Source organism: Limanda limanda, chromosome 13 (genome assembly GCF_963576545.1).
Source record: "Limanda limanda chromosome 13, fLimLim1.1, whole genome shotgun sequence".
Classification (NCBI taxonomy): domain Eukaryota; kingdom Metazoa; phylum Chordata; class Actinopteri; order Pleuronectiformes; family Pleuronectidae; genus Limanda; species Limanda limanda.
The window spans coordinates 7,204,063-7,492,420 of NC_083648.1; the positions used below are offsets into that span (position 1 = coordinate 7,204,063).

The following is a 288,358-nucleotide window of genomic DNA, read 5'->3' on the forward strand; positions in this document are numbered from 1 at the left end:
TCTTCCTTTGGTCGTCCAGTCGAATCCGACAGGAGGCACACACAGAGACGATGCTTATCTTCTCCCACTGCCCCCGAGGAAAGTTCATCCCCTTTTCCCCACATGAGTCAGGCTGGTGTCATTATCCAGGATCAAGCCCAGATCCCCTCCACCACCACCAGGCATGGCTCGATTGAGTATTGACAGCATCGACTGCTGTCTCTCCTCGCCGATGATAAACCAACTATTAGATCCATTCAGTGACTAAATGTGCTTCAGCATGCCACACACATATGAACCTCAACACAAGCCGTGCATACAAATAAAGACAGCCGTCATTTCTAACAGTTAGCCCGGACATACGGAGAAATTATCTCCTGCTGCGCTGGTGATGCTGAATAAATGAGCAAACAGGGGAAGAACACGAGCAGAAATTACAGAACCACAGGAAGGAATTCCTAACAAGCAGCCTTCCACCTCAGCACACTTCCACTTCTCCTGTGAATCCGTATCAAAAAGTTGCTGCAGAAGTTTACCAGACAGCTGGCAAGTGTGACGCTTTGAGGGGAGAAGACAGGAACAGCGTGATGTCACCTGGCGCCGCTTCCTTCAGATGCCCCGGCTCCTCTGCCTCGGATGGGAGGTAGTTTCGAGGGACGCCTCAGGGCTACGGCGCCTCAAAGAACTCGGAGATCTAGACTTGACCGTCTCGAGAGCGCCTCCTCTTCAAAGTGCAGCTGCTTTCAAACAAAGAACGATTACCCACTGTGTCCCATGTCAATAGGGGAAGTGTTATGGTTGTATGATGACATATTTGACTTTGAATCACAAGGGGTAAATGCTTAAAATCACGAAAATCAGTATTAACATATATCTCAAAATTTTGTTGTTTCATTTTAAATGTACTGTTTTTGCTCCTACAAACTCCTAAGAGCAGATTTTTTCTGAGGCACTACAGATTTAATATCCGAGATATGATTACCATCAATTAAATAATATAGATTCTTAGATCTTAGATCTTAGATAGATCTTAGATTCAACTTTATTGTCATTGCACAGTACAAGTACTTATACAACGAAATGCAATTTAGCATCTAACCAGAAATGCAAAAAAGGCAGTAAAAGTGCAGAGTAATGTGCATATTAAAGTGAAAATGTAAATAAATAGATCTGTACAGTAAGAAATATATATGGAATATTACAGTATTAACAGGAATTGTAACATAAAACTGATTAAAAGAGGGTCTACAAAATAAATCTTACAATAACTCAAAAACAACGGCTGTTATTTCTGTATCATTATCTGCAAGTTGAAGTCAGTCAGACGTATTTATGACTTAAAGCTGCTTGTTAATATTTTATACTAACAATGGATCACAAGAGGTTATAAGGGCAGCTCCCCCTCCAGTCCCACAGGTCTTGTTAAAACGATTTACACAATACAGAAAACAGAAATGTATCTATGCTCCGAAAAACACAGCCACAGAGATTCAAACTTTCTTCATGCTGGTTTTGTTGAATCTGTTTACCGGGATCTCCTCTACCTCCCCTGTACAATACAGAACAAGGCTGTGATGAAGCGTCTTCCCGACTCTTACAGCACAACAGCTTCCACGACGAATGCATCACAGTAATGAAAAATAAAGCCACGATGCTGAGGGGGGGCAGCAGGTGAGACTTTGTAGTTTACCGCACTTTCAGAATCAATGTTTGAAAGATACCTGGATGTTAATACGCAGTGTATGAGATGAAGGAAATGCACGTCCCACTGAGGAAGTTGATGGTTTTGAAAGTGAGACAACAGTGAAAAATATTTGTCTAAAAGTCAGACGGGAGAAAACAAATTTGAAATGAAACTGCTTGATCAGCACTGTCATGCATTTTTCAAGATTAAACTGTCAAAGAGGAGTTTTTTTTGTTATTATTTTTTTTTTAAACTATCTGCCAACTTACATCAATGCAAACCCCTGAATCCAATCTGGAGCCAGCAGCCGTGGTGACAGTCACTGAGCGAGGGAGGAACAATCGGCTCAAACCCAGAGAGGAGCGCGGCCCTACTCCACCCAAATGGATGTAATTCATTTAGCAGAACAGGTGTTAGACAAAACAATTATTTCCTGGAAAATGTTTCTGACAGAAAATACACATTGGGTACAAACTAATTACTGAGTGGCACAGCTCCGTTCAGCCTTTTATTCTCCAAAAAAGCGAAATCCCCTGTCTGCCAATTTCAACCTAATATTCATCATAAGTTGAAGGACAACGACAAATGAAACATTATCCATCTGTTCTCCGTCCACTTGCACTTCTCCCTCCGCCCCACTTGTCCCCCCCAACCCCTCCCCTGGTGAGGCCGAGGCAACCTGCGCATTACAAGTAGAGGGCTGATGATTACATTGTTGGACTGAGAGCGATGCTCATGGTGCTGTAATCCCAGCAGTAATCAATATCTCTGGCCGCTTCCCTGTCCCATCCCTCCTACTGCATGTAAAATATCCCCGAGCAACACTTAGACCACACTTTAATTATTCTCTCAAAGTCATCAGTGGCTGGAACCAATACTGGTCTCGAGAACACTACAAATGAATCACTGTTTTTTTGTTGTTGTTGTTGTTGTTTAGGGTCGGTTTACGACACCGGGGAGGTCGGCGATAAATGATAACCACTGTGGAAGTTTATGTTAGAAGCATGGGATGAAAATGAGAAGATCATTGCGCATCAGGAGGAAAACCAACCTCTGAAGATGCTTCGGTTATGATATATATATTTAAGTCTAAATGGAATTTAAAGCACAATTGCTTTTTTACCCCTCGGCCACAGTAAGGATTACTGCTCCACATGTGTGTGATATTTGTCTCTCCATTAAAATGGAGAATGTACAAAAAGGAAAGATATGATACCTCCACTAAGGAGACTGTGTTTTCTTTGTTTGTTTGTCTGTGAGCAAGATCACACAAAAACAACTCCACAGATTTCCATGAAACTTGGGGAGAGGATGCACAATGAGTCAGGGAAGAGCTGATTCAATTTTGGTGCAGATCCGGATCAGGGGTCAGATCCAGGATTTTATTTTCTTTAAAATTGCGAGATATTTTTTCAACGTTTTCATCATCGTCTACAAGACAGAATTCATGAATCTTGATGGAAATAATCATGAATCATTTAAGAAACTGTTCGATTAATGCCTTTTTGTCATATTTGTGGGCATTTAGAAGAACCATCACTGTTATTAATAATACATTATTAAATTAATAACTAGAAAACTAAATTTCGGTGTCAGGGTTCAGGTTCCTGGTTACACTGTGTCCACACTGATGCAGATATTTCTCTTAACAAAAACGTACCCTGTGTTTGAGCGCAAACATCTTTCTATGGCACTAAAACTGAGCATGTAACGCCATCCAAATTGTAAGTTTTCTGCTTTTATATAACCTGCACATGCACGAAAAATGAAGAGCTTGAGAAATGATGAAATGATGCACGCCCACTGCTACTTTGTGCGATGATCACGCGGCAGAAACAACACAAGCAGCTACACACCACTTTTTTAACCACAGCATTATTCTCTGTTATTTGATGGACCTTTGATGTCGACTGTATCGCCTCCTACTGGCCCGACATGCTTGTTTAAGGGTTTGCAGGCGTTTTAGTGTTCTCATCTGGAAGGAGATTTTTGTCACTCCTGTGGATGTTTGGAGGTTCAAATGTAACTCAATAAAATATCCGCAGTGGTGTAGACAAGGCTTGAATTTAGGGGGAAGGTTGAGTCTTGTCAGAGGTATATATTTCCCTGTATTTTTTAATAATTTAATTATATATATTTCTTCGTTTTATGCCTGGTTTATTAAACCCATTTTTGTTTCCAGGTAGAAATAACAATAATATGATGATTTTCTGAACTTTGAATATATCTCAACCACGTACCTATTTTATACTTTCCTGTTTTACTCTCACAGCTCCTCTCCATGTTTTATGCCCTCGAATGTAACCCTCTATAACCACAGATCTGTCTTACACTGCAGCCGTACTCAGGAGATGATGATGATGATGATGATGAGTCCAAGAGACCTTTTTTAAGCTCAAAACTCAGGAAGCGATGATAGAAGAGCTGGGAGCTAAATTTAGACGACCGCCTGCTACATATTTTATCTCTGCTCATCACATAAAAGCCGGCTGGTGAGAGGTCAGCAGTCCAGCTCTGAGGCTCCGTGTTCCACCGCAGTCACCAGCCAATGTTACATCTGGGACGAGCGTGCACGTCCTCTGTTGCCTTTGCACTCGACTCCCTGCTTTGAATTAGTTTCCTCCCTTTGTTTCTACTGTTGTACTTGTGTCTTTGTGTTAAGGCAATTAATTATCAGGATTTACTCGCGAAGATCATTTCACTTTGGCTAATTTAACACAAAACATTATGCAGAGAGAGCGTTTAATGCAACTGGCAAAAGCTTGAATGTCTCATTGTTTGTGTGATCTATTTGATCTTCTACATTGTTGTTTTGTTTTCCCAGGATGCACTCTGTAACGCTATTCAATTACACATATAAAGGAAAGAAAAAAAAAAAGAATTATGCCGACAAACAGGTGAAAAGAAGAAAAAGCCATTACTTAGATTTTTAGCCTCAGTGCCCGAGCTAAAGAAAATGTATTTTCTTCCAGCATTTATTTATGTTGATGCAGCTATTGATCATGCTCACAAGGAAATTATGTCTCTAGGCCTCAATGCTAGTAGGTGGGCAAGGACATTAATCAGGAAATCAATTGTGCTGTCGATTTGCCTGGGTGTGTTTGGAAAAGGATTGCAATCTGAGGACTCAGTTGGATTTGGAGTGAGAAGCTACTTATTCTGTAATTACACAGCAATATTACAGTTTGTGAGGAATTTGAAGTGGTATCAGTTTGAGGGCTCTGCGGCCTAATGCTATCTTTCTATTTAAATCACATCAGTGGACTGTGGAATAATTAGATGTTATCTGGAAGAAAACATTTATAGTTTGGTAGATTTTAAAGCATAAAGCAGGCGAGCTATCTATATTCTCTTTATTGCAAACAACTCATGGGCCATTGACCTTCACTGTTGTCGAACAACTGACAAAGGTACATCGGTGCGTCACTGCTGCACTTGATGATATGTTCCTTTGTTGAAATGAACAAAAAAAAGAAGAATGAACTTTATTTTGGAGTCATAAACCATCCTCCTCCTGCAAAAAAACAGCAAAAAAGCATATTAATCCCTCAGAGGAAATAATCCCCAACAAAAGCCGTATATAGTGGTGTTTGGGCAGCATATGATAAAAAACCGCAGTGCCCCATTGTCTTAGCAAAGCTATATATCTTCAGTAGAGGAGAATGGGCTCTGGGTGGAGAGCCGGAGACAAAGTAGGAAAGTTGAAAAAGTATTGAGGGACTGACTAAGGCCACGTTCCAGCCAAAACTATCCTTGCATGAAAAAGCACAGCGACTCTTCTGACACCGTGGACGTGAAGGGCAACAAAACATTTGAGGTGTTGTCCTGAAGAAAAGTTTAGATCCTGGGTCAACTTTTGAATTCATGACAACATCATCCAACGAGGAAGAGGAAGCAGGTGGTCTTTGTAATAAGTGCACTCACACATTCAGGGTAGACTTAGTTAATTGATGAATTAATCTAAAGACATTTTTAAGACGTGTGGGACAATAAAGAAATAGCTATGACTCCTTTGGGTGTCAATTAAGATCAAATCCTTTCTCTCATAATAAGTCATTATCCCATGTTATAAACCACAGTGTTCATGCATCTAATAAGCCTGAAAGCCTGAGTCATATGTCTTTTTTCAGTTTTTTGTTATAACGTTTTTTTGTATATGTTTGTGGTAAAGACTCTTGAATCGTCTCATTAGTCCGACGGTTACTTCGGGGGAATCATCGAGTTCAGCGGCTGCTCTGATACGCCAACATTTCCTACACACGCCAGAAGCAGGTGACCAATCACAACAAAGTGTGCCAGCCGGCCAATCAAAGCAGAGTGGACTGTATCAGGAGGGGGGACATTAAAGAGACAGGAGCTAAAAGACACGTTTTCAGAAAGAGGCTGAAAAGAGGAGCTGCAGCAATGGACAGTGTGAAGAAAGTGATATGTTTTTGAAAATAAATCATCAAAACAGTCAGAACAGGAGTTGAAATTATGAACCATTGTTTCCTTTAAAGCTGTTAGTTAGAATATCCTTTACTGCATTTCAGTATTTTCTGTCTAATCTAATGTTAGCTTCTTGTTATTAGTATAAAGAAAAATACAACAAAACACAAACCTCATTACTGCATGTGTTTCATCATCCTTATATTTTGTCGTGCACCAGCTGTAAACCAACACTGGTTGTGTTGCTGTAGAACTCGAAGTTCTCTCTTCACTCTACTTCTTTGCACCATGTGTTAAATAAAATATTAAGCAGCGCCCTCGTATTTCCAGTGTGTCATTAGTGCGATATAACGTCAAAATAACCTCAACGTGCACTGAGCAAACGTACTTGCCTTTCCCCCCCCCCCTACAGGTATTCGCTCAACAATCAAATGTATCTTGTGTAATTTTATCCCACGACCTTTTGTTGTCACAAATTGAGATGGAAGGTGCACAAGTTCAAACATTTAAACCACATCGCATCAACATACAGACCACATGTGGTTGGAATAATGATCAAGAGAACAACAATGCCACTGTTCTTGGGGTGAGGTTGAGGTTGTCTTCCCCGCCCCCCCCACCACCACCACCACCACCCGACACACACAAACACACACACACACACTGCCATCAGAAAGCTCTTTGACGTGCCGTGAATCACTCGTGCCTCTCATTCCATCTGTCTGTCGTTCCCTGCCTGTGTTTTTCTCTCTCTTCCTTTAGACTAACCGCGTCCTGGTGAGCGCCTCATATACGTCCTTGAGAGGACACGTGAAGAACTTCACCATAATATTATTCCTCCACCGGGCTAATTTGTCACAAACATTTCAGAGAGCTGCCTCTTTCGGGAGCTTCCTAAGTGATTTCCACAAACTCGTCGTAATCCCAACTCTCGGACACGAAGCTTTTCTGCGACTCGCACACCTTGGCACTTCCAAGCTTTCAAAATTGTTTTGTGAGGTTGGAGTACAAAAATAAAAAAAAACTCCAGTTAGAATTTTGATAGCACCAAATCTGTCAGGGAGGATCATTATCTCAGGAAAGTTTCCCACCGTGAGCAGCTGGGAAATTGTCAAAAAGCATCTCGTTGTGGATGCAAATGAACCGCTGTGAACTCCCCTCTATGGATGTAGGTGTTTACTTCTGTCAATCACCATCAAACAGTGCATTTCTACAGCCGCCCTCTGTTGTGTTCGGATCCAGCGATGCTATAGAACGACTCTGCCGTATAGCTAGCTAAACGTTATGAGGATGATCAAATGTTAGCGTCTCACAAGTCTGGATGTTTCATCATAGCTGCTGAATTCGAAAAATCTGCATCAGATAAAGATGCACATTAAAATCACAAAAATAATTTATTGTGCTGCTTAAACACACTGGAACTAAAGTGGGCATGAAGTTCTACCCTGTGTAATAACATCAAATATCTTATTAACACCAAAATTACTGTAAAGTAAGAGAAAAAATGATTTGATGTGTACTTTGACTTTTGGTTTGGTTCATGTCCCATTTGAGGAGCAGTCATGTGATCTTTATTTAAAATATATAGTTCTCACATTAGAAGCATAAAGTAGAATTAGTGTCTTTTTGTGTAGAACATGTTAGTCTTTTGTTTCTTCTGCACAACGTCTGCATACGTTTTCATCTCATCCTTTCATTTGTGTCGCACTGTATTAAAAGCTAAGGAATATCTGTAACTTGCTCATAGGATTCTCTGGTGCATATTTATTTTTGCAGTATCTTTGTATTATAATCTAAAGGGCTGCAGACACAAAGGCTTGTTTCATTCCTGCAGTCGACTCCATCTAGTGTATCGTTTCTTTTTTATTATTATTTGAGAACCCCACGAGTTTTAAAGCAAGCACAGATCTGCGCTCTGCAGTTTCCAAGGCTCTCTTCTTTTCCACACGCAGCTTTTAGATCCTTTCACAAAAGATGGTTTATCTTTCGTACAATCATTTATCATCGTGTATTTTCCTCCAGTGAAAAATTCGGTTTGTGTCTCTCGCACGGTGACAATTTCACAAAGCTTCCCTGTAGTTCGGTTGACTCCTGTGTGGGAGATGGATGTGACGAAGGCTCCCTGATGTTTTCGGTGGTGACATATTTGGAGCGCTGCCGATGAAGAGATCGGTGAACTCTGAATTTGTGAATTTTCTCAGCTTGTGAGTGACTCGGCTGCTCAGGCCACAGAGTCAAAGGGCCAGAACACTTTTAATTTGGAACCTGATTCGAACAGGCGAAGCTGAAGCTGCAGGAACGGACTCGTCACCATATAACTTCCATTGTGGTTCAGTTTTTTATTTTCAAAAATAAAGAATTAACAAAAATAACTTGGGGAAGAAGAAGAATTCTGATATTGAGCCAGGGGAGTGACGAATGGAAATAGTGATTCAATGCATATTTTCTAGTGCTAAATATAGCAAGCTTGTGTCACTGTGTATATTGTGTTTTTTTTGTTACAGTGTGTATTGCATTTGTTGTGTTATTGTGTGTATTGTGTCTCCACACTCACTCCCTGAAGAGTTGGTTCACCCTGCATCACTGCTGCCTAAATAATGTCCAAACAGTTTCCCAAGTTGCAATATTGTACTTGAGCTGTAAAAACATGTGTAAGTTCATTATTTCAACATCTGCATGTATAGAAAAAACGATAACGTGACATTTCCTAATGTTGGAAGCCAAATTATAATATATAAATGGATTGGCCCCTAGTGGCTGTCTGCGGTAGAGATCAACCCCTGAACTACAGACCTTTATTCAAACTGGGGTGGGTTTTTTTCAAAGGCCAGAGGACACAATGTAAGATATTTAATGGTGGTTTGTTGGTACAAGCCATCATTTTGTATCACATGCAGTCATTTGACCCATTGTTAATAAAAGACATATTAATTAGTGCAGCTTTTGAATTTGGTAAAGGTCATAGTGATGGTTAAGTAACAAACTGAATGGAAACCTGAGCCACTAGAAAATTCATTGTACACCAAACCACCAACGTGATAAAACAACATTACACCTGATTTAACTGTGGATGTGATTCATATTCAGAGGTTGAAAAATACTAAATTTACACCTAATTATTTGAGATGTTCAGTAGCTTGTATTTAATCTTCAATGCAACAAACAGTTGAATCAGCTTGGAGTCATCACGCAGAATAAAAGCTCTTTGTTTTCATCCTTAGGTAATTACCCAAGAAAATAATTAATTAAAATGCTGTTAAAGTTTAACCAAAGCAGAAAACAAATGTGTATTTGTAGTGAACTCTATGTTACGTTTCCCTTTCTCCAATCTGTAAAAATAACTGCAATAATCAAATGCTGTTTTTCTCATTATATTTATTTTCCAATATAATACCTCTAGCTTCACCTTCACCTCCCAGAATTGCACATTTAAAGAATGTAAATGTAAAAGGACAAAAATCTAACTACTAAACAAACATGTAATCAAGAGTACACCCCCCCCCCCCCCCATTGAGGCAAGTCAAGTTGAGGCTTGCTGATGAAATTCCCTGTCACCTGCACAGTTGATCAATCTGTCTCGCACCACCTGTTGCTCTAATCAACATTACAATTCACAGTAAACATGCTTTTACAATGTTGATCAGGATTTTCAGAGTGTGTGAAGGAATTATCAACGTTTAAAAGTTTCCCAGGAAGTAATTGCTCTACACAGATAATTACTTGTTTGCCTGAGTCATGTAGAACATTGCTCCTCTAGATGTCTTCCTGAGAATAGGTTCTCAGCTGCTATCCAATATTTTCAATATTAACCTTCCCATCGTTAGTAACCATGGTAACGAGATTTAGAGACTTACATTTAAGGTAACTGGCTCTACATCGGGAATTATTTTTAAATTCATGATATAGTCTGTTTGGGCAAATTAGCTTGATCGCAACCTGGTGGCTGTCTTCATTATAAAAGGTCTAAACCCCCAAATTCCATGTTAGCAGATGGGACATGGGCCAAACTACTGTCAGTTCAGATAGTTCTTATTACACTGATGTTTGTTCAAGTCTCCATTTGTCCAGTCAGTTTAATTAGCTGAGCCTGGCCTCCGATTGGTGGAGCTGGTGTATTAACAAGACTTTGTCACAATTGATGTCAAAATCACGAAATGGCTGCAACCATTGTGTTGAAGGGGAGAAAGTGGAAGCACGTCATCCATCTTTGTTTAGAGTCTATGGTTTTCTTACTTTCACGGTTACTGCCGCATGTTGACGTAATTTTGGCGACATTATCATGTAACTGGAGCATCGACAAAACCAACTCTCCATCCGTCAGCACCCGTCACAGCAGCTCTGCCCCCCCCGTCACCGTAGCTGGATGTGTAACAGTTGCTCATTGAACTCAACCCCGGAGGCGGAATCATGAGGCGAAGCAGGTGTGGTTTAAACCGTCGGTACGAGGCGGTTTGGGATGGAGCACAGCTGGCAGAAGAAAGGCAGAGAACTCCAAAGAAGCTCGGTTCCATCAGATGTTCACGAGAACAGGTGTGGAGGAGAGAACGTAGAGCTCGGCTGAAAGTTAGAACAGAGACAATGAGCAGCAACAACCGAGCTCTTTCCTCCGTTAGTCTCAGTATACATACTGATGAGCAGCAACCATGGGGGGGGGGGGCAGGTGACTGGGTCAGACAATGAGCAGGAGCAGGAAACCCAGTGGTGGAGAGGTGAGGTACTACAGGTCACAAACAACAGTGCTGGTTAGTATGCAGAACGCTGGAGTGGCTGCAAGGAGTGGTGGAGGAGGGAGGAGAAGAAGGAGCGAGAGGAAAGACAAATGGCCTCGTGGGCAAGAGGCAAAACTGAAATGTCATGAGGGAGATTAATTATATTATTTGGTTGGATATTAATCACATAATGAAAACCTGCACCGATTCAGATTTTATTTGGACAACATTCCAAAGAACTGTTGTTCTAGGTTCCTGCAGATACTGTTTCTTTCTAAGGGATATTTTACCCATCTGTTTGGATTTAAAATAAAATATACATATATATATCTATCCGGACGAGAACACAAAAACAACTTCTTAGTTTCCCACACGTTCGGTTTTACACACGAATAAACATAATTCGAATTTCTTGAAAATCTGCACTTCGGAGGGTGTTTGTAAAACGCTCCATTTTGGTAACTTTGTGGTTTGCATGTGGAATGAGAGATAAAAACACTGAGGAAACATTTCTTCTGTCAAACATGCCCATTAGTGTGGGCAGGGCAGAACCAGGCACCTGAACCCAGACGCCTAGATGGAATCTGATGATTATTAATGTTACTATATATTATTAATGACACTGGGGCTTCTTCTGCTAAATGTCAAAAATGTCGACAGCTTTTTTTCTTTTCTTATATTTACAACAGGAGAGACTATTGCTCACCATTGAGTCACTGTGTAGTATCAACTATATTAGAGAATGTGCAGCCAACAGGAAAAACACATTCATCCTTTTTAGGTGCATATTCTGCATATTTTTTCCTTTCATAACGGTTTCATTTCATTTCTGAAGACCCAGCCGTTTTCAGGAGGATAATTGGTGAAGTCTTCCTTTGAGGGCGGGTAACTGGAGGAAATCTACCAGAGGCATTTGGAGGATTTTTTGAAAATCTTAAAATAATTAATTCAGCACAGATAGAAAATTGGCTTATGGAAGTAATTACTGTAGCATTTCATTGTATTGAACCAGGCTTTTAGATGCCTGGAAATGGATTTGGATTTAAAACGTTTAAGTTTTTAATCTCTTTCGCTGGTTTCGATCTCCCCAAATAAAGGATATACAGCGTGTGTGTGTGGAAATAGATCTGTAAAGTCAAAGCGTTATTAATTCAAACTAGCTTTGTTTAAATTGCACATGTCAGCCTGGTCTCACCACATGTTGTATGAATTACACAAAAATCAAAATGCATGAAACAGACATTTGTCAACAGATATCACTTCGCTGGATATATCTCAGTATGGTGTTCCCTTATTAGTCTGGGGAGTAATGGCCACCAAGGGGAAATTGTTTCTTGGCCCCCTGATGAGTAACATAATTCTTTAAATTTAAATATCCTCTTACAATTCAGTGGATGTTGAGAAAAGGGATGAGCATCTGAAGGAAATGCACTGGACCTGCCTGGGAATACTAAACAGATTATACATAATGTGCAGGGGCCAGCACACCTCGGTGAATAGAGAGCCAAGGATTTGCAGAGGCTCTGTCTCTGGCATTTTAATCCAGTATGGAGATTTAGGGAGTAATCCACCTTCATTTCAAATAATTTGACACATACTGTACGGCGTGTCCTCATCACTGCCGGCTAGGTCTCAATTTGAGAAGAAATATCGTGGAGGGCAAATTCAACGTACTGTCTTGTCAATTCCCGGGGAAACAAGGAGTGGATTCACGTGTTGTGTTTATGATTGAAAGAAGTCGTTTCTCACTCCTCCTCGTACCAAAATATAATCAGAAATCTCTTTTGCTACTTATCGGCAAAGGCTAAGCATCTATATTTAAGTCGTGAGCTATAATTTCAGTGTTTACTGGAGTTCCAGTTCTAGCTCAACCCAGAATAACATAACCTTGTATAAACTACATTTCCCAGCCCTCATCTTCCACCGTGATACACATGGTCTCCACTGCAAGGACAGAAATCCTGAAATTGCAGGCAGTCAGTGGAACACCTTCTTCTCCATCAATCACAAGCTGTCATTTATCTATCTTTTTATATAATAGATAAATAAATATATAGGTATATATTTGTATAAAGGTATTGTGGGAAGAAGATATCATTTCCCTCATTGCCTGTCAGAAAGGACACTATGGGGTAAATCTCTCCTCTGCGATAGCCTCAGGCAGCCGGGATCTCTCTGCCATCAGCCTGCTCTATCTTTGTAATCCTGCCTCATACAAATGCTGATGAATTTTAATAAATCCTCATGTCTCTGGATCCACTGGGCTGGATCACGGAGTCGAACGAGACGCCGCGACAACAGCACCCCAAAAAAAAAAACAATCACATTTTTGACAGGAATTGAGATTAGACTGGAATTAGACCCAAAACAATCCCAGCTAATCTCATGTTTGGTTTTCAGAATTTAAGCTTTTATACCTCCCGATATATTTGTAATAGTTGACATCTTTTTTAATTAGTTAAATGGAAACAGACTGGGGGTCTAAGAGATTTTTGCAAGAACAGGACAGTGTGTGGGATTCCTCTTCTCTCGATAGTTGTCGATATCAATGAATGTAATTACCAGGCATTTATTTATTTATTTTGTCTGTGTCATTACGTTGAGAGTAACAAATGAAATGATCTGGCTTTTCTTTTCCAGGTTAATGTCTGGTAATCAGCTGCTACAGTATTTCAGTATTTTACTATGTGCTTCCTATACAGTGAATTAATCAGTTTAAACAGCCTTATATCAATAAATCACTGGTGCAGTAAAGGAGGTGGTGGGCGACAGTGATGTGACTGATGTGCTTTAATGTTTCTAAAGCCATAGTTCATTATTCTGCTGATACTGAAAATATTATGATATATTGAAAACAAATACACAGCCTCTACTCTGTGTGTCTTTGTGTGTTTGTGTATGTGTGTGGCTTCAATCGCTTTGACTCGAGCCGTAAGTGGACTTTTATTTATTTATTTCTGGCTCTGCGTGCTATCCACCGCTCAGAGGAAAGCCAACGGTCAGGAAAAGCCAAGGCGGCAAAGTTTTCAAGAGGATTACGGGCAGACTTTGTCAAACAACCCAGGACAAGGAAATCACTTTCACTAATCCCATTGGCTGATGTGCGCCCCACAAAATGTCCCTTTCATCAGCAGTAATTGAACATTGAGCTGACTACAATTGTGCTGGAGTCATTTCCTGTGCCCTTAGCCTTTTGACTTTCAAAGAATCTTGTCTCTCTGTCCTGTCTCAGATTTGGTAAATGTTCTGTCAGTGCACTCATGCTGTATCTTGAGGGACGCCCCTACATGCATGTTGCCTGCAGTATATATATATATATAAATATATTACCAATATCAGCCATTTCAGCCTCTGTAAAGGACATTTCCTTGAGGAGGTAAAAGCAGATTCCTCTTTTGTAAATGTTCATAAATATGAGCACGGTACAGATTATTTCTTCTAATCTCTGCATTATTTCCCTCTCCCTATGTTTTTTGTGCGCATGCTAATAATGTGTTTATGAAAACAAGTCCAAGCAGGAAAGGTCTGAAAAATCTCTGATATAAGACCAGCTTGGGCCTTGTGAGTAGATAGCTTAGCTAGCATTGGATGCTAATGACTGCAGTTTACATTCAGGCAGACACAAAGTTCTTACCCTTGTGTTTTGGGTTTTGTAAAGTTTTGAAACATCTGACCACCCTCCAAACTCTTGATGGTGAGTTTTCCTCTTGCAACACATCTGTGTGGTCTGTACTCTGACAAGCGGACGGATCCAAAGCCGACAGACCTGCCATGCCTTTTGTGAACCTATGGTTTATGATGGACATTCAGTGGTTGAGGAAGAGATTAAGCAGTGAATTCCTTAAAAACTCTAAAAAAGATTCCTTAATTAGGGGCAAATAGTGCATGTGGCTGTAATCTTTACTCGATGATGGTGGAAACTTCAAACTCAAATATCGTGAATGTAATCCTTCGTGAATCCACTGACCTTGTGGTAACTCTACTCGGACTCAAATTCAGTGAGACACTTCAGTTTAACTGGTGCGGCTCAATTCAACAGCACCTGGATGTAAAAAAAACACCATTTTAAAGTGCTTCATCCCAAAACTGAGTTAGTGAAATGTCAAAGTGGGCTTTGGGTATTGCTCATGAATTTACAAGGAAGGACAGGGTGTTAAAGTTTATACATTTGGGCTTGTTGTTTTGTCTTGTTTCTCCAGCAGCGGAGACTCCTCAGACCTTGCCATCTTCACACGTGGTTTAGCCTCAGGCACTTTAAAACCCCTCCACGTCACACACACACACACACACACACACAAACACACACATAGACACACACACGTTCCCCTCGCTCTCTGCCTATCGTTCTCTTCTTTTTCCTGTGTCTGTCACTCGCTCTCTCTGTTTTTGTCTCTCCTTCCCTCTCTCACCTTCTTTCTTCCCCTGTTCAGTGTTCAGTTAGTGAATCCCTCAAGTCTATACCGGACCACTTCCTTTGACACACACAGCAGAAAGCCTGTCTGTCAGCTCCTGCACTGACAGGATGAGGCCAAGCTTACCCCAAAATTGCGTGGGTGTACGTGAGTATATGTTGGGCTGTGCTGTGTGAATACAGTACTGCCCTGCATGGTTTCTGCATGCGTGTGAAGTAAGTTAAGGTGAAGTTGGCCGCACACGCCTCCCGCTGTCAAACGATTTCAACAGGATTTAAAGGAAAAAGTCAGGAGAACTTATTGTGATTGAGACACATATTGCATATAAACTAGCACAATAGCTACTATTGAGATTGAGTGTATAAATAATATTAATATGCAGGCATGAAATGTGTCATTTTGGAGATGAGTGAAGGGAAATTCATGCGTCGTAACTACGCCTAGGTGCATATGAGGCCAAGCATTCATGGATGTCCGTAAGTGTGTGTGAGTCAAGCTGCAATTACACACCCAAGACACTAGTAGCGGTAAGTTTGCTATGTTGGTGTTGAGTGTCTGCTCATTTACAAATTCTCTGGCGGCTCTGTTTACTTCAGAACAATGTCCAGAGTTACTAAGCGGATCGTGTTGGAGTTGGAGTTGATAGATGTTGAAGGGCAATTGCTTTTTCTTAAAGAACTGCAACAAAGAACAGAAACACTTTGTTCTTGTTCGTTCTTTCAACTCAATTCAAAACTGGCGGCTAGTCTGCCGGACTTTTGAAACAAGCGGACCAATCACAGCCCTTGTGGTCTGCGTTCCCTGGACGCATAATTATATTTTTGGGGAGGTCCATGTCAGAGTACGTAGTTTTGATGCAGAAAGAAATCATCTTTGAGAAACCTTTACTTCACATGTTCTTTGACCTTTTAGTTTGGTCCATGTCCAACTCACTAACATGGAGGAGGCAGGGATTTATGACCTATATGGAAGCCAGCCAATTGGGGGCGATTTAAAATAATTTGACATCACTTTTGGGAAACTTTCGTCCATCTTAACATACAGTTTATACTTAACGCAGTATTAACATTAGCATGTGGTTAATTGTGTCCTTTGTGGTTTATCACAACATTTTATATTTTATTCATCTGTAATAAGCCCCCAATGTAAAAATTATGCAGATGATGAAGACATAATACATCATAGTAGAAAGTGAATCAAAGCAGTGACTTCATCCAGCCATGGGTGGGCTCTCTCTGAAGTGTTTTATCCCCAAGTCAGCAACGTCACATTTAATATCCTCACTCCCTTTTACAAGGTATGAATATGCAGCGTGCGATCATATTGTGGAAGGACGGAGAGGATTTACAAATGAATCACAAGGTGATTGCCTGTTGCACCTTCACGACTAAACGCTGGAGAAAAAGAGGAGAGCCCGGACAAATTGCCTGGTCGACTTTGCCATCTCCTTCAAGGGCGTCCGCTCCATCCTTATCTCTCTGTCTCTGTAGGCTTGACTGGCGCAATGGAACAAAAACATTGACACCTTGTTTCAACAAATGAGAAATGACAAATGCATAAATCATTCAGGCTCTGCCGAGTCGAGCGATATCAGTTTGACACAGTCTCAAGCTGTTTGATGCTCCGCTGATGAAAACTTCTGCAGGAGCTGGTGGAAGCGCTGATGTGCGGAAAGGGCCGGCGTTGTTGTTCCAAACCTCAAACCTGCTTTGTCCTAACGATGTAGGACGCCGGCGTGCAGCTGTAGGTCGGACCACGCCCTGAATCATCCCTGCATCTCACCCGGTCTGGTCAATGTGTCTTAAAAAGTAAATATCCAAATATAGAATCAATGCACTAATGTCCGAATAAGTGGGAAATTCAATTTCTGTTGCACTACGGCCTCGTTGTGACAATATTGCAACCGATATTGTGTTTGACCTCAATAGTGAAAGACTGGATTCCGTGTCAGAGGTTAGTGTTCCTCTGTGAGCAGAAACAATATGTGAGATTTCCAGGGAGAGTTTACCTTATTGAATGAAGATGTATAATGGTGGTGCAGCTTAGATATTGAAAATACCAACACAACGCGCTTCAGTATTTTTACGCTTTGCCAGGTTGTGCCGAGATAACGACATGGACATACATAATATTTCACCAAACCTATAAAATGTACTCTTTAATGTCTTTTAAAAAATAAAGCAATTACTTTCCGTCTCATAAACTTACAAATCAAGAACACAAAGAGATTACAGTAAATTCGCTCGCTTGCATTCCTCCAAAAGTTACTGTATTTCCCACCAGGACAAATTTTTCCTCTCATGCTGCTCTCATCTATCTTCAAGCCCATTCAATTATCTATTTAGCCAAATGCATAATTACTCGCCTGTATGCCGAGAGTGTTTATTAGCATTCCTTACACACAAATTAAATTGCCCCCATAAACAATTTAGGAGCCATTAGAGCATCTCGAGAAATGATTTGCTTAATGAGGGGGCGGGATGGGAACATGGTGACGAGGAGACGCAGCATCCAGGGACTTTGGGGAAATAGACAATTAAATCTTGGCAAGCTGAACTGCTGTACACTATCATGATGGCTTGTTTGAAATCAATATAATGAGCCACATGTAGAGTGTTGCAAGGACTTTTTATACAAAAACAGATGGGGAGGGAGGGAAGGGGGGGGACTCCCTTCTGCAGTTTGAGAATGAGAAAGCTGAGACGGCTTTTTACAGCGAGAGCAGAGTGGATCCCACCGGTGTTATCGAGTCGGGCATCGTCCTGTCACCGACGTCTGGTTGAGGTCGGTCCACGACGCCTCCGGAAGCGTAAACAGTGACGTGTGAGAGGAATAATGAATCTGTGGAGCAGCTGTCCTTCATTGAGGATGATTGATTTATCCACTTACACCCCACAGTTAGAGACACGCAACACGGAATTTATATTTGGACAGAAAGGAGCATTATTTAGACCCTTTACTTATAAATCATTACAGCAAAGTGAAGAAGAAAAATACTCTATTAAAACTCATAGAACTCATTCTGCAATTCTGTGATTGACAGATATTGTGTTATTACCTCACGTTTTCACCCCCTTGCCATTTGTGTGTTGGTTATTGTTTTGTTTGTGTCTATTTCTGAGCAAGATTTCACAATAAACGACTGATCGGATTTCCATGAAACTTGAGGGAGGAATTGGACATTGGTCAGGAATCACTTTATTTTTTATGTTTTCACCAATTTCCCAGGGAATACTGAATTGATTTCACTGAAAAAAAAACGCCACTAATATCTGAGTGAGGGCAATTTGGTGCAGATCCCAATCAAATTCCAAATATCACAGATTTGAATGTGGTTTAATACGGAAGCTGTTGGGTCTTTGTGGAGGTTTGAGCTCTGGTGAGTGTAAATCATCAGTAGTGATGTTTGAGCACTTTACCAATGTCATCTGTTGAAGTGAAACTAGTCTTAAGTTCTTTAAATTAAGTTAGAAAACTCAGTCCTGTGTTTTAAAACATTCGGGTCAATCACACTTTAAAGGGTCACAAGAAGTTCTGCTGTGAAAAAGAAAAATTTGTTACTGATATACAAAAAAATCTCAAAAATTTGACAAAAATAACTATAGACAAAAAGCTTGACACCCACTGGTTTAATCCTCAAAATTAACATATGTTATTAATGTGTAATCTGCAATGTGACTTTTGGAATGTAGGAGTATAGAATAAAATGGTAATTGTAATAGTGCATCAGACATTTACTTAAGTGCAATACTTGAGAAATGTATTTAGTTACTTTTATCAATTGAATCAAATGGAAATTTCCATATGTAATGTTTACTGATAAATAATGTTTCCTGTTACACATGAGACAGTAAATTAACCTAATTGTAGTATTTAACTTGTATGTTATTATGTAACTTTTGAAGTAAAGCCAGCTGCAGAGCACAGTTTGTGTTCTGAACTTCTTCCGAACTAACCTTAAAGAATGAAACTTTGACCACGAGAGGTGCTGTCATCTCTTATTCACTAGCAAGTGAGTTCTCGTGTTTTGACACCTCACTTCAAAGTATCTGGATTCTATTTCATGTCGGCGTTGGAGGAAAGTCAAAAGGATGCCAAATGCAAAATCCGTAACCAAGGTCAAAGCTACTTCCCAGGATGACAGAGGGGTCGACAGTTTCATTGTCGGTGCAGGGACACGACGCCACCTGTCCCCACCCCCCCACCCCCAAATCCTGTTCCAAGCATTAGCTTTGTCTTTTCGATCCGGCGTGACCAGCTCTCTTTTCGCTTTAGCTGCTCTTTCATCTGTTATTTAATGGAGGGATTGCCGACATGAAAGACAAGACCACTTTGCCTTTCATCGCAATGACATCATCCCTCTGGCTATACCTGAGAACTTCTTCTTTTTAAAGTGGAATGCTGCGTAATAACAAAGAAATCCTGTGTATTATTCCTGCTGTTGACGGGAGTTTAAAGGGGATTGGGATGTTATCAGGGAATCTAAAGCTGCTGCCGAATCCACGAAGAACAGCTGCTGCTGTTGAGGATATATAAAATGGAGTTTTATTTCATTTTAAATGCAAATTCTTCTTGTGATCCAGAACAGCATCATTGTGCTCTGACAGGCCTCCCACAATCTGCTCTCTTGTACTGTACCATCATTATTGACTGGTTTTGCATCTTCACATTGTTTTATTGATGACCTCATCAGCTTAAATCTCAAAGAAGTTATGTTTTAATAAATCTCATTGTTTTATTGTCCTAGTTTGGTTTATATTCTTATTGGTTGTTATAGCTTTATCGTTCCAAACATCAGAAAGTCAATCAACAAAACAGCAAAAACCTATCTAACGTTGATTGCGGGTAAAATATAAACATATACTCACAGGAAATATCAAATATAATCTCTCATCTCACAGGAGAAATGTGTTCATACAACTGTGGTAAACTAATCAATGTTTACGTCAGTTTGGAATCATAATTTCCTCCAAAATATAAGTGAACTTGACGAAGATAAAAGTTGGTTTCCTCCTAGATCTCAGTTATACAAAATAGCAAAGTCTATATTTACTGTATGAATAATCAGTATTATTGTTATATGTTTTTTTTGGATTTTAGTTGAAGAACAAATAGTAAAATGTATGTTTCCACTTGGACTAATTACTTTTATAATAGTTGGAATGTCAATTATCAGCCTTTAAAACCCAGAAGCAAATGTACATGTCTTCTTTGGGAATGAAGATCACTTGGACCCAAAAATTAAAGAAATATATATTTATTAGATCCTAAATAATAAGTGTATTAATATAATGTGAACGTGTCCCGATGTACTGTAAATAATTGTATATCTATATATGAAATGGACAGACTGAATGACCATAGTGACAAATTGAAATAGACTTACATTAATGCTTTCCTGTTCTTTAACTATAGGCACATTGGTATTTAACAGTAATACAGCGTGTTTCTCTGTAGACTGCCTCCTCCCCAGCTCCCTGCTGTTCCCTCAGCACTGCTGCAGCATCAGTTTCAGCACCGAGCAGGATCATTTTTACCAGATGATTATCTAAACTCTGCAGTTCCTCTTATCTGGATCCTGATAAGAAACCTTTAGGACCTGTGTATCTTTGACAGTACTTGTAAGGTGAGGCGTCTCTTGGCCGCAAAATCTGAAGTAATTCACTTTTTTATCTTGAGCTATCGTCAGAAAGAGAAGGAAAAGGCTGTTTGTGTTCCTGCGCATCATTAGAACAATATACATCCTCTGCAGTAACAGCAGTCGTCTCATTTTCCATTTTAACCCGATCGCACCGAAGAAAAGCTCTTGAACTGCTGCACCGATTTTAACACAAGCTTTCTGGCTACTTATTGAAGTAGTAATGTTTGGCTGTACCTTTGTCCCCCCAGAGACGGTGGAGACATCTTCAAAAGAACACCTGCCCTTATCAGCGTGCTTGACCTATTTCCCCAGCTTCTGTGCTCCATGCCTCCCACTGCACGTCTCGGGCTACAGAGGACAGGTAATCCCATTGACACGAGCGGAGACGGATGCAGTGCACCTGTGATCTGGTTATCTTGTCCTATCTGGGACGTGGATGAAGCCGGTAGCGGACCAGCGAGGGCCTTGTGAGGGGTTCGATCACAGAGTATCACGTTCAGCTGTGGGTGATATTAAAGGATCAAATTGCATATCAGAGTTTAATGATGCTGCTGATAAGGGCTGCAGCAGGGCCAAGTGTGTGCAGTGATGTAATGATGTTTGGGAACTAACAGAAATCTAAGAGAGATAAAGGTTGCTGGTATTTCTGGAATCAGGATATGTTTAAGAAAATCTTAGCATACTTATGTACAAGAATGAAAACTAATGCCCTGTCCTTACCACTTGGCCCGACCCCTTTGTTTTGCACATGGCCATGAAGGTATAATATTTCTCACTGTGATGTAGGGGTCGTGGCCATCTAGCCTCTCAAAGACCCCTTCAACCGTAGTGTATTTGTGAATCCTTATTTAGGGATGAAGGGGATCAAGATGGTGACGATGCAGGTAAAATGTTACTAAATGTAATTATTCACACACCGCAAAACAAGCGTTTTATTTTTACTATTTTAATTTTTTTCTATTTTATTCTATTTTATACTATTTCTATTTTATTTTTATTTTTTACTTGAGCATTGCTAGATGAGAGCCTGTGACTCAAGCATTTCATTGCCAGCGACTGCTTAATGTTATTGTTGTGCATTTGATAATAAAAATCTTGAATCTTGAATCTTGAATCTTGAATCTTGAATCTTGAATCTTGAATCTTGAATCTTGAATCTTGAATCTTGAATCTTGACTCTTGAATCTTGAATCTTGAGTGAGAGTGACATGTAACGGTCCCGTCTACGAAGTTCGAATAAAACTTCCCAACAAATGTTATATAACGTTTTTACTGCGGGAAAGACGTTTCTCTGGACAGAACTAACCTCACATTGAAATAACCGATGTAAGCAGGTTGATTGACTGTGTATCGATCAACAGATCAATCCGCCCAACCTGTCTTGCACTTGTCAGATGTGTCACTGTAACAACGTTAGTTGGCTGACGATGAGGTAGCGAGTGATCAGTCCCAATTCCTAGGGGAAGGTTTTCTAGCCCTTTCTCTTGTGGCTCTGTTTGAAGGGGCCACTCCCAGCCAAGGCCACTTCATATGGGGGGTTAGGGCCGATGGAGAGGAACTGGGATAGGGTCTGAAGCTCAAACTAATTAATAATGAGCGTGGTCAATTAAGAGAAACAGCTCCACATAAACAAACTTTACATGGAGGAAGGGAACCTCCTGGGAGGGAAAGCCAAGACGTCTCCTGGTGCCTCTGTGTCTTTCTGAGACAACAGGGAGCTTCTGCCTCCATGACGGATGTGCGCTACAGCGAATGCAGTCACTATCACTGCTGGGCCTCTAGGTGCTCAGCTTACCCCCCCTCCCTCCCGCCCTCCCTTCATTTTTTAAAAACATAATGTGCACTTTGTTTTATCACAGCAGTGCAACCCGATCCGGGCCAGAGTTGTCCACTCATTCAATTAATTGATTTTGCTGTCATCAGCCACTCTCTCTCTCCCGTGTGCTCGCCCCGTCCCGCGCAGTCTCTCTTCCCTCGCCGCCCTCTCTGCGGGCTCCTGATGGCGGCTGAACGGTCATAGTGAGGCCCAGCAGGTATTTAGGCTTTCAGCGGCTCAGGATAATGTGCGTCTAGTGCACGGAGCTAAAAATGTAGCTACTCAAGCCTCCCTAATTCATTTAGTGAGGCCCAAGGAGGCTGAGAGCTGGATTCTGCTAAATCCATCAGCTGGGGGAGAGAGTTCAGACGGGAGTGCGGCAAACAAACTGTCTTCAAGAAGCTGCGATAAGTGCGTGGAGGAGTTTTTAAATCCTCTGTCACAGTCTCTGTTTTACCAAGTTACAGTGCAGTGTTTGTTGTAAAAGGTAAAGGACAACAACGAAGAGGCAGAGGTGCTGATTAGGCTCAGGACTTCCTGGTTCTGGAGCTTCTCCTGATGCTTCTCTTTTCTCTCGGCTGCACTCAGGCAGGTAGCCTCTTTGAAAAAGACAGAGTGAACAGGTGAGACTGAAAGAAGCGTTTGATCAATTTAAACAACTGGGACTTGTTTCATATTTTGTATAAGAAGCTTAAAATAATGGCTGGTTAGTTTTGACCGCAAAGTTAATCATTTATGGGGAACGTCTTCATTTTACATCCGTCTCCGTGGCCTTTTTTCCGGGTCCAGAGGCTGAAAAACTAAATAAAATCCAGGACAGACCAACAGTTCATCACAAGGCTAAAACACACATGTTCTTCAAGAAGCTGCGATGAGTGCGTGGAGGAGTTTTTAAATCCTCTGTCACAGTCTCTGTTTTACCGAGTTACAGTGCAGTGTTTGTTGTAAAAGGTAAAGGACAACAACGAAGAGGCAGAGGTGCTGATTAGACTCAGGACTTCCTGGTTCTGGAGCTTCTCCTGATGCTTCTCTTTTCTCTCGGCTGCACTCAGGCAGGTTGCCTCTTTGTTCTGGTGCTGTGCAGGAGATGCTCATCTTTCTTGCTAAAGGAAACCAGGGCAACCACCTTCTGACAACTCCCTCGACTCCCCCCTGGCTTATGGAGTCAGACAGCTAACACATGCACACACACAGGCACCCGCCAACACATACTGTAGGTGGTGATAGACAACTAAGAGGAGGAACACGTTCACACAAACACACACACACACACACACACACACACACATGCTGTATAAGGTGAGACACACAGACACATGCATGGAGGTGCAGGCAGAAGGATGGATAGCGATTCGTAGGCAAGACACAGACAAATGTAGTGAAAGAGCGATTCTTATTTGACTGTTTGTTGTTATTATTAATCACACAATCCTATTAGCTTTAAAAAATGTCGCCGTCGAATGTGACAACAGATCTCTGTGCTATTTTAAATACTTTCAAAGCTCTCTCAAAAAACACATTTTACACCCGACCCTGTGTTATTTTCTAGCATGGTGGGTTTTATTAAAAATTGATCGAGGCTTGTCTACCCAGACGTGTTTGCTCTCTTCAAGAAAATTTGATCCGCAAAACTTGTTTTCATGCCGTCACTCGCTCCCACCAAACGTTCTCCTGTGGCGACGCAGGTACCGAGGCCCGGCTCTGACTGATGTGCTGTGGCACGAGTCGTCTGCGGCTGAGTCGAGGACCACGGAGGGTTTTTGACAGTGTTCACTCCAAATATCCTGCTCCAAGCGGAGCTGATCAGAATAGATGCCCGGCTCAGCACTCTGAGGCAAGCTCCACATCACAGTCTGTCACCACTGTCAAAAAGTGGGCGACTGCAGGTGGATGCTCACTTTACAACGTGGCGATGGCCTGTGACATCCTGTTAAACTCTCACAAATGTCAGTGTTTCCTTTTTCTGGTGGGGCTCAAGTGTTGGGTCTGGACCTGTTATACACGAGATACGCCTTCATTTCTCGTCTCTCAAGTCCCATTTCCACTGGTTTAGAAAACCCACTAACACCCACTAACATCTGGCTTTTGTCTGCAAAGGAAATGGATACAATCAGCAATCGCTCCCCGGTCAAATGACTCTGCAGTAGACACAGGTTATTATCGCCTCTGGCTCCGATTTGCAGCGATGGAAACATGATGCTGACAGATGCTAATTTCTTTTCTTTCTTTTTTTTTTTTTTTGCAGTTTATATGCTGATGCTGCACCTTCTCTAGAGCAACATTACGAGGTGCATTGAACTTCCAGGCCAGAAATAGCCATGAACATTTGTAGACCTATGGATTGTTACATCTTGGGAACAACGTGTATTGTAAAAGATTCAAAGCATTGGTTTCCCGGCACATTTGTTCGCTAATTTTGGTTTAAAATAGTTATTGGACAAACCCACATGGATGAAGAGAGGCTCCATTCCGAACTTATCCTGGCCACTAAACCTCTGAAATAAAACATCAACATTATCTTGTTCATCTTTCACCACAACCAAGGCAATGAGAAACCTGGGTGTCATGTTTAATCACCGGCTTTTCTTCTCTGACCACGTCTCCGTCTCCAGGTCGAGCTGCTTTGCTCTGAGCAGCATTAGAGAAATCAGGCCTCACCTCCGGCCCTAACTTAGTATGCCACCCAGCTCCTGGAACGGGCCAAGGTTACGCCGAGCCTCTCTTCATGCACAGTGAAACCTTTACAGATGGTCCAGAATGCAACAGTGCATCTGGTCTCTGATGAGCACATGTCGCTGCTGCTCATTGACCTCCACTGACTACCCGTGGCCCGAGGAATCAAATTAACGTCACTAACGCTCACCTACAGAGCGACTTCTGGGTCTGCAGCCATCGTATTGAACTCAATCATTTCGGGGTTATGCTCTTGGTCTTGGTTTCTGCGTTGCTCCGTAAAAAGTCTTCTGGCGTTATCGTCCCCACAAACAATCGCAGACTTTTCTTATTTCTGCTTCATCGATGGGGGAACAAGCAACCGAATACGAACAGTAGGCCTCAGGGTGAACCACCAAAAGTCTTTTAGAAAATGATTCCAGCTCCACACGCTGGCATCTACACAATCTTTAGTTCATAAAAAAGAACAAGTTGTGCTAATCTACCCAAAAAAAGTTTGTCGCTGAAATTCCAGTCGATTGTCGCTACGTCTATGTTTTATGCAGAACTACTTTCTTCAGAGCGTAATAAGATTTTGGCCGCGAGTGGTGCCACGGTTCGACACGTGATCATGCTACACCAATAAGGAAGCTGCTCTTTGTCAACAGAGTGGCAAGATGGCGGCCACCATGACTTCCTCGAGCAGTACAGACGACGAAGAAAATAGTAATAAATCGAAAAGCAAACATTGTTATATGCATGTTGCTTCAGTCAAGCACGAGAAGGTAAATGATTTCACCGCTACAGTGCAGGTACGTCATTCTCTATCTTCAAGAACACAATACTTCAGATTTAACACTTAGTATGTTTATCATCCATGGTCTTCTACAGTCCTGATACTTTGATGTAACTTTATAATTTTGATTTTTCAGCCTTTTTTTTGTTCCCTTTTGTCCTTTCATTAGATTTAGTCAAACCAAAATTCTTAAATTCAGATCAGTTACACCTTTTCTGCAGCTTTTAGAGTCTCCTTCCTCTGCAGACAGCCAGAGGGTAACTCACAAAGTTCCACTGCATTCCTGCTGAGCCCGCTGGTGATAATAGCCTCCTAACTTTCCAGGTACCAACAATAGTCGCGGTGAATTAGTACAAGTTTAGGAAAGACAGAACAAGTCATTTGAGTAATAACCTCATTAAAACAAAGGAGACAAGCACAGGGACCATTATCCCACTCCTTCCCCGACATTAGAGGTATTTATTACTTTAGGATCGCTGTGCTTTTCTCATCAGCATCTTGATTAGGATTCTGCCTCGGTGTTTGGCTGCAGTGCAGGACGGCCGGAGAGAGCTCCCATCAACACTCAGCTGAAGTGAAATCTCAGACTGACGGAGCCTTCCCTGGTGACTCTGCAACATGGCTAATGGCCTTGCTCAGGGCCTGCCCAGGCATGGCTTGTCGATACAATTCTCTTCCGCTTTTCCCACTTGCCAGTTCCCATCTGGAGCCAATTCATGAACTGCGATGGTGTGTACCTTTCCCACGAGGTCAGCGCCTGCCTTCGCATAACACTTAGCCCCGGTTCTCCCCTCCACATCCCCTCTGGTCCTCTCTGCTCTCGCTCCACTGAGCCTCCGTTCATTGTGACAGGCGGTGCAGTGCAGTGCATTACAGTGAGTCCACTTCCTCTTCACTGCAAAGGGTTTATTTTCCAAGAAAGTGTTAAAAGTGCCGCTGTGAGCCAACTCAAGACCAGACCACCACTCAACGGCGTATGTTTAATGCAAGAAGTGAACAAATGTGAACACACTTTTCAAGAAGTGCAATCAAGACACAGTGAAACGAGCGAATTAAAAAATACATTTTACAACTTCTTGTTGTTATTTTGCTTTCCTGCATTTCATTCTGTTTGTAATTGTCAAACATGTGGAATCACAACTCTCCAATAAAGTCTCTCTTTCTCTTTCAGGAAATGTATGGATTGGTAATTTCTAAATCATAGAAACAGCATAAATGAAGTGATGCCAGTTGAGTTAGTACTCAAACAGTATCTTTAGGTAATCAAGTCAAATTTAAATGATTTCTTATATAGAAATACATAAAGCTGAATTTAATGGCTTTATCTATACTGTATTCTACAGGGAACAACCCATTAAAATACATTCTAACCGGAGATAACCATCCGTCCATCCATCATTTATACGGCTGATCGTTTGAGGGTCTCCAAGGAACTGGAACCAATCCCAGCTGATACTGGGCAGGAGGCGTGTATTAGATGTACTGCATATACTATGGACTTTAGTTAAAAATAATATTTTTATAATCCAAAGCCATGTTGTATTTTTCTGCTTCAACATTTATATTTGTACATATAACAGTTCCACACATATTGGTTTCCAGACCACAGTAATCTGCTGGTTTTCTCTCACAGTGTCATGTCAGGTGTAAATCACCAACACCTACACGGCTGCATTAAAATCGACAAAGGCTCTGATTCCTAAGGACCACGATTTAGAATTAATGGGTTGGTTAATTTTATTACAAATATCCGAACCCTATTGAACAAAGTGCAAATAACGTCCCTGTCAGTGGCACATATAACAAAGCAGTAAAGGAGACTCAGCCGAAAAAAACTGTAGAAAAAAACTAAATAAAGTTTTGCTCTTTTTCCGAGTGGCTCCGCTTGTGATCCGCCAAAACATAATCAAAACAAAAAACTTTGTAAGCTGCCACGAGTCAAGTGCCGAACAGCAGGAGGCTGTCAGACTGGCCGGCTGAGGGGGTTATGGTTCCCACTCACCCAGTCCAAGTGCATATTCATTCACACTGCTCCGCTCTGGTTCAGCGCTGAACTGTTCAACTGTGTCTCAGGGGTGAGCATCAGACAGGCATAATTTCAAGGCCATGCACTGTTGCTCTCATTACTATTCAGAGCCATATTTACCTGTTTAGCTGAGAAAAGACAGAGTGAACAGGTGAGACTGAAAGAAGCGTTTGATCAATTTAAACAACCGGGACTTGTTTCATATTTTGTATGAGAAGCTTAAAATTATGTCTGGTTAGTCTTGACTGCAAAGTTAATCATTTATGGGGAACGTCTTCATTTTACATCCGTCTCCGTGACCTTTTCCAGGTTCAGAGGCTGAAAAAAAAAATAAAATCCAGGACAGGCCGACAGTTCATCACAAGGCTAAAGCAAACATGTTCACACCTTTGAGTCTCCACTTGACTGGAGATGGAAAACCAGTGGAAAACATCTAAACACAAGGAGAACATAGAAAGAGGATTGATGGCTACATTTGGGATCCTGGCTCTTTGGACTCGGATGAACCTATGTGACATTTCTCCATCTCTTCATCATCGCCTTGTTTTCTCTTTCTGGAAATTTGCATGTGCTTGTTCAGCCAATGGGGATGAGCTCGAACATATGGGAACCGGCTCAGTGTTGGAGTCTCACGCTCCCCAATTCTCATTTGTCATGAGCGAGTGGAGCAGTGGGATGTCGGGAAAGCCGGGGGGCTTTCAGCGGGCTCTGCCATCGAGAATTTGGCCTGGGATACACAATAATGATCCTGTTTTCTAAAGTGTGCAATACACAATACTACTGACAATAAAGTGAGTCCCAACAAAGCTGCCACTTCCTCTTACCTGGACTACAAGTTAATCTTTTCCGCTTTTCAACCATGATAATAATCTTGCAGTCCTTCGTATTCATGCTGCGAGCCTCAGATCTGGCTCATAGATGACATGCTGATGTATATAGATTTTTGGGGAATTGAATAACACGACTGCACCCGACCTCTCTAATGCGGCTCAGGTGGTAGATCGGGTCATCGGTAACCAGAGGGTCGGTTGTTTGATCCCATGGCTCCTCCATTCTGCATACGAAATTGTACTTGGGCGAGACATTGAACCTCTAAACGGCCCCTGACGGCTGCGTGTGGATGTTGTAGATTATGGAAACATGCTAATTTCCCCGGAATCCCTTTGGCTTATCTCCCGCAGATCCAGGGCCTCTGTGGCCGTACCATGGATTACGATTTGTGGATCGTGCATCAGAGGTCGCAATGCTGGATCCAGTATGGCGAATTCTTTATCGTGCGGGCTGATCGTAGTGGGAATGGAGGATCCTTTGTCGCGTTGGCATCGGATGGCGGTGGACCAGGACCGAGGCGGCAGCCCATGATGGATCCTAATAAGCGGCAGTGGACAATGACTGTGGACTAAAGTGGCCTCTGATCGGGATGGTGGATCATGATCCTGCTGGTTGCTGACCATAGACTATGATTGCAGCAGGACTGCTTGACATACCGTATTGAAGTTATCCTTCAAAATGTTTACCCCATCAATGCTGCTAAAAAACTTTAATCTTGATGTTTTCCTACACTTGACATCTATTACACTTCTGTCCGTCCTGGGAGACGGATCCTCACATGTGTCTCTCTGAGGTTTCTACGTATTTTTACCTGTTAAAAGGGTTTTTTGTAGTTTTTCCTTACTCTTGCTGAGGGTTTAGGACAGAGGATGTCACCCCATGTTAAAGCCCTATGAGACAAATTGTGATTTTTGAATATTGGGTATACAAATAAAATTTGATTGATCGATTGATAATGAAGTTGTTTCTCTTCCAACACATACAGAATGCACATGAATCCCATTGGCTTTAGACACTGTCTTTCTATCTGCATGTTCTCCCTATATCTACTCGATTCAGATGCAAAGAGCTGCTCAGCACAGCAAGGCAGCAACAGTTTGCTTTAAGCACATAATTCCATAATTGTCACTACACAGGAAGTTGAGCAGAATAATCATCACATCTCACATATTGTTTCTCCCATGTGCTCAGCATCATATCAGACAAAAAGTGCCAGCCTTTCATACCCACAGGTCTCCCCCTCCCGGCAGAGCATACTGTAGCTGACACACACCACCCATCAGGGTGATCTGACACTTCCCACGTAGTTTTGCCTCTCGGCAGAGGTGTTGGGATCGTACACAGTATATCAGCCGCGGTTGGATACAGTGTGCAGCACTGTACGGCCCAGGCATCTGTCTCTCACATCCACAGGTCTCCACTCGGTCTGCAGGTCTCTTCCACAGCACCCTCGCTCTGCAGCGAATGCCACCCACCCGGTGTCCCGGCTGCCAAACAGTAGGTGGTGGCAAGTAAAACAGGCAAGAGTGTGAAGTACAGCAGATCCTCACAAAACACAAAACAGCTTCACGTGCAAAACAGCAGAGCAGGTCTGCTCCTCGCGTGAACTACGACCTCAGGGAGATACCAGGCGTGTGATCACTGACAAAAAGAACATTGAACAAACCTATTGTTAATAAGTTAATAAGGAAAAATCCATGCAATTCAGGCCCATACAAAGTTTTCTGGAAACCAAGAAAAATCAACATTTGGATTATTACACAGCCTTGAAATACACACACACCATGTCAGAGTGACACGGATCTTTCCCTTTGTGTCTCTGTGTATATTACAACTCCCTGTGAAATGGGAACTGCCTGTGAAGCGTCGGCAGCGCTCTGCACACAGGAACGAAAAATGCTCTATTAATATCAGCCGCAGGCAAATTCCTTTGCCCAGATCTGTCTCTTCTTTCTCTCGCGGAACAACACCGTTCATGATGCCCGATCCAATTATAGCAGGCAGGAGCTTGTCAAGGGCAATGAGCTTTCGTGACCTCCGACCCCGCAGTCGATTCGTCACTGCCTGTGTCTTAATTTCCCGAACACTGCAGCCGATCACCGCGGCTGTCACATTCTGTCATTCAGCTAATTGTCTCGTGCACCGGTCAAGTAAAGGAAACGATGACTTCCTGCACACTGGCAGTAATTTAGATGCATCATCGATGTCTTAAGACTTTTGTCACGGCCGGTGAAACGGTGCAAGAAGGGGATTGTCTTCACCAATATTACCCTCGAGGGGATGGCTTGATGATGATCAAATATCTCTGCATATAATTGGGCTAGAGAAACAATATAAAGCTTGGGAAGGGGGGGAGTTGATGGTTTGAACCCCGGCTCCTCCCACACGCAGAAGGGAAGAAGTCACAGTGAAGCCAGTACACAACGTCATGCATTGTTAAATAATGCATTTCTGAGGTTTCCCAGCATCCAGATGACCTGAAGCTGATACAGATGGAGAAATAATGTACGATGATACATTGGGATAATAATGTTCCGGTGCATTATTACAATGTGAAACCAACAGCATTATCTGATTGGAACATATACAGCATTTCTGAAGCTTTAAATTATTTTCCTATACCCCTTATTTTAATTTACTTTTTTTATATTAATCATTTCCATTTTGATTTACATCATACGGGTCTTTACATAAATCATTTTTATTGCATGAAGGAGCATTTTATCAGAGGTTGGTGCTGCAGTCACATTGAAATTCCATTTTCACTGGTCGGCTCTTTTGCAGAGATTTGAGGCCCATTGAAGGTCAATGTTTGAAAATCGAATCTTTAATAATCTCTGTGCTTGAATTGTGAGAAATGTTTTGTTCACATTTTTAGATTTTCCCAGGAATCTTTCACCAAAAGTGCAATAAACAGTTTGATTCTTACATCAGGACAGAAGCATGACCGCTCTGTTACCTTTGTAACAATCCTGCCTCAAAATCTCCCATTGCACTGAGGCATGTTTTGATAGAGAGTCTCCAGCATGTCATACCCAGGAGTGAGACAGGCACAGTGGTGAGTCTACAGGGAGTTACTGCTTCTCTTAAACCCAAATATCCTGCTAAAACACCAAGTAAGTGAAGGGTCCTCTGACACACACAGCGGATCATCCACTTGTGGTAGAAGAGGACTGTGAGTGCATGGAGTCAAAAATATGATCCTTTATTTTTACAATTTTCCTGGTGTCGCTTAACAAAACAAAAAGAAAAGATTATAAATTAACCGTAAATGAGACATTAGGCCCTGATACTGTGTTGAAACCTGCACGACATTGTGGAATCCTATTTTAGCTATAACATAATATAAAGAAGCAAACAAACACGATCCACAGCCGATCAATACGTCCTCATGTGAGATGAAACGGGCGGATCCTCCCTCCGTACCTGCTCTCTCTCTCTCTCTCCGAGGTAGGTAGGAGGAGGTGGGTGGGTGGGGGGGGGGGGAGTGGGGATATTACACGGCTCCTTTTTTTAATGTTCTCTGTAAATCCTGTGGGGAAATTACCCGAGCCCGGTCACCCCACGTTTGTGACAGATGGAAAACCTTTCCAAAGGGATTATGATGCCCCTAGACTTGCTCTGGTTCTCATTTCTTTTAAAGCCCGGTTATCAGTTATCTGTCAGCCGAGCCCGGCGTTGCCTTGACAGAGATGCACACGTCTCGGCTCGGCCCTCCACCGGAGAGGGAGAGAGCAGATGAGACTCCGCGTTATGACCTCTCCTGTCTCTGCCATTCACAGCTGTCAGGCGACACAATGACATGATGGCGACACTTGGAGTGCACCTTAATAGTGCCCTGCTGGGTCTTGTTACCACCCTCACCCCCCGACCCAGGAAAAGGGTTTATGGTCCATCAGCAGTCGGCCAAGTCCTCAATTGGCCCCTCGAAATAGGATTAACTCTCAAGCACACATCTGGGAGGAGGCGGTTTGAGGAGGAATTGATGAACTTCTCCATTAAAGTGGATATTGTTGCTCTTTCTTTTATTAAGATGTGATGAAGTGTTGGGAGAGAGTTGCTCCAGCCGGTGGATTCAGACTCATGTCACAGAGTCAGCAAGTTAAGGTTATACATGAATATCTTTTACATGTATTTTTTAGGAGAGGCACAAAAACAATGAAACATTGAAATCCAAATAATAAAACACAGATTTAGTCGGTGGTGATAAGGATGCATGTGCTCAAGTATTATAATTCAGTATTTATTATAATTAAATAGTTATACTTCAGCATTTGAGTATTTATTTAAAAAGTAGATTTACTTTTTAGTATTTTATATCGTTACTCAAGAGCACTGTCGTTCACTCACATATTGTTTAACACAAAATTAAATAAAAGCTTTTATTGTCCTCGCTAAATACAACAAAATTCTGAGTGATACTTCTTTCCACAGACAATAACAATAACAATAAATCATATAAAAATAGAAATGTTTTCTAGTTATTGCACTTATTGAGTGTGGATGGATTTCCAGCACTCACACTGCTCTTGTGCACACCTGAAACATCTGCTCTTCATATTTGTCCTCTACTCTTGGATTTCTTCTTCTGGACTTTACTTATTCTGATTGTTTTCATCTGTGACGACTTTGAATCAGGTAGAATTTGCTTTCTGGTTTTGTTTTTCTCCATGTGGAATCGCTGTCGACAGTTAATCGATAAACACGTGTCCCTGCCTGTGGAAAATATTTTCTTGTTTTTGTTCAACCTCATGTCTGTTTCTTCCCACATACAACCCCCCCACCGTTGTACTGTATACACACTGTGCGTTACCATATACTATCCCCAAAGACTCTCATTCAAAATGTGTTCTGTGGCAGTGAAAGCAGATCTGTTCGCCTCCCAGGAAGGAGATTACACAAAGTCACATGCAGAAAAATCATTTCATAATGTTTTTATGGAATTCTTACAACCACATCCTCTTAGGAGACAAATTCTGAGCTTCTGTCGATTTTAGGAATTTGCCAAAGGTTAACGTGTCTTCAGCAGTTTAGTCAGGAACCAAAGTCATGAAGCAAAACTGAAGCTCTGAACTTGAGAATGGAGCTCAAGAAAAAAATACCCACTTGTTGTTAAGACATTTCCTTAAAAACTTCATGGTTACGCCAGAAATTCTTTATTTTCTGTAAAAACTGTCATGGCGTCCAGTTGTTAATTGGATATTTAAATCTGGACCAAAGTGGTGGACAGACCAAAAGACAGAAGAACATTTCCATCCAAAGTTGCTATTACTTAATTCATCTAAAGATTTTGTTACACAAAAAAAAACACAAACCCTTTATTAGAAGCCTGTATTTACTGTTTCTTGTATAAAAACTCCCTTTTTGTGTCATATGATTTTCCTAATTATTCCCTGACAATAATTCTTCCTGAAGGAAACTCATTCCCATACGTTACCAACCTCGCCCACACCCTCCCTGCGAGTGGAGATGTGTGTGTGTGTGTTGTGTACAATATATTCATTGTCTCCAGCCTCACCGGGGCTGTACGCGCTTACATCCTTGACATTCATTTAAATGGTAATCACAGATTCAGAAGCATCAATCATAATCATCACCTCACAGCTCTGGCTCCGTGTTTAAGGCACGTTCAGTATATATGAGAGAGTGCTGCCCATGCTCGCCTCTCATTTTAACAAGGAAGTGAATGAGTGCGTTTGATCAATAAATGTCAAATTGCTCAGATTAAATCCAGTTTTTAGGTTTTAATCTCGTTTTTTCCTCTTCAAAATAATACAAAACTGAAAGTCTGAATCATTAATGACTTATTTTTCCTTTGGACTTCTGGGTATAGGAGTCTTAAATATTTGAATGCTTAAATATTGCATTCTTTTGAAGCTACCATCGAGGGGTATGTGTCAGTGCATGTATTTCCATAGTCTGATTTAAACCATCACATGCTTCTGAATGGGATTTATTCTGGAAAACCTGGAACTACCTTTTCCCCATTTTATTCCTGAATGTCACTATCTAATTAAAACCTAATGAAGTAAATGTTTTACTCATGAATACACTTTAAAAATCCGATTTTAAATTGACATCTAAAAAGTCTTTGACCAAACCTAAGTAATCGTGGAAAGAAGGGGAAACGGCGGGGAGGGTAATCTTCGGAGACAAGGTTGTAATTTGGCTAAGTGAGTCATCAAAGATAGCCATTTAATCCCAGATCTGCCCCAGAAAGGAACAGAGAACTCTTTTGATCAGAGAATGAGGCCAACACTGGGCCCTGGGAGGGGAGGGGGAAAAAAACCAAATCCATTTTGGGGATTGAAGTCAATTCAGGGAATGAGAAGATCACAAACGTTCTATTTGTCAAATCCAAAGTCTGCGTTTATCTAATTAAGTAAAATATATACACAGAAGAGACGATTGCTGCTCGGTGACCAGGAGGACTTCTCTTTAGAAATTCAAATTTTATTCATATTTGAGCCATCAAAAGATTTAAAAAAAAGAAGCTGCCTTATGATTCCTCGAGAGGCTTTTCCACGACAGCAGGGAAACCTGGAGAATCAGGTACAAGTGGAAATTATCATTATTCCACCATCAAAATCCACGTCCTGCTAATACACACAATTGTCTGTTTATGTTGTCTGTGTTGTCGTGAACATGTTTCATGCCGTTCGCTGTTACGCAACCCATCACTCCCTCCACAGAAATATCACAGCTTCGATTGCCGCGCTCCATTATTGAACAGAAGGGGAAGAAAAACTGCAGGTGGTTGGGCGTTTAATATTTAAGAGGTTTCGCTGGATTCCAGCACCTGCCCTGCATACTGAGGACGGGTGTCTCGGCAGACCTGGCCTGTGGACCTCACGGCCTCCGCACCCCCCCGGCATCCCACAACACTCCTTGCTGCACCCCCCCCTGCAGCCACCCGTCCCCACAAAGCCAGACACTTTCCCGTCATGCTTTATTCATTTTCCATAACATGAACATCACAAGTGAGTCTCTGGCCGTCAGCCACTCTCCAGATTCTGGGATTAATGTAAATCCCCCCCGACAAACAAAGAGGATTCAGTGTTGGATGATAATGGATAGGTGCTATTTGCATTGTAATTTGAAGTCATTGGATCCGTCCACATCCAGGCGACAGCTGCCTGTTTCCTGCAGCGACGCCACGTTTTGTTTTCCTGTGAAAACAATGCTTCTCTCCAGATGAGGGCCGGAGATAGAGGTGTCCTTGTTCATCTGGGGAAACGTTCATCACGATTCATGCGCCGGCTTTTCTTTCCCCGACAAATCAACTCCCAACACTTTTTCTCCCTAACATTTTGGGTGGGAGATGTGCCGCCACGGTCCCTCAGGACTCCCGGTTCTGTCTCGGTTTTTTCGTCCTCTGCGAGTCTCTCGGCAGGAGGAGGATGCAATGTTTTATGTCTGAAATGAAAAGAGGTGTCGTGAGGCGTCACTAAATGCACGGGGGCTGCGTTTGATTGCTTTGCTCTTGCGACGAGGGGCTGTTCTCGTGTCTGTTTGGTGCCGATCACTTGCCGCCGGTTCGCCTCATCATAAATAATGCAGTCCCCACCCTGCCCACCCAACAAACAGCTAAATGAAGAGAGGCTGCATTGCAGATTCGCGGAATGAGAAAGGTTACTTCAAGGAGCACGGCCGACCTGAATGAAAAAAACAACAGGGAAGCGTTTGATGAAGCGTAGGGCGGTGTTTACAAATATGTGTACTTTTGTTGGAATGATGTGTGTGTGTTGGTGTCGGCGCGCTGGTGGGCACTTGTATTTGCTGCTGTGGGTGGAATAGATAAAAGGTACCATACATATCAGGGCTAGTATGGAGCGAGAACAGAGAAACTCCACGGATGAATACGTAAGCCTGTAAAATACAGTAGCGCTATCTCCCAAAATATCACTTTCTGGGGAGGAAGAGGAGATTGGTAGAAGAAAAATATGCGATGACAGTTATCTTCTACATAAAAGTCAGCTCAAGCAACGCTCCCAAAAAAACAGAAAAAAAAAAACAGTGGCTGAGACATTTCAACAATCGAGAATGTTCTTCCCGTCTACTTTTAATCACCAGAGTTTCTGATGAAATATCTGAGCTGGAGGCGTCTGAATGCCTCTTAACACCGAGAGTGAAGACAAACCAACTGTTCCCTGACCGCAAAGGACCAGCGAGCGGCTCAATGTGCGAACAGGTGTCGTAATAAACGTCCTTTCATAGATATCCATATGTTTCTCAGTGTCTAATAAGTCATTAAGTCTGCGGTTGTAAGTGTTATTAAGTCATTATTGAAGGGTAAAGAGTTTAACCATAATAAACCAGTTCTTAATGCTAATAGAGGCTTTAATGAAGGTCACAGATTTCACACTTTCATCTGCAATTGTATTACCAGCACATCGTTAATAGAAGGTTCATGAATTTGTCAAATGTTAATAAAATGTTAATTAATGTAGTTTAGAATAAATTCAGCCCCTTTTCTATGAAGCTATGATGACTACTCTGAAAACATTTGGATCACAAATATATACAAAGCAAGCAGACAAAACCTGACAATACAAATAATGTTATATTAATTTGTAATAACTGATAAACAGTTGTACGCAATAATAAACCATGATTAAAACCTTTATTTACCACCTATAAAACCTTAAAAAATCCCTTCATAGATAACTGTACAGATTATTTAGGTATAGCAGGGAAGAAGTGAGCTCTAAGGACAATTTTTCCATCTATCTATTTGTGTCAGTTTATATTGTGATATCAATATATTTCAGGATTTCATTTTCTGCTAAATCAATTTAGAAAGTGGTTAAAGTTGAATTAACAAATGAATGTCTGCTTGTATCCAATCCATTGAATTAACGTTTTTCATCAGAGACAGAGAAAAAGATATTTAACACAAATTTAATCTTTGAATCAGGCACATGTCCCATCCACTAACATGGGGAGGTGTGTGTTATGACCTATACAAGCCATCTAGATGCCCCGGCTTCACTTTATAAGATTGTCATGTTGTCCATCTATATTTCCAGTACGTATATAAGACAAAAAACATAGAGGTGGACAGAGGGAAACCTAAGAACCTGAGGAAAGAGATGAACAAGTGACTCTGTACTAAGAGTCCTGGGGAGATAGTGGAAGCAGGAAAAACCCTTTTATTCCTTGAGCTGAGTTTCTGAAGACCTGATCTCTTTCCTCCCGATAGTTCAGCAGCTTTAACAACCGAGTTCAGTTTGAGTCCCTGTGGTTTCTCCCCCCCCACCGACACGTTAACCTCAGTGAAAAGCAGATTACACGTGGGTGAGTGAATGCTTGATCGAGCGTCCACACTCACAAATCAACACGATGGTTTTTTTATTTTTTTAGCCTTTGTTTATATATGCTAACCTATACCGAGTCGATACCCTCTAACTGCACCTGGGCATTAACAAGCAGCCTCCGCCATAAAATATGTAACCCTCAATCAAAAGGAGATTAGCTAGAGGTCAGCGACTGCCTTGTCGGCTGCCAATGGGCCATGTTGGAAATAATGAACCGCTCAGAACATGACAGACACAAATAGCATGATGTATGGGAGGAGCACGCTCGGCGCCCACTGTGTGGGCTTAATTGATAGTCAGGTGATTAATAAGGCACAACACTAGAATACTCCCATCAATTAATAGCCTTGTGATTGTGGGACGACGCACAGAGAGATGCAGGTAGTGGCCAGCGAAGAATAACGAGAGGACGCGTGGAATTCTAATTAATGACAGTGGCGATGTTGGTCTGCTGAGCGTCGCTACCCAGCGCTGGTTGGTTCCACTGAATGCCTTCACAAGACATATTCAGCTCTGTAATATAATCTAAATTCACGGATAATTGATTCTGGGATGTTTTCCATCTACGTCTGCCTTCTGGGAGGCAGGCTCGCGGTTACACATCTTCTGAAAAAACCTTCAAGACCTGAGTTTTGAGCCAAGAAGCAGTATCTTGGCTTGATTCATCCAATTGATTTTCATTTTTATTTCCCCTGACAACAAAAATAGAAAAAAAGATGTGGTTTAATAAACTTTACAATATATGCTCCAACAACTGCTGTCTCCCCCAGACACCGGGAATTAATCACCGCAAATGTCATTGTGGCAAAGATCAGGACACGGAGATATTTAAGTTTCATGGTCGTTCACATTAGTATGAATCCACCGTCGGCTGCAGAGCGTTCAGCAGGAAGTCTCTTAAACGTCTACACCTTTTGCAAATTGGAGATATTGTAGCCGATGCTTTAACGCTAGCAGAAGTAAAAACAATGCAGATCCTCCTCCAGTCCATTAGCTTGTAGATTCTTCTTTTTCTCCTCCAGGGCCGTCAGTAGCTACGTCTCACTTTCAAGCTTTGTGATCGTCATGGATGCACTTTTCATTCAGTCTGTGATGAACACTGAATGATCCTGTGGCAAGTGTGAGCTGTGCACAGTACATACAAGCCCCAGCGATGTACTTCAGCAGCAGCATCTCCTCTGTGGATTGAACCAGGAGGGCAGGAAATAATCGGAATCCGTCAATTGGCCCATTGTACACATTCATCATCTCCTTCCACGTGAAATTCTATCCTTGATCCTAAAAGAACCTGCTTTATATCTCCGCTCAAATATTAAGGAGGGCCGCTGATGAGCTGATTTGTCGTTACGGCTCAGAATGACTCGTGCCATCCATCATGTTGTGAAATGTAGCACAGCTCGCGGAGAGGTTGGCGGGTTGCCCACCGCTCTCAAGGCTCCAGCTGCTCCGATGCCCTGGATTCGGTGCAGCTGAGGTGCCACCCGCTTGTTCGCGTACCTGGCAAAGAACGGGAACGTGGCTCCCACACAATGAGACCTTCTGATTCCTGATTCCAGGGGTTCAAAGATGACAGTCTTATCTAACGCTCACGTTCTCTCTATTGAAATCAATTCAATTTTATTTGTGTAGAACCAAATCATAATCCACATAAAATATAGTCCCAATAAAAACACGATAAAAGGGAATAAAAGGAATTAAAACAACACAGTAGAACCAGAATTACAAACCACATGTTCAAATTGCTTCCCTGGAAAAATATGCTTTTTTTTTATGTGACTCCCACACATTAAGACTTTTTGATCCCTGATTCCAGAGGTGATGACAGTCGTATGTTCTTTCTGTCTATGTGTCTCGAGAGTAATTATACCCATGAGTTATATAAAAGAAAAATCTAACCTTATATGTGTTTGAGGTTGTGTCAGTGGTCCTCACATCATGTCATTCCGTACAAATTAAATGATCGGTGACAGCCCTGCCTGCACGCACCCCCCCCCCCCCCCCAGTGCTCTCACTGCGCATGAGCGGAGTCTTCACAAGAGAAGAGACCCAGAGAAGATAGCAAGAAGTTAGCGTTCGAGTCACGGAAGACTTGACGTTTCGTACAGTGTGGGTCAGTTCATGAGTTTGGGGGACGCAGCTTAGACAAGAGGAAGGTCGACAGCATTGATTTAAAAGAATTAAGATCTGCAGTGGACCTACAGTTCTCTGGGAGATTGTTCCACAGATGTGTAGGATAGAAACTGAATGCTGCTTCTCCAGGTTTGGTTTTGACTCTGGCGACAGACAGCAGACCTGCTCCAGATGACCTGAGGGATCTTTCATAACGGAGCAGGAGATCAGAAATATATTTAAGCCCTGAACCATTCGGTGCTTTATAAACCAAAAGCAGGAGTTTGAGTTCCATTCTTTGACAGACAGGTAGCCAGTAAAGTATCTGTCTCTATGGCATCATGTGCAGAAGCAGAAGTTACTCGAACCTCAGTTTGTCAAGTCAAACAAATATGTTGATTAAAAAAATTGTCATTTCCGTACAGGTCAGCTTTGTGAAGTTGAAACTAAGAAACCTGGAACCTGCTCCGTGCACGCTCACATGCACATCCCTGATTCACAGGACCAAAAGAACGAGAGGTGTTTTTCATGCATGTCTTCTGATGTTTGCCAAATGCCATAACAGGTATCCCTGAATCAAGTTGATAAGTCTGTAAGTACAGAGTTGTCTTGAGAATTGGTCTCAACTTGGGCTATGGTCCTGTTCGACCACAAGTACCCAGAAGTATTTGTTTTTCTTTGCCGTAGATTCCCTTCGACTGCCTTACTGTATGAAGTGGTAGGCTGTTGCTGCTGGTGTATGTGTATGTAATTGGGATTTGGACCTGTTGAGAATTTCTCATCCAAAAGATAAACCTCTCGAAGCTTGGATAGCTCAGACGGTAGAGCATCAGACTTTTAATCTGAGGGTCCAGGGTTCAAGTCCCTGTTCAGGCGGTATATTGCTCTTATCCGACTTACATGGACAATACTATTAGGTAGGGAAGTAACAAAACAAGTCCTGTTCCACTATCAAGTCTTTGGCTTGGTGTTCAAACTTTAACAGCCTGAGATCTGTCTATGTTAATAAAATGATATAATAGAGGAAAGTAGTGACTTCGGTAAGTTTGATGTGTTTAATTTTACCAAAGAAGTAAATACGGATGTTTACACACTTACAGGTCTTAAATGAGCATTACTTTCCCCGACACACACACACACAAACACACACACACAGAGAAACACACACTCACCCACGGACACACTGCAGAGCTTGAACTAATTCCAGAGTGTGTTTCCTGACTCTCCCATCTCCTTCCTGATCACTTCCAGCTTCGAGCTGCTCTGCGGTGGCTTCGGCAAAACTCTCCAGAATAAAAGTGTGGTAATGACTCACTCAAATTCCACATCTGTGTCTCACAAGGTGAAGATACACTGTCGCATGCCACCACACAGTCGCCCAGATTGTTATTTAAAGGTGACGTCTCACTCCTATTATCAGCCGACGTCTGATGACACAATCAGCTCACACTCAACAATGGGATGTTTGTTGTGCAGTGTGAGTTTTGCTTTCATTAAAGCCAGGAGCACTCTGGGGATCTTTATGTAAATCACCAATAAAAGCAACTTTTCGGTTCACTTTGACAGTTAATTGGGAAGTTATCTAATATTTATATCCCCTCTAATTGCATGCCATAATTACAACCTTGGCCTTAAGAAAGACTTTGGAATAAATTGAATTAATTTGGCAGCCGTAAGTTGCGCCTGCATGCTGATTCTCTCTGCTCCACCTCTGGAGAAAGACCCGATTAACTAATAAAACATAAACCAGACAGAAAGGCGTCGTGAGGAGCCCACAGCTGGATGGGACAGAACCAAGCGTGAGGAAGATCTCAATCCACATGAGGGTTGATGGTTGAGAAGTGGCTCGGCCAACTCATTCTTTCTCCCCATCTTATCTCTGTATGTCTGACTGTTTCTTTATCCTCTATCTATATCCGTCTCTTTTTCCTCTTTCTCTCGACTGCTCACACACACACATGCACATGTACAAGGCTGCTGATCCCGTCCCCCTCTGTGGTCTTCCAACATGCAGCTAGGGTCACGGATGATTAAAGCAGTGGCGGGTGGACTCCACTTTGAAACTATCAATAGACCCCCGGGAGCCGAATCAAACAGAAAGCCCTCCATCTCTGTCAACCGGGGCTCACGGTGGCACCGAGGGAGAGGACATGCAGAGGGTGAGAGGGCAGGCTCCACCTCTGGATCCCCGTCGCACGCTGAAGCACTCTGCTGGAAAAGGAAGAAGAAAAAAAAAAGGCGAGGAGCGGCTATATGGAGGGATTCCTGACACTCTGATGTGATTTCAAGCGCGCTTTGTGGATTCATTCGGCTGACCCCACAGCCTTTGACCGGAGGGGGCTCGGTTGAGAGTGGGGAGAGCCGTCTCCTGCAGCCTGTTTTACTCCCACCACCATGAACCACTGTTACATCAATATTCAGTGAACTCTGGTCTAAAAGCTGTGGCTGCACCGGTGTTAATGCAATCAAAGAAAAACAGGAAAAGCAAAGATAGAAAGAAAGAAAAGGACAACTGAAAGGTCTCTTTTCACACATTGATTGGGTCAAAGGTGGATTTAGGATTGTTTAACTTATGTATTACATTCAAACTAATTGCTGGTCGGTCGGTTGGTTTAATCGGTTAGTCGGTTGGCGGATTTTGTAAAAACTAAAGAACAGATATCCACGAAACTTGAAGGAGAGATGAGACACGCAAAACGGCAAGATTCTGATTTCCTTCAACATTGCGAGATTGGGTATGCAGGCATGAATCTTGGTGAAAATAAAACAAATATTTAGGGGACTGGTATCCATGAGTGTGACATTTGGTGAGGATTCATGCAAACAATTGTCATTTCACTCACAGATCTGCTGCAGTGCTTCAAATGTCTATCTATCTATCTATCTATCTATCTATCTATCTATCTATCTATCTATCTATCTATCTATCTATCTATCTATCTATCTATCTATCTATCTATCTATCTATCTATCTATCTATCTATCTATCTATCTATCTATCTATCTATCTATCTATCTATCTATCTATCTATCTATCTATCTATCTATCTATCTATCTATCTATCTATCTATCTATCTATCTATCTATCTATCTATCTATCTATCTATCTATCTATCTATCTATCTATCTATCTATCTATCTATCTATCTATCTATCTATCTATCTATCTATCTATCTATCTATCTATCTATCTATCTATCTATCTATCTATCTATCTATCTATCTACCTACCTACCTACCTACCTACCTTTCTATCTATCTATCTATCTATCTATCTATCTATCTATCTATCTATCTATCTATCTATCTATCTATCTATCTATCTATCTATCTATCTATCTATCTATCTATCTATCTATCTATCTATCTATCTATCTATCTATCTATCTATCTATCTATCTATCTATCTATCTATCTATCTATCTATCTATCTATCTATCTATCTATCTATCTATCTATCTATCTATCTATCTATCTATCTATCTATCTATCTATCCACCTAGCTGCCTAGCTACCTACCTACCTACCTACCTACCTACCTACCTACCTACCTACCTACCTACCTACCTACCTACCTACCTACCTACCTACCTACCTACCTACCTACCTACCTACCTACCTACCCATCTATCCATATGTCTATCCATCCTGCTCAGAATCAGAATGAGCGAGCAGAGTGGTGGCTGTGAGTGTCAGGGAGGTAAGGCAGTATTTCCAGGAGGAATGATTTAATGGAAATGTCAAGAGCAGCAGTTGCTCCAAGCAAAGGCTGAACCCTCTGATACAATGTGAGACACTAACCTCGGTGGGGATGAGGGACTTGTTGTAATTCCGCTCCATTCTCTCCCCCCCCGACCAAAATCTGCCTTTATCAGAACAGAAACCGCATTGTCACTTTTTAATGGGATGACAGGTCTTTCATTGCATATTAATTTGCCCAGAAATCAATACCGGCTGCGGTGCTGTTTGGGGGAATTTGAATCACTTAGCTGCTTAGTTTACATTCTGCAAAAAGGAGGAAGGAGGAGACTGGAGATTAGATTTGTCTGTGCTGGGTATACGGTTTCCAGAAGTTAGTAAACGATGGCATGAGGCAAACGTAGAAGGTCAAATTGACCCTTTTAAAAACAAGCTGTTTCATTTCAATGTGTCTAGTGTTAGATTTTTAGATAAAATAGAAGAATGTTGGTTGTAAGGTGGGAAGGAAAGAAATGCACGGGTAAACATAAGAGAAGGAGGGAAAGAGGGGAAGGATGGACTATATTTCACTATAATAAACTACTTACATCACCATCAACTGCTTTAAAACATGTGTTTCAATTTGGAACATTTCATCGTGTTCTCTGAAAAACCCCAGAAGGTGCTGAAGTTTGGGAGCTGTCCGTGGTGCTGAAAACGAGAAGGTTTCAAAAGAAGGTAAAAAATCTGTTAAACGTGACAAAACCGGTCTGTTTCTGCAGAGCTGTTTGCTCTTTTTACATTTCTCCTTAAACGGTTTGCAAAACAGGGGAGAAAAGAGCAAAAGGGCTCCGGTGCTGGAAGTGGAGAGAAAACACTCCCTCCGCACGCCCATATAGAAATATGAATGAAGATGAAAAGCAGGGGCAGATTGTACAAGTCGGTTATGTTGAGGTTCTGGTGGCATCGACATGGGACACGATCTGCTCGATGACTGCGGTGACCTTCGGCTGGGCGCGGCTGCTCTTATCGTGCGATCCACACCAGTTGTCATTACGGCACAATTAAAATGCGCGTTGAAAGCGACGTGTCAGCTTGGCTGCTCGCCGGGCTGCGTGGCACCCTGTAGTGTGGAGGAGGGGGGGGGGACATCTGTGACTGCTCGCCCAGGGAGCCCGGTGCACGCACCTTCACTCCAGCTCTTCCTGCAGCTCTGCCGGCAAAATTCACCGAATAATTAAACCAAGAGGAGTTTTCATTTTTTTCTTTTTCCCCATTTTTTTCTTCCCTCAAGCGCACTTCTTTCAGTCTCTCACCTTCTCGGATGAAAGGTAAGATCTTGTTTTATTTGTTTTCCCGAAAGCTGTTGAAGCTCTGCTGTAGTGATAATAATCTGTGTCCTCGGGCAAACAACCAAATGATATTGTATTTTCAAACCCTGGTTCTTTCTTCTTCTGAGGATCTGTTCTTGCTGCATCCTGATTGTGTTCTAGTCTGTGGATTTCTGCCCTGAGCTCTCGCCTCTGTGAAGTTGATTTTGGATTCTTTTCACTCCTTATGCCTCCTTTATGGCGATAATAAAAAAAACTCACAGAGTTTACTTATAGTTCGGATTTGCATGTGCGATGGGAAACACTTGACATCAGTGCGTCTGGAGCTCGCATCTGTGAGAGACGTCTTCGGCTGCAGAGCAATTATCGAGCAACTTTAAATAGAATGTTGCACCTTCGCATCGCTGGAAAAAACGCCGAGTCGTCCCATGCAAGAGTTTGTAATTATTTCCCAAACTGAGAAAATGTGTTTTCAGGAATTTCAAGAAATGTCACTGCAGGATAAAAATGACTTTCTTAGCTTAATCTGCATTTTAAGGCACCACATCAGCTCCGGTGCTTCACTCGCCTCTCGGAATAAGTTACTCTAAATGTTTGGCTCATTAACTGGAATTCAGGAGGCGCGTAAAACGAAAGGCTGAAGCTGAGATTCACGAACCAGTCGGTGTTATCTTTAGGACCCGGCGGAGCGCTCACATGGAACTGGACACTGGCTCCGTTTAGGAAAAGATTTCTTATCTCCCTCTCTCTCCTCCTCTCTCTCTCTATTTCTCTCTTTCTCTCTCTTCCTCTCCCGTCTTCAACTCGAGCTGAGAAACGACCCAAAGAGTTTTCTGCCCGGATGTGTTTTCGCTGATGGACTTTAATGACCCTCAGACCTCCGTGAATCCAAAGTCTTTGTCGTGCGCCATTCCGATGATCGCTGCGCCAAAGGCAGCGCTGCGTAAAGTCGACTCCTCGGCGTGTGTGAGCGCGACAGAGTGAAAGTGTGAACGAGTGTCGTTTAGGAGAAGTAGAAGCTGTTCTAGCGAAAGACAAAAGTTGAAAAAGAAAAGTTGGGACGAAAGGGAGAACCTCGTGTTATCCGGACGAATGCGCGCTCCCTGCGCACACGTCGCCTTCACTCCAACGTGGTGGGAAACCAGAGAGAGAAGAGAAGTGAGAATCATTCCGCAGCCACGCTCCGTAGAGAACTTGTTGAATGAGTTCGTCCCAGGAGCAGATTCACGCGTGAGTATTGTTGCGTTTTGAGCTTTCGGGATTGTGCATTTCATATCGCTTATATGACGAAGACAGATGTGACTAAACGAGCGAGAGCAGGGTAATTAGAGCGGTCTGTTTCATGGGCGGGTCGTTAACAGTAATCAGGGCTGAAGTGAAAATTAATAAGGAATGAGCGGCTGATATGAAACAGAATAAAACACAGCACAGTTTATCCGCCTCGTCTCACCGGGTCCCCTCTTTCAGGAGTTTAATGAGGAGACTGTGTTTGGCGAGATGTGGGAGCTCGTAAATCTGGATTTGTCGTCGTGTGCAGTTAATGTGAAGCTGTCGTTGTGTTAAACGTGTCCTCATTAGCACGAGTCGTTTTTCACACGAAACAGTGTCACTTGAACCTGTTGCGCAGCGGATCAGTAAAGTCACATGTGTGTGCCTCGCCTCTGCGCAAAATGTGACCCAGAACAAAACAGACAAAGGTTAATTATCCAAACCACAGCACATGCTTGATCCCTTTGCATCGCAGTTCAAATCTGGGGTTTGACCAAATCAAATGTAGAATTCTCGGACTTTTGCTCTGGTTCTCCGTCCTGCGATTCTGACTGAATGTTTCATGTCCTGGATTTTAAATATTTGCAACATGCTCTACATGTTTTGCATTTTAGTCGTTCTGGAGTGGAACTTTGAATAATGCATGGCTGCAGATTTACGGGGCCAGTGGTGTAAGGCTGGCTGGACTCCGTACAGAGGGACCCTCACATTGTCACAACCACATCTTCTGTGGGGGGGAAAAAGCTCTTTGCAGGAAAGCACAGCTTGCCTTTGTGGTAAATAAGAAAGCAAAGTAATGGGGCTTCAGTTTCCCAGGTCACAGGTGCAGCCTTGAGACATTAATTGTATGTTTTATGTACTTACAGATCCAGAGCAGGACGGTTGCTATTCAGAGAGAGAGAGAGAGAGAGAGGGACAAAGAAATAGAGTGGGGAGGAGAAATAGCAGAGAGCTGGGAGGTTGAATGAGGGACCCAGAGAGAGGGAAGAATGAAGGAGAGCAACACAATCAGAGGAGAAATACGTGCCAGTATACAGACATGCTTGTGTTTGCCAGTTGATCCCACTGTGACTCATATGGAAGGGTTGGTCCTTGGCTCGGGGAAACGTTGGAAGCATTAACCAGTTTATTGTTGCACTCATCAAGCAGCCACAAAGCATCAGTCTGCTCACACTGGCAGCAGATCAGGAGTTATTGGTAGGAAGTCAGCAAAATCAATAAACACAACGAGGCGGCATTGCATTTGTGCAAATCCAAAATCCTTTCCTTTCGACGCAGGATGGCAAGACACGAAGAAAAAGCAATTGTGGCGGGATGAATAACAGCGAGAGCTTGAGTCTGTCACGTCAATATCTGTGGTTTGGTTTGGTTTTCTTTATACACAGTTATTGAAATTCATATTATAATCAGCATGGAGCAAAACAGCGAATCTGATGTTCTGTAGTTCAGCACCACGGACAGTTCTCCCTCCTCCACGTTGGGAGACGAACTGGAAACAAACTCGGAGACAGACGGCAAAGCCACACTTTAGCTGGATCACTGTAAAATGAATGGAATGCAGCCGCCATGCTTTATAGGAGTCTGGCTGGGAGTTTGTAACCAATACGAGCCACAGGGCACGGCTGCCTGCTGACTTTTAAAACACTCTGCCATGCATGAGCTGCCTAGGGGATGGAATGCAAGCGGACACAAGGGGGTGTTTCAGAGGCTTCAAAAACAAGTGAGGAGAAAGAGACTGAGAGAGAGCGAGAGAGGAAGGAAGAGACAGGCAGAGAGCGAGCGAGAGAGAGAGCGAGAGAGAGAGAGAGAGGTGGTCACCCTGAGTTCTAAACCCCCCCCCTCCCTCCCGCATATGGAGGGCTGCTCAAATATTGATGACTTTTAATATAGAATCTGACCTCATATTTTTCTCGGCGAAATTATGACATTCCTCAGTTTCTGCCTCGCATTCGGAGCTTGTGGTGGAGATGTGTGTGGGGGGGGGGAACCAGAGTGGGAGATATTGCTGTATATTGCATTTTTTAGCTTTGTGAAAAGAGCCTGATGTTATGAGATAGGAGGGACAGCGCGAAGGAAGATTCACAGTTCTTATAACACGAGCAGACACAGGATGCCGCTTCCAGTGATGTTTCCGAATCAACGCAGAGGGAGTGGCTTTCTTAAACTGGTGTCAGAACACTTATCCTGCGTGGGAATATTGTCTCATCGTGAGACATATATGTTTTCATCCTTTTTTTTCTCCATTATGGTCTTCTTAGTAGAGGTCTAACGCTGAATTAGATCAGTTCTCGGAGGTTTCGCTCCACCTGCCTCTCGTGTGTGTGGATTTCATTCCTCCAGGTGTCCGCGAATCAAAACCAATATTCCTGTGGTTAGCTCCATTAGCCGTGGCTTATTAGCTTTGAACGTCCCCTATTAAATAAAAATAAGATAGGGCGACCTCCACCACCCTGCTGCTGGTACCTAATTTGACTGCCTTTATAATGAAAGTCAAGCCCTGTATAATGAATAAGGGTGTGTGTGTGTGTGTCCCTCTCACCACACATTCCTGATCAGGGACTGACATATGTGTTATATATATTCATCACGCCTGAGCTCCAGCCGTCTTATTGAATTTGTAATTGCCCTCCTCTTAGAAATCTTGTCAACTGACACAAGCACATTTTAAGAGCCAAACTTTCTCGCTCTTAGGCTTTTTTCCCCGTCCCCTTTTCCCTCTAGAGGTTTGTCAAATGAAGCCTCCCATCCATACCTGCCAACAGGCCTATACCTTGGAAGGGTCTGCCGAGTCTGAACAGCAGCACAGATCATTTCTCCGGCTCAGCCGAACGTCTTTCTTTACAGTCGTAATGTATTCAGGCCCGGAGTCATTTTTTAAAAAGGGGCATTAGGTTGGAAGCAGAAAAAGCAGTAATTGCCTTAGATGTGGTCAAAACTGATTCAGTTCTCGGTCCAAGATAAGATCTCAAAAAAATTAGAGCACTAAATTCTAATGCCTGGATGTGCCAGCAGGGAGCAGAGGAACCTGCCTGTGTGTGAGGCTCAGGAGAGTTCATGTTTCCCACATTCTCATAAGACTTTTTATTAAGTTTCCTGCATTAATTAATTTGATTTGACAGAAACCTCAATCTTTTTGACACAAATCCAAACATAGCTCTTTTTCTCTGAACGTAAAAGTCTCTTCACATTCTTTCAACCCCAGGTCATGAGAATGTTTTTATAACAGCTGCAGCCTCAAGGGGAGAGAATGAAACAACTGGAATCTGGTCAGAGAAATGGAATGAGGAGCGCTTTACCCCTTCAACAAGGGCAGCCGACAGTGCCCCTGAGGAAGGCATTTAGCAAAAGAATAAAAGAAATGTTATGCTGTGAATGCGTATTTGCTGGAACTGTACATGTTTGTGAGAGTTATGCCCCTACACGGACAGGAGGTTAAACTTAGCCCATGCCTCTGAGCAGTGACTTCTCGGAACATAAACTTCTTTTCATTAGGAGCAAACCTCCGGCCGTCTGAGCTCATTGACAGTAACTGAACTCCTATTTACAGTGTCGTTACTGTGCGTGAGGCCGCCTCTTATAGCTGCTCCACTTTATTCTCCCCACTACCACACACGCTCTTTTACGTGAGACATTGAGATGCGCTGGGTCTCCACTGACTGCTGCCAGGCACCATTACCTGGGAGTTAGGCCATTTGACTGATGGGTTGTGATGGCTCGGAGAAACGTACAATCCCTCAAATAGACCATTTCTGTCTCCCAATTTTACCCTAATATTTCCCAAATGCCTCGGAAGGCATCCGAACAAACACGCTCGACTATAAAAGAGCAGGAGTCGGGGAAAAAAGCAATAACTTAAATGCAGTGACTTGACACATGGAAATGAGCCTTTTTGTATGAAAATCAAATGGAGATTAGGCTTCTCGGAACCGGCTTGATTTGAATTGTACACAGTGATTTGGGAACGGTTGTTATTGAGGGGAACCTGCGTCCTGTTTGTGTGAACATTATATACAGACAGGTGCTAGTAGGAGCTGAGATCCTCTATTTATACGCCTCAGTGCCCCTTAAACCGTGTTAATATTTCAGTCCGGTGTGTCTGATGTTTTTTTATGCTTCTGTGTGATCTGTGTTATTCACCCGGCCGTCTCTCTCCTCTGTTCTTCAGGATGCCGCTTGTGGCAAAGAAGCACAACTGACAGGAGATCAAGCGACGACATCTGACAGCTGCTGACTTATGAGGAGTGTCACTCCCCCCTTCTCATCTCCTCTGACCGTTGGTTGACCCTCTCATCAACACTTCTGAGGGAGCTCGCTCGGTGACACACCTCATCAGCCGGGCAGAAGTGGCAGCAATCAAAGACAAAGTAACCGAATGGGGGCTAATCGTCGCCTGGAGCTGCCGACACACAAGTAGCAACATGCTGCCACAGTTTCCAAATCCTCCACTGCACCGTTCAGAGCTGCGCTTAATTTAGAAAAAAACTCTCAGTCATTGTGTTGCTTCCGTGACGAAGCGGCAGCTGCAAAGTGCAAAAAACAGAAGAAGAATTCCCTCAGAGATCATCCAGAACGAGACCAGCGATGCTTTGGCACGTTTTGTTCACGCTGCAAGCCGTCTGCACCAGCGTGGCCCTTAGCATGCAACATTACCCGGCGGCCTGGGGACACTATGACGTGTGCAAGTCCCAGATCTACACGGAGGAGGGCCTGGCATGGGACTACATGGCCTGTCAGCCGGAAGCCACCGACATGACAAAGTACCTGCGAGTGGCCCTCGACCCCCAAAACATCACGTGTGGAGATCCGCCAGAAACGTACTGCGCTTTGGTGAGTCGTAACCTCGCCTGTCCCCTGATGGAGACAGATGAGGCTGTAGCAGGATCTCACGGCGCACTGGGTCAGGGATAGAGAGCAGCACATACAAGGCGATGTGCAGCCGCCGCAGAGATTAATGTACACGCCCGACCCGCTGTGTATTAGGATGCAAGTGCAGCAGACAGATGCACACATGTACTCACTGAAATGTATTATTATATATAAACATATATTGAATGTGTGGGTACATAGTCACTCAGACTATGGTTTATGGGAAGGTGTGTGTGGGTGTCATATTTCCAAAGCAACTGATATTTTCTCGTCAAATATTCCTTCTGTGGATGAGCAAAATTATTTAGATGCAAAGGAAATAACATTGACTTTTTCATTTCTGCAAAAACTTTCCCTTGAAAGATTTTTGTGTTCTTATTTTTTCGTCTCATCTAAATATAATTTCCGCATCTGTCTCTTCAGAGGCTCTCTAGAAAATCAGCAACAGTAAATTTGTATATGTTTATAGAAATATATCAACTTTGGGACAATATTGTTAAGCTAGATTTTCTTTATGCACAGTATTGAAATTCATATTATAATCAGCATGGAGCAAAATAACGAATCTGATGCTCTGTAGTTCAGCACCATGGACAGTTCCCCCCCGCCATGTCTGGAGACAAACTGGAGACAAACTCGGAGACTGACTTTTTCAGTTCTGCAAAAACTTTCCCTTGAAAGATTTTTCTGTTCTCCGCCAAACATTTGCATCCAATTTTGGAAATAAAACCTTATTTTTCTCCTCATCTAAATATATTTTCACATCTGTCTCTTTAGAGGGTCCCTAGAATAGCAGCTACAGTCAATTTGTATATGTTTATAGAAATATATCAACTTTGGGACAATATTGTTAAGCTAGATTTTCTCACCAAACCCAAACATGCAAAGTAGCCTACATGCAAATCCAGAAATGATGCACACACACACACACACACACACAGACACACACACACACACACACACACACACACACACACACACACACACACACACACACACACACACACACAGAGTCAGAGGGAGGATCACCATTAACGATAACAATTACACAGTTATTATGAGCCGCATGCTCAGTGCAGGTTGCAGCATCTTGTTCCATTGGCCCTTATCAACCATTACCAACAGTTCCACCCCGGGTTGCATTTGTTCAGAATCACACTCAACGGAAGCAGCGAGAACCTGTTGACTTTAAAGGGTTTTGTTCGAAGTCGTGCACGTGCCCGCTGAGAGCTCCTGCAAGTAAATATTTACCAATTAAAATGGGCATCTTTAAAAAGGAGAGTTTTCACTCTCGCGGCTCCAGATGGCATTGAGACATTTAGAGCCACCGTAGGATGAAAAAAGAGCCGCTCTCCAGTCGCGTGTGACGTTCTGTTGAGCTTCATATCAAAACAAAAACCTTTATCGGCCTGTAAGATTATCCTGAATACACAATATTAACATAATAGATGGAACATAAAGAGCCACCTAGAGACAAAGAGACATCAGAGTCGTTAGTAACTGTTGGTAGATAGAGATCTGACTTTATTGTCCAGGTTTCCCTGTTGATTTTATTGGAGGTTTAAAAAAGATAACAGTATATTTTAGATCTACACCTTATTTTGTCTTTAATACATATTTTACACTGAAAAGTTTAGTTTAGTCATCACACATACACATCGTTACCCGGCTCATATATTACTCTGTATGCTTGTAACTACTAATGTCTGGGGACAAGAGGATAATCAAATTACAATGCTGGCCTTTGCTCTAATTTTAAATTATTCAACAACGGTGATGATACATTACAGCACTGCTACCTTGATGTTGAAAGAGAGATGATGACAGTGCTGGAGCAGCGAATTATCACGTGATGAAATCCCCTCTGTTCCTCATGACATTGGAGTTTGATCCTGATTGTTCTGGCACTGGGACAAAGAAATAATAATAGCCGAGGCTACATCCCCAGTTAACTGTTGCTGCACCGTTTAGCATCTGAGTTTCCTGCAGTGTTTGTTTCGGACGGTCATGATTTGGCCGCTTCACCAATTTGGTGCCAAAAATACGTCAAAAGCTATTGGATTGATTTCCATCAAACTTGGTAAAGATGTTCTTATTCCCCCAGAGTCCTACTGACTTTGTTCCAGAGTTACTATAGCTGTATAACATTGATTGCTGTGAGATGGGCTGGCACAAGACGTCCATGTGTCTCAGATGATGAATCTTAACAGCATAATGAATTCCTTTCACTTATGATCAAGCATTTCCTTGACATTTGTAATTTTGGGTAAAGGAGTAGATTCAATAGATTGCTATTAAATTTAATGCAGATGTCAACGTTCCCCTTGGCCTGGACTTTAATGATCTGATGATGCTGTCTCTTTCCAACTGGAGCCATATTCACTTAATATCTCAATTACTGTTCAGCATAAATCTCTAGTTCGAGCATGTTAGCAAATTATAGCATGTTCAAATAAAAGTGAACCTCATAAACATCAGAATATTAACATTGCCATTGTAAACATGATAACATGTTGACTATGTGTGGGCTGACAGAGACATATTGTATCCTAGACTTGCAGAGCCTTATCAAATAATATGAAAATAAAATGTTAAATTTGAACACATCCAAAAATCCTTTGTCTTACTCCTTGAAAAATATATTTTTACAAGATTTCGCCTAGACTATTAATTGATCAAAGATGTTTAGTAAATCCCATAGCTCAATGGACAGTTTAATGTAATTTAAGTATAATCACAAATTAACAAAACACACAATTTGCATTTCTGACACTGGCCGAATCCCCGCAGGTTGAGAAGGTACAAAGAATAAGGACCTGTCGTAAATGAACATAACCGGTGTTTTTCAGCTCATGTGTAGAATGAAGCAGTTCTGTCCCCACGTCTCTAAACACGTTCCATCACACTGGAACCCGACGTCACACACGTCCCAACATCTGATTGATAGTTTCTCCATCACCTCTGACATGAGTTCGAGGTCGTTATCGCTCAGATGAGAACACGAGAACGCCGGCTCCTCCTGCACTCACTTAAACAGCTGTTGTGCCTTTGATCTGTTTACATTCTCGGCCTGCACGCCGGCAGACCGACACCGGTGACCTTCTCCACCGGTGCTTCCTGAGAGTTTGCCGGAGATGAGAGGAGCGTGCAAATGAGCTCCGTAGCCAATCACTGCGTTGCCTGCGGTCTGCGGCTCCGGTCCACTTTCCTCAGGAGTTGGTTTGCCTCATAGTGGTCGGTCAAAGAATCCTACATGGCTCAATCCCCCCCCCACTCCTCTTTCCTTTGCACTTATGATTCCCATCCCTGTCGCCCAAGGATGTTTTTTTGTCAAAACTAAGCTCTGCCAAATATAGTTACGACAGTCGGTGCTCATGAAAGGGGCATTAATCATTCAACAGTGGATATTTTACATCTGAAGGCTTGAGGTTGTTTCATCTTCGTATGAACTGGTAAAGATATTTTGCTGTGGGTTCAGATTCTAGGTGTGTTTTCTCTCCTTCTGTTCGAGGACGAGTGATAAAGAAGGTCCAGGAGAAACGGTGTCTAGGGCAGGTGTTCTGGCTCAGGAAGTTAGCCCTGGTTTTATTTTTAGCTGCAGACCTTGAGGGGTTCTTCAAACCGTGTTTGGTGTTAAGGCTGTTCACATGTGGTGCACTGTTCCGCTGTGGCTCAAGACCATTTAATCAGCAGATTACTACTCTAACATGCAGAGTAAAAATTATTTTATTCTATATCAAACAACATAATTTAAATTACCTTACAATTAGAAAGTGACATGGTTGTTATTAGCTTGTTATTACTTAATTTGTATAAAACAAAAAAAGTGATGCTTCCTGTTTTAATGAATGGCAAAAAGACATTTAATATTCAGCTCTAACGCAAATTACCTTATTAGATAATAGCAAAGACAGTGCAGCACCCTGCAGCACGTGGGTCCTAATGAACGAAAGCTGTTAATACAGAAGATTTCCTGCTTAAAAAACATCTGCGGCGAAAACCTCTCATAATCGTCCCTGATATGGTTAACAGGCACAAGAGTGTTTTTAATTACACCACTTCTCTAACCCTCTAAAGTCCAAATCGGGTTGGCTCTGGTTAATTTAATGGCAATTCACAAAAGTGGAAGGCCATTAAAGCGCTTTCATTGAGAAAAGAGGTTTAATTTTCATGCACTTAAACCAAATCATTTTGCGGCTGCCAAGTAATGGCCATGGACGTGTTTACTCCACAAAATATGAATAAGTGTTTTGGCAGAAGGCTGCAACGCTCTTACATTTGTGAATATGCTGCATAAATAAATAATATTTTGTCGGAACAGACCACCCTGTCAAATATTCCGGCTGCCGTGATGAAGTGGTGTTTGAATCACGACCCCGACTAATGAGCAACTTTTCACCCAGTGGTTTGAAAAGCGGAAAAACCTTGGAAGACAAATTCCAGAGACGCTCTGATGTTGCTCTGGATCCGGATCCAGATGAGAGAAGGTGAGCTTTGAGTCAGGGAGTCAACAGACCACACCCTCCACGGCACCTGCAGCCATTCATCTGCGTTATGTCGGTCATTGTATCAACATCTGTGAGACTGCGTTTATTCCAGCTCCTCCGAGTCTTACCGGGTAGAGGCTTGTAATGCCACTGAACTTTACTCAGTTCTCACAGAACGGATGAAAGCAGTAGTGGCTGCCAGTTCACCACACGGCCCCCCCTCTGAGGCTTAGAGGGGGAAGACAAGACGAGAGCTCCCACTAAGCTGCTCCGAGACTGCCATGTTATTGACAGTCAATGCGGCAGACTTATCTGTGCCGGCAATGACGGAAGCCATTGTGAACTTTCAATCTGTGCCTTACATGCCCACAAGAACTGATGTAATGGACTTTAGAAAGAGAAGTAGATAATCGACTTCAGAGAAAGGGAAGTAACCTTTGCTGCAGTGGCTGTGAGGTCACGGACATAAAAAGCGAGTCGACAGAATGGCAATTGAGACGACTCTGTGTCCCAGAAGATGTGCTGGAGAGCTGTACCTGCTCGGCTTCTTAAATGTTCAAGGAAACATAATAACTACCTGAATTAAATTCACTGGCACATTTGCTTTCCAATCTGGAAGTTTGTGCCCCGAGGTTACAGTTTAGTGCTGAAACAGTGTTGCCACAGTTACTTTGAAAAAGTAACTTAAAAATGACAACCGGTTTTGCCAACACTCACTTTATTAGAAGTGCATTTTTAACAGTAATGTACACAACAACAACGTATAATGTATCTCCTGACATTTTATGTTGAACTTAAAAACTATTTCCTGAAAAAATACTTGTTTTTCTAAAATAAAATAAAGACAGTCTTTCTTGACCTGACATATTTAACTGTTAACACTGTAATGGAAAAACGTACTAATTATGATCTACATTGTTTATAAATGTAACTATTAAATTATTTTCAACATGTTTTACGATCATTGTACCTGTTGTTCACAGCATTTGAGAAGCAAGGAGTGGTTTTACAAAAAGCTGTTCTGTGAGGCAGCCTGGCATTGACAGTAGTAGGGATCTTGTTTATTATGCCACGAAACGACATGACTTCACTCCTAGAGACGCAAGAAGAAAATCAAATATATTGTAACGGACTGGGTTTATGTTTATGTTTGGATTTGACGTATGTTCAGTAAAACACTGTGTTGAAGGAGTGTTCCGATATCCTGAGGGTCAGTGAAGGGGTCGGGGTGGGACATGTGACTGTTTGGACCAATAGGATGGGGTTGTTGGGAATGTCAGGCCCTCATTGGCTGGTTGTGTTGGGGATGGGGGGGCAATGAGGAAGTGAAGGGTTGTTGATGTGTGGGAGTGACGGAGTGCGAGTGACTGTGCGAGTGACGAAAGATGATCATAAAAGTAACAAATAGTAGACAAAATAGTAACGCACAGTGACTTGGAGGAGTAACTTTAATCTGATTACTGGTTTGGAAATAGTAACGCGTTAGATTACTCGTTACTGAAAAAAAATGGGTCAGATTAGAGTAACGCGTTACTAAGTAGCACGTTACCGGCATCACTGGTGCTGAAACAGCTGAAAACGCATTTAATTGATTTTATTGTGATTCAAGTTGGTTTTGCGTTCTCAAATGTTCAACTGTTCACGTCATTGTACCCAAAAGCAGTTTCAGATCAGAAAGGACTGTGTTGTTATAGAGAGGGGACAAGGAATATTTTGTGGTTTGACTAAAGTTTTAAGCTTCTACCAAAGGAAATATCTTTGTTTCAAACGATGTGACCTCTTAGGAAATAGGCAAAAGCGGCTTTGTTGTTAACGCCAGTCGTCAAACTAACCAACACGCCAATTCTCTCTTCATACAGTACAGCCATTGTTTGAATTTAATTCTTAGTGTCGTATGGTGTTCTCGCTTGAAATAGTGGCTACACTGCCCCCTACGATTTCTGGTGGTACTGCCGCGTTTTGTCTGTTTCGGCCATATCGTAACGTTGAGTATAAATTTGCCTTTACATGACTTGTTGATATTTGGTTCACTCTCACGACTTTAACAGATCCTTTTTGTCAGTTGCAGAAGGAAAAGGTTTTATCTTAAAATCTCAAAACTCAATGAAGCAACACAATGAAACACGATTAGCTAAATGCTAAAAGTTCTCTCTATCTGCTGAATGTGCAAATAGGCAACTAATCGCTAATGTGTTTGCCTGCTGTGTGATAATTTGTCAAAGCTGCTATTACAGCTAGTTTCACTTCCCTCAAATGGCCAAGAAATCTAATAACGCAGGTTTACGCTGCTTAATTAATTTTAGCAGAATGGGAAGTGACAATACTTAGACAGTAAGAAGTTTACAGAAAAATGTGAGTTGTTATATTGATAAATATGCAAATTCTTGGTGACCTTAAATGTTGTAGAACTGTTGCATTGGAAGATGATATCAGGGTTGAGTGATTTGACCTGATGAGACTGAAAATGAGGATTGATCTGCTCTTTGTGTTGTACTCCTGGTGTAATACACTCTGTGGTTTACTTTGTAGAAAGCAGTTAATTGAGGTCTCTGACATCCAGTTGTCGTATTTTGCAGCTGTAGCTCCGACAATCTTTCAAAACCACAGCCTGAAAAAACACTTCATTTGGGATTGTGAGTAGAAAGTATAGGTTTCTGTTTTTTTACACTAACCAGTCCATACATTTTCCAAAACCACAATATTAAGACTCAACATAAAATGCCTACTATATGTATTATATAGTGCTAGTCTAGGTAAGAGGAATTGATTCCGTACACATCCCTTCTCTGTGCCAGTTTGAGTATCAGCATCATGGACACAGTGTCAGTTTGTAGTGGCTCAGACATCCAGGCAGTTCAGAGGTCAAACTGAAACTGCCATTGCCCCTCTTTGATCTCTGTGCCCTTCTGTCTTGGGAGGGGGGGGAGGATCCACTCATCCATATATTTGTTTGGAGACAGGGAACAGTTGGAGCGTTTAGCTTCCTGTCACCCCGGTGCCCTTGACTCTGTTCTGAACTGGCCCTGCCCAGCACATCATCACCGCACCACTGCGTGCTAAGACACCGGGATGACATGCAACATGTCCCCTGACTCCAAGACGGGTGGGGTGGGGGCGGGAGTCATCATTTATTCTTTCACTCGCCTGCCACCTCTTTTTGCTTCCTGGCTTTTTAATTTTCTCCGTCCTTTTGTTTTCCGTCAGCTGATGATGCATAATCTCTGTGGCTTGTTTGAACACAGGAGGGGGGGGCTCCATACGAGGTAAGCACTTGACTGATAGAGATGCGTATGTCTGCATTATTGCCCGGGATCTGTGACAGGTTAATTCTTAGAGAGTTGTAAATACAAAGACATGAATTATGCATGGGGAGGTATAAAGAGAAAGTGATGGGCTTTGTGGTGCGACTAGACAGAGTCTTTCTGGACAGCTTAACATTTGAATGCGTGTTTGCTGTCTGAAATGGAGCGCTTCACTATTTGCATAAGTGCCTTATTTTTTGGGGAATTTCTCCCCACAGAAGGTATAATACTTAAAAATCCAGTTTGGGATATTTTCCCGTAGGTAAACGCAGGACTTGTGCTTTCTCAGCAGAAATCATAATAATAATTTTCCCTTTTTGTTACCCATAATCTTAACATTACAAGAATGTCAAGATGTCTTGTACTAATGCAAATGATGTTGGAAATCCACATATATTCCCTTAACCATTTTAGTTCCCTATTACCAACATTGAAAATAAAATTGCTTTATAAACAGTTCTAATTCAGTCTACAATCTGCTTTGCATGACGAACTGTCAAACCTGGATATTACGCTGCATGTTTGCTCTACATGTTCGATATGAAGGGAAAGGGAACACTTAACACAGCCGGGGTTAAGGCAGATTTAATTCACACAACGCAGGGAGTAGATTTGACAGAACTATTAGAAGAGGTGGCGCGATCATTAGCACCTGTTCACACGACGTCACAACCCACACTGCTTTTATTTCACGGCTTGTGTAAATCCTTCCAGTCATAAATCACGTATGGTTTGGTTCTCAGGACATCTGGGCTACGCAGGGTTTTCCATTCAGTATTTTTTTTTTCTTTTTTTTTATATTCTTTTTATTGGTTTTAAACCGTTTTATAGTACAAACATTAGAAAAACAAAACAGACAACAAAACAAACAAAACAAAAAAAAAGTCCCACCCCAAACTAACAATGAGCACTGCAATATATATCCTTACACACAAATATATATATATAAATATATATATATATGTATATATATATATATATATCATACACATATACATCCATGTATACACAAACATACATACATACACAATCAGCAAGATGACAGATGACAGGCATGGGAATAGCGTGTATAAAATAAAAAGAATGAAACAAAATAAAATAAAAAGGCAGTCAGGCCTCCCCTTCCAGAAAAAGATTATGAGTTATGGTTTCTGTAAGAAGGAATGCACCGGTTCCCAGATCCTCCAAAACTTGACTGATTTGTGATTGAGGTCATGATTCAACTTCTCAGTAGGAAAAAGAGCAGAAATCTGTGATATCCACATGTCTACTGTAGGGACCTGAGGAGTTGAACACCTCAGCAAAATATATTTTTTAGCCAAAAATAAAATAATTATCAACAAAGAAATGGTGTCCGAATTGGTGTCCGCATTCAGTATTTTTATGAAGTATTTAAGATTAGGCTTTTAATCATGATTGTTCCCACCACTTTGTTCCAGACAAAAAAAAAAATCTCAACATCTTATGATTCATTATCCAATAAATCTAAAAACCAGTTCAGCCGATTTCTCAATGACAACAACACCTGCTCTGGGTCGACTATTTATGTTCCTGCCTTGTTTGTTTCTTCATTTCGACTCAGATGAAGACACAGTTGTTTTGAAATTGTATTTTTTCAACATCAAAAGCAACAAATTAATCACTGTGCTCTGGTGAATTTGTGTTTTTGGTGCCTTTGTAAGTTTGCTTACAACATTTTGACAACCTTTGAATGGATCGCAGTTAAAATAAGTGCATTTATTCGATGTTTTGCTTTTAGACCAAGGTTTTTCTGCCTTGGCAAAGAAGGAGTTATTGAAGTTGAAAAAAGTAACAAATACACAATGAACATATTTTCCCTGAAGCATCAAATTCAATGGAGCTAACTGAAGGTTTTTGTTAACCAGTTGTCCTTGTTTATGTCGTTTTGCAGATCATAGGAGAGTAGTTTGATTAATTTACCAACCAAATGTGATTACTTTTCACCAAGTTGAGGAAAAACCTTATATTCTATAAAAAGGTTTGTGATAGAATATATAATAAACATATAGATTGAATCTACACACTAGATGTAAGTAGGACATGTGTATTTTTAGACAAAAAGTTGAACTAGGCCTGCTCCAAGTTTACGTGTGAAAAAGGCAAAGGGACTCGACCACATCTCTGCTTCTCATCTCTTTTTCAAATCCGTCTACTCACTTTACATAAGATACTAAATCTTATTTTTGTTCCCTTTAGGTTTGAATTTCAAAGCACGGTGACAGAGATAATTCTCATTAGCATTTCCTGGATCGTGCTCGAGGACCCGAAATGCTAGAAATAAGATGGTATTTTGGAAAGACTCCAGGGAAATCCTCTTACCTCATTTAGCTTCCCCCTCTCTTCGTTGACGAGCCACTTTTAACTAATTTGCTGCAGATTTACGCACAAACCCATTTTTTGCCACTTCACTGGCGGAGGCGTGATACGAGCGTTTCCTGGGTGAGTCACAGTGTTTGTCTTACACCTCACTACACAGGGAACTATTTACGTCGTTGTGCGTGGTTCCTGTCAATACCATCGAGACAGTAGTTAGAGACAGAAGAGAAAGTGTCACCGCTTTACTACTTACATGGTGACGACATTACGGTGTCACGTATCTTTCCTGGTTATACTTTGATGAATCCCCCCTCAGTGCCTCCTGTTGCTGTATCTGTCTCGGCTTCAATAAATAAATTAGAGGGTATCTGTTCACACTGTAATTTAAAAAAATAAAAGGAATTCCTTCCCCCTAAATTGAATTATTTTCGCTCTCACTACCTTCAGTGCTTCAACGCCCATTCAGCCTCCTTTTATGCTTGACAACCTGAATGGGATTCTTGTAAAAGATACGGTAATTGAATTACTCAGAAGCTGTTTCTCTGTTGCTGCCCATTGAATTTGGCTCACCCGTCTGCCAAAGAGTTTTATTTGTTCTTTCTTCTCGAGCAGGGGAGTACATGTGGGTGTGAAGGACTTCCCCTCCCTCAAGACACTGTGTAATTCTGGTGAGACTGAGGAGTGTCAAGCAATCGAGCAGTAGCCTCACGGGAGACGACAGATTTGACCTTAAGAGTCTGTCGGTGGGAACGTTTCAAAAGCAGCCACATTTTCATATGTTTAACATAACACAGCAGATAATCTCCTCGTGAATGTCATGCAATTAGATCAGTGTGGATTTCTATGTTTTGACATCGAGTTGGCCAAGAGATATGATTCATTCATTGTGGTTCGTCGGAGCATATCAGCAATTATGATCCTAAATGTTGTCATTAAATATGATAAATTGCTTTCTTCCCCAGAGTCATTTGAGAAAATTGCTATAATTATTGTGTTTTTAAGTTAAATACAGAGCTACACTGAAAACACTGTTACCTTATTTTAATATGATGACTGGTAGCAGTTACCTATCAACTCAATTACAGGCTACATGATTGTTTTAACTTAACAAAAAAAGAACATTTAGATTTCTGAGTTTAGAGTTTACATTTGAAGCTATTAGCTACTTCTGGAGCCAGAACCTTAAGGCAGGTAGCTTAGCTTAAGACTAAAATCAGAGGGGAATAGCTAGCCTGGCTCTATCCACTAGCATCACAAAGGGTTAACCCACTAACCCACTACAATAAGATATATTGTGTTTATTTAATCATTCAACAAAACAAAACTAACAAGAAATTGCTTATTACTTATCTCTCGACCAGGCCGCTGGTTTTCCAGAGTGTGGACTTTACTTTATCTCTCAAAAGCTACCTAGCTATTTTTCTACAATTGATTCAAGGTGTTTTTATGTAAGCACATTCACTTTGCAATGTGTTATCTGGAAATTCAGAACCAGTACAGAACCACATCAAAAGGACTTGAAATAGAGAAATGGTGGCGAGATGACAGGCGACTGGTTGTGACCCACCTCCCCTTAGGAAACCCAGCCATCATGTTGTCAGGCCACATCGATCTCTGAGAAAGAGTGAAAGACCTGCGCTGTAGAGAGGAAGGGATGAGAGTACAGAGTGGACAGAAAGCCATGTGTCCAGAAGAGGATGGTACGATTTTATCAGGCTCAGTGAAAGCGTGACATTTCAGTAATGCTTTATTCCTCACTTTGGCATTTCAAATTAATAAAAGCCTCCAATAACTATGCAGAATGGAAAAAGATGGAGGAGGAGGAGTTGACGCGCTATGAGCCAACACACTGATGAACAGTGCAGCAATTTCACTCCGGCTCCGTCTCATTCTTTCAGTCACTGTCTCAATTTCATCCCACTTTCTATCAATTTCTCTGCGATGACCCCTGCATCTCATTGTGAGAGGCTGAGCTCTGTGCCTGTGTCCCTGGAACACTGCGAATCCCTCAGCGGCAGATTTTAATTTCTTTTTAAGGCTGATTATATAAAACCAGCAAAAGTCTAAATCAATAACGCAATGATTTTGGCATAGTTTAATTGCTGTATTGTCGGGTTGGAGACATTCTGGAGTCACACAGATGGATTCAGCTTTCATTCTCATTCCGTTTGAAATTGTTCCAAACTATGTGGATCAATGGGAGTGAAACGGAGTTGATAAGTTAGAAATTGGGTTAGTGCACACAATCCAACTTCATGCAACAATTTGTGAGAGCTGTTGTTGCAAATGACAAACAACAGTCCAAGTAAAGATGAATCAAATGGTTCACAACTACATTTATCACATTTCAGGCCAAAATCCCTTCATTTCATTGGAATCACCACGGTTGCCCATGGAGATGACATAATATCGAACTTAGTTTTGGTTTGAAGAAAAAAAAACTGTCAGAAATGATGGTTTTCAAGCAAAAATTACAGTAGATAGCAAAACCCAAACCACAAAATGTAATTTTCACATGTCTGTGTGTACGAATTCAATAAAAATGTTTAGAAGTGTTGACAAGGCTTATAGTTCAATTTCGGAAAAGAGCTTTGCTATTTGTATCACTCCTCTTGGAATCTTAATGCTAAGCTAATTGCCTCCTGGCTTTAGCTCCGTGATTAATGCACAGACATGATGTTTCCTTCAATGTGATTTTAGAAAAGCATATTTTATAAAAAATGTTGAAATGTTGCTTTTAGTTTTGAGGAAGAAGAGAAAAAAGAGACAGAGTCCCAAATGGAGGTTATCATATCAGCTTTACATTCACTTCACATTTAAACATATGTTTGAAGGATAAATAACCTGTGAACTTCATTTATACTTTGTATTACTCATAATCATGGCTGGTTTAGCATCCCCTAATATATGTAAGTATATTTATTGTTGATTTAACATGGAAAGTACCTCACATTCATAATGCATATGACATAAACACACAACACGATGAACCGAATCACTTTGTAAGTAGCCTTCGCACAGTTTATAATCGGCTGACAGGTGAAACCACCTCATGTGTGTCTCTAAATTAATTTGACCAGTGGGAATCAGACCTCTAACCCAAGAACTGTTTGTGTCTTGCTCTGCAGCATCTGCACAGAGTACAGGATCAAAACAGTTGGCTGTAACTTCATCTGATGTGGTTGTTGTACACACAGATATCTGCCTGTGTACGCATTCTGTGTAACGTATCTCGAGAAGAGCTATATCAATTTTTGCCACACAGGCAGCCGGTGCTTTATCCAGCGGCTGCTTTGGAATACAGAGTGTGAGGAGAGAGAGGTGAGAATTAAACATCCTCTCATTATAGCAATGTTAAAGCGTTTTATTGAATCCTGACATCAGAGGGAATCTAATCCCTGACACAGCCAAGTGCTTTCTCCCTCTCTCTCTCTCACACACACACACAGACAGATAATATACAGGCATAAACAAATGAGGATAACCACAATCAAAAAACAAATACACATGCAGAAAATCACATCTGTACACACACAAATTCCCACAACAAATGAAAACTGCACCTCTACCCTCACCAGCGTGCCCAGTGATCACAAGGCAGTATTAAACTCCCCCCCCCCAGTGGGATTCTGCCACATGGGACAGATAATGAGGCCAGGTGTTAATTAATGTGGAGTGCGTTTCCCCTCCTGTGTGCCGACGCCCCGTGAATCCCAAGCAAGGCCGCGGCCCTGGAATCGCCGCGCGGTTGATTTGCCAAGCGGCGCACTTCAAAAGGCCAGACTGCCTGCGAGTCCTCAAAGGGACTGCGTTGGCCAGGGCGGCGTTCCAAAGGGCGGAGTGCTTGGCGTGTGGCAAATCGAAAAACACGAGCGCCGGGAGAAGTTTGTGTTTTTGTTTTGATCAGACATCTGGGTCGATAGCGAGCTGCAGCCGTCACCCTTGCACCCGGCTGGCGTGCTGTTCCCCTCGACCACCTGATGCAACCGTCTCTCATTGCGTTTGCCGAGTTCAGACTCGTTCAAAGGAACTCGCTCATGTCCGTGGAAGTTTTATCTCTTTAACTACAAAATTAAGAATTCCGTTTATTAATTTCTAAGCAGCGACTGTTTGTGTCCACTTCTGTGCGATTTGCAACTCTGGAGCGCTGAAGAAGAAGAGCTGCAGCCAGATAACCTGTTAAGCAGCACCGTGTCGTGGGCAGGCTGTTTTACAGATAAGCCTCAAACATTGTTATCTACAGAACTGCCTCGTATGGCTAGGTACTGATACAACATATTAGAAAGCTAAGATTCTTCCGATTCGACTGATCTAAACCATTTCAAGATCCGATCACCACAGCCGGTACAATTAACGTCTCAAAAAAACCACGCAATCACAAAGTCGACGTCACTCACCTAAGAAGCATCATATTAATCCACAGATCGCTAACATTCCAACGTAAACAGTCTTGGTACATTGCCAAAGGTCCAGATGATCCAATCCAGTAACATAATCAATCCAAAACACACTATTACATCAAAGAATAGCCACAGTCAGCTGTTGCGTAATCTCAGCGCACAGGCAGTTTTCTGTGGTATTGTTATCAAATTTGAACCACGGCTAGTCAAGGCTTCATGCTAGGGTCCCAGTGTGTTTTCCAGCTCATAAGTCCAAGCTAGAGTCATCTGCAGGCATCTGTTTAACATATATTCAGGCGGAAATAAAAACCTTCTACTTCACTGTGTTCCAACTGCTGTTACTCAATGTCAGTAGACTGATTCTGACTGTTGGGGGGGGGGGAGTTCCGAATGTTACCTTTCAAAAGAGACCAAGATCATGCATGTACTCCAAATGGTTACAGCTTTCAATTTACTTTCGGTACTCCTCAGACAGGCATTTTAGGCGATTCTCACCCGCTGCTTAACAGGCTACAATGGAATAAATGTAATTTATTTTTATTAAAGTCATCTTAACACCCCCTAGAAATTATCTTTGGACCCCCAGGTGAGCAATCTCTGGATTACATTACTCAAGCACATTTGAGTAAATGTACAGAAATGAATATAAACCTGTGCTAACCTAGAATGACAGTACATGGGATTTATAAATGGATTAAAACCTCACATAATAGGTTTTTAAAAAGGAGATCATCAGGGTATCATGTACGATGATTTTCCTTGATATTGAATTGCCATTATCTGTTATCAGATCTGTGACATTCATAACCCCTCCAACCTGATGATAACATGGAGCACTCACAGGTCAGACGTGCCATCCCAGCGTCCTTCATTCCCTTGAAGGTCAGGAGAATGAAAAGCCCGGCTCTCTTGTGAGCCACTCTGGCCCCGACTGCAGGTTATTAAAGCTCTATCGAGTTTCTGCCAAAGCTCTGACTCTCCCAATATCTCACCATGGCTCATCTCAGCTGTCTCCTCCGTCAGGGTTTATACGGAGCTGAAAGGATCGGCAGCCAGCCTCGGCGTTCGCTATACACTTGACCAATCCCTCCTTCAGAACTCAGACCCAGATCTCCTTTGATATCATCCTTTTGGGCCTGTCGCCTGTGTATCACCACAAACGTATCATCCTCGGTTTTATCAAGGTATCATGTGAGAGCAGGGAGGAGAGAGCCTGCCCTCCACACCGACTGAAAGTTGAGAATTGTATGGTGCTCCATGATGGGCCTCTTGTGATTTGGTCAAGTGGCGCTTCAGCTCGGATCATCCTCATTTTGGATGTCAGGGATTAACTCCCCAAACACTGCATCACAGCCAAGTGATATCACCTAGCTGTCATTTTGTCCTCCTCCTCCTCCTCCTCCTCCTCCTCCTCCTCCTCCTCCTCCTCCTCCTCCTCCTCCTCCTCCTCCTCCTCCTCCTCCTCCTCCTCCTCCTCCTCCTCCTCCTCCTCCTCCTCCTCCTCCTCCGGTGCACGCCGTGTATGAGCATAGCCATCCGGAGGTGTGATAGCGGGGGGGTTTGGGCCAGCGACAGGTCTGCAGGTGCCATGTGGCAGGTAAGAAGGTGCAAGGCCGAGCAGGATGATGGGCTGATTAATCCAGCAACACCTCAGTTCCAGTGGGAGAGATTTCTCTCACATCCACAGAGGCTCCACAGCGAGCAGGCTACTGAGGGCTCAGCACAAATCCAGCAAAGTACACACAGGTCACAGAACCAAAAATGCTATATTGCTGTGTGTTTAACATTGGAGCTTCACCAAAAATGCAAAGTACACGTAACAGTAATAATAATGTAGCCCTTAACAAAATCCAAAGGACAAAGAAGTGAAGTGAGTTTAACTAAACTTCTTTAAAAGAGAAAATGGAGGTTAATAGAATTACCTGAACACTCTATTACAATAAATAGACCAACTTTGACTTTGTGTAATTGCTTGAGGTCTTTAACATCAAGGGATTAACGTGCATCAGGACGTTGAAATGAAGTGGTTTGGCTCTTTTGGAAAAACTTTAGTCTTTGTCATTGTCCCGAGCCCTATTGGTTTTTCGCCCTCTCCAACTTTGTTAATTTTTTTAGATTTAGATTCAACTTTATTGTCATTGCACAGTACAAGTACTTATACAACGAAATGCAGTTTAGCATTAACCAGAAGTGCAAAAAAGGCAGTAAAAGTGCAGAGTATTGTGCATATTAAAGTGAAAATGTAAATAAATAAGATCTGTACAGTAAGAAATATATATATGGAATATTACAGTATTAACAGGGGAATCAATGTATACTCAATGTTTTCATTGCACTCAGAATAAAGTCTGGTAAGAACAGCGATTAAATTATTACCAATTGTTAAACCAGAGTCAAACTGAACTGGGATTATCCTTCAAAGACAATCTTCCTGTTTCTTCAAAATCATATTTCCTGAAAGTTGAATTAAAATTTGAAAACCTCCACCAAGGCCCAACAGATCTGGATTTTGATTTTGATTTGCATCAAATCAAACACACTCATAAATATCACTCCCCACAACATACTGGATTATTATTCATAATCTCTATAAATGATTCCCTGAGAAATCAACAAAAATTTAAAAATTGAATATACTATCTATTATTTAGTTTTCTAAATAAGTAGAACACCAAAATAGGATCCCCCGATAGCGGTTCTGCACCAAAATGTTATGAATTATTCCCCGATCCATCCTTAATCCGTCCACCAAGTATCATGGTGATCCATCCTGTTGTTATTGCCTTATCTTGTTCACAAACAGACAGATGGTGATGAACACATACGCTCCATAGGTAAAACAAATTGAAATGAAATCAATACAGCATAAAAGTTATGAAGTTCTATATTTACAGAAACTGCCATGATGATGGTTGTATTCATCTTCATTATTATCCAGATCACGATCTTCATTATCAACCTCTGCTCTGTCGTTATTTCTCTAACAACTCATCCATCTATAATAAGTATTTATTGTATGTTTGCATGTGCTGCATTTATCTCAGTGGGAGGTTTGGTGTAAACGATGGCAAATAAATATAAAAAAAACACTAATCACAACTAAATGAGTGATTATCTTACTGTCCCGCAGTTTGAATTATTAAATACTATAATTGCAGCAACTAACTGACAGGCTGTGTTTTATAAATATCATTATTATGCCCTTCCAGTGTCGTGTCTTCAGACTGATCTGTGGGATTTATGATTTTATTTATATGCTGCTCGCTCTGTTTATACCCAAAATAAACATCGTAACTTTCTCCCAGGACTGTTCGGAGACTGATAGCACCATATTTCTTATTTTTCTTGAAAAGGGGACCATTATTCAAGTCGAGCCACATTAATTTAGAATCATTTATCGAGCGAAGATGTCTCAAAACAGCCTTGTCTGGTAGAATTTACAATTATAGACACACACAACTTAACTATGACATTGACATCTTTTGAAGGAAACTTGATTGCGACCAGATTATGTTTTTTGCCGTTAACGATAACTAGCTCGAATTAAGAAAAAGATGGCTGGTGCAGGACCGTCTGTGATCTGAGCTCAACTCCAGAAATCTGTCAGCCGAACTGATTGGTCGGTTTTGCCTACTCCCATCCTTCAGCAGCAGCTGTCATTGGCCGGAGGATTTATCTGCCGAGCCACCTCCTGTGTCAAAAGGCACATCAACAGTGGGTTGTGCTTAGTCAATCTCACAGGCCATATGTCAGTCACATAAACACCTGCCTCACACCATCTTGGATGTGTGTCTGTGTGTGTGTGTGTGTAGGTGGCTGTTTGGTGTTTGCATGGATGGATTGTGTGTGTTTTCACATTTGCTATGATGGTGTTGTCAGTGCAGCCCATTTAGGTGAGAAAATATTTATTATTACTGCGTCTTTTATGTCTTTTTATGTCGATAATCTTCAAAGATTTTATTTATTCAACTGTTGTCGACATCCATACATTCTGTGTCGAGCTGCGTGTTGAGTCATGGCTCATTGATTCCTATAACTGAAACTCTAGGAACTATTGAACAAAACCATCAATTTACATATAAATATCCCCGGAGCCTCTGTGATGATGTGAAGAGCCGGGTGTCCAGATTGCTTTATATTCCGCTGAATGACATTTGGATTCACATACCCAGCTCAAGTCTCTCTCTCTCTCTTTCTCTCTCTTTCCTCTCTCTCTCTCTCTCTCTCTCGCTCCGTCTCTGTCGTCCTTGTTCTCCTGCTCTCCTACTGAGTACGACACCCTGATATTGGATTGACCTTATAGGCTGCAGAGATCAGGACATCATTAGCTGCGACCAGCCGCAGACTTGCTGCTCGGGCCTCCTGCACTAAGCCAGTGCCCCCGGACGGATCATATGGCATTGACAGAAACCGGCTGGGCTTGGTTACACGGCAGCCATGGTGGCAAAAGTCATGTCAGCAATACCAATAAGAGATTGTCAAGGTTACACTTGCTGAGCACTGGAATGACTTGCACGTAACAGTTTTCTATAAGGAGTAGGAAATAACTTGTGTTGACAATCTTATTTCATGGAGGTTAAGTTTCTCCGCTGTTACTGAAGAATGTTTTTCTTTAGTGGAAGAATGGGACAAGATCCAAGAGAGAACTTTTACATTTTCCTCCAGAAAACGAGTGGATCCACAAACTTTCTGTAACATTGGAAGAAAGAGCGATGAAATAAAATCAGACATATTCTTGGGACTGATATCTATGAGTGTGTGCAATTAGTTGCAACTTGAATTTAAGGGGGACTGTTGGGCCTCCGGTGCTGTTCAAGTATATATTATATATTAATTTTTAAATGCTAATTCAATGATTTCGTATTCCTCTTGCACAAACTGGGGGATTTTGTTTAAGACAGATTCTCCAAAAGATTTTCAAAACTGGAGCAGCAGAGGCTGGGAAATCCTGACTTTTAGCCCTGAGTGTGGGACCAGGTCCCAGACAGCTGAATCCCACAACTCCCACAGGGCAGCTCACCAGTCTTTAGACCCTCATTGCCTGGGAAGCGCCAACATTGCTCAGTTTCTATGTTTCTAGCTTCATCTTATCAATGTTGTTAAGAAAAAAATGATTTTGCAATGTAAAAGAACGAGAAAAATCTTCGATACACCCCCGGATTTGGATCCACACCAAGATTTTAAGGGTTCTTTGGAGGGACATGATTCTCAACCCCTCTACAAATAGGTAAAATTAGTCATTATTGCATAATCCTGAAATATCCCAGTAAATATATAATTAGGGTTTTAATTGTGTGATATATAACACAAGCGTTCACAGTAAATGTATAAATATCAAAACTCCGATACTACAATTGAGTAAACACAACTATTTTTCTTTCTGTAATTTTTAACATGTTATAATTGTGGTTTGTACAAAACCTAGGACTGATACTTTCATGGCAGCAGTATTTTTTAAAGGGCAGGTTAAATATTTGAATCGGTCAATATCAAATTTTGGTACAGAACTCTTTTCTCTCTGGAATTCTCTGCCGACCGCTTCACTATCCCACATCCCTGATCACAGGTAAGGGATCAAGCTGAGAGGTCTTATTGTTCTTCAATAGATTCCCCCCCCCGGCGTCGTACTGAAGCCCTGGGTCTTAAATGACCACAGAAGGTATTGATCTTCATAAGGCTCTGTTTTTGTTGTTAAATAACCACCGCAGGAAATCCGATGAAAGGGTCTCGACCTTTCTCCATCATTTCACCTCCGCCGGGCTGTATGAAAGCATTCCAGTATGGCAGCGGGGGGGGGGGGGGTTTGCTATGAGAGAGTAAATACCGTACATGTCAGTTAATGTTCGATTGGAAAACTGCCTTCGCATTATTGAGTGTTATTAACGATGGGGGGGGGGGGGGTCAGCCGGCCGGCGCCCATGTGTGAGCCGGCTGCTCGGTGAGAATGATCTGTTCCCCGGAGGCTTGGATTTTTCGAGGCAGGCACCGAGAGAATGATTATGGATTGAATTTATGACTTCTTCCCCACTGGTCTCCGAACACTTCTTAGGCTGTGGGCATGAAGCGAAGATTCCTCTCCTCAAAGCTCCTGTTTACTCTCACTGCTCGGCCGGGGAAATTGTTTTTCTCATTAGCCACGGAATGCGGCGGTCGGAGTTCTTTATATCGTCGGAGAATAAGGCTTCGATTCTGTAGGGCCGCCCGCTGCTCCCTGGACCTCACCGCGAAAAACAAATGAAACAAAGATCACACTCTTGCATGACAACGGGGGAAATCACTCTCCTCTCTCTCTCTCTCTCCCTCGCTCGCCCTGCACTGTCAAGGCTCGAACCTCCAAGGCTGTTCGAGCACAAGAGGGAGAATATAACAAGCTCCAGCACACATCATTGTTAAATAGTTGACACAAGTACAATTTAGTGTCCCTGTTGCTTAACCGAGGCGGACGCCATCCTCCCTATTACCCCTTAACTCCCCCTCTCACATCTCTGGCTTTCTGTTTCCAAGCTGTTCGTGTGTGTGTGTGTGTGTGTGTGTGTGTGTGTGTGTGTGTGTGTGTGTGTGTGTGTGTGTGTGTGTGTGTGTGTGTGTGCGCTCTGCAACTAAGATCTCCCTTTTAAAAAAGCGAGACATAGCGAGAAAAAAACGGCCTCGTCATTTGCATTCTCTCTCCCTCCCACTCGCTCTTATTCTCTCTCTCTCTCTCTCTTTCTCGCTCTGTCTTAGCGGCATAACCCTTATTACCCTCCTAATTGGATCATGCACCGCTCCTTTGAGTCAGCCATAGCAGGCCTAGTGACCCACAATCCCTCAGTCTTGTTCTACCTCATCGCGTGGGTTATCGCTCCGGGCCGAGGAGCAGGTTTCAGATAGCGTATCGCCGCCCCCACAGGAAATAAGATGGAGTGCGGAGATCTGTATCTAAAAAAACAGGGAAGTCACACAATCCATCTCCCTGAGAGGAAGATAAAAGCATCAAGTGGAGGAAAAAATATCTTTGGATGTGTAAAAAATGTCGGAGCCCTACTCGAAAAGACTAAAAAAAAGCAGCTTTTCTTTTCAAATAAAATGTAATGGCGTCTGCTTATCAGTATTCCTGCCGGAGATCTCCCCCCCCCCCCGACAAAGTGGCAGTCTGGGTCGAATGCGCCGCGATACTGGAGATGCGAGCGGCTAATGTTGCAGATAGCCCAGTTCTCACCTTTAGATAATTTTGCGTGTAGAATGTCGGATGATTGCTGATTATTGAACCGCTTTACAGTTGATCTGAATCTCATCAGCACTTAACCTCATTGTTCCTGGAGCAGAGGTGAGAGGAATGTCAATTGGAGTGTGTTTAGCGCTCGCTGGCTCTGTTTCAGCCCCGTCTCTCTTTTCCATTCACTCCCTCCCTCCCTCTCTCTCCCTCTCACACACACACACTCACACACACACACACACACACACACACAAACAGGCAAACACATTCACAGCTCTCTACCCCTCTCGCAAACAAACACCAGCACATCAAGAGCTCCTCTTTCTCCTCCCACAAACATGCTCGCACAAACACCCAGACTCTGTGGATGTCTATCCTACAGAGCAGACACGGGCCCATGAAATATGCATGTCCCTTTGTGTGTTTCATAAGAAACACTCATCAGGATTCCACTCCCATCTCAGCTGAAATACCACACAGGAATATCAATTACGCCGGCAATTTGGGTGGCGGTGCAGAGCGGAACGCGCCGAGCGAGAGCACGGGATCCACGGTGTCATGGTAATGAGAGGGTCACTGTCTTCTGCAGCCTCATGGGCCAGCGTGGCTTGAACATCGGCCGGAATGTGTGAGAAGGTGCGGTGGTGGAGTCACAACAGGAAGGAGAGTCAGCAAGGCGGTGGGAAAGTAAATAACCTCTCAAGGCCAAACAGCCGACCCGAGAGATGCTTGAGTGTTTGGGATCGCGAGGGCGGGACTTTGTGTATTGACAAACAAGGGTTTCAATATTTAATTCAGAATTAAATATTTAACTAACCCTTTTCACATTTCAGCTGCTTAACTTCTTGTCCTGGAACTACAAAAACAGCTTGAACTCAGTGTTTCCATTCAAATTTCATATATTTTCCACCCGAGTCTTGATCACTATCATTTGGATCAAATTTCTGATCAAATCACATTTTCTGGAGAGTTAATTAGTGAATTCAGTTACCTGGTGAACGAGAAACTCAAGTCTAACACAAAATGAGGGATAATTACGCTACCGTTATTTGTTTCTTTTTTTTTTGGATCAACTCAAGTACATTTCTTGATTTGTTACAGGAACTTTTGAATAGAAGCAGAATGATAATTGTCATCTTGATCCATTTCTCATATGAAAAACAACAGGAAAACAAAAACATACGGTTCCTAATATTTTAAGTAATTTTTTTATGATGGTTTTAAATATAAAATACCACAATGAACTGGAATATCATGAATATCTCAATGTTATATTGTCTCTTGACCCCAAATTGAACCATTTGAACTACTCAGTTTTACTAACCTGTATGTATATGTGTCTTTTTCAATAGGAAAACCCTTACATGTGCAACAATGAATGTGACGCTGCCACCGAGGAGCTGGCTCACCCTCCTGAGTTGATGTTTGACTTTGAGGGTCGCAACCCCACCACCTTCTGGCAATCCACCTCCTGGAAGAAATACCCAAAGCCCCTGCAGGTCAACATCACGCTGTCATGGAACAAGACCGTTGAGCTGACGGATGACATCGTCCTGACCTTCGAGTCCGGCCGACCGGAGCAGATGGTCCTGGAGAAGTCGCTGGACTACGGCCGGACCTGGACCCCGTACCAGTTCTACGCCACCGACTGCCTGGACGCGTTCACCATGGAACCCAAGACAGTGAGTGACCTCACCCAGCGCACCCTGCTGGATATCATCTGCACTGAGGACTACTCCCGAGGCTACGTGTGGAAGAACGACAAGACGGTGCGCTTTGAAATCAAGGACCGCTTTGCCCTGTTCGCCGGCCCTCGGCTACACAACATGGCGTCTCTGTACGGCCAACTGGATACCACCAAGAACCTGCGTGACTTCTTCACCATCACCGATCTGAGGATTAAGCTGCTGAAGCCAGCCAGTGGAGCCACCATGATAGATGAGAACAACCTGTCCCGATACTTCTACGCCATCTCTGACATCAAGGTGCAGGGCAGGTAAGAGCCTTTTACTTTACCCATTAGAATTATTCAAGTTCTGTTGCTGCTTTCAAGCTTTCAAAAATGTTTAAATTGCCAACTCATGGGACGAAAACTGCAAGAATCGTGTTCCTCCAATTCCCTTAATGTTTCACCAGTACCTTAATGGCCCACTTTCATCTTCTTTCACTGACTGCAGAGCTGCTAAAACTGGCCTTTTTCCAGGTGAATGTTCCCCTCAAAAACGTCTTCAAACAGCAGGAGCTCTGCGATGAGGCGGCACATAGCAATCTCCCTCCTTCTCTCCAACGTTGACTAAAGCGCGATTGATATTTATACAATAAAAACAGATTGACGGAATTTGAGGAACAATAAATATCACACGGCATCAGTAAAGAACAGGCCCGGGATTGGCTGACTTTGTGCCACGGAGAGCCAACAGTCTGCAGTGTTTGTATTGCAAACAAAGACACCACACAGTGTTTAGCTTCCCCTCGAGGGGAGAGGAAGAACTCCGTGGAATCACCTGCTGAGGTGATGAGTACAAATGACAGACTGCTGCTCTTCCGTGGCATATGGTTGACCCCCCCAGGGATACACCAACCTTCCCTTTGCTGTGACAAGATATTCACCCATACCTTATTTTTGTGTATTTGATTAAATCATTCTACCTCGGACGGCTGGGCTGGTTTTAGAAAAACACCATAAATGAGCAGCATGATTTTACTGCTGCGGACTAAATATGAACATATGAATGAATATAACTCTACGGGTCGATTTAATGAGGAAGTATAACTGTATGAGAAGTAGCCAAAATGAGAACTGGTTTTAAAAAGGCAGAAATGAAGAGCCTTCAATGTCCTCCTCCTTTTGCCTAACCCAGGAATTTGGTGTTTCCAGGTGGAAAGTGTGTAGTAACGAAGTTCTACACTAAGTATAAGACACAAAACATGGTCAGACCCTGAGATTACTTAGAGAGTGGGCGGGGACCTGTGAGCAGTGGTTTTATTGACTCCTCATGGGTGACTTGTTAGAAAATAACCACTTATCCCACTAGACAACCAGCAGAACCAGCATTGTTTTCTTTCAGGCCATTTTCCACTCTTCTTTCAACTCGTGTTTGGTCTCCACCAACTCTTGAGGGGAGAAAAACCTGACTTTGTAGCTTGAATACCTCAATTTCACCAACTCCGCAATGACCTGAGGGAAAATGTAGATTTGACTTATAAATCTCTGTGGGTTTGTCACTGCAGCCCCCTTTTAAATACTAACTTGAGCTCTAAAAAGAGCAAATTGAAACTGACTCGTTTGAATATTAGATTCTCCTCCCTCTCCACTCGCGGCACAAGGTCATGGTTCTATCATTTTTCCAATTTTAAAGCCCTCGTTTTCAGTAGGATAAAGATTTCCGGTGCACGTACCATTAACACAGCTCGCAGTTTTGCAGTGCGTAATGCTTCCAGTGAGTCATCGGGATGCCTCTGCGATTTCCAGGGAACGGAAACATTGTCGTTTCATGACGCATGGAAACGGCCCACGCGACGCTCGTAAAGCCGCTACAGCTGCTCGCCAAACGGGACCCGGGCTGCTCGCTGCCGTTGGTTTATACGAGGATAACTAGGTCGGTAATGACCCATCAGATGGGCCCCTAGGTGAATTGAAACAGTCAGTCCCTAATTAGAATTCAGCCGACTTCAATGGCAGATTAGAACCATTAGCATGTTGGCTAATTGGTATGAGACTAATCTTGTAATTAAGAGCATTTGCAGCTGATTAAATGGTAATCATCGGGGACACATCAGTGAAACATGGAGACATTCAGAATTGCCAGGCACTGGTTCCAAATTTAGCTTGGCCCTGTTTCATGACAAGTGGAAATTACAAGTTTAATCTACGAGGTTGCCTTTGTTAGCAAGTGTTTCTTTAAATAACTCAGATTTCTCTCCAGTGTTTTTGACAGCAGCTACAAACATTTGACGATGTCTTTCATCACATGTTCGTCATAAGGGTCAGAGAAACATGCTGAGCAGTCAGACACACTCTCCCAACATGCTGAGCATACTGTAAACACGAATTGAGTTCCAAAATTGCCAGACCCGCCAACCGGCACAGACCGGCGTCTCCTTATTTTGCCATTTATTAGGAAGAGTAGCAAAAGGTTGTGTGTGCGGGGGGGGGGGGGGGGGGAATAAGCTATTTTGCCCAATTTTCCATCCTGCCCCTGGGCTTCAAATTCAATTTTCCACCAAAAGTTTGCAGTGAGAAAGAAAAGAAAATAAACATGCGATTTCTGTCCAGAGGTGGATAAGTAACTCATTTGAAAGAGAATGATGAAGATGGGTGGGGTGTGAGGGGGGGGGGCTGATTGGAGCTCCCACCCCAGCCTGAGCAGCCTGAGCAGCCTCCTGGCTACGACCAAATGTGAAAGCCTTATCGCAGAATGGCCATCCTGTCCGAGAATACTCCATAAAGGCTGATAAACTTCTTCTCTTTCTCACACACACACTCACACACACCCACACACACACACACACACACACACACAGCTGAATATTTGCAATGTCAGGTATCCCGAGGATATGTTCATGGACGTCTGGGCTCTGAATGGATGCCCGCACGCTGCATAAATGCCAAATGAAATCTTCACAAAGAACTGTTTCTGCCTTTTTTTAACATTTATATTTCAGAAATGATAAAAAGTAATCTGCAGTTTCTGTGTTATACTGTGAGTGCACACACAACTTTAATGAAGGACGCTCATTATCCGCACACTCTCGGAAGTCGTTGCGAGAAATCCCAAACTTAAAGCGCCCGAGGCCATTTGAGGGAGCCCGTGCGCACACACCAATAAAAAGTAAATAAAATTCCACTCACAGATAAATCCTGTGTAGCCTCAGACGCTGCACAAGACAATATAAAAGGACTCCGAATGGATTCCTCTTAATAATGTAAGCATCGTCACGGAACACAAGTTTATAAAAACGGGCTTTACAAGGCTGAGAATCACATTATTCTAAAAGATACCACGACAAATCTCCCTCTGCAGAAATCGTGTATGATAAAAAAAAGTTGAGGAGAAAAAGAGACATAAGGAAAAGGCAAGAAAGGGGGATTGTGTTTTTCCACTTCTCCGGAGTCGAGAGTGGAGAGTGTGTGCGGCGGGCGACATTGATTTCTTACGTTATTCCACATCAACAGGAAATAAAAACCTTGAACTGTGCAGGCTGTCCCACCTTTCACGTCTCCTTCTCCATCGTTCCTCACTTATTGATCCGATGTCTGCTCGTTAATTAAGACATGACCGCTGCCGGCCGTCTGCCCGGTCAGAGCCGCACATCTGGAAGGTGCAGCAGGGCCTGGGAATGAGAGGCAGCTAATCCATAAAGTGCTAATGTGCTATTTCTCTCATCTCCTATGTCATCCTCAATGTTTTTTCTTTCACCTTTCACCGGTTCTTTCTTAACCCAGAGTTTCCTCCACTTTCACTTCACCCTTTTACCCAGTATTCATTCATTCTGTCAAAGTAACAGAGAGAATAAAAACTCTCCAACATGGCTGCGTCCTTCATGGACTGTGAATAATCTCAATTCAATTCAGAGACAGAACTCAAGACCACAATAAAAGAAAATAAAGAAGATCACCACTGGCTTATATAGAGCTAACAGTAAACAAGGAATGACTTGAATGTGCATATTACTGAATCAGGTGTCTGAGTCTGACCCCCCCAGTGTAAATGGCCCCCTTTAAGACCCCTGGTCCTATAAATATCTTATGTCCACCACTGCTCATAAATAAACACAAACTACACACGTTTAATTTATTTATTAAACGCTTTATTCATATAAAGCAATTCTCATAAAGCAATTCTCAGACTAGAATCACCTTCTTCTGGTTTTATGCCTCTACCAAACAGGAGGTTTGTAGTTGCTCATGCTCTCCCTCTCATTTCCATTTTTTTTGCATAACATTATGATGTCACAGTGAAGTTGACCTCTGACCTCTAACCTTTTGGATATGAGTGTCATCACCTTATAATTTTGTCCAATAGATATGAGAGTGAAAAGTAGGATGGGTAGCCCCTCTATTAAGTACCATTTGCATATGAACTCTTGAGTCAAGGATGTTAGAGTTTTATTTGACCCCAATAATAAAGCCAATTCATCTTTGAGTAATAATCGTTTGATGCAAATTCGATTTTTTAAATCAAGGCTTTATTGAGAAGAACAGGACACACATACAGACAACCTGAAATCCTTTGCTTCCAGTCACAGCTGTTTCCAGTGTGGACTCATACAAAGTGATGCACCAATTATAAAGGTTCGTAAAGGTTCATCACTAAGTTGGTGGTTTGATCCCCATCCATTCTGTCACTGGACCTCTAGTGAATCATTTCCCCTCTACTGTCATGGGTGTGTGAGATTGTGTGTGTGCAGGTAAACGAGAGGCACACTGTAAATTGTGTTGCTGCAAAACCATAATAGAAGTAAAGTGCAGTTATGTAATGCAAATCTACTTGCGAGCAGAAACTGAATTTCATTTGAGTTCAGAGACGTGTTCAAGGACACGTTGACAGACATCAGACGATACATTAGCCTCTCTAACTACTCCAGTTGGCCCGCTGCATGAACTCATTTGATGAGAGTCTTTTCTGTAAATGCACTATTTCATTTTCCACTGAGCTGCGGTAATGATTGATGGCGTCGTATAATAGGACCTGTGTGAGCGTCTTGTGTGACAGCCTCATTCATTAGATCACGTCCTTGCTTGCTTTGATCGACACCCTCCCTGTCGTCTGATCAGGATTTCCACACAACTTTTCCTCCAGCTATTCAAAAAACCTTTTTTCCCCAAATTGTCGGAAAACTTTGAATTACCTGTATTGGCCACATTTGCTGGAAACTAGAATGGCACTTAGTGGAGCGCATGCATCCGCCAAACCTTCCCCTTGAAGTCAATCAAGTTGCTTGAAATCTCACAAACTCAGAGAAATCAGTTTCATCAAGATCCATGAATTACTCCCTCGGAAAATGGGTGAAAATGTAGAAAAAGAAAGTCTGGATTTGCACCAAATTTAGATTTTCTTTCACCAAGTTCTGTGGAAATGTTTGTTTGGTATCTTGCTTACAAAAAAAACTGGAGAGGCATGAAAACATTGGCAGAGGTAATTAGTCATCTCGCTGAAACTGGCACATTTACAGAAATGAGGATAAATGTGTCTTATCCTTGTAAATACATGAAAATTAAAAAGTGGATGTAAATGTAAAACCTAGAAGGAGCAGTACAACAAGGTTTAATATCGTGATGCACAAGTATCCAAGTTGCACCTGATGTTACGTTATGACCTGAGAGGTTGAAACCAACATCTGGTCCGATCAGCGCTTGCAAAGACAGATGTTGAGGCTGGAATTAATTAATTTAACGTGTATATATATCCAGGAGAATCCCACTTGTGTGTATCCCCATAATAGTCTTAACTTTTTGATCATAAAATACCATTTGGTCATGGCGCACTTCTTTACCAACTAAAAACTCTGCCTTTTAAACACATGAGGAGTTCAGTGTTTCTAATATTAACATGACTGCAGGCCTATAGAAATTAAACAGAGAGATGTTTTGGTTCCCCGCTGACTGTCTCTGCTGATAAATGTTTTAACAAAAGCAAATTTCAAAAAACAAAAAAACACATTTTATCCCGAAACCTTCCCGGTAGCCGGTGCACGAGAATTATTCAAAAGGCAATTTGGATTCAAAGGAATAAAGGTTGTAGATAAAAAGTATGAAACATTTGAGTGTTATTTTATGCTCCCCAGTGGTTCCCCCGGAGCCACAGACAAACTCTGTATCTCCCTCTCTCCCGGTGGGAATCCGGAGCTCATAAAAGTGCCGTATCACCCACTTCAACTGTATCTCACACTTAAGAAGGAGTCTAAATTTGTGGCGCCTTCGCATAACGGCGCCGCGCTCCGCTGAACCTCCGACAGAAGCTCTGAACCCCGAGGACATCCACCACCGGAGCTCTGCCATGGTCCCACATAAAAATTCAAGGAAAAGTAATAATGATGTTACACCATATCATCTGCTGCGTAATATGCCAGCACGTTTCCATTTAAACTTATGACATTTGAATATCCTGAAGAGACGGCTCTCTCTCCCCCTGCTTGTGTCTCCCTCCCTCCGACTCGCTGGCTTTTAACTTTTACGAGGACGGACTGAAAAAGAAGTGTTTAAATTAAGGATGTTGTAGGTCGTTGTGGATTCTTAGTTCTTAAAAAACAGTTGGAAATGCAGCAGATTTAAAACAGTTTGAGACGAGCTGATGTAGAACAGTGTAACATCTCTAAGTGGCATCAGGAAAAGCAACAGCAGACAGAAACGTGTTGAGATTTAAAATTGCAGAGAGGGGCAGACCTTGGGTTCTCTGGATGTTTGTTCCAGTTCTGAGGTGCATGAAAAACTGAAAGTTGCATCTCAGAAAGGAGAGCAAACCTGATCCTGAAGTTCTGGATGGTTTCGTAGCAGAGCAGCATATCAGACACGTATTTAGGCCCCAAACTAATCAGCGCTTTGCACGTCAATAACAGTACTTTGAAAATCGATCCTTTGCTTTATTGGTACAATCTACTTTTATTCTGCCGACGGCTGAACTGATCTCATCTTGACAAAGCAGTTAATTAAAGTTTCTGTCGGTTATTGACATCGACTTTATATAAAGATGGACGACATGACAGCTCCTTCAAAGTGAAGCTGAATTATCTCGATTTCCCCCCCGGTGGCTGGCTGCATTATTCACCCTATCTCCTCCATGTTAGTAGATGGGACATGAACATGTCAAATAGTTTTTTTCTCAAATATGGTTTCTATCATTTTTAAGTAGCTCTTATAACACTAATATATTCACGTCTATTCGATGCTATAAAAAAACGCGGTGTAACGTCATGATTGACAGCTGAGACTCATTTGCCAAAGGTTGAATATGTTTAAAAGTTTGTAAAAAACAAAAAAATGTATTCGAGTTAAGTAATTTTCGCAAACATTGGACTGTAATCTTTCTTTTTCTCCTCTTTGAATGGCAACACACCGCAGGCTCATCCCTCACATAACCACACACACGCACACACACACACACACACACACACACACACACACACACACACACACACACACACACACACACACACACACACACACACACACACACACACTCACACACACACGCGCACACAACCCACATACAACCCACCCAGCCCGTGCCCTGTGAACCATGACAGCTGTAGCCGGCTTGATTGACAGAGTTTGAAAGTCAAGTTCAAGTGCAGGTTCACACGGCCTCCGGTGCTGCTCTGCTACCAGCGGACGCTTTCTCTCCGGCGCTGCCAACGCCTGCTCACTTATCTTCAGCCAGATGTCTGTCACATGCTGCGATATTTTCTGCCAGTCATCTCTCCGTCTCCAGCGTTTAATTAGTGCTCATTAAGGGCTCGGGCTTTCTTTGTAAATAATATATTGGTGCCAGGGAAAGTACATCAACATAAACTGTCTCTGGAGGAGCTGCAGCAGCCATGAATAGTAAATGCATCAACATGTCCTTTCACCACACACCTATTGTACGAGGGAGCCTTACTGTGTGGAGCGGACAAGGTTGTTGTTGCATTCCAATGGTGTATAAGTGTGTGTGTGTGTGTGTGTGTGTGTGTGTGTGTGTGTGTGTGTGTGTGTGTGTGTGTGTGTGTGTGTGTGTGTGTGTGTGTCCTCACCTGATTAATACAGTAGCAAAGCATGTCTCGTTCTTACCACATTAAAGTGTTACCACTACTATTCAGAAAACATTTTTTTATTTGTACATTCACCCTTCATCCTTTAGAAGGCGAGTGCCTGCAGTAGGCACTTGCATGTTCCTGCGCACAAACACACACACACTCACACACACAGACAGACACACACACACAGAGACACACAAACAAACACGGTGCAGAATGTGCAGCCGGCCTCTGATTTCCATATTAATATGTCTTCCCATTGCCGATTCCTTCACGGCTTCCTCCTTGTCTCAGAGGCTTACATCACATGAATGAGATGGCCCTCCACGATGAGGGGCTGAGGTGGGACTGGGGGGGGGGGGGGAGGGGCAGACATTACCATACTGTATGCCGACATCAATGCACAACCTCAATAATAGGCCCTGTCATTGAAACAAATCACAGGCTTTTCGGTGGCAGTGGTCCAAGCCCCTGCAAATTCAAATTTCATCTCGCCTCGGCGGAAAATTGGAGCGGTGGGAATTAACTTGTGATCCGTTCCCTAATATTTCTCCAACAATTTAGGGAGCTCTGGTGGGCCTGCTTTATATTTTTTCGATGGGGCGGACGCAAACAATTTGCCTGAGATGTATTACATTACACCCCGAAGAATGGCTGGAATTGGCCACAGCACAGAGCGACGAAAAAACAAGCCTAATCGGACCCTTCAATTTCATGGGGACACAGCCCGGTGTAATGAGGTGACTGTGACTCTCCTCCAGGAAAAGTTCAATGCCGTCTGAGACAGAGGAGTCAACGTGCACAAGTTCTTTCAAACTCCTTATAGAAGCTGGATATTCCTTGTCCCAGTATGAACACCCGTTGCTGAAAAAGGAAAACTTCTAATTTTCCCTTTTCCCCCTGCAAACGTGCCTCGGTTTGCCAAACACAACCAGGATGCATTGCACAAGTTTAATGGAACTTGAGAGATACTGAGTTTAATTCACAGTTCTGAAGCTCAAAATTCTAATTAAGGCAGGTTACATATTAAAGCAAACATACGGGTTTTTTTGCTTTTACCGAGCTGCAGCTGCATTAACTCTATTTTTAGTCGGCATTATGCAAGCTATATTATTAATTAGATATACATGAATAATTTAGTTTTTTTTTCTCCAAAAGTAAACAAAGTTAAGCAAACCAGATCAGATAAGACTGAACGTTTCCCTGACATCAAAGTTTCCAGCAGGCAAAGCGAGACCCGGCACTTCTATCAGTGTATATGCATGTATGTTAGTTTATATGCATCCAGCAGCTGGATCTCAGAAATACTGGAGTTCATAAGTTCAACCCTCACCCACAGAAAATGCTAATAGAAATAAAACGATTAAAACAAGAGAAATTGAATCACTGGGCAAAGTGCAAAATACTAATGAGTCATAACTTAGAGTAAATGAAAGGTGAGGTTTAAATCATAGATTTGTAAAAATAAGTAAAATTCAGTTTTTACTCTGTGGACGACTGAATGACAACATGAGAGGTCTGAAAGGTTTGTAACATAGCAACATGTAAAATGTACTTTGGCTTCAGTGCTTTTACAAATCAAGCCAGTGCCGACGTCTAAGAAGTGAATTGATTAATTGATTTTCTTGTTTCTTGAGAGAGAACTGAGGGCGTAAAGAAACCATCACAGCAGCAAAGCCTGTTAAAGATAAAACTCACAGGATGTCTGTCCATCCGGCCTATTGTGAACACAATATTCTAAAGAACATCTTTTCATTAAATTTGGTACAAATGTGCCTTTGGACTCACAAAACAAGAAACTAATAATAACTCTAACAATAACAGCAACAATAATCATAAGTTAGAGATGAAAAGATGACAAATGTAAGGCAAAAAAATACATTTTGAGCCTTTTGAAGCGAATCAAAAGCCTCAAAGATTAACTGATTAGATTTCAGTGGTTAGGTCAAAGGTCAAGTTAACCTCAAATGAGTCCGTCTATAAAAACTATGGAGACTTTTACTTCACCGGGTAATTGGTAGAGGAACTGGGGCGTTTTTTCTAGTTTTCTTTTCTAAATCCTGCCGAGTAAAACACCTTTTGTTCTTCATATATCAAAGCGATTGTTGGCCTGAAACCACGGTCAGAGCCAGTGACTGCATCAGAACGTGTGGCTTCGCTTGTGGTCAATCATTTGTGTTTCTCTCCTCCGTCTTCCCGTCACACCGGGAGAATGAGTCACTTATTTGGAGCTGAAATATCGCTGCACCGGACCCATTCATTCTGCCAATAACAGCACGGAAGGCTGTAAAATGCATCATTTATTCCAAACACAAAAACAAAAGAAATCACGCTGTCACACACAGTTGGCATGGGGGGGGGGACAACAAACAAACATGACCAACACCTGCTTCTATTCCGGGTGTGGCTGTCGCTCACATGCATAACAGCCGTGCTTCCTCTCATGTAGAGGAATCAAACGATCCTCTCTCCCCCCCCCCCGCTGCACTCCGGTTTCTTCAGGTAACACATTGACATTCATCTTAAAATTTTCAGCAAGGCCAAAGGTTCCCCTCAGCAGCCTTGATCTCTCCGTATCTGTCAGAACCATCACTGGTCCGAATATGTGAGCGCTCTCCAGCTGTCTTGTCAAGGAAAGTTTGGGGAAACCTCAGTATGCATTTATACAGCGAGGAGCCACATTACCCCCCCGACCACGGCCGACTCGTGGAGGTGAGATAGCGGGAGGAGGGAGTCGGGCTTGTCTTATCGCTCACAGGGCCAGGCAGGGGTTAAATCTCTAATGGGGGGAAAAAAGACAGAAAGAAAGAAAGTCGGCTTTATGTTTTTTTTTAAATACCGCACAGCCGTTGTATAAAACTTTCAAGACCTGCAGTCGACATAAACATTCCCAGGTCTCAGGCACAATCTTGGAGGAAGTTATATTCTCAGTTCAGAGACCATTTTGTATGAGTTGTTATCTTCTCCTTATCTTCACAGCAGCAGAATAACACAGAGGCGGTAGCAACCAGGCGTTTGTCGGTATGTGGCCTGGTCCTGGGGCTTCCTCAGCGTATAGACTCTGCTACCGGCCAGATGCCTTGAGTTGAATCTTTTATACGACAAAATAAAGAGATGTATAGCAGCAGCAAAGGAGTAGAAATGCAAGAAATAGAGCAGATATGACCTGATTACCACTGGTGTCACGATTTTCAGGTCAAAGACATTGGGATGTGTAGTTTTAAAACTGGAAAGAAGTTAGTTACAAAGTTATTTTAGCAGCATATCAGTTGTTTTCATGGACTTACTGCATTGAAATATAGTCAGTCAAAGGCTGTGGGAACAGTTATTATAGCCAGGATATCAGAATTATTATTTTATTAAAGCGTAGCCCATGTTTCGTGGTTAGGGTTAAACAATGCTGTCATTTGGAAACAAGCCTCCTCCCTGCACTGAACTCCAAGGATCCTGTTGCTGTTGTGAAAGCGTCTTAGAGGAGAAAACTTTGGAGAAAGTCCAGATTCAATTCTCAGGAGATCTTCAACAGAACCTGTTTGAAAACATCTTATAACAACACGTCATCGTCACTTTAATGTAAACGTGCCATTTTTGGTGCTTTAGCAAAAAATAAGCTAAACTGTCTCCAATGATCGCTGGATGTCACTTAACAGTAAAAGTGTGATTCATAATAAACTGCCTGGAATAATGACCTATAGAGTCGTTTTACACTTGAGGACATTGTCATAAACACAGGTGGGTAGTGAAGCATTTAATGTGACAGTGAGTCAGCTTAACAGGACGAGGACCCTAAATCTAAAGCAGCTAAATGGAATCCAGCCATCAGTACTTTTACTACTAACATTTCCCGTGAAAAATAAAAAGGCTTTATAAATTTAAAAAGGGGTAATTTGGATTTTCTGCGAGTTAAAACTATCATATATGTAAATCAAGAATGTTTGGTCCATGCCAACGGCATCGTGAAAAGGTCAAAGTCAAAGAGGTGAAGACATCGGTGGGTGGACTCATAGGATATTCAAGAAAATCTGAAAAAAGATACTAGTTTGAAAATCAAATATTAATAATCCAACTATTTTCATTTATATTTTTCAACAGCAGTTCCATTTCCTACCTTTAATTCTGTCTTTCACGTTTTTTTTTTTGCTATTTCACCTTTAAAACTTTATTTATTGCGTCTCTGACTTTTATTTTTTCCCCTGGAAGTCAGTGTTGAGTTTCGACTTGAAAATTAGCAAATGAAAGTTTCCCTCACCCGTCACTTCAGCCTCCTCTTCTTTGAGCTCCTGGTGTAACGAATTCCGTGCACCTCTCTTGTCTCTCGGATCAGAGATGCGAGGAGCTGTCACGAGGAAGAAAAGCTGTGTTAGACATAGTGAGCCTGTCAACGTGGTGCCAGGCAGCCGGGAGAAGCAAAGGTTAGGCAGCAGCCGGCGGAGGAGGTCCGGGGCACCGCAGCTGTCTCTCCTCTGGAATATCAACTCACAGGAGATCCAGGACCCTCGCCGTCCTTCACTGTGGAGACTCGGCCATTGTTTCATTTGTAACGTGCACGATCGCAGGCCACCATCTGGTCTGAACCAGATCAGTCAGGACTAATATCTATATCCGATTAGAAGCCAGGAGCAGAATGAATGACGATATGTTTTTTTTCTAGAGCTCATGATACCAGTGTTAGTTTTTTCATGTTTAATGGGGAAAATTTGGTCCAAAAATCATGTATTTTTACTTAAAATTTGGTTTTATTTTCTCTGATTGTCTGTGAGATTCTGCTTCCACACCGGTGCAAAGAAGGTAAATTCATATGTGGAGTTCAAATTGAAAAATGGAATTTATAAAATGTTTCTACAGCTACAATACGATTCTATTTCTTCCATTTCTACAGACAATTCACAGACCTTGCTACGAAAACTCTTTTCATTGAAACTACTTCACAGTAAAGAGACGATCCAACAGAAACTGGATTATTAAATAATTGAAAAGTTTCTTTTTTCTGCACAAAGATGTTGCTGTTGATTTGTTTCCCACAGTTTGAGCATCTGTGACTGGATTTCACTCCAGTCACAGATATTTCAAATGCTAAACAATGAAAAACTAAATATCTGCCTGGTTAGATATAAATACTTCATTATTGTATGTTTGTAATGGTTTTTACTGTGATTTGGGTTAACTGGGACTTCATGAAGAGTCTATTAGTAACTCCCAAATGCAAAAACACATATCCACCTATACTATCCCGCCTATATTAATTGCCTCATCTTTTCAGAGCATTATTGCCTCTGGTTGAAAGAAGGAACAGCAGCTCGATGCTGTGTAGTGTCTCCTCAGGGACAGTCACTTGTTTGGATAATGGATAATAGCAATTGCTATCGGGCTGAGCTAAAAGGTCATTAAAACTTTATGAAATGTGTCTTTGTAATGGTGCCGGTTCAAAAGGCTGGACATCCAGGGAGGGGGAGGGGGCTCTCATGTGGCCCAAAGCAGGGACAGAGAAACTCCCTGATTTCAATATGACAATGCCAGCGGCAAAAGCATCTCATCCCAGAGCTCCCCCGAGTCGGCGCTCTGTACTCTATCAGCTCACCGCCCGCACCGGTCGGACCCGATGATCCAGATTTTGCTGGTTTTTAATTAAGTGGAAGGTCAAATCTCATCGCTCTTGACTTCAGGGAGCTGCCGCTGTCTGCATGGCAGAAGAGCTACAGCCAGTCATTAATTTTATGGAGCAGGGACTTTAATTGATTAAAAAGTTAAGGACTATGGGGAATGTGTGGTAAAAAGGCATTTGCATTTAGTTGCTGTGATCTGGGCTCATATTCACTTTCATCCTCCGCGGCTGCTGATACCGTGAGACAGCGAGAGGGGGATTTTCTTTCATAGATAGACTCGAGTAGTTATGTTCAACTTTAATAAGGCTGTCGCTTGGTTTTTTCTTAGTTTAATGTTCAGGTTTATGTGAACTTCTGTACGATCACTTCAGATTTCAGTGAATTTTATCTTCCGTGTTCCTTATTGAATAATTTTGCAATTTGGGAAACACCTTCACACAAGTCTGTGTCTATAGGAAGAGTCAATGAATGGTTGCTAACACAACATATATTTTTAATTATTTGCCATATAATTATGTCTTTTGTAGTTTGAACTTCCTTTAGAAACAGTTTAATTAACATTCTGCATGAGCTCAGATTGTCTTTGGATGATTTATTATCACTAATTGTGTTATCAGCTAATATCAGGTTTTAATCCAATTAATAAACATTACTTTTTGAAACCCTACATATAGTTTGTACTTGTATGCATTTGCACATAATGAATTGATTAATGTTAATAACTAAATCCCAGGAAGCTATTATAACTACGTCTTTAATTTAAATACTCTGATTTAAAAACAAGTGCATGTGCATCTATTCTTATACATTAATTTATCTCTCATTTTTACATTTCAATAGTGTATTATGAACATTTAATGATGAGTTAAGACATAGATGGGTTTACATAAAAGTTACCTAAAGAGCGACGTTTCCAGAAATCCAATTCCTGCTCATCAGATAAACAGAACACGGTAAAGTTTCCCTTTGTTTCCCCACTTCTATCCATCATTAATGTGAGATGCCGCTGTAAGGCCAGGAAGTCAATTAGAATGGATGTATTTCTGACTGCCGCTGTCATTCCTCCGGCTCGGGTTCTCCGGTGACTGTTAGAAAAACGGGAGAAATCTTCCCTCGAAGCACTTTGTAAAAACAAACACAACCGGCACGATGTGAAACCATGAGCCGACCGAACCCCTGGGGGGGGTTCTGTGTCAGATCCTCTCCCCGGCTCCCTCCCTAACTGTTTCTGTATAAACCCCGAGAAGCTGAGGTCACCGGTTGTAACCTCCTACCCTCTCGGGAGTCCGATTAAATACGGAGAATTATATTTGGAACGCAGCTGGAATATGAAACTGGAATATCTCATGTGACAACAAAACCCTTCCTGTTCTTCCCTCGGCTCGAGCTCTTCACTGGAGGTAAACACGAGTCCTCGGTGAAATCAGAAAGCCGGTGCTCCGCGGGCGAGCAATTTACCCTCAGCATTCAGGTTGTTAGACCCACCGCAAGTGAGACTCGGGCTGCAACCAATTTGTTTCGTTTTCCACCCCGGCTCAGAAATACAAGCACGTTTTGTTCCATGTGGTCAAATGGGGTTGGGGGGTGGGTTGAGGGGGGGTCTGGTGGAGTGTTGACAGCCTTCAGGCCTCGTCTCCCCTCCTGTCAGGAGAATCTGTCAACTCTGCCACAGTTCTGTCTAATAAACCAGCTCCACCGACCGGTAGAGGCTCAGACTTCCTGCCTGCTGGCTCCCTCTCGCTATATAACAATGTAACTTTGAAGAAAGTTACATAAAAGAAAGTGAATTCTCAGGATATTCTGCTCTTCTTTTTAAAGCCATCATCTCTCCATCAGACAACCTGTTCCCTGCTCAATTAGTGAGTCTCACTTGCCTTTCGTTTAGCTCTCCGTGTGGCAGAAGTGACCTTATTCACAATCGCTGTTCCCTCGGCGGGGGGGCAGCGACAAATGAGGCCTTGTGTGGTGTTTTTTTTTCAAAGCCGGGCATAATGAATCTTTGTGAAAGGCAGGATCCAAGTGAGATAACCCACCAGGATTTCTATTTACCCCAGTGAAAAACTGCGAAAGGCACAAATAGGGTTTCAAAGGGGCGGAAAGTCTCCGGTAAATTTCCAGAAACTTTCCGGAAACTTTCCATGGGAAGTTAAGCTAGGGAATTTTGGGAATTTTGAAAAAAAAAAATACGCAAATTAAAATATATTAGCGTGCTGATTGAGGATTGTTCATCTGTTCATCTAGCCTATTTCCATTCATTTATCCATCAATTGTAAAATATTTTCACAGACGATTCCAATTGTTTGGCTAACTATTTATATCTCTGGCATTGCATTAGTGTTTTTTTTTTACAAACTTTTTTCTCATCTTATTCTACAGAACAATGCCACGGGCACTATCTCATGTGTGGAGACATTTCACCCCATCCAATGTAGAAGGAAAGGCTGTGTACATTAGCAAATACTGTGCAAAGACCTATGTTAAGAATGACACAACGATGCAGAAGCATATAGTCAAGTGCCCAAAGTTTCCTCAGGGCTCAAATCAGCCTATGACACAACAAAATGTTTATATTTATGTCTGTATATGACAAGGTAAATACAGTTAGTATAATTATCCACAAAATTTCCAGTTTATTCCCGTTAATTCCCGTTAATTCCCATGGCAAGTTTCCAACTTTGAATATTCCCAGAATTTTGCAACCCTAGGCACAAATAAGCCAGGGCAGACTTTTTTGCGTAATTCTCTCCAGAAGGCATCGATTCAACAGCTGCAGAAGGATGCCTATTCATGTCTTTGTTTTCCTTCTGCCGTTATCTTTCTGTCTCAGATGCAAGTGCAACCTGCACGCCAACAGCTGTGTGTTCGACAAGGGGAAGCTGGGCTGCGAGTGCGAGCACAACACCACGGGGCCGGACTGCAGCCGCTGCAAGAGGCACTACCACGGAAGAGCCTGGAGCGTGGGCTCCTACCTGCCAATCCCCAAAGGAACCGCCAATATATGTGAGTACACCAGTGTTTCTATTTCTACTGGGATACTGTTGATACTGGTTCTAGCAGTCAGTGATATCTGATGACCATGGCAATTCTGAAAACATCATAACTTTGACTTATTTATTAGTTTTGCTCGACTTTGACTTCTCATCAGCCCTTTGCCTCTGGGCAGCATCTCTCATAAATATATCTCGGAGCCTCTGCCTTTGGTCTGGTGAAGCTACACCGTTAAATATGTGCCGTTAGCAGAGCTGACGTGGAGATGAAATATACAGCGTGTCATTTGGCTGCCGGGGGTGGAGGAGTGTTTCCTTTCGGGCGGTGGATTTTCACGGTCGTCCTGCTGCTTCAGAAGACTCACAAGCTGCTCTCAGATTGACCTTTTGCTTAAGTGGTCGTGAGAAGCTGCACTCAGGCGAATAATGAGCGACAGAAACAGATGAGCAACGGTATTGATCCTCCGCCGTCACAAAATCTTTGGCTGAGTGTTCGGACAGAAACACAAATTTTACAGGCAACATGACTTCAAATTGATAGAAAAGCTTCAATAACGACGACCAGTGCTGAGTCCATTCCAACAGGGTTTTATTAATCTTTATCAATTAGTTTGATTAACAGTTTTTTAACAGCCTTACTCATTTGTTCCTCACATTTTCTCACGACATGTGTTGACTTTCAGTGAAAGCTTTGGAAAAAGGGTTTCATCAGATTTTACTTTATTATTATTTGTTTTATTGACAGATCAAGAAGGAACCGTCAAACTCAACCTAGCAAAGTTTTGTTTTGCTTGTAAGGTGTATTCTTGTCGGCCGAGAGGTCGCCGTGTTGTTGTAGAAGTTGATGATGAAGGAAAAGGACCGCGGACCCAGTACTTACAAGTATAATGATGTTTATTACACAACAGCAGTACAGGTCAAGACAAGCTCCGGAACTTGGAGAAATCACACAGGCCAAAATGGTGAAATCTGAAGTCTCCCTGCAGGGTAAGAAGTTTTATAGGTGGGAGGTGGAACCCCAAGACTAGAGATAACATGACGTCATACAACAGGGTCCTTCATTGTACAGGTCAAGAAGTATTCTAAGGGGGAGAGAGCTAACGAATAACACCTGGAATAGTGTTCAAAGAGAGTTTAAGACGCTTAAGCTTTTAAGATGTCATCATGTTTTATAACCATGTTCAAAAGAGTTATTAGCTGAAATATACCACACTTGTTAATCTTAATTCTTAATAATTATCGGTGAAGGTTAGAAAACACTTACAAGTTATTTTTCAAGCAGTCAAAAGGTTCACTAACAATTATTTGTATTTATATTTAAGCTCCATTTCAACCCAGGAAGGCTCCCTGTGCTTCTTCTTCCAACACCACGTTGCATTACCACCATCCACTGTTTTCTTTTTCATCTATCTCAAGCTCATTGGGCTTAAAGTTTCACTTTTGGTCAAAACTCAAATATCTGCATGTTTTTTGCAGCTTTCACATCTGCATGTTTTCCGTCAGTGGTCGTCCACTTTGAGGTTCATTCATTCATACATGAATTTCACTCCGTCCAAAATTTGAATCTGGCCTTCCTGCCTCAACTGTCTGTTCTCATGGTGTGTGCGAGGCAGAAGGTGCTCTTTTACATTATCCCCATTATAATCTTGGACAGGAGTTGAGTCACATTCATCAAATCCCAGGCCGGAGGCGGGGGGCTCATTGCCTCAATAAATCTAATGCAGCCACCGAGGGATGGGCCGGTGGACAGCCAGCCGAGGCCAGATGGTGGAAGATCTCGTCCTCTCGTCCTCTCCTCACTCTGATTCAGTCTCACAGTCGGAGACCCTCCAGGACCTGGGTCTTCTGGGATTGACAGCAGGTTTCTCAGACGCTCTGTTTGATCGTCTGACTTCTTAGGATGTGGTGCTTCGATTGGATTTGTTCAGGAACATGTTATTACCATTGATCCACTGGTTTTGTGTAAGTTCGTGCCTTTGTTGCTTCTCTTCAGGCTGTTTGTTAGCGATGAAGTGGAGGATTATGCAGTGATTGGTGTGAGCAGGTGTGAGTCTGTGGTTGTGTGTGCATGCATGCGTCTGCCTCTTTGCACATGCGACTCCTCTGATTGTGTGTGGGAGTTTGCTTGCGGGAACATTTGTGAACTCTAAGGAGTTATTGCCAGATTTACCGCTGCGCCTCGTCTGTGTTATGAGTGGAGTTTGAGCTCGGTGCTCGACGTCAGATTGACAGGCCGTTATTAAAAAATCCAACACTTGGCCGCATCTGCACTGAACTGATGAAACCAGGGTCTAGCCATATCAAAAGCAATATTAGCACTTGTTTGGCGGCGGCATAAAATGCAATAATGTTGCACATGGAAGTGACGTAACAATATTGGTCCCCCAGGTGTTGAGTGAACACACTTTTGTCTTGAATTATTCCTCTTCCCCTCATAAGTAAAGCCCCGGCCCTGTAACAGGCCTTTGTCCATTATGTGAGGCTCATATTTCCTATGAGGATATTAAACATACAGGCCTCGTATCAAGACAAATATGCTGAACGTGCGAAATCTAATTATGGTTTAATAGCTTTCATCTGTCTTCAAGTCTTCCCCTTTAATCATGGAAGTCGTTTATCTCACAGGTAGAAACAGGGCGAGGTCCATCAAGTATTCAAATCCCCGCACATTTAGATATATGAACATACGTGACCCATCATCTCGTAAATTAGAGCCCAAATTGGAGTCCACTGCTGGAATGGGCCGGAGCTGTCGGCAGCAGAGTGTGAGTGAGAGTGATTCAAATCCCTGGAATAAGAAGGTCCGCAGTAAAAAATCCGTAAGTTGCCTGGAGAGCGGAAGAGGAATCACTCGGGGAATTATGTTGACAGGCCACTTTACAGGGAGCGTCAACTCATCTTGTGTTGCAAAGCAGGTTCACAGGTTAAGGGGGGGGGGGTTAGGGCAGAGAGTTTGATCAGTTTGTAGAATGTGTTTTGGCTTCAAAGGGCAGTTGTGTTTGCCCTCTATTCCTCACACGGAAAACAACTTCTGCTCAGAGTCTGCAGCTCGCTTGCCTTCTTTGCAAATTGGAGCTTAAAGTCAGCTTTCCCCCTGCCGCTGCCGTGTTGTGCTCTTTCCATCGATGGCTGCGACCGCCTCAAACTGGTAATGAAGTGATGGATGGAGTGCAAGCAGAATGAAAGGCCGCCCCCCTCACACACAGAAACACGTAATCACAGAAGGACAAAGCGATGAAGCTGAGTGAAAAGGATCAGAAATTACATTAATTGTTGGTTTGGATTTTGTCTGCTGATGACATTAACATCACACAAAGTGGTGCATCCAGACACTGATAACACACACGGTTCAGACAAAGCCTCATCAGGGTAGAAGAAGAGTCGGCTCCAGGCCAAAGACAAGACCGAGCTCAGAGCGGTAAATAAAATATATAAAGACCATAGAGATAAATTACAATTATCTATGTTTTAAGGGTGGAGAGATAAAACAAAATAACATGTTTATTACAAACACAGAAAAGACTGTTATGTTTTCCAGTTTGATTTTTTTGATTTCATCAGCAGCAGACCTGTTATTATCATCAGAGGAAGGCGGGTGTTGGATCATGAACTGGGCAGCGTGTCTGGAACAACATGCCTGCTGCTAATCAGTGGACACACTAGAGACTAAATCGGATAAACAACACAAACTATTTTTTTTTTTCATGCAGTTTCATGACCGAAGTTTCAAAAGTAAACTTGAGTAAGTTCACAATGTGTCTCTCTGCTCTTTCTGCAGGTATTCCCAGCAATCATGGACCAGTGCGTAAGTTGTTCAAGCTTTTTAAACTTGCATGTCGACTAATCCCTCCCAGTGACTAACTCTCGTTTGATGTTTGTGTGACAGATTGTGTTCTACATTACTGTTGTCATTCATTAGGGTTGGGTACCGTTAAAATATAAACACATATAGGAACCTGGAATACGGTACTGGTTCCAATGGTTCCTTTAAAATACCTTTTAAAGTTGCCGGTAGTATATCTCCATTACAATATGCACTAATTCATGTATTATTGGTTTCATAAAAGTATTGTGGTCGTACCAGTGGCTCTTTACTGGTTAATTCTAGTAACAATGCTAAACTAGCTAAGCTAACATCAACAAAACACTGAATATTTATCTCATAAAAATGTAATCTGACAGATTATTGACATGAAGATGTTGATGAAGTTATTGATTGTGACTTACTTAAAGGTTCAGTGTGTAGAGTTTAGGGACATCTAGTGGTGAAGTTGCATGTTGCAGCTGAATAGCCAAGCATGAAGGAGAACCTGTGGTAGCCTTCAGTTGTCATAGCAACTCAAAAGGCTCCTAATGTAAACATGAAGTATTAAACAAGTCGTAGAATTCAGATGAAACACACAAGTGAAAACATCACTAGGATTATTTTCTATTTAATTCCATCCAACAGATCCCTTACATCTAAATCTGACAGACTGAACCTTTAATGTTTCATCGTCCATGAACCGTTACAGGCTGGCTGCACTCAAGCTAACATGAGCTGCAGCTGCTGGGAATCATGCAGGCTAGAAAAAAAACATTTATAGAAGCTATACATGATGATCTTAGTCTTCGTCTCTTTTCTCTTTCCTCTCATGGACTGAAATTTGGCACCGTGTAATTTAATTTAATGTGAATCAGTACGTTAACCTGGTCATTACTCCTAAAGGTATCGAGTTCGGTACCCAACCCTATCATCCATCACTATGTTTTCCACTGTGGAAAAAAGGTGAATCCAAATAAGCCATTAATATAGAGTTACATCTTAATCCTCAATTAATATGAATGGAAGTGAACCAGTGCATGATGTGACCAAATAAGAATCATTCCAGGAAGTTTATTGAAAGACGTAGAATTGTCTCTTCCCACTGAATGACTTTCTATTAATGTCATTATGAACCATATACTTTTACATTACATTACATTACATTTCATTCAGCTGACGCTTTTATCCAAAGCGACTTACAATAAGTGCATTCAACCCCGAGGGTACAAACCAAGAACAACAAGAATCAAGAAAGTACAAATTCTTCAAAAATAAGGCAAAACTACAAAATGCTATAAGTAAGTGCCATTTAAGTGCTACTAAATTGTTAGTTTCAAAAATATACTTCTACACATTCCTTTAAGAACAGTTTTGCAAGCCATGTGGTACAGTCCGATATTTGGAAAATGTTGTTGTCCTGACTTTCTGGGAAGGAAGCAGACGCAGAGTTCCGCTCATTTCTCTACAGGATAGAAAAAGCAAGAGAACACTTAATGATAAAGGAGCTTTAAGAGAATTGTCTTACAATTCAGAAGCAGATTTTAATTTCCACAGTGTATAAACATCTATGGAAACAATGGAAGGAAACGTTCAATGTGCAGCATGGTTTGCAAAATGGCGACAGACGGACAGAGAGAGACAGACAGATTCCTCTCGACCATATTTGTTGAGCACAGCCAGATATTTGCCCCAAAGCCAGAGAAAAGAAAACCATCCTTTATGAATACGAGGTTCCCACCATGCATCCCTGCGCATGTTGATGCCTGGAGGTGACTCCTCACGCTGGAAAACCACAAGCAGCGACCACATGTTGCCATTTCCCGACTTTGTCTTGTGGAAAAATTCACTCATTAAAGCTGCATGCACACGATTCTACATTCTCCCATTTAGCACTGCAAACACGTGTCCGGACTTTTCCACTGATTCCGAAGGCAGAGCGGCCGCGTTCCAAATCCTGATTATCTATTAATCTATGCATGCTGACCCCCCGTTCTTTAACTATATAACAGCATGTATTATATGACTCAGTGTAATATATAACCTTTCCCGTTTTTACACAGATCGAGCAAATGCCTCCTCTCTTGGTGTTGCAAATCGTAACCAAGGTAGGCTTATAGGCTTTGTAACTTCAGCATGATATTAACAATACAAAGGAAGCACTGATTGCTTATTAATTGGCAATTCTGGGAGGGTGGGGGGGGGGGGGAGGGTTTGCAAGGTAGAAGATTCAAATAACCAGTGTAAAAGCCCAGATCCTCTTCTTCCTCCGTGCACAGCAACACACACTGGTCCTAACTAGACGGCGGATTCCTTTTGTGGTGAGAACGCCGTAGGGAATGGACCACATGCCCCCCCCCCCCCACCCGCGATCACAGAGTCCGCAGCGTCCTAACCTCTTTGATCATGCCCTCTTTTTAATTACCCCACATTGCTCTCTGGGGGCGCAGCCTTTCTGCCACACTCACAAGGAAGAAGGTGAGAGGGGAAGGAGAGGGGAAGGAGAGAGGAGGGTGGGGGGGGGGGGTGTTGTGTAGATTGATCTGCAGCTATCTCCTGTTAATCCTCCGGCCCAAATATCCTGTGTAGTAAGTGTTAAGTCACCAGAAGGAGGACGAGCAGGATTTCCATGATCAAGGGAGGGGGCTTTTCCTTCTGGACACTCGTTGTATAACAAGATGCTAAAGTCGTACATCTCTTTAAGCTTCTCATGAAAACAAAAAACACAAAGACAAACACTATACATTAAATGAGTGAGTCATAAATATATATTTTTTTAGTTATCAGATTTAATATTGTAAAAGAACAAGGGGCTGAAAAATTATTAATAGATTAACCTTAAGACCTGGTTGACTTTGTTTTGTAACATAACAGCTCTTTTCTTATATCTTATATTTATTAATCTCCCCCTCTGCAAGACCATGATACTTTAGGGTAAATGAGAATTGTTGGGTTTTTAACATCAACAATCAAGTTATCCAACACTTTTGTCCACATACACGAGTTTTAACATGCAAATAATATCATTGTTTTTGTTACACTCATGAAAGACACATGGATAATAACACACACATGCATCAATGAAAAGAATTCAGGGTTTGCTGCCCTCACAGGTGAAAGAAAACCAGTCACTGATCAATCTAAACCACCGTCTCATTAACGTTTTAACATTCCAGCTTCTGCGTTTTCTTGCACACACACAATCAAACATTAGTCAGAACTAATGCGTGTTATGAGTCTTTAAATAGCAGCAATTAATTTTCTATCTATCGACTGCGAGTGATTGATCATTTGTTCTGGCTTTAATACCGTGGCTGATTAACACTGTCTGAAAATCTCAACCTGGACAATGTCTCATTGCAAATATGAAATCCACAACAAAACCACGTCTGTGACTTTTCCTACGCACAAATACATTTAACACAATAAAGAAATGACAGTAACGTACCAATAGTATTTACTATTGGTGAATACAAATAGTTAAAAGATTGTAAATTAAATGAAAAATGTGCAGCAGTTTAAAGGAATAGTGAGACATCTTTGGACGTACCTTTATTACCTTGGTTAGCTTAGCATTAGGAGAGGAACCATGTAAAAACAACATGTCACTGCCCACAGTTATGCAAACTAATGCGTAGTTCTAAATATTTTTAGAGTTTTTCTTATTTAGTTTTTCTTGACATAATAAGCAATTGAACACATGGAAACTCCTGCAAGTTATGCAAGTTATGCTCTTGTAAAGCTTCCGATTCTGACTTGACAAGAATTGTCTGAAACTTGAGTTCTTGAAGGGAAAGCACAGATCTGTGTTTAGCTGCAGTGCGACTCTCCGCCTCTGCCGAGTGCAGCTGACAATTTATTCTGAACTTCCGAGCTTGCAGTCATGACTAATGATGAAGCCTTCATGTTAATATGATAACAGGAGGCACCGCTGAACGCAGGTCTCAGCTTACCCTGACATTATGGCAAAAGATATTGATCCAATGTAATTGTAGCAACACTATTCTGTCTCGGTTTATATAATTAGAAGATCCTGTATCTGGAAACTGTCTCCAGTTAAAGTTAATTACACTGCTGAATGTATAATTATAAAAGCCATTTAAAAAAAAAGGGGAAATTCAATTAAGCTGCTGTTGTCTCAGTATTTCATGTTAAAAAGGAACCTTTTATTGGATTAAAGATAAATGTCTGCATTATAACTCAGGGATTTGTGTAATATCCGATCTGTTAATATGAACTGAAGTATTTGAAAGGGTTTGCTTTTTCCAGTGGATTCTTTTCTCTCCCTCATAAGATCTAGATTTTCCACAAATAGGATTGACAGGCGCTGTGGTCTAGGACACGGATTTATCTCTTTAAACTTCTTATCGTGCTGCGACTTTCTGCATCTCAGAGACTTCGGTTTGCAGCAGGAGACGTGTGAGGACATCCTCTCATCATCCCGTCAGATCAGAGGATTAGAGAACTGCCCGGCTATGTTTAGGACATAAACAGACAGTCAGATCCCCTGCAAACACAATAGACAGAACTGAATGTCTTATGTTTCGGGATCACATTAGATGAAACGTGTTCCAATAATCGGATCAAAAACTCTGGTTCAGTTTGTGTGAACGAGAAACAGGTTTTAAAAATACTGGAGAAGGACTCTTTCTTTAGAATCATGCTTCTGATCAAACAAGAGTCCAGATTTCCATCGTTGTGAAGCCGATGCCGTGGAGAATTCTCTCCGTGGTGGTTCGTGCGACACCAGGGCCCAAGGATGGATCTGTCATAACAGTTATCCTGCTAAAATGTCACACATCGGACGGGGGTGTGAGGTGCACGTATGTCTCAGGGGGGGGGAGCGAGCTGGTGCTTTGTCGGGACTCAAATTGCTGTGTTCTCACTCGCTGCCAGCACAGGTCCAAGAGGGAGTCATGCCACGGGATGTCCACACCACGATATATGGAAGTTGTTTGTGGAAAATCGTTCAAATAGGATGACAATCACTTAATTTTCTTAATGTTAAAAGTTAGTTAGTTCGGTGCCCAGAGGGGAAAATCCATCCTTCCATTAAGATAAGATGAGATAATCCTTTATTAGTCCCACAGGGGGAACATTTGCAATCTTACTTATCCTTTAAGGGTCGCCAGTCCATCTCAGGGCCAAACACACACAAACAAATAACCTTCCAATTTAGATTCTCTTCAATTAACCGAACCCCAGGTCTGCATGTCTCTGCACTGAGGAGCTCTGGAGAAAACCTTCACACACACACACACACACACGGGTAGAAAACTCCAGCTCCACACAGAAAGGCCCCAGGGTTCGGAGCTTCTTGCTCTGAGGCAACGGTGCTAACCACTGCACCACTGTGCAACATAACACTGAATCAATACACAGCAAAATGTTTTCTGTGGCTCTGGAGGGAGCTTTACAAAGTCTGCCAACACAAACCAACGCTGTCCAGGCTCTGCTGCTTTAATTTTAGTATTTTCTCCAGGATCCGTCTCATGTGAGTTGTTTATTTTTATTAAAGTCCAATATTAAAAATCCTGGATTTGCCTTTTTTCTCCCCCCAGATCTCCAAGATTTCATGGGTTCCTCCCAATAATCAAATGTGATATTTAATACATACAATCAAATAAAAAGCGTTATGCTTTACTGGCTATACTGATTATCGCTGAGCAAGTGTAAATGCATATTATACATTTTATTACTGAAGACAGCAACTTTAATGTGATATTGTTTTGTTTATGACAGCAGGTCCTGTGAATGGACTGAGACTCTGCAGGCTCATAAGCTTCTGCAGAAGCAAACTAATTGAGCCACAAATGCTTTTAGAGCGACAGTCAGTCCTGAGGGGCCGCCGGAGGCCACCGGATTATCCTCCGGCCACGGGCAGCACATTTAACGCCTTCACTAGACAATGGAGATCCCATGGACATTTCTGTGAACACACACAGAGCAGGTGTCCATTAACTGAGAAACGAGAGAACAACATCTCTCCTCAGTGTAGCCAGGAGGCCGTTAATGTTTGGATCCGCTGAGGACGGGCCGGCTGTGATTCAGGAGTTATTTTCATGCAAAGTTCAGCAGACACTTTTTGCTCGGCATGGGGGGGGGGGGACCGGCTGGTTTAATAGGACCTGATGTTTGGTGTTAAGCCTATAATGTGTGCAGGGTTGTGGGACCACTTTTGGTCAGGTCGGGATTAGACTTTTAAATATAAACATCACAAACAAAATATAATGAAGGGCTGTTAGTCACGTCTGGGCAGAAGAAACAAGCTGTGAACTGAACACTCACTTATCTGCATTTCACTTGATATAGCGACGATGTTTCTAATCACATGACAAACAATATTCACTCTCATTGTAGCTTGTTTTCAGTGCCTTATATACCCAGAGCAGCTAAATGCTGATTTTGCTTGTCTGATATTGAAAAATAAAAAGAATAAATGCTAAAATATAGTAAAGTTTCCTGCCACACAACGAAAACAATGAGTAGAAAGACAGTAAATGTGGAAATGTAAAGTTTTGCTAAAATTTAATCCATTTTATGATAAGACTAGAAGGGCGCACAAAGAGCACATCATTCCTGCCTCTGCTGTTTTCATCCGATCAACTCCAAATTGTAATGGGTTCTCCCTTTGGACAAGCCCCACCCTTATGTAAGATTTAATGGAATTGTGCTCAGTAGTTTTAGTTCAGTAGTAATCCTGCTGAGAGACATTTTAAAACCAAACAAACAAACAAGGAAATCATAACCTCCTTAGTTTGGTAAAAAAGTCACTATTGTCATGATGTCTGAATCTGGTACAGGACACAAACTGCAGAGGACGTAGAATAAATGCATCACAATTGACCAGAGAATGGATCCTGAGAGTTGAGTGCTCCAGAGTTGAGGAGGGGACAGAAAGTGCTGCAGGGCTGAGAGGCAGCTGAGAGTAAAACCTGAAGACACAGAGTGAAACAGGAAATAAAACTCAACAGGATCAAGAACTGCTGAGACTAAGTGGAGCATCTCTGTGGTGAACCGACCAAGTGCCAGAGAACAGAGGCAGCGCTGGGTTTATATGCTACTGGAGTAGACTGCATGAGGATTCACAGGTGTGCAGTGGAGAAGTGGGTCAGCCTTGCAGCAACCTACGACACACAACCACACACACACACTCAACACAAACGTTTAACACACAAGGGGAGGGAAAGAGAGGAGGAGAATATACTTAGTGTGCATCACCAGGTAAATGCAAAACACAGACATATGATATGGTTTTCTGCAAAACTGCCAAATATCAGTAAAGTGCTATGATCACTTTCAGCAAAGCCAGTGACTAATACAGCCAATTATAATATTCAAGATTCTAGTTCCATCACTTTTATGGAAATTATCGAAAACCTGTTGCTTAAAAAAACATCTGCAGCATCAATCTTTTCCTTGTTCAGTTTTGATTTGCCCTTTAAATGGAAATGACTGTAAACACACAGCGTATTCATGATAGGATTTGCATACCAGTGTATGTGTGTTTGTGTGTGTTTCACTTAAATCTGAACATCACAATATCATATTTCCAGCATCAATTACATTTTTTTGAATCCATCTCCAACATCAGTGGTAAATGTCAGGTTTCTTTGTCAGTTCCTGAATCACAAAGAGCAGTGGCTTATTGCCAGACTCATTATTTTTCACCAGTGCTCAACAATCACAGAGAGAGAGAAATCTGTCACGCAGACACCAGAGCTGCTGCATTTTAAATAAGCACTTTGAATGATATTTGCTCCTGTTATATTATAATTATTGATCTTTCCCAGAAACACATAAAAACAGTTTAACAGAACAAAGTCATCACACAAATCCGCTCCGTCTGGTGGTGGCAGATGAGGCATGAAAAGTGGATCCACCAAAAAAAAAAAGAAGAAAAGGAATGGCAGCACTGCACAGAAATACTTCAAAATCCCAAAGTGATCATAAATCCCTGCATCCACAGGTGGAATTTCCATTTAAAGCACCTAACAGCAGCTTTATCTGTGTGAAGAGGGTGGAGATATTATGAAGTTAACTCAATCCCGGCGCCTTTTTAATCAGTTTTGGCAGCGGCGATGATTATTTGTCGGGGGTTTATTCTGACGCATGAGCCACATTACTCAAAAACCAAAAATGTGATTACTATTTATGCAGGGAGCGATATCCAATTACACTGAAATCTCTTGGCAAATATTACCTCTTCCAGGATTTCACCTCTGCCAGCAGAGAGGCTTCCTGGGATAATTGAGTCGTGGGTTTTTGTCTGGAAATGTGAATATTAGCTCATGTAGTCCTAATCAGTCCGTATCAAAACAAAGAAATGTTCCTCAGACGCCGGAGCATGTGCGGGTTCAGGACATTACATCCATTTCTGCCAACAGTGTTGTGTTGTTTGTTTGTAATGTTAACCGCAGGGAAGGAAATAACAGCAATTGGCGAATAACCTGGAAATTAATTTGCATATCAGAAGGTGGAGCTGGTGGAGCCAGGCTTCCATCCCACCTTCCCCTCTCTCTGCTCTTAGAGGTGTCATGGGAATTTCTCAATAGTCAAGCACAAGTCATCTGGAAGTTTTAATTCTACATCTGCAGATGGGCATCACCGTACAAAACCATGGCAAAGATTTCATCCAATGAGCAATGACATACAGGACACACAGCACTTTTATACATTTCCAAGCTCCTCCTGGAGAGGAACGCATGTGATCGATTCACCTCTTTGATCACTAGAAATAGGTGATCAGTATCCTGTCTCCTGCTCTGTCTCAGACCCCTTCAGTGAAACATCTGTATTCAAAGATCTCTTATCAATGTTTTACAACCCACTCACATCCCCTGTCATGAGACGTCATTTGTTAGGTGACCATGTGAGTGACAAAGTCATATAACATCAGTTGCTTGAGCAACACCCTGATATGTAAGGGAATCCATTTGCTCATCTTTCTATACATCAATGCCCAAATGGTAAAATTGCCGCCACAGAGGAGAAGCACATTTTAATCCTACCGTCCTGAAAGCGAAGGCCTGTTAATACTCTGGCGTCCTTTGATTCACTTATCAATAATTTCACCTCATCACCGCCATTGGTTTTGTTTGCTGTATTATTTTGCCGGCATTGTTTGCTCCTGTGCTGCTCCTAAGAATATCCGTAAAATCCATAAAGGTGTCTGTCTGTGTTCCTTTTGTCATAAACAGTCACTCAGGGAAAGGGCACTCGCCGGCTGTGGGCTGTTTTCACACAGTACATGTGCCCCGGTTGTTGTTTGTCTCCTCCTCTTCCTCTCCGCCCTCCTTCACCAGAGTCCTTGGCGTCGCCCTCCCCAAATGTGTCAGCCGAGCTCTGAGGACGCCGAGCGGTGCCGACAGGAGCAGGGAGAGGCAGCTTGTGCCCCATGAACCTGCCTGTTGATGTTCTCTGCCGCCCTATCCCTGAGTGATCTATTAATCACCCCCCCCCCCCCTTCTGTCTCCCCTGCCCCCCTTTTTGCTTTGTCTCCGCAGCTCGAGTGTGCGACAACGCCATGCTGCGCTGTCAGAACGGCGGCACGTGCCACCACCATCAGCGGTGCCACTGTTCCCCCGGCTTCACGGGCGTCCTGTGCGAGAGAGCTCGCTGCCAGGGCCCCGGGGAGTGCGACGACCAATTGTCCGGACGGGCCGCGCTCCATCATCCGCCGATCGGCTGCCGCGCCGCCCTCAGCGCCATCGTTCTCCCGCTAGTGATTGTTTCCCTGTGGTGAGGGGAACCGGACGGGCCTCGCATTCCTCAACCGAAACCCCTAAGACCACATGTGATGAGACTGAGACTCTCAACATCAAGGACGTGAAGGACAAGAGACGTGTGAGCGGCGTGCTGGGCGTGAGAAACTCTTTTGTGTGCCCACGGTTTGCGGGTGTCGGTCGAGCACGGATCTGTTGAGCTGAACGATAGACGGATCCGTGAAAGAGGAGGAGGAGTCGCCGCTGTCTTTCACTTGGAGGCCTCACTTTGTGGTTATGTCATCGGCTGGTGAATCTCATTAGAGGCAGCGACACACACTCTGAGAGCAAACTGTACAAAACTAGACACACAAGATTTCTAAGTATCATCTGAAGTGGTTAAAAAATAATACTGTGGACGGGGACTTCTTAAAACGTCTCGCTGCCTCCTTCCTTACTCGCCGTCTTCTCTGTTCTCCCTCCCTCCTCGGCTCCTTCCTTCCTCCCTCTCTCCTCACCTCCTGCCTCCTCACTTCCTCCTCCCTCCTGTGCTTTGGTGACTCTGGTGATTTTTTTTTGGTTCGCTGAAGGGTGTCAGTTGTTTTTTGCGAAAATTCTGCACATGTATTATTATCAAGCCTCTTGACAAAATACCAATGTAGTACTTTTTTTTTTCTTTTCTCAGAAGCTTTGTAGTCATGCTTGAGCTCACCTGTACGGGAAACAAACAAAAAAAAAGTTGTAACATACTGTAACTGTATTTAATTTTTGTATAAAAACAGATATTTTCATGACTACGCAAAGCGAAAAAGATGTATTACTTGTTTTCTATTGCTGCCGCCCTGTCCTAGATGTGGACCATAAGGAGTTTGGTTGTATCGTTTCTTTGCTTGTGTGGCACATGGCTCTCCTCCAAATGAGAGCGGCTGTCAAAACTATGTTTACATACACACGTACACAATACACTTCCACCAAAGGGAAAAAAGAAAAAACATGTCTGTGTCTTGTTGTTGAACAGTAGTAAATTTTATTATGTAGTGACATGACGTTGGTCAGATGTGCTGGAGTGAAACCGTGTATTTTTTTGCAGATAGGTACAAGCCAATGACAACAGCTGAATGTCATTATAAAGGGGTTTTATTTTGAAATGCCAATTTTTGACCAACTCACTGGAACACCAGTTGCCGGTAACGCTATATATCAGTAGACAAATAACTGGGCGGATGGCTGAGGTTGTATTTTTGACCAATGTGCAGTAATCCCTCCTTCTCCTGCTTGTAAAAGATGGAGGATGCGGCAGAATCTCCAGCCAGAATCTCATTAGCTTTATGTGAATTTAACAAGAGGGGGGAAAAAATGGAGATTGCACGGCTGTCTCAGAGGTTGTCCGGCTCAAATCTGTAATCAGATCTAATCCCTGAATCAAATGGGAAGAGGGGAAGGTTCTCCGAGCTGGTTGGGGGGGTGGAAGCCGGCGTCCTGCTGCGGGGAGCCTCCGCCAGGCAGACACGTTCAGAAAATGAGCTTTAATTCACGGAGGATCAATGATTAGAAATGAAGTCGCTTCCCACTGGGTGACATATTGAGCACTGAGACCAATTTCATTTGAGAGATTAATTTTCCTCCCGAGGTTGTCATGAAACTCCTAATTGTGTTAGAGTCTACTGTAAGTGCCTCTCATTAAACGACACTGTCAATGAAAAGAGTGGCGGATGCCTTTTTTGAGAGAGAAGGACGAAGAGGAGGTTTTTAAAATGGACAAACACATCGCGGATGTTTATTCATCCGGCAAAAAAGATATTCATGGAGCTCGTGGTCAGCGTAAATCTGGAGGAGGAAATGCAAGAAACATGCTACAGTATTGTCCATTAATTTTATTTGGAAAATAAATCAACAACCTCAGTAGATACTCGACAATCACAGATTAGTAGTAATGATGAGAATTATGGATTCTACACACTTTAAACCTGTCTGTGATAAGAGTGATAATTCAGAGAAATGTTAGCATGTCCAGCTAACTGAGTGTTACCTTCAAGGCTAAGGAACATTCCAATGCAGCAGTCCACAATAGCATAATCACTGTAGCATTTTCCTTGTGTGTAAAGCTCCTTCCGTCCGCCCACAGAGAAACACACTATTACACAATACCAACAATAAAGCTTCTTGCCCGTCTTGCTTGTCCAAGTACGTAGAGGGTTAAAGTGTGAGATCTTGTACGTGTCCTTCTCATACTTCTAAACTAGTGCTACACTGAAATAGAAAAGAAAGAATCACTCTTCTACATCGGCCCCTAATTAAAATAATGCAGTTGGAAAAACAAGTTATTTCATTATCAACCAGCTAATGTGACCTTAGCTTAAATAGCTCACTGGCTACACCTCATGAGCTGTTTTTCGTACAGACGGTCCTTGGCTGGAAATGAGAAGTTTGCTTCAGTCCATCTCAGCATGAAATCAAGGCCTCAAAACTTTTAATGGTAAATTTGTCCAACGGTTATCGTGATCTACTAACGGTAACTAAGGGAGACAGGGTTTGGGGAAAGGTCAAGTGTCTCTTAAAACTTCGGGATGCGACTAAAACTGAGGAATCACTTTGCTTTTGCCCGAACTGCAGTTACAGTTGTACAACCTGCTGTGATTTAATAGTTTTCTTCAAGGCTTCTCTCTCTGCAGAATGCGAAGTGGCTCATCTGGGACTGTTTGCGGTGACGGCTGGTGGCGAAAGTTTTTTTTTATAGCACTGTTTTGGGGCCAGAGTGTTCGTGTATGAAGGACAATTACCTTTATGACATGTTAGTGCAATAAAATTGGTGTTTTATGATACTTGCTCCTGGCTTTGGGCTGTATATTGCACATTAGGGCAAAAAGTTTCCCGTTTAGATTCACGTCTGCTGCAGATTGTGGCAGAAAATTTTGATGAAGAAGATGTTAAGAGGATGTGTGCTTACAGAGGGAGTATTTAACTTTCCCATTTCCTTCACCAGAACCAGAGACAAAAAGAGAAAAGATATATTGGTATTGAACAAATGAAAGAACACCTTTTCAAATACAAATAAAAATGCAGATAATGAGACCTACATCTGGCTGCTGTTAAAGATTTTATGATAATGAATTTTTGGTACGTATGAGGCTTTTTTAGTCAGGGGTCAGAATTTCCTGCACAAAGTAAGACCTGAGGGTTTTGCTCGTGAGTTATTTCCTCCGCTGCTCCGTGTTCCACCAGCTCCTTGCCCTTCCTCCTTTCATTTCCAAGACTCAGAGGGGGGGGATCGCAGGACATTTTTAGACGCGAGCAGTCCTTGTGTTGCACCTCCGTCAGCAGCGGTGGCACCAACAGAAAGTTACATAACATAAGACGAGGGGTATTCAGTATCCAGGAAAGAGGAGGCTCAGCAACATGACTGGAGCACTCAGCTTATTAGCAATCCAATATCCATATGCAGCTCACCAGTGACACTCTTTGAAAAGGCCCAGCCGCGGAACTCAAAGCACAACTTGATGGCGCTCGGGGGCAGAAAGCTAAACTTCCCTGTCAGTCACCGTTAAGCCATAGAACTGCAGTGCTGTAAACGGAGCATTGCCATATAGAAACCATTTAAATATGAATAAAGCTAAAGCTAAAAATGGTGACAAAAAATCTGGTTCATATTTGCTCCCTCGGCTGTTTTCATATCAAGGGTTGTAAAGAAAGTACGCGTCCTATTTAAATCTCGAATTTTAAGGTTTGTTTCTCAACAGCCTGAGAATCTAAGATGGAAGTCGTCCTTCTACTTTTTTACGAGCCAAATTTAGCTCGGTGTTTGTAACAATCAGTCGGCTGGCTCAACTGTCACTGTAACAAAAGAAATGAGACTACACGTGTGGCTCCATATGGAGAATTCGCAGTTTCCAAGAAGACCTCTTTCCTTTGAGCGGCAGCCCTGTTCTCGTGGAGCGAGGGCTGCCTGCTGTCTGACAACGGAGGAGATCTTGTTTACTTGTTTGCTTGTCAGTTTCCAGAAAGTTTCACTGCAAGAAATATATATCCCCCATTTGAAGAAAAAGTTTACAGCCGGCATGGAATCCAATTTAATTGGTGTGTTTACTTAAAACAGCTGAATGGCGAAGGCACTTCTGAACAGAGATATTGCCGTGTTGGATTGAATTTAAACATATTGTATTGATGCTTTATATAGATTATACATAAGTTTATCCATCAATACATAAAGCTTATCCTTTGAGGGTCGCAGGGGCAATGGACACGATCTGGAGTAAACCCTGTACAGCTCACCAGTGAATCACAACGAACAGAGACAAACAACCATTCACACTCACACTAATGGACAATTGAGAGTCTCCAGTTAACTCAACTCCTTGGACTGTGGGAGGAAGCCGGAGAACCTGGAGAAAACCCACTAGGACACCGGGAGAATATAGAAAGTAAATTGCAAATATAGCAGGTTCTCTGTTTCTCAATAAAAAATGATAGAAATAATAGAAATAGAGAGAAGTGTTGAATTGTTATTCAGTTTGTGTTCGATAAGTGTTCTTTGGAGGAGTAAAAACCAGGTTGCACATGATAAGTTAATCCATCGATGCATTATGAAGCTTATCCTCTCAGGGTCGCTGGGGCACTGGAGCCGATCTGGAGCAAACCCTGTACAGTTCACCAGTGAATCACAACGTACAGAGACAAAGAACCACTCACACTCACACCGATGGACAATTTAAAGTCTAGAATTAACTCAACTCCTTGGACTGTGAGAGGAAGCCGGAGAACCTGGAGAAAAGGAGAACATAGAAAGTTAATTGCAAATACAGTATCTTCTCTGTTTCTAAATAAAAATAATAGAAATTCGTGCCCTAATGCTGATTTTGGGAGAGAAGTGTTGAATTGTTATTCAGTTTGTGTTCGATAAGTGTTCTTTGGAGGAGTAAAAACCAGGTTGCGCATGATTTAAGAGGCACAAACGCATTCCAAGTGGCACCTCGTGTGTGTTTTTATGTGCACAATACATATGCAGCGCAGCACACCGACTCCTCCACATCTATAGGACCTTTCTGCTGCCTCCATCCTAATCAATTTTTCAGCTCCAGCGGTACAAATTGTATCGGCTCCATTTATGTGGCAACACATCAGGAATGGCACTTATGGAGGGGCGGGAGAAGCATGCCATCTGTGGCTTTATCAAACTCCTATTCACATCCCTGACATCGCAAGGACAGCTGGTGGGTGGTTTCGCCGGCTTGGCACACAGAGCACTCTGGAATCAATAGATAGCATAATGGAGAAACCCTTGTCCCCACTGCTCTTACAGGAAAAAACGGGACCTGACCACACGGGAGGCGATGCTTCCACCCGGCCCTCGTCCATTAGCTCGAGAACCACGAGGAAAACTGTTCTAATCATAAAAGGTACAAGTCGACTATTTCTGAGGACTCCTAATCGGAACTTCAGCGGGATCCGATGGAGTCGTTTCAGGTGTCAAGTATAGTGCAGATGATTGCAAGGGGGGGAAATATGGAATTAAAAATATATATGTGAAAGGCGGAGGCAGCTCGGAGCAGGGTAGTTGAGAGTCTGGCACTAAACGAAAGCTATAAAAAAGAAATCTGCTTTCTTGTCACGGCCACAAACCAATCTGATGCCCCCCCCCCCTCATTTCAATACAATCTAGGGCAGCAATCGGCCCCTCAGCTACAGATGGTAATCCTATTCAGTGTCACACATGATCACAGCTCTTGTCTATTTTTGCTCAATGCCAAATCCAGCACTTTTGGCCTTCAGTGCCACACCTAAATTGCAAATCAGCCTCGGCTGGGATTGGCGGTGCGAGCCCAACCGCTACCCCCCCGCCCCAGCCGAACCCCCGACCGACCGACACCCTGTTGAAGAAATTATTTATGTATCGAACCGACGCCGTCCATAAATAAAAGATACCATTCACAATCTGTTCCACAGTTTCCAGGAGCTTGGAAGAAAATGGTTTTTTTTTTTCATTTGCTTGGAGGGATGTTGGGGGGGGTTTATGTTGGTCCCTGGGGTTTCATCACAGACACCTCGGAATGGGGGAGAGGAAAAATAACATACCTGTAGAATGTGTAAAATATTATCACCTCTTCCCAAATGCATGTAGACCGCCATCAATTTCTACATGGAAAATGTCCTAGAAATCACACCTGGGCCAATTCGGAATTATTAAATTTATTATATCTCTTTAAAAGAAATGCACGAAAACCAGAGATGATATTGTTTTATTTCAGTTTGTTGATATGCATTTTACAGTTTCATAGAGTCAACTGTTAAGAGAGGGGACAAGGTGAAATAAAGCTATGAGATGTATTGAGTTAATACACAAATGCAAAGGTTGTAGGCATGGCATGTAAATGGAAGTGTTAATAATTCTAATTCAAATCAAAATGTGCAGTATTTTGCACTTTGGGAGCCCTTTACCTCTGTTAGCACGAAACCAGCGGATTTACCAAAAGAAAAATACTACAAGAATAAATACATCCACCAAAATTATGTTGTCACCCTTTGTTTGTTTGTTAGTTTGTTAGCACGATTACACAAACACAACCAAGGAAGAAGCCATTCAATTTTGGTGCCTATTCAATGCAGGAATTTTTTTTCCCACTCTCTTTAACTTCCAGAATTGACCCGGTGAAACATCTAAATCTATGAGTGTGTGGATTCGCTGCCACTTCTACTCTACTGCTCCTTTCTAGTTTCCAGTTGTTTCTGTGACGTGAATGAGATTTCGGACTCTACCTTGACACAGGGCGCGTGACACGATATCTGCCGGTGGTGTTCACACCGGTGAAGAATTCAGGTCAACTCACCTCAGCCGTCCGACGCCGCTCGCACACGATGAACACATCACACGGGAAGAGGACGCTGTCACGGTACAGGTGTGCTCGGCTCTACGGAGGGAATTGGACACAATGGCTGCTTCTCTGAAGAGCTGGGGCGACAGAGGTAAAGTGAACTGTGGTGAATCCTAATGTGTTGATTCACATTAGCCCACACACATCAACATGCCACCACTGTGCAGACACACACATACAGGATGTTGATAACAACATGGAGTCGGAGCTTGTTGCCCTTTTACTGCTGCAGAATCCATATGAAAATCATAAGGAATAATAAGTCCTGTGCTGGATGATCCACATAAATAGCAGAGCCATGTGAAAATAAAACTGCAACTATCAGAGAGACTGGATATCTAAGCCCAAAAAAAGAGAGATTATAAGAACAAAGACAAATTATTACCGAAAAACTTCAATTTTATAAGAATAAAGCTGAAATCTTTGGCTACAAGTCATTTTGCAGGGAGAATATCAGGAGATCAGTCTGTTACCTGGTTAAAATGAGGAATAAGGAGCATCTTGTTACTTTAGAAGAAACCTTACACTCAATATTTTTGACTCATCAGCACCAAAATAAGTGTCAGGACTTGAAAAGATTGTTGAAGAAAGTGTGTCTATAATCTGAAGAAAGATCTGAACAGACTTGAAGGAAATTGCCTCTTTAAAGGAAGAGGACATGTTTGGTGGTGAAGCTCTGGTCAAACTCTGCCAAGCATCTGTTGTCATTGCTGCTTATTTCCCTTTATTGAAGATTATGACAAATTATGTATTGTTTATTTGGGTGAACTAACCCTAACATCAAACTAACCCTGCATGTAAACGTTATGCATTTGCTGTTATTGCCGATCTGTGTTATCTAGCAACGTCATCTTAATTGTTATCGTAACCCAAACGAGTTTTGACTGCGACGCTAGTTAGTTCAGAGACTTTTGGAAGAAAAAGAGGCACAGGTGGCAGCCGTGGCCCAAACTCCAAAAACAAGGAGCTGCTACACAGAAGCAATTAGAGAGGAAACAGAGTCAGAGTCGAGAGACAGACTGGCAAGGACACGAGAAGAGTTCCTTTAAAGACAAAGGGCACACGGGAAAGAGAGAGAGATTCAAGTTACAGTGAGGAGAAGCTTTCATCGCTAAAACCTGCCATCGCTCCCTGAAGGGAAGAGGCAGCAGTAAACACCAGCCCCTCCTCTGTTTGGCAGACACAGAGGAAGGGGACTGGTGAAGAGGAGGGAGACAGAGGGGGAGAAAGAGGGAGCAGACGGGGCGAGAGACCGGCAGGTCCTGCCAAAGACGCCCCGGTGACAAGCAGCGTCCCCTCGTTAAACTGTTCCCGGGAGTCACAGGCAGATGCTCGGCTTCTTCTGTGGTAATGGCTGACCTGCATGTAGCTGCCGGCTTCACGCTCCTCTGAGCAGAAAGATTCCACTTCTGACTCCGCCCTCTCACAAGCAGCTTGTTGCACCGTAGGTTTTAACACAGGCCTGGTTGTATTATAATTAGGGTTGCAAAATTCCGGGAATTTTCAAAGTTGGAAACTTTCCATGGGAATTAACGGGAATTAACGGGAATATACGGGAATAAACGGGAATATACGGAAATTAACGGGAATTAATAGGAATTAACAGGAATAAACTGGAAATGTTGTGGGTAATTTATACTAACTGTATTTACCTTGTCATATACAGACATAAATATAAACATTTTGTTTTGTTATAGGCTGATTTGAGCCCTGAGGAAACTTTGGGCACTTGACTATACGCTTCTGCATCGTTGTGTCATTCTTAACATAGGTCTTTGCACAGTATTTGCAAATGTACACAGCCTTTCCTTCGACATTGGATGGGGTGAAATGTCTCCACACATGAGATTCTGTAGAATATGATGAGAAAAAAGTTTGTAAAAAAACGCTAATGCAATGCCAGAGATATGAATAGTTAGCCAAACAATTGGAATCGTCTGTAAACATACTTTAAAATTGATGGATAAATGATTGGAAATATGCTAGATGAACAGATGAACAATCCTCAATCAGCATGCTAATATATTTTCCCAGTAATATCATCGAAACTTACCTGACTAGTCCTGCACACTACAGCAGGCCTCAATCAGCCCTGCTGTAGTGTGAAGGATGCTGGGAATTATCTGTGCATGTGATTGAAGAATGCACAGTGGAGGGTTCAATGTGAAGCATGTGCTGCATTCCATGCATCTTTAGAATAGAGTCTTGAATGATCTTTGCAACCCTAATTATAATAGTTTGTTATCAGATGTAAAAGAAAATGTATTAAAGCTATTTAAGCTAAGGTCACATTAGCTGGTTGATAATGAAATAACTTGATTTCCAACTGAATTATTTTAATTAGGGGCCAATGTAAAAGAGTCTTTCTTTTCCCGCTGTTCTGGTCGTGGTCGGTGTGTGTTGGGCTCCTCCCCCTCCGCCGCGCTGCATGTGGCCATCAGATAGATTCATCAAATTATGTCTTAAGCACTTTTAGAAAGATTCTCCCCAGCCCGGCGCAAATTAGCATTAAGGATATGAAAGTGTTTCCCATTAATGCACATTTATTCACAGTTCTTCATTTAGGGGACCCACCGCTGTCGAGCATCAAAGCTCAGTCAGCGCACGGAGCCATGAGTCAAGAGGAAGTAACGAGGGTGGGAGAGAGAGAGAGAGAGAGAGAGAGAGAGAGAGAGAGAGAGAGAGAGAGAGAGAGAGAGCAGTGGTTCTGTGGGGATTAGCTCATTTAGACTGCTTTGATCTGTGAGATCTTAATTGCCGGGTAGCACTGATGGAGTCCTCACAGAGTCTGAGCCGCCCCACGCAGGGCGAGGGGGGGGTGGTCTTGTCCTTGCCTCCTCTTCCTCCTCTTCCTCCTCCTCGCTCCTTCCTCGACTTGATAAACTCGTCTCAGCTCTTAAGACTTAATGGGTTTATTGTAGTTTCCTGATTTATGATGCAGGGTCACTCTACATACCCTGAAAACTCTTTAAATCGTTTTTGATAGTACACAAACTTTTAATATTGGGAATGGCACGTCTGCCGTAGCCACAGCGCCCCCTGGACACCTGGAAGTGCAACATGTAACTCTGGTGTACCGGCCTGGAACATTAGGATCTGGTTATTCTCAGTGTGGACATCCAGAAACACAGAGGAGGACATTGTTGGAAGAAACGAAGAAGAGGAAAGTGATAGAGTGAGAAACATATCTGGTCATATAATCAAATTTTCATCCGAGGGTCAACTGAGAAATTCTATACTATATGGCAACCTCTTATCTCATATTTCGACAATGTAGCTACAACTCCTACGGTGTAGGGGTAAACAACATATTATGTTTTTTTTGTTTGTTTGTTTTTGTTTATCCAGCTGTGCTCTTACATCAATGTGAATGTACAAATGTAAGGTGGTTGATGAGATATTCTGTTTGAAACGGGAAGACCAATTGGGGTGGGGGGTGGTATAATGTTCTGTATGTTTTCTACTTGTTGGTTTCTTTGTTTGTATGCTTTGTTTATTGGGCAAAAAAAAAAACATGCATCTATTTGTAAAGGTCATGTAACATGATATGATATGTTTCAATAAACAGATTTATAAAAAAATATATATATATATTTCCGTCATTGGCGAGAGATAAAAGAGGCCGAAGGATGCAGGACAGACGCCGACCTTGTGTTATTGATATTGGACATGTTTCAATAGAGGTTAAAAGGCAAGTTAATCTAACAAGCTCATAATTGTTACTCATCCAACAGTTGCTGCAATATTTCAGTCTGGATGAAAGTGGTGGATCGACCTGATGACATCTGTAAAGTAGCAACGGAACCTTAAACTAAGTAACCTGTTTTCCAACAAGTTATTTTAACTAAACAAGTTTTCCCTCTCGGTTCTATCAGCTAATTGAGCTTTAAAGATCTTCAGTGAAAAACAAACTTGTGTCTGTTGGCGTTAGAATTTCCGCTCCTGGTCCTTGAACCTAATTTCCAGTATTTTCAGCTCCGCTCATTCACCAACTCTTACATCATCGTATCTCGGCAATCGTCATTCCCGTATTACTCATCAGTTTTTGGGGATGCTCCTTTTGAAGTGTCTTTGCCTTCTCAAAAATCGTGTATGGTGTTTGTCTATATTATTTTAATTAGCTCTCCCCAAGAAATTAGGAAAGAAAACGAGTGGGGTTCAGGATTGAGGAAGATTTCCCTCATCATGGTCGTAACTTTTTCCGCTGATGTAACCACTGTGCCACTTCTTTCTTTTCTTTCTGAATGTACGATAACTACACTATTCATATATTACTATGTTTTTCTACTTTACTTTAACAGCAGTAAACGCAGGTAGTGTTGTTATTCTCACTTTCTTCTGAATTGAACTTAATCGTAAAGACACAGAAGATCATTTTAATCGTTTCTTTATGAATCTCCTGTTTGGTGAAGTCACTCTTACTCGAGTCACGTCCTGATTATATATCATCAAGGCCAATGAATAATATCTTCACCATTGGATCCTGTTATTTAACCAGATATCTACACACCTCCTTCCTCTTGCATGGCAGCTTTTTACGCACCTGGTCTGAATACAGAGAAACTCTGCAGCTGTAGTTTCAGGATTTTTCTAAAGAGGTTGATGGTCACAAGTCGGCAGCTGAATATAAACCTTGCAGATAAAGTCTTTGGCGGAGTCGAGCCCTTCTGAGAGGAACCGGGGAGCTCACCGTATTTGAGGGCCGCTTCAGTTTTTTTGCTAAATCCTTGTTTAACCCCCCCATACGGGGACCCGGGGGGGCTGACGGGCAAAGACCAGGGGTTAAAGAGATCATTCAGACAGATGAAGGTGATGCATGGCTTCCTTTTCTCTCTCCGTCTGCCTTTTGTGTGTTTCACATGCACACACACACACATTCCCTCACTCACTATCCTCCTGCTCGCCGTGCTTTATCTACTCCACGCAACCTTGTACTCCCATTTCTCTCTCTCTCCCTCTCTCTCTCTCTCTCTCTCTCTGGCTGCTCCCCAACTCCTCCGTCATTGCTACTCATCTCTCCGGCTGAGACAGGAACAGGCAGATTAAGGAGAGGAAGAGTATTAGGGGAGCCATTCTTTCTGCCTCCCTGTGACGGGCGGGTTACTGTTGGCGCAGCCGAGCCCCCCCCCTCTGCTGCGCTTGGTCATTAGAGAGGCTGCAGAGCGGTGGGGAGGGGGGGGGGGGGGGGGTAGTGAGCCTGAGGGAGTGTTTACATTACAAGAATACTGATATTGTGAGGCTCTGGTGTGTAAATGCATTCTCAGGTTTGATCGTGCATTCCAGCTGAGTCAAAATCCATCGAGAACCAAGGGAAATAAATCCAAAACAAGATGAAGATGAAGATGAAGATACGTGCCACTTACTCACTGAGACTTCAGCTTGACGCACCACAAATGAACAAGTTCAACAATAATTCACGTTAAATCGCGGCGTAAGTTATAAGTTATTAAGTTCAGATGTTATTCTTTATCTTTGAATGAGATACAACATTTTTGGGGAAAAGAAGCATTCAGGAAAAACCCAGATCTGTCGTTCAATCATGTTTTAACTTCTTCAACCATGTTCGTATGTGTCTTGGATTAAAGGACCAAACAGGGTGAGGACAAGGGGCTTGTTTCATAAACAAGTCTGCATCACGTTTCACAAATGACAGCCGCCTGCAACACAGAGATAAATGTCTCTCAAACTTCAATCATAAGTATGTTTTTTTAATTGAATAAGTGGAATGTGTCCAAACTAACGAAAGAGGAAATGACCTTGTGTTGCAAGTAGAAGCCCGGCTGGTGAAATTTGGGTGAAACGAGCCCGGTCCAGTGATGTAAATGAAGAAATAAAGCAAAGACCTTCATTAGGTTCACACTTTCCTGTTTTCAGGTGTCTCTCTCTCTTTCCTCTTGTGAGCACAGCCTGTTCTCCACCGCTCCTCCTCAACTCCGAGGCCTTTGTTCCTGCTATTCAACATTTGTCTGAAAGCGGTGAAATGGCCCCATCACATTTCAAAAAGTACAATTCAAAGAGGATCCTTTTATTAAATGCTGATGTCACACACGGGATTAGCGGGGTGTTAATGCTGGAGGGGGGGGGGTGCGGCGGCATCAGTTGACGCCCTTGTGCTACCTTGCACTACAGTGAACAGCTGTTACATCACCCTTGAATCATTCAGTCTGAAACAAAAAGAAAAACAGAATCTGTGGGGTGTAGAAGGGCTCTCTGGTTTCCACAGTGAATGACCTGCAGCTTCCACATCCAGCCCACACATGCTCTTTAAACTGATGACATTTCATGAGGCTGCACGGCTGAAGCCAAGCAGAAGAAACTTTACCTTACGTAACATGTGAGCATCTGCAAACATTATCTTTCCTTCTTTTCACAATTCAACATATTCATTTAGTTCTGTGAGGCTGTTTCTAATTGTGGTTGGTTTTGGCTTAAAAGAATATTTTTATTTTTTACTCGCTTTAGATGACACGATAGATTCCATGTGTCGGTCCAGGTAGGAAAAATATACTGTGTATAAAGCCAAAGATTCTTGATTGCCCCCTAGTGGCTGGCTACTGTAGAGGGCATAAACCCCGCCTCCTTGTGAGGTTGGAGGGAATGTCAAAAGTCTAAACATACGTATTTAACTTTGTTTCTAATTAGTTATTTGACGCTAAAAGCCGAGAGAAACCTCATGATTGACAGCTGAGATCTCCTGATCGCGATGGTGCAGACTCTGACTCCAGATTATATCGGTGGTGCAAGATGGCCGCCGTCTGGGTCGGGGTACTTTGGATTCATTTCTGGATAGTAGGAGCAAAGTGAAGATGCATCGTTCATTTTTATTTACAGTCTAGAAATGAGGCTTCAGTCAGGATTGGTTAGCCTAGCCTACACATGTCTCTCCTGATAATCCTCAAATGAAACGAAACCGGCACCTTGTTTTGTTTACCTTTTTAGTGCAACTTCCAATATGTCAAACTATTGCTGTAAATCTAGACGGGAACAATTAAAAGGTAAAGCACTTTTGAATTTGTGGCCTTATGAAGACAGTGCTAAAATATGAGCTGGAGTTTCAGAAAAACACTGTGATCAAAAGGAAAGTCTAGCAGAGAAAGCTTCCAGACACGTTTTCCTGTCATGATGGGATTGAATCACTTCTCAAGAATAACAGTCGCTGAGAAAAACATTTAAAGGACCATCCTTCATTCTGTGGTGCTGAAATCTCTCCATCCTCTGGGTCAAATCACATTCCAGCGATTCTATTTAAATAAGTTTATGTTGGTCCAGTTAGAAATAAAATGAGTCTTTCATAGAAAGTCGAGCCGGTGTTAGCTGCAGAGTTCCAACAACAGCCAACGCTCTTCAGCTCCTGCTTTTCAATCTGGAGGAGAACCTGGGCGGCGCCTTGTCAGCAGGATCCCGGTTCCACTTGGGCGACTGAGCCTTTCTGGTATGGGAACATGATGACAGTGAGGGCAGGTCTCACACCAGCCGATGGAGTCATCAATAATAAGACAAGGTGAATGGATGGGGAGACAGTGGGGGGGGTATCTGTGTACAGCACATGCACTTCCCGGTGGACCACGGGGGCAGACAGCACCACGGAGAGGCGAGACTCGGGAGTGACGCTCCCGGAATCTGTGATTTGACATCTGCTCTGTGTGAGAGTCTGTCGGAGGGCAGGAGGAAGCGTTTTCTAGGGCACCACCGCTTCCTCTTAAGTCCGAGTCTCTGGGCTGTTATCAAAGAGATCTGACTTGCACGGCACAGAGAGAGTGGAGGAGCAGCTCGGCGCCTGGCGGGGGCGCTCAGCTTGGAACGGACACGGAAGAAATGTCACTCCGGAGTCAGTCCTCTTCTTCCACGTAGGTGGAGGGGAACCAGCCCACCTGAGGAGCAGCAACACAGGAACACGTCAGACGGCAGCACTGAACCACACAGGAAATACATGTTCAAGTGCTCTTTGTATTTTCTTTACCAACTTTCTCCTGATATTTAAAGTTTTGATGAATTTTAATTACTTTGTTAATTGGTGTTTTTGTTAAGATAAGCCTGGTATAATTGTTTTTCCTTAAAAATGTTATTATTACTTTCAATCGTTGCTTTGCAAAAGAGTTCATATCTGTAAAATGAAGCATCGTTCATCCTGACGTGGGAAAAAGTCAATGTTGTAAAAGGTCAATGAATGCACTGGACCTTATTAGTGTTATAGATGTAGGTTACTTAGAGATTATTGTGTCAGAGCATTTTCAGAGAATTGAATTTCAAATAATGGTTTGTTATTTGTATTTTTTGATGTGGATCTCAAATTAAAGTTCTTATTGTACAGTATAATAAATGTATATATGTTATTAAAAAAATATATATATTAAGATAAGCCTAAGATAACTTCAGATTTCCATTAACTCAATGGAAGTATGCGGTATGACTGGAAGAAGGAGCCATTAAATGTTGGTGCGGTTCAGGATCAGGGGTCAGATCCAGGAATTGTGAGATTTTTCAACATTTTATATGTTTTTCAGATAAATAATTCATGGATCTTGATGAAAATATATTTATTTTGGCAACTAAAATGGTGTGAAATCTGGTGCAGCTTGACTTTCTCCTGCAGCCGCCACACAGTGCTGAGAGTGTAATAACATATTCAGGGCCTGTGTCTGAAAGAGAGAATCAGACGGCCACAAACAATCTCTTGCAAGTTTAATCAGTTCACTCGAGTCAGAAACGGTAGCAGAGACCGACAGCTATCCTGGAATCTCTGTCATCTACCAATACCCTCCTGACATTCTGTCCACATGACAGCCCTGTGAACTTATGAACTCTTTTCCCTCAGACTTATACAACACGCATGAAAGGGAAGATACATGCTATCATACTGTGAGCCGAGCTTCACCTCTTCCCACTCTGCCGAGATCAAACCATCGTGTAACGACGAGATCCCTCACCAGTTTCCCACCAACAAGGTTTTCTATCCAACAGCTCTACTGCTCCAGTTCCATCCAAGAACCCACATATCAGACATTTGTATACACAACAAATTACTGATTTAAACTGGTTTGATTTCTCAGAAAACTATTTTTGCCTCTTGATGAAAAAAACATGTTTAGGGGACTGAAGCCAAATCTGGTGCCAACCATTTATTTTAACATTTTGTACATTTCCTCGATTTCCCGGGGAAGAAAATCATGGATCTGGAATTTTTTTTTTTTTATTTAGGTATATTTAGGGTCTGCTATATGTGAACGAACCAACAAACCATTACATTACATTACATTTCATTTAGCTGACGCTTTTATCCAAAGCGACTTACAATATGTGCATTCAACCCCAAGGGTACAAACCAAGAACAACAAGAATCAAGAAAGTGCAAATTCTTCAAAAATAAAGCAAAATTACAAAATGCTATAAGTAAGTGCCATTTAAGTGCTACTAAATTGTTAGTTTCAAAAATTGTTAGTATTTTTTTTTTTTTTTTTTTATTCAAGGTATAGTCTGAAGAGGTGTGTTTTTAGTTTGCGGTAGAAGATGTGTAAACTGTCTGATGTCCGGATGTCGATGGGCAGCTCATTCCACCATTAAGGAGCCAAACCAGAGAATAATATACAATACAGTAATTTTAATGAAGGATATACAAGTGGTAACTGTCTGATCTATTGCATGTGTTATAAACCAAGTTAAAGGTGAAATAAACTGTGGGCTTTTGACAGGATCCGGGAGCAGACCCACCTTGCCGCCCAGCTCTCCCTTCCACCACCCACTGGTCATCTTGGTGTGGATCTTGATAATGTCTCCCTGCAGCAGTGAGAGCTCCCGCGTGTCTCTGGAGCAGAAGTCGTAGCGGGCCACTGCAACACCCACTACCCTGGGGGAGAACACTGAGACAGAGAGAGCACTTTTATAGGAGGCCATTGACACTAAATCTCACAAATATTCCGAGGACGCTCTCAGAGGTGCAGAGTTATTTAGGAAAGTTGTTTAGAGTAACTCGAGGCCCCCCCCGAATGGAGAAGAACTAAACTAAATCTCACTCTGGATGTGCAGTTACAAATCTGTCACTAGATCGCCAAGTGATATATGTCAGTTGAGCTCAATCAGCTTATCTACCTCTTATATACCAGGCTATTAATTAATTACTGTTTTTTTGTACAAGGTTTAAACTGGTGTGAAATAAAATTCTCACAGGAATAATTAATAATAAAATCTAGAACCCGAACAATGTGGGTTTAGAGCCAAACCCATATATAAATGTAAAGAAAAATGGCAATGATTGTGTTATAGTCTAACCATACACTTTATTATAAAGGACTTAAAAGGAAAACAGAAATATGTAGTTCTTGAATTAAGAAGATACAAAAATATGATACATATACCGATAAATGAAAAGATAACGCAAATAACACAATGTCTAAAAGTTAAATTAAGAAATGAATGATCATTTGTAAAATGAAACACTGATATCGGCAGATTTTTAAAGGCCAATAGATAAATTGGTGGAGCTTAAATAAAATGAGCCTTGACTCATGAGTCTGAGTCTAGTGTATAAGTGAGACCTCAGAGATGGGAGAATAAACCAGACTTTACAAAGGAGAGCTTATGAGAGACGAGAGGGTCATAGGTAACTGTGTTCATGTGTTGATCATATTAAAAGTTCATGTTCAGCTCAGCTGCATGCACAGCCACTTATCAGGTTCCTACACATGCAAGTCAGCGCTCATATTACATGTGAACACCAATGAGCTGGTCTTCTGTGGACCTTTCTGATGACACATGACGGTTATTCATCTCCTCCCTCATGCACACACAAACACGTCCAACCGACTCAGATGCTGCAGCCAACAGATACAGAAACATACGTATGTTCATGCACTCATGCAGCTCCGTGCACACAGACAGAGACATTAACCAATTCATCGAAATAGATTATTGTGCTGCCGTTAAGTCGTGTCGGTATAATGAGAACATGTTTAAACCTCAAGTTCCTCCAGCACAGAAGCATTTATTTATAATTACAGTGCGGTCACTGCCTTTGCCAACCCTGGAGTCAGAACTTATAAATGGAAACCTACGCTTCAATTACCTATTATTCATTTTATTATAGATTATTAACCAGTGAAACCAAACAAGCTAAAGGCTTTGCCCCCTTTCAATTAGCTGAACAGTGTTAATGTTGGATTCAGTGAAATGAAAATGCCAGTAGGTGGTTTCTCTGCCTCAGATCGGTTGACATTCAGCAGCTCTTCTTTTTTCAGGTGAATTTTCTTCCAAAAGTAAAATTGGGATGTGGCATAAAAATGCGTATGGTTCGTGCGACAGTACATAAAAGCGTCATCATTGGACTACATTATTTAACAGAGACGGGGGGGAAACCTGGAAAGGTGGACACGCAGCGAGGGAGTGACAAAGAGAGAGAGTAGAAAAGCTGTACCTGTACCTGACCAGAAAGGCGAGGAGGAGGGAGGAACAAAGCTGCAGCTGCCAGGAGGAACTACAGAGAAACCAGGCGAGTAATGGAAGGGGGGGGGGGGTGACGGGTGGAGGGTGAGGGAGGGGGGGGGTTCAGGCCGTAGTGGGAGCGATGAGAGAACATAGGCAAAGTAAACACGAGTTTGACAGAAAGAGAAGGGTAGAAGAGGGAGAGATAGAGGGAGAGAGAGGGAGAGGGAGAGGGAGAAGTGGAAAGAAAAGTTGGCAAAGTCAAAGAAAAGGCAAGGGCGGGGGGGAGAGACGAGTCAGAGAGGGAACAACAGTGAAAGAATCGGATCATTTGTTATTTTACTTACACAAATACACAAATTTGTACTTAACATTGACACAAAAACAACCTGTGTGCTAATGTGTCTACTTGAGTCTTGGCTGTTTTTAATGGTTTGAACTTCATGTAGCAGGTCTGCAAAATGAATCCTATTAAAATCATGATATGTGACCTTAATTAAATTAGAAAACAATTGGCTGTGTTACCGATGGCAACACGGCATTAGCCCGAAGGATGCAGAGCGTAGCAGAGATTCAGAGAAATGCAGCGACTTCAGACAGCAGCCAAAGAGGAGACAAGTTTGTGTCAAAGAGAAATAAAATCGAAAGAAATCCCAACTGCTAACGGGAGAGAATCGTGATCGAAATCCTGTGAGAGAGATTTTCCAGAAATCGTGGAACCCTTTAGTGGAATCCTCGAGCAAATAAGTTAGGAGAATGTGTGAAGAACTTAGCAACGAGAATCACAACCTGCCAAGAGGTTCCAGGTTCCACATCCAGCATCTTATCTGATTTCCTTTACTCAGCTGCTGTTTCTCCAATTCTCTCCGACCCGGTTCAACAGCGCCCCAGCAGCCGGACCCCAGCCCCACTTAACAGCTTCTGGATGAACTGGAACGCAACAGCTTAATACCCAACGTCAATTTCTAACCCAACTAATGTGTTTCTGGCTGAATGGGAGCAAAAACCTTCAGCCATGTCTTCCCAGAACAGTGGAGCTGGGACAGCGGTGTATAAAACATGGGTATTGTTGTGTAGTCACTAGAGTTAATGATTTTAGCTAATAACTCTTTTTAACGATGACATGTTATCATTTTCGGTGTGTTGATTGTCAAATTCTCACACTCGTTAAACACTATCCCACATGGTATGGAATCTATGCGTTAACTCTCTCCCCCAGAGAATACTTTTGACCTGTACAATGAAGACGTCTTACACTACAAGATATTAAACATGCCCTTATTTAGGCTGAAGCCCTGTTGTGTGATGTCATGTTATCTCTAGGTTTGGGGTCCCACCTCCCACCTATAAAACGTCTTGCTCTGCAGGGAGAAGACTAGGGTTGCAAAATTCCGGGAATATTCAAACTTGGAAACTTTCCATGGGAATTAAAGGGAATTAACGGGAATTAACGGGAATATACAGGAATTTACGGGAATATACGGGAATTAACAGGAATAAACTGGAAATGTTGTAGGTAATTTATACTAACTGTATTTACCTTGTCATATACAGACATTAATATAAACATTTTATTTTGTCAAAGGCTGATTTGAGCCCTGAGGAAACTTTGGGCACTTGACTATATGCTTCTGCATCGTTGTGTCATTCTTAACATAGGTCTTTGCACAGTATTTGCTAATGTACACAGCCTTTCCTTCTACATTCGATGGGGTGAAATGTCTCCACACATGAGAGAGTGCACGTGACATTGTTCTGTAGAATAAAATGAGAAAAAAGTTTGTAAAAAAACACTAATGCAATGCCAGAGATATAAATAGTTAGCCAAACAATTGGAATCGTCTGTAAACATATTTTACAATTGATGGATAAATCAATGGAAATAAGCTAGATGAACAGATGAATAATCCTCAATCAGCATGCTAATATATTTTCCCCAGTAATATCATTGAAACTTACCTGACTCGTCCTACACTCTACAGCAGGCCTCAATAGCCCTGCTGTAGAGTGAAGGATGCTGGGAATTATCTGTGCATGTGATGGAAGAATGCACAGTGGAGGGTTGAAACTCAACGTGCAGCATGTGCTGCATTCCATACATCTTTAAAATAGAGTTTTGAATGATGTTTTTATCGCTCAGCGTTTAATTTGCCTATTTTTTTTTTTTTTTCAAAATTCCCCAAATTCCCGAGCTTAACTTCCCATGGAAAGTTTCTGGAAATTTACCGGAAACTTTCCGCCCCTTTGCAACCCTAGAGAAGACAGACTTTCACCGTTTGGCCTGTGTGATTTCTCCGAGTCTCTAGAGCTCATCCTGACCTGTACTACTTTTGTGTAATAAACATCATTATACTTGTAAGTACTGGGTCCACGTTCCTTTCTTTCATCATCGACTGCTACAACACAGCCACCTTTCGGCTGCCCAGAATATACATCAGTATCCACATCTTTTTTCTCCTGCGAGTGAAGCTTCTTCAACCTTTCCAGGTCACGATAACATTTAAGACCTGGGGAATGGAAGCGGCAGCGTGGGGCTGAGGAGGATGCAACCGAGCAGCAGCACGGCGCCTTAACAAAGGAATCGGCTGGAAATCCACATCTCAGAGCCGAACGGATTCTGCTCCCATGTGAAAAAGCATCTGAGCCGACACTCACACAGAGAAAAAACCAGCTCCTATCAACACAACAATATGGTTCCATGGCCTCTTCCTCTCCCCCCTGCAGGGATAAGTGACTGCAGGCCGACAAGCTGCTGTAGTGCACACACACACACACACAACTATTCACACACCTGCAGAAAATACATACACACATATATAAACACACCATCAGAAACTAGGAGGAGGAGAATCATGAAATAGTTGACAAATATGTGTCTGATAAATCCTCTAATACTCGCCGATCATGTTGTGATTTTGAACAAATTTAATGAGACAGATTCGTGACAGCGTCAATACTTAACCGCAAATTGATCCCCCCCCCCCCCCCGACAGACGTTAAAAGATCTTCACCTCTTCCCACTCTGCCAAGATCAAACCACCGTGTAACGACGAGTTCCCTCTCCAGCTTCCCACCAACAAGGTTTTCTATCCAACAGCTATACTGCTCCAGCTCCATCCGAGAACCCACATGTCAGACATTTGTATACAAAACAAATTACTGATTTAAAATGGTTTGATTTCTCAGAAAAGCTATTTATGCCTCTTGATGAAAAAAACAAGTTTAAGGGACTTAAGACAAATCTCGTACCAATCATTTATTTTAACATTTTGTATATTTCCTCGATTTCCCAGAGAAGAAAATCATTGATCTTGAATTTTTTATTTTATTTAGGTATATTTAGGGGTCTGCTATATGTGCACACACACACACACACACACACTCACAACTATTCACACACCTGCACAAAATACATACACACATATATAAACACACCATCAGAAACTAGGAGGAGGAGAATCATGAAATATGTGTCTAACAAATCCTCTAATATTCGCCGATCACGTTGCGATTTTGAACAAATTTTATACGACAGATTCGTGACAGCGTCAATACTTAACCGCAGATTGATCCCCCCCCCCCCGACAGACGTTAAAAGATCTTTTGAATTATTCCGCGACTCGAATATTCAAACACACACAGACAAGAAGCTCTCAGTCAGACTCAATTAAAGACGCTGGCTGGAGGTTTTTGGGGAAACAAATTACTCCAGAGTTTTTGACGGCTTCTCAGTAGTTGTGTGTCTTGTGATTGTTTGCCCAGCCTCGCCTTCTGTTTTCTTTTCCGAGCTCTGTCTGTTTTTGAGATTCAAACCATTTCTTGTGTGTTTGTGTGTGTGTGTGTGTGTGTGTGTATTGTTTGGGAATGACATCTGTCTCAAAGCAGAGCGTGTTTACCAGGCGTCGAGAACGAGGGGCCCACACTAAGTCTTTCTATGGGGGTGGACGACTTAAGGCAATAATAATCTATCCCAGAATGCACTGAGGGTAGCGACGGGTCTGTCAAGGCTTTCTCACAGAGGGAAGCGCCCGTGAATGGCAGCGATGCACACAAACACCTCTTGCCGAGCTTTTGAAGCCTGATGCGCTGGGAGACTGACGCTGCCACAGGAGGCGGGGGGGGGACAAGGATGCAGCAGAATTTTACATCCGAACAGACACAAAGGGCTAACTCTGACTTTGTTCCCCCCCCGCTCGTGTGTTTGCCTCGGCTGCGGTTGTTTACACCTACACCTTCTCTTTCAGTTAAGACAGTTTACCTCCAGCTGCTTCCTGCTCCTTTACATCAGATCATATTTGCAAACTTTTTCCCCTGTTTTTTTTTGTGTTATTTGTTTGTTCTTTTGGGGGAGAAACAGGCGCAGTCCCTCGGTTGGACCAGAGGTGTCCCTCAGGTGTGTGTCAGCAGGCGGCTGTCACACGGTTCTCCCTGCTGCCAGCCCAAGTGAAATGTCATGTCCTGTCAGGATGATTGTGAAGCCATCTCGGAGCCGAGCGGCGTGCGGCGTGTGACGGGTGGCGTAGCGGGCTCCCGGTGCTCGCCTGGGGCACCGGGCCCTGACTGGGACCTCTCTGCCGAGCCTGCTGAGCTGCCGAGGCTCTTTTCTATCCTTTTTTTTCCCTGCTCTTTTGTCTTTCGCTCTCCCTTTATCTCTGTTACCCCATACGTTCCCTTTATTCTCTGTGCCTCTCTTTATGCACATTTACACCTGACATTAGCATTCTATTTGTATGGAGATAAGGAAAAGCACAAAGGTGGAAATGCACAGAGAATGCACCGCAATCCCTAAAGTGATCAAATCGGATAGACGGCATATGGAGGTGGTCATAAATATATGTATAAACACACAGACACACACACACACACACACACACAGACACACACACACACACACACACACACACACACACATACACATACACATACACATACACATACACACACACATACACATACACATACACATACACATACACATATATTGTGATTATATATATAATTTGATTTGTATGTTTTTCTATAATTAATATATCTAATTTTCATCTTATTTTCTCAGAGGAGAAAATTGTACAGCGACATCTACAGTTTCACGACAGCAGGGAAACCTCCACGTGCTGATAGAGACCATGTGATTTGACTGAAAGCTCCAGAGCAGCAATTTAAAAACACTGCAGAGGTTAAATATACACAGGCAGTAATTAGATCTGACTATACAGAGGCATGATAATTTGGGGAAAATAGTCATCAGAGCAAGTCATGTCATATTTGGCATCTTAAGCCATTGAACTAAACTGCAATAAGCAATATGATATCCACACACAGTCTGACCAGGGTTTAGATCCCGTGTTATAAAGAGATGTGTGTGGATAAGTCTGAATGGAATTATAAATGTTGCATTATTGTGTAAAGGACTAAGGAGGATTCTCCTGAAGAAACTGCTGCCGTCTTCCACCCTGTGTTGTTCCATAGGATTTCATTACCGCTGCTATTTCTACCATGTCTCACATTGTGTCAGTTATCAAGACACACCCTTGTTTGTGTAATAACCAAGCAAATGCTGCATCAGTATGATTCTGTAACGTAACATTTTTTGTACAGTCCTTCGAGGAGAGGGCGTGCAGTAGATTAGCCGGCCTGTTAAAACAAAATATTATCAGAGAGATACTGATTCCATAAAACTGCTCTTGCCTTCAGCTCTGTGCGATAACCTGGGAAATGTAAGATCCCATCAGCTGCTCTGGTTATATGGAGAAGATTTGAACGCTATTTCGGCTGTAAACGGATCGAGATCTGATCTGAAGAGGAAGCGTTTCTCACCTGCTCGACAGTCTCAGGGAGGCAGCCTGAATTTTAAAGACTCACCACTGTCAGCTTTGGTAACGGCCATGGGCATGATTCCATTGGTGAGTTCCCTATAGGGGACCTGGAGAGTGGTGTCGAGGCTGCTGAAGCCCTCCTTCAGGGAGCGCTGCTTGTAGTGCTCCACTAAGTCCTGTGTAAAACAAGCACAATACACAGTTAAGTGAGTGTAAATCTAGATGGGTTTGTGTACACGGAAAGGAAAGACACGTGGGAACACTGGTGAGGGAGAGGTGGTTTGATTTGAACAATATAAAAGCAGTTAATACTGAAGAAGTGTTTCAGAGCAGGGCGACTATCCACTAATATATCTATCTGCACATTAGTAAGAATATAGGTCCTAAAAACACCCTGATGTTAACCTCTGTCGTTTAATACCACAGGACTAAATGTTAAAATGTACATTCTCATTACTGAGGTGTCCCACAAGGTTCTATTCTGGGTCCAGTCATTTGTTTTCAATTTATGTTCCCATTAGGTCACATAATGCAAAGACACAACGGGTCCTATTAGGCAGATAGATAGATAGATAGATAGATGGATACTTTATTAATCCCAAGGGAAATTTAGATCATCCAGAAGCTTATACACTAAAACACCTCACTGACATAAATACATACATCACATATGGAGATTGCAGATACAGGAATGGAATGCAATGATGTGATTGTGTCAGTGTCCAGTAGGGAAGTGTGCTTGTGCTGCTGGAGTGGATAGTACAATACAATATATATATATATTTATTTATATATATATATATATATATATATATATATATATATATATATATATATAAATAAATAAATAAAACAACAAAATATATAGATATATAAATATATAAGAATATGAGGTGGTAAAGTCTGTGCATGGGGCTAGTAAAGTCAGTAAAGGGATGGACAGTGGGTGGGTATATAATAATGAGATGAGATGAGAAGAGTAGAGAAGATGTTAGCAGATGATTTTCAGACATAAGGACCCATCCACCTACATAATGTCAAGCTGGGTTCCATATATACAACACATTCTGCTTCTGATTCTGACCTCATCAGGATTACATTTTTTACAATGAAGACAATCTCCATAATATTTATATGGTATAACATGTTCTGTCTTTCGCTACCTAGGGAAATTTTAATTTATGCTTTTATCTTTTCTGGACTTCATATCTTTGTACTTGTTCCTTGGTTCAGAAGTGACAGTGAGGTCTATAACTAGTTCAGAATTCAGCTGCCAGGCTCTTAATGGGCTTGAGGATATGGGACCACGTTACACCTGTTTTATCGTACTAGAGTGGCTCCCTTTACATTTTAGAGTTGATAAAAACTTAAAATGTTATCGCTCACTCTTGGGCCCAAAACATCCAAACCCAAATGTGATCTTGGATCAGTTCGATCTCATTGTTCCCAAGGTCCAATTTTGTGCTGTTAAGACTTTTAAATTGAATTCTCCAATTTTACAATGCACTTTCTGTAGACTACATATCAGACTGGTATATCTGTAATATAGTTATGTTGAGGATGCATGTGCGACCAGCTAAATATGTACATGTATATTTATGTCTTTGTGTAGATATGTATTTATATGATCAAATCTTTAAAAATGTGTACTGGGTGTTACTATAGTTGGACTTGTTTTTATTTTAAAAATGACGTTATAGTTCTGCTCTGACATAATAGTTATTGTTATTAATAGTAGTTCTAATAATAGTAGTAGTAGTAGTAGTAGAAGTAGAGTGGTATCCCTGTATAAAACAAAACTAAATGTTCACTGGGGTTTATCTCAAGAGACTGATGTTAAAGTAGCGTAAATGTCAAAATGATTATACTCATTAATGCAACAGCAGTTTATAGGGGCAGAAAAATCCATAGGAAGTTAAAGCCCTTACCAGCACAGTCTTGAACAGCCGAGTCTCAGCGATGTAAAAGCAGCCGTCCTTGGTCAGAATCTTAATGTGCTTGATTTTATCGTTGAACCTGAGGAGGATGAATAAGACATGGGCTGCTAATCAACTATACATGGTTCCACATCAATCCAGTCTCCATGGTGAACCGTCACGAAGGTCTGCCGGGTTCCGTGCTGAGCCAAGCAACTCTGTTTAACAAGGGGCTTCTCCCTGCAGTGGAAACCAGATTCCACAGCAATTCACTCACATCAGATAATAATGAAAGCATCATAGGATTCCCCGGTTTTACCTTGTAAGATCAGTTCATAATGCATATCAATCACTGCCTTCCTTTATAGCTTGTCAACCCTGAGTTTAGGTAATATCCACAGTACTTGAGACCATTCTGACTGTAGACATGAAATGTGAGGAACCAAACAGTGATTTACATTCTTAGATTTGAAACAGTCTTGAAGCTTTCCTGTATTTAGCAAGCTAGATAAGAAGTCAATCAAAAAACAGTAAAGCATCTTGTGACTTGGATTTCTCTAAAGTTTGACCTTTGTAAACTCTATGTGGAAATGTTCTCTTTTGTGGTTACAGCCGACATTCAACTTTTAAATCAAACTGCTTAAAGCAAATATTTAAGCTCCTTAAAATCAATAACTAATCAAAAACAGCAACAGCTATGTTTGTAAAATAACTCATTTATTTTCATTAGATAAAACCTTCATGGTTTCCTTGACAAACATTTGAGTGAATTAGATTTCAACTAAAATGGCGCTCATGAACTCCTTTACATGTGGATCTGCACCAAATTGCACACACTAGTAAATATCAGTCCTTTAAACATTGACTTTTCTCAACAAGATCATGAATCATTCTCTGAGAAATCAATTAAAATGTTGAGAAACGCCTTGAAATATGAAATTAAAATTCCTAGACCCCTCCTCCCCCTGATCTGTATCCTGCAACTAAATTAATTGGTTTGTCCCTGACTCATAAATAATCCTTACACCAACTTCCGTGGTAATCTATTCAGTAGGTTTTGTGAAATCCTCCTAACAAACAAACTGTAAATAAAATGTTATTGGCTGATGAGCATCAATTGGGGGTTAGCACATTCTTCACATAAATTCTACCTTCATGAAGGTCAGATTATAGACGGTGATTCAACTGTAAGATAACTTTGGAGAATGTATTAAACTGTATTAGACAGTGAAGTAAATTGGGTAAATAAAATAGTACAAACAGCTGAAGTTCTGGAATCTATAACGTGGAGACACATGAAGTTAAGTTTTTTCGACTCTAATGATTTGACATTTTCTTTACGTCAACATTTTTCCTGAAAGATGTTATTAGTGTTCTCACTTAACGCAAGATGGAAACATATATCACAACCGACTGTAAAGCAAAGCACCGCTGAGTGTATGCTACAGGCCTGATTCAATAATTTAGCGATTAAATAATCATACGACACCAGAGAACATCTCCGGCAAAGTACTTTGTTGAAAAGTAGTGCAACCTTGACAGTTACACATACACTGATCAGGACACACTGTACAGGACACACTGTACACACTGCACGCACGAGTGGGGGGGTGGAGCTGTCAGGCCAATTGCCAGCACCTGGCTGTGTATTGCATGTCTTCCATACGGCGATGTGCAGGTTACACTGGAGATAAATCTGAACAGCAAATCTCCCAACGCGGTATATAACGGATGAATATGGTCATGCTGCAGATTCACTGATACATTATGAATATATAGGGAGTGATACATTATTGATATGTGCCGGCCTATATGATGCATAACACGTGGAGACAGGTGCAGTCTTTCTACGAAGCTGTCGGACCCGCACGGATGCACGTTCGCCCAGAAACACAGAAACATCCCTCAGCTCCAGCTCACACTCGAACTGACCACTTGTAGCGTGTTGACATCAGACAGTTCCAGTTGATTAGCAGCAGCTCGCTCTATAAAGCCCCTGTTATCTCAAACAGCCATCCTGATAATGATCTTAAGCAGTGAGACAGGCAATTAGGATTGGAGTGTTCAGACACTGGTCCCCCCCGCCGGTACATCAAAGCTTTGAATGAGCGACGGTACGAGTCCGACCGAACCAAATGGGATGGAATGGCGTGTCACTGGCTAAATAGTCCCAGCGTCCAAAAATCACCATTTCAGAGCGCGGCCTTAATCATTGTAATCTCTCGGAGCCGTCATGCCTGGTCAGAAGGACTCGATAGTCTTCTTTCTTTCCTTTCTTTCTTTTGTAAAGACTGAACATACTTTGATGTAGCCTGAAAGATATTCACTAGTTAAATGGACAGCATTGTATATCAAAAGAAGGATACAGAGGCACTCCACTTGCAGATAAAACAGACATTTGCAGAGGCCGGGGGGGGAATTCATGTTTTATCTACAGTTGGCGAGTGCGTCGCTCGCCCTCTTTTGAAACACACTCTTTAAGATTGATAACTAAAGAGCAGAGCATGATGTGACGAATGCTATCGGGCGAACCTTGAACATATGTCTAAGCAGAGGTCTGAGATATAGGGTGAAACGGAGAGATCACCCAATTCCACCTCTTCTCCATTCTGCTGAAATGTGGATTGAGTTGGAAAGTAAAATGAACTGAAGACTCTACAGAGCCACACTTTCAATGGGGATCTGTACTCAGTAGTTCCATTGAAAAGTATTCACAGTGACGTCTAAGAATAGTAACTAATTTGATAATATTTTCACTTGCAACCAGCTGATTTATAAAGTTAGCGTCCTGGTGCATAATCATGTTACAGCAGAGTTGATTGATTGATTGAATATTTATTTTAGCCCCGGAAAACACATTGAGGAATAAGACACCCATTTACAATGGTGCCGAGGGTACAATGAAGAGTTAATACATTGAATAAATAATAATGAAATAAATATGAATATATATATATATACAGTAATACAAGGTATAAAAAAAATTGTCAGTATATAATACTATGGCCAAGTCAACTAGCAGTTACAATTAGGGATGGGTATCGTTTGGTTTTTATCCGATACCGGTTCCTAACCGATACTTTTAAAACGATACCGGTGCCTAAACGGTGCCTGAACCGATACTTTTTTCAAAAAAGTGCACAAAACGATGCTTGACTGAGAAAGGCTTTTTTTATTGCCAAATATATTAACTGTTTAAAGTAGATTATAAATATAAATAAATACAAAACCCTTTTTAACTTAAAACTATGAATAACATACGAACTGTTAACAAAAGTTTACACTATACTTAAATAAATAAAAATAAATACAAAACACACACACTCTGACTCGTGACTCTGACTTGGAGCCTGAGCCAAATGAAGACTGAGGGTCGCTTTCCCATCACTCGGAGACCCCCGTGTCTCCGCGGCTTGGGCTGTCGCAGGCAGGCTTCGGCCCACCTTCGTCCCCCTAAAATGCGGTCGCTTTTATGAAACATTTCTCGGCGTGGTCTTCGCTCCTCCCGCACCGACCGTTTCCAAGCCGACCCGGAGCCGGTCGCGGCGCACCGCCACGGAGGAGATGCGCCCGGCGGGGCCGGCCAGCGCCGGGGACAGGTCTAGCGAGGAGATCCCCCCCCCCCCAACACCTGCACCGGAGCCCTGACGCACGCGGGGCGCGGGCAGCGCGGGGACAAGAGTCTGTCCACAAGCAGCCGCGGCCGACATGCGGGGGCCCGCGGGAGCCGCCGCTTCCCGTGAAGGAAGGAGCGGAAGTGTGAGGAGGCGGGACGAGCGGAGACCTCAGTCTTCCATTGGCTCAGGAACCGAAATGAGGAACCGAAATCTCCGTTGCATTTCGGTCCGGGTAGGTACCGGTTGTATTGGTACCGGTTCCATATTGGAACCGGTTCTCGGTACCCAACCCTAGTTACAATCACTGCAGGAGAAGTCAGCTGTACATGAGACAAGACTCAAGAACTCCCCCTAATGAAACAAATGAGCACAACCTTAAAGATTTTTGGACCTCATTCCAAATGTAGGAGTTGGGTCAATGTAAAACCTTCAAAGTGGTTTGATAGCACCAGGTGTCAGGGGACGTCCTACAGTGGAACTTAAAGTGACTGAGAGGCCCATGAAAGAGAGCGTAGTGGCTCCAGTCCACTTGGTGGCAGTAAAGAGCCTCTAAGCTGGTTTGTAAACGATAGCAATAAGGACAAGTAGATTAAAGCTGCAATAAGTACGACAACTGAGTTACCCGTTGTGTATTTTTTACTCAGAGCAGCTATTCAACAGTGTCAGCTTGAAGTCTGTGATGTTTCCGTGTTGGCACAGGTTTAATTTCCCCTGACGTGTCCTCTGTGCTTCCTGTCGTTCTCACCACGGAATAAACACGTGAACTTTCTAGTAAACAGACACTTGCATCGTCCCCTTCACGCTGAATTGATCGAGTCTCGTCGCTCACTCGCAGCTCCGTTAAGTCTGTTTACACGCAAACATAATCTGATGTTAATCACGTCGTCATATTGCTTTCGAGCCAAAGCAATATCGGTTGGATTACGGGCTCTGACACCATTGGGACAGGTTGCTTATAGGCGACTCTTTACTAATAAAGAAAAATGAAGTCAGAGGGGTTTAAACTCCTACACCCAACCAGTCTAGTAAAGAAGGAAATGTTCCCACCTCTTGGTCCCAGTACACTGTCAAGGAAAAGAAAACCACCTGCAGCAAAGACTGTGAGACTGTCAGAAGGATTACATCTAAACTACCAAACTCATTTCAATGACTAAGGAAATAGTCCAGGCAAAGTAGCCCATTTTGGAGCCAAAAATAGAAGTAATTGTAAAAGAATTTTTTTCAGCATAGATTATTTCTATGAGGTGTCCAGAACAACATACTAAAAGTCCTAAGAAATCCTAGTTGAGGAAATATGTTTAATTCTCATCAATGTGTGCCAATAAGGCCCGGCAACAATACACCCCAAAAAGACTATTTTTTTCCTTTACTTCTATCAAAATGAAACTTTACACAATGAAAGTAGCCATGAAACGTAACATTTTTTGTATTACAAGTTTCTTTGAAAATTAATTTATGTATGTATTTGTAATACATATGAATGGTGTTTGCCTATGCAAATTAGGACATATTCAATAAGTGTGGAGCTCAGGTGCTTGTCAAATTCATTTCAAAAGAAACTTGTAATACAAAAAATGTTACGTTTCATGGCTACTTTCATTGTGTAAAGTTTCATTTTGATAGGAGTAAAGAAAAAAAATAGTCTTTTTGGGGTGTATTGTTGCCGGGCCTTATTGGCACACATTGCTGAGAATTAAACATATTTCCTCAACTAGGATTTCTTAGGACTTTTAGTATGTTGTTCTGGACACCTCATACAAATGATCTATGCTGAAAAAAATTATTTTACAATTAGTCGGTCGTAAAACGCTACTTTGCCTGGACTAAAAGCAAAGATCTGGATAAACGGGCTGATCCAGCAATTCATTTTCACTTTCTCGAACAAGACGTGATGGCCTTGATGGCGTTGGAGCTCTTCTACCTCATCAACATCACAAGTAGCTTCTGAAGTGTCCGCCGCTCGTCTCTTGAAGTGAGGTGCTCAAAATGGGTAATTTTTTAATTATGCCGTAGCTTTTTTCTGATCATTTATGAATTCCTCGAAAAAAACAGATTTCCACAGCGCCTCCTCTTCTCCTGTGTGATTTCTATAAAACCTCTCTGCTCTCAGCTTCTATCCAGACACCTGTTACTCATTTGGGTCGTGCCCTGTCGTACTTAAGTGTCTGCGTTTGAATTTTATCTCAATACCTTGTTGAAGGCTTTCAGTTGAAGCACGATTTAGTATTCTTTGTGTTTGTAATTACCATGACCCCTAACATCAAAAAGCTCCTCTGATCATTGCCAGTAATTTAGGGAGAGGACACTTCTACTTTGGGCTAAAGCAAAAACACATTTCCCTTCAAAAGGTCTGTGGTTAACTTATAAAGTATAAAAGTCATAACTCTTGGGTTCAAGTTTAAAACAGTACGTAGTTTACTGCCTCATCACAACACTGTATCCATAGACTTTAACACTAGGTCTGGTACTTTCTTTATATGTGCAGTTTCTTCACATAGTGTTACTGGTATAATGGTAATTTAGTTTATAGGATTTCCTCAGGAGCCAGTTTTAATAGCAGGACTGGGAAGAGTGGGTTTTCTGCTCGTCAATATAGCAGCTGCTAAAGACTCAAAGAAGGATTGTGAGGGAAGAAGTGTCCTAAAAAGTGAAAAATCTATTCAAATGGTAATAGAGAAGTTTTTCTTTGTAATTTGGATGATTCAACCCACCACCTGTATCACCAGCATCAGACCTGTCAAACTTTTTCCATTCTTCAGTTACAAACTACTGATGATTGCATAGTCAGTGTAACTTCTCTTTCTTTGCTTAAGGAACTTGAACACAGCACGATCTCCTTCAGCTGTGGCTCATCCGCTTCACCATCAGAATCGCTGTCTGTTCTGAGTCTGCACTGTTTGAGTGATTCTTGCCACTGGCCTCACGCAACAAGGGGGTTTCTTTGCCCACAGGGTAAACGCATGTGTTCCGCTTATACCGCTTTTCCTGGTAGACTGTGGTGAATAAACTACATTGCAGGAGATTTGATATAGAAATGAATTTCAAACGACCAGTCGTATAACTTACTTTATGCTGATGGCGTACTCGGTGCCTTCTTTGCTCCGGTGTCGAACCAGGTAGGTTCCGTTCCCTCTGTCCAGGAGCTCCACCTCCGCCTGGTATCTCTCCATGGGCCCTGCAAACCTGAACCACCCGGGGAACAACTACTGCACTTACACTGCAATCAATCATTCTGAACATGAGGATGAGAACAGTCGATGCAATCAATGCAATACAGTGGAGATGACTTGTGGTTATTGTTCGCGACCTGCAGTCATTTGTTTTCATCGCTTACCAGAGCTGGGCGGAGTAATCGACGGGTTTCGGAACCTGCCGTGGAAAAGAATTGTGGTTATTCTGTGTGTTAATGGAGTCAATACCGAGGGGGGGGGGGGTCGGGGTGGGGGGTGGGGAGGTCATTTGTGGTAATGTGATATTCAAGCCACATCTAATGGCTAAAATCAGTCTTCTTACAGAAAAAAAAAAAACTGCAATTGAAAAGCACCATATGCCTTTGCTGAGACATCAATAGTGGCCATTATCTGCAGAATGAATTGTTATCACACTCAATGTGTCTTATTGATTACAAAAAAAAAAATGTGCACACTTACACACGGGCAGGGCCTCACAGCGCTGCTTGGAAAGAAGCCGATCTTGCTCGTCGCCAGGATTTTGCCCTGCAATGGCAACTGGCTGTTAATCACATTATATTTGTCTGGGAGCAACGACAGCGCCCTCTTCCTCTCCCTCTTCCCCTCCCACACTCGCTCCCATAAATCCTCAGCAATTAGCACACAACAAGCAGTGCATCTAATTTGCAGCCCGAGTTAATTATGGTTCAAACTCTGCCGGCAGTGAGATTTGCGCTGCATCAAAACAAGAGCCTCGTTTAACACTAAATAATGGATCTTATTCTGGTCTTTGAATATCCAAACAGCGTAAGCTCTCCGCCTAACGCCTAACAATTTCATTTTAGCTAACCTGCCTCTGGCAAACCTGAGCTTTACAGGAAAGTCGTCACTTCTTTTTAACAAACGTAGTGTAGTCTCTGTATAAAGAAACCAATTTAGCCCCCCCAAAAACGGCTTCATCTTCATACAAACCTGCTCCTTCATAGAGAGTTCAGTTCATTCTATAACCTTAATTCTCTACCGTGCACATTATCCTGTCAATGGTTATAAACAAATACATCAGCATTAAGCTCCAGATAATCTAAGTATCCAGTTCGGAGCTCGAGGTCAATTTGAAGTCCACTGAGTCAATCTGAGAGGACAGTGAGTGTCGAGGGCTCTTCACTCGGCTTCCTGCCCTGTTTACGCTTTCCTCCTCACTCCTCTTTATTAGAGCTCAAAATGCTTTTTGGGACCGTGCAAGCCCGGGCGGTAACTAGATTGGAAAGCGAATCTTTACCCATCTCTATGATTCATTCTGTGTAATAACATTTCATCAAAGGTTTTTCGAGAGCCCCTCTCTATTTGTTATGCCTTTCGATAAGCGTATGATAAAGATTAAACTTATTACTCTGTTGGCATAAACAGGCAGCAGCCAAAGGATCAAATGAAATTACAGTGATTGATTGTATTGTTCTGCCAGTGGGATGGGGGATAATTGCCTTCTGGGTAACAGGGGATATGAATTCTCAATGTTCTGTAATTCCATCCTCTGGCGCCACTGGGGACGCTGAAGATTAGAGGAACCCTGTGGAGCTTTCATTGTAAACAAACAGGGTTTTGTTCAGATTTAGTGTTTCTCACCAAAAAATGCTTTGTTTGTGACCGTAAGACAAACTCATGGAAAATACTTTTTATTTGTAAGCTTAGAAATTTGTATTGTGCAGATCAGATTGTGGTCGCCTTAATCTTCTTCTCTTTATTACCATGTTTATTTTATTACAGCTCACCGTCGCCACTGCCGTCTGCAGGATCCTCACAGAGAAGTGAATTGGACAGAAAATAGACTTTGATACCAATTCCAATTTCTTTCATTAAATAAACAATGTTTCCAATGTGATTTCTTCAGTGTCTAAATCAATACATTTGAAATTTTAAACGCAAAGAACAGATTGGAGCTTTTCATTCACTTTGTGGTCCATTAGTATAGAAGAGTGTGAAGGCCTGACAGGAGATAGCAAATAAGAGGATGTTTTTTTTTTATATAATTTTTCATTTCAAGAATAAAGCAGAAATAAATTCAAGTCATCAGGTCCATTCAATCTTTTCAGAGAAGCAGCGGCTTCAATATCCTCGTTTTTGGATCGTTTGCTTATCGTGTATTCTCGTCATTTTGACTTTTAAAATCTCGATATGTCATATTTAAAAATATATCTCTCCTCTGACAAAACTCTTCTGTGCAATGGCACTTGGTCGTTATTAATTGTAGCTAATTTTAAAAGGTAATTAAAATCAATGCTAATCAACCAACATCGTTTTATTCAGCTTATTTGAGTTATTCCACATAATTGAATGAGGCAGTACCTTTAATTATTAGAGAGGAAAACACATAGCTCACATTGTCCTACTTGATTAATGCAGCATCTCAGCATTTGACCACTGTAATTTCATGCGGTTAAACTTAAATAACCCTAATTAACCCATTTCAAATTTTGATTGGTATTTACAGTAATTTCAATATTAATAGCAGAGAAAAAAATGTGTATATTATATTTTATTATACGTTTATTTCCTGCATCAAATTTGTTGAATGGACAAAGAAGCTAAAAGTTAAAAAAGATTTTGATTCTATTGCAGTAACGGGCCTGAAAGCTTTGGGTGACAGGTGCTCTGACAGAAAACATCAGGTGATCCTGCTGCTCAGTCTCTTGCTCTCCAGCGCCACTCGACGTCCCAGCCTCCAAACCGCAGCTTCAATTATGCTTCTCTCAGTATCATTACACACATGACAGGAAAACACAAACGTGCATTATAATTTAAATCCTTTGATTTTCCCCTCTCAGCATGAGCGGTAACCACTGGCAGCACATCGGCGCCGTGCCATGGCGTCTGTGACATTCGGCGAGTCGCTCTGGCGGTTTACACAAACTCTCCTGGCGCTCGTGTCCTCAACCCTCCACCTCGTGCTCCGTCGCTACAGAGAGAAACACGGAGCACAGGAAACCGGGCTAACTGCCTACTCCCAGCCGTGCCGCTGGCAGAGGGCTGCGGTTTGATTGGAGCGGCACCGGGAGGAGCATGAGGCTTTAATGCGGCTGTAAAGCAGAGTGAGAAACAGCTAGGGAGGCTGCCGGAAGACCCCAGATAAATCGCCATCCTTTCCAAAATAGATAAGGTCAAACCCTGGGAACCGATGGCTGACCTCGTGAGGTGCTTTGCTAAATGTGCCGGTACACGAGGTTGTGCACCGCCATTAAAAGATCTTCCAGAGGCTGAAGTGACTGCTGTTTTATTGTCTCTCTCTGGCACTAAATTAATCAAGTGAAGCCATTAATTGCTTAGATCATCTGATGTGGGCAGTGATTCAATCTGAGGAGGAGAGAAAAAGACAAACAACCCGTCTCTAATGCAGCCGGGGTTCAGTGGAGTTCAGATACAGTAGATCTTCATCTGATGTTTTCTAAACGGTGCTGACCTCATCACAGTGTCGGTTTAATGGCTGTCGGGACGCAGAATGTGACAAATACAACACGGAGAAATATATTTTGTATGCTCTGAAACTTGTGCTGTGCAAATCATATTGTGTTCTTCTTCTTTATTACATGTATTTGATAACATATAAAATAAAATAAAATAAAATAAAAAAAGGAGAGGCGGTGGACTAGTGGCAGAAACTTGGACTATGGGCAGAAAAGGTCTCTGGTTCGTCTCTGGTTCGACTCCACGGAGAAACAACAAAAAGACAAACCTGGATTGATCTGTCCAAAAATCCAAGAGGATTCTCCCTACCCTGTCTAGTGCCCCTGAGCAAGGCACCTTACTCCCCCAACATCTGCTCCCCGGGCGCCGTACATGGCTGCCCACTGCTCTGTGTGTCCTGCACCAGATGGGTTAAAAGCAGAGGTTACATTTCCCTACAATTGCATGAGTGTGCTTGTGCATGTCTGTGCATGTGTTTGGGAATAATAAATGTATCTTAATCTATCTAATCTTAAAAAACTACTGGTCTATGCTTTACCGTCTTCTGCAGACGGTAATTTTTGCAGAAATGTGAGATACCAATTCCATCTAATTTCCAATTTCTAACCCTTATTTTCTTATCAATGTTTTCATTGTGATTGATTCAATGTCTAAATGAATACATTTGCAGTTTAGAGGCAAGGTACAGATTGTACTTTCTCATCAACACCGTTGTCCTTTAGTATTTCTAGTTTTCTAAACGGCGCTGACCTCATCACAGTGTCGGTTTGATGGTTGTCAGGACGCAGAATGTGACAAATACAACACAGTGACATATATTTTGTATGCTTTGAAACTTGTATAGTATTGTTCTTCTTTATTACATGTATTTTATAACATATAAATAACTACTGGTCTATGCTTTACCGTCTTCTGATGAATTTTTGCAGAAATGTGAGATACCAATTCCATATGATTTCTAATTTCCAATTTCTAATCCTTATTTTACAATCGATGTTTTCGTTGTGATTGATTCAAAGTCTAAATGAATACATTTGCAGTTTAGAGGCAAGGTACAGATTGTACTTTCTCATCAACACCGTTGTCCGTTAGTGTTTCTAGTTTTCCAAATGAGGCTGACCTCATCTCAGTGTCATATTTATAGATGTCAGGACCCAGGATGTGACAGATAACCACGATACGATGTGTGATTTATAAACAGGGATGACCACAGGGAGACAAAATAATGACGTCACCCCATCACGGCTGTTTTGAATGCTCTTCTTCCCTTTGCCACACAGTGGGACCTCCAGTATTAGAGAGAGGAGACGACAGACGGCATGGATTCAAACCCGTGACACTGCAAAGACGCTGCGTGTGCGCCGAGCCAACCTGGCACGCCATAACATGTTATTTTTTCATGGGCATCACAGATGTTGAGATAAAACGAGGACGAGCTGAGTGACACGCACCTGCCACCAGGAGCTGTGCAGGTCTGCAAACATCACTTCAATGACATCCCCCACATGAATGCTTAGTGGGGGCCCGTACTGGGGATACGGGATGCCACCGTAGTCTCTGATCACAACCATCCTGGGTAAACCTAGCAGACAGGGAACACAAACACATTTATACTCAAACTTTCATACACGTCTTGTGCACAGACACGAGCAGCTGTGCAGCAGAAATACTGTCATCATGTGGGCCAGAGAGTTTCTGAAAAACAAGGTGAAAGTATAAGTATGAGACTAAATCCTTTGTCGGTCACGTCGACCGAACAGAACTGAGACGGTCTGGTCTCCTTATTGCATCACCGGCTGACAGCCGTCGCCTAGCAACAGAGCAAAAAAGTTCTTTGTTTGATTAAAAACGTTAAAGAGATGTGTACGTTTGCTCGATTCACCTCAGTTACTGACACTTTGAAATGAATGTGAAATTAGGCCTAATACAGAGAACTGGTCATTTAGAGTTCTGATGGTCATCCAGGGGAAATGTGACTTATTTCCCGGAAAAATATGTTTTTGTGATTTCTATTTTGATGATTTGGGTTAATGTGGTTGGGTGTGGTCAGTAGATTGCTCTGCACTTTATAAGGTTTTTGTGCACTGACACCCTATACTACAGTTTGACATCAATGCAACAGGGCAAACTAAACTGCAGTAAAGTTCCCAACAAACAAAATGTATCAACTACAGCGCTATTATTTGAGGTGATCTCTGAGCACATAAAACCACCTAGGCTAAATAATAATAATAATAATATTAATAGTTATAATATTACATAAAAGTAAATGTAAATAATAAAGGAAGGTGAAGAATGTGTTTTTATGTTTTTGTAGTTTTAGGTGAACCACCCAAGTTCCTTCCTGTCACTTTATCACTTTAAGGTTCGACAACTGCTCTTTGTGATTTATGTGGGAATTCTGACAGACGTTTTGATTAAAGTTTAAACAACCGAAATAGCTCAATTGTAAAAAACTAACAAAAAAAGAACAGAGTCACTGCAGCAGGAAATTCATCTCTCTGATTCCTGAACGGCTCCGATCGCTCCTCGGACAAAATACAGCCACAAGCACCCAGCTCAGGCTAAGACTAAACACCGCTGCCAACTTATGAGACACGGCCACTTACTCTCCCCCTGACTCACACATCGAGCCCCCTCAGACACAACTCGCTTCCAGCCACAGCTCCCCCCCCACCCCTTGCAAACCAGCCCTACGGGAGGGGGGGGGATATCACAGTGACCTCTGATGAATGGAATATCTCACATTCATGTTTTTATTAAGAACAATAAGCACAGCTGTCTCTCTCATAAAGCCCCTTATGGAAATTGATTTATCACAAAGGCACGGCTCAGCGGTTGAGGCCGCGGCGTATAGACTGCTGCAAGTGCTTTCCTGCCGGTTTCTCTCCTGCCGCGGCTCTCGTAATGATTCCACCTCCTTCAATTCATCTCAATGCCGTCAAGGGTTTAGGGCTTCGCAGCATGAGGTGAGAAAAGAGGTTTTTTTTTTCCTTCCCTGCCTCGGTTTGGGCTCCTTTTGTGTCCTATTCTTACTCAAATATCTTTTTTGTCAAGAGGGAAACTGTTGTTGTTCATTCCCTGCTCTGAACCCTGTGGAGAAATCCATGTCAGTGTAAATCTTCAGGGTTTCTGTGGCACACAAAGAAAAAAAAAGTTGAGTAATATTTGATGAAGTGGTGGTGGTGGGGGGGGGGTGGGGGGGGGGTTGCGATAGCATCTGAGGGTTCGTTTTAAACCAGCAGCCATCTCACATCTGGCCTCTGACCAACCGGTTGCTTTTCATCCTGTCTGTGTTTCGGTTTGGCTGCAGAGCCCCGAGATGAAAGCAGCTTAAGAGGTACAGCGCAAGGAAAACCCTTAGCAGGTTCACAAATGTGGTGGAGTGGTCAAGGCTCACTGACCTGGGTCTGCTGGTGCTGAGTTCTCCTGTTGTTAGAGAGAAAGAGAGAGAGAGCACAAATCATGCCACAGGTAAAAGCATGAAACACAATAAATCCAGAAAAAAATATCGAGAAAGGATTAAGAGAGAGGCCCTGTGCAGGATCAGCCTGACCTGAGCAGTGACTAATACTCTGCAGGTCATCATCTGTGAGTCAGATATCGAGAGTAACATGTAGGCGTTCTCTAGGACTGAGCACTTATTATGTATAAAGGTAAAATACATGCATACAATACATAAATACTAGATCTTCATGTTGTCTATAACCCATCGGGGCATCAACGAGTTTTCATTAATTTTAGATTAGCTGCCAGAAATTACAGAAATCTGAACATCTGGGGAGCAAATGGGAATTTTATGCATTTATTCCAAAGTGGTATGATGAAGTTTTTTATACATCCAGGGTTTCATAAGTAAAACAACTCATAACAGGTGACTCAAGTGTGGAATACTTAGAAATAGTAACATATAATACAGAGTATTTTTAATAACCGCTTATATTTATGTAAATATACACTAGGAAGAGCTATAAAGGTTTATACAAGTTTGTGGAAAAGACTTCATTAAACACTGGGCTCACAAATCTTAAAATTAAAAAGAGTCTTCAAATGAACACAAGCACAAAACTATAAAGTGTAAATGTTACAGAGAGGGCAGTGGAAATACTCAGCAAGCATTTCAGCATCATTTTATTACCATGCATTTAATTTGTATATTTTAGTGCATCAGTTAAATCCAAATTTGATTAGTTTATATTCGCTAGAATAACTTTTAAAACATTATTATATGATTACACTTGCATACAGTCCATTATATTGTGGTGGCACACTCCAGTGCATGTGTGGGTGTATAATGTATCATCTGTTGTGTTATATAGTAAATATAAAAATCGTTAGTGTAGCAGTGCAGGTCTTACCTTGGGTTTCTGCTTTGCCAAATCTGCAAACAGGAGAGCGACAAACACACAGAGAGACACACAACATCAACCGTCAACCTCATGATGCTTCAGAGATTATAAAGAACACGTGATAGGGAAATAAACGTATAATTAGAGTGTGGGAGTGGAAAAACAAGGAAAGGTCAAGATCTTAATTAGTTACGATTCAATCTGTGAGATACGTTGTGTACGTGGTTGACAATCAGAAATGTGGGTGGTGCAAGAGAAAAGCTCACACACACAGTTAAAAATGTAGATAGCAGATCATCTCTCGAGCATGAATGTGCTCATTGAATTTCATGGGGATCTGCCCTTTCGATTTTCAGATTTTGTGTGGATGAGTGAAAGTATCGTCCTGATGGTGGCGCTAGAGTAAAGGTCACATAAAAATATGCTGATTTAAACTCCAAAGGGACACACACAGAGTGGATATCAGGGAGAGGAGTTTTCAGGATAACATGTGTTGGAAAAGTAATCAGTTCGGAGGTCTCCATCATCTCACCTGTTCTCCCGCACACTTCCAGTCGACCCAAACACTCCTTATGAGCCCCCAGACCACATTTGATGCAGAGGTAGCCCTGGTTAAAGATGCCCCTGGAAACAATAAATCACAGGTTATATTTCACGGACATCAGCCTCCTAAAGAAAATCGCCCTGACATTTTTGGTTTCCAGGCTTCGGTCTCACACTCCAGGGAAGAAAAAATGACACAGGAAATGTCCTTCAGAAACCCAGAACCATAAAACCGACACCATCTGCTGAAAACTGAGGTATTAACCGTCCTTACTAGAGTACACTAACGTTTTATTTCAATTAAAACCCAGTGCTAATAAGCTATTTTCATTTTCACATCCTCCAAAGACCCCTGAGGAGAAGTGACTGAAATGTAAAATGTCACAGTGTCCCCGTTCATGCCTTTAATCTGAAAAAGATTTGAAGTGGAGTTTCACAAGATCAACCCCACATGATGATTTTCCATCCTGGAACGAGGTGCATAGTAACGGTTTCTATTTGCACCGCGTCTCAGAACCACCTCACAACATTTATATACTCTACTGGGACTTCATCAGTGCTCCATAATTATCCAGCGTGGAAGGAGCTCGCTGCAGGAAGCCTGAATCCTACCTGAGCAGGAGGTGACAGAAGCAGCAGGACGTGATCCTCTCAAACGTGTGCATCTTGAACTGGTGGGAGTTGTGGTTGGCTTTCTCCGGTCGGATGTTAGATCTGAGACATACAACAAGAAGAAAAGATGGTTAAAAGTTCAGTGGGTAGGATTTAGTGACATCTAGTGGGGAAGTTGCATGTTGCAGCTGCATAGACCTCGCTTCACCCTTCTCTTCCAAACACGGAAGAGAACCTGTGGTAACCTTCAGTTGTCGTGAAAGTTGTCTCAAAAGGTTTTTAGTTTGTCCAGTCTGGGCTACTGTAAAAAACATGGCTGCCTCCATAGAGACGACCTGCTCCTGATGTTAATATAAAGTATTTAAATATAAAGGGTCCATTCTAAGGTAAATAGAACAAATTCGTTCAATTTAGGTGAATAAACAATATCGAAAACATCACCAGTATTATTTTATATTTAATATCTGCCATTAGATCCCTTTCACCTAAAACTTACACACTGCACCTTTAAATACAAACAAGACTCAGCAATGTTAAAGTGCAATAATGGTAATCTATCTAATAGTTTGGAGGTAATCACTCATAACAACAAATATAAACCTCATGGTGGCGCTACAGGTAAAATCAGGGGGTTCACACCAAAGTCGATATGAGTCGTCCTCTGGGGACTATGGGTGTATGTGCAAAATTTAACCGATTGATAAAAAAGCCTATTATTGCCATACCTATACAACCATGCAGCTTGCTAATATATATATTTTTGTGTGTGTCTCAGTTGTGGGAACAAATCTCTTCATTACTCATCAGATAACTTTCCTGTGGCAGTTTATTCTGTTTATTTTTCTCCGCCCGACAGAACATGTGAGCAAAGTGAAGAGGACTTGAATCAGCCCACATCCAATTTTGATCTGTGTGTTCAAACATGAGAGGAAGGGAAAGTACAGAGCGGGAACACGCAGCCCGTCTGGAACATGAGCAAACACGACTGACACAAATAAAAGAAAACATGTTTTTTTTTGGTTTTTGAACACACCATCAAGAAGCCACTTAAACCGAGTGCTCCCACAAGTGAGTCCTTCATCAGGAACCCACATCCTCTTCATTGGTACAATTTTCACATTCTGAATGAACCCGTTCTGGTGTCATTACCCAATGCACTGCAGCACACAGCTGTTTTCTGACTCAGACGCTGGATCTGAGGAAAACACTGTTTCAAGGCTGCTGTGAAAATGGTTATTTGCCTATTCAAATTACACACAAGGTTGGGAGAAAGTGTGGAGGGCCCAGCGGGGAAGTGGTCGTGTGGTTCCTCACTCGGTACACGGCTGCGTAGGTTTCAAAGAGTAAAGACGGAAACTGGGTGTTGATTAATGCACATTCCCGCCGTAGACTATATATAAAGATGGATGACATGCTAGCTCCTCGGACATAAATCCTGCCCCCTTCGTGTTAGTGAAAGTCAAATGAATTATTCTCAAAGACACAAACAGATAACCAATCCTTTCAAGGCAGTTTAGTTGAGTTTATTTAACAGGGGCCATTCACCACCACCTCAAGTTAGCTATAAATCTGATTTGCAGTTGTTGGTTTGAAGATTGACGACATGACAACTCCCAAAAAGTGAAGTCAAATGAAGTCGAATGGAACATGGACAAAAGTAAAAACCATAAATCTTAAAAACAGTTTCTATGGTTTAAGGTGTTTCTTATCACATCAGTGTTTTTAAAATGTAAATTTTTCCGGTAAGTTTGGATTTAATTTGATTTTTGATAATATAAAAACAGGGTGATACGTTATGATTGACAGCTGAGACTGACTCATGAATGGTCTCTACGACAGGTCCTCGCTATCCCAGCAAATGCACAAAATAATCGCATTTGTTCATATATGAGCTTAGTTACATGGCGTCCATCTTTATACCCAGTCTATGATCCCTCTCACACTGCACTGTGTTGCTGTGATACATGTATATAAGAGTTATCACCTTGAACACTGTTAGAAGTGAGAATGAATTCAGAAAGGCCACAGCGTGAGAGTCGGCGTGCAGAGCTGGGATATTGTTTTCATACATATCCAAACACAAAACTATTTCTCATTCAATCGGAGTGTCATGTCAAAACAACACCGTATCCTCAAAGAACAACAAACCAGAGAAGGAAATGAGGATATCTGCTGCTGCAAATCTCCTACAGACACCAAATAATACGACTTACCTCCATAGACACTGATTGCCGTCCATGCAGAGCGACTCTTTGGAACAGTTTGTGTTTAATGTGCATGTATGTGTGTGTGTGTCTGTGTGTGTGTGTGTTATCGTACTGGTGTCAGCAGTGTGTGCTTGATTACAGCTAAGACCTGATCAAACAGCGCACATGAGAGAGTCAACACCTCTCTCGGCCTTGGAATAACACGGACGCAAACAAAGACAAACAAACACAACACACACACACACACGAGTACACAGTGTGTGTTTCTCTCCCTGTGGTACACACACTGGTCTTCTGTGTGGATCACAATCTGCCTGGACGCTGGTGTGGGTGTCTCTTTGTGCTTACATGGCCATTTCAAACTGATCCAGCCACTTCTTCTTCAGCTCTCTGGTCTTGAAGAAGAACTCAAAGCCCGTGTAGCCCTGCTGGTGAGTCACGTAGAACCCGTAGCACCACTGTGGAGGTCAAGCAGAGGACAGCCATCAAACCTAATGCATTTATATGAGTGCTGCATCATTAGCATATGTATAAATACCACGTCTAAATTTATACTCTGATGATCATCTCATGGTGTGTACACTTTCAACGACGGGTCAGTCGAGAGCAACGTTAACCAACGATGGCACTCTGAGTTAAAAGTCTTCTTCTCAATTTGCATGTCATAAATCTGCAAAACCCCATGGAGGGTTGTGTTGGTGCATTCGTGGGCTTAGCTGTAAACAGAGCATGATCCTCTGTAACTAGCGGCTATGTAAATAGGTGCTGCTGGGATAAATGCTATTTGTGGTGTCAGTAATAACTGGAAAGAAAATCATATTCACCCGATAAGAACTCAAAGGGTTTTTAAGTAAAAGTGTTCAAGATAATATGATAAAAGTGAGAAATCATGGATCCCCCAAAATACTCCATCGATACTCCCCATGACACAGCTAAGGCCACAGGAAGATCCCTTTGGCACTTTTTGCAACACCCTGTTATTTAGAGAGATGGATAGAAAAAGATCGATAACACTCTCATGCACAGGACAATGTCAGGAACATTCCAAGAAAACTCCAGTGCAATCAAAAATTCCAGGAGAACATCCAGGGTTCAGTGCATGTCTGAAAGCAGGATTAGATAAATCAGCACAAAATTGCATTAATCTAACAGACATGAGACATATTTTAAGATATTTACTCCCATACATAGTTCTTTCTTTTTGTTGGTAAGGCGGAAAAAATAAATAATAATAACATACAGACTCCAAACTGAGCCATTCAAATATGTGGTTGCGTTTTTTTACTTGCTTTAAATTCCCTCAACCCTGTTATGTCATCTTAACTAACCCCATGTGACCTCTTTCCTAACACTGTCCTCCACACTGTCAAACAAATATTTTGTTCAGGCTGTCTGTGATAGACAATGATCTGCAGCTATTAAAGGCGTCATCAGTCCTCACTGGCTTCAGCTCCTGTGCCGTGTGGTTCCAGGGCCGGTGCCACCGGGCTCACAGAGCAGCCAGACTGTGTGTCGGCTGCTGGATTCCGTCGACGTCAGGAGAGCTGCCGTAGTTTAACCAGAATTCAGCCCAAAGAGAACTTAAGCTGTGACGACAGTGAGGCAGAGGCTGCTAATCTGCCTCAGAGGAGCCGAGGTTCAAAAGAGAGCACAGAAGTTCGACATGTAGGAACATTACCAATAGGCTTTAAGGAAAGAAGACCTGCCATAGACCTCAACTACCCCTGTCAGATTTCCTACATAGGCATTAACATCTATTAAATAAAAACCAGCGTGTTAAACGATATCTTCAGAAACGTGCTTGTTCTCTCTTCACTGATTCATTCAGGAGGTAACTTTCCAGAAAAAGGTTTTCGACCGCAGGAAGTAGCACAGGTTAAATGCCTTGCCCATGGGCACGGTCGGCCTGCCCTGCACAGTGCTGAGTGTTTTTCGAGCCCCGCTGAAGTGTTAAATCATTGATGACTGTGTGGGCGCTCAGCGGCAACACATTCACACACACTGAAGTTTCATTTAGCAGAAAATGATATATAGCTGTAAGCAGCCTTGGAGGACTGCACACATTCATCACCTGATATTAGCATCTCTGTCCTGCGGTGTGTGTGTGTGTGTGTGTGTGTGTGTGTGTGTGTTTGTGTGTGTGTGTGTGTGTGTGTGTGTGGTGAGGTGGTTACACACAGTATCTGCACATCTGTGAATATTTGTCATCTCGTTCTGTTCTTTTCTTTTCTTGTCTCGCCGCAAATTATCTTTTTCTGCCCGTGTCTTTTTGTGCGGCTCATGATTGATGGAGCTTCATCGTTAGAAGGTGGATGAGATAAAAAAATGAAGCGTAATGATGACACATCTAAACGTGTGGGGCCAAATGGCACCGCTCGTGTCATTATATGTTTAGTACAATACTGTTAATTTAGAAAATCATGTCAGACACAAGCATGAATAATGACAAACGCTCGCAGAGAAGATGCATCGAGCTCATAAACATGCACGTATGAGACCAATCCTTGCAATGGAAATACCCAAACACTGAACACACGACCATCATGGCTGAACAATGGAGTAAATGAGGATGATAATAGAGTCTCTCTGATAAAAACCACAGACCCGTCCTATGCTGGCAGGCTGTCACTTTCACATTAGCGATCAGCACCAGAGTGAGAGGAAACCATCTGTGAGCATTCATCAACAAGACATCAACAAGTCCCAAACACTACCTGCAGACGCTCCCACAGGGCGGGAATAAAACACACGTGAAGAATAAACTGTAAGAGGCGTCAAAGCCAGTTTTCTACATCAGGGTTTGGAGTGAGGAGAAATCCCCACTGACCCTCCACCAGCAAATGAGAGGATATAACTGTAATTCTGAGCGATGGAGAGAAAACAAAGATGGATGAGATGACAGCTCCTTAAAAGTGGAGCATAATCCTCTTGATTGACACCTGCTGGCTGGCTGCAGTCTAGGTCATTAAGATAAGATTAAGATACATTTATTTGTCCCAAACACATGCACAGACATGCACACACTCATGCAAGGAGGGAAATGTAACCTCTGCTTTTAACCCATCTGGTGCAGGACACACAGAGCAGTGGGCAGCCATGTACGGCGCCCGGGGAGCAGATGTTGGGGGAGTAAGGTGCCTTGCTCAGGGGCACTAGACAGGGTAGGGAGAATCCTCTTGGATTTTTGGACAGATCAATCCAGGTTCGTCTTTTTGGTGTTTCTCCTTGAAGTCGAACCAGAGACGAACCGGAGACCTTTTCAGCCCATAGTCCAAGTTTCTGCCACTAGTCCACCGCCTCTCCCCCCATTAACCCTGCATCCTCCATGTTAGTGGATGGGCATTGTAGATAGTTAACTTCACACCCATGCATGTTTAAGTGCTCCCTTTTTCGGTAATTTGAGTTTTAATTAGTTGTTTGATGCTTTAAAAACTGATTGAAAGCAGAGACCTTGATACTGTGGATCCACTCCACTTCTAAATGACCGAGAGAAGTCGTCTGTCTTCACACACAGTCTGTGGTTCTGAGGAGGAACTGACCTTCTTCCCCTCCTTGTCAGACGTGGGGTTGTCGGTGATCTTGAAGTAGTTGAGGTCGAGCACGTCCTTCATCTCGTAGTTGTCTCCTCGTCTCTTGCAAACGATGACGGCCACGTCAAATAAAAAGATGTGTCTGTACAAGGGAGAAAAGTTGTGTTTATATCCCGTTGTGTTATTGTTGTTGTGACGAATTACGAGTCATATTCATTTGGATGAAGTTGCGAAGATGTTGTAGATTACAAAGTCGATGATCGATCATATGACTTGTTGTAAATCATGATAGCACATAAGCAGATTAAAGTTGTATTTACCAACTTTATTGACAGTGGTAATATTCTTTTAAATTATTTTTTTTCCAGACAATGAAAGTGAAGGAGAACAACCTGTCTTGTTTCCTCTTGTCAACATTGGAGATCATGCGCACCTCTCCGTCTCCTTTGGGCCGACCGAAGGTGATGAGAGGCTGATTCTGAAGGCAAAATAAAAGCATGCAATCAGGAAACATTTTCACAGCATCTTTTTTGCAGCGTCAGTCTACTTTAATCTCAAGTGTGATGTGCAACATGTTTGGTCATTGATTTGATCAGAGCTTCTTTGAGATTAAGCAATTTATATTGTTAAAAATTAATATTTGTGTATTATTTTATTTGAATGAAAATCTTGGAGTTTGGGTTTTTATCCACGAGGTCTCTAGTGCATTTTGCAACCATGTTTTCTTTCGGTGTGACACATACATCAGATATGTATCAGCTATACGAGATTTCAGCCGAATACCAGACATATCTCCCAGATTCCTGGTTCACTTCCCTCCTCCGCTGCAGTTCCCCAGTGAAACGTGTTGACACCCCCTCTTGTTGTATCTTGTGATCACCAATGACATTCACTTAATTCACCAATCGTGTTCAATCAGGACGAGGAGAAGATCTTTACAGCCTGACAAGCCCTCTTGCTCTTATTCATGATACCTCTGCTGCTGGTTCTATTACATGATTTCCTCCTTCACTTTGTGGTATTTAGCTCACATTAGACATTTAGCCACGAGGGAATATTTACTGTAATCAACACTAAAACCTACATCGTCTGCCTGACGTGAAACTTGAAGTTAATTTGATATTTTGTATTACATCAATGATTTATTTATTAACATGTTGATGTATTCCAACTGTGTATTAATCCACTGATTTATTTTACAGAAAGAGATTCAGCCTAAAGACAAGAATAAGTTTTCTTTATATACTACTCAAAATATCAATTCATCATAAAAATTGTAACTGAATAATTTTCTGTTCTAATTAATTTAGTTCTAAGTAATTGATTTAATAATAAACTACTAGCTTCATTTCATTAGGGTGTCTACACCTCTAGTTTAAAATTAACTTTATTAACAAAATGTTTTTATCTTTCGTTATCTTGAATCCTTCAGAACAAATGTGAGAAATGTGATCCAATTAAAAACGTAACATTTTGGATAATGTAAGTCGTGGAAATACATCATAGGTCTAGTTATTTTTTTAATGTCAATGATCCGTAATCAGATAAGTATGGTTACCTTGAGTTCAGGCTACTGTAAAGAACGTTCTTTGTATATTGTATATTTAATGCAATTGTCAAAGTTGTGTCTTTTTGCTACAGGTTAATTTCCTCAGACAGGTTAATGGAATACTGACTCCCTGGGTTAAGACGACCACTAATAACTGAACTTCCACTGAGAGTAAATAAAATGTCTCCCTGAAATCTCTCTCCCTCAAAACACTAAAAAGATTTTGGGGTTTACCAAGTTTTCGATGGACCTCTGGTACTGGTCGATCTCCCTGAGCGTCTCATTATCCCTCTTCACCTCGTTGACATACTGAGCCAGGTCCTGGGCAGACACACACACACACATATATCACACACACATAGTCTGTGTCAGGTTGAGTTTGTTTAGTATGGAGGTAATGAAATATGTCAGCAAACACTGGACATAGTTATTTGTAAAAAAATATATATATTGCAGTACATTTAAAGGGATAGTTTGAACATTTTGTGAAATCGATTATTCAAATCACATCTACTCGGTTACTTCTTGCAATGAACCATAGAATGTTAATAAAGCTTGCAAAAAGTGGAGCCAATTATTTTCGTCGCCCCCTGTTGGCTCGCTGCAGTACAGGTGATAACTTCAGCATGCCTCCTCCATGTTAGCGAATGGGACATGGACCAAGCTATATAATTTCTTCTCAAAGACAGTTTTCTCCTTGTTGGTTGTTCATGTCACACTGAAGTATGCTCAAGTTTTAATATCTCAGATAAATTTGGTTTTGATTAGTTAAATGATGCTATACCACTTTTTTGCCAAAAACCTCAACATTTCATAGGTTAGGTTAAAGACTATAATGTCTAAAAGTTTAAATATGCAGTTTGTTCAGGGGTTTGGGGTTGTGGTTTTAGTTTAATGTTTAGTTTTTTTTGTGGTCCCCAAAGTCCCTTGAAACGTCCTTGTGCCTTTACAAATAGTTTCAAACAAAGCCTTTCTCAGATAGTTTTGTGTCACAAACCGTCTCTTTATGCTAAGCTCGACTAATCAGTTGCCGGCTGTAGATTCAGATTTAACACCCAGATATGAGAGGGAGATAAGTTTTCTCTTGGCTAGGATAAGCAAATAAGCAAAAATACGTTGTGAAGTGTTTTTGTGTGCCTCTGGGAAAGTGTCCCATTTAAATATTATGAATCAAGTGTTCAAATTGTCAAAAGTTATGTATTTGCTGCATCTCTGTTTGCGGACTCCTCGGGGCTTTCACTCACTTATGTGATGGAAATGTAAAGTTTTTATCCCTTCACACCGGTCTGTCGCAGTGGAACATGAATGATGCATGAGTCTTTTCTTTTCTCCTTCTGATAAAAGTTGATGGCGGCAGAGATTTGTGGAATTATCTCTGGAATCAGCCTGCTGCCGGTAACAAGCTGAAATCACTGTGATTACACCATAAAGCCCTGCACTTACTTTCATGGCGTCGAGAGCGATCTTCAGGTTACTCTTGTCTGCAGCGTCGTGGGTGTGTTTGACTAACTCCTGATGGAGGAGAACAGAGAGGAAATCATGGACCACATTCACACAAACACTTTGACACTGCTTGGACAAACACACTCTGCACTTTGTGATTCGATAACAAGAAAACTTTATGGTAAATTGTGTAGATGGATGTTGTTCTCATGAGAAAAAGGCTTATTTTTAAATGAGAAGACTCAACGTTTAGATTATACTGATTAGATTATACTCTTCAGTTCAAATTATATATTTTTTCACACTTGTCATGTCTTCTCTTTGTTCTCACTTCTCAAGTTGTTACTAAAAAAAGAAAAGAGGTTTTCTCTCTTTGGTCACCACGTGTTTACTCATTGTGGAAACTGCTGGGTCTCTCTACAACATCGAAAGATCTGATCTATTTTTATGTATATTAAAACAGTGGTTCTATTTTATTTTTGATGATTTTGAACGTGTATTTATTCTGTACATTATTCTCTGAATTTCCTCCGTGGGAATCAATAAAGATTATCTTATCTTATCTGAGGTTTTTAGTTTCCAAATTTTACATTAAGTCTTTATCCCTTAATCTTGGTGCTTTGCTCTGTTCCTGTTGATGTTCACCTGTGTATCTCCTTGCTACCTCTGCCTGGATCACCTGTGTTTAGTTTCCTGCTCACGTGCAGACCAGTTATTGTTCATTTATTATAATATCTCTGTTATATCACTGCATGTCTTTGTGTTTGCACCCTGCTTGAGTTGCTAACAGCAACTGAAACAAGACAAAGACGGATAAATATTCTTTCTCTTCCTCTTGGATAAACTTTTCTGAAGCTTTAAACAAATACGGCCGTGGGGGAAAAGACGCTCTGACCGCATCAACCTGCCGAACACATGTCCCTTTGATTAATCAACACATGGGGGTGTATTTGGGGGGAGATTAACCTGCACAGAGGAAGCAATCTGTTGATGAAATCTGTCCAGAGTCTCGTGTGGAAGACCGGGTTTCATTAGCATCACAACACCAGTCAGACAGAAAAAGAGACACTCACACTGGTCCCTGTCAGTGGGAGGACATGATGAGATAACATGTCTGGCACCACTCTCACCATTTTACTAATAAAGGAAATTAGCGCATCATTATTTTCTGTAACGTACAATTGTTTTCTAAACAGATGCAGCCAAGCAGTAAAAAAATCTAAATCATCAACACATCTTTATAAATGGTGATTTGCACATTAATTGTTTAATATCAAGAGATGGGCGTCTTTGCCCTTTAATACCAAAGATACTAAAGTAAGAGATTAACTATTCCTCTGTGTTTTAGAAGCTAAAGCACTCTCACTTAATTTACGCTTCACCTCCTCCTCTTGTTCCTTTTCTTCTTGCCCCTTCCCAAAGTGCCTCCCCAGGGTAGGGGGTGACTGAGAACACTCACCATTTAGACCATTACTCTCTACAACCATTTAAAACTGCTCTCCAGTCATTGTCCTGAACTGCACTGGCAGCCACACGCTGACCTCTGGTTCATACTAACCAGGGGAGACGGTCACAGCGACCGGGAGTGGGGGGATGTGCAGGGATTTGAAAAAAAAAGCAGTTTTTTGCAAGAATCGAAAAATATACATGATCATTTTACACTGCAAAGAATATTAAAAAAAATTGTAATTAACTATCAGATAAATATATGGTCTAATTGTATAATAACTATTTGCAAATGTTTAGATGAGAGACAGACCTGGAATAAAATATCTTCCCCCGAAAAATCCTTGTTTTTAACAATGGATTAATTGAAATGGTGAATGTCAGTGGTGTTTTTTACAGTGTGGATCTGTTTGGACATTGCAAGGGAGGCCAAATTCGTGGAGAACGGCGCCATCAAGTGGACCCATTTAAAACTTCCTGCAAGTTTAAAGATGATAAAACCTCTCGATGAAGAAAACTGTTACTCTTCATGGAAAAAAAGTAATAAAATATGAATGTATTTTACAACCATGAAGGCTTGAGTCCCTCCAACATCCGGTAATATTTGGGCGATGTGGAGACACAGAGCAAAATATGTATGTATACATATGCATAAATGCTGTTTCTCAGAAAGACAGATCAACAGAGTCTCTTTACCTGAAGAAGCAGATGATACTTCAGAACTCTCTGCATCGGAACCACCAGCAGGTCCCTCAGGGTAAACTTCCCATTGTTGGCCCTTTTGGAGCATTCCTGGAATAAATAAATAAACAGTTTGTGTCATTTTACTTTACGATACTGACATTTTTCACAAGCACCAGGGCACAAAACAATTATTTGTCACAGCGTATTTCTTCTCACGTTTTATTTTAAGGGATAATTTGATAAATTATCAAAACCCCTGAGTTTTAGAAAAATGGGAGATCATGAAGATGAGTGAGGCCTAGTTTGTATTATTTTGTATATTCAACTGTATTCTGAGAGCAAACACAGTTTATTTATACATTTACTTTTACTTTAATCAGTAACCCTTGACATAAAAATCTATTATCTTATACAACTCTTACCCACATATCATGGTATATTTCTCTAAATTGTTTGGTTCTATCAAGGTTGGATTGAACGAGACACACAATGCAATAAAAAAACCTGAAACACTGTATGTGTAGTGCACAAAATAAACACTGGGGGTCACTGTACAACGAGATATGTGTGATAAGTGAAGCAGCTTCTTCAGGTGTCAAACCTCCAGCTTCAATCGAACGTCCTCCTTCTCTTTGCAGATGAGGTCCAACACAGCGATGGCGATCTCCACCCGACTGCAGTAGATTCCATAAATGAGCAGCCTAACAATTCAGAGGAAAGACAGTGAGGAGAGATCTCAAACATGATAAACTGTTTATACACAATATGGGAAAGCTTCATTATCTAACTCACATTATGTTAGAATCATATTATTCAAGATAATGAGACTCAACATGATAATGAATCTTCTGCAGGATTCATCTACACTATGATCTCATTTCTAGTAGTGACAAAGACATCCTTAATCGAATATGAGCAGGAAAGTTATGTTGCACTTTCACCACGAATGTTAGAAACAACTCAGACAGAACTTTGTATCATGAACTGACTCAGAGCTTTTTTTAGCCACTGGCTTGTCACAGCTCAAAAGTAAAACTGGTAACAGCACAAATGCAGTTAAAATGTGTGATATATATTCAACAGTAAGTTGAAAACTGCAAGAGAGAGTACAGATGTCTGGAGTGAAACTAAAATGAAACCATCTGTGCACGTGAAACTGACACTATGGAAGTGTGTGAGAGCCAGGTGAGAGAAAAAAATATTTTACAAAGTTGAAATGTCGAGAATTGAGTCAAACTTTTCATTTCATATCAAAAATAATGTAAAAATGACAATTCAAGATTAAAGTCGAAATTTTGAAAATATATTAAACTAACCCTAAAAAAAGCTTGTGCAAATGAAATGGTGATTTTTTTTCTTTCAGTAACAAGGAAATTATTTTTTCTTTGAGAGCATTAACACAATGTATAGCATCGCATAGCTGCTCCTCTACCTGGACTCGATGGACCAGAGGATTTGACTTTATTCTCGACATCTCAACTTCATTCTAAGGATCCAAAATAACCCCCCACCCCTTCTCAAATTTTTCCCTAACGAGATGTTGCTACCAGCCAATGAAATGCTCCCCTCGACGGCCTCTCTGACTTCCACGTGTTGACACCTCGCGAGTCTTACGCAACATGTTGACGCGGAGTGAAGCTACATTAACGATGCTCTTTCATGCTTTCCCCTGCAACCTCACAATAAATATGAATGATTGGAGTTCATGAATACCTCTCTTTGTAGCTGAGGAAAATCTGGTAGAGATTTAAGGCGTTTTTGTTCAGGATGGAGTCCTGCACGTCAACCATCAGGCTCTTGTGAACTTTAACCAGGTCCTGCATTAGACGGAGAAGCTGTTAGTGTCCGGACAGAAACATTTAAGTACGTCTGCCAAGGAGGTTATGTTTCCACCCCTGTCAAACCTTTTATTGAGGGTTTGTTTGTTTGTAAAACTTCAGAGTGGAAAACATACGATTTTAGTGTTGATCTGGATTGGGGACTTTTCTTTTACTCTTTTGAACATTGCAAGATTTTAGTTTTTGATTGCAGCTTGATTGGCGTTAAGGGGAGTGCAGGGCCTTGGCGGAGGTTATGAGCGCCATCCTAGTTTTTAATGTTCTGTGACGAAAAGGGGAAACTTGTGGGACTCACAGGAATGTTGAGAAAGACTTTGTCGATTTCAGCCGCCGAGAAGAACTTCGTCAGTGGATTCAGGAAATACTGGAGAAAGAAAATACAAATAAAAACTCTCTGTTAATCTCTCCAGGTCCTTGTGAAACTACAAACTACAAACAGCTGTGGTGAAACTCAAACTGAAACCAGTAGCAGACATCACAAGGTCACCATCAGTTGGTAGATACAGGAGTTACAGGAAATTTATAAATGTGAATTAGTGCAGTAAAGATTAGAGTAGAATTAAGATGTAACGGTATGTGAAGTGGATGCAGACGAGGAGCAGAACCTTCTCGATGGACTCCAGCGTCTCCGTGTACTTCTCCTCCGTCTGTTTGATCTCCGTCAGGCAGCAGATCCGCACGTCCACCTCTGCCTGCTTCTGGAGAGACGCATACCTCAGAACATGCTCCACACTTATTACTGTCTGATGGAGAAACATGTGGTTTGCTTCTTTATGTTTATTTTGCTAATTTACTGTCGTCTTGAGAAAGAAAGAAGAAAGAAGAGTAAAGAATAAAAGGGAAATATTCAGTAAATGCAGATTCTTTTCAATTTCTATCCATTTGATCTCACCTGATATTAGTACTGCATTACACGGCAATAAAGATTATCTACCATGTTTATGTGAGATCTAAAGTTACCTATTTAGTCCAGGCAAAGTAGCCCATTTTGGAGCCAAAAATAGAAGTAATTGTAAAATAATTTTTTTCAGCATAGATCATTTCTATGAGGTGTCCAGAACAACATACTAAAAGTCCTAAGAAATCCTATATGAGGAAATATGTTTAATTCTCATCAATGTGTGCCAATAAGGCCCAGCAACAATACATTTGAAACTAATTTGACAAGCACATGAGCTCCACACTTATTGAATATGTCCTAATTTGCATAGGCAAACACCATTCATATGTATTACAAATACATACATAAATTCATTTTCAAAGAAACTTGTAATACAAAAAATGTTACGTTTCATGGTTACTTTCATTGTGTAAAGTTTTATTTTGATAGGAGTAAACGAAAAAAATAGCCCTTTTGGGGTGTATTGTTGCCGGGCCTTATTGGCACACATTGATGAGAATTAAACATATTTCCTCAACTAGGATTTCTTAGGACTTTTAGTATGTTGTTCTGGACACCTCATACAAATGATCTATGCTGAAAAAAATTATTTTACAATTAGTCGGTCGGAAAACGCTACTTTGCCTGGACTAATTGTATATACTAATAGCCTGTATGATATAAAACATGTCGTTGTTATAGATCAGGGTATCAAATACTATGAATATAATTGATTCTTAGCTAAAATATTAAAATGCTGCTTTCATGTTCATGTTTCATGTTTCAAGTCATCAAACAATTATCCACTAATATGACATTAAATAATAATCACTTTGCATTATGAGTACTTACACCTTTAAAAACATTAAATTCAAAGAGATATTATATATGACTAATATACTCTTATGACCATATACAGGTGAGACATTTCCATGTAAATTTTGTGTGTGTGTGTGTGTGTGACTCATAGTGGTACCAGTGGGGGAGGCTGCTCAGCCCTCATGAGATCTTCATAGATCTCTCCTCCTGCGTGGTCCTCCTCCAGCCCGTAGACCACCGCGTACAAGTCGTCCTCGTCCTCAAGGGCGTTCTCACTGCAACACACACACACACACACACACACACATTAGCATCTCTAAAATGTATTGATTATTTCCGACATGGAACAATTGTGTAAAAAGCCACACTAACAGCCGTTGGGTTCAGACAGGCTCTATGGATCGTGTGGATCAGATGCAGCATTAACAGTAAAACATGTGCAGGTGTCAAACTTTCTGTGCATCCTCTCTGTGTGACAACAAATCATGTAATAACCGTTAAAATGATAGAGTCGTACGACATTAAATGAAACAATAAGACTCAATTCCTGTTTCTTTCTCAGTCATTTACTCCTCATTAATCACTGATCAGTGCTTTTATGAGATTAAATACTTCATAAAGGAAGAGTGCACAATTCGAGTAACTCCTGATTTGGAAAATGAGTTGTGACATGAAAACAAATAGTGTTTCTGTACATATTTGATTACCCTGATTTGTCTTAGCTCTGGAGCGAGCTGTCAAACAGCTCCATTCACAACCCTGATGTGGGCGGGATGCATTCAGCAGAAACATGCAAGAATTACTCATTCATTTCCTCTGACGGTCTCAGAGAGACGGAGCCTTTAACCACAACATGTGGGTGTCCAGACCCCTGGAGAGCCAGGAGGATGATGAGCAGAGTTCTGCTTCTGAGCAAAATAATCGTGTCCTATCAGCCGCAGTGATGGGCCCACAGAGAGCAGAGTCATACGTACTCAATCAAGTCCTCCAGATTATTGTAAATGTCCTCATCTTTCAGGCTGTCCTCCATCGGGAAGGGCCTGGAAACGACAGCACAGCAGGTTCGGTGTTAATCTCAGTAAACTATACGGGGAAACTATTAGAGGGACTAATGGAAGGAGATATTAAAATATCTGCAGCAGGGAAACGGTTTGGAATATTTTACAGATTCACCAACGCAGCTTTAAGAAAACAAGAAATAGGGCCTTTATTAAGATTTACTGATGTCAAGATTACAAATAAAACACATTAAAACAATGTTATATGATGTAAATATTAAATACTTTTGTACGAATGAAAGCTAACAACTCCTGGTAAAACTGGAGAGTAATGAGTTGTGAGACTATGGTGGTGAGTGGAGGAGGAGACGGAGGTGCATGTGAAAAGGCTTTCGATAACTTTACCTGTTTGTGTTAATTGATGAGTGAGTCTGTTTTGTGTGTTTTTAACATTCTGTGACTTACTTGAATCCTGCCTGTTTTGCAACTGCTGTGTACGAGAGCAGAGACAGAGTGTCCATGACCTGGAGAGAGACAGAAAGAGAGAGTTCATCCTGAGGGGTCCAAAGACAAATGGTCAGCTTCAGACATTAGTTCACACCTGGAATTACATGTGCCTCCTGTGACAAGATCTCACTTCATCGCTCTACACATAAATACACTTATTGTTTCTGTTTGTAAAACCAAACAATGCAGTTTTTAGCCAGTCTGACAACACAGAAGTGTCCTGCAATGTGGATGTGAGAGAGACAGAAGCTGTGTCTCAATTCGACTACTATGTCCCATTTCGAAGGTTCCTTCACATGACAAAAATGTGTCCTTTCATCACCGATTTCACCAGGTGGATCCTTCCAGGCCCAACATATCCCAGGACTCATTTCCCATCAGTGACAAACAGTTTTTTTCGAAGAGGTAACAACGCAGGCAAGTGAGGAGAGGTCCAGTGCTTGAATATCCTGCTTCAACTTAACCAAACACGTTAAAATATCAAGAGACATTTAAACTTTCTTGTCTTGTCCAGGTTCAGTTCTGTTGCCAGGCAGCAGGCACGTGCACAGATAGACCCCCTAGTGGTGCTCAAGCACGTGCCCTTTTGCCCTGGATGAGAAAAGTGCCCTTCTGGTGGAGCCCAATTTTTTCCTCATTCATCAATATTTAAGAATAAAAATTACTCTCTCTGTCATCAACCCCAATGTGTTTTGATATCTGACGGGGCATTTATTTGAGTTCTTGTTCGAATTTCGCCTCGACATGCTCCGTGGCGGTCACAAGCCCCCTCCTCCTCCTCCTCCTCCTCCTCCTCCTCCTCCTCCTCCTCCTCCTCCTTATGTAAGTCACTCTTGATTATTATGCACAAAATTGATTTATCTCATTTACAAAATTTAAATTAAATCAAACATGTGGTTCCCGTCACTGGTCGACTCCAGTCAATGCTACAGATTGAAAAATATAGAATAAGCGTAATCATTTAGGTTATAGATTAGACAATAGCCAAGAATAATCAACTGAGTGGGGACCTAAAAAGACGTTTGGGAGAAATTGTTATTATTTCAAAAGGTGAACTTACTGTGTGTTCAGTGTTAAATTGAGATTTTTTATTATTTGGGAGTTTTTGTTACTTTTTGTTCATGTGGCTTTAGAAGTACAATTTGTAAGTAGGGCAAACAAACCACGCTGAGTTTGCTTCTCACATGTGGCTGCAACTGACTCAGAGGATCAGACGAGTCAAGTGTGAGAATTCGTTTTGAAGACGTCCTAAAAGTATTAACGCTTTAGTACGTGAGGTGAACAAATAATAGATTGTTTTCAGCGTATTTGTGAGTTCTTCCGGTTCCCTGGAAGAATGGATGCTTAACTTTTTTCTTTTTGTGTTTCTCTTTATGAGTTATCCAACTATCCGCGTTAAATATGTGACAGGTGTGATTTACAGCCAAATGAAATTTAAGTTATTAAATCTCTAAATAGATTATGGTAATTCTACATTTGAAATGTTCTTTTTATAATTCAAATGTGTTTAATAATTATTTAATTTGCAGCAAATCAAAAGTATATATATATATTTTTTTTTAAATCAACTGATTGTCTTGTGACCTTCAGGTGTGTTTCAGGTGTATCATCTGGGAATAATGACACACGACTGATGAGTTAGATCCTCTCACATCAGATTCTTCTTTTTGTTTCAGTGAAGACAGAAGTTTGAGTGCTGCAAACAATAAATAATTCAGATGCCATTTGTACTTTTGTCTAACATTTGTCTTCATTTCATATCACCAAACACCTGTGTTCAGCCACAGCCGCAGAAACTCATTCACACAGGAAGAGGGGACAAGGTGCAAACAGCTTCTGATATCTCAACCCTTTAAAAATGTATTTTTCAACACTACTGGTGAATCCAAATCTTACTTTACAGTTCTGTTCCTAACTTCTTCAGAGCAGAAATTAGAAAATGAGCAAATTAACCGACTAACTAATTATTTTGAGGGATTTCTCAAGACTTTATGTCCATTATTTAGCTATTTCTCCAACAGTATTTGCCTCGGCATTACGCTCAGTGTTGGTGGAGTCAGTTCTTTTGCAAGGCCTGATAAAGGAACATTAATAATTTTTATAGCAGTTTTCAATAGCTTTCTCCACTCATTTGTACTAAAAGACTTTGGATGCACAGATAAAAAGATTTGTTCATTTAACTTTCTGTTCTCTCATTCACACACACAGACACACACACACACACACACACACACACACACACACACACACACACACACACACACACACACACACACACACACACACACACACACACACACACACACACACACACACACACACACACACACACACTCTCACACACACACACACACACACACACACACCTCCAACACCACAGACACTCTGCTGACGACCATTCTGTCTCTGTCTTCTCGTCAGAATAAGAAGCGAGTTCACTGTCAACTAGGCTTTCACTTTGGTGCTTTGTTGCATATCGATGAACATAATAAGTAGAAAGCGAAAACAAAAGGTAAAATATAAGGAAAAAGACAGAGGAACTTTAAGTACCAGAGCAGAATCATAAGTAAAAGCTAGACAATAAAAAATAATGACACAACAATGAAATGTATAAAAATGAATATGTAAAAACTATATCAAATATATGTTTGTCTCCTTATATTGTAGTTTGTGCTGATTTAAGTGAATGAGAGACAAGAAATGATTTGCACATAACTACACAACATTATTTTACACCTCAAATTGTGTTACTATCACCAACACGTTTCCACTCTTAATGCTATAGCTTCATATTCACCACAAAGATATAAGATTAGCATCAACTTTATCATCTGAATCCACCTAACACAGTCAGAAAAGAACATTTACTGCACTTTTCTGTTTGAGTGAATTCAAGTTACTATCTTGAATTCAGTCGAGAGAAGCACTAAACCCATTTCACCTCTCAGCCCTCCTGGCAGCTCCATGCGGTCAGCGTGGCTGCCCGAGGTGAAGCCTGTAGTAAGTCACGGCAGGAATGTAGGTTAGAGAGCTCTCATTAGATATTCAGCGGACTAACGCTCAGTCTACGGCTCGAGTTGGCACAACCCCGCGCGAGTGGATTAGACCGTGGCTGAGATTTGAGATGTTCTCTTTTGGATGTTTTCTGGAAAATAGGGAAGAGATTGAGCATTTCTCATTCAGTTGTACAACACTTCCTGGAGTCAATCCAGTCCAATCACCAAACCTGCCAACAGCCGTATTTTTAACTAATAATGTGAGGGGGTGGGGACAAGAAATGATGGCAGTGCAATCTTCCCCCCCGCACCGGAAGCTTGTTTGTTCGATGGACAACTCTTTAACATGACTGAGATTATGCAGCCCTGCTTGGATGTGCTGCACATGTTTGCAGGCACCACCTCCCCTGCAGGATTATCAGTGGGCAGATTAACTGGAAGCTTCTTTAGAACATTACACACTGAATGGAAAGGAAATGGTCTGTGTGGGAAACTGCACGCGAAGCTCTGCATGCAAGCCCCCATAGTTCTCAAAGACTTAAGACCATTCTCCATCCCCTGCAGGGAAGTGATTTAAACATTGCAACTGTTATAATGTGTAATCAGACTGAATAAAAGAGAATTTATATATTTATCTCTGTGCACCGCCGACACATCTTAATTAAAATACCTGAGAATGTGAAAAAACTACATGAGATCCATCAAAAATTACTTCAACTAGACACAAATCTTTATCAAGTGAAATATTGCATGAGCTAAATAAGTCACATGAACTCCTTTTGACCAGAGATTACAGGCTTTTATAATCTTTATTATTTAAAATCTACGGAATTATATAATTATAAATATATTAATTATATTAATACAAATAAAATCCGCTCTAGCAAATATATACTGTAAATATAAAGATGGACGACGCAATTAGCCAGACTGTCTTCAGTAGCGATCGGGGAATGGAGCGACAATTCTGTCCCATCTGCTAACATGGAGGAGGCTGGATTTGTGACCTATATTGCAGCCAGCCACCAGGCGACATTTAAATACTTTGGCTTTTCTTAAGGAAAGCTGTCGTATCGTCCATCTTTATAAACAGTGTATTGTTAGAATACTTTCTCTGTGGATTGCCTATAGATTGTCTGATGACTACAAACGCTTTGAAGCTAAGCTAAGCACCAAATGCACTGAAGTAAGGAAATGTGAGTGAGTGTTTCTTTGAGTAAATTCCGGCTGCTGTGCTGTGAGTCCACTGAGCAGCGAGGAGAAGTGCACTACAAAGCCACTGACCTGATAACACTGTGTGGCTCCCACAATAACACAGCAATAAAAACGGAGTCGACCCCTTCAGACAAACACCAGGAGGATGCTCGGCAATGTATGGAGGAAATGGAATGCTTTTAAACTCACGCGCTCGCACAAACGCACACACACACACACAAACACACACACACACAAGCCTTATTTCCATCAGAGGCAAACACACTATACCTCTGACTCGCTCTATGTCTTACTAATTTTCAGCAATTTGACTTTGCGTCATGCACTTCTTTTTACTTTTTACCCAACTATAACATTGAATGTATGGTTTGCATGTCACTTTAACAGAAACACACTTTTTACCGATTCTGGATTTAACACAGGAGTTTTCTGCTCAAGCTTTTCCAGAAAATATTAGAAAATACCTCTGTGGACCAGTATTTTTAAATAGTGTGTAGAAAAAATGTAACTTTTTCTTTTGTGTTACAGGAATTCAGTGAATGACAAGCTGCTTGGTAAACCATGGCACAGTTTTGGTTTTTGTGTGAAACGTTCTCAGAACGTGACCTGTTTTTCTCAACAATGCATCTGAATTTCTGAACACAGCCACTACAATCCTTATTATCAGTACCACTCACAGGAAGTTGAAGTCACAGATGAACAGTAGATTACTTCAAACCTCAACCCAAATCGTTTCCTTATAACACAGATAAAATGTGCGAGACCCCAAAAAGCTCACGGACTTTCATAAGTCGTTGCTAAAGAAGATGGCAGCTAAAAGGAGAACTGCTGGAGAATATCATCTTATGTGAAAAGGCAGGATTGCTTCTTCATGTGGCGACAGAAATACGTAACGATGGATGTGGGTGTTACCTTTCCGAAGTCTCGAACGTCGAAAAGATCAAAGGCTTCAAATAAGTCGGTTTTCTTCATCCCGAACACATCGCAGCACGACGTCAGGAACGTGCGGATGTTCTTCAAGCACAGGAACTACACAGAGCAACGACAGAAAATCATGTTTAGACCATTTTTGTATTTTCACACTTTTTCTTTTGCCATAAAGCAGCGTTAAAATGGCAGAGTTAATAAATGATACATACAAATCCTTCCATTATCTATACTGCTTATATTTTGAGGGTCGCAGGGGAGGGCTGGAGCCAAACCCTGCTGACCTTGGCCAAGAGTGGGGGTGCACCCTGGACTATTACAGGGCTGATATATAGAGACACCCATTCACAGAGTCTCCAATCAACCTAAACCCTTATATATAAACACATTTGACACATATTTCATATATAAATACATATGTTTGAGTCAAGCTCTGGCTAATTCAACTAAAAATCCCCTTACACATACAGTGCACATATAAAGTATTCAAGCAGTAAACAATTACCAGCATTATTAAGTGATGACTTAAAGAGAAGCTCATAATGTGATAATTTACTGTATTAACAGGGCTAACTAGATTCTTGGGAACAGATAGGCAGCTTTTATCAGGCCATCGTGGAGGCGCCTGTAATTACTCCACCGCCCTCTGGGGCCCTGCTTGTCTGTGGAGGAAGGGCAGAATCCTGCCTGATTCCCTGAATACAGTCAACGTTCTGGGGCAGCTTCTCGTCTTCATGTCCTCTTTGGGTGTAAAATCGTCCACGTTGTTTGATATTATCTTATTTGTCGCTGCACAGTTTATTTGCTGATGAGGAAACTTCCCATTGGATCTGAGTTGTTCTCTCATTTTTATATGAAAACATAGAGTAAATAATGTAAGAAGAGCTAAGAATGTGAGTACACTTCCTTTCTTAGGTCGAACATACATTATGATAAATAAAGTACTTTTCTCCGCATCATCACAGTACACTGCTCCCTCACCATCCACTCCATTACCTCCATGCCCTTGATTCTACTTCCAGGATCGCAGGTCAGCAGGGCACAATGAAAGAGCCATTTCAAATCTGGCACACATGCCTAGTCAGATGGCCTACAGCTGCAGGCTGGGACTTGCCATTGTCCAGCATTTTATGCACCGTGTTCGCTTTCACTCTCTGAAGACAAGTGGACGCACACTGACAGAGCACGTACAGAACTCTGCAGAGCGGAAACTGACATTTATTTATCACGACGTTTAATATATTTTTTTTTGATACATGTGTGGCCAGAAAAGTCAAAACAGTTGCTCTGATTAAATCTTTTTGAAAGTACCTAAACATTTACAACAACATCTTTCAAAAAGAAACCAAACGATATCAGTTCTACTTGTGTAAAAACTGTTTTGTGTGCTTGCTTCATGTAATGCATTCTTTGACATTAGCTCTTACTGTGCGATAGATTACTCGGAATCAAATGTCTTATTGAGTCTGAGTCAAATGCAACATCCTTTAAAGAAAATGAAAATATACAGATCTAACCGCTTGCAATGTTGCACAGGAAGTCTTTTTCTAATACTGTGACAAAGTACCACAATGAAACTCAGGCAAAAGATGTTATTCAATCAATCTGAACCAAATTACACACACTAATAGATAGTAGTCCCTTAAATATGCCAGATTTTTTCAGCAATATACATAAATTATTCTCAATATAAACAGTGCCCTGTCATGAAAGTGTAATCTAAATAAATAATCTTTCTCTGTGTGTTGAAATCACAGTCTCCTCATAACTCAACACTACACTCGCTGGGCTGCGGTCTCAGTGGCGAGCCGACCACAAGCCGCTGCACAAATAGTCAGCGTTCCCAAATTAATGGGAGGATCAAAGCCAGGATGTTATCAGGCGTCTCCAGCGGCAGCAGCAGGAACAATGAGTAAGAGGGCGCTCAGTCCAACCGTGCTCCACTCATGTGGCTTTTTCTCAGGCTGGAGGATGTTAGGAGCTCTGTCACTTATTCCAGAGCCGGCGACACAGAGTCACGGAAACAGGACGCGGCAGTTTTATGGTTCACGATCATATTTCAGGAGGAGCAGATGGCTGAAGACAGGTCCACATGAGATAATCTCTGCAGCCAGGGTCTGGCAGAGGTCACTGTGTGGCCTGAATGTTTACAGTGACAGTTATCGGGTTGAGAGGGAGCCAGAGGGAAAAGACCACGGCTCCCAGACTGATGGGACTTGGTGAGTGTGGCAGATGGAACCTGATCAAAAACTCGCCTTAGGCTACAAAGCCTGACAATCGACTGGTCTGTTTGAAAATCATGGAATAACCCAGAGGTGAAGAAAATAGAGCTACCTCCCCCCACACCTCTGCATGAAACTCTGCAATAAGAATGTGCCTGTTGTTCCCTGCAGGTACAAATCACAAAACTTTATTTTTCATAAGGGCCTTCAACTAAGCTATTTTTCATTTTCACTTTATTATTTTGATATTTACCTATTTGTGCTTTAAGTGGGTTTAAACTCTGCTTTCTGAATTTAAATGATCTCTTTTCATTTTGTCTCTGGGTCGTTGTTGACATCCCTGAACTGCACCTTGAATCCATGTGTGAAATGTGCTTTAGAAATAAAACTGCCTCACCTTCACGCACAGCATATTATACAACTGTTGTTCATAAGCATGATACAAAATACTGTAAGTCTCAAGAAGCTGTTTATGATTTATAAAACTGACTTAAACACACAGATATGCAGATATTGACATCTGACACTATATGTTTGACTTCTAGAAGAATCTGAGTCAAAGCATGTCTCCAGTTCCTTGCACAAGTTAGCTGCAGAAAAGGAAAGAGAACAGACAGAAAAGTAAAGAGGACAGACAGAAGAGGATACAGGACAGACAGTAGAGGACACACAGAAAAGGAGAGATGAGAAACATATAGAGGACAGACAGAAAAGGAAAGAGGACAGACAGACAAGGATACAGGACAAACAGAAAAAGAGGGGACAGACAGAAAAGGAGAGAAGACAGACAGATAGAGGACACACAGAAAAGGAGAGATGAGAAACAGATAGAGGACACACTGAAAAGGAAAGAGGACAGACAGAAAAGGAAAGAGGACAGACAGGCAAGGATACAGGACAAACAGAAAAAGAGGGGACAGACAGAAAAGGAAAGAGACAGGAAGGTAGAGGACACACAGAAAAGGAGAGATGAGAAACAGATAGAGGACACACTGAAAAGGAAAGAGGACAGACAGAAAAGGAAAGAGGACAGACAGGCAAGGATACAGGACAAACAGAAAAAGAGGGGACAGACAGAAAAGGTGAGAGGACAGAAAGAAAATGAGAGGGGACAAACAGATAGAGGACAGACAGAAAAGGATAAAGACACACAGAGAAGGATATGGAACAGACAGAAAAGGATATAGGACCGAGAGAAAAGGATATGGGACAGACAGAAAAGAATAGAGGGCATACAGATAGAAAAGGACAGAAAGGGACAGACACAGAGGATGCATGTACCTGAGACATCTGCGGCCTGAGGTTGATCTTCTTCAGGTTGATGGTGAGGGGTCTCAGGTTGTTCAGCAGCTGGCACAGCAGGACCCCGTCCCGCAGGGTCTGCGCCAGGTCGAACACCTGCGCCGTGTCCGCGGTCACCCGGTGGTTCACCGGCAGCACGTTGCATCCGATCAGCCAAACCAGGCACTGCCTCCAGTGCTCCATGGTGTCCAGGGGAGTGGGGGGGGGGACCAGGCGGGTCAGTGCAGCGTGGGGACCGGACACTGTGTCCCTGGTTCTACCGGGTGCATGATGGACTCAGCTCCGGTGGGTCGTCCCTCTGAGCTGCAGCTTGTTCTCAGGAGGACACACAGCTGCTCCGCGGAGAAACCCCCTCTGTCTGTGTGTGTGTGTGAGTGTGTGTGTGTGTGTGTGTGTGTGTGTGTGTGTGTGTGTGTGTGTGTGTGTGTGTGTGTGTGTGTGTGTGTGTGTGTGTGTGTGTGTGTGTGTGTGTGTGTGTCTGTGTGTGTGCGTGTGTCTGTCTGTGTGTCTGTCAACTTCCCCTTCCTCCTTCTGTCAGCTTCCTCAGGGGTGGACCCAACGTCCCATCAGCTGTTTTCTCCACTTAGACTCCTAAACACACCTTTACTCTGAAAGGAACTGTTCATAATAATAATAATAATAATAGCAATAATAATAATAAAACTTTATCTGTATAACATCTTTCATACAAGAAATGCAGTTAAAAGTGCTTTACACACAATACAGATGAAAATAAAATCATTTTTAAAATCTAATTCAAATAAGAATGTAACAGATTTTAAGAAACATAATAACATTTTTTGTTTACATGACATTTAAAAGATCTAGTTAAAGGCTGAAGGAAAGCGAAATGCTTTAATTTTTCAAGTAATTTATTAGTCCTGCAAGATAGATTAGCAATGTTACAGCAGCTGCACATTACTTTGACAGTGGAAGGAATGAGGGGTCCAACATTATACCCATTATCTTATAGTACTTATTTATGAATTTGTGTCTAGATTGAGATTAAGTTTGATATATATATATTTCCTAATTTAAACCCCGGCTGTGATATGAGCCGTCGGACCCCCTCATGCTTTCCACTGTAAGAGTAAGTAATTTCACTGTTTTGGGCAAATACAATACTTTTATAATAATTTATCATTGAAGATGTAATTATACTTTATAAGTAGTAGTATTGGAAGTATAAGTAGTAGCAGTGGTAGTAGTATTAACTGTAGTGGTAGAAGTAGTAGAAGTAGTGTAGTACTGGGTGAGGTATATTCCTTATGAGTGGAGTTTATATTCCTATACAATCTGGAAGAAGCTGCAGAATCCTGATTGTGAAGTTTATTGTGTTTTTAACCCTAACAGATCCGTAGATGTTGAATCAACCCTGAGACTAAATACAAAAACCTGATTTAGATGATTAATTGACGTTTAAGGTGAATCAATCAATCGCCTATAAAATTCCAGCACTTATTACGAGGGGCTGTGTGTGACTGTGTCTGTGAGTAATCCTCCTCCCCCCCACACGCTCAGCAGACATTCCATGTGGATTACAAACAGCTTTCAGGTGACCATAATCTGAGTTTTTTGTTGGCAGGTGTGTTCTGATCTATTTGTTTCAGTATAACCAGATAGAAGAGAATCAAGGGATCTAACAGAGGCAGAGAGAAGCACAGCCACAGGATTTACGGTAGATCACTGTCAGTAAACCCGTGACATAAACACAGGAAGGAAGCCGAGGGATCCCGTCATATTTCAGCCTGCGTGTGGGAGCCAGATGTTTCCTCAGACATTGATCAGGCTTATGGACTTACACTCGTATAAGAGTAAATGGGTTTTCTTACTATGAATATACAGAATAAATCTTATAATGCCATGAAAATGTTGTCTATGCTATATCAGATCATAACTCAACAAACACATTGTGCATTTTAGGAATTAAATGCATTTAGGAGTGAAATGCACAATGGTGCTTCTTGAACAAACACTATACCAAACTGACACACTTTCAGCAAGGCATTTGTGAAATTTGATATTGATTAATTAATGAATATATATATATATATATAATGTTATATGTCAATGTGACAACTGTGACACGTCACTCTTTAGTTTATGAATAAGGCCTAATGTCTGGTAGCTGAAGTCAAGAGAAGTGGCTGATTTAAGGTGGGTTAGGCTAGGTTATCTTATCTTGGGTTATATTATCTTGGTTTAGCTTATTTTAGCTTATCTTAGTTGACCTTAGCTTATCATATTTTAGGTGAGGTTAGCAAAGGTTTCTTTAATGCTGCTTTTAATTCTAAATCACTTCCCCAAGCTTTCTGCAGCATTACTGGATACAGTTCTCATTCCATGTGTTTTCCCTTTTAACGTAGTTTTATTTTTGTGATGTCTTTTTCATTCTTCCATCTCTGGATATGTTGTGCATTCCCCTTTTTGTGCTTTGAATATTCTCCTCAGGAGTCACTGTGGTGGACACCACAACAGAGCTCAAAGGAGGGTGACCAACTTCATCCTCTATGTGTCCTGAAGTTGCTCTGCTTGGTGTGACAACACTTTCTCAACTTTGTCTCAGTGATGACAGTGTTTTCAGTTGATTACACTGCCCTCGAGTGGCCAAAGCTGTCACAATCACACCATTGACAAACCAAAGCCTCTCTGAATGAGTTACAATATCAGAAGGGGTGGATAAACTGAGCAACTGGAGATTTTTCAATTTTTTTTGTGATAATTAGCAGCTGAACACACATCTGTGCTGCTGCTGTTTGTTTGGCGAGTGTCCGTATAAATCCTTTCACATTTAAATCATCTCTCTTGGTGCAGGCCTTAAGTGTGCCATGCAAGTTGAACGATTAAGGGTGAGAAGGAAATATAAAAGAAACAAATTAGTTGTTTAATATTAGTAAATGTAGTCAGGATATCAATAAATTGAAGCCTAATATTAAAAATAACTGCTCCTCAGGTTACAATTTGTCAAAAAGACTGTTTGTGATGTCGATGCAAACAGTCTGGCACTAAGTTTGGCCGACATGTACAAAAATCGTTTGGACATTTGCAGTGGTGGGAAGTAACAAAGTAGAAATACTTCGTTACTGTACTTAAGTAGAATTCTCACATATCTGTACTTTACTTGAGTATTTATTTTCCTGACGACTTTTAACTTTTACTCGCTACATTTGAGCACAAATATCTGTACTTTCTACTTCTTACATTCTCAAAACTGGCTCGTTACTTGAGCAGCAGAGGTTGGCGCAACGTGCACCTTTACGCACGGCGCAACTCTCTCTCACCTTCTCGCTCCTGCAGGAGCTCGGTTCAGTCTTTATTAGGGCCCGAGCACTGACAGGCACTGACAGACGTGAGGCCCTATTGAAATTGTAAGGATTATTATTCAGGCAAATGAATTTTCTTTTTGAGGGCTTTTATTGGGTGACTGTACATAATTTTTTGAAGGTATTCCTTTTTCGATTCACATTCGTTTTCCCTTTCCTGCTTCGTGTCAACATCTGCACATAAATACATAGCTCGAAGCAGAAAGTGGTTAACTTTTCTTAAAGAAAATATTGGAAGTAGTTGGTTTAAACAAAAACTGTTGGCCAATAGACTAGCATTGGTTGGCCGTGTCTACTTAGTCTTACACGTCCACGTAAACAAAACAAACAGATTTAAAACAAGTCAAGATGCAAAAACAAACAACACAACCAATTATATAAGCAAACGCAAAAACAACTTTCAGCCAACCCAACCAAAAACTAACACTGTGTCGTGGACTACTGCATATTCACACACACAATTCAGGTTTTTTAATGGACCTCGCCAAATGGAACCCTTGGTAATCAGGCCCAGTTTTCCACTCACTATAATGCCAATATAATTTTTGCAAAGATATTATTTATCTATATATTGCCAATTCCAATCCTTAGTCGCCCTTTGTGCTGACTCAACACAACTTAGAAGCTGTTGAGTCTTTATATATATATTGTACAAACTGGCTAATGTGTACAACTTCAAGCAGGGTTGTGTCTTCACTTTGTCGTCCCTACAGGCAAGATACCCTACAGGTGTATTGTTACCCTGCTGGAAACAAATGCAAACACAAACGCAGGCCCATTCAGTGAAGATAGTCTAATGATAAATAAACAGGCTTTCATGTAGATGCGAGGACAAGCTGGCGGGCAGGATTACAGGCAGGTAAACATCCAGGCAGTTACACAATACAGCTAATAGACACAAAAGGTTCATTTGGTCTGTTAGTGGCTGGTCTATTAGTGTTCTTAGGTAGAATCAAGAGGCACTTGTTTATTCTGTTGTGTTGATTCTTTGTTGTCGCTAGAAGTTCAGATGCACTTGTCCAATACTATTTTAACCTCAGCATCTCGGGTTCAAAATTTGTAAAATTATACATTATATATATATATATAGTGTTGTTATCATTTTTTAGTCAATTGAAATAAATCCTGAACTGAACAATTTTGGGTTGTTTTGTGTCTGTATAGGCCTACTATAAAAAGCACTTAGCATTTTTAATTTTGGTACTTGTACTTTTACTTTTGATACTTAAGTACATTTCAACACCAGATACTTTTGATACTTAAGTACATTTAATATGAGCAACTCTAAGACTTGTACTCAAGTCATTTTCTGACGGGTGACTTTTACTTTTACCGGAGTCACTTTCAAGTAAGATATCTGTACTTTTACTCAAGTATGGCTTCCAAGTACTTTATACACCACTGGACATTTGTCTTTTCATTACAAACAAATAAGTCTGATGAACTTGTCCTTGGGCTTTCATTAGATCAACTTCCAATTCTGTGAATGTAATCTCAACAAGATGGAGGTATAAACTACCTCGGTATATATGATTTCATCACATGGTGTGACTGTAGCGTGGCATGACATTTTGATGATTCGCCAAAAAATAGGGATTTATTATAACACCGCTGTGCATTGTTCTTTCAGCCTCAATCCTCATTCACACATTCACAGTCCCGCCCTGATCAGATCCATATCAATATTGACTCATCATTACAGCGCCACCTGCTGGCTACAGGAAGTGACAGTTTGCAGTTTGCTCTAATGTCACAGTGTCAGTGATGTTAGAATCCATTGATGTCTTAGATGCAAAGATGAAAGATTTATACGATCTGAAGAGAGAAACAAGTGTTTTTGACCTGAACAGATCTATTAGTCTAGTATAGTGCTAGCGATAGCACCACCTACTGTCAAAAGGAGGTAAAAATCGTTTTAGAACTAAATTCGATTAAGATAAAGTTTTCACTGATTATGTGCCATAAAATATTGTAACGAATCCTTTAAGTCCTCTTAGGGAATCAAAATGGGCAGAAAAACATTAAAGGTTCAGTGTGTAAGATTTGGGTGAATTTGCATAAATTAAATATGAAACATGAAAGAGAACCTGTGGCAGCCTTCAGTTGTTATAGAAACTCAGAAGTTGTTAAGTTTGTCCAGTGTGGACGTCTGTAAATAAAAACATGGCGGCCTCCGTAGAGAGGACCCACTCCTAATGTTAATAAAGTATTTAAATATAAAGGAGCCATTATATAATAAAGAAAACAACAATTTGTACAATTTAGATAAAACACACATTGGTGAAAGCATCCCCAGGATTATTTAATATTAAATTTCTGCCAATATATCCCTTTCACCTGAACCTTTAACTGTAGTAATAGGCTACTGGTGGTGTTAGCATCGCTAGCATGCTATCCTCTGTCAACTTCCGGTGGAGAGAAAAGCGACGCGAGCACCACACCGGAAGTGAAAGAGGGGAATAAAGAAGCTGAAGCGTCAAAACATAAACAGAAAGCAGCGCTGGAGCTTGTGTGGGACTCGTGTGGGACACGCTGAAACCCTCTGTCCTCATGTCGTGTGTCCCCCGGGACACTTTCCCCAGCGGAGGGCCCTAGCTGAGCCGCTGGACACACACACACACCTGCGGGACACATTCAAGGGACGAGAACACACACAAGTCGTCGGGCCTTCGAGCGGAGGTAACGCTAGCCTGCTCGTTAGCCTAGCTTGTTAGCATTGCGTGTTAGCATTGAGTGTTAGCATTGCTAGCTCCTCCACGACCAGCTGTTCGGTTGTCAAGCGGAACTGACAGACCTGATCTGACATTTGTTAGCCGCCAGCGATGCTAGTTAGAATTAGCCGCGGTGAATCGTTTAAAAACGGGCCTGGAAGCAAGCTAGCAAGTTTGTTGACGTAGTTGTGTGCAGCTAGTGACGTTAGCCTGGAACCTCAGCACACTGTTGTTGTTGTCGTCATCGGGTGCAAAGCAGCCATCTCGAATTACTTACGTGTTTAATCTTAGCACCTTAACGAGCACCCTGCGTGTTGTGTGTGTGTTTGTGTTGTGTTTGTGTGCGACCCCCACAGGTGCTGCCTCGGGTCCACGCAGGACCAAGGGGACAGGATGGCCGAGGGTGACGGCAAACCCACTGCGCTGAACGGTAAAGGATCTACACACACACCCCCTCCCTCTCCCGGAGGAGCACTGGGTTGTTATTGTGTTGATGTTTTGATTTTCCCAGCTGACTGTTCGTTGTGTTTCGCTCGCAGTAGGTTCCTCTGAGGACAAGGAGCCCGGAGGAGGAGATCAACACAAGGAGGGAGATGCCTCCGGAAGCAATGAAGGACAAACACAGGCTTCTTCTCAAGATGGTAACGTCACCTCCTGGAAACTCCTGATGCTCTGTAGTGGATCATTTGACTATGTTTTTAAATACCTACAACTAGGGTTGCAAAATTCCGGGAATATTCAAAGTTGGAAACTTTTCATGGGAATTAACGGGAATTAACGGGAATATACGGGAATTAACGGGAATAAACGGGAATTAACGGGAATAAACTGGAAATGTTGTGGGTAATTTATACTAACTGTATTTACCTTGTCATATACAGACATAAATATAAACATTTTGTTGTGTCATAGGCTGATTTGAGCCCTGAGGAAACTTTGGGCACTTGACTATACGCTTCTGCATCGTTGTGTCATTCTTAACATAGGTCTTTGCACAGTATTTGCAAATGTACACAGCCTTTCCTTCTACATTGGATGAGGTGAAATGTCTCCACACATGAGATAGTGCACGTGGTATTGTTCGGTAGAATAAGATGAGAAAAAAGTTTGTAAAAAAACACTGATGCAATGCCAGAGATATAAATAGTTAGCCAAACAATTGCAATTGTCTGTAAACATATTTTACAATTGATGGATAAATTAATGGAAATAGGCTAGATGAACAGATGAACAATCCTCAATCAGCATGCTAATATATTTTCCTCAGTAATATCATCGAAATTTACCTGACTCGTCCTGCACACTACAGCAGGCCTCAATAGCCCTGCTGTAGAGTGAAGGATGCTGGGAGTTATCTGTGCATGTGATGGAAGAATGCACAGTGGAGGGTTGAAACTCAACGTGCAGCGTGTGCTGCATTCCATACATCTTTAAAATAGAGTTTTGTATGATGTTTTTATTGCTCAGCGTTTAATTTGCGTAGTTTTTTTTTTTCAAAATTCCCGAGCTAAACTTCCCATGGAAATTTACCGGAAACTTTCCGCCCCTTTGCAACCCTGCCTACAACTTATAGAATGGATATTTATTAACCCCGGGGATCCTCATTCGGGTGTAACTTATTTTATTCAACTGATATTCACCATCTAGTCCTATATTCGAAAACATTTAAAGGTTCAGTGTGTAGAATTTAGTGACATCTAGTGGTGAAGTTGCATGTTGCAGCTGAAGATAGATAGATAGATAGATAGATAGATAGATAGATAGATAGATAGATAGATAGATTACTTTATTCATCCCCGAAGGGAAATTAAGTCGTCATAGCAGCCGGTATATTTGAATACAATAAAATACAATACAATAGAATAAAAAAACAAATATTGAGGTAGAAAAAAATAAAAACAGAAACACAAGATAAATAGGTAGATAAGTTGCAGTGGCAAATGATGGTAATAGTACTGATGATATGATGGTAATGTTATTGTTAGACAGTATATAAAAATAGTATATATAGTATATAATATAACATAATATATAAACATCCTCCCTCCCCCTCTTCCAAACATAAGAGAAACTGTGGAAAACCCCAAAAGGTTTCAGATGAAACACGACACTGAAAACAACCTTTTGTTGAATCTCCCAATGAGACAGTGTTGTCCTAACCTTATTCTCCTTTTCCCTATTTCGGTAGCTCCCAAGGAAACAGGCGAGGCGTCTGGAGACAAGCCTACGCCAGGTGTGGAAGGAGAGACGGGCACAAATGGCGAGGAGGAAGAGGAAGACACAGACAGCATGGATGGCAGCGGCCGCTACTCCCTGACCGAGGACGGGGAAAGAGAGAGTGAGGGAGGCAGACACGAGAGGGCAAAGGACAAAGACGGTCGTAAAAGGGCAGCAAGAAAGAGAAATAGACCCGGCGGTGGCAACAACCACTCCTCCAGCTCGGACGAGGATGACGACGAGGACGAAGAGGAACATAAAGATGATGACGAGGAGGACGATGATGATGACGACGACGACGATGAGGCCATGGAAGCGTGGATGGGAGCAGAGCTCTGTGAACTTCGTGGGCCTATTTGGCGGTCTGTGCCCTCACTGCTCTCCAGGGAGATCGGCCGGGACTCGCACCAGTTTGTGCGTCGTGTGTGCGCCGCCCGAGGCCTGGTGCAGCGGCTGGAGCTGCAGGGTCGCCTGGAGAAGCACACGGGCTGCGTCAACACGCTGCACTTCAACCCCTCGGGCACTCGCCTGGCGTCGGGCAGCGACGACCTGCGGGTTGTGATCTGGAACTGGGCCATCCGCCACCCGGTGCTGGAGTTTGACAGCGGTCACAAGAGCAACGTCTTTCAGGTAAGGGAAATCCACAAATTCATCTTCAATCATTTGTTAGTCAGTCAAATGTCCCAAAACATTTATTGACCATCACAATATTGCACTACTAATATTTACTGTTCATCATTTTCTTTGATAAATTAAATGAATAATTTATTTATACTTGAATACTCTCTGAATTTTCAGGCAGTAAAGTAATGGACTAAAGGCACTAAAGAGCAAAAATGAAGATTACAATGCAGTGGCTAGATTATTACCACAGAGACAAACTACTTCCATTGTGCTTTATAATAATTTGAACCTCTTAAGAGCAAAGATGAAAACAGACAAAGCACTAGATTGGAGAAATTGAATTCAAGGTAAAGAACATTGTAAATTTGATTAAACACCAAGGGTTATTCATTATCTCATATGGTCGGCACTATATGATGAAGATTGGAGACACAGATGAAAATTAGTTTTTTGTTCCTGCCCTTAATGAACACAGGCCAAGTTCCTGCCTCACAGCGGAGACTCCACGCTGGCCATGTGTGCTCGGGACGGTCAGATCCGAGTGGCCGAGCTGTCGGCCACGCAGCGCTGCAAGAACACCAAACGGGTGGCCCAGCACAAAGGGGCAGCACACAAGGTGGGTGTTGGTACTGCATGTGTGAAGTCAAGAGTTTATACATTATACTCTGTTGGCCTGTTAATGAAGTACATTCTCTGCCATGATTGTGGGATTTTATTATTTCAGCTGGCCCTCGAGCCAGACTCGCCCTGCTCTTTCCTGTCTGCCGGAGAGGACGCTGTGGTGTTTGGAATCGACCTGCGTCTCGACCGACCTGCCAAGTGAGTGGTGGCAGTATTGAAGTTATTAAACTCTAAAGTTTATCGACCAAATGGAGTGAGAACTAGTCAAAAATGTACACATTGTTTAGTAGATGGACAAAAAGGCACAATTAAGTTACAATAGAGCAATAGAGCACTCTGAGGCAAATAACAGTTCAGTTTAGCATAGAATTATTTATGCTGACAATTATGAGTTTTAATTGCTTTGTAGTGGTTGCTTTGTAGTGGTAAATATTCTGTCTTTTAGTCAGTGAGCATCCGCCTCTAAACATCTTCCTCTGTCATGTTTCCTCTGTTTTCTAAACTATGTCGTCTTGATTTTTGAGACTTTGTCCGTTCACCTCCGCTCACGCCCACTTTTCCTTCTGCTTCTCTTTTATTCTGTGTGGCAGTAAACTGGCGGTTGTAAAGGAGGGAGATAAAAAAGTTGGTCTGTACACCATCTACGTCAACCCAGCAAAGACACAACAGTTTGCTGTGGGCGGGAGGGATCAGTACGTCAGGTAGGAAACCAGCGTCTTCGTTTTAATGCTCCTCATTTTAATTATAATACAAATAGGTTGCAATTTATAGACGTTAATCCTCTTCTTTTTTGACTCTCTGTAGGATCTATGACCAGAGGAAGATTAACGAGAACGATAACAATGGCGTACTCAAAAAGTTTTGTCCTTCACATTTGGTTTCCAGCGAGTCCAAAACCAACATAACCTGCCTGGTGTACAGTCACGATGGCACAGGTAAATCAATGCATTATGAAAACACGATAAGAAACACTTAAATTATGAAATTAATTCAAAAACACTTGCATTGCATTTTCCCTGTCACAAGCACATGTGATATCCCTGTGGCAGGGTTTTTATTTTCTTGTTATTTCTATAATCCAGTTTCAAACATTTTTATTGAATGTTATTGTCCTTGTCCTGTAATTTCTCTTTCGGTTATGAGCATATCTTATCTTATTTATTTAAAATAACAAGGCCTGTACTTGATGCCTGACAGAACGACCTCTATCAAGATAAAACACTTCAATGTACAACCTGCTCTTGGAAAAACAAGATTATTTGATTGTTTTTTTTATTACTTTAAGATCCACCAACCTTCATTTATGACATTAGAATAAATTAATGAAATGACTGTTGGATCCTTTTCTCCGTCCAGAGCTCCTGGTCAGTTACAACGATGAGGACATTTACCTGTTTGACGCCAACCACAGCGACGGCGCCGACTACATCAGGAGATACAAGGGACACCGCAACAACGCCACAGGTGCTCATCACATCCAGTCTGCTAAAAATCTCATTTAGTCTGATTTAGTTGAATTTCACAAACATGAGTCCTTCAGCTGGACGTTATTCTTCTTTTCATGACCCTCTCCCTTCATCACCTCTTCCTCACAGTGAAGGGAGTGAACTTCTACGGGCCGAGCAGCGAGTTCGTGGTCAGCGGCAGCGACTGCGGCCACATCTACCTGTGGGACAAGAACTCTGCACGGATCGTCCAGTTCATGGAGGGAGACCGAGGAGGAGTGGTCAGTCAAAGAGAGACACGGATGATAGAATATGGAAATTGAGGAAACACGTCTTCCTACTTTCGGTTCGTCTATTTTTTCCGAGTCATTTCCTGCTCAGACATTTAACTTCTTCTCTCTCTTCTCAACAAACCCAGGTGAACTGTTTGGAGCCTCATCCCCATTTGCCTGGTATGGCCACCAGTGGGTTGGACCACGACATCAAACTGTGGGCCCCCACGGCGGAAAGTCCCACAGGACTCAAGGGTCTCAAGGAGGTATTTTACTCTTTTCTATTCTGTTACTGTCTCTGTTACCAGTACATTTTCCCCACAAGGGAAGCAGGGAGGTGTCTCTGATGTCTTATTCCAATTTGTTTAGTGTCTTAACTGTCACATGTTTACGTATATTGAAGTAATTTCCACATTTCTTTATATCTAATACTGCTGATGTGGAACATGCAGAGTCTTGTTTAAGACATTGAAACCCCTCTAATCAAGGATTGATTGTGTTTTGCTCAGGTGATGAAGAAGAACAAGCGGGATCGCGATGAAGACAGCGTGCGCCACGGCGACCAGTACGACACCCAGCTGCTGTGGTTCCTAATGAGACACATGAGGAACAGACGGCCCACGAGGGTGAGCGCTCAAACTCTGGAAACATTCATCATGTTCTGGGTTGTGGAGATGAAATGTCCAAGGCAGGGTCCAACAAAGGGACCACAGCAGATGCATTATGGGAGATGTAGTGTTTTCTAGAGTAAAGGTTAAGATTTTGCAGGTTTAACAGCTTTATTTTTTACCTTTGGTATCTTGATTTTTTAACTTAAACTTCTTCCTTGTGTCTTATTGGCTTCACTGCTTCAAAACGTCTGAGTCTATAAGTTTTGAGAAGACGTGCACAGATGCATGTTTCCTCTTCTGATGTATTCATGAGCTTTAATAGTTGTAATATTCACTCTTCCTCTTTGTCTTGATGCAGACTCGTCGTGAGGGCGCGGACCCCGACTCAGACGAGTCCTGGAGCTCTCCAGATTCCTCTGATGAAGAGGAGGGAGGTCCAGACCATGTCCAGTGCATGTCCTCCTGAGCCACACGCACACACACACACAGACACACACACACACACACACACACACACACACACACATATTCTTTATTGCCCTTGAATTGATGCACAAAGGCAAGCACTATTGACACACTGGCACACTCAAACACTTTTGGGTGTTTTGTTTTACACACTCTCACACAGGCAAACATTTACATTTACCTAGATACGCTGTGGAAGCAGTGACAGATGTGTTGACGCCTGGTTTCCCAGCAGCTCAGCGTGTGCACCCAGCGACCTGGCGCTGCACGCACAACCCTCCTGAATCCCCAAATAGGAGAATTGTAACAAAGAGGTTTAGAGATTGCTCACGTCCCTATAAACCACTCGGAGGCCCCCGGCTTGTCCATAGATCATCAATCTGCTCCCGTCAGCCCCAGATCTATGTCACCGTGCGTGTTTGGAGACAAGCACCTCGGACTTCACGCACCTGCTAGTCAGCCACACATCACCAGCACCCGATCCCTCCTCCTCTCTTAGGCCTTTTCTTTGCTTTTCAGTGGAGATGATGAAGAGGGATTCTGCAGAGAGGAAGAGTGAAGGCTCGCACCCTCAAAACCATCCCCGAAATGTGACTTCCTTTAACTTTTGAAGTTTGAGAGAGGGAAACCCCCCACCCCCCCGGTGGCCCTCACTGCAGCGCCCCAGACCCAAACTGGTTTCTGGCCTGGAGCTTTGAGCAATTAATCGCATTTGTCCCACGTTTGCTCCCAGAGGACGACTCAATCTGGACATGCTGCCTCCCATCCTCACCCCGTTGCCCCTTAGTCCCCCCCCCCTCACTACTGACTGCACTACGAATCAGGGAGGCTCTAGTTTGAGACGTCGACAAATCATGCACTGAGGGTTTAATATTTTTCGGAGAGGGCGGGGACTGTTGCCTTGTATCTCGTTTGAAAATTTACAGTCGAGTTTATTCCTTTTTAGTTTACTTTTGAGGGGGTATTTTTGCACTTTGGCATTTCTCGACTGAGGAAGAGGAGGTTTCCTTTTTGCTTCCACCAGCCTCTCCTCCTCCTTCCTCCTCCTCTTCTTCCCACTCGCTCTCCATCCCGACCCCCGTGTTTGACAGCAAATCTTAAGTTCCTCTATCTCGCTGAGCATGACAACGGAGAAGTAGCCGGCATTCAGCATGTGCGTAGGAAAACAAGGACTGGGTTTGAGCCGACCTGGATCAATCGCAATTGAAACACTGCCTACGAGCCAGTTGAGACTGGAGTGAAAATGCCAAAAGTCTCCAATCAGTTGCAGAGTGATATATTTTCAGAGAAATTTGCGAGTGGAAACTTCAATCTGTGCCGTTATGACCATCGGCTCGAAGAGGGGGGGGGGGGCAGGGGTCGGCAGGGTCGATACGCTTGCCAGTCATTTGTTGTGTGAGAGCGATAAAGTCCAGCTTTTCTCATTTTCTATGAGAACTCTAGCTAGTTGAATTTATATGTACATATATAAATATATATTAAAACTGTAAAGAAAAAAAAATACTTTAGCAAATGCTGTTTGACTTCAAAGAAGAAACAAAGTTGAAATCATTTGATTGGTATTGAAGCAGAGGTTTATATTCTTTATGAGGACAAAGTACTTTTAAATTCCAGAGAAAACTAAAAGACTTGAGGCACCGTGTTTTTCCCGAAACGAATCCTCGTCTGTTGATGAACAGTCATTGTCATTTCTAGTATTGAAGTTTTGATTCTCTTTCTCATCCCCCCCGTCCCCCACCAAGAAAAAACAGTATTTTCCTTTCTATATCTTAATCCATCATTTGAAACGGTTCCATCCAGAATTTTCCCACAGGCTATTTTTGGCATCTTGTATTCATCATAAGGCTTTTGATGGACATTTTCTTCCACCACTGCCTAATGTTGCATTCAAACAGTTCAGTTGGAAATATGTACGATTCGTGCAATAAACAAAAAGACAGTGCTCTTGATGTCGCAGTCGTCTCATGGTCTCGTTCTTTTATTTTCAACTTACCCAGTTGTTGCTTGACAAATGTGGTCGCGAGAGTTTCTGTTCTTTAACTGTTGAGACTTTTATCATCAATTTTCAGATATAGTTAAGTGCTGAATCTAAACAAATGGCGATCAACTGTGTTTTAAGGATGAATTAAAAAGTTAAATCTCAGTGGAGCACATTCCTCCACCACCAGTCCACCTTGAATCAATCAGGTTGCACCAAAGTGCACTATCATAAATATCAGTCAGCAACCTGGAGAATTTGTTAATCATATATCGGTGGCTTCAGTTTTGATTTAAAAGTTCCCTTTAACTTCTCACATCTCAATCTTCCCATGACCTCTTGCATTACTTCCTTCGATTGTGTAAAAAAGCTGTCGTAAAACTTAATATATATATATTGTTAAGACACTCAGAGGAGCAGTTACCTTCATTTATGATGGAAATATTTTCTACATTCATGGACATAAACCTGACACGTGATTTTCTAATGAAGTTTTTATTCAAGAAGTCTCCGAGTGAAAACTCAAACTCATGTAGGCAGTAACTCAACTGTAACCAGTCACAACCAAACCAGTCAATAAACAGACAAAGAACAGCCTCCTTTCATATCAACAAAACTGACAAACACGTGATCTGAAAATTTAATGTGATGCTTTTCCTAGATTCACAACCTGGACTGATGAACACAACTCCCCTGGATGAACACAACCAGATCAGATAGAACACAAGTCGGATGCCTGTGAACTGAAGAGATCTCAAACATATTTTCCTGCCTTCAACTTTAAACAATGTCGGCCATTTCTTCCATTCCATCCAAAATGTTTAAGGAACTCACAAGCGTATCATTCAAGCACATGTCATGAAACCATTAAGGAGAATAAACAGCCTTTAAAAATTCACCCAAATCAACAAAACTCAAACATTACAGTGATATTATTTTGTAGTACAAATCAACAGGTATCTTTGAGCTGCTGATCCGTGCAGTCGGCTGGTTTCAGTAATCCCGAACAAGAGAGGCGAGTCTTTCTCACTCTGGATTCCTCGTGTACGTAGGAGACGTGAGCGAGCGTGTTGAATACAATCCTCCTGGACATAGTGCATAAATATTAAAAGAGGCACTATCACAGGCTTTCGCTTGTTATCTCATGTAAACCAATGTCTTCACGTCACACTGATAAAGAGTCCAAAAGGCACAGAAGCCACAAGTGTCTGGTGTGTTATTCTTTGTACTCCAGAAACTGCTGCAGTCTTTTCCGGTGCTCAGCCGACATCTGAACAGCACTGATGATTTAACACAGAAATGAGAAATCAATACACATCATTTTTACCATTACAGAAGGTCACATTTTTTTAAAACAGGCCTTACTTTAAGTGGTCTCCAAACGTGGTTGTTATCCTGTAGATGGACGTCTTGAGCGTGGCCCTGAGAGCGAAGCGCAGTGTTTTGTAATTGGAGTCTCCCATGCTGCTGCTCGACCGGAGGGGTTTACTGGAGGCGTGAGGAAGCTTGAAGTGACGGTCTACAGCCTGGGGGGGGGGGAGCAGGACACAACTGTTAATTATATTTACTTTAATGTATAGCACTTACATTTTTTGTTTGTGTGCAAACAATTCAGCAAGTAAAAACCCGTTTGTTTTTGCTTCCTGAACATGTTGCCTCAGCTTCAGTATCTGCAGGAGCTATTTTTATGGCAGGTTGTATGCAGTACACTGAATTGGTCAGTAGGTGTCATCCTCATGCTCTGTTATTTGTCACATAGGCAGCAACTTTCACTCAATGGACACCTGCACATTATTTAAATCACATGTGGGTGCATGGGAAACCAAGTTACCTCTTGCAGGACCAGCATGCAGCCGAGGATGCTGGGTAACGTGGTCTGTACAACCCCAAACTGGTCTTCTGAGAAGGAGGCTTGAACCAGATAAGACAGACCTGGAGGAGGACATTAGGACATAATGAGTGTGTTAGAGATACGAAAGCTGCTTCCACATCAAGTGAAAGAGGTTAAGAAGCTCGTCCTACCTTCTAAAGCCCAGATGTGAGCCTGGCTGTCAGCGAACAGAGCCTGACTCGAGGCCTCAGGAAGCTGCAAGACACAGTGTTAGTGAGCAGGAGACTTTTAATTGATTGTAGATTCAGACTCGGGAATGAGCAAAGTTAATAGTTACCTCCGCCAAGGTGGATATTTATTTACCCTTGTCTGTTTGTATGCAAGATAACGTAAAACCTATTGCACAAATTTCCATGAAAGGACGTGTTATTGATCAGGGAAGAGCCCTTTAAATTCAAGGGCAGATCCAGGAATTTTGTCACTTTCTTTTTCATTGCGAAATCAGGCATTTGCCAATATTTACCTTGATTCCTCATAGAATAATATATGGAAAAATCCAGCACATTAGGAGACAACATTTTTTGAGTATTTTAAAATTTGGTGCAGATCCAAATAAAGACCTGAACCCAGTGGATTTGACTGGTTTCACAGGGAGGCTGTTGGGCCTTGGCGGAGGTACGTGCTCTACTGAGTGTCGTGCTAGTTCTACTTGATTTAGTGAGACTACAACATACATGCATGATTAAAGGAACATACAGAAACACCAAAGAAAAACAGACACACCCACTAGTTTCTACATAAAAAGAAAACATGCAAGTGCAATGTTTGGAAGTGATGAGCCTCACACTTGTGATACGATCACAGAAATAAGATTTCTCAACATTTAAGGAAATAAAAACACCACTTTTAACAACACCATCACATTTAAAGTAATTAGTGAGACTCGTTGTTAGACAGGGAGCTACATTAGTAATGCATGAGATGATTAGGCCTAACCAGGAATTAAAGGGTGAAATGTGCAGGATGGAATTGTTTAAAATTAAATTAAAGAACAGGAATTACTATGCAGGAAGCTCCTCACGAGAAAGCATGCACAGGCAACACATCCTTACCTTGTTAAACAAATACATTATCAGCACCCGCTTTGCCAAGAAATGTTTAACCTGAATGGGACAATTAAGCGAAGAGTTGTTTTGGTGTCAGAGGAAGAAGCCGACACGAGAAGCACAAATCATGGATTTTCACACAAAACAATGATCTCTGAAGCTATTGACTGTAGATAAAGATGGACGACATTTAGAAGTGAAGCCAAATCATATGGATCGCCTCCTGTTGGCTGGCTGCAGTGTAGGTAACCATAAAATCAAATCAAATACAATTTTCTCAGATAAGGTTTGTCATTTTAAGGTCTAATCTCACTGATGCATGTCCAGATGTTCATTTCCGGTAAGTTTGGTTTTAAGTAGTTTTTTGATGCCATGAAACCAAGGTTGAAACATCCTGATTGACATCAGTGACGTATGATTGGTCGAGTGAGTGTGTATTCTTAGGATTTAGATACTGCAGCTCCACACCACAATCCCTTCTGCAAAATCTTCTGCTCCAATTAACTATTAAGTATATTAACATTTCAGCTTAATTTCTATACAACAGGAGAATGAGGAGTCCATCTTTATTAACAGTCTATTTTTAAATAAAAACTGCCTGTCCACCACTGGGACAAAAGGAGTTAGTGCGATTCAGATACGAATGAGGAAAATAATATATGGGTCGAATAGAGGTCTGTCTTTTGACTCTCCCAGGGTTGATAACTGTTAAGTGTGAAAAGCCTTTTGTCAGAAGCAAAGTGTTGAACAGAAAAACAATTACGTCATAAACCGATTCGAAACACGACTACAGTACCTGTTCTTTTCTGTTCTGGAGGAACTGGGCCAGTACACTTGGTTTAGAGGGTTCCTGCTGGGGACTGGGGACTGAGGCAGGAGATGGTGGAGGGGGGCTGCCATTGACCTGTGTATCTAAACCAACACAAAGGATTAAACCACACATGAGAACGAGGAAGCTGGACTCAGACAGGCATCAATCATCCATCTACTACTGAACTGACGCAATGATTCAATGAGCCAACATTCAAGAAGCTCAAAACCTGTGGCTGAAATTAACTAATCAGCTCCTAATCATTTACACTGAAAATATATATACAAAAAGAACACTTGTGGACTGAAATCTCCTTAGCATCATTATGTCATATGAGGCTCCTCTCACCTGTGGAGGTGGACCAGAGTCTTGGCTCCCTCCTCATGATGTGCGGGCTCTGCACCGAGCCGTGCCACGGGGAGCCTTGTTCTACTGGAGCAGTGAGGCGGCGCAGGGCCGGAGAGGAGAAGGGGCTGCCCAGGTCGGGGGTGAAAGGGGCCGTCACAGGACTCTGCTGTACCCCGGCGATGGAGCGGGCAAAGACTGAAGCTGGAGTTTTCATCAGCATATTAGGCCTCGGGGACATGAAATCCTCTGGACCTGAGATTACTTTATAGAGAAATAAAAAGACAGAGATCATTTAGATACATTTTTCACACATTGTTTAGGTTTAAAAAATCCTCAAGATAAGAGATGGTCTATGACTATTTCCTAATTTGTATCAACGACAAACTCTATTGGAATATATGTACTGGTGCTGTACAACAACATATTATACATATGGTATATCGGGCTCTTTACAAGTCAACCAGCACCCACCTGATGTCTCAGATGAAGTCTTCCTCTCACTGCCAGTAGACAGGGACTTAGCCCGGCCATTGGTTGCTACAGTGTCATGATAGTAGACAAGTCTCTGGGTCAGATCAGCCAGCAGAGTCAGACACTCCCGACTGATGGCGTTCCAGTTGTGAGGATGGCCACCTGAGAAAGACGAATGAAACTATATAGTGAATACAGTTTGCTTCTGTTGCAGACAAGGAGCTCTTCCCAGATGATACAACAGACCTGGCTGACTCAGACTGAAGACCTCATAGCGCCGTGATGGGGAGTGTTGAGACAGCAGAGCCAAATCCTGCAGAGCTAGGAACTAAAGTTGGGGAGGGACAAGCGATAAATCATATATTAAGTCATCAGTAAGCACAGCAGAAAAAGTAAACCTGAGAGAATCTATGCGTGTGTTTTACCCACCTTTAATATTATTGGCTTCCTGTCTGTCACAACTTTGGGCAGACACTGGTGGGCTTCTTCAGTAAAAGAAGACTGCACTGGAAAGCTGTACACCTGTAGATAAGAAACCTTTCAAATAACTTATGGCTTCTCAAGAGTCATTTTTTATTGATGAGACTTTTACCACCAACATACAAGTAACCCTTGGACGTGCAAAGCCATGACTCACTGCCCCCTAGTGTCATAATTTAAAGCAAACAAGAGAAGTCTGCCTTGCATCTCAGTATCTCACTATTTTCATGAATTGGCAAAACTGCTGTGCTTTACTTTATAGTGTATGAGGTTTGAGAAGTCACCTCTATCCAGCAGAGGCTCAAGTAAAATAAATGTTGATCCGTTTAAAAATTACACAAATAGAACAGAAAGAATGAAAATTTAACAAAAGCATGCAAAGCAAATCCTCTGCCTTGATTCAATATTAAGTAGATGTATAAAAGAAACATACCTCAGTGACAAAGATCCTAAAGAGCAGCAGTGTGATGTACCACGTAAAGAGGAGGAAGGTGGCACTGATCCACAGCTGGTAGAGCAGGGAGAGGTCCAACAGGCCGGCTATGCTGTCGAGAGGGTGGATGGAGCTGGAGGTCGCACACAAACACATCCATGTAATTCTCCACATCAGTCCACAGAATATTTTTGGGGAATTATATATAAATATTTTTAAAGAGTCCAAAAACTACTGACCTGTTCAAATGGAGATTCAGTGTTTTACAGATCCATACTCTTGGAATGTATCCTGTTAAAATTCAATTAAAGTATTTTATTCCTCTATCAGTAACTTTGTGTAGAAAAGGACAAGAGCAAATGAAAAACAGAGCTCAAGTACGATAACTAAACAATGAATAAAAGTCTATTTGAACCTGAGAGCTTGATCTCATCTCATTGATTTGTGTTACTTCTTTGTAAACAGAGGTCACTCACCCAAAAAGAAATACACAACAATGAAGTTCCTGACAGAGTAAAGTGCTTGAGTGGCGCTGCATTTCACCACCAGAGGCAGCGATCCCTTGAAGCGGAGGTATTTGTATTGCTGAGAAAATAACAGAAGCTGAGTGAACAACAATAACTGAGTGGAACTCAAATAGGACACTGACTTTTATTTTATGATATAATGTATAACTGCGTGCAAACTGTCACAGTACTTGCATCCAAGCATTTCCAGAAAAGAAAATATCCCTTACCTGAACAGTGTGGAAGGAGACATAGTTCATGTTGTGGATCACACCCAATAGACTGTGAGACAATCCAACGAAGGCTCCAGCCAGCAGAAAGACGAGGTGATACTCATTCAGACACATCTGAGGGGAGCTGGCAGTGTTGAACACACATTGAGGCAGTTAGAACATTGCTGATGCATGTCAAACTCAACATGATCTTTATACATGATGGCCGCCTACCCTTCACTCTGCGTACACGTGTAACCAAGTGTCTCATATCTGCCCCCGATGGTGACAGCACAAGACCAGGCCACAACTACTCCCATGATGCAGTGGGCCAAGGAGTTCAGAATCTGACGAGGGTGAAGCAGTTGTCCCAGCAGGGCAATTTTTGAGCATGCGATGGTCGGGATGACTGAAGAGAGACGGAAAAAAGAATGTAAACAAACTTCTACTTCTGTAAAAGAAACTGTTCTCAGACCGTATCAAGGTAAATAACTACAATTTACCTAATTCACTTATATTATATCATTGTACACAAACACTATTTGTCTTTATTGGTAAATTTTAAAATGAAAAAAATTGTATTTCTAGAAGATCTTGGGGATATCACAACTACAGACAGTCATTCATAATTGATTTAAACAATTCATTCCACAAAAACTGATAATACCATACTGTATTAATGTTAATGCATATTCTATAACCTGATGTCTACGCCACGCCCCTCACCTGTATAATACTCCAGGTTCAGGAAGCCCACCATGAGGATCACTCCACACAGCAGGATGAAGGAGAAGATGGCACTCGCACTCGTGAGTAAGGAGAAGCATTCTGCGGGTAGAGAGAGAAGTGTGAGCTTCACACAGTTTCATACACAAGCTCCTGGTCAGATCTTTTTAAATGAACACACCTGATGTCGTGTGGATGGGGTGCAGGAGACTGAACCTGCTGAGGATTACAAAAACTGCCGTGATGGGGGGCAACAGCAGGACAGCCCAGGCAATACTGGCAGCAGCTCTCCAGCAAATCACCTGGACAGAGCAGACAGTTATTATTATTATGAATTACAAAATACACAAGTATTAAAATCACCTTAACAGACATAAAACTGAGGAAATATTTGACTTTTCTTTTTCACCAAAATGCCTTAATCAGATGCATTATCAATTCCTCTAAGTGAGTTATATAAAAGTAATATTACCAGCTTAAATACATTTATACTGACAGAAAAAACTACATTGATTACAATCTACCACATGAGGTAAAATAATGCAGTCATCATAAGGATAATAGCAAACAACCATTTCATAATAAACCTGCAAACCGTCCCAGAATAACATCCAAATACAAACCAGGATAAATATAAACAGGCTTCCAAACACATACACACATCAGATAACGTTCTCATTGGTTATAAATGTGATTATTAGGTCACAAAAGCATTAAATAAAGACCTTAACATCACCAGGGACACACAATGAAGTGTGTGCAAGTTGTGTGTTTGACAAAGCAACACAAACTGAGCGATGCAGCTTTAACAAGATGTGAAAACACTTTTAACACAATAAAACCTCACTTGTCTATAACCTTACTGGTTAATAAATATACAAAACACTCATTATTAAGCTGTTTTCGTCCAGAGTAGCACTATTAGCCTGTTAGCTCACGGAAGCTAGCATAAACACGGATGCTACTTTAGCTAGCACAAGGGAACCGTTTGTGCTAGCCTCAGAGAGGAAATGTTTCCCGGGGAAGAGGCACTCACCTTCCGGATGAACCAGCAGCTCTGCTCCGTGGAGTACATGTCGCTGGGATGAGGAATCGAGCCGAGCACTGGTTTGTACTGGTTCCAGTTCTCCTGCTGTCAAACTGCGGCTCCGCTCGGTTTCTCATATCGCGCCACATGCACTCAAAAGACCTAAGAAGGACCCCGCGCTCATAGCTGCCCGCCTCGCTGCCTGTTGCCAGCTTCACACACCTAACACGAATGTACTGAAAATCTGCTCAATAAAAACAATAATAATAATTATTATAATGATAATATAGTAGATTCAAACTATTTGGCCCCCAGTTACCTTAAAAGGATAAGGTCAAAAGGTCAACTTTAAACATTTGAATGATAAATACTGGTATATAACACTGTCACAAGATCAATTTACACACTGCACCAGGAGCCGTCAACCATGTTTTAATTGTTAAAGTTATATCTTTGTTTTTCTGTATTAAACATTAACCTATTTGTTTCAATTTCTAAAAAGCAGAGTGTTAGTGGGTATATCTCTTTCAGTTCTGAATCCCTTTCGTGTCATCGTACACAAACGATTTCTTGTCGTGATGATAGCCGTTCGGATAGGTTGGGAAAGTGTGTTTGTCATAAAGAGTCTTCTTGTCGTTGTCCCGGGTGAACGGCTTGGTCTCGAAGGCGTTGAGCGGGAGCTTCTGGGACGAGCTGACGGACATGTCGGTTTGCACTGCTTTGTCGACAAATGGTTTCTGCACGGGCCGTTGTGCGATGGCCGGCAGGGCCAGCTGCTCCCTCTGCGACTTCTTGTCCTCCCACAACTTCAGCAGCCGCCGCTGATTGTTGGTCATGTCCTTGAGGTTCTGCTGCAGCGACTGCACCTGGTCTTCCAACAGAGTTTTCGAAGTGACCGTATTGGCCAACTCTGATGTCAAATCGTCGATGGTCAGGCTCAGCTTCCCGGCCTTCTCCACCAAGGAGCTGCAGTCGCGCTCCTTCTCGTGCAGGTCGTCGATTATGTCCTTCGTGGTCTTGCCATTGAACTTGGGGCTGCACTCAAGTCCGATTTCAGTGCGAAGAGCCTTCACTTGTTTCCTCAGCTCCTTGTTGTCCACGGTGAAGGTCTTCAGTTTCTGCTTCACAGCCTCGGAGTTGCGCCACCTTGACTCGTACTGTCGCATCTTCTCCCGTAGAGCGCTCTCCCTGTGCATGGCGTCGTCTCTTTCCTTGCTGCATTTCTCCAGAAGCTTCAAAGTCTCAAATTTTGACCCTTTATCACCTTTCCCACTTGAGGAGGCCATCCTACAGAAAGGTTTCCTAATCACAATGAAAAAAATAAAATAATCTCTTTACTCTTGAAAGCGGTTTAAATAGTCCTTGAGAATTGGGCGAATAAATCAACACGCACGAGCAGCTGCCTGCAGGTCTGAGACTGAGGCGGGTGACATTCCTTTTAGAGGGTTACCTGCTTGACAGTCAGCACCAGTGTAACACTAAGCTGGGGCTAGAATGACCATTAATTAGGGCACCACCAACCTATTGACACCGTTTCAAGTGACACAGTTTTCTTTCTGTTTTTTTTTTAATTAAACTAAAAAACATGCCCTTGTTAATCAATGAAAATATTAACCCAGGCCTAAACCTAAGTCCTCTGCATGTAATCTGCTGAGCACACAGAGTTTATCTATAGAAACCGGCTTTGGATGCATAAGTAACATTTTCCACTGCAGGCGATCTGCGACACAGTAGATTCTCTCAATTCACTCGACCACGCGACAGATAAGATGGATGAGTTGCAAGGAACAAACAGCAGCGGCAGCCAAATGTCTACTTTTTAAGTTAGATGCTCTCTTTGACAAGTTAAAGTTAAACCTATTAGTTACAATCTCTCCCTTAAATATTTAAAATGTCCAACTGTTGAAAGGTCCTGGCAGCCTTTAATGCTGTCAGGAGCCGGGCAGAGAAGAGTCATGTTGCCGACACGGGAGGTTGTTCGACATCAAACGTGGCTTTAGGTTCACTGGAAGAAAATAGCAAACAAAGTCTTCTCTAATATTTTAGGCATTAATATCCACAATCCTTACACATTTTTACAAGGATGTAAACTCATTGTTATTACAGAGGGTAAATGTGTTACTAGGGAACTAAACTAAAAACACTAAAGTGATAGTGAACATCTTTGACTGTGTGCAAAAAGCATTGGATAATTTGTCAAATGTACAGATTAATAGACTATCTCTTATTCCCTGTTTTCAGTCCTTATGCTAAACTAGTTAATTGGTGAGCAAAAGACAATCTTACACTTTGGTAGACAACAAAATTCTTATTTACAATTACATGAAAGTAGTTTATATTTTCCTAAAAAGCATATAACAAATATATTTGTTAATAATCGGTTCATATAGTTCAATGAATGATGGAAACTCACCTCCAAGTGAACTGGGAATTAATTATTGCATAACACTGACAAATTAATTCAGGAAAATTGTATCCCAAAAAGATCATGTTAGATTTTATTACCCTTGAAATACACATTCAATTTCATCACAATCAGTGAAGAAAAAAAAAAACTTAATTACAAAAATAGTTACATGTGTTGTAAATTACTTGGAATTTTAGGATTGGTATTTGGCCTTAGTTTAGGGCACTTATGGTTATGTCAGTTAGAGGAAATACAATAACTTGGTACATAATAAGTCCGACCCTTGGAAGTTATAAAGTTGTTCATAGAGAAAGTTCTGTACACATACACACTGACTTAATCTCATTGTCGAATAGTGCAGTTATATAACTGCAAATACCTAAATATTTCAACTACATACTAAAAGAGATCCCGTGTTGTGTAACATTATAGCCCATTTATCTTTCAAGACAATTAGAACCCATCCGATGAGGAATAACATACTTGTAGCAGTGTTAATTTTCAAAGGTCACACAGTTGAACTGAGGACACACACAGGGTTTTAAGGTCTTGAGCCAGAATGTTCCAGTGCAGGTGAAATCCAGACGACCAATGACTTCATCACCTCAGCAACCCGATTCTCACTAGTAAGGCAACAGGAGAACCTGCCATTTAAAGAGAAAAAGAATAACACATGCTAAGGGAAGGAGAAATCATGTACAGGAAGTCCGGTGTCAGATGTTCAGCTCCAGCAGATCATAATTACACGAGCCAACACTTCTAAACAAGGCCAACAATGTAGAGCTGCTAATGTAGGCGGTAAATATTCTTAACAAATTAAGTTGCCTTGAGAGAGCACAATGTTGCAAATTATTAGATTTTATTTATATAGCGCCAGACATTTCCTCAAGAACATTTTACATGGAAAATCAAGATCTTAAATATTTATAGAGAAACCCAACGGTTTCCACAATGAGCAGCACTGTGGCGACTGTGGAGAGAGAAAACTCCCACATTAACTGGAAGAAACCTCAAAACCAGTCTAATGTGGTCGGCATCTGCCTCAACCAGTTGGGGTGAGTGGAGAAAAATGGGAAGGAGAGGAGAGATGGCTGGAAAAGAGGGGAGAGAAGAGAGAGAGATAGGGGCAGAGTGGCAGAGGGAGGAGAGAGAGAGACGAGGAACAGTTGTGGACCATCAGGTATCAGCTCTGACAGAATGAATCATGTATTGTGTTCTTAGGGTTTTTGTACAACAGCCTCACGGCTTTAAAAGATTCTGTGTCAGTATTATTTACCTTCACGCGATGGAAGGCCTTCATGTCAAAGATGGTGTCTTGATCACCGTTGTTCCAGCAGGAATATCTATGGGTAGCGCTGCTTCTGGTCGGCTGAAGAAATAAGCCTGAAAAAACAAACAAATAACAAAACAAATCTGTAAAAGAAACTGGCAAAGGGGCAATTACATAACTAGGAGAAACATCCCATCAATCAAAAGCTCAAGCTGAAGTGTGTGAGGGTATCTGTGCAGCAAATGTTCAGTGTTTGAGGAGAAGAATGCTGCATTTCTGCTATGCATTTATATTGGTCAGACACAGCTTGGAGACTAATTACATGAACGTGAGCAGAGATCTGACACCACTGCAGCCCTGACCTTAAGCAGTTCACTAACACCCGCTGTCACACCCGTTAGCAGATGCAGTCACAGTTTCCGATGAAGAGAGTCCGACTTATGTGAGTTAACCTGACACTCTGAGTAACATTCATTTCCCTCTCTTCTCTTCACACAGGAAGAGACACACACAATTGCTGGACTTTGAGTGACATAGAGGAGCTGGTTCAAAGCTTACTGAGATCACTGAGGACAATCAGGAGTGGGTAATTCATTGTTATCTACACCGTGATGAGCAGTTGTATCTTATTTCCCCAAACAGATACATTTTCCATATCTCTCTAATTTGTAATTAATCCGCATTAACTTAATCCGCATGGAAAAGTTAAGTAGAATCAGAGCTGTCGCAAATTTACCTTACAACCAACAGCAAGCAGGACGTTGAACAACACAACGGCCGACAAGACGGCCACGATCACTTTGGGGTGGTCCTCCCTGACAGCAGGCCAGAGCGTCATCACCAGCACTGAGCCAGAGAGGCAGAGGGCCACCACGATGGTGCACCACCTCAGCCATTCAAATGGGAGAATCCATAAGACCTTATTGAGGAAACAAGGTGAATTATATTGCTTGTAAATGCCCCATTTAATAATAAGTACTCCAATTCATTCTGAAAGTTGTTCATGTCTTACCACTGCAGGTATGTATATTGAAAGTGAATATCCGTACACACAGATGATCTCCATGAAGGAGTATGACACCAAGTTCATGATCTTGTTGTTTCTCCATAGCAGGAAACCCCAGAGGGCAAGAGGCACCAACCAGGCATAGGTGAAGATCGCTGTTGCAGCAATGGTCACTGGAAAACACACAATATTTAGAAGTAGAAGAGTTTACGTGAAGAATTTAGAGGAGAGTGTCCTGTTACTGTCAAGCTCAGCTAATAAGCCTTGAGTCTAAAAGAGACTTGAATACCTTTTCGAAACTCAGGGGTGTACTTGTAGTTGGGTTTGCCTAAGTGCTGCAGAAAGTTGGATATGTTTCCACTGATGGCAATGGCAAACACAAGGGTAGTGCAAATCCAGAACGGTCCTGAAAGCACAAATATAATTAGATATTCAGTTTACATGCACATTTGGACAACCTCTAATCAGGGCATGAAGAGTGCTGACCATAAAGATCAGGATTTCTTCGAATGTGAACTTGAACAAAGTTCTTTCCAGGCCATGGCAGCACTGATCCCAGGATTCTTTCCTTCACCTGAAAGAAAAGTTATTACCTAAGTAGATTGACAACTTGCATTTGTTCTGATGCACATGATAATGTTGTCATAAGGGTTAAAAGTCTTTCAAATAAGTTGTGATTTCCTTACATGATGGGTCTCGACGTCAAAGAATTTCTGGTAGTACTCAAATGTCCAGAAAGGGGCACTTTTCTGTTGCCCAGAGAGAAGCTTCAACAGAAAAAAGAGAACAATGAGACAAAAAGTTTACATTTTATGCAACAAGACTTGGTTATTTAAAGTGTTCGTCTTGTGCAGACCTCTGACTGGTCGTCATAGGGAAGTGTGTCCTCATCATCATCACCACTGGGATTAAAACCAGCAGCTCTTTTCTGCTTCTCAGGTTGGACGTCATCGTCTTCAATGCTGATGGTGGTTGCATCTCTGTTGGCTTCTAACAGATTACCAGCTTCTTCAAATTCTAGATTCATGACATGGAAAAAAATGGAAATTATTTATCGCGTGTTTTGATGGTTTCACTGTTGCTGCGGATACAACACAGTACAACACTGGGAGGAAGGTGCGTTTGCATAAGTGTAGATAGGAAGCAGCTACATTCAAATAAACATCACACCACTGGCTACCTGTGAAATGTCCAATGTGTACGATTTAGAGGACGTGAGAGGTATTCAGCTGCAACATGCAACTTCACCACTAGATGTCACTAAATTCTACAAGATGCACCTTTAACACTCACTTTCATCGAATGGCCAATTTTTTTAACAATTTCATATTATCCTATATCGTTATAATTTGTGAATCTTGCATCTTTTGTTATTGTCAAGCACCTTGTAACTTTGGTTTTGAAAGGGTGCTACATGATTAAAGTTATTATTATGACTTCTTCACACCAGAGAGACTGTGGAGGACACTCACCCTGGAACTGAAAGGGATCTTTTGCTGTCGCCATTTACACGGATTCACCCTCAAACTCCAGAGGCTCGTCTGTCAGCAAAGTTCAAGCAACAACTTGATCTTAGAAAACTGTGGAGGAGAAGAAACGTAAACCATTGTTTTTAGCTACAATGCTTTCAAGGCTTAATCTTTCCCTTCACCGTCATGTGGATAAAACTGCTGAACTCAAAGAGGGATACACCGGGAAATAAGCACGTTATATGTTAGCTAGCTAGTTAGTTAGTAAGTTAGCTAGCTTGTTGTTAGCTAGTTAGTTAGCTAGCAAGTTCTCATTTGACAGCTCAACAACAACTCGCCAATTATCGCAACATCAGGACCAGAGAAAACAACAACAGCCTCGGTTGCGAGCACGAATCCAGATGTTAGTTTGGATTAGTTCCTTCACGAAGCCGGTTTTACCTGTTGATCTTCTAAACTCGGGAAATCATTGCACTTCTCTCGGCTCCAGGAAATTCGTATTCGTGTCATGTAAACAAGCCGGTTTCCTGCTAATGAACCTCTTCAAAATAAGAGTTCGACCCCTCCTTTATATTAAAATTAATAAATTACTGTGTATTAATCATAATAACAACCCAGAAACAAGCACGTTATATTAATTGAGTCATTCATTTATTTCCATTTAATTTGAACGAGTAAATTATACAAACAAGTCAAAGCATTTAAATACACATAAACAAGTATTATTTACAAACAGTGATGAGGAGAAAAAAAGGAGTGAGAAGTACAAACTTAATTAATCTCAACCCTTCTCCTCAAGTCATTAATTAGTAATTATCTTATACTTAACCAGCTTCCTATATACATCTATGTTGTATATAGGAATATGTTGTTGACCTGTGCTCTATATTGTATATAATGAATAAAACATATATATAATAATAAGCACAATATAAATAATTAAAATAAGGTAATGCATATATTTATACACAAATACAAACTCATACACCAAAATACAAACTTGCTAATATTAAATTTCATTAAAAATAAATCATCTTGTTCCTGGGGGGACCCCCACCTACATACCCCAAATCAGATATAAACACATTTGCATTGTTATTCATAGGGGGCAATAAATATTAAGACACCAAATACAGAAACAGTTCCTCCTAGAGATTGTTTATTATGAGTAGTTGGGCTTTTAGTTTGAAGGTTGCCAGGCGGGCAGAGGTCTGTGAAGTTGCCGGGTGGGCTAACGACAGGATCTTGGAATACATGTAAATAGCTAACAAATAGGGTTAGGGTTGAAATAATCCTTTTTAACCAAACACTGTATATAACATATATATGGAGCTTCAGTCGACTCTCCTGTCTGGCTGCTAGCAAGCGAGCATTTGTAGTTTTTAGTCCTTTTTAGTCGTGTTTAGCCGGTAGCTAGCTAGCCGGTGCATGAGTGTGTGTTGTGTCCTCACTGTGGACGGGACAGGGACGGGACAGAATCATGGACGATGGTCCTGTCTACGTGCGGGAGAAAGGAAGCCTCCGGCGGGTCAGTGACATCGTGCTGTCCCAGCCGAGGCCCCTGTCCTCGTCCTGCCGGAGGACGAACCCGCTGCTGCTGCGGAAGGAGCACTTCGTGTTCACCTACAACTCGGAGGGCAGCCTGCGCTACACCTCCAAGTCCCTGTTCGACCTCAGTCTACTGTTCGTGGCTCACAACATCCACCACGTTGACTCGCTGGTGGGCTTCCCCGAGCAGGTGGGCGACCGGCTGTTCGCAGCGGCCGTGGAGAACCGAGCCTTCTCCAACACGGACGTTTCCCCCAAGGCGCTGCGGCTGTTCAGCGACGCGTACGGGCAGATGGTGCTGGGATCCCTGTGTCTGCGGAACAGGCGAGTGGAGCTCTACTTTCCCCACTGTTTCCCCCCTGAGGTCATGTGTTTATCTATTCGTGACCTTACGGTAAAGGTCGTTGAAGCGAGAGGTCCAGAGACACGTTTGATTTGATGTCCACACAAAACAACAACACGTATAATGAAATGGAATATTATATGTATCTATTTTAGGAAAGTTGACTACTTTCTATTACTATTTTAGCAATAAATTGAATATTATATGTATTTATGGAAAGTTGGCTACTTTCTATTACTTTTTTAGGATTACATGGAATATTATATGTATGTATTTTAGGAAAGTTTGCTACTTTTCCATTATGGCACTCAAAACTTCCTCATATTAAATATTGTTATTTTTGTACATCCTTTAGCGGTGACACAGATATTTCTCCTCATGCTTGTTCATGGTGACTCTCACGGTCTGTAGGTCAAGTTTCAAAAGATCTTACTGCAGACTGTCTGAGAAAATGTGAGGCGAAATTGGCTATTCTAAAATGATGTCGCTCATAACTTGCTCATGTTAATTTGAATAGGTAATGAGGGCCATAATCTGAATGTAGCCAACACTTCGGGTGGCCCAGACAAAATAAAGATGAGCTTAAAGCAAATAGCTAAAGTCTGGCCCGGATATACCAAAACAAATATGGGCTCTGTGGAACAGGCGAGTCGAGCTCTACTTTCCCCACTGTTTCCCCACTGAGGTCATGTGCTTATCTATTCGTGACCTTACGGTAAAGGTCGTGGAAGCGAGAGGTCCAGAGACACGTTTGATTTGATGTCCACACAAACTGTACACAACACGTGTAATGAAATGGAATATTATATGTATGTATTGTATTAGTTAATGAGATATTTGAGACTCTGTACAATTTATAAATATGAATGTTGTACTTTTTTGTGGATACCGGCACACAGAGGAATAAAGGGAAATGAAGGGCTGGATCTTGACTAGGCTGAGGACAGGACATACTGTACCCAATAATACACTGAAATAGTTATACAGACACCCAACAAGATCATGTGTATATTTTGAAAGTTTGCTACTTCTTCATTATGGCTCTCAAATTAAACTTCCTCATATTAAATATTATTATTTCAAAATATCCTTGAGAGGTGACACAGATATTTCTGACTGACTGTCTCTAGGTCAAGTTTCAGAAGATCTTCCTGCAGAATGTCTGAGAAAATGTGAGGCGAAATTGGCTATTCTAAAATGATGTCGCTCATAACTTGCTCATGTTAATTTGAACAGGTGATGAGGGCCATAATCAGAATGTAGCCAACACATCTGGTGGCCCAGACAAAATAAAGATGAGCTTAAAGCTAATAGCTCAAATCTGGCCTAGATATACCAAAACAAATGTGGGCCAACTAGGCAAACATGTGTAACCTGGATGTGAACCTACAGTGGCCCGTGTGGTAGATGGGGACTGTGGTCCAGATCTGGCACTCAGGATTGGACCGCCAATGTGCCATAATTTCAGAAATCGTGTGTGACTGTGCCAAAATAGTTTTGCTGAATGGGTTTGCTTTTCATGTCCCTCATTTTTCATTTCCACAGGTTTCCACTCCTGCATGAGAGGATGGATGAAATTAAAACCTTTCACAGTTTAAAGTCACTGGATTTGTTTGGCTGCAGACTGGGTGATGATCATGAGATATTCCATCATCTAACATCCACCTCATTGGCAAAGTAATAAACAGTGATTTCTCTATTCCAAATAAGCATTGTGGGGAATCTAAGAAATACCAGCACTAACACTTGTGTCTTTCATCTTCAGAAGTTTGATTCATCTTTCTATCGGTGGGAACAGTCTGTCGGACGCTGGCTTACAAAGACTGACTGCACCCGTCCGGATGATGAGGAAAGGACTTGATCGTCTTCAGCTCCTGGATGTTTCCTGTTTGTTACCAGAATATTAACAGCTCCCATATAGTGGTAGCACAAATACCACCACCATCAAATTCAAACCAGTAATTCGTTGATATGTTTTGTTAAACAGATGCTCAGTTATTCTTTTTTCTCTTTCAGATAACCCTATCTCAGAGAGAGCACTTAGATACCTCACATGCCTCCCACAACTGGAAAAACTTGATGTATCTGGGACCAGTTTGAAAGTAAGCCCATAATGGTTGTGTGCAACACCTAGCTGCAGCTTATTGTGATGCCGATGTGTAAAATGAATTTGTACATCCAGCTCAATGCAGGTTGGAAGAGGACCATATGGAAGCTGTTGGGACTCGTTCGTTCTGAGAAACCGTTGGACCTCTTCGATCACTCGAGGTGTAAAACAGAAGGCTGGGCAGAACAGGTACATATCCTCAGGTGCTGATAGAAGTACACAGCCTGTTACACACATGTACCTCAGATGATGAACCAACACGAACAATGCAGGGGGTGATTCTCCGTTTCTCTTCTTAGAATCGTTCACAGAAGCGTGGCACAGCAGGCAGAGGTAGGACGTAATGTATTTATTCCGCTGCGGAGATCATGTGTTTTTGTTTATTGCACAACACCCTTATCACCAACAGCTCTCTTGACTTCCCCTACTGTTGTTGTGAACGCTTCTGAGCGGAGAAACTCCACCTGCATTGTTCATTAGTGAAACCTGCGTAAAAAGCCCAGACGCGATTCCGCATACATCCTCTGGATGGGCCGGGTTGGGACCATATCTGCAGCCAGTGGAGGGTGACGCAATGCTCCTGCCCACCCCAGTGCAAGATCCAGCGCCCAACATTTAAGCTGCTTTTTCACTCTAGATATAAGAAGATGTTTTCTTTTTACTTTTTTGGATTTCCACACATGCAGCCTCTCCAGATAATGTCCAGAGGTTCTCCCGAGTACAGGACATGTCTGAAAGCAGCTGAAATGTTGGGTGCACGATTGCCAATGGGGTGGGTGGGTACCCTAGTATGGAGCATTGCATCCCCCTACACCAGCTGCAGATTTGGTCCCATCCTGGCCCTTTGCTTTATGTCTTCCCTGCTTTTTCTCCACTTTTCACTTTTAATTTCCTTCTATAGAATAAAGGCTCAATGCCCAGTGTGTTGCACATCATCTTAACAAATGCTAATCTTGTTTCCAGGTGGTCAACCAGTGGGAAACAACTACCTCCCAAATGCCAAAACAGAAGAAAATTGAAGCCTCAAGAACATCAGCGCTACGCTTTTGTAAGTCTTCTTCCATTTGACATTCTAACTGACTATTGGTAAATCAAATTGAGCTTTGTAACTCCACCTGAAATAGTTATAAAAGTCTTTTTTCTGTGTAGTCGGAAGGCAGAAGTTTGTGAGAGAAGTCCTGAACGCAACCCCCCTGGTATGTGAGAGTGAAGAAGAGGACAAGAGGGAGAGACTGCATTTCTACCGACCCACATCAAACAATCACATGCCGGAGAAACCGGTTCCACACAAGACAAATCATCCTGCAAAGAGTTCCTGTCACGGAATCAAAAAAAGGCCGCGTGAGTCAGAAGGATGCGACAGCTCACATCTGAGTCCCCCGACAAAACGTTCCCCCTCATCAGCTCTTAGTGCAGAAGACGTTGAACTGTTGAACAGCTATTGACGCATGTCCCACGTGATATTTCCCAAAGAGCAGCGCATAGCTCAAGTAGGTCCTATAACAGGTAACACTCAAAAGAACAAAAAACGCTGTCTTTAAAATTATTTTCTGAATAAAGTTCAATATTTAACATGATCACTTCCTTGTTTGTGATTTGTTTTGGCTTAGAAATACAAACCTGTTCTATGGAGGACCATACATGACTTAATGAATTACTGAATTAATACAGAAATAAATATGTTAATAACAACAGAAATGTCATAACATAACAAATGTGGAAATATGTTTAAGACATTTATTTAGACATTTTTCATTTTTTCTGTATATATTTATTTATTTATTTATACTTAAGTCATGTATGGTCCTCCATACTGTTCAGGCCGGGTGCACAAAAAGCATAAAGTGTGTGAACATGCAACAATGCAGCACAGAGTCCACTGACACAAATAACTGAAATTGTTTAGGTGAGTGACTTGTAGCAAGCATTGATCACATGATCTTGTTGGATGTCTGTATAACTATTTCAGTGTATTATTGGGTACAGTATGTCCTGTCCTCAGCCTAGTCAAGATCCAGCCCTTTTTTGCCCTTTATTCCTCTGTGTCCCAGTATCCACAAAAAAGTACAACATTCATATTTAGAAATCTGTACAGGGTCTCAAATATCTACTGTTAGATGAAAATGACTTTAATAGCATCATTGCTGAGCAGGAATCTACACAAAACAACCTTCCAGATTTGTAACTTTTTTCTACCTACTGTGATGCTGCCACAATCGCTTGGAAGTCTGGTTTACTGAAACTGTTTGGTTTATTGCCAACGTCATGGTGCATTACCGGCATCCACTGTGTCGATGCACCATTCCTGGAGGTACTGCAATACCAGTACCACTCCTTTGATTTTGTGTGCTATGTCTCCTTTAATTTCCTGCATGCCTCTGTCCTTTGACTATGTATGCCACAGTCCTATGATGTTGTATTCCCCCCTCAATAACCAAACAGAGAAGAAGACCCAAGTGGAATGACGGTCATTTATTACGAGCAGTATGGTACAAGACCGTTTAAACGCTTCAGATAACAAACCATGCCTATCATTTCCCTGCCACGGAGTTCAGACTCATCCATGTTTGAGGAGAGCTGTATCTGTGTTTCCAATCCACAGCTACATAAGCAGCTGGCTGAATTACAGCAGCTGGCGGGGATACTGTGGACAGAGAACAAACAACTGGTGGAAACACTGCGTGATGGAAAGAAAATCTACCAATGCAGTACCTACCATGAGCTAACAGAGAAGACAGCTGAACTTGAGGACCTATTTAAGATGCTGCAGACAAAGAAAGACGATGTAATTGCAAGAATGGTGACTCTGCAGAAAAGCTGCAAGAGCAGTACCTGTCCTGACCTATTGAAGAGGCTGTCTGAATTTGACAACCACGTTCAGAGGCTGTATATGGAGAACAGAAATCTGTTGGCAACACAACAGGAATACTACAACTACAGTACCTGTATGAAGCTATCACGGAGGTTGGCTGAATATGAGACCCAGACAGATACGCTGGAGACAATCAAAGATAATCTGTTGGTGGCAGTGCATGATCTGCAGGAGACAGAGGAAAGTCTGAGACATGAGGCTCAACATGCAGAGATCATGAATTGTGAACTTGAGAAAAAGAGCGAACATCAACTGAAAGAGATTAAAAGATTGAGAGCAGAGTTATTTACTCTTAAGTACCAATTAGATGATGCTAAGGAAGTCATCAAGGATGAGGTTAAGAGAACACAGGAGCTGACTCGCTCGACATCTCTGATGGAGAATGAACAGGAAGAAGTCAAAAAGTTGACAGACGCACTGCAAAATAGAAAGGAAAATGAAGAAGTCCTGAATCAGCAGAATAGCATCATTGTGGCTGAACTGGCCCGACTTGAGACACAGAGAGACAAACGATACAAAGAGAACGAAACGCTGAAGACATTAGAGCGAAATCTTCTGTGCCAACTTCATGAAGCTGATTTGGTCATCCTCAATAAAGAAGAGCTCATGACAAAGCAAAGCAGGGAAATTGATGACTATCAGAAAACCATAGAGGAGCAAACTTTACTCACAGTGGATTTGAGAAAATCCGCCTGTGATCTGAAGGACAAACTGGAGGAAGCTCTGCTAGAACTCAGCAGAAAGCAAACCGAGGACTGCGATTCCAAACTGCAAGAGGAATTAATAACAGTGATTCATCAGGAGGAGGTACAACCTTATTCGCTGTTCCTGAAAGTATTTTTGTTTATTGTTTTCTTTTTCGTAGGTTTCTTTATTTTTGGATGTGTCCTGACCATCGGACTGGCTTACAACTGCCACCTTGACTTCCATTATTTACAGCCCATCTCCAATCTCTACCCAACTCCCCTTTAAACAAGACAGAAAACCTTGATCAAGGGTATTTATTGAAATTCCAAGCAGTCCAGTTCGATAGAATTTCCTGAAGCAAAGGACTGAAACATGTGTTGTGATTCGGTGCCATATATTTTATATAATATATATATTTTTATTTATACTTACAGGGTAGACAGAACCACAAGAGGAAGGGGGGGGGGGGTATTTTTGTGGGAAATTGTTTTGCTGTTTGTGTTATATTCAATGTCTCTAAGGAAGTTGAATTTCTAGTGTTGGAGGTCTATCTGGGTCCTTTTACTAATGTTGTGTAGATAGAAATGTTTTTAATTCCTTTGCAAATAATCATGCTCCCTTCAAAAAATATAAAGTAAAAAGCCGAACTAACCCCTGGCTTTCACCGGAAATCTGTGTTACTGAGGTCAAGGGATTCGGCGTGGGCCGAAGCACGGAGCTCAAAGAGCTCGTCGGATTGGCAACATTTTCAGCTGAGAAATAAATGTGTAGCGGAAATTAGAAATTCCAGCTGTTTTGTTTATACCGTAATTGTAAAAGTAAACCTGCAAAATGTTGTAAAACAGTCAAGGCATTTAATCATTGAAATTGAGGAAGTGTAATGATTTCTTTCAATATGGAGGAGCCCTGACTAATAAAGGCATCAAAGCCGTTTAAGAAAGCTACTGAGATTTCAATGTCTATCATCCACCTACTGCAGAATGTAAATAAATTAATTGAATTTTCCGACATTGATTATATCCACAACGCTTAATAAGTCTAACGTTTTATTGAAAAACAAAAGTAATCTATGGTGTGTAATGGTTGAAATAAAGTCGCACTCATACAAACACCTTCACTCCACTGTATTTAATGGTGAACCATCATTACAAGAATAAAAAACGGCAAAGTGGGAAAGAGCGACTGCATGTTCCATCACCGTTAAGATCAAGAGCATAACATTTTATTGTCAATATAATCTGGAAATTACTGCAGTAGAAACATCAGAACAACCCGGGTGAATCTGCAACATTAGTACAACCCATATTACCAATAGTTGGGATTGTGGATGAAACCTGGATCAGTTCAAGTCAAGCAGTTCACTTGGACATTATTCAGGAAAATAAGTACACACCTAATGCACACATGAGGAAAACCCAAAACCTATTTGACTTTTACGGTCATCACTTTACTATAATGCCTCAATTATAACAATATACAGAAAAACAAACTCTTCATCACTCCAATTGTTAAAAGCATCAAAGGGAGACAAGACAAATCAGTTATACAAAATGTTCTGCAAGTTCTCGAACCACAAGAAGTACAGGCCTCGCGCCAGAGGATAAAAAATAATCTAAAGATTATTCATGAAGGGAGATGTCTCTTCTCTGCTACAGCTTTGGCTTCTAGATGTTGGACTGGCCCAGGTCGACTTTGGATGGGAGTGGCCCAGCCTCCTCCTCTGGCCCGGTGGTGGTGACGATCAGCAGGGAGGAAGCTGGATATGGAATCAGTTTCTGCTCCTTCATGAAGTCGCCATCACCATTGATGCTCAATTTCTGAGAGACAAATAAGGAAATGAATTAAATGTTGAAATACAAATAGCAAGAAAATCTACATCAACGCTAGTCCCTGAAACTGAGGCAGCTTTAGAGCTAATGGTATAAAACATTAACGCTGCTTTCTTACTAGGAATAAGGGAACGAAAAAAATAAACTTTATGAGAGAAAGCGATATAATGATTAATACTTATCCCACACGAGTACACACACCACATTTGTATAGGAGTGATTCGGTGACAAAGCTTTTTGATCCATTGAATTCTAGAGCGGTTTCCACTGTATTTTCTCTATCAAGGATTTTATGTTTTCGTTTGCATTAGCAACATCACATAAAAACTATTTGACAGATTTCCAGGAAACTTGGTGGAAGGATGTGGTATTCAGGGACACAAAAAAAACCTCAGAATCAATTATTGATCTGGATGAAGAAAGAAAAAAAATCTGTTACGTTTAGGGGTCTACATCTCTGAGTGTGTACAATTTGGTGCAAAAATCTGGAGGCGGTGAATTTATATAAAAAGGGAATTTATGCTCTCTCCTGAGTGTCATTCTAGTTCTAGAGTTACAGTAATGCACAAAGAAACTCACAGCCGGCAAAGAGGAAATCACAAATAAATAAAAGTAACACATCTGCAAAGGAACCCTTCTTACAGTGTTACAGACAGAGCCAGCCCGGGCCATTTCCTCATTTCCTCTTTATGCTGAGCTAAACAGTCTCTGCCTATTTGTACATAAACGTCAAACTATTTAAACGCCCTTAAACTATGCAAACATTTGCGTGCCCAGATGAGCGTGCATGCCAACCACAGGCTGCACAGAACTTACCTCAGCAGGTACATACTGGTCCACGGCGGTTGCCACAGTGGCACAGCAGATCCAGATCAGGACCAGCACAGACAGGACCAGAGTTGTGGTCAGGATCCACCCTGGCAGCCACGGGTTCCTGACGAGGAAGTAAAAATCACTTGTTTGTGTGGTTCCACTGAAATTACTTCTTCTCTGCATGCTCTATCATTACAATTCGAGTCGTTTCATACACATCGATCCATTTGTGGCAACAGTTAAAACACTGACCGCCACATATTGATTATATACATCTTTGAAATGGATGAAATCTTGTTTTATTGTAGAGATGCACGAAGCCTAATGATTCGCTCTCATAACGACCTCTAACCTCTCATTTGTTTCCTCGAGTCAAGGTGAACGCTTGAGACAGATGTAATGAAACAGTTTACGTTAATATCAACTGACCTTGACAGGCAGCTGAAGATGTTATATTCAACATCATAGCTGCGGTCGCCGGGCAAGTCTCTGTCCCTCTCCTGGATTAAAGTGCGGTGGTACTCTTTGTAAACTGGGCTGCTCAACGAAGGCACTAGAAAATGAGAAGTAAAAGTCACTTTCAAATCCACAAACATACAATGTTTTTTCTACTTTTATTCTTTCATTTTAAAAAGGCTGAGTGACTTTCTTAACCAGTTTATCTAGGTAGATTTCTAGTAAATAAGACTGACAATTCAAAATTCCTCATAAGGTCACTCAACTTGTTCCCCCCCACCAAAGTAAATGTGGTTCTAAAACCAGTTCTATTCCGCATCAGTGCAGCAACTCAGTGAACCAGCCAACATTTCCACCAGTATTGTAGTCAAGGATGTGTCATAAGCAGAGGGCTGTGCACAATGGAGCTCATTCCAACCTGCAGAATACAATGCACCCATTGATATCATCATTGATTGCACTAGAAAAACCCACTATAATGGGCTCGTGCTGGGATCATTTTTTGGTCTGCAAGGATGCATTTTGTTTATTTATAGGACAGGTACAGAATATCACTAGCTTTACCCCTTAAGTGGAATTGACGATAATTTGAAAGAAAGTCTTACGGCTCTTCTCTGGTTCCTCCTTAACTTCTTTTACCAGTTCAAGCTGGGAGAAAAACTTGACCTGTGGTTCACTCTGTTAAACAAAGAACAAGAATGTGTTTCAATAAGTTCCTTCATTACGTTTGCACAGTAACCGGTTTAGGCGCATTTGCATCCCGGATAGGATTAAATCACCTCCATAATTCAGTTCTATACCTGGAAAATGACGACTCTGCCATCATCAGCCTGGAGGTAGAACGTCCAAGTGGAGGTGATGATGGTGTGAGCCTGGCTCATGACATCATCCCAGAATCCTCTCACCAGAGTGAGGGGGTAGAGCATGTGAATCCGTGGCATCATGGCCTCCAACTGAAAAACAACTACTGTGAATACTATTGTTTTCAAGGGGAGATCCATACAGATAATATGCTGCTGCACTGTCTTCTCATATCACAACTAATACTCATGAATTGCAACATTTCTATTTGGTCGTTTTTCACATTAGTGACCTTTGCATTTCACCCGTATACCAATAATATCATATTACAAAAATATTATTCCACATTAATCCTCTTATTGTGAAATTTTACCTGCATACCTTTACATTCATATTATATTGTGAACTATCGTGAATATACACCTATATGTATATCTTTTTATAGTTGTACTATATATGATATAGTACACTATGGTCCATTTATATAGGAGAAATATATGTACAGCATTTTATTCTCATTCTCTCTGTATTCTACACCTGCATATAAGGATACACCAATTACAACATCTCCTTGTACTAATGAACAAATACAGTTGACAGCCCAGAGCCACTGCATGTGACTCAAGTGTATTTCAATACAAAACTATTTCAGGGTGGGGAAGTCTGTACAAATTCTGTATTCTCCATTTTCACTCTTACGCCATCTCCAATTCTCTGGTTTACCTAATTCTGACTTGTGTGCTGCTGTGCCAAATGACTTTGTGAACGTGTGTTATCTACAGAATGTTCTCTCTGGCAGAGTGTCTGATACTCGTACCTGCTCGTGCCGCTGCTCTGCAAAGGGGAGCTGACTCTGACAGCCCAGGTTGCATGCATACTGCTCATCAGACTGTGTGTAGGCTTCTCGACAGGCTGCAGGAGTAAAGTTGCACAAGTCATGATGAGAAGGGACAGATGGTGAAACAGGATTACAGACAAAGGGTGATTAGGAGCCAGCCTCCTTGTTGTGGTTGTGGTTATAATTATGTGCTGGAGTGTGTACACATCAGGCTCAACGGGTGTGTTTTGGAAAGTGTGTGTTCACAGTGGGAGCCTGACAGGACACGTGTGGTGGGATTGAGTGGTGCCAGACTCACTGGATTCACACTCGGATTTGGTCTGATTCAGATCATCGGTGTCCCGGACGAACTGGCAGATGGAGAAGAGACGGCAGCCTCGGTGACAGGCGTAGAGTTCCTCCTCCTGCAAAACAAGAGCCCGGGGGGAGGTGAGCCCGGAAGTGACTGTAAACACAGAGCAGCTCCACGAAAACAAACAGCAACTCGTTATTTTAAAGGAGACAGGTTATGCCCATTTCGCCACAGTTGAGATGGTTCCTTGGGGTCTTAATGAAATGTCTAACATGTTTTGGTCAAGGCCATGTAAGAGAGTCCCATTTGGCCTGTGACGAGGGAAGCACACGGAACCCCATTCGCAGACACCAAAGCATGATGTTTCTGACAGTGTTTTTTGGGGGGTCGGTGGACATGCCAGATACCAAAATTAACGCGTAGAAGCACTACTAATTCTCATAATATGTCCCCTTTAAAAACAAACAATGAGCCTCGCAGGCCCGGGTACGTTAGCTTCGGTTAGCTTGGGGCTAGCAGCTAGCATCGGGTTGACAGCACTCACCCGCGGGTACGTGTGCAGGCTGTACGTCAGCTCGCAGGACCGGTGGCAGGACATTCTGGTCCCCAGGACGCTGTCGAACACGTCCGCCGTGGAAGACACGCTGGACAGGAGCGCGATGAGACTAGAGACAAACACGAAGCAGGACACGGTCCCCATCTTGTCCCTGGAAAACCTAAACAAACACGGAGCCGCACTTCCGCTTATTTAATCGCTCCGTGGTCTCGCGATATTTTGCGAGAATCGCGTTTGGCTGCGTTTGAGGGCTCCCCGTAAATGTATCGATTTCACACTAACACAGTCAATAATCAATGTGGTCAGGATCCTTCCTAAGTTAAGGATTCCCTGAAGGGTAAGGAAATTGGCCTCATTGCGTCCTAACTTATGTCCTTTAACGTAGGAAACATCGAACCATCCTTTGGGAAAGGAAAGGAGCGAAAATGCCTCATGTCCTATAATGGTCTGCGACACAACCTTGTCGTTGATGTAAACATAGACACATCTATCTATCTATCTGTCTGTCTGTCTGTCTGTCTGTCTGTCTGTCTGTCTGTCTGTCTGTCTGTCTGTCTGTCTGTCTGTCTGTCTGTCTGTCTGTCTGTCTGTCTGTCTGTCCGTCCGTCCGTCCGTCCGTCCGTCCGTCCGTCCGTCCGTCCGTCCGTCCGTCCGTCCGTCCGTCCGTCCGTCCGTCCGTCCGTCCGTCCATCCATCCATCCATCCATCTATCTATCTATCTATCTATCTATCTATCTATCTATCTATCTATCTATCTATCTATCTTTCTATCTATCTATCTATCTATCTATCTATCTGTCTGTCTGTCTGTCTGTCTGTCTGTCTGTCTGTCTGTCTGTCTGTCTGTCTGTCTGTCTGTCTGTCTGTCTGTCTGTCTGTCTGTCTGTCTGTCTGTCTGTCTGTCTGTCTATCCATCCATCCATCCATCCATCATCCATCCATCCATCAATCCATCCAACATCTATCTATCCAACAGCACTTGAATGCACCACTAGCCTCATCTGTTTACTATAGCATGTGAGCCACTGTTAGCTGTTAGCTCTTATCTCTTAGCTGTTAGCTTTTAGCCAAACAGAAGAGCGAACATGAATGGGAGGAGAGAGGAAGCTTCACTTTGTAGGAGCTGATCCAAGCGTGTGAAACATTTAATTTCAAGTGGCAGCGTTAGCTCGGTGCCGCTAACAGCTGGGTTAGCATCTTCTAGCTTGAATTTAGCACTGAGCCAGACTGTGCTGTCTCTCTCTCTGTCCCCCTGAAGATGGACAAGTTCGTGGTGAAGCTCCCCAGAGGAGGACCAGCTGCGAAATCCAAAAGCAACGAGAAGGTTTACAAACAAACCACCATCGAGTCTCTGAGGGTGAGTGAAAGAACCAGTGGAACCACAGGAGACTGGTTTGTTTACTCGTGTTTACTGACGTGTGTGTGTCCTGCAGAGGGTTGTTGTGATTGAGGACATCATGAGATACAAAGCCATGTTGGAGCTTCCTGAGCAGAGCAGAGACAACCTGCTGACGGCCCTGACCGAGCTGGGCAAGAAGATCCCGTCCACACAGGTGCTCAGGTCCACCAAAATAGGTGAGAATCAAAAGATCCACATGTCCCTGGGTTCTGTTGATTATATATTGCATTCATATATCACCCTTTACAATATACACCTTCTTACAATGCTCTAAGACACTACACATGGGTTCAAAACAAATTAACCAGGAATGTAAAACACACATAATTAATCACATGTGGTAAAACCAGTTCTGATGAGGTTGGGCCTGATGCTGTTACAATTCTAGGGACACAAAACTTTCCAATACCAACACGGCCAAATATCTGCTTATCTATAAAACATAAGGAAAAAAAATCCTTACAGATTCAATAGGGCCTCTCACCATTTGGTGCTCGGGCCCTAAATATACACAAATCGATAAATATAGTACCAAACCTGGATTTGGTACCTTTTTTAAATGTAAAACATAAACACAAATTCACATCTATGCTGCACTGTTTATTCTATAAAAGCTTATATCGTCCTATAGATCGGTCAGGCTTTATTATATATGTTTTATTAGCATTTCATTTCCAGTTTGCTCAGTCAATTTAAACCCATATAATGAAAAGTCAGTTAATTCCACTGCTCTGTTACATCTCAGCTTTTTTAAATGTTTGCCTCGTACATGCCACACCTGTTACATTACACAGTTTAGCACCAAATGAAAATCTGTCTCCTCTAAGGTCACACTGTGAACAAAATGCGAAAGCATCTGGACCCTGAGGTGAGTTCAATGGCAGCAAAGGTCTACACCGACTGGAGGACGTTCGTCGAGGAGAATTCCAATAAGCCGTCTATTGAGGTGCGCTCCGACAAACAGTCCGAAGGTCTCCGGAGCAACGCCAGAAGACTAATGTCTGAGGCCCTGGAGGTCAAGGTGAGGAAGAGCAGCTCAGTGAAAGCATTTGTTTCTATTCCACTGCTCATCTGTTATCTACATCATGTACAGACTACAAAACCTAGCTCGAGTCACATTTAGTTTTCTTTCTTTTTGTTGGACATCAGAGGTAAAATCACAACAAACGCATGCAAATTGCAACTTTTTCTTTCGTATAAGAAAACGTCTTTAACTCTATCAAATAAGATCCTGCACTTCTGTATTCAGCACTGTTTAAGACTCATTAGAGTTACAGTTGAATCTAGTCCCATTATTATTATAACTCAACTCATCCCCTTTTTTCATATCACTTATTTGATTTCTAAAAACACATTTACTTTGTAGCTATTTGATCAATGGCGGATTCAGAAACATGCATATAAAGGTAAAGGTGACTGTTAAAGTAATGTATGTGTTATTGTCTCATATCTCTGGCTCCCAGGAGGATTCGGGTCTTATAGACGTCATGGAGAGAGAAGTGTTTCACCGGAGCTCCCGGCTGGTCAGCGGCTCGTACAGACGGACGGTTCGAGCGCTGGTGTTTGCCTTCAAGCACAACCCTGAGACCCGAGCTCAGGTGAAGGACAAGACATTATCAGTTAACCAGGTGGTTTCCAAATACAAGAAATAGCTGAAGAAGATGAAGACTTTGCCTCTGACTGCATTTCAAAGACTTCTGTTTTTTTTTATGCACACACAAATAGTTTTTTTAAATGTATTTTTCTTTATTTTCTGCAAAGGAAATACAAAATATTTTACATTTGTGGCACATACTCTTGCACTGTTGTTGAACTGTGCATGACTAGATATCAAGAAAATACTTTTTATTGTTATTGGGGATGATAATGTTGATCTATCGTGATCATGTACGATTTTTTTCTGTTGATAGATGCTTTGTTTTTATACTGTTGTCGACCCTTTTTATATAAAATATGATTTTAAATATCACAGCTTCATCACTGGAGTCCTTTCTTTAGCTGAATAAGACTATATGTACATTATATATATATTACTACAGCAACACCAGCCAAACAATAGCGATCACCATGAGGATAACAGCCAGAACGCAGATGCTGATGAAGACGATATCGCTCAGATCGTGAGGCCCAGTGTCCTGATGTCCTGGGTGGTCCTCGCCGCTGGTGTCAGTTTGCTGCGCCTGCTCCTCCAGACGCCGCTCCTCTGCAGTGATGAGGGAAACTGATGCTATCTTCCTTAGGGCGTCGCACTGCACTTTGTACTCTTGCAGATTCTGCTGCTTCTCGTCAGATAAATCGATGTAGAGCTTGTTCACCAGCACGGTGATGTTCTGGTATTTCTGCACGGGATCAGGAGTTACAGTTTAAGAACAACATGGTCATTGCCTTAAACCGGTATAGGGTGAATTATTGCTTATAATGGTGAGATTGTGGCTCGTCACCTGGCCGGCCGTACCACAGTTGACAAACTGAGCGAGGATCTTATAGGAGGTGGCCGTTAACTGGGCGGCACAGGTCGGGTCTCCCAGGTAGATTCTCTCCCGGTCCAGCTGAGGTAAGGACTGCTGGGGTATCAGAATGGTGAATTCTGATCTGGTACAGCTAACGTTTACAGGGACCACTTGGATTGAAGGGGGCAAAAAGACAGATGACTTTTTTTAAGATCAACATGAGAAAGAGTATTTTGTAGAGATGATGATTTCGAATTTCAGACAATAATCAAGGACGATATTACGATGAGATTTGGACAGTTAACATTCTAACAATCAGGTGAATGATGTAAATCTAAAACACAGACAAATTTGATATCGTGCTTAAAGGGATAGTTCACCCAAAAATGAAACTTCCCTCATCATTGACCCACGACTATGCCGATGGAGGAGTGGGTGGAGTGTTTGTGCGTGAACGTGGATAACAGCGGATATTTAGACTAAAAACATGTTGTAAATAGGGTTGCAAAATTCCGGGAATATATAATATAATATAAGTTGGAAACTTTCCATGGGAATTAACGGGAATTAACGGGAATATACGGGAATTAACGGGAATTAACGGGAATAAACTGGAAATGTTGTGGGTAATTTATACTAACTGTATTTACCTTGTCATATACAGACATAAATATAAACATTTTGTTTTTTCATAGGCTGATTTGAGCCCTGAGGAAACTTTGGGCACTTGACTATATGCTTCTGCATCGTTGTGTCATTCTTAACATAGGTCTTTGCACAGTATTTGCAAATGTACACAGCCTTTCCTTCTACATTGGATGAGGTGAAATGTCTCCACACATGAGATAGTGCACGTGGCATTGTTCTGTAGAATAAGATGAGAAAAAAGTTTTTAAAAAAACGCTTATGCAATGTCAGAGATATAAATAGTTAGCCAAACATTTGGAATCGTCTGTAAACATATTTTACAATTGATGGATAAATGAATGGAAATAGGCTAGATGAACAGATGAACAATACTCAATCAGCATGCTAATATATTTTCGGATGTGCACAGTGGAGGGTTGAAACTCAACATGCAGCGTGTGCTGCATTCCATACATCTTTAAAATAGAGTTTTGAATTATGTTTTTATTGCTCAGCGTTTAATTTGCGTATTATTTTTTTTTTTTCAAAATTACCAAAAGTTTCCGGAAATTTACCGGAAACTTTCCGCCCCTTTGCAACCCTAGTTGTAAATGACGACACTTTGAGTCAAATTTAAATGTTGGGGCTCCGGGCACTTGGATGACACCACAGGAGCAGTACAGAGGCATGTTATGTTTTTATGTTGCTTATTTACGTTTGAAGAGTCGGTCACCATTTACTCCCATTATATTGGATTTGGCTGCATTGCTGTTTATCCCTGGAGGACTCCCACCCCTCCATCGGCATAGTGGTGACTAGATAACGAAATAATTTTAATTTCTGGGTGAACTATCCCTTTAATCCAGTATTACCTCCAAGATAAGATGCCGTGAACCCTCTGTGAGCTTCATTTCTGTCTGTGCTGAGCACCACCAGCAGCTTGTTACCCTTGGAGATGAGAGAGGAAGGATGCTCTCTGCCACACCAGCGTCCCAGCAGGGTGTCCGTCTGACTGTCCCCATCGTAAACAGCCACCGAGTCATAGTCACACTCGTCCGATAGACCATTGCGATCCTCCAGGTCCATCACCGGGAAGAAGAGTTTGATGCGATATCCGGCCGCCAGAGTGATGCTCCAGTGGCAGTTGATGTTGTTCGGGTAGATGCTGGGGAAATGTGGGCTGCTGAAGTTGCCGCTTACAGCTGACAGGAACTGCTGGCATTCGCCTGGGAAAGGTACAGTAGATCAGACGAGTTAGCCCACTCTTTAATTTGTAATAGTCTGTTACACAGTGCTCAGTTCAGTTCCATTCTTGCCAAGAGGTAGATGAGAAGATCGATACAACTTTCAGGTGTAACAAATGTGAAGCGACAGCCTACATCCTATTAGTTTATCTCAGCACAGAGACTGGACATAAAGGAAACAGCTCATCCTGGTCACTGTGCTCGGCCGAGATCTAGGGAAGTGGCTCAATGTCCCTTGTCAACATGTAAAGACTCTTGAATGCTTCAGATTAAACTCAACATAAATACATTTTAGTCAGATGCCTCAGGACCACACCACAGAATGGAAACGATATGACTGCTCTTCAAAAGTGAAGCCTAAGCATCTGAATCGCCTCCTGGTGGCTGGCTGTAGCACTGGTCACAAACCCTGTCTCCTCCATGTTAACAGATGGAATATGGGCAAAGCTTAAAAGTCAAAATATACATGAAACTCAGGGTTCTTAGACTTCGTACAGATTGTTTCTGTCAGTTTAGGTAGTTCTTATCAAATTGATGTATATACATGTGCTCATTTCTCCCTGTAAGTTTAATAAGTTGGTATAAAAAACGGTTATAAAAGCTGAGAGAGTTTCTCGATTGGTTGTGTGTGTGTCAGTGGGACCTGGATATTATCACCACTGTGCAGACTCTGGCAACAGAAGTGTTTAAGTTCCCTTTAGCTTTAGTCAAATTAAATTCCCCCTGAAAAGTCTTTGCTGTTCTACAGATCTATAGCTTCTTCTCCCTTGGCTTTCATTCTAAATGTTCTCATCTGAACGGGTGAATGAATCAGACCTTCGTCAATAAATGTTGCTTTGTTTAAACTTCCAAGTCTGGCAAAGTTCCTCACATTGTTGCCAACTGTCCTCTTTTAATTGCCAAGTCTTGCAGTTACATAAAACAAGGCGGTACTTTGGTGTGAAGTGTTGATTAAACCTAATTAAACCGTGGTACCTGAGTAGTAGTACGCCTTGAACCCTCGCCCCCCTATGTTGAAGTCAGACTTGAAGACCACCAGAAGCTGGTTGGAGCTGGTGACTATGTTGGTAGGTTTGTCTCCCCCGCAGAATTTGCCCAGGAGCCGATGGGTGACCGTCGGGCCGTCAAACAGGGCCACAAAGTCAAAATTACATCCCTCGTTGTTTTCCAGCTGAAAGTCCAGGAAGACGAAGGTGACCACGCTGGTGTTGGACACGTGGATGGTCCAAGAGCAGTCGGCGTTGTTGCTGTACTCCTCAGGGTAGCCTGGACTGGCGATCACACCTGATAGGCCAGTGAGGACTCCACCACACATGTCTGGAGACAATAGAAGACAAACTCACAAACAGGAACAGTTCACATGATGGTCATACCTACAAGAACCTCCGGAAAGGACACTACTGGTACAGTGAAAGAATTTGGTTTAAGAGGTGGGCCAGACAACAATAAGTAGAACACTGGTGACTTAGTTTGCTGTATCTATTTATATGGTTTAGCAACAGAGTTTGTCCCCAGGGGATGAACCATAATGCCACCATGAGATTGTTGGTTGTTGTTCCGAGTGTCTATTCTAACAACTGTTACCACGACATTTAGTACATATGTATTCATGGTCCCTGGAGGATGTTCTAATGACTTGATGGTAATTTGGACACTTTCCCTCTGTGGATACTTCCTGATTTTGTTGTTGTTTGGTGCATGTTTGCTCTGTCCCGGCTCTGTTTGTCCTCGTTGGCAGTATCCTGCTGGTTGGGTGTACTCTCCGGTTCCTCTCCCCCCCCACCTACTCATCATCCTATCATCCGGCTCACCTGCTTTTGTTTAAAGGGACGGGTTTGTTCACCTCTTCTCTGGCAGAGAGTCAACTTACCTTGTGGTATTCATACTTTGGGCCGACTCAGCTTGTTGCCAGCCTGATGTTTATACGCCGGTCGGCCGGAGCCCTGACCTCTGGTCTCTGTCTGACCCTCAGTAATCCTCCACACTCAGCCTCCGGCTCCACAGCCACACAGCCCCTGCCCCCCCTCTGCAAACAACCTTCACCTGGACGCAACTCTGGACTCCTTGCCCCACGTCAACCGGCTTTATTATTATTTCATTGTATTATTGATTGGCCTCCCTGACTTGGACAATTTTGTTCAGCATGCTCTAGTGCAGTTTATTGAATCTTCTTGTTTTACCTGCTCTGTTCCTGGACTTGAGTGATCAGCTGCAATAATATACATCCTCCGACCTTTCATTAGTGCTGTCATTAGGTCATAATTTATGTTTTTTCCTATGACCAAATGCCATCAGCTAATGCTATTTTACATGCTAGCACAATAAACCTAGATGGAAATGATAAACCATGCAGCTAACCATCATCATGCTTGTGTTTGCATTGGGAGCACGATGATATTGTGTGACTTTGTATTACAAAGAGCTTTAAATGTGGCCCTCTGGTTTCTGTATAATGTTTTGATGAGACCTCTGTTGAAGTTTAAGGTCGAGCCTGGAGTTATGCTATTCCTTCCAGGAAAAGTCAGATCAAGATTCTGTCAATTAGCTTGATGTCATATTGCATCAAACGGTCTGACAAGTTACCCTTTCTGTAGCCGACGCTGAAGCCGCTGTGGGCCACGTGCCGGTCCGAATGGAAGATGATGGACATGACATTCCAAGAAGAGGTGAACTGAGGTGGGGAGATGTCACCACAAAAAGTCCCCAGAAGGTTCCCCTCGTCCTCCGATATGCCGTTGTAGATCCTGATGTAGTCGTAAGCGCAGTTGGCGTGGTACTCCAGCTCGAAGAAGTGAAAGGTGAGGAGGACGGAGGAGCCCTCGGCCACCACGATCAGCCAGGAGCAGTCTGTGTTGAAGGGGTACGGGCCGGGGAAGTTTGGGCTGGAGATGTTGCCGGATGGAGCCGCCAGGATTCCTCCACATTTGACACCTTATAATTAAAAAAGAGGTTTCAGCAGAGAGAGTAAAGATATAAAACCAAGGTTATTGCACTTATCTGTTTCAGTTTCCCTGCAACCTATAGAACCTCTGTACATGTAGTACAAGCTTAAATCTGATGAACTGCAGGTCCAACCAACTCTGCCTGCAGGATAAAGCACTCCCTTCAAGTTTTAAGCTTTGCTCCATCAAGATAACAAATAGAAAACTCACCTTTTATAGAATCCACCCGCTCCACGACCAGCAGCAAATGAACGAGCAAAGCCAGCCTGTGACTCATGTTGTTGTTATTGTTGATTCTGCTTTTGTGTCACGCCTCGGCTACGATACCACACAAGGACAGACAACGGCAGTGTCAGAGCGGAACAGGCGGCCCTGAGACATCCGCGGCGCTGCCTGCAGAGGTAACGGCACTTTGAAAAATTCATTCAAAGCCTGAACGAGGAACCTGACACCCACCCGGGCCGCGCTCTGCCCCTCTCTGCTAAATTTTAATGACTGATATCCAATGAGCATGAGTGGCTTGTCAGGACACCGTTCGGAGAGACGCTCATGCATCTTTAATGATGCGTGGCCTCACACAACGCACAGACACAACACACACACACACCCCCGAACACCAGCTGGGAGTGGAGTTGATAAAGGAGACGAGCAAGAGGACGGCCATATTTGTTGCGTGTACAAATGGCTTCATTAGAGCAACGTGATGGAGAGAAGACCCCTCAGCCTCTAATGCTGTGGAGTCAGGGGCAGAATGTTCGCTGTGTAAAAGCAGCAAAGCACGACACATCGACATCGTACTGCATCGATGAGGAAATGCACAGGCCTTGTTCGATCTGTCCAGACTGAGAACAGTGAAATCAGAACTATCTCCATTCATTATAACATGAAATGCTTCGTTGCTCAGCTGCTATACCAGGAATATAACACAGTCAATACATCTTACCAGTACAAACAAAAGCTGGATTTTAACTATTTAATTTCTAAAGCAAGGGCAGTAAATGGACCTTGATAATATGTTGTCATATATCATTATTTGCAGAAATCAGTGTGGGCAGCCTGGTGGAACAGGTGGTGCTTCAAAGCCACTGTGTACCACCTTGTACTCCATAGTCCAAAGACACACAGACCGGTGCTACGTTAATCGGAGGCTCTAATTAACTGTGAATGTGAAAGTGGACGGCTGTTTCACCTTCAGGCTGTGGCCACTGGGGAGAAACCTGCCATGACTGTGGCTGGAGGTGTGGTGCAGGACAACTCTCCATGTGGCCCGTGCTCCTTCAAGACCGTCCTGCGCCAAGCATGTCACACACACCCTGTGACCCTTCAAGGTTAAGGGGTGTATATAAGGGGATGGATGGATGGAGATAATGTCCTCAAATTCTATTTAATGCAATATATCAACACAATAGCAGAACAATAGTCCATTAAAAGCAGCCACCTTGCATTTTGATATTACTATTATTAAAGCCTTAGCAGTTTATTGTACCAGAATATCAGTGTTTTCTAAAACCCTAGAGATTCAAAGCTGCAGTTTGATCATCATCAACATGATCACATGGGCTTAGAACCCATCAGAGTTCTAATGCTGTATGATGAATTAACTGTGAAAGCAAGAATATGTTTTGCACACAAATCCTGCAGCTGTCTAATAAACGTAGATCTTAGAAAACAGTGGAGCTCAATGAAATAAAACTGGCTTGAAAAATAAAGTCTCATAAACCTGCGATCAAATGATTTATTCTTCATTTAAATTTCAGATGTCTCATTACAGATTACAGACTAATTATTGACAGTAGATTGACTGCGTTATGAATCCTTAGAAAGGTCGTCTCTACCAAACACAATATCTTGTAATGCAAACTTTGTTTACTCTCTGGTTTCTCCCTCCCAGAGGAATAAGTATTTGCAGACAGATTTTTGTTATTTTTTGCCAAATGCCAATCACATCCTGTGGTTCACCCCTTCAGCTTCACAGCGGAACAGAGCCGACACATGTAGACAGCAATAATCCCATATGAGTGAAGTGTATTAAAGACTTGGAGATAAAGTGCTCTTAGTAAAAGCCTATTCTGCAAATAAACGTTTGCTATTGCAGCACTTCTGTGAAGGCAGGGCTTTTAGAGTGAATACCTAATGGCTTCAGTGAACAACAGCTAGTACCCAAGGAAACCTACTAGATGGCGCTGTTGCACTGCGAAAACCCTATGCAAAATCTCCAACAGGGTTTAAAAAGTCATGCTGTGCTCTTAGCTGAAAAAAGGAAAAAAAAAGAAAAATAAGAATGTGATTAAAATCAGTCAAGTGTTTTTCACACAGTGGTTCCTGGAACTGAAATGAACCGCTCTGCCTTTGAATTTTAATTCTGTCCTCTCTGAAAGCTTGTCATTGTTCAAGGATGTGGATACTGGGCAGCACTGAAATGTGTTTCAGAGAGATAGCGTTTGTTTAGAGCAATTAAATGACCTATTAGCGGGTAAATACTCAAAAAACTAAACAAGGTTGAAATTGTTGGGCAATTGCACGATAATTAAGGGAAAATCAGTCAAACAAAGAGCTGCCTTTTGACCTGGGATATATCCTGGAATTGAATTTCATGATTTTGGTCCAAAAACACATAAAATGAGTGTTAAATCCGTAATAATTCATCAGAACCTTAGTGGGATTTAACTGGTTGGCAGGCGAGAACAGTGCCTGCATATTATCTTTTGATCAAAATGGCTAGAAGGCAAAACTATGTCAGTGTTGATCTTTTTGTATAATATCTTTAAATAAAAGGCAATCTGCTGCAACAATGTTCACATCACATGTCATTATGTGAGATTCTGCTGTGGGTCGGTAAGTGCTCACTCTGATGAGCGTTCTCCGAAGCCCCAGCATTCGGGAGGAAATGAGATAAATAAGCACACACACTGTGTCATAGGGAAATTATAGGTTAATGTTTCCTACACAGCTTCAGAGAACATCCCTCTGCCTTTTCCATGTGCATCCAATTCTATATGATGTTGCCGTGATTTGTCTTTGAATATTTTTCAATGCATTGTTGTGTCTTTGCAGAAATGCTGCTTGTCAGTTAGATGTGCACAACAACAGATTGTTTCATCCGTATTGTTTGCACATCGGCAGTCGAAATCCAGTTTCTGCAGGCTGCACCAAAAGCTCATTTTCTAACAAAGAGCTTTACTTGGAGTATTTAGCATTAATCAAATTGTCACGGTAGTGGTGGAAATGTTTATGCAGTGCTGGACCAGCCAAACTGAATGAGTACTGAGGAAACATTGTTACAACCTTGTATTCCCAGCTGGTGCTCACTACCAGCCAGAAATGCTTTTTTTCCTTCCTCCCTCGCAGTGATTTTGTTAACATTTCCTCTTTGCTGCTTTGTTGCATTTCCACCCGCTCTGTACCAAGGACGATATTGATATATCATTGCACTGCCAATTCAGGGAGCTCACAGATTGGATTATGGACCATAATGAGCTAAGCCTCTCTTTATAGTTATGGGGCAATGAAATCCGTTATTCAGGTTAAGAAACAGGAAAGAGAAAAGATCGACTTCTCTGACTGTCACACCTGCTACCTTCCCTCCATAGCGATGTTGCTGGTTGTTTTTGAGATTTATTCAAATTTAATTACAAACAGAGTGAAATTGAACCAAAAGCATGCCTTAAAAATGACGACAGAAGCAATTTAAAACACAAGGAATGAGAAGTGCCTGTGCTCAGAGGCTTAAAAAGCTGTGGAGCTGCAGCTCTTCAGCTGTGCAGCCTCCACTAATATTGTTCATTACGGCTAGAACTGTGTTTTTTTCTGCCTTGTCAAACAAAAAAGGGCCTTTGCAATATTTATTTACATTTACTTAATGTTCTTTTTGCTTTAAAAGCTCTTTTAATGTTTCAATGCTCTTTTGCCATCATTTTTTCTGGGGCTCAGTAAAACAAGAATACCTAGTATCATGTCACATAATCATAATAAATAATCTATTAGCATTACTGATAGAAGATACATCATGGAATTATAGTTACTAATCAAAGTGTGTGTGATTTCATCAGAGTGAAAAATCTGAGCCAACATGTAGAAGGTTACATTCCATCTGTGGCTCTGCACCTTTTTTGCTATGTTGGATTTACGGTGGCTGACAAGGCCAAACACTGGAACTCGCCAACACATTTCTACTGGACTGCATTTTCAGAAACATGAATCCACCTGCCAAAACCCCAATAAATACACAACAGTGTAAATGTTACTGCGAATTAAAACTGCAGCAAGGAGTCATTAGAAATAAGTCAACGATAAATACAAATAATGCAAAGAACAAACAATAAAAACACACCGTCCTGAAAAAATGCATCAGATGGATGAAATGCAGCATGTCAACACAACAGAAAATGTCCAGGCCACTAGGGGAAGCACTGAGTGGAACAGCTTGAGGTTTTGACCCAGAAATAGAGACCTTTAAAGTCCTCGATTGAGAATTTAATACTGTTTAAAATTTTTACCTTCGATTAATATTTGCATCCACACAAAACCAGAATATTCTTTAACCCTGGAGAAGGTTTGCAACAAATATAAGCAATATTACATTTATTTGGTCATATTTATCAGATATCATTTGTTGAGTTTTGTGGGTCTATGCAGCAAACATACCTGTCTTGGATCACACGTTACAGATGCTTTTATCTCTGTATATTTCAGTGTGAGAAGGGAACAACTTGTAGTTATTAGGGAAAATGTTTCCTATTATAAGCAAAAAATCTTGAAAGATTTGTGTTTGTGTGGTTTGTTTTGATCCTGCTGCTTTGCTTTGGGACCACAGGGGGGGGGGGGGTGACCAGAAAATGATAATGGGATAAACATGTTGATATTGATATTGATAATTGTGTCACTTTGTGGTTTTATTCAGACAATCACAAACACTTTGCAAAACAGCAAAACGTTTGACAAATCTGAGGTTGATCCATTATGTGCTTGAACATTGCACAAGAATTATATCTCTGTGGGACATTTGTTATATTGCTATTGATAAAAATGTAACTTACGATAATGATTGATATTTTTTATTCCTCCCCGGGGAATCGACAATTCAGTATTTTGTTGTTTTCTTCGTTTAGTGCACTTCATTAGCCGCCGTGCTAACAGTCCAATAACGCTACTTCAGGAACTCTTTGTGGAGGAAGAAGACTTGTGTTGTCGGAGAAGAATCTTAAGCAAACGTTCTCCAGTCTGAGACGTGGGACTGGAACTTGATGTGTGTTGACTCTTTGCAAACAGATGCCAAGCAAAGGTAAGTGTTTACTGCTTGTGCAAAGTGTTTGGAGTCAGATTTTCTGTTGTTGCTCTTGTGTTGCTGCGATTTGTCTGTTTAATTATGAAGTAGCTACTTTGCCCTACCGGCTGAGCACATTCATCTTCAGTCCGACACGTGTATTATGAGCTTTTATGCTGTGTAAGAAAGTGAAGAATAACTTGGATAGTTTGGGCCCCATTTGTCTTCATAAGGTGCCATGTTTTTTTGTGTGGGTTTCCTATTGCCGCATTGTGCACCTGGGTTTCTGATATATGACGGGATTGTGTTGCTGTAGGGATACACACATGATTGTTGTCGTGCACACCAGCCTCCACTTGATGATTTCCCTGCAACATGCACAAGTAATTGGAAGCTCAACATAGCTCTTGTTACACAGGATGACTGGTTTGTTGTTGCTATAAAATTGTTAATAATTACACATACCTTCTCATAGAGGAACCGGTTTTCTCGTCCATGAACGTTTGTGATGTGTGAAGTAACGTTAAAATGGCATCATGGACGCTGATTAGGCTTCAGCACCTCCTACAGGCGAGAAATTGGAACTGCTAGGCAAAAAATAGTTGATGCCACAAATCAATACAAATTTGCATTGTCATTTGATTGAATATTGTAGAGTAACATTTGAAAAGAAGCATGGTGCAAGTTCTAATACCCGTCCGTTGGAACCTTTTTATAATGGTTCATGTTTACAACATTCAGTGCAAACTCTGTGTAACCTGACACGATGTAGAACATGACTTTAATAACATTAAGCATGATATGAAAGGATCAGGGATTTTAACGGTAGTGATAATAGGTTAGATATGTTTCAAATCCTCAACTTTATTAATTAAGAGCTGTTCAGTTGTGTTGAGCTCAAAGTGAAACCTCTTCTTTTAAAGTTATAATAAATGGATGAATAGAACGGTTCACTTATGGCCCTGATACCTGCTGTAGTTTAAAATGTTCTGAAACTGGTATAAATCCTTTTATTCCATTCGAATGAATTCAGAATTATTAATGTTGTGCTGCTGCGCTGGATTTACCATGACGTCATCATTCACTCTCTCAGCACCTCCAGCTCTGATCGATTCCCTGCGTCCCTGAACAGTGTGATGCTGCTGGGAGCTGTGGGACGTGTGACGCAGGAAGTTTGAAATGAGTTTGGAAGCTGGTCAGCAGCTTGTACAGAGACACTGAGACTGAGGGTTTTTACAACTCATCGAATGAATCGCCTGCTGTCTCACAGATTGCAATGTAAACAAGAGAATTGCCCATCTCACTTTTTAAAGTGTGTGAAACGTGTCTTGCAGGTATTATATTGGCTGACACTATGAGTTAAGTTTGGCATTCCTCTGTCAATGCACTCGTCTCATTAACAGAAAAATTGTGCCATGTTTTTGTCACGACAGCCTGCGAGATGAGATGGATTGATGGGTTTGGAAAGGATTGTTGCTCTTTCCCCTTTTTGCCCACTTTAAATCGGCTCTCTTGAATATTGCATATCTTTGACAGGGGCTGTTTTTCTCGCATACAGCCCATGTAATATTTCCCCCTTGAAATATTAATTCAAGGGAAGTTCAACATGGCTCTTGATGCACAAAGGGCAGCAGCATTTTCTCCACACACTCAATACCGAGTAAATAATTAGGGAAATAGTGCAATTAAACTCAAAAGCAAAAGGTTCAAGCAGTGGCTTTTTTTTCTTCTGGCTCGGTATTGATGCCTCTCTTCACGGGAGACGTTTATTATCATCATGTGGAGAACGATGATGTCAACCCTTTACCCAGAGTGTGTGAAAAATCTGTGTAAATATTCCTTGTTTCTCCTCAGCACAATGCTATAAACAAATAGCAACCTGTCTATTAAGAACAGAAGCCACATTTTAAACCCCGATCCTCTCACATTGATTGACAGGCCCTGTATTGCAGACACCAGAGAAGAGTCTAATGTGCTCTGAGGCACTTTTATTATTCATCGTTTCAGATTTGCTAATTATGCGGATGATTCCGAATGGCACAGTTTGAGATGCACTTTTCATTAGTGACAATTGAAGTGTTTCTGTGTAATAATGGTAATAATAACAAAAGATATATCGCAGCTTTCCGCGGCAAGAGCCCATAAAAGTACAACATCAAAACAAGAACCTTAAATCAATCCCGACCGAACCATCTAGACAGCTGCGTCGTATTGGGCAAAAAAAAAAGAAGGTGTCAACGATTTTAATTAATCATTCACATAGCGATGCTGCAGTGTAAATGCTCCAGATAACAGAAACTCAAAGAGCGGAGAGAAGAGCTCCCTGGCACGTAAACAGAGTACAATCATGACCCTTAGCAAGAGCACTTGATTAAGCCGTTTTAGTGGGTGCTAAACATCTGACTCATCGTGGATCAGTGGTATCAGAAGATTGCTCTTGCTGTGATCTTGCATGAATATTCACAAAAATAATTAAAAGACCGTACTGATGAAGTGGATGGGGACAGGCATCAGTGACACAAACAGCTCAGCTACTTGACGGCAGATGGGAGGTTAGAGACTTGCAAAACATCACTTGACATTCGGCGTTTCTGTCAAATGTTCAGAGTTGAAAAGTGCTGCAGTCGTTCAGTTTTAGCATGTTCACATATCCAGAATGTCCTCCTGAAAAAGATCAGCGCCGGTCGTTGCAGGAAATGTCCAAAACCGACATTAAGTACGAGAGTGAAGTCGTCCAGCGGCTGTGGGATTTATGACTCTTGTCCTCCGGGAACAAGGCAGGAAATGTTGGGTTGTTACCGAGCCACGAAGTCCATTGAGGGAGAAGGTCGATGTGGTCGGGTTCCTGCTGACACTCAATAACAGTTTGCTTTAGCCACCACAATTCTTCCCTAACTGTTTTTCCCTTAGTCTAACCAGGTCGCTTTAGCACACAATATCTACAATTACCAGAGAAAGTGACAAATACGTCAAATCAGAAAACATCTTCATCTTAAATACAGATCCTAAATATAAGTGCCTTACACAAGCCGTTCTCATGCTTAGAAGGATATATTGAAATCCAGTATCCTGCACTTTCTGTAAAGATGGACAACATGTTTCAACTTCCACTTAAAAAAATGAAGCCATTGATCCTTTGCTCACACCTTGAATAGTCTGCCGACCCCCACCCCATTTGATATGACTCTTTGTACTCAACCTGACCCAGGAATAGGGGGCTGATCAGCTGAGCATGCAGAGACGCAGGCAGCAAACAAATTATATTACACCCCACTTCTTTATCTATTTTATTTTATTTTATTTATTTTTATTACCTTATTATTTTATTATTGTTATTGTTTATTATTTATTTATTTATCTATTTTTGTATGTCGTGTTATCTAAAACCGATCTGGTATATTATACTGTTGTTGAAATGTTTGAAGATCTCTGGGATGGGTGGGATGGGCATGGGGTTATACAAAATACAAATGAAACTGTCTTTGATTGTATTGTCTACTGCAAATGTGAAATCAATAAAAATGTTTGTAAAAAAAAAAAAAAAAAAAAAAATGAAGCAAAATATCCCTGGTTGTGGGTCATGGAGTCATGTCCTATCTGCTAATACTGCATCTAGCCACCAGGGGGCAATAATGATGATTTGGCTTCACTTTTGATGAGCTGTCATATCGTCCTTCTTTCTATTTGCATTGCAAAACCAGTTTGACCAGCGTAGAGCCCGACCGGGGCCACGCTGCCGCTGTTCCCTCTGAACATTTCACACAATGTCGCATTACATCTGACAAAACAAGATGGTACGAAACACAGAGCGGCCCAATTATTCTGTGACACTTCTCTCTGTAATATCAGACGCTGCTTTGTGCAAGGGAGTGAAGAAGTGCAAACCCCCTCAGATCCTCGCCCGCGTCGATGGCAAAAACAAAATGTGTGTGTTTGTTTGAGATACCAATTCAAAGTACTCTTGAGGAATAATCCGCCCTGCATGAATAAACAGTCGGAGATAATCAACCCCTCGCTGAGAGCCAATGAAAATCCTTCCCGGGACTCATTTGGAAATTATGCCCAGCAGTACATTACCAGTTTGGAGGACAACAGCAGCATCGAAGACGGAGGGTAAGCAGCTATTGGCTACTTACACTCCCGGGATGCATAATGGAAAATTACTGTGATTAATAGGGCTCTAATTAAATAGTCCCACCCCCCCAAACATCAACAGTAATATCTTTGCGGAATAAAACTGTAAATAGAAGTTATTATTTGCTCTTTCTCCCATGTTATTGCTCCTGTGTTGTTCATTCCGTGGATCTCAGTGTTGCAGGTTGGATTGTCGATGCCTCTCATGAGATATTATCATTACTCCCAATGTCACGACTTGAATGCGGACTGATGGGAGCGGGTTTGTGTGTTTATGTGCGTACACAGGTTTTTTTTTTCATGCGGCGTTCCCTCATCTATCAGTCGGCCGCCCTCCTCTGATGGCCACTGAAGCTCCATTAGTACCCACAGTCCTGATTGATGTCGCACAATATCGCGTTGGAAGGCCGGGATTGTTGTTCTGAACCAGCTACACGCTTATTACAACACGTCCTCACCACAGGAAAGGGGGGAATACGCTATGCTGATGTCGAGAGGCCCCCCCCCGATTTGCATTGATGTCGAGCTCAGCAAATGTCTCGAATTGGTTTTTCTTTTTCGGGAGTTGCTTTGCAAACCTCTCACGTTTCCCTGAGTGAGATTGTGTTTGAAAACAGGGCAGTTCAGGTAATAAGTTGTTTCTTGAATGAATTTGAAGAATCAGCCCTTTCATGCGGAGCGGTCGTGGACTGTGACGAACAGACTGTACCAGCTCCGTCTGATTCACAGGATTCAGAAGCGCTGAGTGGTTTCGTTTGATCTCGTCCGTTGATTCCAAAAGTGCAAACGTGTCTGATTGGATGGATTTGAGTTGTCGTTATTTGGAAGCTGTGATTTTTGAGGTCCACTGCACTTCTGATTTCACGCAAAAAGCTGAAACAACAAATGAAAAGCAGTAACCTGGAAGCCCATTGATAAAACAATCAAATGTTCAATGTCTGTGTGAAACATCCTTGATCAGTTGCCATAGTAGGTGTGGTTAAAATGAAAAGTACACATTAGACACGTTATAAAATCAGGCATTGATCTGGTTTCCTGATTAAAGAGCTACTGTTCACATCTGAGCCACAAAATAAATTATGACTTTTGATGAAATACATTAACACTGGTTTTAAAATTGAATATTTGTTACTAAATTTATAAAAAAGTCTACATTTATGGGTTGAACGTGTCTCATAACGCCACCTAGTGTTACAAACTCTCTAGGATGCTTGTGTAGAGTCGATCATTTGGGGCCGTCTCTACGTCATGATGTTTATATATGAGGAAGTTCTCATACAGCTTGTGAATATGAATCTTATCCTCTAAGGCAGAGGTCTTCAACAGGGGGTCCGCGGAGGTACTGCAGGGGGGTCGCAAAATCTTTGGTTAATTAGACAATCTTTAAATTTTTGTATAATTTTTTATTTATTTTCGAACCAATTTTTTTCCCACAAATTGAAATGTTTTTAAATACACATAAACATGCATCCAACATATTGAGAGGCTGATTTAAACTTCTGCCTGACAACCTCCATCTGTCCAAGGTTAGATAAGTTGTGTGCTACCCATCAGGGTCCCACATCTCACTAATGTGGGAGTATGTGTGGCATCCATAGATGGCTTGAGGATTCACTGTCTCTTCTACATGTTTATAATAAAAACATGAATCTGTGAACTACTTTAATAGCTCAGTGTTTTTTGCAAGATGTATGTTTATAAATGTCAGCGGCATGGCCACCCTGTACCTTGCACATGTTTAAATCAAAAACATGAATATATGAACCCGTGTAATATTTGAATAGCTTAGTATTGAATGCACAATAACAGGGTAGCTATGTTTATATATGGCACTAGTTTAATATACAGTTTAATATAAAACACAATTTTATACAATATATATAGTAGGGGGTCCCTGCTCCATCTCTCCACCAGTTCGGGGGCCTTGGCCTGAAAAACGTTGAAGACCCCTGCTCTAAGGCACCACATCATCGACCATTCAGAGACGCCCCCCAATCCTCAAGGCGACTGTGACGGCAATTGCAAATGGCTCGTGACGCCCGTAGTCTTGTCCGTCAGGAAACTGTGATTTGGCGAGATCCCTCCACGTCATAGGACATTTATCACAAGTGTGTTCTGCTCCTGGAGTCGTTTCTCAGAGCTTAGCAACAGATTAGTATGTTGTATGTTTGTTTGTGTGTGTTTACGATGTCCGTGTGTGTGAGGTTAGAGAGAGATGAGTGGGTGGGTAGGTGCGTCGTAGCCCCGCCTCCACGTGCTGCGTCCTAAAACCAATTTTGAGCCAAACTTTTGAAGTTACACTTTAAAAACACACTCGCTCTCTGTGATCTGTCTTCACTCTGTCCCGCTCTCTGATGGCGTCTGTGTGGGCGTCACTGCAGATCTGGAAAAGCTGCTCTACTTCTCAATATGGCCTTTTTTGAATTCTTGTCTGCATTCATTAGTGGGAAACAATGGCACTTCTAGTACTAGGGTCCGCCGCCAGGACGTCCACGCTGCCAGACAATGAGCGGGACGGGGGGGGGGGGCTGTGTCTGTTGCCCACTGATGAGTACACAATCTCTTTGATTCTGCATTTGAAACAGAGACGTAAAGCCTGGAGCCTTCTGGACTGTCAGAAGAAGCCGAGCTGAGTCACTCCAGTTTGGATTCACTCTGCTCCAGCTCTGCTTTTGTTCCCTCCACACTGTCTCATTATCGTCAGTCTCATGGTCATAAATGAGTCAGAGACAGGGTTGGAAATAGTTGTCTCTGCTTCTTCTTCTTCTTCTTCTTCTGTTTCCCCCTTCGTCTGTCTCGGTTTTGATTATTTGCCTGAAGTGTAGGTTGTTGATGATCATTGAGCGGATGCTTTAGATTATTAGTTTAAGCAGAGAATGCCGGAGAAATGAGAGAAAGCGGATGACATGCGGGAGGCGCTGAGTCAGATTCAAACTGACAGCCTTAACCAGCTGAGCTTCCCACACACAAACAATTCAGGTTCTTATTGTCGGATTCATGCTGTTTGGCAGCTGGTGGACATTTTTACCCTTCATATTTTCTCGCCAGCAGTGTGTGCGTGGCGTCGCCTCATGCACACAGACGTGCAACAAAGTGCGAAGATTGCTACGCTGCATATTTAACATTTTAGTATTCCAACGGTGTGCATTATTACACCCGCTTCCACACATTAACCTTTTCCGAGTTCTTTCCTGCACCGTCGTGCCCGGACTATGATTAATATGCCTTTCCTCTCATGTGATAAAATCTTGCCAATCTCCCTCCCTGCCTACCTCCTACTCCAGTCACCTTATTATATTCCAAAGATTGTGTGGTCACCGAGCTTAGATTATTCCATTCCCTGCTTTACGTCGCACGCCCCACGTGTCCCTTCCACATTCAAATGTGCTTTTTCCTCTCTCTTCAGGAATGAAATATGGAAATGTGTTTTAGCTTATGCACGGATGATGTTTCACTATGTCCTATAACCATTTCATCAACTTCCCACCGGGGCAGTTTGTGCAGATATCCGTGGCTTGCCGGGGGTTTTCTCAGCTGGTGCTTTGTGGGTAAATTGTGCTTTGTGACACAGGGAGCATTTGAACCATACGCCACATGAAGAGGGGAATAAAACGTGAAAATAAAGATGTCATGAACCTCATTTATTTTTCACAGCCCTTGTCTATTGATGGCATTTGCCTTTTTATTGTATGATTTTCACAGGAAGTCCCGGAGGTTTTTGCTCCAAGTCAGTTGAGTTGAGAGGATGAGAACGGTGTAATTATCCAGTTGTGAATTTACTTAAAAAATCCAAAGACAAATCGTAAACAAACACTGCCTTCATTTGTCTGTAGTGTCTGAATTCCCTATGAAGGATAACAACAATTTTGAATTAATAAAGTTGTAAATTAGATTTTCTGTTATGCTGCTCTCCTCCCAGATTGTTAATACTTATTCCAAGAGAGTTACACTGTTAGCCTCGTAGACTCACCAGGTTAATAGCCACAATTTTGCCTTGGTGCATATTTAGAACCAGGGTCGACAATTAGCGTCTGCCTCTCGCCAAACACAAATAAATATATACGGAGGCGAATAATATTGTCGCCATTAAATACAAAAAAAAGATTTGCACATGCTTCCAATCATCCTTAACGTTAACGTGGTTGTTCTTCCACTAGAGGGCAGAGTTTCTGACATCACCAGACATCGATAATTTACCTCTTTGTAAAAAAGGCAAATCAAACCACATCGTAAACAAAATTTGTCCATTGTTGAGATTTCTTCCTTGTTTACTAAGTTCGTCTTGCTTGAAATACTTGGCCACACTGCCCCCCAATGTTTTCAAGTGGTACTGCTCTCTGTTTTGTCGGTTTCATCCATATCTGTAAGCTTTTAGAAGACAAAATAAACCCAGAGACCGTTACTATATCTGACCTTGAGAACAAATTACCCTTTAACCCGATTGACCACGCAACTATTTGGATTTTCCCTCGACATACACACCTTCGCTGTAGCTCGACGCTAGAGACTTGTCGAGCTAAATCTGGGAGTAGGTCATAACTCTTAAAAGAGTCTGCAAGTATACGGCGGTACATTGGCAGTATCTTATGTCGTCCTGCGGGTGATATTTATCCGTGACTGCCAGCCACAGCGAAAAAATCAATCCAAACTATCAATCATCGAACCCAAACGCCTTGGTGACACGCCTGGGCAGGCAGGCATCGGGCGGAGGGCAACAATGCATCTCTGTCTGTGGTTCAAGCTGCGTTAGCGTGTAGCTCCGGCCCCGTATCTCTCCTCTCAGTCACCACTATACTGCAACCTGAGCTCCTCCACAGACCAAACATCCGACTAGAGTAACAGGACTACCGCTAATGGAATCCACTGTTTTGTGGCCCAGCTAATGGTCAGCATCAGCATCCCTTCCCCCCAAAGACAATTATCGTCCATTGTCCAGAAATTGCTCATGTTTTACGTCAGGAAGCAACAATGCTGTTTTTTAACACAGCCTGAGAAATGAATACAGCTCTGCACCCTCGATCAGCTTAAGTTTGTACACACTCGTGAGAAGAGGTGTAATCAGACAGGGAAAACAACTTTCTGGCTGGAGAATGGTTGTGCACAGGCTTAAATAGTGTGGAGGTCTGTAACAAAGGCAAGAATAAGTTATGGCGATAAAATAAATACTTTCTGATTGAAAAAAATCACATTTGATTTGGTCTTTTGGGATTTTTGTTGATGGTCTAACTGTAGAATATCCCCAGCTGCACTATTTAACAATCATGCATTCATCTCCAGGGTTTTTATCCTCATGAATAAACTTGTGCAACAATTCATATACAGTCACACACAGACTTAAAATTCAAAGCAATTAGCATAGCCATGACAGATGTGTTTGTTTTTCTCGTGCTTATTTAGATTTTGTCGTACATCTGGAATCAAAGACGTCTGCTTTAACCTCGGGGAACCTGCGCGAGCGCCGCACTCGCTGTGTCTGGGCTCGTGTGTCGAGACGTCATTATGATATACACAAATAATTGACACAGCTCAGCTCTTATAAAATATTCATGAAAATCTATCAGCTGAATTTGATATTTGTGCTCGACAAATACCAGACCTCGGGAATAAACTATTATTACTGGTGAATAATGCATAAATAATCTTTTATACATGACACCATCTATTATTTATTCATCGTGGTGTTTTCTGATGGAAAACCACGTGATAGAAACACATATTGCTCTCCAGGGCGACACTCATTGCTTCCCATTATCTCGTTTCACTCATCTGAACCAATTAGATAAACATATGGAATTAATAATTTAAAGATATATGTTACAAATCTTTAGGAAAATGTCTAAAAACAAGATGTTATGTATTTCGCGTGCTAACATTCTCCAAAAATGTTTCCGTCAATGTTCAAACCCAGAGAAACCGAGAGAACCCCAGAGGGCAAAGTTACTTAGTCTACGTTGAAGCCTAAAAAAATTTTTATTTGTAATTTCAGGGCTAAATGATGCAAACATCTGTTATTCCTGACCTCAGATTCTGGTGGAAACAGAAGTTTTCACCAAGGCCCCCCCCCCCTCCACACCCTCTAGCAAAGTGGAAAAAATCCTCGAGGCGCAGAAGCTATTAGCAGCTGCTTTCAAAAGAATCCTCACTGTCCACGAGAGACGCCGCCGATATTCTCCTTCTCCTCTGTGTCTGTTTTTCAACTCTAGCTTATGCTCAGATAAATCGCTCTGTGCATTAAGCCCCAGTTAAAAGCCCGGGCCGACCAAATGGACCTGTTCACCCCCTAGATTCCAGTTTCAATTAGCACAGAGGCAACAATGAAACGGGCCCATTACAGCCCACAGCAGGTTTTCAACACCGGCACATCCGAGGTATGATGACGGGAAGGACGAGAGGAAGAAGTGATTGGTGTTTTCTCTAGTCTTCCTCTGGGGAGACCCAGTTCTGTGGTTCAGACTCTTGCTTGTACATCTTCTATAGAGCTTTCCAACACATCAGGCAGCTCACATTTGCACTCTGGTATTTTTAGAGCATGGTTGTAAAAGAGTGAAAGATGGTGGAGCGTCTAAGTGGCAACAGAAAAAAAGAAACATACGAAATCATACAATAGATGCCGATGATGTTGATATTAAGGATTAAAACATTTCTGATAGAGATATATCAGCTGATAAAATATATAAATATACAATATTTGGCAATGATTCCAGATACCTTATAACTCTTTAATACCCAAGTTAGAATTGTCCATAAAAATACAAAATAACGTAAATACAGAAACGATCCTGGCATTTTTACACGCCAGGAAAAAATGGCAGCATTAATTTCTTCTGTCAGCTTCTAACTTGTGAAGATTTGCAGCTGCTCTGAATAATTTTACTAGAGAACATCACAATGAGCCCTGGGAAATGGGAGTGTTACTTTCTAATGACTCATTAAGAATCCATTAATTGATAATATAATAAACCGTAACGATGAATTAAATTATTCTTAGGTATTCTTATTGTAGTCAGTATTTCAAAAGTGGAGGTGCTTGGAAAAATGATAGGAGGACATTTCTTTTCATTACCTGTGGTAATTTAATTTCTTCTGATCAAGTACAAACTATTTATCCTCTTGTTTCCAGGAGGGCACCTTGTAATTCCTCTGTGTGTTTTCATACCAGAGAGAGAACCTGCATCTGACCCGGTGTCCACTCTCTGAAAAGTGGGTAAATCTGCGTGTGTCGCCTGCCTGTCTGATCCGGGTGAGAAGGCTATATTAAGATGTTCACGCTGTGCTCCATCACATCGAGACCTGCTCCTAACGTCACCTATGTCACCGAGACTGACAGCGTGGAGGAGAAGGAGGTGGAGGGGTCACCTGCTCCCCGGCACAGGACCACCTGTCGGAGCCAGCAGGCTTTCCATTAACTTCGGGGGCGGTGGACATTCACTCCAAGGATGTACGCTTCATAAACTCGCTGGTGGAGCATTCATTAGCTCCATTAGGACTCAACTCTCAAAGGGTAACTGTCATTGACCTGAATAGAGTGATTTCTGTTGGAGTGACACCCTGGAGTCTGACCTTTCCTCTGGGGTCCGACTCGTTCACTTTCTTTCGAGTTTACGGCCCATATCTGCTTCTTCAATATGATTTAATTTGCTTTAGTGTGTGAAATCATTATTTCTGCACAAATCACGAGTTGCATTATTACACATGTGACATCATCGCCCCTGTGGGGGTATTTCCCGGTGATGGGACGGCCCCCCTGCTCCCATAGGACGCTCACTGAAGCGGGAAATTGAAAAAAGGCGGAGCTCGTGGTTTGAAGCCCCTACGCCTTCATTAAGCCTTGTTTGCACGGACAGGAAACGTGAGTGTGTTCGTCTCCCGCTCAAAATTACAAGTCTCAGCTCGCACCCACTTCTCTGCACAACTCTGAATAGGAGCCGAGACGGATCTGCCGTTTTGGTCACGGGCCGTTAACAGATGGGGGGGATCGCAGAACCTAATCTCAGCGTGCTTAGCTGGTGATGCACGACGTGTTTGCACCTGACGCGAGACCCAGAGAGGAATTTATGTGGACGTGCTGGTGGAAATCATCCTGTGATCTGTGTGAATCATGTTGCAACACGAAAAAAAATCACTCGACTCCCGGGTAGAAATGCACGTTTCCCCTGGTAGCTGCGTCACTGTTGATATTATCTCTGTGTCCTACCATTGGAGTATATTCCACAGTCATATAAGGAGGTTGCAGACACCATATGGAAATAAGAAATACTGTAAAAGCTAATAATAGTGTGCAATTCTGCTACAGAATGGTGGAATGAGCTCCCAATTGACATCCGGACATCTGAAAGGTTACACATCTTCCGCAGAAAACTAAAAACACACCTCTTCCGACTGTACCTTGAATAAAATAACAAAAATTAAAAAAAAAAAAAAAAAAAACCACACTAACCACCTTTGAAACTAACACTTTGTTTGGTACCACTAAAATGGCACTTACCAATAAAACTTTGTAGTTTTGCTTTATTTCGAAGAAATTTTACTGTCTTGATTCTTGTTGTTCTGGGTTTGTTCCCTCGGTGTTGAATGCACTTATTGTAAGTCGCTTTGGATAAAAGCGTCAGCTAAATGAAATGTAATGTAATGTAATGTAAAGAACCCACTGTGGGACTTTGAATCCGAATGGCCGAGCTTCCTGAAGGCTCTTATATACTTCTACGTTCTCCGTTTCTCGGAGAGGGCTCCACGGAGGGCGAAGAGTCTTTTTGATTTTTACTAATCCGACCACTGTACATAGAAAAAAATTCACCGCCAAACCCATAGGTGGCGCAACGGAAGACGAGCTCAGAGAAGCCTACCCCATTTGGGAAGAAGAAGTCCACGTGTCTCTGTTTACATCTGTTAGCTTGCGTCCCACACACTGAACCATGGCAACTAACAGAACTAAATAAAGTGACACCCAGCGGGTCAAAATGCTGATGTTATCGTTTCTTAGTGCAGCGGTTCCCCGGTCTTGTTTCCGAACTGTGTTGCTGATTCCACAGCTTGAAGCTCCGTGTAGCTTGAAGCTAGCTCCCCTCCCAGCTAGCTCCACTCCCAGCTTCCACACACAGTCAGCAGGGACTCCCGACACTAACTACTACTATCCAGTGTTTGCTTCTAACCTGACGGTATTATAGAAACAGTGTCATGATAGAAGTGGAATTAAAGTCGTGACGGCGGGTTCTTGCACTGTTACCACCGCAGTTAGCATGGTGGCTAGCCTAGCCCGCTAGCCTAGCCTGCTAGCGCCGTTTTGAAAGCTCGTTATAACCGTATGTGACCGTGCACACATGCCCTCAGTGCTCGAACGAGCCACCGTCAGCCGGACAACTCCGCTGGCTTAACACACACGTCACATTAATCGTAGAATCGTAGTTGTGTTTATTGTGAATCAGGAAGTTACAGGTCCGGAAATGACGTCGAACAGAAATGACGTCGTACGGAAATGATGTTGTTCGCGGACCAATCACAGCCAAGAGCTGTCGGTCGGGTCTCCGACACAACACGGAGAAGTTAGAAAAATCAGACCTGTACGAAAAGCTCTCCGTAGCGCTCGGAGAGGGCGTTTCACGACGGATAGGGCGGTCTTATCTGTCCGTTTTTTCAAAAACGCAGAACCGTAAATTGGCCTTGAGAAAAACCCAGAGTCGGATGAACCGTGGCGATGAAGAGAAGCCCAACGCTGCTCGAGACAAAAGTGGGTCACGTCAGGAACATCTGAAGGGACTGCTGTGAAATTCGAAAAAAGTCATTTACTGGGAATTGAATTTCTAATGACACTTAATGAAAATGGAGCTGTGAGAACGTTCCACTTCTCTCCGACCCCGCGGAGACACGGCGGCGTCACGCGAGGCTGGTAAACGCCCGGGCTTATGGAAATGAGCGGCACCGTGTGAAAATCACATTTCATTGTGCTTTATTAAACTTTATGGGGGCTTGATGAGGCCCCAAGGCTCGAGGAGATGATGTCATTAGTTTACAGTGTTGGGGAATTGAAGTTTTAGTTCGTCTTTTTCTTATATAATAAACTTGACTCCAGTCGCAGCCCTCAGGAAGTTGTTCGAGGGTCTTCCTGCTAAACTCACGTGCCCCCTCAGATTCCCCTGAACTTCTGTACAGTACAGCGAGCAGCTTTATTGAGGCAATAGGGCACACACTTAACTTTTATTGATTAAGAGATCAGCAGTAACTTTCCTGGCCAGTTATTACCAGCGAGAAATGTTAATGAAAACCCATCTTTCATGATCTTCAGGCCAGCGCAGCCCGTAATGGATTAGTTCTGTTTAGTTCAAATATTGGATCGTTTTCGGGATTCGCTGCGTGATTGTTTTCTCTGTAAAATGTTTGGAGGAAAAAGGAGAAAAGGTCGAAGCTGGGCTCAGGCTGCAGGAGTTTTAAACGAATTTCTAAATCAGGTGGCATCGCGAACAGGAGGAGAATCGCCACAGATAGTTTTCTCTATAACCTTAAACGTGCCAACATGACTGGATATGATTAAGATTACAGTTTGATATAAATAAGCTTCCACACCCCTGTTAAAATACCAGGTTGTTGTGCTGTAGAGAAAACGAGACCAAGATAAATCATGTCAGAACTTTTTCCACCTTTAATGCGATAAAATCTGTGCAATTCAATTGAAAAACAAACTGAAATCCTTTAGGAGGGGGAAAATAAAACTATAATATCACAACTTCATCTCAGCAGTGCCACTGTAATGCTCCGGAGGAAGTGACACGCCCCCTCACGTCTCATGTGACCTCGTGGGGAAGCAGATGAAAACAAACGCAGGTTCAATGGCGGATCAAGGGCTGCAATATGACTTGAGACTTCTTTTTGACACTGACAGAAAAGTGTGTTTATTGCATTACTGCGAGATTCTTAACTTTACTTATCGAAGGCTAACGGGCACGTGAAGAGGATTTCAACAGATAAAGGTGTTGCAGAAACATCTTAACGACCTTTTAACAGAACAATCAACTCAGCCTCTGCATTTGTTGCTGTAAACATTAGTAAATGGTCACCGCATGAAGTTGATCTTTAATTTCACCTGCTTTCTTATTACTGTATCTAGGACAAGAAGCCTGAAACGTCTCTTCATCTTCAGGTCGTCTGAAGAAACCAGCTCCGTGTCTGAAACCCGTCTGGAGCTGCTATTAATGATCGCTTGGCAGAGGAGGTGTATTGATTATTTGCTGTTGCCCATATCCATCACTTAGTCTAGACTTGAGTCTGTGTTCGCCTTTTCCCTTTTGACGCATTGCTACCTCTTCATTAAATGTTTTTCTTCCTCATGCGTCTCGCAGCTGCTTCTCTGAACCAGCAGCCGCTTCTCAGACGCACGTGAAACGCTCCTGACTGCCGCAAATAAATAAATAAAGATAAATAAATAACTGAATACGAGCTAAGTGGATTATCTGTGACTCATTCCAACAGTCGTGAACACTTGAAGAATTTTCTAATTTGTTTGATTATCTTCTGAAGTGACAGTCATGCATAGTAATCCTGATTTATGCTAATGTGCCACTCCCCTTCCCCTTCCTCCCAAACTCGGGCTGAAGATATTGGCATCTGGTGGCTGCGGCGTGCTCTTGTGGCAGGCGAGGCCCGGAAATCTACAAAAATTAAAATGGATCTGTTAAAATGTGCGATCTGTTGCTCCGAGGTGCCATGGATGGCGCTCGCTGGCCTAGCGCTGGAGAGGCTAATCAACAGCAGAAGCTTCTGCTGGTCCGGATGCCAACATCAGCAGACGGGCGTGTTCCTGATGCCAGCTGCTCTCTGGAGGCCGGATGCTTTTAGATGAATGGAGACACGATGGGAGACGTGAAGCTCCAAGTAGAGTTTCATGGTCTCGTCGTTATTTCATCCTGAAAGATGAACAGACGCAAAGTCACCTTCAAGACGAGACAAGTGATTTATTCTACCCAGTCGGCCCGGGCGATAAAACAATAACGCTCATTATCGCTGTGTGATTTTCATTAATAACAATAACAAAATGGATATAAACATATTCGCTTGTGCATTGTGCCGACATGCTGAGGAGGTATAACACAATATTGGCTTTAATGTTCTCCCTTAGATTCATGAAATGTGTTGTTTGAATTCTCTGCACTAAAGACGAATTATTAAAGAAAATTGTTCTTAACTTAAAATTTACATTCGTATTGATAATCATCAATATCCACCGACCTGATTTATTTATTTTTTCATATCAACCTTCCGTACTTACCAGATGATTTGATTTCCTGTAAATTTGAATGAAATAACAATTTTATCTTAACTTTTTGTGCATGGAAACACACTCGTATTTTTCATAAACATAATTGGTGTAATCAGTCTCTAAGTTTTCAGTCCCTGACTGGGTTTTTGTCCCATGGCAGCAGTTGACATCTCTAGAATACACACTGAAAATGAATGCCTGTTGTTAATAGCTGTGTTCATTGCACACTATACAATTACAAAGAATATGGGGGGGGGGGGGGGGGTGGCTGGTTCCTAATGGGTGCAAATGCAGGGCGTGTAAATGACCAGACTGTCAGAAGTCACAGCACAAAGAGTTGTCGAGTGCACTTTGTGTGTTACCCTGTGATTTGAATTACAACGTGCAGCAAGTCAAGTGTGTGTGTGTGTGTGTGTGTGTGTGTGTGTGTGTGTGTGTGTGTGTGGCTGCTGTAATAAAACTGATATTATAGTGTAAGATTTTACTATCAATCAAATTACCAGTGTTCACATCCAAAACCAAAAAATTCACTCTCAAATGTGCTGGGATCTGTTTCTGCCAGACGGAGAAATCCATTCTGGAAAGAAGTATAATCTCAGTTTGGTGAAACTACCAGTTTAATTACAAAGTCAAGTTTCCTATTGTAGCTTATATATACGACTTGCCTGTGAATAAAACTCTGCCTTCACATCTGCTTAGTTTACTGCAATTAATATGTGAGACTCTTCATCTTGGCAGGCGGCTCCACTTTAACATTCAGCGAAGAGACTGCAGGTGAAAATGAATGATTATGAGCTTCCTGTGGCACATTCGCATTCTCTGTTCATCACGGTGCAGTGTCCGCGACGTATAAATAAAACTAAACACAGTGCGCCCCCCCGCTCACCCCTCCGATGTGGGCCCGTATCTACAGAGGAAAAATGAAAAATTAGACATTTCCACCATGTCGTGGCTGATAACGTTGTATTATAAAACCTTGATGAATGGGGCAGCTCTGCTCAGTCCATGATATATGGTGTGTGTGTGTGTGTGTGTGTGTGTGTGTGTGTGTGTGTGTGTGTGTGTGTGTGTGTGTGTGTGTGTGTGTGTGTGTGTGTGTGTGTGTGTGTGTGTGTGTGTGTGTTAATACCCTTTGTTGAAGATAGGGACGTTGAGCCCAAACGTTTGAGGACAGCAGGTCAGTCCGTTTTATGCAAAAGCAAAAAAAGCCACATGAGGAATGATAAATAAAATATGATCAGGCTCTAAAACGAGTCTTTTTTATCAGTAATGAAAAATGAGGGAGAGGATCCAGATAAGCTGTCAATTATGCACCAGTGTCCCTGTGAGTAAAGTTTAAAATGCTACAGTGGCAACAAAGAAGGTGTAAATGCACAGTTTTGTATTTTCAGACGTTTGTTTGTATATAAATAAAACATCCAAGGATCACATCCCTCCTCCGAGGCTCGACTTAATCACCATATTGTATTTTCTTGTGTTGAGATCAATATGAACAAAGTTTCGTAGGAATCCGTTGTGAATTTTTTGCCAAATCCTGCTAAATAACACACAAACTATCTGCATCTGTAATATGTTCTCCCTATGTTTATGTGATTTATGTATGTATGTCAGTGAGGTGTATATGTGTATTAATGTATAAGCTACTGGATGACCTAAATTTCCCAAGGGATTAATAAAGTATCCATCTATCTATCTATCCATCAAACAGACGCAGATGAAAACATGAAAACCTCAGTCCTCTTTTGAAACCATCTTTAAATCCACTACATCTAGATTTTATTTGCATTATGCACACATAAAATTGGTTCTCTAAACGTTTCAGATTTTTTTTTCCAACAAGCTCCATGAATAATTTTTGAGAAATCTGTGTAGAAAAACATCTTTAAACTTACAATTTTAAAGAAAGTGATGAATATTGATAAGAGAGAGTCATTTTTGGATCCACCATCTGCACCAAAATTCTTTCTTGGGCCAAACCCTTCAAATAAGTTTCAATAAAATCTGCATTTTAAATTTTTTTGGGGCATAATCTTGTCAAGAAATGGACAAACAACCAAAAAACAACAACCTCCTCTCCAGATAAATCCGAAGATTTTTGTTCAAATAAAATAAAACTCCCAAATCGCACATAGTAGTTCTCGTAAGTCTTCTTTAAAGCAGCCGTGTTAATGTTCCTCACACATTCCCTTGGAAGTATTCCCTCACCGCAGCATCTGCGCTCGCTGTGAGACGTCAGTCAAAATGTTCTGCCCTTGAATGCACCGTGAGCTAACGACCCCTGACAGGCTGTTTGCAAACCGGGTTGAGAAAACATATTTTGTTTTATTGCCTTGCAGGAATACTATTCACGTTGGCAAACTTATTTATTTCGCCTGAAGTGCGCCCGTGGTGTCTCCTCTGTTTACACTCGCAGAGACGCGTGTACATCACAGGGAAGATGTCGCTGTCAGCAACGAGCTGTATTAAAGAAGCACTGTGGTAACTTTATTAAATGCATGATTCAAACGCTGCTGTCTCTGAGGTTTACTTTCTATCCACTTCCCTTCATTTGTGTTGCTCGCTTGTCAAAAGTTTTCTCGCTCCGGCAGAGAGAGAGAGAGAGAGAGAGAAGTATTACCACGTGTTTTTTTGGGGGACAAAGATGTCATGAGCTCAGGAGAATCATTAGCAGTCTACCTGAGTAAGACGCTAGTTCTCCTGTCTCGCCGCCCCATGGCCTGTCTGCAAAGAGAAGTGCACCCCCCCACCCCCCACCCCACCCCTGGCACTGTAGAGATAATGATTTCCTCTGATGGTATTCATAAAATAAAGTGAACCATCACTTTCACAGTTCTCAGCTTTTAGCCGTTGTTGTCAGTGGTGTGTGTTTTTTTTCTGCAGCTTGTCCTCCGAGCGTTATCTCTCCTTTTCTTTTTCTTCAACTTTGTGCTGCTCGTCCAGCTAATGGTAACAACTGTGCCTACAAAGAAAGGGCACAACTCTCAGGTGGTCCGCTATCGATCAGCCGGAGGCGGCACATATTCTGTCTCTGTCAGCTGAAGAAGACATTTGTTAACAGCGTGTAAAGAACCCGGGCGGCTGCACAGACACTGGTTTACAAGACAGAGATGCAGCTTGTTTCCTCTGAAGAAATATTAAATTAGAATAAGATCATGGCTCAGTTTATCTATATTAAGCACGTAGTTAGTAGGGTAGAGATTTGAGTCTCGCATTCATTTATAATATGTAATTAAAGTCGATTTTATTCTGCCTCTGGCTTCTGTTATTGTAAGAAAAACCTTCAACTGGGCCCAGTGACCTTCTGTGGCAACTGTACAAATCATTTATACGACTTTAATTACATGTAAGATCATAATATTTAGGGCTGAGTGTCGTATATTTAATTGCATTATGTTGACTTGCTGGCTTTAATGGTTTGTTCGCGCTACATGACTCTGTGGTGAGTAAGAGATTGATTTAAAGCTTGTTTTCGTTTAATATTTCATTTGAGAGTTTATTTTATTTTACAGACACTTTGTGAAGATGCAACATAAATCCGTTAAATCAGATGAATCATTCCTCAGACATCAACCGGAGATATTTACCAGATTAACTTAAGCCTAAGCATTCGGGATTTTGTCGATCGTGCCCTCGTTGACCCCGATATGTATTAATTTATTTGTATTAATAATTAATAGCTTTGATTTGAAAATACTTTCAATACAGCAAAATATGTAATACTTTAATAAACATTCTATAACCCGTGGTTTTACGTACTCTGCAAAATAGATGTTTGCAGCTTGTTTGCTTGTGGGCACCCTTGTTTTTTTTTTCATCTGGCCTCAGATCTGTAATATAATATTCTGGCTGGAGTGTAACCGTTTACATGGTCCTGAGCAGATGTGCTCATCGGTGAAGCTGCCCGGGGCATGCCTGTGTTTACCATCCCGCCGATATTCATCTTTAATCAGCTGGGCCACAGATGGATTAGCATGCTACATGCAGAGTCGTGTCAGACATTAACATGCTCTCCCGTTCGCTGGAGATGTGGTGGGAGAGAAGATAAGGTCAGCAGTTAAATATTATCACTTGCCACAGGAGAGGGACCTGGATTTGGTGGAGTCGGGCACAGAGGTAGCTGCCATGCTTAAACGGCTCGGTAAACACCAATCAATCTGGAATAACCAGGAGGCCCCTGAGAGCCACAGCAGTTTCCTTCAGGCATCACTTGAACACAAACTACAGTGCATTGCATAAGTATTCCGCCCCCTTGGACTTTTCTACATTTTGTCATGGCATAACCACAGATTATAATTTATTTCATTGTGATTTTATGTAATCGACCAACACAAAATAGTCCATCACTTGGAAGTGGGGGGAGCCCTAAATATACAGCCAGAGCTACCATGGAATGGTTTAGATCAAAGAATGTTCATGTCTTAAAATGGCCCAGACAAAGCACAGACCTAAATCAAATTGAGAATCTATGTCAAGACTTAAGAATTGCTGTTCACAGACGGTCTCCATCCAATCTGACTGAGCTTCAGCTTTTTTGTCATGAAGAATGGACAAACATTTCCATCTCTAGATGTGCAAAGCTGGTAGAGCCCTACCCCAAAAGACTTGCAGCTGTAATTACAGCGAAAGAAGGTTCTACCAAGTATTGACTCAGGAGGGTGAATACTTATGCACCCAACAGATGTCAACTTTTTTGTTCTCATTACTGTTTGTGTCACAATTAAAGGTATTTTGCAACTTCAAAGCACTATGCATATTGTGTTGATCAAATGGTAAAAAGTCTGTTTAAGTCTATCTGAATTCCAGTTTGTAACAGTACAAAATGGGAAAAAGTCCAAGGGGGGTGAATACTTATGTAAGGCACTGTAGATTCAGGTTGAGGACACGTGATCATAAGCATCTCCTTTTATCTCATCCACCGCCAAATTATACCTCACGACCGAGGCCGTGTAAGTGATTCACTGTAAAACATATATTGTTTATGAGGGTTCCACGTGGAGGCTTTCTTCTTATTGACCTCTAAGTCGGAGTGAAATCCGACGGTAACCAGCCGAGCAGCGAGCCTGATGCATGTCGGCGCTCCGAGTGGGTCATGTTTGTTTTTCAATCAGCCGGGGACTCCCATTCCATCATCTCCCAAAGCCATGTCCACAGCGCCATCACACAGCAAAGCTCATAGTCTATTTCCGAAGACATCATCACGTTCAGCAGATCCCTCTAATAAGCACGGGTCAAATAGCCGCCATAAATCATAAAAACAACACTTTTCCTCTGGTTTTCGCCGCAGCCCAGTGGTAATGGAACAAGGAGCCGAGATAAATTGTTATTACTGCTCCTACAGCAGGAACCATGGCTGGAGAAGGGGAAAAAAAATCAATTGTATAATCACTCGTTGAGGAGAGGAGGAAAGGGCGACATTGAAGTGTTCCTCCATTCCAGGTTATTCCTCTGGCGGAGGCTTAGGACTGCTCACAGCCGGGGAACGGGGGGGCAAAACGGAGCAAACACAGAGAAAAATGATTCATTCGTCCAAGCTGAGCACCGAGTAGCGGGAAAAAAAAACAGAAAGCGTCCAGGCAGCTCTTTGTGGCTGGCATTTACAGTTCATTTGTTTTCATAGGAAGTAATTTTCATTAGCAAAACCAATTTCCCTCCAGGTCCTCAACCTGAATAATAAACACCAAGTATTGCAGGGAGGAGGCAGAAGAAAATAACATTCGCGGCTCAGACTCGTCTTCGCGAAGCGCTCTGGAAACATTTCGGGGTCCCTCTCTCTTTGTTTGGGCTCCAGGTATAAGAGGTGTCATAGTTTGCAGAGCGTGTCGCAATCACTTGCCTGAGGAGAATCCTGCGAGAGAGCTAATCATCTCCACTCTGCCAGCGAGGAGCTGAGGAGAGGGAACGATTCTGCTGCTCAACTTTTTGGGTTGTTTCAGTGTGACTGCTGCCTGTCAAACCAGGTTGAAAACGGCAAGTTCACATCAAAGCGCCTCACAACACAAGTTCATTTTTTGAGGCGGCAATGAAAGATTCAAATGCTGTCTGCCTTTAATCACAGCGCCGCAGCATTGTTCTCCACAAAGAGAGTTTGTTTCCTCTCGCTAAGGGCCTGGCGTCCCTCAGCTGCAACAACATCATGAAGAATGAATGAAGGGAGGAAGAGACGCAGCTTGAGCTGAGCGGCTGCAAAATCAAACGTTCGGCGACACTTTTTGGGATTTTTCAACAGAGATGGACAATTTGACAAGTCGAAATGCAATTTGCAAACTATTCCGTGCACCGGTGCTTCTCTGCTGGAGTTAGACGGCTCGCTGGAGAAGTGTGAAGCTGCTGCCTGTGGTTGTGTTGCACTTTAATGTGTTAATCCTGAAAAACTGTTAAACCATTTAAATGTGCGAGGTTTCATAAACTTTTTTTTAAAAGAAGAGGAAAGGGGGCAGATTGAAGTACATTCAATGTACCTGGTGTTTTTTTGAACTGACTTTATTTTGCACTACAAAGGGCCGGGTGTGAAAAGAGCCAACTGTTTGTCAGAAGTCACAAAGAGAGAGAATAAATGAGAAAAATAAAAAATACTCTTATTAAGGTTAATTCATGATCTGCTTTTTAATGTTTTTACATGAAATTTTAATTATTACCTATTATCACATATAATTGCCCCCCTGTGTAAATTGTGGCCCCTTTATGGCCCCTAAATCGAAAAAACCCTAGAGCCACTGAACTAGAGTAAAATGTATCTTAGCCATATTCAATTACATCAGATTTTATCCATATTCTTCCAATGCAAGCTCTAGACCTGTCGCAAGTTAGTATCACTTTTCAATGTTGATCTTTCACCCCTAAAATGTGCATTTTGACCTATTTTAGTCCAATCTACTAACGTGGAGGAGTTGTGGTTTATGATCAATACTGCAGCCAGCCACCAGGGGGCGATCAGGGTGTTTGGCTTCACTTTTATGAAGCCGTCCTGATTCACAGTCTCACATGCACACATCACAACGTGTCAGTATTCCTCTGGGTCCTGAGGAGAACAGCTTCTTCTCATCAGGCAGCAAATTCTCTGTCCCGAGATACAGTATGAAAATGTACTTTATGATTTACGTCCCCCCCCCCCACCCCCCCCTTTACGTGTTTGCTGCAGCCCGGCGCTGGTTCGGAATACAAATGGAGGCCGAGAATAAAGCACGTCTGCCGCAAACACTTTGGTGGCAAAGAGGGAAGTGACCTAAAAGTAGGCCAAGCATTCTGATTACTCCTGATCCAATCCTGATAGCTCAGCTTTAACATGCATGGCAGCACGTCCCCCCCCCCCTTGAGCGACTAGATCAAATTCTCAATTAGGCTTGTTGTACGGGTGCCACCGACCTTGAGGAGGACTCTTTAAAAAAAAAAAAAAAACGTGGTTCCAGGTTTGAATGTTAATCCTTTTAAGCCACTTGGGGGATAAAGAGTGTGTGTGAGGCACAAAGAGGAAAATAAAGAAACGGGAGAAACAACAGATTTTTATTGTTACATCTGATTGTGCAGCGATGGCACTTCAGCCTCATGCGTTTGTTATGGTGATAAATAACACCGCTAATCTGAGTGAAGCTACGTTGAGCTGCTCTCGATTGCCTCATCTCGTTTTGTTTACAACAAACGAATTACAGCACGTACACAAGCACACACAACTGATTCATGGCTCCTAATTGGCCCGTAATGGAAGCGCGGCGAGTTAATAAAAATCAACCGCTCGTGTCTTTTTTTAGAAGAAGTGTTGAACCTTAGGAGGAAGTGATTAGACTGGTTATTAAACAGGTACGATGCTCAAACACTGGGGGTGATTAATCCCAGAGGGAGCGTCCTCAGACAAAAGATGGAATGTAATTGTACCAATTTCCACCGTGAGCTCTTCCTTCTTTGCTCACTGTCCCCCCCCGGAGCAGACGGAGCGGACTGACACAGCACCGGTGATAGATGTGGCTGGGGGAGGGAGAAATGGAAACTGAAGCCGCTGAAGACTCCAAAATGAATTCAACTCCAGCAATTAGCCAGCGTCCTGAAACCGTTTTTACAGAAAAAGGATGGAGAGGGATTCATCGCAGACGAGAAAGTGTTGCTGATGATTCTTGACGCCTCGTGAATATAAACAAAAGTGTCACTCACACGTTCAGTGATTTGGAAAATATTACATGTATTTTGTTCGGCCACACGTTTGGGCCTTAGTCCAGGAGAATCCTTATGTTTTAACTGCAAGAGAAATGGCATTTGAAAAAATTATACACACAAATTAATTATATATTTCTTTTAATTATGTTCTACATTTCTTTTAATGATTTGTACAACTTAAATATTGCACTTTGGTTAGTAACATATTAGTGTTCTTGTGCTCTTTTACTTTATGAATAAGACCATTTTCATTTATCAGTGAGACCGTTTTGGAAATATTTACTATTCATGAACCGACCCCGCTGAACTGTAATTAATGAGATTTATATTTCTAATTATAAATAAAGTATTAGACCTGCGTCTTTCCTTTCTAACCCTCTATCTGTGTTGAACACAGCCAGGAAAATTATAATAAACGTATTATTATTAATAATATACAGTTACTGTTAATACGGCACGTTTTACATTACAGTTTCTGGAACCTGGAAGTCATCAAACTGCTTTTCACTACAGCAGAGTTTTCCTCAAAGATGATTTTTCTAACGGCTTCTTTTAGAAATCTTTCACAGGAGCTGTTACTCAATAAAGTTAGCACCATATTCAGTGTGGCTGCCACGAGGAAGTCTCACATATCGTATCTCATATTTGAAAAGTTCCTTTTTTTCCAGAACTTGAGTTTGATTTTGTCAATCAAAACACTGAGTAAAGAAAAAACCTCTGCAGAACTTCACAGTCAGAGACCTACTGTATCGGGAGAGGATGGCATCCGAGACGTGATAAAGAAAAAAGCAGAAATGAAAACCCTCACAACAGCTGGCTGAGTGGACTGGGATTCATGTGAGACGTGCAGACCTTCCTGGGAACTGAAGCCGCCTCTGCAGCACCTCGACGAGCCCTCAGAAGGTCTTCAAAGTTTCACAGCCTCACACTGTCTGTGCAAACGAACGAGGTGTCGGTGGTGCTGCTGGAGGAGGAAATACAAAATAAAGGACTCGCGCTCTTCGTCTCGTCGCGTTAAGAAAGTTGTCAAAGGCTTGTCAGTGTTTCCTCGCCGGCTTGAAGAGCGCCGTGTCGGGGAGAGGACAGATTCTCCGAGATGGCTCTTTCATTACAGGAAGCTGAGGTGTGTAATGACGCTGGTATCCGTCGCCTTGTGACATCCGGGCCATCGGCGCCACGGCTCGGGCGGCCGACACAGGTCATGACCTCGTCAAACACCTTCAGCGGCGGCAGCACCATTTAGTCTCGTCCAGATTTCCATTATTTCTTCCCCGTCATTGTTCTTGTACAAGAGAAAATGCTCTGAATCCTAATTGATCAGATTCGTCCTCTGCCTCTTCATGCCTTTTTTTAACTTTTATATAATAGTTATTTTCCTCATTTGTTCCCCCCAGGTGACCGTATAATGCCAACCTGAAATTGTATAATTGCTTTGAAGCAATTTGCTTATTTTCCAGGTGAGTTCAACAAAGCCGAACCGAGCGGATGTCTTCCTTTGTGCTAATAGAGTGACTCGGCGTTTCTCTGTGGGAAACGCTCGTGTAAGATTAATGATGGAGGCCAAGGCCCTTCTTAAGGCTCGTTCATTACCACGGGCTCATCCTCCTGCAGCCAAGTACAACGCTATGAATCACTTCTGTCCGGTGTCACGTCGCTGAACAAACATCTGCTGGGTCAAGTTACTGTTTTCACAATTTGCTGTAGAGAGAGGTTCAGGAGGAGATAAGCGTCGAGTGGGGAGAATTGCTTTTTCCCTTCGGGGACGTGAGCAACTGCTGTTTCCCACACGACTTTACTCGGTTTGACCCGGAGAAGTTGACTGTGCTTAAAATTTGAGGCGAATGTTAATAATTGATGAACTGAAGTGTTTTCCGTGAAGTGATGATAATGCAACACAGTTCAAAACATGTTTTCACCCCAAAAAGTATTAGATTGACCAGTTTGATGCAGATTTTTATTTATTTCATAAAGTTTCCTGTTGTGTTCACTCATTAACACAGTTGGTGTGTCCCCTAGTCAGCCTGATTTGCTTTTAAGTGATTCCCTCGGAAATTGGTGGATAATGATCAAACAATAACAAAACGCTCAATTACTCAGCAACGAATTTCCTGTTTTTACGAATTTCGCAGAAATTGTGAAGGTAAGTTTTTTTTAATTATTTGATCTTTTTCATAATGACACCAATGAAACACAAAATAATCTATATTGACATAAACATACTTATTTTGATTGATAATATACATTCTGATATCTGAAAATGTCTGTCTATATTGATAATTATCACAGTAAATGTTCGGGTTAGACTAACTTTTTGCTCCTGTGTGATGTTTGTGGTTTTAAACTTTTCTTTATGGACAGATCACAAACATGTTACTTATGTAATAGATCAATTATGTGTTATACCTACTTGATGTGTTTGCACAATGCACAAGCAATATACTGATAAATATTATTATTGTTTCAAAATTATATTATAATAATTACTGATCATGTTTTATTGCCGGGTCCTATTAGAAAGATACTTTTCTACATTTTGTCCCGGCTGCCACTGACATCACTCGAAAGCAGATTTTTTTATTCCGATTCAGAACTTTTAAATGTCAGCTCACATTTATCCAGTTTCCAGCATCAGGAGCTGAATAAAGTTAGAATGTTTTTGATGCACTGCAGGTACTCGAGGTGCAGTTCATAAATTAGGCCAGGCACGGAGCTCATTGTCTGAGGGGGGGTTCTTCAGTTCATCCATGACAGCGCTGCTCTCCATACTTTTGATGGGTGCAGGTGAGGAGAAGCCTCATCCTCATCCTCTTCATCCTCTTCATCCTCTGAAGGCAGAGGACATGTTTGAAGCCGTTCTCACCACCAATATCCCAACAGGGTAAAAGACGAGGACAAAATATTGCCAGTTAATATTTATAAGCAGTAATCACACTGTACTGGTGAACCCTTTTTAAATGGAATCACGGCCACTAGGGGTCTCTCAATCAAAAGAATGACAAATAAACTAGTTTGATGATGTCCCGACGCAGTGTGGGATCATGGGAGTTGTCCCACAAACCCTCTTGCTTCCCCTGTGTGTTTGCACTGTACTGGGAGAGCTTTGGCAACAGGGATGAATGATTGTGATCTGCTACGATTGACAAATAGGCCTTAATCAGTTAATTGGCTAACTGTGTTTTTCCGTCTTTTGTCCCGGAAGCAATGGCAGAGATGAGCAAATCGAAAGGCGATGTGTAAACTCTATTTACTCTTGAAGAAGTAAAATGATTGGACGTCCATTGGTTTCTAAGCACAGTGATGTGCAGGAAATACAGGAAATACTGAGCTCACCACACAACATCTCATGATTACTTCAGTCCACTCAACAGCAACATTAACAATTTTCCCGCAGAAATGGACACATCAAGCAAAATTCTATTCGATATTTGACGATGTGCTTCTGGTGCACGTCTGTTAATGACTCCAGCTTCTTAAGTTGTTAGCAAACAGCTAATCAATCACTAAAGAAAGTTTAATGCAGCCACACTGTGCGACATGGATCTAATAAACTTAAGGATGATAAGTTAGATGTATGTAGACTGATGGGTACTGAATGGAGGTATAACTAATTGATGATGGATTCACTGTGGATTTTATAGATCTCAGTGTTTCTGTATCAGTTCTATGCAGAAGAGGCAGACGTGAGACTAGAAGGGCAAATTGAATTTCACATCACTGCTGTGAAAAATAATTTAGTAAATCTGTCTGAAATCTACACTCTTAAAAGTTTGAAATAGTCCATTCATTTATGGATTTTATGTTAAAATCACAGCAGTTATTACACTCACAGGATTAATAGTACTCATTATTGCTCATACGACAGTGACCCGGGGTTCCTCTTGAATTTAATTATGTTTTAGCCCTTTGGGGTTAAAACCTTACTAATGTCCACATTGACGTGTTTAGAGTTTTGTCAAAAGTAATTCAGACACCGTCAGTGGGTTTTTGCTTATATAAGCTAATCCCTAATATATTAAGATTTAGGAGGAATATTCATATTATTCTATTATGTTCAAGTGCAGTCGTGGAAAGTGACTAAGTGCAGTCACTCAAGTACTGTTCTGGGACCTCTGTGCATAAAGAGTTCTTACACCCTTGACAATGAAGTACATTTTGCTGATAAAAGCCACTTTTCAACTTAGTAGTATAATATTTAATGCAGCACCTTGACTTATCTTTATGTAATTCATCTATTGCCCTAATATTGGGATGCACCTTGTGCAGAATCCCATTAGGGATAAAACCGTCTTCACGTTTAGTTCTTGCTGTCTTTTTCTGCTTCTAAATTGGACAATGCACTTCAGCAGGTAAAGCATTATGTAAATGATGCCAGACACTAGAAAGAGCGTGAAGAATTTGTTGTAGGAACACAAATATTTGCAGTGAAGTGTGTGTTCGGGCCCCGTAAATACAATCAGGCATGTAATTGTTTGTCTGTAATGGCAGTGACAGCGAAGCTCCGGCGACATTTCTCCTCTCAACAGCAGACAAAGGTGTTGTGTAATGGAATTCAATCAGCAATGTGCTTGTTTTCCCCCCCATTGAAAGTGAGAGGGCAGCCATTTGCTTGTTTGGGAGGAGAGCGTATAAATCCGCCCTCACAAAAGTGTTGAGGCATCGAGCTCTGGATGCGATCCTACGTTTGGGGATCAAATAAAAGGATGAAATATTGACCAAAATGTCATCAAATTGCAAACCTGTATTGCAGCCGAAGAGCCCGCAAACTTTAGCTGAGGGCAAGAGTCGACGGCGTGATGTATTTCTGTTCGGGCTCGTGATTGAATCTGCACTCGAGGCCAGTTGGCAACAATGATATTGTTACTGCTCGGTATTGCCTGGCTGCACCGGGTGTCGAAGAAAAAAGAAGGGAGTGAGTCAGAGATGTGATGGAGGTATAATGGAGTTCTTCACAGGTCAGCGCAGAACTATTGACCTCTCAGTGGGTTCTCTCTGTCCTCCACTCATCCGCCACAACATCCACCAGTCATCAGCAGTCCATCACCCCGGGGTTTCCTGGAAGAGCTGGGAACCCAGATCTCACCGGTTCCATCCCTCCTCCCTCCACCGCTCGGCGTGAACTCCGACCGCCGACGCTCTCGTGCATCAAAACAACAAACTTGCAAAATGGTCGTCTGGAGAGATGAGATAGCGGCGTGCGGGATAACCGGACGACTTCCAAGCACATTAGTCCATGTAACGATTTCCTCTTTATCAGCAATTTCCCCTGCTTATCATGCTCCATTTATTATGCTCGCCTTTTTTTTGGGCGTTGTGGGTAGTCGGGGAAACACTGAATCAGAGGGTATCCTCAACAGCCCGCACAATTGGATTGTTTATCCCCCTCCCTGCTCATTTTCAAAACAGCAGATGATTTGTGTCCACTGGCGGTGGATGCTGTTTTTCCCCAGCGGTGAGCACATATTGTAATTCCAGTTGATCCTACAGGCCGGCTGTTATGTTGTGCACGCTCTTGTGTTTGCAGGACCTCGGTGCGGCTGGATCCCTCTGCAGGCTGAGTGACAATCCAAACAAACTCTGGGCTGCTCTGGCAGATAGAAGCTCACGCCATGAAAGGGGAGCGCACGGCTGTAATTCAAGGTGCAGCTGAGGAAGAGCGTGCAACCCCCCCGGAGACGTTTAAAATGCATCTTCTGTCTGTGATTAAATCCTCACCGAGCAGCTGAGGCAGATTCTCGTAGATGAGGTTTTTTTATGGCATATGTTAAGTGATAAGGCTGGAGATCTTCTATGGGTGTGTTTGAAAAGACCAAAAATCAACAATGTGTTTCTTATGTGTAACAATTGTGTAGCAAATCTCTGAACGTCAGTCTCAAATATGCCACATTTAAAAAAATTAAGAATTTACTGAATAGTCACTGTCTGGGACTTTATTCAGCTGCTGAATAATACACGCGATGCTGTTGTAAGCATAGATATGTATATAAAGGCTAGATGTCTCGGCCAACGGAGTCCAACGTCCGCAAATGGCAGCCATCTTGCCACAGGCGGCCCGCTCACCCATAACATTGTGTTTGTAGTGGTACACGGTTTGGTTTGTTATAAACGTCAGAGTTGTATTTATGACATTGCAAACTTATGAATAATTGTTATTTTTCAAAAAAAATAGACTAATGTTCTAAGGTACATTCCCCTTTACAAATATACATCAAGAACTATTTTATTTTATTTTATTTAAAAAGTACATGTACCACTACCAACACAATGTTATGGGTGAGCGAGCCGCCTGTGGCAAGATGGCCGCCATTTGCGGACGTTCGACTCTGTTGGACTGCCGCGCGGACGAGACATCTAGCCTTTATATATATATCTATGGTTGTAAGTATTTCTACTCATAAAAGTGAAACCCCCAAAAAGCGTCATCGCCCCCTGTTGGCTGGAATGCAGTATAGGCCCCATGCCTCTCCCATGTTAGCAAACAGGACATGGACCAAGCTTAAAAATCCAAGTATATGGCAAATTAATTAGTTTAGTTTAAAATAGTTATCAATAGCTCGAATTTTAATCTGCAACTTTATGCTATAAAACAAAGTGAAACGTTTTGATTGGCAGCTGAGGCTGATTTGTGATTGGTTGAGAGCTTGTATCAATTAGGCCTCAATAAGACGACTGGGATCCAAGATGGCAGCATCTGGAATATTTCGGCTTCACTTTCATATAACTGGAGGAATTTAAGACACGTCATCCATCTTTTTATTCAGTTTGATTTAGCCAAGCTAGGATGGGATTGTTGGTCTATTGTTACCATTCAATCTTGTACGGTTCATGGTCATGGGTCCTGACTTCCTACTGTATTCATCATCATGTGTTTTTATTCAGATGTTCACTTCCCCCTCAGGATAATGTGCTTTAGCTTTGATCCCCTCACCTCAAATGATCCACTAACCATTCTTAAATGAAATGATTTACAGCTTTTTGGTCATAATAGAGTTCCACAGCACAGAGCAATAATCCGTCATGGAGATAACTGTTGCAAAAAGATAGAGTTCATTGTTGGCTTTGCTCTTTTCATTGGACTAGGTGACAATAAGGAAAATAATTTCCTTTTAAAGTGACTATTTTCGCTCCCTTATAAACGTGGACGTGTTGTGTTTTTTTAAGCAGAACTGTGAAATCACTAAATCACGCAGTTGGCATTCAAACGATCTATCACTTTCAGCACTTGTTAAAACACGCCAGGCATGACGCTGCGACCACTTACCCGCCTGCTACATTACAACTGAATTCCTCTCTCTGTCTCCCATTCATTCTCTTTTTTGTCTCGTCCTGTTTTCAGCGTGTTCCTGTCGGATGAGCAACATTTCTGCTTGATTAATGTGAAATGTGTCTTCCCCTGTCCTGTGCCAACGTGTATGTGAGCCCCCAAAAGGTTAATTGGCTCCACTGTGGCTGATGGTTGACAAAAAGAAGCTGCCACATGAAGACAAATGGCTGCCGAATTGTTAGAGGAACGAATGAGGGGCGACATGTGAGTGAGTTTGCCGTCTAAGAGAGTGTGTGTTCAAGTCCTCGACTGCTCCGAGGAGCACCAGCCAAATACAGGCAGGATAAGAGACAGGCCTCTGTAGCAATTTGTAGTATTCATGCAACATTACACAAACAGCCGTTGAGCTAAAGCTCTCTGAAGAACCTATTTTTATTCAATTGTGCCTGCTGCACCAAAGGAGCCTCAACATGTCTGCCATTTGAGGATTTCCACTTAAATCCGCGTAGTGAATCGCTCCCGAGTTCCGTGCTCGACAGTGGAACGTGTCATTTCCGATCGGCGTCTGCACGTCTGGTTTCACCGGAGAACAAGAAGCGGCCGCGTGATCACAGTGTTGTTGTGAGAGCCGACCAATCGGCACCCGCCGACTTTAATGAGTCCTCAACATGAGACACAGAGCAATTATATGTGATGTTACTATGGTGTTTTTTCTTTGCTTTTGAAGAACCAGCCAATTATCAGTTGATCTGAGAGTTTCCAGGGGATCACGACAATTGTCACTTGTAATTTTGTTGTCGTGCGGATGATGAGAAATGTAACTTAGCAACAAAATGGATGGCTGTGCGGGACTGTGCGACACCGGGCTGGTTTGTTGTCACACGCTAATTAGATATGACAAGGATGTCACCGTTTACCATTTCCATTTTCCCTGTTTCTGCTTCCCCCTTAAAACCAAAAATGACACATTCACAGATTTTCGGTCGCTGAACAAACAACAAATCAGAGAAAAGTTCAACAATGTTATTAAAGAAAAAACATTGTAGCTGAATAATATTAAGGCTGTGAAGCTCCTGGTCTTTCAGTAGTTTATTCTTTTAAAGAGTCTCACAAACTGATATTCTTATAGTTTTTTGCATTTATTTGATCTTGTTATTAGTGATTGATTTGTCTTGTTGTGATATTTCATCAATTGGTATCAGGGAGGATCCGCCTCCTCTGCACATTTCCATTGGGTTCTATCATCACATTTCTTTTCCCATGTTGGGAACAAATAAACAAAACTCATCCAGCCAACACCGACCAGGAAATCTTCATATCTCGTCCAGGATTGAGGAAACTGGAGATAGTCGGGTCACACGTGTTCACAACAACAGGAAATTGTATGAAACATAAAGACGAGGACATGTTGTTTAGATTCAGCTGCAGAAATCACGTTTCAGTTCACAGCACATCGACACTTGAGTCGTCCCTTATCTTCGTGGCTGTCTTCTACGTGTATGGCACAACTTGTTCTTCCCTGAGATAGTTTTTTCTGTGATGTTTTCACAAACTACACGCTGTTGGTTTTCCAGATCTTCTCACATGGGCTCACTCAGACATAATATTTAGGGCCTGGCAGGAAATGTTCTGCATGTCTGGAGCCACTGACTCAGATATTTGTGCTCTCACGGACAATTTCAGGAAAATTAATTCCCACATGAATAAACAATTTCTACATTGATTTTATATATAAAAAATTAGTATTTCATGAAGCAATCAGCCCAGTGCATCAGTCGGCCTCAGCTCTGGTGACTCCCCTGGTCTCTGGATGATTCTACTTCCAGAGACAGCAGCTTCTGGAAGTGACTCAACCCCGGCGTGTTGTTGGCACTGCACCTGAACAGCTGCACATCCTCAGCCGGCACAGAAGGAGAAAATCCTCCTCCAACGTATGGTTTTATATATTTAATTTAATGCGGTTTCTGATGTTCCTTACGAGCTCGTTTCATGTTCCAAGTATCTTCACCTGCTGTTGCTCGGCTCTGGTTTACCTGCAGGAAAGTGTCCAAATCTGCCTCTGCATGATTTGTAAGCTGTCGTGTTTGTCCCGGGTGTTAATCTCGTATTTATAGTGGACAAAATAATCAGCGGTTTGTTGCAATGCAGATGATGTATAGTTTAGTGCCCTGGATTAAATCTGTCCCGGGAGTGTGTTTCTCATCCTGTCACTCAGTCACTGCAGCTCTCTGCAGAGTCCCTGCCTTTTTGAGAAGGAGCCACCAGGGGGCAATATCTCACCTGCTAGTCCCAGTCCATTTGCAGACTTGCTTCAGTGGCAGGCTCCAGTTCCCAGACACTGTTGTGTTCACTGTGACCAGTCCTCCCACACAGCCTGCCTGCATTTTGTGTGTGTTGGAAAATGTGTATTCATGCAGCCGGAGGCCAGGCTGCGTTTCAGACGGACGGGACGTTTGAAAGCTTGGACTGAGAATCATCAGATCCACCCACACATACAGAATGAAGTGAGGGGAGACTATTGTTTTTGTCCTTATCCAGGCCTGACCCAGGTTTACAAGAAATTAGAACTGAGGGAAATTAGTTGTTTTCATTGGAATCCACGTAATACATATAATATATACTATAAATCCTCGTGATTTGGCCATTGGAGATCATTAAACTAATATTCAAGCTGAGGAGGGATTGTGCCCAACGTCATCAATAACTCATAATGGGATTTACCTTCACACCAACGTTCTCTCAAAGCCTTTTGAATCGAATCCCTTCAAACCCTCAGTATAAATCCACCCTGCTCTTGAACCACTAGGGGCTTGACTTCTGTGGTGTGATGTAAGAGCTGCATTACTTCTGTATGCTGCCCTTTTCCAGCTGGAAACATACCTTCTCTTTTTCTATACATCGCCGCATCGCCACTCGCACGCTAAGCAAATGTGCTATTGGAGCAAACAGTGGTGAGCTTACACGTAAAAGCTTTCACACCACGTCCTCGAATGTTCCTCATTGTTCTGATATGCACGTCCCGATGCACGAGGAAAAATACAGACGTGTGGAAGCATGCATGTCCTTTGCAGAAATAACCGACATGCTGTCAAGCGTGTCATCTCAACGGCGACTTGACTGTGCACGCCGTCACGCTCAAGCATCTCTCTGCTTATTCAGCTGAGTGAAAGAATGTATGACATGCTGAGGTATCTGCCGTACACCTGACATTTACAGGCCTCGGGAAAGGTGGCTAAAAATATTTTCTCTATTCTCACTAATGCTTGATTTATACCTTAGGAGCTTGTTGTGTTTGATGCAGCCACCAGCCTGTACAGGGAGGGAACATGCTGCAGTGTGTGTGTGTGAGCGCCATTTTACAAGCAGCATATAAAGGCCTGGTGTCCGTGTAAAGCTCCTGTGTGCAACTCGTGACCTCTACCCACTGTGTGTGTGTGTGTGTGTGTGTGTGTGTCGGAGCCACTTTTATGTGAGTCTGTGTTTTAGGCTTTTATAGGTATATATGGAAGGAAGAAGTATCACCAGATTAATACAAGACATTCACTACTTTTATTATTATTATAATGATTGTGGTTTAACGAATGAATCAGAAATTGTTAATGAATACGGGGCGGTGTGGCCTAGGGGTAGAGTGGTCGTCCTCCAACAAGAAGGTTGGGCGGTTCAATCCTCACTCTTTCCCATCTGCATACCGAAGTGTCCTTGGGCAAGATACTGAGACCCTAAAAATGGCCCTTCATAGATATTGGATGCACTAATTGTAAGTCGATTTGAATAAAGTAAAAATACAAAAATCTTTCAAATGAGTCATTAATTCATTAAAAGCATCAAAAGTCACACAAATAGACTCAGGAACAGTTTCTTTCACTGGTTCATCACAATTAAATATGAATGTTGACATGTATACTATTACTCACATTGATTTTAATTTCAATATCCTTTTTGTGCAACTAATTTTCAGTTTTTTTTCTAGGCTGCTATTTTTAAGTATGTATTAGTCAAGTATGTTTAGTTTGTGCACTGTTTAGCATCACCTCTCATTTCGATGTGAAGTTTTCCCTTGTTCAATGACAGGTTATTTTAATCATAGCCCTTCCAATCATACTCACAGTATTTTAGCACATCTGAATTCCAAATAAAGCCGCTCTCATTAACATGTTTTTCTGTTTCTGTTGTCAGACAACGGAGCAGCTAAGTAGCGACGGCACCGCGGCTCATTAAGCTACGTGTTAACCACCAGTCGCATTCGAGACGTTTTTGGAGCTGCTGCTCTGATAAAACCCTGATTGTCCAACCACGACGCCATCTGACCAAAAACCTATCCACCTTAAAGAAGATGGCTCTGCTGGGAATACACTGTATTTACCTGTAAGACGGTAAATTAGCAGCTCACGCGTGTCGTGTTGGCTTTGCGGTCGATTAAATAAGACAGAGCTGTGTCTGCAAACTGAAAATACTGGGATCTCTATTCTGAAAGTCACAGTAGCAAAGGTTTGTCCAAAGATAGAAGGACTAATAGAGGGAGCCTGCAAAGTTGGTAAATCAAGCGATGAAGGAGCTAAGTTTGCAGAACTGCCTCTAAACACCTACTGGTGATGAAATAGAAACTGTTACCACCAAATAACTCGGAGAAAACAGCCGACCACCAGTGTAACTGAATCAGTCCGTCAGCAACAGATATCTGTGTTTATAGGTCCAGCTGCTGCAGCCAAGCCAAGAATATACCAAAGTGCTAAATGGTGGATAATAGACGATGCACCACTGTTCCTCGACTAGCTCAAAAAATGTATTTCTGTCCTTTTTTAACAATTTAATATGCAGACCTTATATACAAAAAGTGTTAATGCCATTTTTAAAATAAATAAAACCACATTATATTCCATTTCCTTGAGAAAAGCCCATCACAGATAAAGGTATTTTAGTTCACTTGTTTGTTTGTCATCGCTCACTTTCTCTCACCAGTCGCGGGAACTTGTGCATAATCTCTCCTGCGAGTGAGGTGTCAGCTTCACTAAATAACACAATGGGAGTTTGGGAATCAATAACCTGCCAGCGACTGTGCAAGAGAGAGAGACACACAGAGACTTTGCATGTCTCCAAAAGAGTGGAGAGAGTCATTTCCTTTCCTTGGAACAAAGCACCGATGCCGGGAACATAGCTCAGTATTAAGGCGGCGAGCACAAAACATTTTACACCCCATAGCCTCTTTATTGAAGACGCCTATCTCCGACCAAATAGGATCCGTTTGCCACAAAAACTGTTTGAATTCTTCAAGTTATTGACTCAGCGAAGTGTAGAAACACAGCACTGGCATCCTGCTTTACAGGATTTACTCTTTTGCTTTAGCGTCGTACTTTATATCATCTCAAAAAGCTGCTGCTTGGACAAAAACCTTCTCTGGAAACTGCTGCATATCACGATATTTCAAGCACCGTAAATTCAACGAAGACTGCATGGAAAAGCTTATTTCTTTCAATTATATTTTCATTATACTTGGTATAATTATCATGCTCTTCATCACTACTCTAGCGTAGGTGGTAGAAGACGTTAGTGATGATCTGTCTGCAGCGTTATTTACAGTCAGGTTGTCAGACTTTTCAAATCCAAACTACGTCCAAAGCGATAGAAGAAGCCCCTCGACTCTCCTCCATCTTTGTTGTGTGTTGACTTTTATGCAAATGAACCACCTGCATCTGTGTCGTTTGGAAGAACTCAAACTACCGACCAAATTATGAAAACGATTATTACAAAGAGTCATTTACTACACAACAAGATTGACGAATATGAAATTTAGTTTTTGTGTCATCACATGTTTGGTCGAATGAAGCTGCTGACACACATCATACAACGTGACATGATATACGTTATATGTATACATGCAAACTGTCAATAGCTGACTGTTTTGGCCACTAGGGGGTAGTAGAAACGAGATGTGAAAGATCCCTTGTTGTGAACTTCTTAGTAAATTGTTTCTTCTTCATACATCCACCAGTTAAAGAGGAACTTGATCTTTCTCTTTGTGTGGTCTCTACCAACTCCTCAGAGAACAAATATCAAGGAAAACGTTTATATTTTTATCATTTATACACAAAATACTTTTACTCTATTTGTAATTTATTTTAAATGGTATCAACATGTTTTATTTTATTGCTGATTGGATTTAAATTGATTGTATTCCCTGTATTTTCGTATTGCTGTACCTCTGCACCATTGAAAATCAACTTGTCTCTCGAGGTTTTAAATAAATAAATGATGATGATGCTGATTTGTTTCCACCAGTGTTTGATTGTTTCTCAACATGACACTTTCTGTACATTTAGCTCTGCTCTGCTCACTGAACTGAACGTCGTCCTCCTGGCGCTGCAGAGATCTACAGGAGGATGAATTCACTGCTTCCGCTCCTTCCCCTATTGCATCTTTTATAATGATGTTCAAGCACAATACAGCACCTGTATATTCTGTATGCCTTCTCGGATTCGGTTGAGAAAGTTTGCTGCAGGCTGCTGTCGTGCGTGTGTATCTGACACTTTTGCTGTGCGTGTGTTCCTGGGCTCTGAGTATCTCCAGCTTGAAGAAACTTGACAACCAGCTGCAGGAAGATCTGCCTTTTTTAAAGTGTGTGATGAAATGCTGGTGAGTTCCTGATGGTTCAGTCATGTTCACATGTTGCTTGTGCTTTGAGTGATTTCTGTGACCCGGTATCAAGGCTGCTGAGTCTGACACTGAAGGTTTGGACGTCCAGACCTTCACACCAGCACCTGAACACACACGGAGACACAGAGCAGCTTCTTTCTGTTCCTGTTCACTCTGCAGCAACACATCCACCAGCACAGCAGCTTCCACATCCTGCTCGGCTCAGAGAGCGAGTGGATATACGAGTTCACGTCGCCCACTCTCCACACTGACCCTGCTATCAGCCGTTCACTATTTACTGTGATTATCGGTCCAGGTGGCCCTTTCCTGCTCTTCATTTGCAAAACAGTAATGTTCATGTGGCTAATGCACCCTCCTCTGCTGCCGAGCTGGAAGCCACCATTGATCTCCTGCTGTCTGCTGATCCGCTCTGAGCCTTGAAGAGTTGTTTGTTTGGAGATGCTCCTCTGCACATCATTGTTGTACAGCGCTGGTATTTACATACCTCCTCCCTCTGTACGTGTGTGTGTGTGTGTGTTTGTTTGTGTGTCCTTGCCTTCTCTCTGCTCGTCTCTAATCGTCGAGCTGTTTCAGCCCACAGCGTTGCACCCGACAGAAAAATGTCGGTACATTTTATCGCACGTCCAGAGGGCGAGCCTTTCTATCCCCGTTCAGTTGTTTTTAAATCGCTCATCGCCCATATTAACACGTTCAAGGTCACTTTAACAACACTTCTTATTTACATGAACAGAAACTGAACATTTTCAGGGATCTGGAGGAGCTGTGTTTTTGAGTAAACACCAAGGTGTGCCAGATAAAGTGGTGTGTGTTTGTGTGTGTGTGTGTGTGTGTGTGTGTGTGTGTGTGTGTGTGTGTGTGTGTGAGTGTGTGTGTGTGTGGACACTTGTACAGTGCGAGTGTGTGTGAGACTTCTTGTTGCACCCTCAGGGGCTGATGGCTGAGCTGCTTGGGAGAGGAGCTGCAGTGTTTACCACCTGCTATGAGGCAAGCCTTCTGTGCAACCGTGATAGTGTCATATGAAGCGAAAGGAAAGCCCCTGCATGTCAACGCCTTCCTGTTTTTAGGATAATATTTTTAGTGCTACTTTTTATTAGATTGTGTACAAGGGGGGAGTCGGTGAGCGAGAACGAGGAGACGACGGGAAACCATTGTCACTTTCAGTTTCTGTCTGACAAGACGCCGGCTCCGCGGGAGACCTCAGCCCACGGGATGAGTCGTCTCAGCGAATGTCCGCGTTGCAATTTCACTTTGTCATCAAAATACTGAGCGGCTCCTTCTGGGGAAAAACTTTAGATCTTGTGGACAATTGTCCATCTGTTCAACTTTTGTCTTCATTCTTCTGTTGAATTCTCTTTCTCCTCACCTCCTGCATTGGCTGTCTATTAGCAAAGAACCAGACAAAAGGAGATCTTCCTCCCGTCCTTTCTTAAATCAGTCACGACTTCCCCATTAAGCTCTAAGCCTCTGGTCGGTCTGAAACTTCTGGCTCCCCCCCCTGGGACCCCCGAAGCTGCCTTTGGGTGCTCTCAACAATGAGATGAGTCAGACCGAATGGGAATTCGCTTTTCCCTATCTTTGATAAAAAATTTCAACCAACTTCTGACGACCCACTGCTTCCTGGTGAGAGGAATTTAGTCGAACATGTTTTTTTCTCCTCGCTGACACTCGGATTCTACACGCTGGAGGATTACGTCTCTTCAAACACGAGTGCACTTGTCATACTTTGTGTAGACAAATCCCCTGCCTTCCATGCCTCCTGTGTATGTTCCTCCCATGTGTTTTGTTGGGGTCTGGGTGATTGGTGAAATAGGTTGAATTAGTGGATAAAAATGTTCCGCTCCTTGGGATTTGCAGGTTTCCCAGCGGAGCTCTCAGCCCGTCTGAGGAATCGCCCCCTGACCACGGAGCTGCTTTCTCTGCGCCACATGTTCAAACAGTCATTAGTGACGCCTGGCAAACCATGGAAACTTGTGATTTGATTCTGGTTGTGTTTGTGTTGTCTTTTTCCGTTGTGCGTCAACAGTAAGTCACCAGTTGCCCAGTATTGTTCCGTTCGTAGCTTCACTGACGTCAGCGGCCGTTTGTGGATGACATCTAAAACTACTGGGTTTTTGGGAATTAAAAGCATTTGGCAGCTTGGTTTCTCCCGAGCTTTTCCTAAGATGCTCACGCTGGGACACTGGGAGTAGGATTAGGTTGGAGCCGAACACTGAGAACTGCGGCGAAATGCAGTAAAGCTGACAGAGAACAAGCTGTAAGTTTGGTGGTGGAGTGTGATTCATTAGACTGTTGACCTTCCTTTAAGGGAGATGATGAACAGCTCAGTAGCAGACCCGGGGCCTCGGGCTCTGCTCTCCCTCTCAGACGTCTGCAGCTTCAGCTTCAGCTCCCATTCAATCACTCTGGCAGCCACTGGTTGATAAATACCCTCCATATGGCTTCTTTCCTCACCTTTTGCTCCATCCTGCGAAACAAAAAAAAAGCTAAATGTTGCTTGTGCGATCAAGTCCTCCCATAAGCACCATCTTCCTTGTTTACCCATAATAGCCGTCATTACTGCAGCTAATGGAGGAGATGACGGACACGTTGTTTGCTCTGTTTTCCTTCGCTAGAGTATAGCAACTGGGAAATGCTCTGTTAGTGCTGTGTTTTATCTTCGGGGTTTAAAACGGGCTTTAGAAATAAAACTTGTATCCAACTGTCTCCGGGATTGTTTTTACATTGTCTGCATTGTTTTGACTTTTATTGCATCTCTCACAAAAAGGGACCTTGTGTTGTTGCCCAGATAAACTTCTCAACCTGTAACCTACAGTGAAGCTTGACTGTTTTTATTTTTGTCCTTATCAAAACATGCACACACACGAGTGCCTCAAGGCCTTACCTGTGAATGAAGGCAATATTTCTTTGTCTTGTATAAAACAGGGCTGTATTTGCCTCCAGAGGCTTTGCTGTGAACTCTTCTGCTGGAATGTCTTCTGAGACAAACGGGGACAGTTATTATAAATCCTGATGATTCCCGGCTCTGCCTCGGGGGTGTGGCCTGAGCTCCAGGGTCCTCGACAACATTTATCATCACACACCTCACGTTTAAAACACACAAGTGAGCCAGTGTGGTGAGAAGTCATGACAAGAAACACAAAGGCAATTTAAATGTTAATATTATTCTCTCCAGAGCATTTTTATTAGGAACACATGTACATCTGCTTATTAAGTGTTGTATGAAAGGAGAGAAGGTTAGCACTCCCCTTGACAAGGATGGAAGAGGCCCTTGTGGTCTTCAACACATATACGGTTAAGGCAATGCCACCTACTTCGTGGCATCTCTAACCAAGTTTTTGGAGAGGCGGTGGACTAGTGGCAGCAACTTGGACTATGGGAACAAAAGGTCTCTGGTTCTTCTCTGGTTCGACTCCACGGAGAAACAACAAAAAGACGAACCTGGATTGATCTGTCCAAAAATCCAAGAGGATTCTCCCTACCCTGTCTAGTGCCCCTGAGCAAGGCACCTTACTCCCCCAACATCTGCTCCCCGGGCGCCGTACATGGCTGCTCACTGCTCTGTGTGTCCTGCACCAGATGGGCTAAAAGCAGGGTTTAAATTTCCCTCCTTGCATGAGTGTGCTTGTGCATGTCTGTGCATGTGTTTGGGACAAATAAATGTATCTTAATCTATCTTAACCATTACTGAGCAGCAGCGCCCCCTGCAGCCTCAGGTGCTATTTGGGTCTGTGTCCGAGAGTTAAAGGGATTTTCATGTGGTGGAAAAAACAAAGCAATCGTAGCTCCTATACACCATCGCCCCACCAACTGAACTGAAACACCACTGATATGGGGATATTACCCATGATCCTCGGCTCCCTGAACCAGAACAGTTGCCGCAGTCACAAATCCACATAACTCTGTTAAGAATTCCTCATATTTTACAAACGTCCTCGCTGAATATTGTAGATAAACGCTGGTTATGAACGACTTCTTAGTCTTTTTAACAGATCTACGGTTCTGACACTTGAAGCTGCAGTTACACTCCTCCCACGGGAGATCGTACCCAGTCACCAAAGTGACATGAAGCAGAGGTTCAGGGTGAGGAGGTGAAATACAAGAAGAAACATTCTCCCTTCTCCAAGTCAGTGAACCATCTAACACATTGTGAAGCTGCTATTCTAATGTAGAATCAAACGCATAGTGTTGCTTTAACGCAATAATACAATCAACCAATAATGTTTCTGTACAATAAAAATAGAGATCACATCGTTTTCCTGCAGACGATGGGGTCGGATTTGAACAGCATGGATCCGTGAGCCCCTCCTGCCTTGAGTCAACAGACAGGACTGGTGCTGGTGGTATAATGGAGTGGGACATGTTGCCTTGGCACACTTTTGGTCTCTTAATGACTATTAGTTATTGTTGGAATGCCCCAGCCTGTCCTGAATATAGCTCCTGACCATGTGCATCCCTTTATGGACACAACTCACCATTTTGTAATGGCTGCCTCCAGCTTAATGAGGCCCCATGTCACAGATAACAGGTTGTTTCAAACTGGTTTCATGACGTTGACGAGGTTCCCCCCCGGGGTTTTCTCAGGGATCAGGTGGTGGTTGCAGAGTTTGAAATGATTTGATCGAGATTTCAAGTTAAGTTTTTTATCTCTGCTTCAGGGGTTGAATCAGCGGAGGCACCTCAGGATTAAATTCGGGTCCACGGGGCTGTGATGCAAGTATTGAAGCATCTTGATGCTTGCACTCTCTCAAATTCACATTCATGAAAGTTTAATACATTTAGAACAGGATAAGAATTTATTTATTTGGGAGATAGAACGGCATATTGTTTCCTCGAGCAGCAACAGCAAAGTTTACAACATCACATCTGACCCGACTGGAACAAATCTGAAATGTCAGTAAAATAAAAAATATGCCAGGCAAGTGGGGATTACACAGAATGAAGAACACAGACGTTTGTCAGAATCCGATTCTGACCTCTGTCCTCCTCCCTCTGCTGCTGATGTGATTCACTCTGCAGTTCCTGCTGCTGCTTTGTCTCAGGCTCGAGAAACATTTACAGGAATATGCTCAATTTTAGGATTTGTGGCAAACTCAGATAAACTGTCTACATACAGAGAGCTTTCACTTCAGCTTCCAACTCAGTCTGTTTGCTGTAGAACTGTTTCTATTTGCTTCACAAGTGTTCTGTGGTTGTGTCAAACAACAACAATAGAAATTAAACAACTGCTTTTGTACTTTCCTTTGTCCTGTGATGTCGTCAGAGTGAGACGTTGCTCGAACTTCACCTGGTTCATTGTCCGCTCTGCGTCCAGCCCTCCGATCACTTTTAAGAGTCATGTTAGATTGCGTCTTGATCCACTAGAGGGCGCTCACTATTAGCTTGACTCATTATTAAAGTAAATTCGTAGTATTACATTGTTTTGCCACAAAGATGGAGGATGGAAATGTTTCGGATTGTACAGAAGCAACAAACAAACTTAAGGCTGTTTATTGACTTCTTACAATGTGGATTTCTTACATCTCAAAGTCAACAAACCTGCAAACTCACCTGTTAGCTTTTCCTCCACGGAGTTAAGTGTTTAACCTCGTCGGAATCCTGGCAAATACATTTGGAGGAATTACGTGTCATTTTATAATCATTCAAATTAGATCTCTGGTAAAGATGACAGCCCCACTTAGCCTGATCAAAGCAAAACATGGTGGAAACTTTATTATCTTAGCCTCATTTAATTGTTATAACGGTGAAGGGAAAGAGTTTCCTCCAGTAACCAGATCAGACCTTTGGGACGTGGCGGAGGAGGAGAGTGGCAGCGTTAATGTGCCGCTGACAAACTGACAGCAATGATGCGATCACGTCGACGTGGATCTCGAAGGAACAGTTTCCAAGATCGTGTGCGATTCATGAATGAACAACCTCGTTTTGTGAATCGATTGTGAAATTGATTCTGTGCAGCGAGTGTTGAGATATTAGTGTTGAACGCTCCCCGCAGAGCATTATGAATAATTAGTTGAAACACTCAGGTAAATAAACTGCAGAACCGCTCTGTGCTCAATTCCTAATCCCACCTGTGCGCGGCGTCCTGGCGGGTCCCGTGGCGTGCTGTCGAGCACACGCCGCGGCGGTAACCTTGGCCAATCCTCCCGTCCCTGCAGGGCTCACGCCGGTCAGAGTGGGTTGTAATACGACTAATCAGACGCTTTAACTTTTATGTAAATTTCCCCGGCTTATGAATCTTTAAAGAGGTGATGTCAAAGACAAAAGGAAGGAGTGAGCGAGGAGGGGTGAGCCGACGGTGAACCATCAGACGTGCGCGGCATCCGGCGCCGCTTCGGAACGACACTCTCTCTCACACACTAATGAAGACACACAATTAGTCTAATTAGTGATGCTGCTGTCAGGACGGGCTGTGGATACGTCTCTAAAACTGACTTTTTTTTTAAAAACGTGACGTTAATTTGACAGTTTCCATCACAATCTACACGCGGATCTGAGGCTTTGTCATTTTTGAAAAAATAGCTTTTGTGGGTTGAAGTTGAAGGAACGTTTCACTCATCGTGTCCCGATCGACCCGGAATCACAGGGAGGAGGAGAGGGATTGTTGTGGCTTCAGGTGCGATGAAGTCACATCCACACAGAGACAGCAACAGATTAACAGTGTTGCTCAACTGAACCAACGGTAATTACTGACCTGCATTCAGTGCTACCCAAGGCTCCTGTTTGAGCATCCCTCTTACACACACACACAGGGGCACACACACACACACTCTCACACACACACAGAGCGTACTGCTGTTGCTGCAGCAGAATGATTCCATGATTCAGGTCAACATGAGGCCCCGGGCGCATAAACCAAAGTCTCTCCGTCTTTCACAACTTAATTTGGTGAGGAATAATGGCTCCCATGTATAACGAGGCCGCGCTGCCTCACAAGTTTGGGCAAGATATATTAGCGTCAAGAATCGGGCTCCTCCGCTGAATAATGTGTCCGCGCTCGTCGTATTTGTCAAAGGGAATAACTGTATATATACGAAATGTCCTGGTGCCGTTGTTCCACAGATAAATAGACATAACAAAAAATGACTTAATTCACACGGACACTATATTATCCAGTTGCGCTATAATACAGCCTCACACTCGCTGCAACTGTAAATGAATGTGTGAGATATTCTACATATCACAGCACTGGCTGCACAGGATGTTCTCTGTTAGTATTTAATCATTTTTGCAGTAGAGCTGAAATGAAAGGATAAATGGATGAGTTGATTGACAGAAATTTAATTGGACACTAATTGAAAACTATCTTGATGACTGTGTTGCTCTGTGTTGTCGTGACAGAGCTGACAGATTGTGCGGTGATGAATTATGACTTGTGTTTTTTATGATGAAGAGATAATAAATCCAATCAGATTAGTTAACAAGTAAAACAGTCGCCTGTGACAGAGTATTTACATCCAAGGTTTAAAAACAGTGTTGGTCTTTTCATTGAAAAGTTTCATTTTATTTCGTATCAGATGAAATGAAACTGCAGTACAGACCTGGAGTGTTTTCCCCGGAGTGACAACTTCTCACTGAAACATACTTTCAACTTTATTGAACAAAGTCTTGTTTCCAAATAAAGATTCTGCTCTTGACACGAAATGTGTTAATGTTTGATTTGACTAACATTAGAGTGTGATAGTTGAACATTGTGTACGAGTTATAAGCAACTAGATTGGATCAGATATAGATATGATTGTGTCTGAAGCAGAAATGTCCATTAAAAACAATTGTGAATAATTAGTTTACTTTTGTTGACGTTTGCTGTGACTGATGCTGTCATGAAAGATCATAGGTTTTTTATATGAAGGTTTCTATGCCTCTAAAAAGAAAAATAACATTTTAAAAATGAACTTACATCGATTGTTTTAGAATAAGCCAGTAAATGATCTCTGCCTCCCTGATTAAAATGTTTTCCATCAGGGGGCGTTCATATCCACCAGGTAATGCAAACATTGTTATATGATTCATTAGTTTTCTGATTAACTCGTCTTTGGCTTCCTGCTTCTGTAGAAAAGTGTTTTTACCTTTGTTCTCTTCCTTTCTCTCTGAGTCTTCTGCTCAGAGACACATTTGTGATATTTTCCATTCTTTCAACTCTGATGATATCGTCCTAGCTTGCTTAGCTCCTTTGGAGATCCATGCAAATATGCAGAAACAGATCATGAACTCATTTACCCAAAAATGGTACAATTAGAATTCGTTTAGAGTGTCCCTCCTCCGTCTTCGCCCGACTTCACCCTGGGTTTTTTGTAATTAGGCCATGATTGGATTAAGAGAGGAAATGGAGGGGACACAGAGAGAGAGAGACGGTTTTTTTTACTGCTGAATATAATCCATAATCCAGAAATGACTGATTCTGCAGTGTCTCTGGTTGTTGGACTTATCTAATGAAAACTAGACGCAGAGAAAATTATATTTATTTCTCCTTGACATGAATCCTGGCAGTGAAAACCATGGACTGTATATAAAGGTGCCTTGTTTGTAGATAGTGGGAGGAGGTGGAGATGTGTCGTAATTATTATTATTATTATTAACATTTTGTATTTTTTATTACTAAAAACTAGTGCTCACATCAAATTTTTTATGAAAACAGACTAAATGACAGCTTTCATTTTACGTTTAGCGTTGTTTTAGGCATAAAAATCACATCTTAGTGGTTACCACACTGCAGATGGTTTTATATTTCAGTTTGTGTGATCATCCCATCAATGGATGTGCTGACGCAGCTCCATTACAGAAATGAAAAGTTTTATGTTTTATTCTTTTCACCGCATGGAAGAACAACTGTTCCTGGACAGAGTCGGGAAAAGAAGAAAAAAAAAACGACATGACGGAAGAAATTTGATGACATGCACAGTTTTGCTCAGTCGTCTTTAGAGAAAATGGAATTCTAGAGAGAGAGAAAGAGACAGAGAGGGAGACAGAGAGAGGAAACAGAAGGTCTATCCGTGCATTTCAAAGAAACCATCTCTCCATGTTGGAGACGTTCTGACTGATCTCGCAGAACAAAGGCAGCATGAAAATAACTTGTGCTTCTGGCGGTGCGCGCTAACTTATTTTAGGAAATCAGCAGAACACGAGGCCAGTGTAAGTCCACGGCACAATGCAATTACAGTCTATATCAAAACAGGAATCCGAGGGTCAGATGTTCTGCAGCCTTACTGTTTGATTGTTTTCCTTATTGCATCACTGCCCAGCCGGGGTAACAGTGACACTGACTGGTGAAATGGCCTCCTGTCAAAACCCATTCACTCACTGCAAATTAATTCCTGTCTCTTTGCAGCTGAACGGGAGTTTGAAGCAAAATGAGGCACTTTCCAATTTAGAGCGCTCTCTGCATGGAGGGAGGTCATTCGCATGAAAAAAATGAATATGATTTAACGCACTCCTATGGGGGGGGGAGGGTGCATATAGCCTGAACAAACGCAGTGATGTACAATCTAACTTAATTGGAAGTAATGAGGAAATGCCCTGCAAGAGTTTATGCACAGGGAGGAATATATAAATTCATCGTGGAGCTCCTTACGCCGAGTGTGGGGTTAAAATATGTAAACATATGTATACAATAAACAACAACCGCACTTTGACTAAATTACTGCAAAATAAGGGTCTGATTTATGCGTCGCTGAGGAAATGGAAATTTCTCTGCAGCTTTCTACAATATTCAAGAGTAATTTTGTGGAGAGTTGTCCTGTGCCTGCAGCAAACAGGTGTGTTTAAAACCCTAATGTAATATATTATATAAAATACTGTACTGTGGCAGACACACACACACATACTGTATACACACATAGTCACCATAATGTGACAAAGTAAACAGATTTAGATCCCCACAACATGAGTTATACCTCGACCACACACACACACACACACACACACACGTGCACACACACACACACACACACAGGGTGATAGCGTACCTGATTCTATCAACATGCTTCCTCTCTAGTTTTACCACAGCTTATGTGTTCCTAAATTTCCCAGAATCCCCTTGGGCAGCCCCAGAGAACAGGCGTAAAAACAGTAGATTTCAGATATTGGGCTTTTCATGTTGTAAGAGGCGAGAAAGAGAAACATTGATAAGCAGGAAGCCGGCACAGAGGTTTTCACAGCTTGTTGTCAGAGTGCGTCACATCTTGTGGCTGCATGTAATTCCGCTGCGGTGAGGCCACCAGCGACTTTCATCGGATAATTGTTAAAACCCAGAAGGAAATGGTGAATCTTCAGAGACTCTGATGCAGCCGATGCTTCAGATATCTGAGTAATGTCAAACTCACGGCTTCTGTCAAACTCTGCGGCCTCCGCTGAGGACAGGAAACATTTCTGTTTATCTGCAGATTGGTTCACAGGTTTGAAATATGGCAGCAGAGTCTGTAGAGTTGCCACAGCAGCGGCTAATTAAAAATAATGAGCTACGGTGGCTATGCCAGCTATAGGGTGAGACAACGGACATCATGGACCGTAGTTACACTGGCAGTGTTTTTAAATCCACTAGTTGTGATTAAACAATCCCTTATAGTTGTTGGTTTGCTACTTAAATGAACACATCTTCAAAATAAATGTGGCTGAAAATTCTTTTAAAATGAATCAAAGCACTTGGGGTTAAGAAAAGATTCTTGTCTTTTTGAGATACTGAAAATCTCACCAGTGGAATAAGACAAAATATATTTACTTCATTTTCAACTTAAAAAAAGAAAGTTTTCGGTGAACTTAATCCATGGAGCAAATATGCAAACCACACAACCACCAAAGTATCTGCGTTTTGCACAAGAAATTGCACGTGTCAAAGGGTAAGTGGAGAAAAAACAATTTTTTACCTCTTTTACACCAAAATAAAGGTGGAAGCTGATTGAATCCATTTCCACTGCAGAGAATAGAGGCGTTAGTGGGTTTTAGTGGGTTTTTTGATCAGTGGGAAAAGGCTTTTATCAATAGCAGAAAGACATTAAAGCATTTCCAGTTTCCCTGCTAATGTGTTGCACTTGCAAATCGAGCAAAGGAAACGCATTTCCATCTAAATGTTTCTGAATAATAACGTTTTTAAAAGTACAGATTGATAAAAGAAATTAATTTCAACGTCTTTTATTCAAAACCCCAGCGTTTTGCACAGAATCAGATTCAATCTGTGAACAAAAGAAGAATCAAGTCATCCTGTCTGGGAATAAATAGACGATGGCAGGCCGCCACAGTCTGAGCAATTAATGGGAAACGCTGAAGACGAAGGCATAGAAATGTTATGTCGACAGCACATTAGCTCTCTATCAAGGTGGGGAAGTTGTTGACGGGGAGTTGGAGGCGAGACTCCGTCTGACGCCGTCTCCAGAGCACAGCAGCACCTGCCAATTATATGCCATATTTTCAGATGGCTATTTTATCTTTGTTTTCACTGTGTTCCAACCAGACTCTTTCCTCCGCTCACTACCGACTCTTCGGGGGCGATTGAGGTGCAGATTTAAGAGGGAAGCTCTTTATTGCACTGCAGAGAAAAAGCCACTGTTTGTGTATTATTTTAATTTACTCCACACAACAGGTTCTCTGCTTCTGCTTAAGTAAGAGAAATCACCAGCGCATCAGTGATTCTTCTAAAGCAGTTCTTCAAACCTCTGGCTATATATGATGATCTGCAAATTCAGTTTGAACAATCTATTTACTACTGAGGCTGCTGCTCCGACTGCATAACCGTTATCTGATAAATCTTAACTCACTCTTTTATGTAGCTCTGACGCTTTGGGGTATTTTTTGTTTTAGTTCCACATTTGTCCTGGTTTTGGTCCCGATTAGGATTCTAGTGCACGAAGCTGCAGTCAGAAGGATTTTCTTAGAATATCCTCTCATTTTGCAAAGCATACATTTGTTTTTACTTCAAAAAGGAAAGTTAAATCATTTCTTCTTTTTTCTATCTTGTGTAAAATGCATTAAGCTCTGACATGATTAAATCCTTTAAAGAAATGTAGTGACTCAATGTCACAGGTTGCATTTGTTTAGCTGATAGTCTTTAGTTTAAAGTGTATTTCTAGATGTAGAGTTAAGTCATTTGCAAGTGGAAGAGCAAAGATTAGAACATCTAAAGAAAAACATCATATAGTGCAGGAGAAGTGCTTTATTTTCTTGCTTTAGTTTGAAGGTTTGACCTTCTTCAGAATAATCCACAGTAACAAATGCAAAACGGTTTTCTTATGGGCTTTTTACTTTGAGACATGAGAAATTAGCAAGTGGGACTTTAGACTAAAATATAAACATTGAAATTAAATATTTCCATTTTCTGTTTTCACTTCCTCCTGGGAAACCCTGTAAAATAAAGAGGACTGTGACATATTCTGCAGAATTTTGTCATCGACTTAATACCGAAGTATCTGGAAGTGCCTACTCCCATATATTAGTATCTTCAAGGGTCCCCAAAAATCGTGATTGGTCAAACCCTGATCTACAGTGTCAAGAATGAGTCCTGTCAAATAAGGGAAGTTGTTCTTAGTAGTGATGTAATGAGGCAATTATCCCATGTGTTGAGTTTGGATACTAGGAGGAGATTGAAGCTGGTAGGTTTAGATTCCACAGTTTCAATGAATCTGTGGAATATGTCACAAACATGAATGCATGAAAACATTCCTGTACCTGCAGTGTAGGTCTATTGAATCCATTAATTTGTTTTAAAGGCTTCATGCATTTCCTACACAGCCCTAGTTTCATTAGAGGGAATTCAGACTAGGGTTGCAAAGGGGCGGAAAGTTTGGGTTTGCTCGGGAATTTTGGGAAATTTTGAAAAAAAAATAAAAAACAAGCAAATTAAACACAGCAATAAAAACATCATTAAAAACTCTATTTTAAAGATGTATGGAATGCAGCACACACTGCACGTTGAGTTTCAACCCTCCACTGTGCATTCTTCCATCACATGCACAGATAACTCCCAGCATCCTTCACTCTACAGCAGGGCTATTGAGGCAAACTTTTTTCTCATCTTATTCTACAGAACAATGCCACGTGCACTCTCTCATGTGTGGAGGCATTTCAACCCATCCAATGTAGAAGGAAAGGCTGTGTACATTTGCAAATACTGTGCAAAGACCTATGTTAAGAATGACACAACGATGCAGAAGCATATAGTCAAGTGCCCAAAGTTTCCTGAGGGCTCAAATCAGCCTATGACAAAACAAAATGTTTATATTTATGTCTGTATATGACAAGGTAAATACAGTTAGTATAAATTACCCACAACATTTCCAGTTTATTCCCGTTAATTCCCGCTAATTCCCGTATATTCCCGTATATTCCCGTATATTCCCGTATATTCCCGTATATTCCCGTATATTCCCGTATATTCCCGTTAATTCCCATTAATTCCCGTTAATTCCCATGGAAAGTTTCCAAGTTTGAATATTCCCGGAATTTTGCAACCCTAATTCAGACGTCATCTCAGCAGCTCTGCAGCAGCCGCGCTCCATGTGAACCACAGACGCACGTGATTCACCCACTGCGGCTCCGAAGGTTGAATCATTAACACGTCTTTCATCTTTACCCAAACTTCATTCCCATCAGCCGGCGTTAATTGACTTCACGTCACAGCCACATACATGACGACGCAGGCTGATGCTGCTGCTTGTCCATAATCGCTGCATCGCTCTTGTTCACATGAATGTGATTATACCGTGTTTGTTTTAATTATCCTCATCCCAAAGCAGGAGAGACCCGCGTCTCCTGTCAATCTTGTCCCCGGGTAAAGACGGTAATCTATGTACATTCATGTCGGCCCTAAAATAAAGTGGTATTTGCAGAATGTTCATGCCTGAAGTGCCGAAGTTAATTGGGTGCACAGAATAAACTGGAGTAGCACATTCATGACGAGCCACAATAATCATGTTTTATGCTCAGCGCATTGCTTGTTATGATTCTGGATCAGTAGAGCGGCCCTATATCCAGTGATGACTTCTTCCTAATTAGATGCAGAATGCAAATGGAGGATCAGCAGGAAAGCGATGGAATACATTAGCAACTTCAGCGCGTCCACAATGTTAGGAATAACAAAGTTGTACGCAGACGTGTTTATGTTGTCGTCACTAATGTATTCCCAGAGGTGGCTTTTTAAATAGAGAAACAAATTAATCTGATATATTGGCCTTTCCGATTTGATCTATTTCTGCCATATAACTGTGTTCCTGTAAGCGTACAGTAGGGCTGTGACTGACAGTCTGAGCGCTGCCACTCTCCTCTGGGAAATGTCTCTCTGGCAAACACTTGATGTGCATGAGGCAGAGCTACAGCCGCTCTGAACACTGATTAGTTGGCTCCAGGCTTCGCGGTGTATGAATTATGCTCTTTGTGTCAGGAGCTCTTCCTGGAAAGTAACGACTTTGTGAACAAGGGCGCGCCGGGGTCAAAAGTTCAAGGGTCGAAAGTTGAAACCCTGTCAGAGCGTGAATCTGTTTTTTGATGCAAACCTCTGAAGCAGGAGCCTGAAGATGAAGCAACGGTTTTCCTTCTAATTAAACAGGGAGGAAATTTAGATTTGTATAGAAACATGAAGCTGTCAAAGAAACCCTTTAAACTCCCCACGACACACTCATTAAGGGGCTGTCCACTTGGGATGCTGACTCACTTCCTGGAGGCAATTAATTTCCACATCCCCCTTCTAGCTATGCTGCGTCCGCTCATTATCGCTACAAGTCGAAGTTAGAGAGAAGTACGACTGCACACTGCGGAACACTGAAGTCATCCAAGTTGAGTCATTTTTATTTATATAACGTCAAACAGAAGCAGAAGTGAACTCAGGGCACTTGTTATATGGGCCGGGTCTTGAATGGACGCCCCGAAAAGAACGTTACTTACAGAGATCTAACAATTCCTACAATGATCAAGGGAAGAAAGACTTAAAGACTCAAAGAGGCAAAAACCTCGGAGAGAAACTTTCTGCCTCGACCGGCCGGCCTGAGAGAGCAGTAAATAAATAAATAAATCTATAATAAATATAGATAGCTAGAAAGATTCTGATGATTGGAGCATTACGAATGTTTATGATGACAATAATGAAGATGATGAATATGATAATAATAATGATGATTCTGACTATAAGGATTCTGGCAGTCATTAAGATTATGATGATAATAATGATGATAATGTAATATACTTATCATGAGAATTTTTTAGGACAAGAATAGTAATTATTATGATTATAGTAATAATGATGACTGATCATAATAATGCTTCTGCATAATATTATGATGTAAATAAGGATTGACGATAATAAATATGATTATGGCAACAATAATATTCCGAATAAGGAAAATGACTATGATTAATGGGACGGTAGTAGTAATAATAATAATCGTATCAGGAGGTGTTGAGCAGGAACACGGGTCAGTGGGTGGCTTGAAATCACAGCTTCATACTCTGCAACTGTGGAGGCAGAAATATCTGCAGAGTAGCAGGAGAGGGAGAGAGAGAGAGAGAGAGAGAGAGAGAGAGAGAGAGAGAGAAAGAGAGAGAGAGAGAGAGAGAGAGAGAGAGAGAGAGAGAGAGAGAGAACCCTTGTGTGCTTCAGGGCGCATACAAACAAAAGTTAGATATGCAGTGGTTTTCAGAAAGTTTCCATCCATCCCATCAGGCAGGACAACATGGACGATGCTGGTTTCACTGGTTTAACTAACGCACTGAATCATGAGGCTGGTGGTAAAAAAAGATCAAAACAGGTACAAAGCCTCAGATGATAAGATAACAAGAGCTATAAGTGAAAGTTATGGCGTTTGGTTGAGTTTTGAATTTGGTCTGATGTCAGCAGGGAGGTTATTCCACAGGAAGGAGGCCTGATAGGAAAAGAGCCTGAAGCCTGCAGACTTCTCTTTCACTCTGGGGACCGACAGCAGCTTTTCTTCTGAGAGCACAGAGCACAGGATGGAATATATACGACCGCAGGCCATCAGACAGCTGCGAGGGGGAAAGAGCATTCAGAGCTTTGTGCGCTATTAAAAGCACCTTAATGTCTGATCTGGCGTCCATCCTGGAGCTGGGTGGCTATGGTGGCTCAGGAGGGAGAGCGGCTCGCACCTTAGCCATAAGGTCGGTGGTTTGATCCCAGGCTCCCTCAGTGTCCTTGGTCAGGACGCTGAAAGATGTTTTATAGAAAATATATCACATATAGATACCACATCAGTATGTGTGAGTGGGTGAATGTGAATGTAAAGCTGTGAGTGGTCATTCAGACTAGTGCTTTATAAATGGAGGGTTTTACCTTTACATTTACTCTCATGGCTATTTCACACTACATGATTTTCTTGTGGACACATTTTGTAAACTTTTTTTCTGAACTGCAATAACTCCACCAAACCAGCACCCTGGCATATTTGTTTATTTGCACCAGCACTGTCACATATTTGAATATTTGCACTACTGCAAAAATTGCGCTATTGTTGTTTTATTTTTCTCTTCATCTGTATAGATTTATATTTAGATATAAATTGTGGAAATTGAGATTAAACACATCATAACTTCCATCAAGTCGGAAACACAAGTGGTGCTCCGTTTATTTAGCATCAAAACAAAACAACCAAGATGGCGTTAAATATCCCAGCATGCCCTGGGGTCTCAGACGTCATTACGTTCCCATCATGCATTGGGATCCTGATGTCATCACGCCAGCCGCCAGGCCCTGGGGTCGACGTCATCACCCACGCAGGAGCCTGACGCCGAACACATTAAGTAAACAACGGTGCGAAACTATACTGAGCATGAGGGTGAATTATGTAAGTCCCCACTCACTACAATATATTCAATTTTCTATTTTAAATTTCTGATATTCTATTTTATTCTATCTAATCTTAAATCTTGAATCTTGAATCTTGTAAGTTTTTAACAAAAGCCTTGCATCCAAATCGGTGTTTGATCGGCAGTCGCTGTGTGTGAATTCTTTAAAGATGCGATTCGCTTGCCGACACGTTGCCTTGTCCTAGTCGACTTTTATCTATTGGCAATAACAGCCAATCAGAGCACAGGAGGGGGGGAAGGCACATGTAGTGGGAAAGTGCCCCCTGACGTTTGTATATTGCTTTTATGTGGAGGACTAAATTTGAAGTCATTAAAAAGTAGAAGTTGTTGTTATTAAAAACTGCTATGTGAATTAGGCATAATAAGACTCAAAGTAATGTCATGTGTCAGACCAGGAAAAAACCCGCTGCGATCATCAAGTCTCCAAGAAACAAAGAATGAGGATTCCGGCATCTGCCATCGAGAGTTGAGACATAAAGAGAGACAAGCAGTTGGCCAAGAACTGACTCCTGGGCATTGGCTTTTTTGGGGGCAGGTTGCAATAGAGAAAGATAAACCTGTCAGTATGAGTCAATAATTTCCCCTGACATCTGTTATGGGACTCAGGAGCCTGGTAGTGTTCATTACCGCCCCAGGAATAGTTGCTGTATATAGACAATGGGCGACACAGTGGAGATTACAGCCATCCTCGGCAGATTGAAAGTGAGAGATAAGGAAAAACTCAGCTTCCATTTGTCCTGATGAAATGGTGCGAAGTCCACGTTTAAGATTAAGGCCAAACATGTTCTCCACAGTCCACTTTAGAAAAGCTGCACTGGAGTAGAAAATACAAAAACACAGAGGATTCATTGAACAGTGGAGCTTTTTAGGGCAGACACATCTCCTCTGTACCTCCGCTGAAGCTAAGAGTCTTTTTCTTCTTGTCACATTTGTGATTTTTTAATACTTTTTAGGCCTTTGCTGGAGCAGATTGAAAACTTAAATTGGAAAAAGAAAGAAAAAATGAATCGATTTCCAGTGCTCTGTCACCGTGGAGAGAGCGCGGAGCGGATGCGGCGTTCATCTGAAAAGTTTTGTGATATGACAAGAATCAAATTATGCACAGATGCAGCGCGCAATCTGTTTTGCCTTCGCAGGATTCTCTGAACAAACCACGACATACATATGTATTTTAATCAACAATGCACACGGATTACGTCGCTCTATTTTTATCTCCTAACGCAGTTTGAATAATGTAATTGCCGTGCCCATATTAAAGACAGTGGAGTTGGAAGAATTATATTAAGAGCGGGAGAAATCCAATAGATGGAAGTGGTTGGAAAGAACCTTATCAAATCTGAGTTGTCGAAAAGCCCCTCGCTCACACATGTGCACATATAGATATTCTGCCGCCACAGACACAATTGAAGGGAAGCAATCTACTTAGCATGGAAATTGTGCTTTCATCTTTTAAGAGGGAACGACTCCGGAGAAGTTAAGAGGCAACTAATCAACAATAAAGGAGATAGTTCAGCTGCAGCTTCAACTTTGGGGCGAGTTTCCCCTCCTCTGCACTCCGTGAACCCAAACCGTGTCATTCCCTACACGCCGTCTGAGCGCTAAATGAGATATTAAGTTCAGATTGAATTAGGTTTAATATCCATATTCTCCGGTTCTTTCATTATTTATGTTCACTATGAAACTGCGAGTCCCCCCCCTCAATTCCGCTAAGGACCACTCTTTGTGCTACAGAGGAAAGACATCATCACCGCTCCGGTTCGTGACGCCGCCTCCGCCGCCACGCCGCAGAGCGCCACGGGGTTGGAAGCTAAGATATTCTCCCTGCGTATGACGGCTTACAAGCTCCGTGCGGTGGAATGGCGTGTGAAATATGGACACCCACCCCACCACGTCTCGACTCAGCAGCCAGTCAATTGACCTCAAAGGCCACTTTGGATTTGAGTGTGTAATATTTCATGGGATGGAATTTGCATTAAAGCACCTTTTTTTTTCTTCCCACCTCTTCACTCTTTTGATCCATTCTCCGGAACAGGGGCTCTTGACTTTGTTTCCTGTCCTGGAAGGAGCCCAACCTTCGAGTAATATCTTTGATTAATACCTTTTGTTTAATCCGGTCCAACCTGCGTTTCCTCCTCCCACACACTTTCGGCTCAGTGGAGATGCCAAATTCGGGGAAAACAAACGCTGCATCGACATCTATATATTTGTTTATTTTTACCAAGATGTCGGCATCTCTCTGCGTTTCCCCTGCATTTGAATTTCTTTTCATATCTGACTGTTAATGTCTGATTGCAAAGGCGAAATCAGGAGGCGGCACGTAATTGGATGTTAAGGAGACAAGAGACCGAGGACTGAAGGGATTTGTGAGCGTTCACAGTAAAGTGCAATAAGATGTCGACTTGAAAGGCAAACAGTTGTGTCTTTGATGGGCGGGTGTTACTCTCCGAGAACCACTCCGACTCTAAGTGAAGCGGAATGAAAAGAAGCGCACTGTGAATGATATGCATAGTTTAGCCTCTTACTTGGGACATCTGAGAGCCCATTGGCTAAACAAAATCTAATTAGGTTTGGAGTAAACCACATTATTGCCTCATTACTGTTAATTGACCTCTTGGAGACCTGTTACTGGAACACTGGAGAGGATGCCTGTATACAGATAGGAACATTAAGGGGGATATGCTGAGAAGGAAGTAAATGGAAAGCACATTAGAAAAAGACATTACTGCATTTAGAGCACATTCGCTCCTGAGGAGGATTCTCCCTCTTTGCAGAAGTGAACAGAGACCATCAAAGGTCTCATAAATCGAGGAATAACTACTGTAAGAAACGACGACGTACAGTGGGGGTGTCCTGATATCAAAGGATAACTGGAGAAGCTAATTCTCCTTTTATTGTGGACGTGTGTTGCCTGAGGCGTATTGGGATGCGGCTCGCTCCTCAGCCAAAGATGAATCGGGAACCTTGCTCAGGTGCGATGGCTCCGGCAGGCTGATATTTTTAGCTTATTGTTACCGGTGGCGTGGTCTTTACGGTGGAATGACGGCTATCAAGCAGTTCAAACGGAGGTCGCCTGCAGATCCACGAGAGAGCAGCCACTCAGAGAAATATACATAAACCACCGTGTGTAATTCATGTACAGGGACCCCGGTTGCAGAAAGCTTAGGAAAAGGTTTCCAACTTATACAGGCGAAGAAGGAGGAATCCCCTTAAAACATCAATGGGCGTCCACAGCTCCAGGCTCACTCCCATCTTGCCTCATTAAATTCTCATGCAGCCCTCATCAAAACACATCTTTCATCTCGACACAGCGTCGGTGCTGCGCAGACACCAGACTGCAGCGCCGCCGATAAGAATTCATTCCACGGTCTGCGTGCTGCGGACGGACGCTCGCTGCTAGCACAGTGGGAGAAGCCGTTTGTTTTTGTTTTCCTCTTCACCAGCAAAATGGATCCTCGTCGACGCCCTGGACCTTTCTGAAGTTAATCTTCCAGTAACAGCTGGCACCAGCGAGCCCGTCCACCGACACCTCGGCTGAGTGCGGAGGGAAGTTTGACAGCTGGCGGAGAAAAAGATGGATATCCAGAAGAGAAGGAGTGGATGTGTGGGTGTATAGGTTCACACGCAGGAGTAGAAGTCAACAGTCTAACAGGGTTATGTTAATCGTATAAACTGCTTCGTCTTTTTCCCTTCCCCAAAAAGTACAACTACTTAATGTTTTATTGACTTAAAGACACTTGACTGCCGTCGTGGAGGAAATGTCAAGAATAAACCGCACAGCCCGCCTATTAACTTCTCCATTATTTTGTCGGTTGACTACAAATTCTCCCACACACATTTTTTTTCAGTTCTCCTCATGTATTCTCATGGTTGTAGACTCTGTGTTTTACTCAGCAGAAATATCTTTTTAAACAGTCGAGCGTAAGATGAGAGGATTATAATGTGAGTTTTTTAAGAACGTCTGGTTTAGAACTCCTTGTTGATGCCGGCTCGGCACAGACAGACTTTCACTTTGTTTCCTTTAGTAATTCCGACAGTATTCTCTTTAAGATTCAAGATTCAAGAGTTTATAATCAAATGCACAACAATAACATTAAGCAGTCGCTGGCAATGAAATGCTTGAGGCACAGGCTCACTTCTAGCAATGCTCAAGTAATTACAACCCAAAAAAAAAAAAATTTGAATAAGATAGTATAAAATAGAATATCAAAATTTTAAAATAGAAAATAATATATATATATATATATCTAAATATATATCTGAATATATATCTACATATAAATATAAATATATATACATACACCAAAGTTCAGACACTGGAATAGAATGAACTGCCGTTATTATTCTAACACTTCAGCATCAATACAAACAGGAAAATTCCAACTTCCTTTTAAAACTAGTTTTTCCCAACAAGTCAACAAAAGGGAAAAACTTACGTTTGTGACCCTTCACAATAAAAGTCCCAAACTGCTTATGACAACAGGAAACACAAATTCACTGACCAACCTCCCACAATAAGGCAACTAAATAAAAATAACTTACATAACTTACTTTTAAATAGCCAAACGTTACACTGTAAAAACTATATACAATATATTTTGTTCATTAGCTATATCATTAGCTATATCATTAGCTATACATTAGCTATATATTGCTTGTCATGTGTCTTTTTCCTTGTATATTATCGCTTATCGTGAAAACCATGAATTCCAATAAGTCATATTTCGAATCTGAATATATCTTAATATGGCCACATGTGATTTTTAAATAAGTGACAGACAAGCCCTGGTGCAGAAAACAGCTGATTACATATATTTGACCTCAGTGACTTTTCTCCTGAAGTTATATAATAAGTAATTATTTTTTTCCGTGCAGCGGCTGCAGGTTGGACTCCGACTTGTGTCTTCTCCTCTCTTTCACACTGCAGTAGGTCCAGGCAATGAAATTAATTAAGAAAAAAGTGCTTCAATTTAGCTGTGCCGAGTCGAAGAATCCATTAACATGTTAGGATGCTTGAATGGCCTGTCGCATAAAGAATGTCACTTGGAAAAATGTTCGCTGCTGGTGTCTTGTTTGTTTGGACTCATCTTTGTGTTTGTGTGTATTTGTGTTTGTGTGATTGTGTGACATTGTTAAGATGACACTATCACAGATATTGTGCCTGTAGTCGTACAAGCAGCTGCACCACAACTAAAGCATGTGAGCCACCAGCATCACAGAGAGGCAGATTGATGTATTCACGTATGTTTGCTTTATAGGGACTATATATATATTTGTACGTCTGATCTTCACCGAACCCACATTCAAAGTTTAGTGTGGAGCAGCGGTGTGTACATATGTTATTGTGTCTGGATGTGTGCTGCATCTATAGTATTCTCATTTTGATGTATTGTTTCACTGTGGATTGCCACATTTCAAACCCTGGCAGTGCTCACACTTCCTCCGACGTGTTTGTTTGTGAAGCTCCTGTCTCATTTCTCTGGTCTCCCTCTCTCTCTCTACGTGCAGGATCTCTGCAGTTCACCCAAAGCTCTGATCCTTCCGCTGTTGTTCGCTGCAGCAATTTTTTTTTTTGCCTTTCGCCTGCTTCTTGAACGACTCGCATCTCGTATTCAAGTGCCTTTCTCCGACACAGCTTGTGTCAACTGCTGTCGCCTGCGAGTCGCACACACTCCCGACATGGGGTGAGGCGAGTGTGACCCTCGTCCGGCAGCAGTGGCAGAAGCTGTCGTCGAGTACAAATATGGTCATAGGATTGGAAATAACAAACCTGTGTCAGGTGCACAGCAGAGGTGGTGGAAACTTATACTCCAGCAGAAAGTGTTTACTTTGAACACTGACCCCAAAGAATTCTTAAAAGTAAAGGTTTCTAAAACGTTTTCTCTCTCTTTTTTTGGTGTTTTAAGGGTTTTGAAAACAACAAATTGCTTTAAAGGAGTTTGACTGTACACGATGGCCTCATAATGGAACATTCATCCATTTCGTAGCCTCTACTGCCTAGAGAGAAATCATGTGCACAAACCACAGACTGTTTATAAAGACGGACGACATGGCGGCTTCCAAAGGTGAAGCCATATGACCTGGATCTTGCAAGATGGCAGCACCAATATCACAGATAGGGGGTGGGGAGGGTGGAGATCTGTCTCTTTTCATACTGTGTTTGGTACAAACCATAGTTTGTAAAGGTAGAACGACGACATTACAGATTGAAGCTAAATCATTTTGATTGCCCCCTGGTGGCTGGCTGCCTCCTCCCTGTTAGTGGA

At 42.0% G+C, this 288,358-nt stretch overlaps 10 protein-coding genes and 2 non-coding genes across 14 annotated transcripts; 6 read left to right on the forward strand and 6 right to left on the reverse strand.

Moving 5' to 3' along the window:
• Window positions 1–41,203: 41,203 nt before the first annotated feature.
• trnak-uuu (transfer RNA lysine (anticodon UUU)) lies at window positions 41,204–41,276 on the forward strand. Its single transcript has one exon. It is a non-coding gene; the product is annotated as a tRNA-Lys (tRNA).
• A 9,984-nt stretch (window positions 41,277–51,260) lies between these two features.
• On the forward strand, window positions 51,261–105,138 carry LOC133018264 (netrin-G1-like). Its single transcript, XM_061084585.1, has 6 exons — window positions 51,261–51,506; window positions 74,619–75,262; window positions 91,432–91,604; window positions 95,370–95,396; window positions 97,457–97,501; window positions 104,900–105,138. The coding sequence occupies exons 1-6, from the start codon at window positions 51,261–51,263 to the stop codon at window positions 105,136–105,138; spliced, it is 1,374 nt and encodes a 457-aa protein (XP_060940568.1).
• A 14,630-nt stretch (window positions 105,139–119,768) lies between these two features.
• On the reverse strand, window positions 119,769–171,606 carry LOC133018374 (guanine nucleotide exchange factor VAV3-like). 2 transcript variants are annotated; one of them, XM_061084731.1, is made up of 27 exons: window positions 171,403–171,606; window positions 167,885–168,001; window positions 162,720–162,778; window positions 162,231–162,296; window positions 161,414–161,531; window positions 160,163–160,255; window positions 159,853–159,921; window positions 159,433–159,536; window positions 158,321–158,420; window positions 157,732–157,827; window positions 155,590–155,658; window positions 154,381–154,467; window positions 152,990–153,075; window positions 152,607–152,739; window positions 149,416–149,525; window positions 146,861–146,962; window positions 146,240–146,329; window positions 145,715–145,763; window positions 144,761–144,785; window positions 142,808–142,938; window positions 138,378–138,443; window positions 138,062–138,096; window positions 137,794–137,910; window positions 131,123–131,210; window positions 129,241–129,370; window positions 121,672–121,820; window positions 119,769–119,834 (listed from the first exon to the last, which is right to left on the reverse strand). In XM_061084731.1, exons 1-27 carry the CDS (start codon window positions 171,604–171,606, stop codon window positions 119,793–119,795), a joined length of 2,535 nt encoding a protein of 844 aa, XP_060940714.1. In that variant the 3' UTR covers window positions 119,769–119,792. The 2 variants fall into 2 exon arrangements, with proteins under 2 accessions (XP_060940714.1, XP_060940713.1); XM_061084730.1 differs by lacking the exons at window positions 144,761–144,785; window positions 145,715–145,763 and having other exon boundaries at window positions 142,808–142,940; window positions 146,219–146,329; window positions 155,590–155,655; window positions 167,867–168,001.
• Window positions 171,607–177,198: 5,592 nt separating this feature from the next.
• On the forward strand, window positions 177,199–185,668 carry dcaf8 (DDB1 and CUL4 associated factor 8). Of its 2 annotated transcripts, none has more exons than XM_061083904.1 (13): window positions 177,199–177,425; window positions 177,814–177,887; window positions 177,997–178,098; window positions 179,646–180,304; window positions 180,774–180,914; window positions 181,023–181,117; window positions 181,510–181,620; window positions 181,724–181,854; window positions 182,276–182,383; window positions 182,515–182,645; window positions 182,783–182,902; window positions 183,146–183,262; window positions 183,606–185,668. In XM_061083904.1, exons 2-13 carry the CDS (start codon window positions 177,851–177,853, stop codon window positions 183,711–183,713), a joined length of 1,860 nt encoding a protein of 619 aa, XP_060939887.1. In that variant the 5' UTR covers window positions 177,199–177,425; window positions 177,814–177,850; the 3' UTR covers window positions 183,714–185,668. The 2 variants fall into 2 exon arrangements, with proteins under 2 accessions (XP_060939887.1, XP_060939888.1); XM_061083905.1 differs by having other exon boundaries at window positions 178,000–178,098.
• A 501-nt stretch (window positions 185,669–186,169) lies between these two features.
• ndc1 (NDC1 transmembrane nucleoporin) lies at window positions 186,170–193,771 on the reverse strand. The gene is made up of 18 exons (XM_061084390.1): window positions 193,651–193,771; window positions 192,796–192,916; window positions 192,615–192,716; window positions 192,123–192,297; window positions 191,907–192,033; window positions 191,647–191,755; window positions 191,410–191,461; window positions 191,171–191,303; window positions 190,687–190,779; window positions 190,504–190,585; window positions 190,258–190,419; window positions 189,787–190,047; window positions 189,424–189,539; window positions 188,634–188,684; window positions 187,713–187,776; window positions 187,522–187,622; window positions 187,056–187,216; window positions 186,170–186,970 (listed from the first exon to the last, which is right to left on the reverse strand). The coding sequence occupies exons 1-18, from the start codon at window positions 193,687–193,689 to the stop codon at window positions 186,907–186,909; spliced, it is 2,013 nt and encodes a 670-aa protein (XP_060940373.1). The 5' UTR covers window positions 193,690–193,771; the 3' UTR covers window positions 186,170–186,906.
• Window positions 193,772–194,168: 397 nt separating this feature from the next.
• zgc:113691 (uncharacterized protein LOC503529 homolog) lies at window positions 194,169–194,927 on the reverse strand. The gene has a single exon (XM_061084586.1). It carries the CDS (start codon window positions 194,925–194,927, stop codon window positions 194,169–194,171), a length of 759 nt encoding a protein of 252 aa, XP_060940569.1.
• Window positions 194,928–195,526: 599 nt separating this feature from the next.
• On the reverse strand, window positions 195,527–200,308 carry yipf1 (Yip1 domain family, member 1). Its single transcript, XM_061083955.1, has 10 exons — window positions 200,235–200,308; window positions 199,797–199,904; window positions 199,181–199,341; window positions 199,011–199,091; window positions 198,811–198,898; window positions 198,614–198,730; window positions 198,331–198,497; window positions 198,055–198,237; window positions 197,325–197,431; window positions 195,527–196,692 (listed from the first exon to the last, which is right to left on the reverse strand). Exons 2-9 carry the CDS (start codon window positions 199,828–199,830, stop codon window positions 197,345–197,347), a joined length of 918 nt encoding a protein of 305 aa, XP_060939938.1. The 5' UTR covers window positions 199,831–199,904; window positions 200,235–200,308; the 3' UTR covers window positions 195,527–196,692; window positions 197,325–197,344.
• Window positions 200,309–201,007: 699 nt separating this feature from the next.
• On the forward strand, window positions 201,008–205,368 carry lrrc42 (leucine rich repeat containing 42). Its single transcript, XM_061084621.1, has 7 exons — window positions 201,008–201,665; window positions 203,230–203,361; window positions 203,450–203,571; window positions 203,701–203,786; window positions 203,867–203,980; window positions 204,755–204,839; window positions 204,941–205,368. The coding sequence occupies exons 1-7, from the start codon at window positions 201,274–201,276 to the stop codon at window positions 205,234–205,236; spliced, it is 1,227 nt and encodes a 408-aa protein (XP_060940604.1). The 5' UTR covers window positions 201,008–201,273; the 3' UTR covers window positions 205,237–205,368.
• Window positions 205,369–208,463: 3,095 nt separating this feature from the next.
• Window positions 208,464–213,115, reverse strand: tmem59 (transmembrane protein 59). The gene is made up of 8 exons (XM_061083837.1): window positions 212,924–213,115; window positions 212,386–212,491; window positions 212,067–212,161; window positions 211,249–211,401; window positions 211,054–211,126; window positions 210,422–210,545; window positions 209,996–210,113; window positions 208,464–209,167 (listed from the first exon to the last, which is right to left on the reverse strand). The coding sequence occupies exons 1-8, from the start codon at window positions 213,077–213,079 to the stop codon at window positions 209,015–209,017; spliced, it is 978 nt and encodes a 325-aa protein (XP_060939820.1). The 5' UTR covers window positions 213,080–213,115; the 3' UTR covers window positions 208,464–209,014.
• An 827-nt stretch (window positions 213,116–213,942) lies between these two features.
• On the forward strand, window positions 213,943–216,238 carry tceanc2 (transcription elongation factor A (SII) N-terminal and central domain containing 2). The gene is made up of 4 exons (XM_061084803.1): window positions 213,943–214,292; window positions 214,369–214,510; window positions 215,162–215,355; window positions 215,798–216,238. The coding sequence occupies exons 1-4, from the start codon at window positions 214,194–214,196 to the stop codon at window positions 215,984–215,986; spliced, it is 624 nt and encodes a 207-aa protein (XP_060940786.1). The 5' UTR covers window positions 213,943–214,193; the 3' UTR covers window positions 215,987–216,238.
• A 129-nt stretch (window positions 216,239–216,367) lies between these two features.
• Window positions 216,368–221,874, reverse strand: cdcp2 (CUB domain containing protein 2). Its single transcript, XM_061084802.1, has 6 exons — window positions 221,808–221,874; window positions 221,239–221,586; window positions 219,631–219,972; window positions 218,284–218,637; window positions 216,776–216,954; window positions 216,368–216,673 (listed from the first exon to the last, which is right to left on the reverse strand). Exons 1-6 carry the CDS (start codon window positions 221,872–221,874, stop codon window positions 216,368–216,370), a joined length of 1,596 nt encoding a protein of 531 aa, XP_060940785.1.
• A 46,638-nt stretch (window positions 221,875–268,512) lies between these two features.
• LOC133018799 (U6atac minor spliceosomal RNA) lies at window positions 268,513–268,640 on the forward strand. The gene has a single exon (XR_009682855.1). It is a non-coding gene; the product is annotated as a U6atac minor spliceosomal RNA (small nuclear RNA).
• The last annotated feature ends 19,718 nt before the right edge of the window (window positions 268,641–288,358 follow it).

What these genes read in the sequence shown, in the direction of transcription:
- LOC133018264 (XM_061084585.1), top strand. Translation starts at nt 51,261, where the DNA reads ATGCTTTGGCACGTTTTGTTCACGCTGCAAGCCGTCTGCACCAGCGTG. An exon ending in CAAAGGAACCGCCAATATAT is followed by an intron (nt 91,605 to 95,369) that starts GTGAGTACACCA and finishes CTCTTTCTGCAG; the next exon opens with GTATTCCCAGCAATCATGGA. An exon ending in TGTTGCAAATCGTAACCAAG is followed by an intron (nt 97,502 to 104,899) that starts GTAGGCTTATAG and finishes TTGTCTCCGCAG; the next exon opens with CTCGAGTGTGCGACAACGCC.
- LOC133018374 (XM_061084731.1), bottom strand. Translation starts at nt 171,606, where the DNA reads ATGGAGCACTGGAGGCAGTGCCTGGTTTGGCTGATCGGATGCAACGTG. An exon ending in ACGTTCGATTGAAGCTGGAG is followed by an intron (nt 157,828 to 158,320) that starts GTTTGACACCTG and finishes TATTTATTCCAG; the next exon opens with GAATGCTCCAAAAGGGCCAA. An exon ending in GATTACTCCGCCCAGCTCTG is followed by an intron (nt 137,911 to 138,061) that starts GTAAGCGATGAA and finishes CGGGTGGTTCAG; the next exon opens with GTTTGCAGGGCCCATGGAGA.
- dcaf8 (XM_061083904.1), top strand. Translation starts at nt 177,851, where the DNA reads ATGGCCGAGGGTGACGGCAAACCCACTGCGCTGAACG. An exon ending in CAAACCCACTGCGCTGAACG is followed by an intron (nt 177,888 to 177,996) that starts GTAAAGGATCTA and finishes TTTCGCTCGCAG; the next exon opens with TAGGTTCCTCTGAGGACAAG. An exon ending in ACAAAGGGGCAGCACACAAG is followed by an intron (nt 180,915 to 181,022) that starts GTGGGTGTTGGT and finishes TTATTATTTCAG; the next exon opens with CTGGCCCTCGAGCCAGACTC.
- ndc1 (XM_061084390.1), bottom strand. Translation starts at nt 193,689, where the DNA reads ATGTACTCCACGGAGCAGAGCTGCTGGTTCATCCGGAAG. An exon ending in TGTTGTGTATTTCTTTTTGG is followed by an intron (nt 191,462 to 191,646) that starts GTGAGTGACCTC and finishes GAATTTTAACAG; the next exon opens with GATACATTCCAAGAGTATGG. An exon ending in TTAGGATCTTTGTCACTGAG is followed by an intron (nt 190,780 to 191,170) that starts GTATGTTTCTTT and finishes TCTTATCTACAG; the next exon opens with GTGTACAGCTTTCCAGTGCA.
- zgc:113691 (XM_061084586.1), bottom strand. Translation starts at nt 194,927, where the DNA reads ATGGCCTCCTCAAGTGGGAAAGGTGATAAAGGGTCAAAATTTGAGACT.
- yipf1 (XM_061083955.1), bottom strand. Translation starts at nt 199,830, where the DNA reads ATGGCGACAGCAAAAGATCCCTTTCAGTTCCAGG. An exon ending in CAATATACATACCTGCAGTG is followed by an intron (nt 198,238 to 198,330) that starts GTAAGACATGAA and finishes TTCCTCAATAAG; the next exon opens with GTCTTATGGATTCTCCCATT. An exon ending in TGCTTGCTGTTGGTTGTAAG is followed by an intron (nt 197,432 to 198,054) that starts GTAAATTTGCGA and finishes TTGTTTTTTCAG; the next exon opens with GCTTATTTCTTCAGCCGACC.
- lrrc42 (XM_061084621.1), top strand. Translation starts at nt 201,274, where the DNA reads ATGGACGATGGTCCTGTCTACGTGCGGGAGAAAGGAAGCCTCCGGCGG. An exon ending in TATCTGGGACCAGTTTGAAA is followed by an intron (nt 203,787 to 203,866) that starts GTAAGCCCATAA and finishes TTGTACATCCAG; the next exon opens with CTCAATGCAGGTTGGAAGAG. An exon ending in CAGAAGGCTGGGCAGAACAG is followed by an intron (nt 203,981 to 204,754) that starts GTACATATCCTC and finishes TCTTGTTTCCAG; the next exon opens with GTGGTCAACCAGTGGGAAAC.
- tmem59 (XM_061083837.1), bottom strand. Translation starts at nt 213,079, where the DNA reads ATGGGGACCGTGTCCTGCTTCGTGTTTGTCTCTAGTCTCATCGCGCTC. An exon ending in GCAGAGTCGTCATTTTCCAG is followed by an intron (nt 211,127 to 211,248) that starts GTATAGAACTGA and finishes TTTGTTTAACAG; the next exon opens with AGTGAACCACAGGTCAAGTT. An exon ending in GGAGGAACCAGAGAAGAGCC is followed by an intron (nt 210,546 to 211,053) that starts GTAAGACTTTCT and finishes CTCATTTTCTAG; the next exon opens with TGCCTTCGTTGAGCAGCCCA.
- tceanc2 (XM_061084803.1), top strand. Translation starts at nt 214,194, where the DNA reads ATGGACAAGTTCGTGGTGAAGCTCCCCAGAGGAGGACCAGCTGCGAAA. An exon ending in CCACCATCGAGTCTCTGAGG is followed by an intron (nt 214,293 to 214,368) that starts GTGAGTGAAAGA and finishes TGTGTCCTGCAG; the next exon opens with AGGGTTGTTGTGATTGAGGA. An exon ending in GCTCAGGTCCACCAAAATAG is followed by an intron (nt 214,511 to 215,161) that starts GTGAGAATCAAA and finishes GTCTCCTCTAAG; the next exon opens with GTCACACTGTGAACAAAATG.
- cdcp2 (XM_061084802.1), bottom strand. Translation starts at nt 221,874, where the DNA reads ATGAGTCACAGGCTGGCTTTGCTCGTTCATTTGCTGCTGGTCGTGGAG. An exon ending in GCGGGTGGATTCTATAAAAG is followed by an intron (nt 221,587 to 221,807) that starts GTGAGTTTTCTA and finishes TTTAATTATAAG; the next exon opens with GTGTCAAATGTGGAGGAATC. An exon ending in CACGGCATCTTATCTTGGAG is followed by an intron (nt 216,955 to 218,283) that starts GTAATACTGGAT and finishes CTTCAATCCAAG; the next exon opens with TGGTCCCTGTAAACGTTAGC.